The sequence below is a fragment of the Bombina bombina genome, chromosome 6 (genome assembly GCF_027579735.1).
Source record: "Bombina bombina isolate aBomBom1 chromosome 6, aBomBom1.pri, whole genome shotgun sequence".
NCBI lineage: Eukaryota > Metazoa > Chordata > Amphibia > Anura > Bombinatoridae > Bombina > Bombina bombina.
In genome coordinates, this window is record NC_069504.1 from 798629097 (window position 1) to 798917454 (window position 288358).

At 39.6% G+C, this 288358-nt stretch overlaps 1 protein-coding gene across 2 annotated transcripts; it reads right to left on the reverse strand.

Moving 5' to 3' along the window:
• Nucleotides 1–14960: 14960 nt before the first annotated feature.
• On the reverse strand, nt 14961–215259 carry LOC128663675 (scavenger receptor cysteine-rich type 1 protein M130). 2 transcript variants are annotated; one of them, XM_053718117.1, is made up of 8 exons: nt 215149–215259; nt 153055–153176; nt 92542–92686; nt 73785–73895; nt 67587–67720; nt 39421–39596; nt 36333–36610; nt 14961–17503 (listed from the first exon to the last, which is right to left on the reverse strand). In XM_053718117.1, exons 1-8 carry the CDS (start codon nt 215198–215200, stop codon nt 17256–17258), a joined length of 1266 nt encoding a protein of 421 aa, XP_053574092.1. In that variant the 5' UTR covers nt 215201–215259; the 3' UTR covers nt 14961–17255. The 2 variants fall into 2 exon arrangements, with proteins under 2 accessions (XP_053574092.1, XP_053574093.1); XM_053718118.1 differs by lacking the exon at nt 14961–17503 and adding an exon at nt 35414–35516.
• Between the last annotated feature and the right edge of the window lie 73099 nt (nt 215260–288358).

Genomic DNA, 288358 nt, shown 5'->3' on the forward strand with positions numbered 1-288358 from the left:
TTATCTGTGATGCCATTTTTGATATTATCAGAGTTGATGTCAGGTTTATGTCTCTAGCTATTTTAGCTAGAAGAGCTTTATGGCTTAAAACTTGGAATGCTGATATGGCTTCTAAATCAACTTTACTTTCCATTTCTTTCCAGGGTAACAAATTATTTGGTTCTCAGTTGGATTCCATTATTTCAACTGTTACTGGTGGGAAAGGAACTTTTTTACCACAGGATAAAAAATCTAAAGGTAAAAACAGGGCTAATAATCGTTTTCGTTCCTTTCGTTTCAACAAAGAACAAAAGCCTGATCCTTCATCCTCAGGAGCAGTTTCAGTTTGGAGACCATCTCCAGTCTGGAATAAATCCAAGCCAGCTAGAAAGGCAAAGCCTGCTTCTAAGTCCACATGAAGGTGCGGCCCTCATTCCAGCTCAGCTGGTAGGGGGCAGGTTACGTTTTTTCAAGGAAATTTGGATCAATTCTGTTCACAATCTTTGGATTCAGAGCATTGTTTCAGAAGGGTACAGAATTGGTTTCAAGTTGAGACCTCCTGCAAAGAGATTTTTTCTTTCCCGTGTCCCAGTAAATCCAGTAAAAGCTCAAGCATTTCTGAAATGTGTTTCAGATCTAGAGTTGACTGGAGTAATTATGCCAGTTCCAGTTCCGGAACACGGGATGGGGTTTTATTCAAATCTCTTCATTGTACCAAAGAAGGAGAATTCTTTCAGACCAGTTCTGGATCTAAAAATATTGAATCGTTATGTAAGGATACCAACGTTCAAGATGGTAACTGTAAGGACTATCTTACCTTTTGTTCAGCAAGGGAATTATATGTCCACAATAGATTTACAGGATGCATATCTGCATATTCCGATTCATCCAGATCATTATCAGTTCCTGAGATTCTCTTTTCTGGACAAGCATTACCAGTTTGTGGCTCTGCCGTTTGGCCTAGCTACAGCTCCAAGAATTTTTACAAAGGTTCTCGGTGCCCTGCTGTCTGTAATCAGAGAACAGGGTATTGTGGTATTTCCTTATTTGGACGATATCTTGGTACTTGCTCAGTCTTTACATTTAGCAGAATCTCATACGAATCGACTTGTGTTGTTTCTTCAAGATCATGGTTGGAGGATCAATTTACCAAAAAGTTCTTTGATTCCTCAGACAAGGGTAACCTTTCTGGGTTTCCAGATGGATTCAGTGTCCATGACTCTGTCTTTAACAGACAAGAGACGTCTAAAGTTGATTGCAGCTTGTCGAAACCTTCAGTCACAATCATTCCCTTCGGTAGCCTTATGCATGGAAATTCTAGGTCTTATGACTGCTGCATCGGACGCGATCCCCTTTGCTCGTTTTCACATGCGACCTCTTCAGCTCTGTATGCTGAAGCAATGGTGCAAGGATTACACGAAGATATCTCAATTAATATCTTTAAAACCGATTGTTCGACACTCTCTAACATGGTGGACAGATCACCATCGTTTAATTCAGGGGGCTTCTTTTGTGCTTCCGACCTGGACTGTAATTTCAACAGATGCAAGTCTCACAGGTTGGGGAGCTGTGTGGGGATCTCTGACGGCACAAGGAGTTTGGGAATCTCAGGAGGTGAGATTACCGATCAATATTTTGGAACTCCGTGCAATTTTCAGAGCTCTTCAGTTTTGGCCTCTTCTGAAGAGAGAATCGTTCATTTGTTTTCAGACAGACAATGTCACAACTGTGGCATACATCAATCATCAAGGAGGGACTCACAGTCCTCTGGCTATGAAAGAAGTATCTCGAATTTTGGTTTGGGCGGAATCCAGCTCCTGTCTAATCTCTGCGGTTCATATCCCAGGTGTAGACAAATGGGAAGCGGATTATCTCAGTCGCCAAACGTTGCATCCGGGCGAATGGTCTCTTCACCCAGAGGTATTTCTTCAGATTGTTCAAATGTGGGAACTTCCAGAAATAGATCTGATGGCGTCCCATCTAAACAAGAAACTTCCCAGGTATCTGTCCAGATCCCGGGATCCTCAGGCAGAGGCAGTGGATGCATTATCACTTCCTTGGAAGTATCATCCTGCCTATATCTTTCCGCCTCTAGTTCTTCTTCCAAGAGTAATCTCCAAGATTCTGAAGGAATGCTCGTTTGTTCTGCTGGTAGCTCCGGCATGGCCTCACAGGTTTTGGTATGCGGATCTTATCCGGATGGCCTCTTGCCAACCGTGGACTCTTCCGTTAAGACCAGACCTTCTGTCACAAGGTCCTTTTTTCCATCAGGATCTGAATCCTTAAATTTAAAGGTATGGAGATTGAACGCTTGATTCTTGGTCAAAGAGGTTTCTCTGACTCTGTGATTAATACTATGTTACAGGCTCGTAAATCTGTATCTCGAGAGATATATTATAGAGTCTGGAAGACTTATATTTCTTGGTGTCTTTCTCATCATTTTTCCTGGCATTCTTTTAGAATACCGAGAATTTTACAGTTCCTTCAGGATGGTTTAGATAAGGGTTTGTCCGCAAGTTCTTTGAAAGGACAAATCTCTGCTCTTTCTGTTCTTTTTCACAGAAAGATTGCTATTCTTCCTGATATTCATTGTTTTGTACAAGCTTTGGTTCGTATAAAACCTGTCATTAAGTCAATTTCTCCTCCTTGGAGTTTGAATTTGGTTCTGGGAGCTCTTCAAGCTCCTCCGTTTGAACCTATGCATTCATTGGACATTAAATTACTTTCTTGGAAAGTTTTGTTCCTTTTGGCCATCTCTTCTGCCAGAAGAGTTTCTGAATTATCTGCTCTTTCTTGTGAGTCTCCTTTTCTGATTTTTCATCAGGATAAGGCGGTGTTGCGAACTTCTTTTGAATTTTTACCTAAAGTTGTGAATTCCAACAACATTAGTAGAGAAATTGTGGTTCCTTCATTATGTCCTAATCCTAAGAATTCTAAGGAGAAATCGTTGCATTCTTTGGATGTTGTTAGAGCTTTGAAATATTATGTTGAAGCTACGAAATCTTTTCGTAAGACTTCTAGTCTATTTGTTATCTTTTCCGGTTCTAGAAAAGGCCAGAAAGCTTCTGCCATTTCTTTGGCATCTTGGTTGAAATCTTTAATTCATCTTGCCTATGTTGAGTCGGGTAAAACTCCGCCTCAGAGAATTACAGCTCATTCTACTAGGTCAGTTTCTACTTCCTGGGCGTTTAGGAATGAAGCTTCGGTTGACCAGATCTGCAAAGCAGCAACTTGGTCCTCTTTGCATACTTTTACTAAATTCTACCATTTTGATGTATTTTCTTCTTCTGAAGCAGTTTTTGGTAGAAAAGTACTTCAGGCAGCGGTTTCAGTTTGAATCTTCTGCTTATGTTTTTCGTTAAACTTTATTTTGGGTGTGGATTATTTTCAGCAGGAATTGGCTGTCTTTATTTTATCCCTCCCTCTCTAGTGACTCTTGTGTGGAAAGATCCACATCTTGGGTAGTCATTATCCCATACGTCACTAGCTCATGGACTCTTGCTAATTACATGAAAGAAAACATAATTTATGTAAGAACTTACCTGATAAATTCATTTCTTTCATATTAGCAAGAGTCCATGAGGCCCGCCCTTTTTTTGTGGTGGTTATGATTTTGTATAAAGCACAATTATTCCAATTCCTTATTTTATATGCTTTCGCACTTTTTTATCACCCCACTTCTTGGCTATTCGTTAAACTGAATTGTGGGTGTGGTGAGGGGTGTATTTGTAGGCATTTTGAGGTTTGGGAAACTTTGCCCCTCCTGGTAGGAATGTATATCCCATACGTCACTAGCTAATATGAAAGAAATGAATTTATCAGGTAAGGTCTTACATAAATTATGTTTTTGTGTTTCATGTCCCTTTAAAAAACATTTATATGTTAGTATAAAAAAGGATAGCTAGACAGACACACAGACATAGCTGTTTTCTAATGAAAGAATGACGAGGGATTAGAGGTCCTAGTATCTCTGTAGAATTGAAGCAGCTTCTTTTATGCTAGAAACCTGAGGTCTCTCCTCATTCTTGTATACATGGTGCCTGTCTGATGTGAATTAATGGTGCATTGTGTGATGATGTTACATGCAAGTAATGAACAATAAGAAAGAACCCAGATATGTAGGCTTTTCATTTTTGTTTGTGAAATAGAATGGGAGCCGTCTCTCTGAGCCTATATTTCACGATACAGAAGGACATGTGACTACTTCTTTGAATCTCTTAGATAGAGGTGATTGCTGTAAAAATAGTGATCACATGCAGTACCAGCAAAATAATTTTTGGAACAAGATAATGGGCGCTCTAATGTGGACCCTATGTCTCCTTGACCTAAAGTGATAAGTGACATTTAAAAGGGTAAAAGTTTTTAATCCAACTGAGTAGTCACTTTCTTTCAAGTGTGCAGGAGATCACAGTGGAAAATAGTAATCACCTTCTCTATTAGATAATGGACAGATTTTGTAAGAGGATTAGGGTTTTATGCTTCCCCTTAGTCCCCCTCTGTTTTGCTTAGAGAGGAGTTACCTATTTCTTTTATTAAAGATGAGAGTCCTTGAGTCATCACATGTTGGGAATTACCCTCCTAACCACTAGAATAAGGCAAAGGATACTCCAACATACCATACCTTTTATTCCCTCCCATTTTCAGTCATTTCCTTTACCCCCTTGATGGAGTGAGGCGAAGGCTTGAAGTGCTGATCTACTAGTCATGGGGAGGGGTTCCGTAACTGATCTATGGCCCATTTCTATCCACTTCCTGGTCTCCAGGTTGATGATGTCACCACTCATCAGCATCACTGCAATGCAGAAACCTCGGCCACTTTGTACGAGCCTTTACTGAAGAGTTCCAAAACAGCCCCCTTCCCCCAGGTGACAAAATGTGGTTGTCATCCAAAGTTAAGGCATTGTGCGGATGACAACCATGTGTCGTCATCCACAGTTAAAGGGTTAAAGGGACAGTCAAGTCCAAAAAAAACTTTCATGATTTAAATAGGGAATGTAATTTTAAAGGGACACTGTACCCAAATTTTTGCTTTCGTGATTCAGATTGAGCATGACATTTTAAGCAACTTTCTAATTTACTCCTTTTATCAAATTTTCTTCATTCTCTTGGTATCTTTATTTGAAATGCAAAAATGTAAGTTTAGATGCCGGCCCATTTTTGGTGAACAACCTGGGTTGTCCTTGCTGATTGGTGGATAAATTCATTCACCAATAAAAAAGTGCTGTCCAGAGTACTAAACCCAAAACAAGCTTAGATGTCTTCTTTTTCAAATAAAGATAGCAAGAGAACAAAGAAAAACTGATAATAGGAGTAAATTAGAAAGTTGCTTAAAATTGCATGTTCTTTCTGAATTACAAAAGAATTTTTTTGAGTACAGTGTCCCTTTAACTTTAATAGGCTAGTTGTTTAGCTTAAAAATTATAACAGAAAGTAATCCTTTAAGGATTCTTTGGATAGATAACTTGACATTTTTTTTATAGATGGTCTTTTCAGCTTGCATGTTTTTTTATTAGGCCTGCTCTGTGTTGCCTGTGTAGCTGCAGCTACTGCTGTTTGGTGTGAAAAACTTTCAGAACTTGTTTCTGGGGAAACTACACTGCATGTGATTCAGGATCGCATAAAGCTCCTGAGAACTGCAAATAGCTTTATTTGTGGTGCAGTTGTGGAAATAATTCCTATTAATTCTAAGAATGCTGTTTTGACTATTTAAGCCAAAGAAGTTTTGTGGCTCAAATCTTGGTCTGCTGATATGGTTTCTAAATGTAGGCTTCTATCCCTTCCTTTTCAGGCTAAAACCTTGTTTGGGCCAGGACTAGCTGCTATTATTGCCGGAGTCACTGGGGGTAAAGGAGTTTTTCTACCCCAGAATAAAAAGTCTAAGTGTAAACTTAGATCTGCAGGACATTTTCATTTAATCCAGCAATCTAAGAATCAGAACACTTCCTTCTCTGCCCAAAGTTCTAGTTACACCAAATCTTTGTATAAGTCCAGCCCTTCTTGGTCTAAAAACAAACAGACTATAAAAACGACACAAGTCTCCAAGTTGGCATGAAGGTGCAGTCTCTGGTAGGGCACAGATTGAGTTTCTTTCGGGAGGCTTGGGAGAGATCTGTTCAGGATATCCAGGTAATGGAAATAATTTCTCAAATAAGCTTTTGTTCAAAGCCTCCTCAAAGAAGATTCTTCCTGTCTCTAGTGCCTTGAGATTCTTTAAAGGCAAAAGCTTTTCTGCCATGGATAAGATATTTGGAATCTATGGGCATTACTATTCCAATTCTGAATTCAGAAAACCAGGGGTTTTATTCAAATCTTTTGTAGTTGCAAAGAAACAGGGTACTTCTTAGCCTGTCTTGAATCTCAAAATCTTAAACAGATTTCTGAAAGTTCCTTATTTCAAGATGGAGACAATTCTCACTTTATTTCCTTAAGCACAGGAGGGTCAATTTATGTCTACCATAGATTTAAGCAAGGAGAGAAATGGTTGACACTTTAGTCCGTGTGTGAGTAAAGTAAGCCAAGCCTGGCACCGGGACTTAGTTTGACACAAACACCCCCAAACAGTTGTATTATGAGCCAAAAAAGAGAGGTGTACCTGTAGCACCGAAGTGAGAAAGTCCTTGCAAAAACGGAACAACATCCGATGGCAGCGTGTCTGCTGACTTCTCTTCCTTCCGCCTCTCGCAAAACCCGGTCTGCAGCTCGATAAGCGTCACCGCGTGACGTGAGAGAAGGGGGGTGTGTGAGAGGTCAGCGTATTCACCCGGTCCGGCAGTGGATGAGGAGTTAGAAACCTGGACTCAAATGCTGGTAAAAGACATCAAAATGAAGAGGTAGAGTCCCAGGTAAATAAAGTAAAAGCAATCCTTTATTGAAAACGTTAAAAGGAAAATTCTTGTGAGACGCAGCTCACTCGGTCCCAACAACAGCCTTAGTGGAGGAGTAGAAAGAGCGTAGCACCAGTGGCTTACATGTTTCGGCTAAATGCCGTAATCATAGCCTAAGGTGCTATGTCTCTAAGATAGTTAAGACAGGTAGAAAACAATCTGATTGGCTAAAACAGTGAAAGGTATAATTAAAAGAAACGCCCATTCTCACACACCTTGATTACACAATAAAGTTAACCCTATGTATGCCTTATATATATCAAATACAGAATATAAAACAGCAAGAATCCTTTTGAGAAAATGAGTGAAGTGGAAAGTAACACAATAGTAACTTAGGTAATGGCTCATTGTGAAATATGGATGAGAGTATGAACCTGTATTGCTGTTAATAGCAAGCTGGAATATACAGCTCCCATTAGCTTCAATAAATATGATAACAAAACTAATACAGGAAATTGATATTAATATAACAAAATGGTCCATGCCACAAACACAGTACCTCTAGTTAATATATCAGTCTATCTTGTTACATGTAGTGTTCAAAAATTAAAAATACAAATAAATGAATATAAATAAATGAAAATGAGATACAAGCAAAGAGAGGGTAAAAGGAGCAAGTTTCAGGTCACTAACACCATATATAAGTGTGTATGATATAAACAGCAAAAATATATATCAGTATCATACATAGACCACTCATAAATACCCCCTCTGCCTGTAGCTATACTAATGATATGTAATATGTAGGTATATGAATATGTATATATGTAAATGTATATGTGTTCACTCCCAAAAATTGATCAAATCAAATTTGGAGTTTAGGCCTTGGGGAAGTCTAGTTTTTAATTGAAAGATCCAATAGGTTTCACGTTTAGCTAGAACTTTGTCTATATCACCCCCCTATTAGGGACTTTGGCTTGTTCAATAGCTGTCCATCTGAAGGATTCTAGGCTACAATTATGTTTGGTGGCAAAATGTTGCACTAGGGGAGTTGTGGCCTTGCCCCTTGTTAGGGAGGAGATATGTTCTCTTATTCTTGAATTGACATCCCTAGACGTGAGACCAACATATTGAACATTGTATATTAACTAGAGGTACTGTGTTTGTGGCATGGACCATTTTGTTATATTAATATCAATTTCCTGTATTAGTTTTGTTATCATATTTATTGAAGCTAATGTGAGCTGTATATTCCAGCTTGCTATTAACAGCAATACAGGTTCATACTCTCATCCATATTTCACAATGAGCCATTACCTAAGTTACTATTGTGTTACTTTCCACTTCACTCATTTTCTCAAAAGGATTCTTGCTGTTTTATATTCTGTATTTGATATATATAAGGCATACATAGGGTTAACTTTATTGTGTAATCAAGGTGTGTGAGAATGGGCGTTTCTTTTAATTATACCTTTCACTGTTTTAGCCAATCAGATTGTTTTCTACCTGTCTTAACTATCTTAGAGACATAGCACCTTAGGCTATGATTACGGCATTTAGCCGAAACATGTAAGCCACTGGTGCTACGCTCTTTCTACTCCTCCACTAAGGCTGTTGTTGGGACCGAGTGAGCTGCGTCTCACAAGAATTTTCCTTTTAACGTTTTCAATAAAGGATTGCTTTTACTTTATTTACCTGGGACTCTACCTCTTCATTTTGATACCATAGATTTTAAACAGGCTCATTTCCATATCCCCATTCTCAGGTTCCTGAGTTTAGCTTTCCTTTCCTAACCGAGCATTATCAGTTAGTGGCCCTTCCTTTCAGTCTGGCAACAGCTCCCAGAGTGTTTACCAAGGTTTTCGAAGCTCTATTGTCTCTGGTTCAAGTAATCTCTGTTCTTACTTGTATAATCTTTTGATTCAGGCACCCTCTTTTTATCAGGCTGTGTCCCACACTGAAGTGGTTTTTCAATTGCTTCACAGTCAGGGTTAGAACATTTATTCCAAATAGCTCCCTAACTACTCAGACCTATGTGTCTTTTCTTGGGCTTATAATCTATTCAATGACTATGCATCTGACAGATCAGTGCAGACTAAAGTTACAACAGCAATCCAAGGATTCTACGAACTCTGGAATAAAAAAAGTAATCATTTTATTGACAAACTTTTAAAAACATTATGAACCACAAACAGGGTTAACAAAAAAGCACAATTCCCACAAGGGGAATTGCACCTTATCCCTGGACGGGGGCATTTCCTTTTTTTTGCACCAAAAAGCTTTCCAGACGCTGACCGGTGCTACGGCAGCTTGAGCTTGAACAATTTATGGTTCTTCAGGCCCTCCTTTTAAAGATATGCATGATTTATATCTTTAACTTTTATTCTGCAAAGTTCTTTTTCTTCTGGTGATTTCTTCTGCTAGAAATGTTTCTAAGCTTTCAGCTTTGTCTTGCAAACCACCTTTCCTGACTTTTCATTAGGATAAGCCTGTTCTTCACACTAGTTATTCCTTTATTCTTAAGGTGGTATCTATAGATACTATCAACCAGGAACAACTTCTTCACAAATTGAATCTATGTAGAAGCCATAAAGGATTTTCTTCTTATTTTTTTGTTAACAGGTCAGAAAGCTACAGCTGTGTGAAATTACTAATTTAAACTACTCTCGATTCCCATGGGAGATTTTTGTGACACACACATTATCAGTGATGTAATGTGTCCTCAGTGCTGCCATCACAAGTCTTCAACCATATAATCATATCATTGAGATCACAGATTATATGATATTGCAGTGGGTGTAGGACAATAACTGGCATAGGCTTCATTAGAGAAGTTGTATGAGGGATTGAGCCAGCTGGTTTATTAGCAGGAGAGATGTGGATAGCTGTTAATGGGTGATCCATACTGGCATAGAAACCCAAAAGGCTAATGGTAGGCCCAGAAAGCCCAGAATACCTTGAATACTATGTGAAAATGTCTAGTGTATGAGAGATGTGGAAAATATGGAAAAATATAGACTGACACATCTAAATTTCTTGGATTAAATATCTTAGGCTAGCAGCATTTTACCTGGACTGACAATAATTGTGTCCTGTATACACTTTTATTAACTTGTCAGAAGAATGGACGAGTCAACTTTTTATTGGTTTCAGGAACATTTCATGGTGGCTTCAAGACTGCCAGGTGTTAATAATTTGTTTTGCCTTTTCTACAGAGAGATGAAGCATTATCTATTAGGATAAATGCCCAATGTAATCAATGTGGAGGATATCACATATACTTCTTTTCAAAGAACTAAGAGAAAGCAGGGCTATATAGTCTGGAGTAGCAAATAGCAGGTCATTAGGTACTATAATCAGATAATTGAGCTGCAGCTGGGCAGTGGACAAAAGAGGTAAAATAGGTAAGGCGCAAAACAGGAGGTACAGTAGACAGGCTGAATAGTTTATAGTTTGTGGCCTTCACTCCAGGAGCCCCTTTTAACCACTAAAACAGACTCTCACTGTTTCAGATATGGAGACAAAGATTTAACTATTGTGACGGATACCCCGGCTACCCCGACTGGGTATCTCTGCCAAACGGGTCCTGCTTCCTCCCTGCCGACTGCAGCTATGTAACTGGCAAGTGACCACAGCCTGTAGCCCTGTGGCAGACTCTGGCTACCCAGACTAGGTAGCTCTGCCAGAGGGTCCTTCCTCTGCCTGGAACAGGCTGCTATGTAGCCCAGGAAAGTGATTTTAGCTGGAGCCCACCCAAATAACTAGACATACTAGCATTCAGGTGAAACAGGAACTGATTTTATTGTAAAAAATACACTCCTTTTAAACACAAAGCTCATCTTGATAAGACACTGGACAATCCCACAATTTTTCCGACATTCCCACCCCTCCAGACAGACCGATGCCTCCATAGCAGCCATAGTCCCACTGAATCCCAGGACCCAGGGGTGACTGTTTCGGGTTGATCCCGGGGGAGCAGGGTCATTTGAAAGCTCTCGGTCCCCAGATGCCACAGTCCAAAAAGCGGCATGATTCGTTACTAGGGACCGGAGTTACAGCCCGGTAAAGATTGGGGGGTAGGGGTGTCCGAAACCCCCAGTTCCCCAAGTAGCTCCCCTCCGGCAATTCCACCACCTCTTGTCCTCCCTGGGAGCTACCAATCCCCAAAACAGTGGAGCTCTGAGACAGAGGGCCGCTAGAGCAACCAGGGTTAAAGGCAGCAGGTGTCCTGCTGTTCTGTGGCCGACCGGGAGTTCTAGGAGCCCAGCCAGCCTAGGAGGGTTTTTCCGGTCAGAGGCCAGCTCTTCTCTGACAAAGTACTGGTGACGAAACAAGCAACCAAAAGCTTCCAGAGACATTGGTTGCTCTGAGGAGCCCAAAACCGCTGAGAAACAACAGGGGTGAGGTAGTAAGGGGGTGGGGGTTAGCCTTGGGGGTCTGGTATCCATGAAATCTCCCCCCTCCAGTTTGGCAGACCCTTAGCGGGTTGGCCTGGGGCTGTCCGACGGTGGTCCTCCAATTGTCGGTTGCTGGGGAAGGTTATCCCATCTCTCCTGGGCTTGGGGCATCCTGGGGGGTTCCTGCCGGTGTTTATTCCCTCTGCCCTAGGCTCAGGGATAGGCACACAATGCAAAGTCCCAAACAAGTTTGCCAAGGCTAGCTCCCAAACAGTTGCTCTTCCACAAGCTCTGGTGTCTTTAGGTTCCATGGCCACACTGCCTCCCTTTGTGACACTTGGTTGAGTACCTGCTGACCCACTCACAAACAAATCCAGTGACGGTTTCCCGGCTGTATTCCCACCCCAGACTGGAGGGTGAGGTTGCTCCTTGCTGAGACAGGCAAGACTCGGGTGCCCAAACTTGTGGCACCAACTGCAGGGGCGGGTATCCAATAAAGCCATTGCCGGTTTCCTGGCTGTAGGTGGAAGTTGCTCCTTAGTAGGGCAGGCAAAACTTGGGTGCCCAAACTTGTGGCACTAACTGCATGAGCGGGTACCCCTCTGTGAGAAATACTCCGGGACAAGAAAAAGGGTAGAGACCCTGCCAAGCTACTGAGGGGAGAGACCGTCTGTCTCTTCTCCCGTGAAGAAGATCTACTGCTGGGGAGGGAGGTTGGCTACCTCCGCTCCATGGTAAACTGCTCAGCCGATGGGGAGGGAGACCGACTGTCTCCTCCCCCGGGAAGAGGTTCTGCCGCTGAGGAGAGTTATCAACATCCGTCTCTCCCTGCCAGGTGTTCTGTGTAAGGGGAGGGAGGACGACTTCCTACGCTCCCAGGGGATGGCTCTGCTACTGGGGAGAGAGACTGACTGTCTCCTCCCCTGCTCCTGGCTCTGCCGCTGGGGAGAGAGACTGACTGTCTCCTCTCCCAGGAAGGAGTTCTGCATAAGGGGAGGGAGGACGACTACCTCTCCCAGGAAGGGGTTCTGTGTAAGGGGAGGAAGGATGACTACCTCCACTCCCTGTACAGGGGATGGCTCTGCCGCTGGGGAGAGAGACCAACTGTCTTCTCTCCCAGCTCCTGGCTCTGCCGCTGGGGAGAGAGACCGACTGTCTCCTCTCCCAGGAAGGAGTTCTGCATAAGGGCAGGGAGGACGACTACCTCCGCTCCCAGGGGATGGCTCTGCCGCTGGGGAGAGAGACCGACTGTCTCCTCTCCCTGCTCCTGGCTCTGCCGCTGGGGAGAGAGATCGACTGTCTCCTCTCCCAGGAAGGGGTTCTGCTTACGGGGAGGGAGGACGACTACCTCCACTCCCAGGGGATGGCTCTGCCGCTGGGGAGAGAGACTGACTGTCTCATCTCCCAGGAAGGGGTTCTGCTTACGGGGAGAGAGGATGACTACCTCCGCTCCCAGGGGATGGCTCTGCCGCTGGAGAGAGAGACCGACTGTCTCCTCTCCCGGGAAAGGGTTCTGTGTAAGGAGAGGGAGGACGCCTACCATTTCTCCCTGGTTTCCTGGAGCTATTGCAGGTGCTGGGCAGAGAATGGCTCCCTGGTCCAAGACCATAAGCTTTTAGCCAGATTGCTGATAAGAATCCAGCAGCCCTGGTCCCCTTTTTCTTTGTTGCCACTCCTCCACAGTTGAGCTCCATGAATCCCAGAGGGTTGCACCCCAGATCTGTATAACCTTGGCACGCTGCTTAACGAGATCTAGCAGCCTCTTGTATTCCTCAACCAGTGCCTCTTCCTGGTCACTTATAAAATCCAGATCGTCTAGTAGCCAGGATTCCTCCAAGAGATCCAGCAGTTCCTCTTGGAGCCCAGAGATATCCTCCAGACCCTGGTCCGTCTCGCTCCCAAACTGTGGGTTTTCTGTCCTTTTTGTAAATAGTAATCCAGGGCCGCCGAAGCCAAAGTCCTCTGTGGGGAGCCATCCTCCAGCCATGGCTGCGCTTGCATAGGGAGCCATCTGAGGGCCCAGTGGCCGTCCTCCACCTACATCTCTTGCTGGACCAGTCTATGTAGAACATATAGCCATTCCTTCTTTGGCTGTTTTCCCAGGAAAAGCACTCTCAAGGTCTGCTGAACCCGGAACCTTGTGTCATTTGTGGGGAGGACCTTTCCATTGTCCCGCTCCTGTTGAAGAGCCTCCCACCAGAGGTCCCGGCGGATCAGGTCCCTCTGTTCCAGCTCATCCTGTAGGTAAATAGGACCGTCCAGCTGGGCCAGCGCCTCCTGTACTCTCCTTAGAAATTCGACTTCCATAGTTACCGGCTACTGTGGCCCTTCTCCTCTGTCAGCAGGAATCGTGTGGAAGAAGCAGATCCCACCGCTGCCAGCAAATGTGACGGATACCCCGGCTACCCCGACTGGGTAGCTCCGCCAAACAGGCCCTACTTCCTCCCTGCTCACTGCAGCTATGTAGCTGGCAAGTGACCACAGCCTGTCGCCACCCCTAATGCCCGTCAGCACCAGTATTTAGGGTCCCACCCTGTGGCAGACTCCGGCTACCCAGACTAGGTAGCTCTGCCAGAGGGTCCTTCCTTTGCCTGGAACAGGCTGCTATGTAGCCCAGGAAAGTGATTTTAGCTGGAGCCCACCCAAATAACTAGACATACTAGCATTCAGGTGAAACAGGAACTGATTTTATTGTAAAACATACACTCCTTTTATACACAAAGCTCATCTTGATAAGACACTGGACAATCCCACAATTTTCCTGCCATTCCCGCCCATCCAGACAGACCGGCGCCTCCATAGTCCTACAGAATCCTAGGACCCAGGGGTGACGGTTTCAGGGTGATCCCGGGGGAGCGGCGGCACTTCCAGGGTGTCATTTGAAAGCTCTGAGCCCCCAGATGCCACAGTCCGGAGTTACAGTCCGGTAAAGATTGGGGGTAGGGGTGTCTGAAACCACCAGTTCCCCAAGTAGCTCCCCTCCGGCAATTCCACCACCTCTTGTCCTCCCTAGGAGCTACCAATCCCCAAAAGGGACAAAGGGCCGCTGTAGCGACCAGGGTTAAAGGTAGCGGGTGTCCTATTGTTCTGTGGCCGACCGGGAGTTCCAGGAGCCCGGCCGGCCTGAGAGGGGTTAGGCGGGTGTCCGTTGTGAGGCGGCCGACCGGGAGTTCCAGGAGCCCGGCCAGCCTAGGAGGGTTTTTCCAGTCAGAGGCCAGCTCTTCTCTGACAAAGTACTGGTGACAAAACAAGCAACCAAAAGCTTCCAGAGACCGCGGTTGCTCTGAGGAGCCCAAAACCGCTGAGAAACAGGGGTGAGGTAGTAAGGGGGTGGGGGTTAGCCTTGGGGGTCTGGTATCCGTGACAACTAGGATATGGGGAAAACCAGCCCTTATTGTCTATCGACATCAGGTGTGTACATGCTCTGTATGTCTTTGATCTTATGGAGAGAAAGCAAGGGGAACTACCATACACACTGTAACATGGACTCAGTTGAAAGAATTATCTGCACTGTAAGAAGCCTTTAGTACACTAAGTCCCAACTTGAAAACAAAGACTAGTAGGAAAATGTGACATTTATGTTTAACACACAAGTATTTATCTTTCTGCACATATCGTAAAATGTTTCTGAAATACCCTCAGTAAGACAAATGTCAACAAATAGTATATATTGTAGATATCTAAACAGGTATTTCTGGAGTTAACAGATTGCTCTTATATCATTTTGGTTGGCATTAGAATAATGTGTTGACACCATGTATATATATAAAACAGGAACATGTTTATTTTTAAGTAGTTATACTCTTTAAACTCCACATGGTGGTTTAGACAACATTTACAATATGATCAGTACCTCATGGTTATCTTTCTCATAGCAATAGCACAAATTCACAGTACAATGTTATAAGTGAGTAACTTAGCACTAAGTGTACATAAACAAAGGATGACTAAAAAATTCTGTCTTGTCAGCATGGGCCAGTCAGTTTACATGATCTCTAGTTGTTGTTTTTTTATCTTTAGTAGATTCAATGAAGAATGTATCCAGCTGTGAGAATAACTAATTTTGAATTTGGTCTGGTTGGTTCTTTGATGGAAGATAGTGGGTTAGATAACAAGTGGAGTGCTAAAAATTGCACAGGATATTACAAGTTCATATTAAATCCTATTTACCAGAAAAGGGTTAGCACGGCCGACACACCTATACCGCAACCTATACTTTCAATGGATATCGTGACCATGCTAAATAAGTTGAAAGTTATAGGTTGTGCTCAAGCGAAAGCCGAAACTGTGCAAGAATATTTAGCATGTCTTGAGAGTTAAAAAAAAGTTGTACAAAACACATAAAAAACACATTAAAATAAAGTATTAAACTCATATATACACATTTTAATAAAACATAGTTTAATATTGAAACAAATGTTTTAAAAGGGTTAAAAAGGGATATGGTATGGCAAGGTGTTTGCCTGGAAAGGGCTCAAAAGTACACACACACACACATATATATATATTTCTAAATATGTATGTATACATGTCCATAAATGTGTATGTGTGTATACATGTGTAAATATCTACGTGCACACATACATACACATACAAAATACACACATATATACATATATAAACACACTTTTGAGCCCTTCCCAGTCAAATACCTTGAAACGTGCTATATCATTTTTAATTAATTTTAATGTGTTTTGAATACAAATACTTTAAATTAATTTAGAGGAAATGTTACTTTTATTTTTCAATATATTAATATATATATATTCCTGGGTATTTTTATATATATATACACAAGTTGTGTGTGTATATTCACATAGATATATAGGTATATATATATTTTATAAAAAACATATTTCAAAATAAAAAACATTTTCTTCAATGTGAGGGACATAGGAATTTCCTTACGCACCTTCAGGTTTGGAGCAGTTGATCTAGTACAGTGTCGGTTAGCGCACAAGCAATAACTAAGAAGGTGTTTTGTAAAAGTTGTAATACCATCGCTAACACAGTTAATTTTTTTTTTTTTTACTTGAGCGCATTTAGTGCTTGATCGAAAAATAATAATGTGCCACTTGTAATCTGGGCCATACTGAATTCTCAATTCAGTACTGATAACTCTAGATTGTTCTATATAACATATCCAGATGGTGCAGGGCAGCCAATACACTTTACATTAGTTTCAAAATTTCCATGAAGACATATTAAACTGTAAATCATTTTCATTGTTTTAGGAGAAGACCTTTGTTTCACTTGACTATTAAAGTAGTAGAACTCCTAGACCAGGGGTGGGCAACTATCGGCCCTCTAGATGTTATGGACTACATCTCCCATAATGCTCTTTCAGCCATAATGCAGGCAAAGCATAATGGGAGATGTAGTCCATAACATCTGGAGGGTCAGTAATTGCCCATCCCTGTCCTAGACCATAGGGCGTCAAACATACTATGCAAATATTCCTCTATATCAGACATCCTCAAACTTGGCCCTCCAGAGGTTTTGGAACTACATTTGCCATAATGCTCAGCCTGCTGATATGCTGGCTGAGCATAATGGGAAATGTAGTTCCGAAACCTCTGGAGGGCCAAGTTTGAGGTTGTCTGCTCTATATGGATAGGCAGAAGGACAAGGCTGTTGACGTCTTCAAGGCTGAACTAACAATGGAAATGCTATGAAAAGCTGAATATTCGTAACATAGATGGCAGCAAATCTAACCTAGAAATTGCCAAAATATCTTAGATCTAAAACCGTTATATAAAGAAATAAGAGAAATTAAAGGGAGCAGATATAAAGAGCCTTATTAAGAGTTCTGATGACACAAAAAAATAAATAAAATGTTTTATGAGAAATGCGGAACATAAAATGGTATTTATAGTTATTGGAAACCGTATTATTAAGCAATAGAAGGAATTATTGAGATCAATTCTGAGACAGAGAATAAGTTATGGGGCTTAATTATAATGACATATAGTAAAGACATCTTGGTACAATCATGTTCCCGAATCCTCCATTCAAAATATATAAAATAAGTCTCAAGGCTTTGTTCTAGTACATATTAAGAGTCCTCCTTCTCGTGAGATGTGAGAGCAGCAAGATCTTCTTTCTCCTCGGAATTCTCTACTGCATGAACATGGACTAAGACCGGCCTGGATAGGACCTTCAACGCCTCCAGGTAACTGGGAGGTGGTGTCTGGGTATTTTCCAGTGGACGAGACACGACTTTGAGTGCATGCATGTAGCTGGGTGGAGGAGTAATTGTGTTGTTCAGGCGAAATCCGTGAGGGGCTAGAAGGGCATTCATTTCTGTTACCGAAAAGAGGAGAGAATTACAATGGAGCAATTGAAGGTATAAAAACAATAAATAAATAATAATAAAAAACAAGAGAAGAAAACGTAATACGCAAGATACATTACTTCAAAATGGTATTAAAACCTTTGTTTACTATATTAAAATGTTGTCTGTACAGTATAAGGAGAGATTAAAGGGATATGAACCACACATTTTTCTTTAATGATTCAGATAGAGCACGCAATTTTAATCAACTTTTTAATTTACTTCTATTATCAATTTTTTTTAGTTCTCTTGTTATCTTTTGTTGAAAAGCAGGGAGGTATGCTTAGAAACCAGCCCATTTCTGAAGCACTATATGGCAGCTACCTAGATATCTCTTTAACAAAGAATATCATGGGAACAAAGGAAATTTGATAATAGAAGCAAATTGTAAACCTTTTTTTTTAAAATTGCATTTATTTATTGTATTTTATTTTAAATTGTCTGAATCACAAAACATGTCCCTTTAAGCAATTATATTTCTTAAAGTGAATGTCAAGTTCGATAAATCAGTGCACAGCTTTTTAAAATCCTATTAAAAACAGGGGCACTTTCATTCATCAATCTTTACATTTCACTCGTTTTGTTAAAATACTTACCTTTTAATCTTGAAAGCCGCTCCAGCGCTTCCCCCGCCTGTCGCAAGCCTCTTCATATGTCAAAAATGACGAATCCGACTTCCTCCAATCACAGCGTTGCCTCAGGCAATGATTCCCCTGGGGGGGGGGGAGCCGTGATTGGAGGATGCCGTATTTGTCATTGCTGACATGAAGTGACGAGCGGCATGAGGGGGAATCGCTGGAGCGGCTTTCAATTTAAAAGGTAAGTATTTTAAAAAAACGAGTGAAATGTAAAGTTTGATGAATAAAAGTGCCCCTGTTTTTAATAGGATTTTTAAAAACCGGGCACTGATTTATCAAACTCTATTTTAAATAAATGTAATTTGCTTACATTTTATAACAAATGGTAACCAGCTACATTTATTATGCTACATTTTAATTATCTGAAATAGGTTTATATGCATTTTCTCAGCTTGTATTAATGTTTATTAGTTAACTCATTGTGTGATTAAATTTAGACACCTTTTGGAGTATGGAGCTAGCCAGAACCGAGTAAAGACGCATGACGGCTCAGCTCCAGTCTGAGTAATTATCCAAATTCTTTGGCTGCTAACCATGGTGACTGGACCTTAACAGAGGTATACAGCTATCCCAAAGGGCTACCTGAGAGTAAGACCAGCAAAGAACAGGGATACCAGATGGAGACGGAGCTACAGGTTGAGGACCTAACTCCTAACACTCGGCACGGTTGTGAGCTGCAAATACACACAGTGCAGTTGAGGGAGTAAAAATAATATACAAATCAAAGCAATTGAGTACAGCAGCAGTTCAAAGTAGGTTCACCAGAGTGCAAGCGAAGCCAAAAATGGGGTCTCTTCTCACCCCTTTTGTAATCCACATATGGCAAAACAAATGCTCTTTATTAGGCGATGTTTCGGGTCACAATAAACCCTTAATCATGCTAGTGAAATACTGAATGTATGCTCCTTAAATAGCACCTTAAAGGGACATTAATTACTAAACAAATGTTAGAAAGAATGATGCATTCAAAGAAAAGATTAGTCTGAGAATAACATGTAGATATATTTTTTAAAGTTTCATTAGCTGTTAAAATATTGACAAAATAAGTGTAAAGTGTTAGTGTCTATAAAACAATGGGAGCTGCCATGTTGTAACTTAGATTACCTCCTCTGCTGTGGCCAATCAGGGACAGTTCTAAATAGGTGATTAGAGTGTGCAGCCAACTGCTGTGTGGAGTATAACAGTGTTCTGCACTTCCATTTCTAACAAGAACGGAAAAGCTCACAATTTCAGAATGGAATTACAGGAAAAGGGGACAAAATAAATAATGAAAGTATATTGCAGATTTTTTTTTTATATACGATTTATCATTTTATATTACCATCTCAAAGTGTTTAATGTGAATGCCAATTTTCATTGGTTTTATGCCTCATTATTATTCCAAATGTGTCTATGAGATAAACCGTCAATTTTTTTTCTAAAAAATAAATGCTTATGTATATATTTATCTCACCAATTTGCTGCTGTTTACAAGCCCAACTCCTCCCAGCCACTACTTCCTACTTCTCCTCAGTGTAACGTATGTGGACTTCATCAACAGCGCATGCGTTGAAAGGCGATAATATTGACTAGCTACATAGTATTCAATGAATGAATACATTCATTGAATACTATCGTGGCATAGAGCGCAACGGCATATTTTTGAGCTCCTTAGATTTTCATTAAAGAAATCGCCTTGTAAGTATTAAAATCAATTTTTATATAGCGCATGCGCAACCCGTGAACGCGCGTCTAAGCTGAGTAGAGGATTTCGGCTGTACCGTATGCGCATTAGGAGCAAGTGACGTAGCAAAAAAGGGGTTTGTCCCCCTGTGGTGGAAGCAATGATTGGGCTAAAGCAATGATCATAATCTGTCACTCAAACAGCAAAGATGGCGGGCGGAGGAACATTACTGAAAACGAGCGGCTAATAAGTTAAATTTCAGCAAAAACAAAGTAATGCTTTGAAAATGATGAATTAAAGTTCATCTATTTTTCAGTGACGATTATTGTGGCATTCCCGGGAGAGGCTGACTTTACATTCACTTTAATGTCCCTTTAATCTGTTACATCTGTTCAGGTACCCATAGTAACCAGATGCATCATACACCTTATACTGACATCTAGTGTTTGCCAAATATATTACATCCTGCTTGCTCAAACCAAGGTGTGATGAATGTACATAATACATGGGTAACTGATGTCAGGTCAGATATATTTTTGTCTAAAGACTCCCTGTCCACCTAAGCCTTCCCTTCACGAAGTGCTCTGCTCAGCCAGGCTTACACCATCACTTTGGCTCAATATTGGTGTAGGGGGGACAGTCTACTCCAGAATTTGTATTGTTTAAAAAGATAAAGATTCCTTTTATTACCCATTCCCCAGCTTTGCATAATAAACACAGTTATATTAATATACTTTTTACCTCTGTGATTACCTGATATCTAAGCCTCTGCAGACTGCCCCCTTATTTTAGTTCTTTTGACAGACTCGCATTTTAGCCAATGAATGCCCTCTCATAAGTAACTCCACGGGCGTGAGCACGTTATCTATGAAAAACTGTCAAATGCATTTAGATAAGAGGCAGCTTTCAAGGGATTAGAAATTAGCATACCTTTGTTTAGATTTCAACTGAGAATATCAAAAGAACAAAGTAAATTGGAAAGTTGTTTAAAATTGTATGCCCTATCTGAATCATGAAAGTTTAATTTTGACTAGACTGTCCCTTTATGAAAAAATAAATAAACAATCAACTCCCACGCATACAGTTATAGATCACTTCCTTCAATCCCAGTCTTCCTCAGTTATAAGCGCAAAAGATGACCATTGACTGAGATGACCTCAAATGAATCCTACTTGTCCATCTCCAATGCTTTAAATTGCGAATCCTTGAAATCTCCTTCTAATAATCTCATTGATAATATCAAATCTTTACTGGTGACCCACCATGACTCTCTGTCTAAAAAAAATGATAAATCTTGTTCAGAGCTGAAGAGGGATATTGCTTCAATAGGTGAGCGAACTGATACGTTGGAATTTAAGCAGGAAGATCTGATCATTGATCATACTAATCTCCTCATCCATTCACAGTGCTTAGCTAAACAAATCCCCTCACTGGAAACAAAGTTAGCAGACTTGGATGACAAATCCATCGGTCTATGAGGAATTCCTGAATCTGTTCAATCCTTGAGATCTACACACTTATCTCCAGGAACTTTTTACAACAACCTTGGACCAAACTACAGATTCTGAAGCTTTGATTGATCACGTACATCGTGTAAATAGGCCGAGATCGGTCCCTGAAGACAAGCTAAGAGATGTTGTTGCTAGGCTGCACTACTTTACATTTAGAGGAAAAATGCTGAGAGCTGTCAATAGCTGTCTCTCTACTAAGTTTTAAACACTTCAGATCTTTCCACCCCATATTCTACAACAACGGAGAAAATATACAAAAATTCTGAGATTTAAATATCGCCGGGGATTCTCTAAAGATGACCTCCAATTCATTATCATCACCCCACAGCAAGCCAGAGAACTTATGGTGAAATGGGATCTGCTCCTTCCAACTACTACTCCACCTGCTACATCTACCACTCCAGCAACCCTCCTAAAGGCAAGTGCCCCTGAGTGGCATCCGCTTTCACCGAGGAATAAACAACCTAGAAGAAACTCAGCATAGTACCCCTTTCAAAGCAATATGGTTGAATTACGAAAATGGTTTATTGTATGTGTTTATTATAAGATTTTGTTCATTCTTTATATTTTACAATGCATCTGGCGGGGTGAAAGTTTGCTTCTCGCCTCCACCCCCATTATTTACGGTTGTTCTATACTATACGATATATATCTGGAACACATATTGGTAGTGTTAGAAAATCACATGCCGATTTAGCCCTGGTTTTATCATATCTATTGTGCACACTTTTTCTGAGTTTTTTTTTCTTTTTCTCTCATCCTCATTTCTCTCTCTCTCCTCACCCCCCAATTGATACTTAAACAATATATCAATGGGATCTATTACGATATCTATGCTAAACACAAGGTTTAAATTCCCCCACTAAAAGAAGCTCACTCCTCCGATATCTCCTAAAACATAGTGTCAGGAAACCCAATGGACCCCAGATCACAATTATTTCTCTAATTCAAAATACTTCTCAGTTTGTGAGTCAGTCCCGTATAAAAAAGAGAAGTGACAATTTTAGTCCATAAATCTCTAATTTACGATATCCAGTATGCTGAGAGAGACCCTGAAGGCAGATATCTCATAATGATATGTAAAATAGAATATGCCTAATTTACCTTGGTATCATAATACGCACCTAACTCAAACCAGGTGTCCTTTTTAACAAAATGTTATGCCTACAATAGCTAAATTAAAAAGATTTGGGATTATAGCCTAGAAAAAGTCTAGCGATAGCTATCCAAGCCCTTTATTCAACACCAACAGCTAGGGTCCAAGGGGAGGGCTTCTGTTGACTGAGCTTTTCCATCAATAATGGCACTAGAATATAAAGAATATAAAGTATTATATTATAATAATGGCACTAGGCAGGACTGCCCGTTCTCTCCTCTTTTATTCGCTCTAGCGATAGAACCCCTCACAGTAGCTATTAGAAAATCCCAAGATATCCAAGGTCTCATTCTCCACAATACGCAACAAAATTTGGCTCTGTTTGCGGATGACCTGACTTTATTTATCACAGACCCTGAGACGTTTCCATAGATATGTGAATGCACTTTTTAAGAGATCCTCTTTTTCTGCTGAGATGCTAGTATATCTACTAACAGTACAATTGTAAGATATACTAAGGAGAAGGAAATATTAGACTTTGATACATTGTATTTTTGATTGATTTTTTTTTAAAGCACATTTTTTAAAATTTAAACACTTTCATAAAATGTAAATATTTTTTATGGATCTCATCCCCTTTCTCCCTTTTATTATAACCAGCGCTGGTTCAGGTTGCAAACGTATGTATTTTTCTTTTTCTTTTAAATAACTTATATTATGGTGTTATAAATAAATTGATTGATACTATAGTTGGGTAAGACCTTAATTGCTTTGAGAGCTACTTCTGATTTTGTTTTTTGCTTGATTATATTAACCCTTGGGAGTAGAGATAATTGGGAAGTTTTAGCTAGATTAAAGGAATAGTCTAGTCAAAATTAAACTTTCATGATTCATATAGAGCAGGCAATTTTAAGCTACTTTCTAATTCACTTCTATTATGAATTGTTATTTGTTCTCTTGGTATCTTTATTTGAAAAAGCAAGAATGTAAGCATAGGAGCCAGCCCATTTTTTGTTCAGAACCAATTTCTGATTGGTGTCTAAATGTAGTCAATCAAGCAAACACTACCCAGGTGCTGAACCAAAAATGGGACGGCTCCTTATCTTATATTCAGATAAAGATTCCAAGAGAACGGAGAAAAATTTAAAATAGTAGTAAATTAGAAAGTTGCTTAAAATTGCATGCTCTATCTGAATCATAAAAGTTTAATGTTGACTAGACTATTCCTTTAAGGTCAGTAGTTTTTATAACAGGATTACATTTTTTGTGTGTTCATCTCTGAAATGAGGGTCAGGTTCTGGGCTGACTTAGATATAGTCACGTATAGAGACTTTTTTCAAAGCAACTCTGTCTTCTCCTAAGAAAATTTCAGTAAAAATATAGACCTTCCAAACAAATATAATTTTGATCTTTTTAGACTTAGGGCCCTTATGAAAGATTGGGGTTTATTTTCTTCTTAGACTAGACCTCTATCTGAGAAACCAGAAAATTGATGAGAGCTCAATTATCCTTCCCACTCACAACCTATTACCAAAGTCTCTTGAGCGAATACTGCATTCCACCCAAATCAATGGAGAAAAGCTATTAAACATACCAAAACCACAATCCATTGTGTCACCCTCTACAAGTTATTCTACAAACTCTTGACTAGATGGTACCTGGTTTTTAACAGGCTTCAAAAATTCTATCCCTCATCTTCTCCACATCTGGTGGACTTGCCCGGTCATGAAAAAATCTTCCGGCTAGGGTCTCTAATCTTTGTCAAACTCTTAATTTACTCAGGAATTTACTTCTGGAAACAGCTTTATTACATTTAAATCTCTGAAAACTGCTTAAACACTCTTGATATATATTCTGATGGCAGCTAAACTAGGAATGGGAAAAAATGTAACACCACACATATGAGAGGAGTAATTGACTTGATAAAGTACTTTAAATTTATGGAGGAGTATGTGTTTTGATCCAATCACCAGATTGATTTGTTCTATTATATCTGGGAACCGTGGAAAATTTATTTTTAGGGCTATTTATTGCTTAATGATTAAAGAGATGTAAATTCTGTAATTATTTGTTTCTCTACAAAATTCTTTATTTAATTGTTGATGTTTCTTTTTCTCTATTGTTCCTTTTGAGCATTTAACTATGTTAAATCATTTTCATGTACACATGAGAGTATTGATATAATTTAGTTACTAGATATTGCAATATGTATGTATAATCTTTTGGACATTGATTTTCAATATGCGATTCATTTTACATTGATTTTCAATATGCGATTCATTACTTTTGTTTTTTTATAATTAATAATAAATTATAATAAATAAAAAAAATCACACATCTTTTGGGATGATACTTAAGTAGCTTGGTCTAGGTTTAACTATATATAATACAAACATGTCTGAAATTTTTCTCTGTTTTTTCACTTTTCAATATTTCTGGACACCAGATTTGAGGGTGTTGATCAATGATTGCACAGTTAATCTACTGTTATATACGAAGAATAATACATGTCTGCTAAAAGAAAGTCAAAGTTCCTTTTCTTAGAATTTAAAAAGCAACATTTATGCTTATCTGATAAATTAATTTCTTTTATAATGGTGAAAGTCCACAAGGTCATCAGAATTCCTCAGTCATACACATGACCAAGTAGATTGAAGGAAACCAGGAAAGACAAAGTGGGGCAAATGAAGTGCAGAACAACTTCTGCCTCCAGCTGTACAGAAAAGAAGAGCAGGGCTCGTGGACTCTAACCATCCTGAAAGAAATCAATATATCAGGTAAGCATTGATTTTGTTTTCTTTCATAAGATGGTGAGAATTCACAAGATCATCATATGTGTTATCTTATACCCAAGTAGTGAAGACCTTGAGATGTTAAGGGGGGACAATACCGTTAAGGCAAGTTTGTTGCTGGTCAGGCACTGTGGGCCACAATACTTTCATTACAAAAAAACACCTCTGAAGAGGCATGCAAATCAAAGTGGTAAAATTTTGTTAAAGTGTGTAAAGAAGGCCAAGTGGCAACCTTGCATATTTGGTATAAAGAAGCTTCATGATAAAATTTGCCCAAATGGAGGCTTTCCAATGGCCAGATATGCCTTACAAATGATGGCATTAAGTCAAGTAACTAAAGTAGCTGCCATAGCTTTATGTCCTTTGTGAGGTCCATAGAAGAAATCTTTTGAGGCTTCAACATAGTATTTTAACTTTCCCACTACAGGTTGTGAAGATGACACTCCTTAGAAATTTTAGGAGCTGGGCATAAAGAAAGAACCACAATTCTTGATTGATAGTATAAGTAGATACAACTGTGGGAAAGAAAGAATAGTCTGAAGTACATTGTCGTCCTGATGACAAATCAGGAAAGAAGGATTGCAAGATAATACTTCAAGTTCAGAAACTATTCTGGATGAAGAAATGGCTAAGAAAAAGAGAATCTTTCAGGATAAAAGTTAAAGGTCTAAACCATGCATAGGCTCAAATGGAGTGGCTTGGTGAACCCTCAAAATGTAAGGCTTCAAGGGTGGGTAACTGGTCGAATCCTCAGTCTGATATATAAGGAATTGTGGCAATAATAAGATGGATAAGGCCAACATCTGTCCAATAAGAGAAGTGACTGATGAACCCTTCTGTAGATCATCCTGCAGAGATTCAACAACCTTAGGAATTCTAAAAGAATTTTAAAGTAAATCTTTGTTAGCACACCAGGTCAAAAAGGTTTTCCATGCCTTATGATAGATATGCATGGTGACAGGCTTTCTGGCCTGTATCGATAACCTCATCAGCTAAACCTCTTTGAGATAAGACTAGGCATTAACAGGGTGTCAAATTCAGAGTTTTAAGATCCTGATGAAAGAAATGTCCTTGGGAAAGAAGGTAATTTCAGAGAGGAAGGCTTCAAGGCAGACATAAGGACATTTCAATCAGATCTGCATACCAAGTCCTATTAGGCCACGTCTGAGCAATCAGAGTTGCTGGTGCTGCATGTTCTTGTTATATCCTAGCTATTACCCCGGAAGGCAACACGAATGGAGGGAAAAAGACAACTGACACTGAACAACGATGGAATATAAGTGCCCCTATCAGATCCACCTGAAGACCTTGAGACCGGCCACAATAAGATGTTGGGGACTGAGAAAGTCCACTTCCAAATTGTTCACTCTCAGGTTGTGAATGGCTGAAATCAGGCTATGGTGACATTCCTTCCATTTTATAATGTGGGACACTTCTTTCATCACCAAGGAACTGCAAGGCCTCCTTGTTAATTTATGTAAGCCAGTTCAAGGATGTTTATTGCTAACCTCGCTTCCAGAGGAGCACAAACTCCTTGGGCTCACTGAGACCCCAAACTGCTTGCTGACCCTTTAGGCTGGTGTCTGTGGTGATAACTGTCCAAACTGGCTGAAGCAAGGAGGCCCCATTAACAAGGCATTGATGAGACTGTCACCAAGTTAAGGACTGTCTGGTCATGTGATCTGAAAATCTTCTGAGACAGCTCATAGTCTGTTATCCACTGTTGAAGCTTTGCCAGTTGTAGAGGCTTAAGATAAAACCTTGTCAAAAGGAATTGCATTTTAGGCAGCACCATGAGGCCCATAACCTCCATGAGTTGTGCAACAGAAGGAAGAGAATTGTGATGAAGTTAAGCATGTGCCTATTGCAGTTTAATCCTGTGTTATTCTGTTACAAAATAAGCCCATCAACACTGATTTGACGATTGACTCATTAGGCTTCTCTTTCCAAAAAAGGCATAGCAATGCTCAACTAAAGCATCAATATAAAGCTGTTTGCAGGCCTTATGAGGTTTAAAAGATCCTGAATCTTCTCCAGGGATGCTTCAGCAGAAATGAGCTCTGAAAGGTTGTCACACCAGACTGTACCAGCTGTAGCTAGAAATGCTACACTGACAGGAATAGTTTCCCATACCTCTAATTTTTCAGAAGGGAGAGAAGTATTGAACTTAGCATAAGATATAAAAGGAAAGACCTAGTTTATTCCATTCCTTTGAAACTATATCAGAAACAAAGTCAGGCACAGGGACAGTTGAAGGTTGTTTAGAAATAGGGCTGAAACAACTAATTGATAAAATCGATATTGAAAATCGTTGTCAACAATTTTCATTATCAATTAGTTGGTTATTGATTATTTGTTATGTTCTGAGTCTCATATACTATTAAGTGCTGTGGCACCATCTTATTCCTCCCCTCTCCCACGGAGTGTAGACTGGTTTGCGCAACGGCACCACCTTATACTCCCTGTCTCTCACATCCTATACTGGTCTGCAGTGGCGTGGTCATCCTACTGATAGCGGGCCTGAGCAGGGTACACATTGCTGCATGTGATTCAAGGTAACACATTAAAGAAAAACAAGAGATGAGGTCCCAGAAGTCCCTGCTTGTATAATAAAGATTAGTTTAGTGTAGATAAGGGCCCACCACAAAGTAATGCAATTAATTTTAGTTAAATGAGAGACCCCCCCATATATAAGCACATCTATCCCACTCCCCAGTGCTTTATACAGTAGAAAGCAGAGGATTCACGCTCCCGCTGCCTCCACTCAGAGCCTGTCTCAGCTTCACAGGGGCGAGTGAAGGCAGATCATGTCCCTCTTTTTTCATTTTTTTGGCAAAAAAATATAAAATAAGTAAGCAAGCACTGGGGAGTATGGTGGAGGGCTGGTTTTTAATTAAAATTAATTCTGTTGCCTTATGGGAGTTACTTACATACGCTAAATTAATCTGTATTATAGAAACTGGGAACTGGGGACAGCAAAAAAATGCAAAAGTTAAACTACAGGAAGAGTGGACAAAATAAATAAAAAGGTAGAAAAATACTATTTCCTTCCGATTCAGAGACCTGGGATATATGATTTTTTTTTTTATCACTATGCACATTTAGTGGTTAGGGGTGCTTAGGAATTTCGGTTTGTCGTACAATTGTAAGAAGATTGATATTTTTAAATAACATAATTTATGCTTACCTGATAAATTCCTTTCTTCTGTAGTGTGATCAGTCCACGGGTCATCATTACTTCTGGGATATTACTCCTCCCCAACAGGAAGTGCAAGAGGATTCACCCAGCAGAGCTGCATATAGCTCCTCCCCTCTACGTCACTCCCAGTCATTCGACCAAGGACCAACGAGAAAGGAAAAGCCAAGGGTGAAGTGGTGACTGGAGTATAAATTAAAAAATATTTACCTGCCTTAAAAACAGGGCGGGCCGTGGACTGATCACACTACAGAAGAAAGGAATTTATCAGGTAAGCATAAATTATGTTTTCTTCTGTTAAGTGTGATCAGTCCACGGGTCATCATTACTTCTGGGATACCAATACCAAAGCAAAAGTACACGGATGACGGGAGGGATAGGCAGGCTCTTTATACAGAAGGAACCACTGCCTGAAGAACCTTTCTCCCAAAAATAGCCTCCGATGAAGCAAAAGTGTCAAATTTGTAAAATTTGGAAAAAGTATGAAGCGAAGACCAAGTTGCAGCCTTGCAAATCTGTTCAACAGAGGCCTCATTCTTGAAGGCCCAAGTGGAAGCCACAGCTCTAGTAGAATGAGCTGTAATTCTTTCAGGAGGCTGCTGTCCAGCAGTCTCATAAGCTAAACGAATTATGCTACGAAGCCAAAAAGAAAGAGAGGTAGCGGAAGCTTTTTGACCTCTCCTCTGCCCAGAGTAAATGACAAACAGAGAAGACGTTTGACGAAATTCCTTAGTTGCCTGTAAGTAAAATTTTAGAGCACGGACTACATCCAGGTTGTGCAGTAGACGTTCCTTCTTTGAAGAAGGATTTGGGCATAAAGAAGGAACAACAATCTCTTGATTGATATTCCTGTTAGTAACTACCTTAGGTAAGAACCCAGGTTTAGTACGCAGGACTACCTTATCCGAATGAAAAATCAAATAAGGAGAATCACAATGTAAGGCTGATAATTCAGAGACTCTTCGAGCCGAGGAAATAGCCATTAAAAATAGAACTTTCCAAGATAACAACTTTATATCAATGGAATGAAGGGGTTCAAACGGAACGCCCTGTAAAACATTAAGAACAAGGTTTAAACTCCATGGTGGAGCAACAGTTTTAAACACAGGCTTAATCCTGGCCAAAGCCTGACAAAAAGCCTGGACGTCAGGAACTTCTGACAGACGTTTGTGTAACAGAATGGACAGAGCTGAGATCTGTCCCTTTAATGAACTAGCAGATAAACCCTTTTCTAAACCTTCTTGTAGAAAAGACAATATCCTAGGAATCCTAACCTTACTCCAAGAGTAACCTTTGGATTCACACCAATATAGGTTATTTACGCCATATCTTATGGTAAATCTTTCTGGTAACAGGTTTCCTAGCCTGTATTAAGGTATCAATAACTGACTCAGAAAACCCACGTCTTGATAAAATCAAGCGTTCAATTTCCAAGCAGTCAGCTTCAGAGAAGTTAGATTTTGATGTTTGAAGGGACCCTGTATCAGAAGGTCCTGTTTCAGAGGTAGAGACCAAGGTGGACAGGATGACAAGTCCACCAGGTCTGCATACCAAGTCCTGCGTGGCCACGCAGGTGCTATTAGAATCACTGATGCTCTCTCTTGTTTGATTCTGGCAATCAATCGAGGAAGTAACGGGAAGGGTGGAAACACGTAAGCCATCCTGAAGTCCCAAGGTGCTGTCAGAGCATCTATCAGGACTGCTCCTGGATCCCTGGATCTGGACCCGTAACGAGGAAGCTTGGCGTTCTGTCGAGACGCCATGAGATCTATCTCTGGTTTGCCCCAACGTCGAAGTATTTGGGCAAAGACCTCCGGATGAAGTTCCCACTCCCCCGGATGAAAAGTCTGACGACTTAAGAAATCCGCCTCCCAGTTCTCCACTCCCGGGATGTGGATTGCTGACAGGTGGCAAGAGTGAGACTCTGCCCAGCGAATTATCTTTGATACTTCCATCATAGCTAGGGAGCTTCTTGTCCCTCCCTGATGGTTGATGTAAGCTACAGTCGTGATGTTGTCCGACTGAAACCTGATGAACCCCCGAGTTGTCAACTGGGGCCAAGCCAGGAGGGCATTGAGAACTGCTCTCAATTCCAGAATGTTTATTGGCAGGAGACTCTCCTCCTGACTCCATTGTCCCTGAGCCTTCAGAGAATTCCAGACGGCACCCCAACCTAGAAGGCTGGCGTCTGTTGTTACAATTGTCCAGTCTGGTCTGCTGAATGGCATCCCCCTGGACAGATGTGGCCGAGAAAGCCACCATAGAAGAGAATTTCTGGTCTCTTGATCCAGATTCAGAGAAGGGGATAAGTCTGAGTAATCCCCATTCCACTGACTTAGCATGCACAGTTGCAGTGGTCTGAGGTGTAAGCGTGCAAAGGGTACTATGTCCATTGCCGCTACCATTAAGCCGATTACCTCCATGCATTGAGCCACTGACGGGTGTTGAAAGGAATGAAGGGTGCGGCAAGCACTTTGAAGTCTTGTTAGCCTGTCCTCTGTCAGGTAAATCTTCATTTCTACAGAATCTATAAGAGTCCCCAGGAAGGGAACTCTTGTGAGTGGAACGAGTGAACTTTTCTTTTCGTTCACCTTCCATCCATGTGACCTTAGAAATGCCAGCACTAACTCTGTATGAGACTTGGCAGTTTGAAAGCTTGAAGCTTGTATCAGAATGTCGTCTAGGTATGGAGCTACCGAGATTCCCCGCGGTCTTAGTACCGCCAGAAGAGCACCCAGAACCTTTGTGAAGATTCTTGGAGCTGTAGCCAATCCGAATGGAAGAGCCACAAACTGGTAATGCCTGTCTAGGAAGGCAAACCTTAGGTACCGATAATGATCTTTGTGAATCGGTATGTGAAGGTAAGCATCTTTTAAATCTACAGTGGTCATGTACTGACCCTCTTGGATCATAGGTAAAATTGTCCGAATAGTCTCCATCTTGAACGATGGAACTCTTAGGAATTTGTTTAGGATCTTTAAGTCCAGGATTGGTCTGAAAGTTCCCTCTTTTTTGGGAACCACAAACAGATTTGAGTAAAACCCCTGTCCCTGTTCCGATCGTGGAACTGGATGGATTACTCCCATTAACAAGAGCTCTTGTACGCAGCGTAGAAACTCCTCTTTCTTTGTCTGGATTGTTGACAATCTTGACAGATGAAATCTCTCTCTTGGAGGAGAGTATTTGAAGTCCAGAAGGTATCCCTGAGATATTATCTCTAGCGCCCAGGGATCCTGAACATCTCTTGCCCAAGCCTGGGCGAAGAGAAAAAGTCTGCTCCCCACTAGATCCGATCCCGGATCGGGGGCCCTCAATTCATGCTGTTTTAGGGGCAGCAGCAGGTTTCCTAGTCTGCTTGCCCTTGTTCCAGGACTGGTTAGGTTTCCAGCCTTGTCTGTAGCGAGCAACAGCTCCTTCCTGTTTTGGTGCAGAGGAAGTTGATGCTGCTCCTGCTTTGAAATTACGAAAGGAACGAAAATTAGACTGTCTAGTCTTGGCTTTGTCCTGAGGCAGGGCATGGCCTTTACCTCCTGTAATGTCAGCGATAATCTCTTTCAACCCGGGCCCGAATAAGGTCTGCCCTTTGAAAGGTATATTAAGCAATTTAGACTTAGAAGTAACATCAGCTGACCAGGATTTTAGCCACAGCGCCCTGCGTGCCTGAATGGCGAATCCTGAATTCTTCGCCGTAAGTTTAGTAAGATGTACTACGGCCTCCGAAATGAATGAATTAGCTAGTTTAAGGACTCTAAGCCTGTCTGTAATGTCGTCCAGAGTAGCTGAACCAATGTTCTCTTCCAGAGACTCAATCCAGAATGCCGCTGCAGCCGTGATCGGCGCAATGCATGCAAGGGGTTGCAATATAAAACCTTGTTGAACAAACATTTTCTTAAGGTAACCCTCTAATTTTTTATCCATTGGATCTGAAAAAGCACAGCTATCCTCCACCGGGATAGTGGTACGCTTAGCTAAGGTAGAAACTGCTCCCTCCACCTTAGGGACCGTTTGCCATAAGTCCCTTGTGGTGGCGTCTATTGGAAACATTTTTCTAAATATCGGAGGGGGTGAGAACGGCACACCGGGTCTATCCCACTCCTTAGTAACAATTTCAGTAAGTCTCTTAGGTATAGGAAAAACCTCAGTACTCGTCGGTACCGCAAAATATTTATCCAACCTACACATTTTCTCTGGTATTGCAACTGTGTTACAATCATTCAGAGCCGCTAACACCTCCCCTAGTAATACACGGAGGTTTTCCAGTTTAAATTTAAAATTTGAAATATCTGAATCCAGTCTGTTTGGATCAGAACCGTCACCCACAGAATGAAGCTCTCCGTCCTCATGTTCTGCCACCTGTGACGCAGTGTCTGACATGGCCCTAATATTATCAGCGCACTCTGTTCTCACCCCAGAGTGATCACGCTTACCTCTTAGCTCTGGTAATTTAGCCAAAACCTCAGTCATAACAGTAGCCATATCCTGTAATGTGATTTGTAATGGCCGCCCAGATGTACTCGGCGCTACAATATCACGCACCTCCCTCTGAGCGGGAGATGTAGGTACTGACACGTGAGGCGAGTTAGTCGGCATAACTCTCCCCTCGTTGTTTGGTGAAATTTGTTCAATTTGTACAGATTGACTTTTATTTAAAGTAGCATCAATACAGTTAGTACATAAATTTCTATTGGGCTCCACTTTGGCATTGCAACAAATGACACAGGTATCATCCTCTGAATCAGACATGTTTAACACACTAGCAAATAAACTTGTAACTTGGAAATACAATTCAATTAGAATAATATTAAAACGTACTGTGCCTTTAAGTAGCACAGAAGATCTATGACAGTTGAAAATTAATAAATTGAAACAGTTATAGCCTCAATCCTTGTAAATAACACAACTTTAGCAAAGGTTTAATCCCATTAGCAAAGATAACAAATTCTGAAAGCAGGAAACAAATTACAGAATAAACGTTTTTTATCTCAGTCAAACTATAATTCTCACAGCTCTGCTGAGAGAAAATACCTCCCTCAAAATAAGTTTTGAAGACCCCTGAGCTCTGTAGAGATGAACCGGATCATGCAGGGAATACAATGAGTTGCTGACTGAAATATTTGATGTGTAGTAAAAGCGCCAAAAAACGTCCCCTCCCCCTCACACACAGCAGTGAGGGAGAACAGAAACTGTCAGAAAACAGATTAAGCAACTGCCAAGTGGAAAAATAGTGCCCAAACATTTATTCACTCAGTACCTCAGTAAATGAAAACGATTTTACATTCCAGCAAAAACGTTAAACATAATCTCTAGTTATTAAACAGCTTTATGTATTTCTTACAGTGTAATTCTAGTGAAGTACCATTCCCCAGAATACTGAAGTGTAAAGTATACATACATGACATTATATCGGTATGGCAGGATTTTCTCATCAATTCCATTGTCAGAAAATAAAAACTGCTACATACCTCTATGCAGATTCATCTGCCCGCTGTCCCCTGATCTGAAGTTTACCTCTCCTCAGATGGCCGAGAAACAGCAATATGATCTTAACTACTCCGGCTAAAATCATAACAAAAACTCTGGTAGATTCTTCTTCAAACTCTGCCAGAGAGATAATAACACACTCCGGTGCTATTTTAAAATAACAAACTTTTGATTGAAGATATAAAACTAAGTATAATCACCATAGTCCTCTCACACATCCTATCTAGTCGTTGGGTGCAAGAGAATGACTGGGAGTGACGTAGAGGGGAGGAGCTATATGCAGCTCTGCTGGGTGAATCCTCTTGCACTTCCTGTTGGGGAGGAGTAATATCCCAGAAGTAATGATGACCCGTGGACTGATCACACTTAACAGAAGAAATACAATTTTATTACACAATCTGTTTTGGACTTCAACGTGTATGTTCACACCAATGAGGAAGCCCAGTCTGTGAACAGAACTTATTCAGCCTTAGCCCAGAGAATTACTGGAATAGCGTATTAGCATACTATGCCAGCAAGTTTTATTCAGTTCAGGGGGGGGGGGGGGGGTTAAATCTATTTTTTTACAATTTCTTAACTTTAGCTAAGTAGTCTCAGTGTTGGTTATGCAAAACAGAGGTAATACATTAATTACCTATCTCTTTAAACAATAAATATTGGTGTAGACCATCACTTAATTAATCCTAAAAAAATGATTTTTTTTATCCGATTAATCGAAAAAATAATCATCCAACTAATCAATTATGAAAGTAATCGTTAGTTGCAGCCCTATTTGGAAGATGGCTTATCAATTCTGTTAAAAAGTTGTTTGTCTGAAGTAGGAGAATAATCACTTTCAAAGTAAAACTCCCATAGCGCACGAAAAGGCTGAAGCCTGAAATTAAAGGATACATTCTCCACCACTGCTTCAGGGAGAGGGTCCTGGGTTTCTCAAAATCCATCCTCAGAAGAGGAAGCTTTGCATTGAAATGTACCCTTTTTATGTAGGAATTTGAGAAGGGTTGCTCCTAAGGGATGACCCTGATCAGTTAAAGGATCATCTTTTGCCCCTTGCATGTGTCTGTGTTTGACTGCTGGAGGCAAAACAGCCATTAACTCAGTAATAGTCGAGAGGATATACTCCTTAAATTTAGAAGAGAGTTCTGTAGAAACTCTTGGAGACCTCAGAACACTCTGACTAAAGGGCAGCACTGCAAAACCCTATCTAGGATTAATCTTTACTCAGCACATGAGGTGCATAGCTGAGCAGGGGGACACACTGGAATATCCTAACAAAGAAAACAAAAGTTGTAAGGGGTAAAATAATAAGTAGATCGCACCACCAAATGATCAGCTGATGGTCCAGATACACGAGCAGCACCAATTTGCTTCATTAGAGCAGAAGTGAGGTATACTGAGGAATATGCGTATATGTCTGCCGGCTGCGTGAAGCATGTGCACATGTTCATGCTAATAGTTGGTGGGCTCAGAAGGGGCAATGTACTTACCAGCAAATGTACTTATCTCAGATGCAGATAACAGCTTCCATTATGGTATGGAAACGGTGGCGCCGACAACTCCCAGGGTAAGATGTATAGCCTCACAAGTGTTCACCTCGCTGCTTGCCTTAAACAAGAAAGATCCACAAATAGTGTAGAGCGCACAGGTGATGGTAGCTACTAAAAGGAATATACTCACAGACAAAGCTGTAAAATAAATTTTCTGATTTTTATTGAAGAAATACGGCTTCAAACTTCTGTTTCATTAAAAAAAAAAGTTTACTGACACATTGTTCATCCGTAAATTGCTCAACGCGTTTCAACAGATATCACTGTCTTTTTCATGAGCAGAAAAAATACAGAGCTATCCATTAGACCGGCTACTTCCAAAGCAGTGAAAGCACAATGCCAAGGATCTCACAAAACTTAGCCACTGTAAACTAGGAAATTGCCAGCTAACTCATAATTTCACCTGGGAGGACTGTGACATCATTGCCTAGATAAAACTCCTGTCTTTCCTTTGTTGGCACTCTGAGGGGGAAACTGGGTCTCAGATCAGTAAGAGAACCCCTACAAACAATATGTAGATCAGCACCTTAGAATTCACCTCACTCCATCTTGAAGGCAAAAATTTGACTGAGGAATTCTGGGAGGGTGGGAGCGATTAAAGCTCTGGTATGTAGCAGTGTTTTTGCCTCCTCCTAGTGGAGTGATGTGATGACCTCGTAGACTCACCATTTCATGAAGGAAATAAAAAATTACAATTACTGTTTATGTTTATAATGGACCTATCAGTGATATTTAAAACATGTTATTTTAAATATATTGAATTTTGGAGCTTTCTTTTATTCAAGCAACAAAATGCTTATTCAAGTGTATGCAAAATATCTTATGTTCTAAGATTTTTTTTTACATGTTTATTACTAGTGATGATTTCACTTACCATTTGGGTTTTGCAGAACTCTAGGGGTGGGAGGAAGACTGTTAGTCTCCTCAACAATGACATCGGGGGGCTCTCTGTGGTAGATGCTCCTGCGTGGCTCAGGCTCCCAGTGACGGTGCTGCCGTGTGCGGGATTTACGAGAGAGACCGGGCACTGAACATTTGTGTAATGTGTGACCACAACATTTCTGTGATTTGGTAATTCTTGCGCAACAGAACACCACAATCATTAGAGCGGCAAAACAGATGGTTGTCCACACAAGCCAAGACTCCTCCATCCTGACAGAAAATACGTAGGTGACATAGCATTATGAATAAAGAGAAAATAAACTGCATACAAATTCAAAATGGTTTAATATGACATATCAAAGTATACCTAAAGGCTTAAACATCACACAATACCCACATATACAGCATCGCACTAGTAGTTAAGATCCTAGTGTGTAAACTTTGAGGGTGAAAACACCTTGTAGAGCAGCTATTGTTAGTGGGAGGTCCATGGGAAGGTTTGATGATCTTCCATGAGTCAGGATAAGCAGAGGTAGAATATTTAGTTACAGTAGGCTAAAGGGACAATCTACACCTTAGTCATCTTAAAGTCTTACCTTAGATTTAGCTGCAAATAGTCTCCTGCACCTTTTCTATATCATGCAACAGTAACAGTAAAAAAGTTATTTTAAAGTGAATATTGTTTTCGGCCACTTTGAAATGGCTTATGGCTGTCAAGCTCAGCGCACTGATGACATCATGATCTGGGCTGCATCTGGGCACTCTGCTGAATAGCATTGATGTTGAATCCAACTAGTCAGCCTTTTGTTATTGGACGCCATATGCAGCCCAGATCATGATGTCATCAGTGAGCGGAGCTTGGCAGCCATTTCAAAGTAGCCAGAAGCAATATTCATTTTAAAATAACTTTTTTACCATTCCTGCTGCATGATATGGAAAGGGGCGTAGGAGGCTATTTGCAGCTTAATCTAAGGAAAGACTTTAGGGTCTTTAGGTATCGTCTGTCCCTTTAAACTGGGGTGTTATGGGTAGAGAAAAGGGCAGAGGAGGGGATGGGGAATTTTCATACTCCCCCCCCAGCCCAGGAAGAAGAATGCGGATGCAGCCTAAAAGAGAAGGGTGTTTTTTGTGTTACCTGCACCCTCACAAAACTGCCTCTGCACGGAACACGTGTAAGGTAATATTACAAAATAACTTAAACACAAATGATGTAGCAGAACAGAGAAACTCATACAGCAAATAGAGAAGCGATTTTTCGAGCTTAAAGGGACATGAAACCCAAATTTTTTCTTTCATGATTCAGATAGAGAATACAATTTTAAACAACTTTCTTATTTCTATATGACAATCATACATATACGGCAGAGGAACTATGCTGGTTTGGCTGCTATTGAATGTCACATAATATTAGTATCAAATTTATAATATACCACTTCGCGCTACCAATGTGCATTCAGTAGAAATTCCCTGATTAATGTGTAAAATTGTCAGTGGTGCTTTCTTCACTGTAACAGCTGATGCAGTTGCTAAGGTATTGCTGCAATTCCACACATATATATTGGGCACATAAATTTGCAAATTGCGAGCGAGGCGGGTGGCGTGCTGTTCAATAACAAACACTGCCAATGTTAGATTACTTGTCAGCTCCTGCTCGCGGTTTGCATGTATTAGATACTGTCCGTGCGGAATTCCAAAAACGCATACAAATCTGTTTTCTTGTTTGTTTAAAAATCAAATTAGGACCCCATTGTCTCACTGTGTTATTATGAGTGTAACTGTACTTTGTAATGTATTTTTGATGTGAAACAGTTAAAGGGACATTATACACTCATTTTTTCTTTGCATAAATGTTTTGTAGATAATCTATTTATATAGCCCATAAAGTTTTTTTTTTAAATTAATGTATAGTTTTGCTTATTTTTAAATAACATTGCTCTGATTTTCAGACTCCTAGCCAAGCCCCAAAGTTTTATGTGAATACGCTCGACTACCTACTCCAGCTTGCTCCTGTTTGTGTAAAGAGTCTTTTCATATGCAAAAGAAGGGGGAGGGGGGAGTGTCTTATTTGCCACTTGCAGTGGGCTTTCCAGCTACCTTTTCAACAGAGCCAAACTGAGAGATTCTAAGTAAGTTTTTAAACAGTTTTATACTGGATTTTTATATCAGTATCTGTGCATATTATTCTTTATAGTAGTGTCTATTACATGCAGTTATATGAAAATGAGTGTATACTGTCCCTTTAACCAGAGCTTTGAGGACGAACTTCAATTGTGCTCAAGTGATAGAGTTTACTTTCAACTTGAAATACGCCCGAAAAACTTGACGCGCAAAAACATCTGCGATAAACCCCTTACGATTGCGCCTAACTGTTAGTAATGTAATCTGGCCCTATGTGTTTAACCCCTGCAAAATTACATGTAATTTTAAAACAAATAACCCTGTAATGCTGTGTTTAACTCCGTAAAGGGGATTTAAGCGATAAAAATACTTCATGCTGAAAGTTCCTTTATTCGTCTGCAGCATTCGCCACGCTGAGCGCCTCAAGCTGCCCGCAGCAGAACGCTATTTTTTCAGTGAGGTGACGTTTCCACCTCTTAGCCAATAGCCATGTAGGCCAGCTGGCATCAATGCAGATAGCTAGCACGCTATTGGCTAAGATCATCTCACCGCAAAATAGAGTTCGGCCTGAGGCACTCAGCTCAGCAACGCTGCAGACAAATAAAGGAATATTCAGCATGAAGTATTTTATACGTCATGACTTAAACTCCCCTTTATTTGTTGCACTGGAACATCCTAGTGTTTCACAAATGCTAGAATTTACTATCACTTTAAGGTACTGTCTCCTATTTCCTTTTAAGTCGTGCACTGCTGCTCCTGAAGCTAATTAGGTTTACTCATCAGTGACCCATAGACTCAGAATGTAGTTTGATGAAGGACCATATGGATAACATAGAACAACAAGCAATGTCCATAATAAGTACACAATAATCAGAATTTGTTATGAAACTACAACACACGTTAGCACACATTCAATACATAACATTTGTATACATCTCCTCTGATGCCAATGAAAATCTTACCTGGAGCGATTGCACTGCAGATATGTGGTTGGGCCGTTAATACACACATTAAGGACATGAGGCTCACAGTCCCACATGTAAGTCTCATTCCCCTGACACTGCAACGACACTGCCCCCAAAGACAGCCTTCCCTTGAGTATGGATGTGAATACTGGTCTCTGTGGCTTACACCCCATCTATAGAGCAAACATAGGCAGTTCCTTATAATACTGAATAAATATCCTATTATAAATGCTGATTCAGGAAAACTATCTGGATAAAGTAGATTAGCAATGGAAACATTTTAGAGAATACTAACATGCCCCTTTCAAAGGTATAATAATTCTACTCACCATAGTGCGTGTGCTATAGGAAAAAAGGAAGCAGAGTTAATATACGTGGAACCTAAATAAAAAATTGCAGGAAATGTATTTCAATAGAAAACTGATAAAATACACAAGTAGAAAGATAAAAATAGTAGTTAAAGGGACATTGCACTGTAATTTTTGTATCCCCTTTAATTTGTTGCCAATGATCAAGTCGCCTACTGGAGTGAATTAAATTGTCTACTGATAACTTCTTAACCTTATTTTGTTATTTGAGATTGCTGCTTTTGCCTGCTGAAGCCGATGTCTATACTATAAATGTCAATACTGCAGTATTGGCTATAGAAAACTATGTAAACAAGAGGCAACAGCAGAAATCAACCTCCCAGTGGGAGTGAAAGCAATAAAGAGGCCAGTTTATTTAAAAGGCTTCTCCTTCCTTACTAACTCGTGTCACTAACTGTCTTTCTAATATTTCATCCTGGATGTCCTATCACTACCTTAAGCTAAATCTCTCAAAAACTAGGCTCCTTATTTTCCCCCCTTCTTCCAAAATCCCTACCCCCCAACTTTCTCTAACTGACAATAACATCATAATCCCAACCCTGCATGCCAATGTCTTGGGGTCATACTTGACTCAGAACTCTCACTCCCCACATCCAGTCTTTGGCCAATTCTTGCCGCCTACACCTTAAAATCATCTCCAATATTCGCCACTTCCTCACACAAGACATAACTAAGACTTTAATCCACTCTCTAATCATTTCCCGCCTTGACTATTGCAACTCCATCCTCTCCGGCCTCCCTAGCTGCCGTCCATCTCCCTTACAATCCATAATAAATGCCTTTGTCAGGCTGATCTTCCTTACACGTTGCTCCTCATCTGCTGCACCTCTCTGCCAATCCCTTTACTAGCTTCCTCTAACCTCCAGAATACAACACAAAATCTTGACTAACTTTTAAAGCTCTCAATAACACTGCTCCACCCTATATCTCCAACCTAGTCTCCAGATACTCTCCCTCCCATCCCCTTTGCTCTGCTCATGACCTCCTACTCTCCTCCTCTCTTGTTACCTCCTCACATTCCCATCTACAAGACTTCTCCAGACTGGTCCCTGTTTTGTGGAACTCTCTGCCTCTCTCTACAGGACTCTCCCCTAGTTTTCAAACTTTTAAGCCACTCGGCTATTGCCACTGCTTCTTCTGCTGATCCAATGCTTACTGCTGCAACAAATGTTTAAACAATGACATTGAAGGGAGCCTGTGAAAAGCTGCATTGGATCAGCAGAAGAAGCAGTGGCGATAGCCGAGTGGCTGTTTGTCATACACGCACGGAGACTCAGCTTAATGGGAGTAGTTGCAGTGGGGGGGCGGAATTCCGAATATTGCTGAGGAGACGAATAAACAGCTTTCCATAAACCCCCCATTTGTGATAGAAAATCCCACACATGCGCTATAGAAAGGCTTCTGAATTTCACAGGTCTAAATAGTTTACCAGTGACGTATGCGGCCAGGTATGTGATGACGCTGGCACGCATGCGCATTAGGGCCAAAATGTGTAAAACAGCTGATGTAACGTCACAGGAAGTGACATGGTTTGCTCTTTTCAAAAGTTCAGCCTCTTACCAGAACACCGGCACTGTTTTGTGGGTTAAGCTGTGTAGGGAGGGGTAGGTTAGTGGGAGGTATTGGGGGTGTTTCTAGTTGGTCAGTGGGTGTGTCTGTCCATCCTGTGAGAATGCCGTGGTGCTCAATCAGTGGGGCTGATAATAGGGACGAATGACTGTCTCAGAGGGACAGAGCTCCAAATCAGGGACTGTCCCTCTTAAATAGGGACAGTTCGGAGGTTTGTATCTGCTCTGTGTCATGTCTTCCTCTAATTTTGATTAAGAGCAGCTTTATATATCTGCACAAACTTTTTTATATCTAGATATTATAGTGCGCTTTTACATCTGCTAGAACTGTTCTTTGCTGTAATACATGATTTATAGAGGTGTGGGCAATATCAGGGACAGTATATGCTTTTTTTGTCTTTCTATTTCAATACAAATTCTTTAGCATATTATACGTTAAAGTGACAGTCAACACAAAAATTATTATTGTTTAAAAAGATAGATAATGCCTTTACTACCCATTCCCGAGCTTTGCACAGCCAAAATAGTTATATAAACATACTTTATAACCTTTAAACCTCTAAAGTTTTGTCTGTTTCTAAGTCACTAAAGACAGTCTCTTATCACATGCTTTGTATTAGCTTTTCACAACAAGAGACTGCTAGTTCATGTGAGCCATATAAATAACATTGTGCTCACGCCGGTGGGTTCTAACAACACAGCACTAATTGGCTTAAATGCAAGTCAATATATAATAAATAAAAAAATCATGTGATCAGGGGGCTGTCAGAAGATGCCAAGGTTATAACAGAGGTGAAAAGTATATTAATATAACCATGTTTTCTGTGCAAAACTGGGGAATGGGTAATAAAGGGATTATCTATCTTTTAAAACAATAGCATTTTTTTAGTTGACTGTCCCTTTAACTACTTCTGTTTATTACTGTCTGGTTCTAATATAGACTCATTAGAAGATTATACTGCTGATGATTAAAACATAGTTAAAGGGACAGAAAACACCATATAATTACAAGACACGTCTAGTGTCTTCCTACAGAATAACATATCAGCCAAGTTTAAATGTTTCAAACAAATAAACATTTTGTTTGCTGCATTTGTTTTACAATAGTCAAACTCCACCCACTAGTAGCTTTATTTGGAGGAGTAAATCCAGGCCTTGCATTGTTTCGCAGTTGTTATCTATTCAAGCCAATTAGGGAAATATATGTGGCAGGGATATCTACAGGGGGATTTTGCAAGTCTGACAATTAGAAAAGCCACAATATTCAGAGCTAAATTACATGAAAAGGGGGCACCAAACATAATGAAAGTATATTGCAAAGTTGTTTTACTATACTGTCCCTTTAAAGGGACAGTTGAGCCAAAATTAAACTTTCATGATTCAGATAGGGCATGTAATTTTAAACAACTTTTCAATTTACTTTTATTATAAAATATGCTTTGTTCTCTTGGTATTCTTTGTTGAAAGCTAAATCTCGCTAGGCTCATATGCTAATTTCTAAGCCATTGAAGACCGCCTCTTTTCTCAGTGCATTTTGACAATATTTCACAGCTAATCAGCACTAGTTCATGTGTGCCATATAGATAACATTGTTCTCACTCCTGTGGATTTACTGATGAGTCAGCACTGATTGGTTAAAATGCAAGTCTGTCAAAAGAACTGAAATAAGGGGGAGGTCTGCAGAGGCTTACATACAAGGAAATTACGATTTTTTTTTATTTATATCGAATTTGGAGGTGAAATGGTGGCATGAAATATATCAAAATGTGCCTAGATAAATACTTTGGGTTGTCTACTACACTGAAGCTAAAATTAACCCTACAAGCTCCCTACAAGCTACCTAATTAACGCCTTCACAGCTGGGCCTAATACAAGTGTGGTGCGCAGCGGCATTTAACGGCCTTCTAATTACCAAAAAGTAATGCCACAGCCATAAATGTCTGCTATTTCTGAATAAAGGGGGCCCCCGAGAAGCATAAACAACCATTTGTGCCATAATTGCACAAAAAGTTTGTGAAAAAGTGAACAATTTTTTTTTTATTTGATCGCATTTGGCAGTGAAATGGTGGCATGAAATATACCAAAATGGGATGGGATCAATACTTGTCTACTAAAAAACTATAAACATTGTAAGGGATATTCAGGGATTCCTGACAGATATCAGTGTTCCAATGTAACTATTGCTAATTTTGAGAGAAAAAAAATGGTTTGGAAATAGAAAAGTGCTACTTGTACTTATTGCCCTATAACTTGCATAAAAAAAGCAAAGAACATGTAAACATTGAGTATTTCTAAACTCAGGACAAAATTTAGAAACTATTTGGCATGGGTGTTTTTGGTGGTTGTAGATGTGTAACACATTTTGGGGGTCAAAGTTACACAAAGTGTGTTTTTTCCATTTTTTCATCATATTTAATGGTGAGAAAAACATAAATTATGACTTACCAGTTAATTTCCTTTCCTTCTTTATGGGAAGAGTCCACAGCTGCATTCCTTACTTGTGGAGGCAAAGACACCTAAGCCAAAGGCTTAAATACCTCCCCCACTTCCTCATAACCCCAGTCATTCTGCAGAGGGAACAAGGAACAGTAGGAGAAATATCAGGGTGAAAAATGTGCCAGAAGAATAAATCTAAATTTAGGGCCACCCATAGGAGAACACGGGCGGGAGCTGTGGACTCTTCCCATACAGAAGGAAAGGAAATTATCTGGTAAGTCATAATTTATGTTTTCCTTCTTAATATGGGAAGAGTCCATAGCTGCATTCCTTACTTGTGGGAAACACATACCCAAGCTCTAGAGTACACAGAATGCCAATGGTAGGGGAAAAAGAGAGGCGGACCCCAATTTCTGAGGGTACCACAGCCTGCAAAACCTTTCTCCAGAAGGCTGCTTCAGCAGAAGCAAAAAACATCAAACTTGTAAATTTTGTAAAAGTATGGGTAAGGAGGACCAGGTAGCCACCTTACAAATCTGATCCATAGAGGCCTCATTTTTGAAGGCCCAAAAGGAAACCATTGCTCTCGTAGAAGGAGCCGTAATCCTCAGAAGAGGCTTATGCCCCGCTGACTCTATGCTAAACGAAAGACACTCCTCAGCCAAAAGATAAGGAAGTCAAAGAGGTCCTCTGACCCCAACGCTTCCCGGAAAAGAGAACAAACAGCGAAAGAAGTTTGTCTAAATTCCATCGTGGCCTGAAGATAGAACTTCAAAGCACAAACCACATGCAAAATGATGGTATAAACGTTTCTTCGACGAAGGAGGAGTAGGACATAAGAAAGGAACCACAATCTCTCGACTGATGTTGCGAATTGACACAACCTTAGGAATAAAACCTAACTTTGTTCGTAGAACAGCCTTATCATCATGGAAGACAGATAAGAAGGGACGCAATTGCAATGCATCAATCACAGATACTCTGTGCGCAGAAGCAATAGCCAGTAGAAAAGGAACCTTCCAAGATAACAAGTTATTGTCTACTTCATGCATAGGCTCCAACGGAGTCTGTTGCAAAACTTTAAGAACAAGATTTAAACTCCAAAGAGGAGCATTAGTTCTAAACACAGGTCTGATCCTAACAAAAGACTGCACATCTGGAGGATCAGCAAACCTCTTGTGCAGTAACACAGACAGGGCCGGAATCTGTCCCTTCAGGGGATTTGCAGAAAAGCCCTTCTCCAGGTCATCCTGGAGAACAGAAAAAGTAGGTCCTCCACACCTTATGATAGCTGCGATGAGCAACCAGCTTACGAGCTCGAAGTAGAGTAAAAATAACTCTCTCAGAAAACCCTCTCTTGACTAGGACTAAGAGTTCAATCTCCATGCAGTCAGCCTCAGAGGATCTAACAAAGAGATCTTGGGCAGCAGATCCCTGTGACAAGGTAACTTCCACGGAGGAGATGATGACATCCCCACTAGATCCGCAAACCATATCCTTCGCGGCCAAGTCTGAGCAATCAGTATCACTGACGCGTGCTTGAGCTCGAACCACTACACTAAGAAGTAGTGGTAACGGCCGGAAAGATAAATTAGATTGAACCTCCAAGGCACCTCTAATGCATCTGTTAGCTCCGCCTGAAGATCCCTGTACATTGACCCATATCTGGGTAGCTTGGTAGTGAGACTTCATAAGATCTTCCTCTTGCAAATCTTTGCAACACCCGGGATGGAAAGCCCATTCCCCCAGATGAAAGGATTGTCTGCTGAGGAAATCCACTTCCCAGTTGTCCACAACCGGAATGTGGATCGCTGACAGCGAACAAATGTGGGTCTCCGCCCACTCCAGAATCCAAGATACTTCCCTCATATCGTTCCCCCCTAATGGTTGATGTAAGCCACAAAGGTTATATTGTCTGATTGGAATCTAATAAACTGGGACAAACCCAGCAGAGGCCAAGCCTTCAGAGCATTGTATATTGCCTGAAGATCCAAAATGAGATCGGGAGGGAGCGTTCCAAAGGCCCTGTGCCTTCCTGGCACCCCAAACAGCTCCCCATCCTGACAGACTCGAAACCGTAGTCACAATCACGATCGAATGACCAGAGAAATCTGTTGAGACAGATCCAAATGATCGCCATTCCACTGTTTCAGCATGCGCAGTTGCAACAGCCTGAGGTGAAACCTGGCAAAGGAAGTTATATCCATGCTGGACACCATGAGACCAATCCCCTCCATACCCCGAGCCACAGATAGCCTTAAGAAGGTCTGGAAGGCAAGACATGTTGAAGCTAGCTTGCAACGTCTCTGGTCCTTTAGAATATTTTCTAACTAATATAGTACCCGTGATTTTTACCCTGGTACTTGATACTCTCTCTATTTATCTTCCATCTATGGGATTGAGGAAGACAGAGGAGAGATTCTGAATGGTCCACTCTTCGAAAAATCTCTTGGAGCCATAGCTAGACCAAACGGAAGTGCAATAAACTGAAAGTGTTGGTCCAGGAACACAAACCCTAAGGAACTGGAAGTGGTCCCTGAGGATTGGTACGTGAAGGGAGCATCCTTCAGATCTATCGTGTTCATGAACTGCCCTTCTCAAACGAGGGAAGAATGGACCTTATTGTCTTCATCTTGAACAAGGGGACTGAAGTTTAAGCACTTTAGGTCCCGAAACGGACGGAAAGTTCCCTCCTTCGGAACCATGAAAAAGTTTGAATAGTATCCCAAACCTCTCACTGCGATAGGCACCGGGACAATAACTCCTAAGAGGACATATCCCATACGCACCCCAGAAAGGCTTTCCTCCCTTCTGGTCAGGAAGACAGGAGAGAGAGGAAGGAATCTGCCCTTGGGTGGCTGAGACTTGAAACCTATCTTGTAACCCGAGCTATGACCTCCAGGACCCATGGATCCTGCACGTCCCTGAACCAAGCGACTGAAAGAGCAACAGACTGCCCCCTACACTATCTAGAAGAGGACCGGGGACCGCCCATTCATGCCGACTTAGACTTGGCGGGCTTCTTGCTCTGCTTGGATTTATTCCAGGACTGAGCTGGCTTCCAAGAGCTCTTGTTTTGCTCTGGCCTAGCGGAGGACTGCTGACCTGGGCTTTATCAGAACGAAAGGAATGAAAATTGTCCCCTAGATTAGTTCATATTCTCATGCAGTAGGAGGACACCCTTGTCCCCTATGACCGTGGGATAATTGATTCAAGGCCTGGACCAAACAAAATCATTCCCTTAAAGGGGAGGGAAAGAAGTCTAGACATAGAAGTCATATCCGCAGACCATGACATCCGCCAGAGCCCGATGGGCCTGAACAGAAAAAGCTGAAGCCGTAGCATTCAGGCGAATAATCTGCTTATTAGCATCACAGATAAAAGAATTAGTAACCCTCAAGGCCTAAATTCTTTCCTGAATAATGTCAAGGGGACCCTCCCCCTCGATCAAATCCCATAAGGAGTTGCACCAGTAGGTAGCAGCTCCAGTAACTGCGGCAACAGCCGCCTCCAGTTAAAACAAATAAACTCCCGAAAGTGAAACAACTTTCTTAAGAGAGGTTCCACCTTTTATCCATGGGCTCTTTAAACTAAGATCTATCCTCAGGCGGGATAGTAGTAAGTTTAGCAAGGGTGAAGATAGCACCATCCCCTTTAGGGACAGAAGCACACAACTCCATTTAGAGTCCAGGACCGGGAACAAATTGTTAAAGGGAGAAGAGGGGAAAAGGAATCCAATCCTGTCCCATTCATTCTCAATAATGTTCGCCATCTAACAGGAGCAGGGAAGGATAAGGTACCACCCTGTCCTCAAACTCTATCCAATTTTGCAATTAAAGGATCATCAGGCAATTTGACCTCTGGAACCTCTGAAATCGTCAAACTTCCCTTAGAAGAAAGCACAAGTTCATAAAACTTAAGTCTGGATCCTCCGCAACCGGAGGTTTAGAGGCATACTCCGACCCAGAATGTTCATACTCTGAAGTAGGACTGCACGATTAATCGCGGATTTGGTTTTAAACTGTGATTAATCGCCGCGGTTTTAAAACCGTGAGAGTACGCAATTTTTTTTTTAAAAAAATCTTCAGATGTGTGTGTACAGCATTGATTTGTATATGATTTCTTGCAAACCAGCTCCATCTAGTGGTTGCTTTTAGCACACATTTGTAAAATGGCTGTTTTACTTTACTTTCTGTTTGATCTCAGTAGCAGCTGCTCAATCTATAGAAGTCTAAGAGCAGAGCAAATGCAGGAGAGTGAAGAGAAAGGAAAGCCACTTTCCCCCTAGGGACGTCTGCAGCCTGAAACTTAGGGTATGTAATCATTATGGAACCTCCCACACAATCTCCTGCTCTCTGAAAAATGGCTTAAATACATAGCAGATGCAGTTAACCCCACGGCTGCCAAAAAGGCTAAAACTGCAGTCCCCTCTGCTAGCTAGCTGCTGGGTTAACTGCATCTACAATGTATTTGATATCAGCAAGGCACAGCATTTCTGAAAGGAGCAGCCCCCCCACCCCTACTGCTGTATGCCTGTATTGGATTCCTGGACAGGAGCAGGGCTCATTTTCAGTCAAGATAAAATGTTTATAAAAAGAAAAAATAATAATATATATATAGATAGATACACACATATGTGATTTGTATTTTTATGATCCCAGAGTGTATTGGACATTGAGAAACATGTACATTAAGATTCTGTAGTGTTCAATAAACTTTGTAAAGAAAAATTAAGGCGTTAATAGTAATTTTTAAGAAAATTGCGATCCCCCTCCCCCATATCGCCCAGCCCTACTCTGAAGTCTCAGAAGGAACTTCATCCTCGGATAATCCTATGAGTTAAATCCATACATTATCTGATGTACTCTGGGAAGGAGTGCAATATGTAACCTTTTGCTTGCGCTTAGCAGGGAGAGGTAAAGCATTAAAGGCTGCAGACAATGCCGTCTGAACTGCGCAGTAACGTCTGGTGAAAAAATGGCCCCCTCCAGGTGGAAAGATCAGTAATCCTAGGGGAAACTGCATGTGTAGAGAGATAAGAATGTAGGGTATGCACCTCACTGGACGACAACTCCTCAGAGGTGGACAGCTCAGTGGTATCAAACATGTTTGATCTTATCACATTATTAAGGCATATGGAACATAATTGAGGGGGCGGAACTAAGGCCTCCTCACGTTATAAACAGGAATTACTATTTAGGAATAGAGGGAGTGCCCTCTAAGTAACAGAATCCTCCATTGCTAGTGCAATAACCGGAGAACTATAGAAATAAAACATTTTATTTTATTAAAAAAAACTGCACCTTTATATCCCAATGGCTGGAGCACTCACCACCTTCCATGACCTAGACAGTACAGAGATTTATGACTCCTCTCTGATAGACACCTGGTCAGGAAAGAATCACATGGTGCACAATGCAGGACTGTCCCTGCTATGAGAAAAAGCGCGCCAAGCTTGTAAGCTGCATGGCTCTCAAAGTGAAAGTGAAACCTGTATATTCCATAACAGCCTATGAGCCCATAACATCTCACACATAAAAGCAGCATAAAATCAAATAAATATATAAAATTATTCCCCACTGTTCAATAATCCCCCTCAGGAGATATTAACCCTTGATTCTATACAGATAAAAGGTGACACACTGTGACCATGTCTTCTTGCGTTATCATACATGTATAAAATATGTAACGATCTTACCAGAATCTACACCATAGAACAGTAACACTGCCCTTCAAGTGTGACAGATAGTAGCATTGCTTCTGACATGGACTTAAGTGAAGAAAGCAGGCAGCGAAACTCGTCAACGCTGATTGCCTATGGAGTTGTTAATATGAGTCGGGATGGTTTCGCAGAAAGACTCTCCCTGCATCTCTGGAATCTAACTTTCGTCCAAGCTCTCACTGAGAGGCTGACAGGATTATTTAAATCTCCAGTCCCATCTCGAAGAGTACTACCCTCCATAAGAGACTACTCCGAAATCTTCTGACACTTCTCTGCCAACCTCCTGTGACGAGAGGCAAAGAATGACTGGGGTTATGAGGAAGTGGGGGGGGGGGTATTTAAGCCTTTGGCTGGGGTGTCTTTGGTGGCCAGGTTCAGAAATGTAAAAAATAGTCTTGGTCCCAAAAGGTTGGAAAATTAAAAAGTGCTGTGGTCCTTAAGGGGTTAAAGAAACAGGACATGGACAATGAGTGGTGGCTACTGTGGGTGGTACTAAGGCAGACCTGCTTCTAGCAAGAGCTCTTACAAAACAAATAACTAAAGATGCACATACATCTAAATCAAAGACCCTTTCATTAAGGAAGTGTTTAGTAGCCATAAGAAAGAGCTGGTGTGATTAGCTCTTACTGCTCCAACTACATACTTTAGATACTTGGGACATACCCAGTCACCTGCAGGGAATAAGCTGATTGTACAATAATAATCTATATGGTTAAGGTGGAACTGATAATCTCAATGCAACAAAAATAATAATACATAAAAGAATACATTAAATTCTTAACATCTATATTCTTAAACTTTCATAGTCCTTTCCCTTTAATACAAAATGATTTTACGTACAGTTAGGAAGACCCATTACATTTGCTACAGCAAAATCTTAACTCCAAAGTACTCATAATTTACAGCAATAAACCTGCACTCTTCATTTCAAATTACAAATTGTTTTACTGATAGCAACATTTTGGGGCAGGTATGGCCTTCTTCAGACTTACTGTTTATCTGAGGAAAGGAATTCCTGCCTTTTACTATTGATAAAATAAATCTAATACAAATTAGAAAACATTTTGAATATATTAACACAGTGTTTTCTGCAATTGTTTTTCAATAGCCAAACATTCTGCGCCATTTGCTTTATTTGGAGAAGTTAATCCAGACTATTTACTAAAGTAGGCAAAGCTAACCCCTGTAATTTTGTTAACAAAACCTTAAAGGGACATTTTTTTTTTTCGTGATTCAGACAGAGTATACATTTTTAAACAATTTTCCAGTTTGCTTCTATTGCCAGTGTTGCTTCATTCTTTTAATATCCTTTGCTGAACAAGCAGAAGTGTACTACTAGGAGCTAGCTGAACACATTGGTAAGACAATGACAAGAGACATATATGTGTAGCCAATCAGCAGCTAGGTCCCACCTCATGAGCCTACCTAGCTATGCTTTTTTAACAAAGTATATCAAGAGAACAAAGCAAATTAGATAGAAGTAAATTGAAAAGTTGTTTAAAATTGTATACTCTATCTGAATCATGAAGGATTTTCATTAATTCATGTAATTGTTTTGTAGAATTGTTTCTCATCCCCTTTGCTGAGGCAAATTAGGGACAGATATATGGCGTTTGCAGTATGCACTACCTATTGTCATAAAACCCCTACAGATAAAAATTTCAGGAAAGGGGACAAAATAATGTATACTGCAAAGTTGTTTTTACTATATATAAGTAAGCATTTTAGATAAAAGGGATACCAAACCCACATTTTTTCTTTCATGATTCAGATAGAGCATGCAATTTTAAGCTGCTTTCTAATTCACTCCTATTATCATTTTTTCTTCGTTCTCTTGATATAAGGAGCCAGACAATTTTTGGTTGAGACGCTGGACAGCACTTGTTTAATGGTGGGTGCATTTAGCCACCAATCAGCAAGCACAACCCAGGTTGTGAACAAAAAATGGGCCGGCTTCTAAACTTACATTCTTGCTTTTCAAATAAAGACAGCAAGAGAATAAAGAAAAATTGATAATACGAGTAAATTAGAAAGTTGCTTAAAATTGCATGCTCTATATGAATCATGAAAGAAAAAATTTGGGTTCACTGTCCCTTTAACGTTACCAAATTCTTCTTGATATCTTCCCTGAGTATTATCAGTTGACTTGCAGAGCAATTGACCTAACCTTTAACCTTGTGTGGCCTTATATCTTCACAGACTATGTCAGCAGCGTGTTTATATCAGGCTTACTTATAATAGTTGTTATAAGAAGCCACTTTTAATCGTACAGACGCTTCATCATCTTGAGGTCAAATCAGTACATCTTAAAGGACTCAGCTGTTTCAAACAGTGTTATTTGGTAAATATTGTTATAAAGGAATTAAATCTCAAGTGAGGCTTAAAGGGCCACTGTAAGTAAATATTTTCTATGCCTGTTACTAACTAACTACCCCAAATACGCTTTTTATCAATAGCATTTCATTAACATATCTCTACCGTATATCAGAAATCTTGTCTGCAAATTTAATTGTTTTCCAAACCCACTCCGTGGGTATCCTTTGCTCTGTACCAATCCGTTTACAATACCTAGGTTTCAAAATGGCGCTTTAAACACAAAGTTATTGGTTTAAGTATTTTCAACACTCAGTGCTGAAAATAGTGGGCAGGATAACGTGACATCATCGGCGAATAAAAGATATAACTTTTAGAACGTTATGAAACTTCGTTTTGGAGAAAATATAGGTCAGTAGGTTTTAATTAACATATTAACTTTAATATGTTAGTTGTTTAGCTTAAAAATTATAACAGAAAGTAATCCTTTAATGTACCTTATTGGAGTTATTTGAAGATGACTTTTTGAACCTACAACAGATTTATTTTTTTAATTTAAATGACTATGGTGTGGTGCTAAAAGTGTAACAATAAATATTAATCAATTAAATAAATAGGTGCTGACATCCCCAACATTAAGATTACTAAAATGCAATAAGGAAAGGAAAGGAAAATGCAATAAGGAAGAAATGTGCTTAAAGGGATACTAAACCCAAATGTTTTCTTTCATAATTCAGAAACAGAATGTATATTATTAAGGAAATTTTGCTTTAAAGAAGAATTTTTTTTTCTCTTTAAAGCAAATTTTCCTTAATAATATACATTCTGTTTAATGATAATTTTTTTTAATGATGAAAATGTACTCTGCAGACTGTTTTGGCATTGTAGATGTTTGGATTTTATGCTCCTCTTTTATATTGTATATAGGTTTTTATTTTAATGATATACAGATGTTGTTCACCTATTCTATTGAAAAACATAAAAAGACATCATGAATAAAGAATTGATGTACTATGCTTTTCATCCACAAGATGTCACTGTTGCAATTGCAATAGTGTTTTTGTAGAATGGGTTAATGAATAACAGGTGAATAATTAACAGGTGAAGGTATAAAAAGCAGGAACCTGTATAATTAAAATGTACATGACTAAGAGCCTAGTGCAGGCTTGAAACGTTGTATATGTTATTGGGACCCAGAATGAGAGAATAAAGGTCTTTTAATGAAGCTGGTGGCTGGAGTCTTTTGAAATTTGTTAATTCTAGATAAAGCCTGACAAAAAGACTGAACATCTGGTACATTTGCCAAACGTTTGTGAAACAGAATTGACAAAGCTGAAATTTGTCACCTTAAGGAACTTGCTGATAACCCTTTCTCCAATCCTTCTTGGAGAAAAGACAGAATCCTAGGAATCCCAACTTTACTCCATGAGTAACTCTTGGATTCACACCAATAAAGATATTTACACCATATCTTATGATAGATTTTTCTAGTGACAGGCTTTCTAGCCTATAAAAAAGTATTGATGACCGAATCAGAGAATCCTCGCTTCGCTAAAATCAAGCGTTCAATCTCCACGCAGTCAGCTGCAGAGAAATTAGATTTGGATGTTGGAAAGGACCTTGAATGAGAAGGTCCTGACTCAATGGAAGTTTCCGCGGTGGCAGAGAGGACATGTCCACTAGATCCGCATACCAAATCCTGCGTGGCCACGCAGGCGCTATCAGGATCACTGAAGTTCTCTCCTGTTAGATTTGAGCAATCACGCGTGGAAGGAGAGGAAATGGCGGAAACACATAAGCTAGGCTGAACAACCAAGGCACTGCCAAGGCATCTATCAGTTCGGCCTGAGGATCCCTTGACCGGGATCCGTATCTTGGAAGCTTGGCATTCTGTCGAGATGCCATCAAATCCAATTCCGGGACTGCCCCATCTGAGAATCAATGAGGCAAATACCTCCGGGTGAAGTTCCCACTCCCCCAGATGAAAAGTCTGCCGACTTAGAAAATCTGCTTCCCAGTTCTCTACTCCTGGGATATAGATTGCTGACAGATGACAAGAGTGGGCCTCCGCCCAACTAATTATCTTGGATACCTCTATCATCGCTAAGGAACTCCTTGTTCCCCCCTGATGATTGATAAATGCCACAGTCGTGATGTTGTCCGACTGGAATCTGATGAATTTGGCCAAAGCCAACTGAGGCCACGCCTGAAGCGTATTGAATATTGCTCTCAGTTCCAGAATACTGATTGGAAGTAGAGACTCCACTTGAGTCCAAACACACTGAGCCTTCAGGGAGTTCCAAACTGCACCCCAGCCCAGAAGGCTGGCATCTGTTGTCACTATCACCCACGAGGGTCTGAGGACACAAGTCCCTTGGGACAGATGATCCGGCGACAACCATCAAAGAAGAGAGTTTCTGGTCTCTTGATCCAGATTTATCTGAGGAGATAAATCCGCATAATCCCCATTCCACTGTCCGAGCATGCACAGTTGCAGTGATCTGAGATAAAAGCGAGCAAATGGAACAATGTCCATTGCCGCTACCATAAAGCCAATTACCTCCATACACTGAGCCACTGATGGCTGAGGAATGGACTGAAGTACTCGGCAAGTATTTAGAATCTTTGATTTTCTGACCTCCGTCACAAAAAATTTCATGGCTACCGAGTCTATCAGAGTTCCCAAGAAAGGAACCCTTGTCTGTGGGACAAGTGAACTCTTCTCTATGTTCACCTTCCAGCCGTGGGTTCTCAGAAAAGACAACACTGTGTCTGTGTGAGAGTTTGTCAGATGATATGTTGACGCCTGAATCAGAATATCGTCCAGATAAGGCGCCACCGCTATTCCTCGCGGTCTGAGAACCGCCAAAAGAGACCCTAGATACTTTGTGAAGATTCTGGGTGCTTTGGCCAACCCGAAAGGAAGAGCCACGAACTGATAATGTTTGTCCAAGAAGGCAAACCTTAGAAACCGATGATGATCCTTGTGGATTGGAATATGAAGGTAAGCATCCTTTAAATCCACGGTAGTCATATATTGACCCTCCTGTATCATTGGTAAGATTGTTCGTATAGTCTCCATCTTAAACGATTGGACTCTGAGAAACTTGTTTAGACACTTGAGATCTAAAATGGGTCTAAAAGTTCCCTCTTTTTTGGGAACCACAAATAGGTTTGAGTAAAACCCCTGTCCCTGTTCCAATTTTGGAACTGGACAAATTACTCCCATAGTAGAAAGGTCTTTTACACAGCGAAAGAACACCTCTCTTTTTATCTGGTTTGCAGATAACTTTGAAAGATGAAATCTCCCTCTTGGAAGAAAGTCCTTGAATTCCAATAGATAACCGTGGGTCACTATTTCTAGTGCCCAGGGATCCTGAACATCTCTTGCCCAAGCCTGAGCAAAGAAAGAGAGTCTGCCCCCTACTAGATCCAGTCCCGGATCAGGGGCCGCCCCTTCATGCTATCTTAGGAGCAGCAGCGGGCTTTTTGGATTGTTTACCCTTATTCCAGTTCTGATTAGGTCTCCAGACTGACTTAGATAGGGTATAATTCCCTTCCTGCTTTGAGTAAGAAGAAGAAGCGGGGGGTCCTCCTTTAAAGTTCCGAAAAGAACGAAAATTATTCTGTTTACCCCTCATTTTAACCAATTTATCCTGAGGTAGGGCATGGTCTTTACCTCCTGTAATATCAGAAATGATTTCCTTCAATTCTGGCCCAAAGAGGGTCTTACCTTTAAAGGGAATAGCTAAAAGCTTATGTTTTGATGACACATCAGCAGACCAAGATTTGAACCACAATGCCCTACGTGCTAAAATAGCAAATCCTGCATTTTTTGCCGCTAATTTAGCAATTTGAAAAGCGGCATCAGTAATAAAAGAATTAGCTAGCTTGAGAGCCTTAATTCTATCTAAGATGTCATCTAATGGAATCTCAACCTTAAGAGACTCTTCTAGAGCCTCAAACCAAAAAGCTGCTGCAGTAGTTACTGGAATAATTCAAGCCGTAGGTTGTAAAAGAAACCCCCGATTAACAAATAATCTCTTTAGAAGACCCTCTAATTTCTTATCCATAGGGTCTTTGAAAGCATAACTATCCTCAATGGGTATAGTAGTACGCTTAGCTAGGGTAGATATAGCTCCCTCTACCTTAGGGACCTTTTGCCATGAGTCCCGAATGGTATCTGATATGGGAAACATTTTCTTAAAATTAGGAGGGGGAAAAAACAGTATACCTGGTCTATCCCATTCCTTTCTAACAATTTCCGAAATTCTCTTAGGAACCGGAAAAACATCAGTGTAAGTAGGTACTTCCAAATATTTATCCATTTTACACAATTTCTCTGGAGGAATCACAATAGGGTCACAATCATCCAGAATCGCTAAAACCTCCCTAAGTAACAGGCGGAGGTGTTCAAGCTTAAATTTAAATGACATAGCATCCGAATCTGTCTGAGACAAAACATTCCGTAAATCAGAAATTTCACACTCAGACAGTAATTCCCTGATCCCCAACTCAGAGCACTGTGAGGGAACATCGGAAATAGCTAATAAAGCATCAGAGGATTCAGTATTTACATTAATACTTGACCTACTGCGTTTACACTGCAACACTGGTAATTTAGACAATACCTCTGTAAGGGTAGTTGACATAACTGCAGCCATCTCCTGCAGAGTAAAGGAATTAGACGCACTAGAAGTACTAGGCGTCGCTTGTGTGGGCGTTAAAGGTTGTGACATTTGGGGAGAATTGGATGGCATATCCTGATTCTCTTCAGACTGAGAATCATCCTTAGGCACACTTACATTTTTTAAAATATGCTTTTTACATTGTAAAGCCCTTTCAGTACAAAAGTTACACAATGTTAGAGGGGGTTGCACAATAGCTTCTAAACACATAGAACAATGAGAAACCTCAATGTCAGACATGTTGAACAGACTAGTAATACCACAAAAGTCGTTTAAACACTTATTTATAGCATAAAATAAACATTAGAAAAAACGTGTACTGTGCCTTTAAGAAAAGAAAAAGTGAACAATTTTTCCAAAATGCACAAAAAAACGTTAAATTATTCCCAAATTTAACTTAAATATCGTTGGTTAATCCAAAAATGACTGCACCCAGAAGCAAGGGCAGAAATAAGGCTTTAGAAGTACTTATATCAACATCTAGTCAAAAGATAGATAAAAATACCCTCTACACCTTGCCACAGCTCTGCTGTGGCGCCTACCTGGCCTCAGAGTACTTCAAATCAAGTTTCCAACCCTTCAGACCAGCTACACAGTCCAGGAGCCACCGAGTTACTGTTTGCTGCTGCTAAGCCTGAAGGAAAATGCACCAAAATAGGCTCCGCCCCTTAAGGTCAAAAGTTGGAGTAGGCCCAAACAACACCGCATGGGAATGCAGTTTTGCACTAAAGTAGAAATACACACACAATACAACCCTCAAGCATAAAACCAATAAGTTTTAAGTGCCAAAAAATAAAAAAACATAAAACATCGTTTTTTACATTGTCTCCCATGTCACATAATGCCCAAATATCAACTAAAGAAAAATATAATATAGGGACTCCAGTAACACCCCTCTTATTAAAATAGGTTTTACTGCTTACCCCATCCCCATACAGGGAAATAATGCCAGCCAGTTCTGATACACCAAGTATCCTCAGAAAAAAAGGCTGCACATACCTTAATGCTGCTTGTAGCATGAAACCGGTCTCCACACTGAAGATGTCTCATGGTTACCTTCAGAAGTCTTGTGGGAACCAGTGTGGATCTTAGTTACAAATGCTAAGATCATCAAACCTCAGGGCAGAAATCTTCTTCCATATCCCCCTGAGGAAAATAGTATGCACCGGTACCATTTAAAATAAAAAACTTGCATGGCTCAAAAGATCTGCAAATTATGATCTGGGAGTATGGCCCTGAGTAACTTTCTGTGGACAGTAATACTGGCCCCTCTCCTTAGGATATATTACACTTCTGGAACTAGTACCTCTCACCCAATCCCTGCCCCCCCCGAGCCTATTGAATGTTACCTTTCATCCCCCCCTCTCTCCCTCCCCCCTTTTTTTTTTTGTCTTCATGCAACTTCCTCCAGCATGGACGTTGTGATCCTACCATCTTCTCTCATTATTCCTGATATTCGCTCTACCGATGGTAAAATGTTATTGCTGGTAAGAACAATTTGTGTTCTCTTATCCTTGCTAGTTTATTTTATTATCCTTGGCTTATATGCTGTTTATGTTTACATAATGTTTAAGTACTTTGACAATCAAGAATTTAGTAGCGAGACTGTTAATTTTATGATGCAAGTCTCGTCTTACTATGAGCAGTTTTCAAGGGTTTTCTATGGAGCTCCCTTGAGGAATTCTGAACAACTATGGATAATAGCTTTTATCATCCTGTCAAACTGCTTTACAGACATTCATGTTCTATTTCTAGTTAATAGACTCCACAACGAAGTAATACTGGATGTATTCTACTGTCTGTCATTGCTCGTTGTATACTTGATTTGTTGTCACTGTTATTCTTGTTATTTTTGCTGAATTAAAACAATAAAAACTTTAAAAAAAACAAAAACAAAAAAAACAAAAACAAATGTCAAGCTTAAGCCGAACGTTACCCTCTCAAAATAAATAAAAAAATAAAATAAAAAACTTCTTGATTGAAGAAACTAAAACTAACACATCACTTTACCATGTCTTCCTAGTATAACACAGGCAAAGAGAATGACTGAGGGTGGAGGGGAAGGGGAGGGGCTATATATACAGCTCTGCTGTGGTGCTCTTTGCCACTTCCTGTTAGCAGGAGGTTAATATCCCACAAGGATGAAATCTGTGGACTCGTCATATCTTTGTAAAAGAAGGCACCTTTGCCTTCTGTAACCGTGGAAATAAGTCCAGGCCTGGACCAAACAAAATCTTATCCTTGAATGGAAGGGAAAGTATTCTGGACTTGGAAGTCAAGTCCGCAGACGAGGACTTCAGCCACAGAGCCCGGCGGGCCTGAACAGAAAGCCCAGCAGTTTTAGCATTTAAACAAATAATTTGCATATTTGCATCACAAATAAAAGAATTAGCAACCCTTAAAGCCTACAAATATCTACTTTCCACCTCAATCAATTATGATAAGGAGCCACACCAGTAGGTAGCCGCTCCCACAACCGTGGCAACTGCCGCCGCTGGTTGAAAGGAATATCCCAAATGTTAAAACATCTTTCTTAACAGAGTTTCCATCTTTTTATCCATGGGCTCTTTGAACAACGAACTATCCTCCAGTGGGTTAGTAGTGCATTTTGCAAGAGTGGAGACAGCGCCATCCACCTTAGGGACGGAACCCCACAACTCCAATTGAGAGTCTGGAACCGGGAACAGTTTCTTAAAGGCAGACAAGGGGTGAAGGAAGAACCAATCCTCTCCCATTCGTTCTTAATAATGTTTGCCATCTTTACAGGAACAGGGAAAGTCTGAGGAACAACCCTGTCTTCGTAAACTCTATCCAGTTTAGGAATTAAAGGTTCTTCAGGCAGTTTGGCCTCTGGAAACTCTAAGGTAGCCAGAATCTTAAATCTGGTTCCTCCGCAATCGGAGGCTTAGAGGTAGCCGATTCAGACCCAGAAAGTTCACACTCTGAAGTATCAGAAAGAACGTCATCATCATCAGATAACCATCTATCAGCTATAGCCAATAAACTAGATGATGACCCCTGGGAAGGATAGCAATATTTGAACTTTCGCTTGCACCTTGCAGGGTTGCAGACACCGCCGTTTGTAACTGCGCAGTAAAGTCTGGAGGTAAAAGGCCTCCTCCAGGTGGAGGATCAGGCATGCTATGGGAAACTACATGTGTATTAGAAGATGAAAGCAGGGTGCGCACCACACGGGACGGGGACCCCTCAGAGGTGGAAGGCTCAGTGGTATCAAACATGTTAACCTTTTTTGACATAATCACTTTTTCTAGGCATGTGGAACATAATTGAGAGGGTGGGTATTCCTCGGCCTCCTCACAATATAAATAGGCATTAGTCTTGGGTATAGAGGGAGTACCCTCTAAAACGTCAGTCCTCCATAGCTATGGGCTACCTATGTCCTAACATAACAGTAACGAACGTTATATAAAAAACGTCACCTTTATACCAACAATGGCTGGGGCACTTACCACCTCCTATGACCCAGACACACAGAGTAAACCGCTTCTCTCCGATAACCAGCACGGTCAGAGAGTAGGAAGTGAAGCTACGACTACACCCAGTCACATGGAGTGCAACCTAGGACCGCCTCCGCTAAGGAAAAGCATGCCAAGCTTGTAAAGCTGCGCCTCTAAAGTGAAAGTAACCTGTATGCTCCAGCCTCAGCCTATGAGCCTCAGAAAACATCTCTCACATAACGCAGTATAAATCAAATAAAAATGTATGAGATTAATCCCCACTGTTCAATAATCCCCCCTCAGGAGATATTAACCCTTGATTTCATACTGATAAAAGGAGCCACACTGTGACCCTGTCTTCTAGCGTTACCACATGTATAAAAAAATTAAACGATCTAACCGGAATCTATGCTGTGGAACAGAAACACAGCCCCTCAAGTGTGACAGTCTTGTAGCATCGCTCCTGACATGGACTTGAGTGATGAAAGCAGGCAGTGAAACTCATCAACACTGATTGCTTAGGAGCTGTTAATATGAGTCTGGATGGTTTCATAGAAAGACTCTCCCTGCATCTCCAGACCCTAACTTTCGTCAATGCTCTCACTGAGAGGCTGACAAGACTACTTAAAACTCCAGTCCCATTTCGAAGGGTAGATACCCTTCATAAGGAACTACTCCGAATCTTCTGACACTTCTCTGCCAACCTCCTGTGACGAAAGGCAAAGAATGACTGGGATATGAGGAAAGTGGAAGAGGTATTTAAGCCTTTGGCTGGGGTGCCTTTGTCTCCTCCTGGTGGCCAGGTTCTGTATTTCCCACAAGTAAGGAATGAAGCCATGGACTCTCTTCATATTAAGAAGGAAAAAGCCATTGCTTAAAGAAAAAAAAGAAGAAAACACGTTTTCTTTCGCCAAAAGGCATGTGGGAGATTCCCCAAACATATGGAAGAAGGTACCCTGGTCAGATGAGACAAAGATTGAGCTTTTTGGCCATCAAGGAAAACGCTATGTCTGGTGCAAACCAACACCTCTCATCACCCGATAACACCATCCCCACAGTGAGGCATGGCTGCATCATGCTGCGGGGATGTTTTTCATTGGCAGAGACTGGGAAACTGGTCAGAATTGACGAAATGATGGATGGCACTAAATACAGGGAAATTCTTGAGGGAAACCTGTTTGAGTCTTCCAGAGATTTGAGACTGGGACGGAGGTTCACCTTCCAGCAGGACAATGACCCTAAGCATACGTCTAAAGCAACACTTGAGTGGTTTAAGGCGAAACATTTAAGATTGCTGTACACCAGCGAAACCCATCCAACTTGAAGGAGCTGGAGCAGTTTTGCCTTGAAGAAGGGGCAAAAATCCCAGTAGCTAGATGTGCCAAGCTATAAGAGACGTGCCCCAAGAGACTCGCAGCTGTAACTGCTGTAAAATGCGGCTCTACAAAGTATTGACTTTCAGGGGTGAATAGTTATGCACGCTCCAGTTTTCTGTTTGTTTCACAATAAAACATATTTAGCATCTTCAAAGTGGTGTGCATGTTATGTAAATCAAATGATACAAACCCCCCCCCCAAAAATCCATTCTAGTTCCAGGTTGTAATGCAACAAAATAGGGAAAATGCCAAGGGGGTGAATAAATTTGCTAGGCACTGTATCTGAATCATGAAAGAAAAATTTGGGGTTCCATGTTCCTTTTCGATTTTTGTCTTCCTTTATATGCGAATGTCTATATTTTAACCAGTTTGAAGTACATTTGTGGTTCATAAATCTTACGGCTCTCTTCATTAGCTCAAGATGGTAATGTCTGGCCATAGCTGATCACATTATCAAAATATAATCAAAAATAAAAACTCTGTCCCCATAAAATGCTTAAAAGGACTTGAAACCCAAAAATTTTCTTCCATGATTCAGACAGAGAATACAAATTTAAACAAGCTTCCAATTTATTTCTATTATGAAATTTGCTTAGTTCTCCTGTTATTCTTTGTTGAAGAGATATCTAGATAGGTAGCACGACATGACAGGAAATAGTGCTGCCATCTAGTGTTCTTGCTAATGTATAACATTGTTGCAAAACTGCTGACATATAGTACTGCAGACACGAGCACACTCCTGAACTTACCTTTCTGATTTTCAACAAAAGGATAACAAGAAAACTAATAACATTTGATAATAGAAGTAAATTAGAAAGTTGTTTAAAATCATATGTTCTATCTGAATCATGAAAGAAAAATTGGAGGGTTTATGTCCTTTTAACTAACATTGTTTAACAATCCTAGTAGTTTAGCTGACGCTGGTTAGAAAGGAAGTATAATGCAATAGGCCTAAGAATAATAAACATGAATTTAATAAGGTAGAAAACAGAGCTCATGAAGTCAGGAGCTTCAGGATTAAAGGGACACTGAACCCAATTTTTTTCTTTCGTGATTCAGATAGAGCAGGCAATTTTAAGCAATTTTCTATATACTCCTATGATCAATTTTTCTACGTTCTCTTGCTATCTTTATTTGAAAAAGAAGGCATCCAAGCTATTTCTTTCGGTTTAGAACCTTGGACAGCACTTGTTTATTGGTGGGTGAATTTATCCACCAATCAGCAAGAACAACATAGGTTGTTCACCAAAAATGGGCCAGAATCTAAACTTACATTCTTGCATTTCAAATAAAGATTCCAAGAGAATGAAGAAAATTTGATAATAGGAGTAAATTAGAAAGTTGCTTAAAATTGCATGCTCTATCTGAATCACGAAAGGAAAAATTTGGGTTTAGTGTCCCTTTAAATGTCACAGACAGCCCAGTAGAATCGACACAGGTTATCTAGATTATCTGATTAGCCACTTAGAGGAACAGAACACAGAATTAGCGACTGTCCCTCTTCAATAGGGACAGTTAGGATACATGGGCAGAATAAATAAAGGCAGACTTGGACTGTAGGATTACAGGGCCCTGCTACCTAGACATCTTATATAAGTGCTAGGTGGAGACAAAAGCTGGGGTAAAATAACAAGAAAGTCAAAATCAAACTTTCATGATTCAGATTCAATTAAAAACAAAACTTTCTAATTTACTTCCATTACCAAAATTTCCTTCTTTCTCTTTGTATATTTTTTAAAGAGCATACTTATGTAGCACGTGTTTTGAGTAGTGAGGTTGCAAACTGTTCGCCGGAGAACAGTTCCCGGCGAACAAAGCTTGTTCGTGTTCGCCGCTGCGGGCGAACATATGCGATGTTCGATCCGCCCCCTATGTGTCATCATTGAGGAAACTTTGACCCCGTATCTCACAGCCTTCTGACACATTTGAGCCAATCAGCAGCAGACACTCCCTCACAGACCCTCCCAACAGCAGGTTACTGTTCAGCACTCTGTTTTTGAGGTTATTTATCCGTGCAGGCTGCAAGGGTCCATACCAAAAAACCCAAAAATAAGTAGAAAGTTCAAGCTGCAACAGCACTGAATAAAAAGATTTTTATTTTTGCCAAAAAGTTAATACAACGTTTCGGACCAACTGTCCTTAATCATGTACTGGGCAGCAGCCATTTTAGAGTCATAACTATCCTGCTGTCTTAGTGAGAGGAGGTTTAGTGCTGCTGCTGTTGATATTATAGGGAAATAGATAGCTAGGCTAGTGTATTTAGTGTCCACTACAGTCCTGAAGGACTCATCTAGTCTCTGCTGTAAGGACAGCACCCCAAAAAGCCCTTTTTAGGGCTAGAACTTCAGCCCTTTGCCAGCCTGTCAGCCTGTGGCTCACAGCATATACTGTGATTAATTCTTCTGTGCCACCACTTATATCTGCTTAATATTAGTGTAAATTTAAAAAAAAAAAAAAAAACTTTTACCTCATTTTGCTAGTGTAATCTAATTTCATTTTCCATCAGGCCTGTGTGTCAGGTACACAGCATATATTGTGCCTAATTGCTCTGTTTTCCACCACTTATATCTGGTGTAACATTAGTGTAAATTAAAAAAAACAAAAAACTTTTACATCATTTTGCTAGTGTAATCTAGTTTCATTTTCCATCAGGCCTGTGTGTCAGGCCCACAGCATATACTGTGATTAATAGCTCTGTTTTCCACCACTTATATCTGGTGTAACATCAGTGTAAATTTTTTAAAAAAAAACTTTTACATCAGTCTGCTATTGTTATTAAATTTTAGTTGCCAGGCCAGCGTGCCACTAGTGCCAGCCTGTGTGTCAGGCTCCCAGCATATACTGTGCCTACTTCCATCCTGAGTGCCACCACTCCTATCTGGTGTAACATTAGTTTAATTTTTTTTTTTTTAAACTTTTACATCAGTCTGCTAGTGTTATTTAATCGCAGTTGCCTGCCTGCTAGCGTGTGTGCCAGGCCCACTTTCCAACTAGTGCCACCAATCATATTTATTATAACAGTAGTGTAAATATTTTAAATAAAAACTTTTTTGACTGTGAAACATCAGTCTTTTAGTATAATCTAATTGTAGTTGCTTGCCTGCCAGCGTGTGTGCCAAGCCCACTTGCCAAGTTAGTGGCACCACTCATATTTGTTGTAACAGTGCTTTAAATATTTAAAATAAAAACTTTTTGACTGTGAAACATCAGTCTGCTAGTGCAATTGAATTACAGTTGCCTGCCAGCCTGTGTGCCAGGCCCACTTGCCAACTAGTGCCACCACTCATATTTGTTATAACAGTAGTGTAAATATTTAATAAAAAAAAAATTTGGACTGTGGAACATCAGTCTGCTATTATAATCTAATTGAAGTTGCCTGCCTGCCACTGCCAGCGTGTGTGCCAGGCCCACTTGCCAACTAGTGCCACCAATCATATTTTTTATAACAGTATTGTAAATATTTAAAAAATATATTTTTTTTGACTGTGAAATATCAGTCAGCTAGTGTAATCTAATTGCAGTTGCCTGCCTGCCAGCGTGTGTGCTAGGCCCACTTGCCAACTAGTGCCACCAATCATATTTGTTATAACAGTAGTGTAAATATTTTAAAACAAAAACATTTTTGACTGTGAAACATCAGTCTGCTAGTGTAATCTAATTGCAGTTGCCTGCCTGCCTGCCAGCGTATGTGCCAGGCCCACTTGCTAAGTGCCACCACTCATATCTGTTGTAACAGTAGTGTAAATTTTTTTTAAAAAAAACTTTTTTGACTGTGAAACATCAGAGGGTGTTAGTTCACGTATTTCATATAGAGAACACTGTGCTCGTGCACGAGAAGTTATCTGGGAGCGGGCACTGATTGGCTAGACTGCAAGTCTGTCAAAAGAACTGAAAAAAGGGGCAGTTTGCAGAGGCTTAGATACAAGATAATCACAGAGGTTAAAAGTATATTATTATAAATGTGTTATTTATGAAAAACTGGGAAATGGGTAATAAAGGGATTATCTATCTTTTAAAACAATAAAAATTCTGGTGTAGACTGTCCCTTTAAACGAGGAGTTTGGTCTGTCACTGTGAAGCGGGCGTAACCCTTACACTACCTGATCGATACAACATCATACCTGATGTTTTAAAGCACGTTATTCCAAACAATTTAGGAATGTTAGGTAATTTATGCCCTTTATGGATTAAAACCAGACTCTGCATCAACTATGTAATTTTACGTGGGAGTTTTGCCATGGATCCCCCTCCGGCATGCCACAGTCCAGGTGCTAGTCCCCTTGAAACAAGTTTTCCATCACTATTGTGGCCAGAAAGAGTCCCTGTGGGTTTTAAAATTTGCCTGCCCATTGAAGCCAATGGCGGTTCGCCCGGTTCGCCAACATTTGACAAAGTTCGCGTTCGCCGTTCGCGAACGCAACATTTTAGGTTCGCGACATCACTAGTCTTGAGCACTATATGATAGCAGTGTTAGTGACAATGTTTTTAACATTATTGCATGTTGAGCATTACTGCCATATATTCCTCAAGACAGGTGTGTGCTTCTGCGCATATCTAAATTGCATGACCCAGAAGTATAACTAGCGCTGCTGAATGCATCAGCTGTAGTTACCACTCAGGACCAGAAGTGCTCTGCGGGTCCCAAGTGATACTTCAACCAAATGTTTAACCCATTTGCGGGGGCTAGTCTTAAAATTACATACTTTAACAAACTAGAGCATTGGATTAGTTTTTTTACTATAATGGCCTTTTGATGTAACAAATTATTTTAACCCTACCTAAACCCAAGCTAAAAAACAGGAAATGTAAGTGTGCATTTTCTTATAACAAATTTTACCATGTAATTGTTTAAAGGGACACTGAACCTAAAATATTTATTTCGTGATTCAGATAGAGCATGCAATTTTAAGCAACTTTCGAATTTACTCCTATTATCAATTTTTCTTTGTTCTCTTGCTATCTTTATATGAAAAAGAAGGCATCTAAGCTTTTTTCTTGGTTAAGAACTCTGGACAGCAGTTTTTGATTGGTGGATGAATTTATCCACCAATTAGCAAGGACAACCTAGGTTGTTTACCAAAAATGGGCCGGCATCTAAACTTACATTCTTGCATTTCAAATAAAGATACCAAGAGAATAAAGAACATTTGATAATAGGAGTAAATTAGAAAGTTGCTTAAAATTTCATGCTCTATCTGAATCACAAAAGAAAAAATGTGGGTTCAGTGTCCCTTTAAGTCAGGGTGCAGCATTACAGATACAGTTTTAAGAAACATTAAAAGGATATTTCACAATGTAATTAAAGGGATATTCCAGTTAAAAGGTAAATGCATATAGATGAATTACATATTTGAATAAAAACATGTTTGCAATATATCTGTATTGGCAAAAATGCTTGTAGTAAAAGTTATCACTGTTTTAGTGTAAACATTTTTCTCTGCACGTGCATGTGAAGCATAGCTAGATATTCTCAGTGCACCAGCATTTTAAATACTGCAGCTGCTCAGAGCACCAGTGGGGCTTGTATCATGTCAGCAATTAACAAATTAAGTCATTACCAGATGATACAAACACATTAGGCTCTCTGAACAAGTGCTGTGTTTAAAATGCTGATGCACGGTGCATACTTAAATACACATTTGAAACAGCTATAGCTTTTATTCTAAGCATTTTTGCTAATACATGTATATTATATAAATGCTTCTATTCAAAACTGAAATGTATCCATGTGGATTCCAATTTTAGCTGGAATGTCCCTTTAAGGATATATACATGGTTCTGATCATGAATTCAGTGCACAGACAGTTATTTATGACTGCACGCCAGTGCTTAGAGAAATGGTAAAATATAGCATGCTCACTCTGTCTATATGTATATATGGCATTGACAGCAGAACACACAAGGCAAAGGTGCAAAACAGGCGATAGAGAAGAAGAGAGAGAGAGAGAAAGACAAAGAAATAAATGAGGGAGCGCAAGAGGATGTGGGACAAAAACACACAATGCTACATGAATGGAGAAGAACAAGAGGGCGTGAAAGTGACAACTGGAGAAAAATGATAACATAAAGAGTAAAATATAGGCGCTATAAAAATAATGGGGTCTGAGAAGTCTAGAATAGACAGAGATAGTGATTAATATTAAAGGGGTAGTCAAAATAAGAAAAGTGTGAAGGAAATAGAAATTTACCTGATGAGAGAATAGACTAATTTGTGCAAACAAGTGATACCCTTACCTGTTGGCACAGCAACTCAGCACTGCTCTCATTGACGCCAGTAAAACATACAGGACTCCACTTGTTGTCCTCCAGCACCTCCACGTGGCCATCACAGGGAGTGCGGCCTCTTGATAAACGGATGGAGTGGTTACCTGTGAGTACATGAGACATACATGCATAGCTCTTTTCATCACTACATTTAAACAGAAATAGAGCCTTTTTTATATTTACCTATTAAAACTATATATATTTTTTTAGTAGACAACCCAAAGTATTGATCAAGGCCAATTTTTATATATTTCATGCCACCATTTCACTGCCAAATGAGATCAAATAAAAAAATTGTTAACTGTTTCACAATGTTAGCTTTCTCACTGAAATGATTTACAAACAGCTTGTGCAATCATGGCACAAATGGTTGTAAATGCTTCTCTGGGATCCCCTTTGTTCAGAAATAGCAGACATATATGGCTTTGGCATTGCTTTTTGGTAATTAGAAGGACGCTAAATGCTGCTGCGCACCACACTTGAATTATGTGCAGCAGTGAAGGGGTTAATTAGGTAGCTTGTAGGGCTAATTTTAGCTTTAGTGTAGCCTCCCACCTGACATATCCCACCCCCTGATCCCTCCCTGACCCCTCTCAAACAGCTCTCTTTCCTCCCCCACCCCTCAAAGGTCACCCCCATCTTAAGTACTGGCAGAAAGTCTGCCAGTATAAAAATAAAAGTTTTTTTAAAATATAATTTCTGCAGGATAGTATCCCCCCTTACCTCCCAACCTCCCTGATCCCCCCAAACAGCTCTCTAACCCTCCCCCCTCTACCTATTTGCTGCCATCTTAGGTAAAAAAACAAAACAAAACATTTTTTCAATAGTGTCGCTGCCCCCCCTCAATACCCTCCCCCTCCCAGATCCCTTTCTGTCAACGGATCCCACATAGGACCCCCCTCATTGCCCCTCCTTCCCCCTCAATGATGCACTTATTTTTTTTTTCATTCCCTGTAGCATGGTGTAGCGGTCCCGCCCGCTCCGGCCCCCTATAGCGATAGGCCGTCCACCCCCCAACGATCGGCACCACCACTGTCCGATGCAGAAATAGCGCAATTTCGCTATTTTTAGCAAAATCACGGCAGAGAGAAGCCCAGGACTGCAGCAACGTACTTATGGGCGCTGGTCCTCAAGGGAATATGAAACCCAAATTTTTTCTTTCAGAATTCAGATAGAGCATGCAATCTTAAGCAATTTTCTAATTTACTCCTATTATCATTTTTTCTTCGTTCTCTTTGTATTCTTTGTTGAATCAGCAGCAATGTACTACTGGTTGCTGACTAAACACATGGGTGAGCCAATGAGAATCAGTATTTATATGCAGCAACCAATCAGCAGCTAGAATCTAGGTTCCTTGCTGTTCCTGAGCTTTCCTAGATAAACCTTTCAGCAAAGGAGAACAAGGGAAGGAAGCAAATTAAATAATTGAAGTAAATTGAAAAGTTGTTTAAAATTGTATTCTCTAGAATCATTAAAGAAAAATTTGGGGTTTTATGTCCCTTTAAAAGCATGACGATCAGCGTCGTACAGGGTACGGCGCTGGTTGTTAAGGGGTTAAAGGTTCAATCCTATTCTTATGTAATAATCAAATATAAAGATATATGGACCTTTGTGTATAGTGTAGGGTTTTAGTACTTATCTTGATAAACAACATTTAAATCAGGATTTTTTTTTTGCTCTTCATTTGGTTGAAAACAAACTCTGTTAAAACATTTTTTTTTGTCTGAGTATATTTTGATTAAACTAAAGGGATCCAAAATTTAAAAATAAAATTCAATGATTCAGATACAGCATGCAATTTTAAGAGACTTTTCTATTTAGGTCTATTATAAAATTACTTATGTGTTCTTGGCACCAGAGCATTATTGGGAGCTAGCTGGTGATTGGTGGCTGCATAAAGATACATTTTTTTATTGGTTCACCAGTTCTCTTCAGTTAGGTCCCAGTAATGCACTGCTGCTCTAGAGCCGATTATACAATCCTTTAGAAAAACTTAACTGTTTATCTACAAATATCCCTTAGACATTAGAGGGTATTTTCTGTAGAAAATCAGCTATGTTTTTCTAAAGGATTGTAATCCACCCCATAGCTATAGCCAAGCAATAGTGCATACATAAAACGCTTTAACAAATTAGAGCATTTTCTTTTTACACTTTTAGGTCGCTTAACCCTTTCACTGATCCAATTTTTACCTTTTTTGGCACCTTCATTTAAACCCTATTAGTCAAATGTCAGGGAGTGACTCACAGAAATAATATAACGTTTTTTTCAGCAGGTCCAGCAAGTTTACAACATGCCATTATTCCATTTATAATTCATGGCGTGTGAGATAGCTGGAAAATATCACTATAATGTACTGATTTACTAGTCAGGGGTTAAAAGCTACTAGCCCAGAGGGAAAAATTCACCAGTCCACTCAATGTTAATGAAAGGTAAAAGTCAAATTTCTAACTCGTCCGCTGCAATTTCTAAGTGGTCCGGGACTAGTGGCCCACTGGAAATTTCAAGTCCTGTATATATATATATATATATATATATATATATATATATATATATATATATATATTAGATAAAAACCTGTCAGAAGTATCCTCATGAAAATCTGAAATCTGAGGAGAGTTCCACTGTGACTCTGCCGAGATTTATCCATGAAATGTTGCAATATAAATGCAGAAGTAGTGGATATAAAATGGTGTGCTATTCCAAAATCAGTAAAATTTCAATGTAGCAAATTCTTGTTAACCTCATGTTCTCAGGTGATATGTATGAACCACCCCTTTAAATTGTTAAATCATGGATGTCCAACTTTGGCCCAAGAGACACACGCAGCCTACTGCACTGGTTTTTGTGTCGTCTGGAAGAAAAGCAGAACTAAGAATATATGCCATTGTTTTTGTAGCCCCAGGAAAAAGCTGAACTAAAAACGTCTGCTTTAGGGTTGCCACAACTGAAGCAAGCGCTCTGGAGGGGAAATCAATAGATAGAGTGTGCGCTAAAACTAAATCCGGCGCGCTTTGTCAGTGGACACTTTTAGGAAATATTTTATTATTTGTGTTTAATAGTCATACATTTATATGTGTCTCTTAAAAGTAGGCTGACCATATTGCCGCTTTAAGAAGGAACACATATGAAAAATACATATGTCAGGGTTCTTATACAAAACATTTCTTTAAACAGCCCTGAAAACAGCCCTGAGATATGTATTTTTTATATGTGTCCCTTTTTAAAGCGGCAATATGGACAGCCTACTTAAAAGGGACATTAAACAGCTGGGTACAACTACAGTAGCAGGTTACTATTCACCATGCTATTGTTTTTCCTCATGTACCTGCAGCTCCCTTTAAAGCCGTTGTCTTATTTTATCTCAAAACAAAATCCAGTTGGTAAAGCTTTGCATGTCATACTGGGTGCCGCCATCTTGTAGCTCGAGTATTGTTGCATCATGTGATAGGAACAGTGCACTCTTACATAGCAAATATAAGTTTCAAGATGGCGGCTCCCACTGTGAAGATGCAGAGCTTTATTAACTAATACTTGTAAGGGGTTAAAGCAGTGTTTCCCAAACCCAGTCCTCAGGACCTTTATTCATTATATCTTAACTAGAGCACAGGTAAAATAATCAGCTGATGGGTGAGCTGATTGTTTCACCTGTGCTCTAGTTAAAGGGACACTGAACCCAATTTTTTTCTTTCTTGATTCAGATAGAGCATGCAATTTTAAGCAACTTTCTAATTTACTCCTATTATCAATTTTTCTTCGTTCTCTTGCTATCTTTATTTAAAAAAATAAGGCATTAAAACTAAGGAGCTAGCCAATTTTTGGTTCATAACGCTGGACAGCACTTGTTTATTGGTGGGTGAATTTATCCAATAATCAGCAAGAACAACCCAGGTTGTTCACCAAAAATGGGCCGTCATTAAAACTTACATTCTTGCTTTTCAAATGATAATAGGAGTACATTAGAAAGTTGCTTAAAATTGCATGCTCTATTTGAATCACAAAAGAAATATCTTTGGGTTCAGTGTCCCTTTAAGATATAATAAATATCTGGCCTGAGTAAGGGTCCTGAGGACTGGGTTTGGGAAACACTGGGTTAAATAGCATGTAAGTAGTAACCATGCAACTGTAGTTTTACTTAACAATTTAATGTTCCTTTAAAGAATCCAAAATATTAATCTGCAGCCACTATATATTAGGAAGTTGTTACTAGAATTAGGTGTTTTTTTTTATATAATCAGAACTTTAAGGGTACATAAAACCCAATTGTTTTCTTCCATGATTTACATAGGGTATACAATTTTAAACAACATTTTAATTTACTTCTTTAATCAAGTTTTCTTCATTCTATTGGCATCCTTTGTTCAAGGACAAGCAATGCACTACTAGGTTCTAGCTGAACACATCTGGTGAGCCAATGACAAGATGTATACATGTGGAGACACCAATCAGCAGCTAGACCAGTTCCTGAACCTGCATAGGTAAGATTTTCAACAAAGGATACCAAGAAGATCAAGTAAATCAGATAACAGAAGTAAATTGGAAAGTTGTTTAAAATTGCATGCTCTGTCTGATCCATGAAAGCTTAATTTTGACTTTACTGTCCCTTTAATCCATATTTTACTATCCACAGCATATAAACTATGGTAGCCGTATTTTTAATGCATGCGCTATTCATGTATAATTACATAGCTCTTCTATATTATACTTTTTCCAGACACTGCAAAATTAATATAATCTTCATTACACTCCCAGCAGCAATCCTATAGGAAACTCCATGAATTGTACACTTTTTCTAGATTTAAAGGGACATGAATCCCCAAAATTTTCTTTCATGATTCAGAAAGAGAATACAATTTTAAACAACTTTCTAATTTACTCTTATTGTCTAATTTGTTTCATTATCTTAGTATCATTTGTTGAAGGAGCAGCAATGCACTAATGGTTTCTAACTGAACACATGGGTGAGCCAATCACAATCGATATATATATGCAGCCACCAATCAGCAGCTAGAATCTAGGTTCTCTGCTGCTCCTGAGCTTGCCTAGATAAACCTTTCAGCAAAGGATAACAAGAGAAGGAAGCACATTAAATAATAGAAGTAAATTGGAAAGTTGTTTAAAATTGTAATCTCTATCTGAATCATGAAAGAAAAATTTTGGGTTTCATGTCCCTTTAATATTCTTATCCCACTGACTATTTAAAAGGACTCTAAAAAACTCTTGCTTTTGTGTAAAACTGTGCCCATCCCGCACTTGCTCTAGAGACCTAAAAAGCTAATTTTATGACCTACGATTTCTTCAAAATGCTGCAAATAAAATAGCGGGTGCAGGCGATTTCCAGCATTTTGAAAAAAAATGGCCTTTCTAGGTAGCATAAGATAGAAACAGTTTAATACAAAAGTAAAAGAACCCTTTAAAAAGACAAAAATCTTTTTTTTAGGCAGAATTTACATCAACCAACTAGGGATGGATGAATGTTTGGAAACATTCAAAATTTAAAACTAATTTCGAAACATTCGTTATTTTAATCAAATTTTGAAAGTTCATTCTAACATTCTTTTTTCAAAGTTTCGTTTTCAAATTTTCAATAACATTTGAAAATATAAGTTTGTGTAATAGAATGTTTAACTATGTATTTTACATCTTCGATTTCAAATTAATTTTATCCAAATTGAATTTTTAATATTCAATTTTGTTTCCTAAATAGTATTTCTAGTCTACAACTGAGTTTTGTAAATGTAATATTCGAATTCGAATGTTCATTATAAATCGAATATACACAATACATTTTTGAATGTGTATATTCGATTAATTATATACATTCGAAATTGAAAGTACCATTCAAAATCGAAAGTTACATTTGAAAACGGTAAATAACATTCGATTATAGAATTTTTAAGAATATTTGCTCTTATCAATATTTGATTATGTAAATTGAATTTCTACAATAACATTCATTCTAACATTCGAATATAAACACATTCGCCCATCCCTACAACCAACCTACTGGTGAAGCAGTTTATCCTGCTTCTATTAGAGTCTTGGGTACTGAGTATTCATGTAGAAAGTTTGCTAACCCATTTTGTACTAGGAACTTTTTTTTCTGACTGGTAAACTGTAGATTTTTTTGCTGCTTTGTGTGTTTAAATGCCTGGTTGTGTTCTTTACCTGAATTCCCCTTGGCATCCTGATTACAAGACACAGCTGCTATTCTCTGCAGATCACATCGCTGCACGGCTTGTCCTGGACTCTCACACTCAGACACTCTTGATTCATTTCCTGGAAATTCAAAAGACGTCAAAAGAAGTCCATAAATTCATGGTGATTTTATAGCCATACCCTAGTCTATGTATTGATAGAAAGCGAAATAATAATGCACATAATCATATATTTTAATCAAAGCATCTAAACATGGGTAAATCTTTTTTTTAAATATTTTTCTTAGCATGCCCTATTGTGCCGCCTTAATGGGGCATAGAATATTACATAGCCTCTGTTAATATTCATGTTATAGTTATGAAATTATATATTTTTATGCCATTTTTCTCAAGGCTTCCCTATGTTTATTCTGTACTGCCATCTAGTGACACTTTTTGGTAATGCTCCTGTTTTCTACAGTATCTTACCTCTGACCTATTATGCATTTCCTTTTTGTGTATTTCTCCGCCCTTGTAGTGTGATGAGGTTTTCCTGTGTCATGGCTGCAGCTAACAGGCCTCATGTAACAAGCACTCATGTTAATACATTGCAAGCTACGATCAGTATCAACTTTTGAGCGCTTAAATACTATAACCATTCATTCATCTGCTGTATTTTATTATCTGCTGTAACCTGATATTCAGAATAAAGCAACTTTGTGAATGGACAAGGTATTGGTGAGTTCAGTTATCTGACAAGGATTGTCTGCAGTGATTGTATCTTCTTATACAGGCCAGGCATAGAGGTCTCAGCAAGGGATAGATCATTATTACAACTATCTGAGTCAGAATAGTCAAAAGTTGTATAGAATTCCTACAGCCTGCTATGTATATGTGTGTCTAATCTGCAATCAAACTCAGGGCCATCCGCCATCTTGTGAAAGCACATGGTCGTACAAGTTTACTGCACTTCATGTGAATGTTGAAAACTGTTTCTCTGCATTGAACTGTTACCCCACCTGTCTAAGCTGCTGTTTGTCTTCTTACAGAGACAGTACCATTTTTTGCAAAACTTGAAAAAATGTCTAGACAAGGCTCTGAGCACTCTTTTATAGCCGAACCTACGCAGATACATCATGCCTCTGAACCCGCAGACGTACAGGGAGCAGATCCTGCAGATATTGCTGAACAGAGTGTAAGACCCAAACGTACAATAAAACCGACACATAAACTCAGAGAAAACTACAAAACACTAGAGATGAGTTCTCCAGCAATCTGTCAGACCTATGGGACAGAATTTCACAATGCATGTCAGTTTTGTCACACTTTAATGATCAACCATCCAAATTGAGAGACTCTATAGATCACCTATCTGCTGCGTATGAACGCTACCAGTGGCTGTCTGCAAAATACACAGCCTTCTTACAGGATTTTAATATAGAGGACTCTTCAGCAGAACGGACTAGGACTGATGCATTGGACCAACATAGAGATCTCAGTGCAAATCGCTAAAGAAAAGGCAGAGTTCCGCATTGCTCAACTGCAGGAGACCAGATCTCATAGATCCACATCAACTAAGCTCACTGCACGTTCTTCTAGATCCTCTCGCTCCAGAAGTTCAACATTAAGCGACAAGCTAATAGAGGCCCGTGCTGATGCGGAATCAAAAAAAGCGCAAAGCTTCTTTACCAGAAGGGAAGCAGAGATGGAAGCCCAAAGCAAAGCTCTCCATGCACAAAGGGCTACCCAGGAAGCAGAGATGGAATCCCAAAGCAAAGCTTTCCAAGCACAAAGGGCTGCCCAGGAAGCAGAGATGGAAGCCCAAAGCAAAGCTCTCCAAGCACAAAGGGCTGCCCAGGAAGCACAAATGGCTGCCCAGCAAGCAGAGGTGGATTCCCAAATAAAGGTTCTGCAAATGGAAAAGGAAGAAGCAGCGGCCCTAGCAAGGCTGAAAGTCCTTGAACAAGCAATGGGAGAAAGTACTAATTCAGATTGCCATATCCCAGCAGATCTGGAAGACCCATTTGAACGCACTAGTAAATACGTGCTAAAGCATAATATTTGCAACGATAGAGAGTCATCTCCTGTACCTCCTACTAACACTATCGTTCTCAATCTCAACACAGAGACCTCTCAGCACCAAATGCCTGAGCCTCTTCAAATCCACAACACAAGTGCATCTACGCAGCAAACCGCATCACCTCCCGCTGACAATAAGGTGACTTCCAGTGACAAGCCGCAGCTCAAGCCACAGCCAGCAGAAGCCTTAGAGACTACACCACAGTTGAATGCTCTTGCAACATCATTTTATCCTGGTAAACTTCACCCTTCTTCACCAAAGAACTTTCACACCCAAGGAGTTCCTCAAGTTACTTTGGCACCAAAGAGTGAGAGATCAGACTTGACTGACTTCGCCAGATACATGATACGCCGTGAGCTCATTAACACAAGCCTCTCAAGGATTGATGACTGTGCAGAGAGCTACAGGGCCTGGAGATCAACCTTCAAGGTTGCTACCGCTGATCTAGACCTTACAACCAAGGAGGAACTTGATTTGCTCATAAAGTGGCTGGGGCCAGAATCTGCAGATCATGTTAAAAGACTGAGAACAGTACATGTTGACCACCCAGATTCAGGCCTTGTTGCTGCATGGGCAAGACTTGAGCAAGCCTATGGTAGTTCTGAAGCCATAGAAAGCGCTCTGTTCAAGAGACTGCAAAACTTCCCGAAAATAGGGAACAAAGACTATCGCAAGCTCCAAGAACTAAGTGACCTCCTCATGGAGCTAGAGTTGGCAAAGACAGACCCACGTCTACCTGGACTAAGCTTTCTGGACACTGCTCATGGTGTCAATCCAGTGGTGTCTAAACTGCCATGCAACCTGCAAGAGAAATGGGCACAACAGGGCTCAAGATACAAAAGAGACTATAACGTATCCTTTCCTCCATTCTCATACTTTTGCAGGTACATCAGTGTTTAAGCCTGGATGAGAAACGATCCCAGCTTCAGCTTCTGCGAACCCAACTTGCCTGCTTCATCATCCTCACCAACATCATCAAGGTATGATAACACGGCAGCTAAACAAAGAGACTTTAATAGAGCAATATCTGTTAAAAGGACAGACATCTCACCACCCGTATCCTCTCCTGCACACCAGAGTGACTCGGGCGACAGAGATAAAGACCCTAATCGTCAGTGCCCTATTCACAGGAAGCCTCACCCTCTTAAGAAATGCTGTGGGCTTAGGGCAAAGACTTTACAAGAGTGCAGGGAGATTCTTCAGAAACTTGGAGTATGCTACAGGTGTTGTGCTTCTTATGGTCACTTTGCTAAAGACTGTAAAGTTGTTATAAAGTGCACAGAATGCAGTAGCGACAGACACGTTACAACTATGCATCCTACGCCACTTCCAGACAACCCACAGCAGCTAACTGCCTCCACCCCTGTCTCAATTCATGGCGGGGAGCAACAAAGTCGTGCTCCAGTCACAGCGAGTGTTTCCTCTGCATGCACAGAAGTCTGTGAAGAAGGCTTAGACTACAAATGCTGTGCCAAGGTATGTCTAGTCAAGATTTACCCACAGGATCAACCTGAGAAAGTTGCTAGGATGTATGCTATAATAGATGAACAGAGCAACAGATCCCTGGTTAAGCCTAAATTCTTTGAGATCTTCGGCATAGAGGGTCATGCAACACCGTATACTCTCAGAACCTGTTCTGGTTGTGTAGAGGCCTTTGGCAGAAGGGCCAATGGATTCATGGTCTCTCATATCAAAGGAAACAAAGGCATACCCCTACCAACATTAGTCGAGTGTGACCAGATACCAGACAAAAGGGAAGTGATTCCTACTCCAGAGGCTGCCTATCACCATCCTCACTTAAGGCACCTTGTTGATGTGATTCCGGCAATGCACATGAATGCAGAAATCTTGGTCCTGCTAGGAAGAAACATTCTCAGAGTACATAAAGTACGTGAGCAGTGCGATGGACCAGATGATGCCCCTTATGCACAAAGACTTGATCTAGGCTGGGTGATAGTGGGCGATGTATGCTTGAATAGTATGCGTACATCATCTGAGATCCACTCCTTCAAAACTTACATATTTGGAAATGGACGTGCATCCCACTTCAAACAGTGCTCTCGCCATCATGAAGTAAGGGAGAAGCCTCCTGACATCATCCAAATACCTGATGTTACTCCTATACTTTGTGAAGACAATCTGGGTACCACAGTGTTTTGTACTACAAGTGATGACAACAAAATAGCCTTGCCAGTTGAAGACAGAGAATTCATCAAAGTAATGGACAAAGAATTCTTTAAGGACACGTCTAACAACTGGGTTGCACCATTGCCTTTTCGTGCTGCAAGGGTCAAACTCCCAAACAATCGTGAACAGGTGTTATCCAGATTTAACTCACTTCAACGAACACTAAAGAACAGGCCTGAAATGAAGGACCATTTCATTGCCTTTATGAAAAGAATCTTTGACAATGATCATGCCACCAGGCCGGTGTCTGCAAGTGTCTTTGCAAATTCTTCTTGGTTAACAGGCCCTGAATTCCTGCTGGATCATCCAGAAGAAACCACAGCTGATTTCTTCAGTCTTCTAGAACCTGACAACGATCCAGAGATTCGTCCTGAAGTAAAAACCCTTGTCACCTGAACTGAACAAAGACTCGTCTTGGGCTGTCAACACTTTGAACGTTTCTCCAAGTGGACAAGGCTCTTACGTACCATTGCAAGGTTAGTCCACATTGCACACTACTTTCACACAAAGCCCACAGATGTTCACTGTCAAGGTTGGCACGTGTGCCAAAGGTTTCTTTCTGCAAAGGATATTGCTGAAAAGTGAACTGTTCATAATACGCAGTGTACAACAGGATGTCTTTGGCTCAGAAAGTAAATGTATCCGTGACAAGAGGGACATTCCAAAAAACAGTCCAATAGCTAACCTGAACCCATTCATTGACGATGATGGCATGTTAAGGGTTGGAGGACGATTAAACAAGGCTAAGTTGGGAGGTCAAGAACAGAATCCTCTCATTATACCCGCTCGCAATCATATCACCACTTTGCTCATACGGCACTACCATGAAAGGGTTAAGCATCAAGGTAGACACTTCACAGAGGGTGCCATAAGAGCTGCAGGCCTTTGGATTATAGGAGCAAACAGACAGATTACAGCTACACTGCATAGCTGTGTTCAGTGCCGTAAACTAAGAGGTAAACATCAGCAACAGCAAATGTCAGATTTGTCAGTTGACAGGTTAAGTACTGACCCACCTTTCACTCATGTTGGTTTGGATGTCTTTGGACCATTAATGGTAACAGCCCGCAGAACTCGAGGTGGCCAAGCAAATAGCAAACGATGGGCAGTGCTGTTCACTTGCATGAGTGTGCATGCAGTACACATTGAAGTAATAGAATATATGGATGCCTCAAGCTTTATAAATGCTCTAAGGCGATTCCTTGCCATCAGAGGACCAGTCAAAACATTAAGATCTGACTGTGGAACTAATTTCGTTGGAGCCTGTCGAGAGCTACATCTCAACTCTAGGCCAAATCAAGACCTTTTAGCTGAAAAGGGCTGTACATGGATTTTCAATCCTCCTCATTCTTCCCATATGGGTGGCTCTTTTGGGAGAGAATGATAGGTATCACAGGTAAAATACTGGACTCCATGCTTATGGACTTGAAATCCACAAGACTCACCCATGAGATTCTAACCACCTTCCTGGCAGAAGCATCTGCCATAATCAATTCAAGACCACTTGTTCCAGTGTCTGTAGATCCAGAGGCCCCAACTCTCCTCTCTCCAGCTACTCTTCTTACCCAGAAGCTTAGGTCTGTTCCTGTTCCCCCTGGAGACTTTAAAACAGGAAATCTGGCTACAATCAGTGGAAGCGAGTACAACACCTTGCCAACTGCTTCTAGAATCGTTGGAAGATGGAGTATCTCTCTACTCTGCAAGGATGCAGGAAATGGCAACGTCTGATCCCTAACATCAAGGTTGGAGATCTCGTTCTCCTCAAGGACCAGCAAGCTGAAAGAATCGAATGGCCCATGGGACTGATTGTAAAGAGCATTCCTCGTGATGATGGAAAGGTGCATAAGGTAGAGGTGAAAGTTGCAAGACAAGGGACTATAAAAACTTTCATCAGACCGATCACGGAACTTATCTTGCTCTTGCCCTTGGAGACTGAGCCTACTTATGTATGCTGTCGGATTCTTCCTGTGACTTCAAGATGGAAGTATCTTGAATTTTAATTGACACAACTTTAAGTCTTATATTATAGTTGTTCTTGCATTATATGTATGTTCTCCTTATATCTTTCAGGTCTTCAAGACATCTCTGCAAATTACATTGTTATGCATAACTTCCGTTATGATTTAAATAGTGACATTTACTATGCCAGAAGGGGAGTGTGCTGCCTCAATGGGGCATAGAATATTGCATAGCCTCCGTTAATATTCATGTTGTTATAGTTATGAAATTATATATTTTTATGCCATTTTTCTCAAGGCTTCCCTATGTTTATTCTGTACTGCCATCTAGTGACACTTTTTGGTAATGCTCCTGTTTTCTACAGTATCTTACCTCTGACCTATTATGCATTTCCTTTTTGTGTATTGTTCCGCCCTTGTAGTGTGATGATGTTTTTCTGTGTCATGGCTGCAGCTAACAGGCCTCATGTAACAAGCACTCATGTTAATACATTGCAAGCTACAATCAGTATCAACTTTTGAGCGCTTAAATACTGTAACCATTCATTCATCTGCTGTATTTTATTATCTGCTGTAACCTGATATTCAGAATAAAGCAACTTTGTGGATGGACAAGGAATTGGTGAGTTCAGCTATCTGACAAGGATTGTCTGCAGTGATTGTATCTTCTTATACAGGCCAGGCATAGAGGTCTCAGCAAGGGATAGATCATTATTACAACTATCTGAGTCAGAATACCTATACTTTTAAAGGTGTATTAAACCCATTTTTTTTCTTTCATGATTCAAATAGAGCATGCAATTTTAAGCAACTTTCTAATTTACTCCTATTATTATTGTTTCTTCATTCTCTTGCTATATTTATTTGAAAAAGCAGAAATGTAAGCTTAGGATCCAACCCATTTTTGGTTCAGCACCCTGGGTAGCGCTTGCTGATTGGTGGCTACATTTAGGGGTTTCATTTCCCTTTAATGAAAAGCACTAGGAGTGTGAGATGTGTTGTGCACAATGTACAATCCAAAATAGCTGTGTAAAATGTACAGCTTTTTGAGACATGAAGTAAACCATTATCGCTTGCATAGCAAAATACATGAAATGCTATGGAAAAAATGGTTTAAGCTATATTTATTATCAGATAAAGGTTTATTTATAATATTTTTTTGTGGCAGAATTAAAGGGACAGAATACACTCATTTTCATATAACTGCATGTAATAGACACCACTATAAAGAATAAGATGCACAGATACTGATATAAAAATCCAGTATAAAACTGTTTAAAAACTTACTTAGAAGCTGTCAGTTTAGCTCTGTTGAAAAGGTAGCTGGAAAGCCCACTGCAAGTGGGAAATAAGACCCTCCCCCTCCCCCTTCTTTTGCATATGAAAAGACCCTTTACACAAACAGGAGCAAGCTGGAGAAGGTAGCTGACGGTATTCACATAAAACTATGGGGCTTGGTTAGGAGTCTGAAAATCAGAGCAATGTTATTTAAAAATAAGCAAAACTATACATTTATTTTTTTTAAAAACTTTATGGGCTATATAAATAGATCATGTACAAAACATTTATGCAAAGAAAAAATGAGTGTATAATGTCCCTTTAATGGGATCAAAGGTCAAACTTGCATGATTCAGATAGAGAATGCCATTTTAAGACACTTTTAAAGTTACTCCTATTTTCAAATTCACTTTGTACTTTTGGTGTCCTTTGTTGAAAGATAACATGCCCATATCCTATACTACTGGAACTAGCGGGTGATTGGTGCCTACACAATTTTCTCTCTTGTCATTGGTTGACTGGATGTGTTACGCTAACTCAAAGAAGTACATTGATGCTCCTTCAGCAAAGGATACTAAGAGAATGAAGCACAGTTAATAGAAGTAAATTGCAAAGTTGTTTAAAATTGTATACTCTGTCGGAATCATAAAATAAAACAATTGTGTTTCATGCCTTTTTAAATTTCATTAAAATAGTAAAGCACAGAACTAAATAAAGAACTCCCCTACTTGCCCATCCTCATCAGCTTGGCTCTCAAGCTATATCCAAATTACTGCACACTTCTTCATTCTCACAGTTAGAGCTAGCTAAACATTTTGTGATCCAATGACAAGAAGCGTATATATGTGTAGCCACCAATCACCAGCTAGCTGTTAAGCCTACCTAGGAATACTCTTCAACAAAAGATACAGAAAGAACAAAAAAACTTGCTAACATAAGTAAATTAAAAAATTGTTACAATTTTATGCTCTAGATAAATCATGAAAGTTACTTTATTATCCCGTTAAGCACAGAGTTCTCCTGGAATCTCCGTTTTCTCTGTCTTTAAGGAACAACAGATTTTTCTAAGGAAACATGAAGATAACATCAAATTTGTTTTCAATATTAACCTTTTAACGCCATTATGCCGTTCTATTCCGTCACAATTACACTGGGCTTTAGTACCGTTCTGACGGAAAAGAACATAATCGTTGGCTGTCCTAAAGCCAACTGCGCTTCCATGATGTGATCGCGGTCTGGAGGGCGTGCTCTAGCGTCACAGGGAAGCCCCCCTGACCCGATCCCATCATTGAAATCTCGCAATCGCGTGCACGATCGCAGGATTTCAATTTGTTTACATTGGAATGTTGTTTCGATGTGGACAAATTAACCCGTCATCAAAGGGTTAACAAAGGACATTTTGCCATTTATCATCTTGTATTTGTTTATCACATTTAATATATTCTATGTATTGTCTACTGTTGACTGACCAACCAGCCAGCTCTTTAGAAATATTATTATCGGTTATTTGTAGAGCGCCAACAGATTCCGCAGCGCTAACATTTTTTAAATGCGTTTATTCTTTAAGTGACAAACTTGATTGTGAAAAAGGTAATATCAATAAAAGTATAATATAAATGATCTAGAGAGCTAAGGATGTCATGGGCATGTGTATGGATCTAAAGGGGTACCCTTGTACAAAATAACGATGTCAACAGAGAAACACATCCATATTTACACCATGGTTTTCAATACATTTCACATATTAAAAAAGTCAAAGTTAACCATTCATGGTTTTCACAGAGAATGCAATGTTAAGAGACTTTTCAATTTATTTTTACATTTACTTTACTTTATTATCAAATGTACTTTGTTCTCCTGGTGTCCTTTGTATAGTGTTGTTTAGTAATCAATCACTGTGTTATGTGCACAGATCAGCGTGTCAGACTTATTGTATAGTGTTGTTTAGTAATCAATCACTGTGTTATATGCACAGCTCAGCATGTCAGACTTATTGTATAGTTTTGTTTAGTAATCAATCACTGTGTTATGTGCACAGATCAGCATGTCAGACTTATTGTGTTTAAATAATTACTAATTGCTGTTTGATATTTCTCCACTTTTTGGTTATGCTCTCTATGTACTTTGTATATGTATATTTTCTTGAAGTATAAAAATATGCATTATGGATGTGTGTGAATTTTAGGAAAACGTAAAAAAAACAACAACAAAAAACAATGGAAATGAATTGGCAAAAAACTTAAGTTAATGCCTAGAGCTTAAAGGGACAGACTGTCCCTTTAAGCTCTAAGCATTAACTTAAGTTCAGTATACACTAATTTTCATATAACTGTATGTGATAACAATGTGAATTAAATAAACAAAACCATCAATTGATGTCGACTATAAGTACAGATGTTAACATTTTAACCCCTAATATATGAAATATTTTTCACATATACGTATATTTTACTCCCATCACTATTTAAATATGTTTTGGAGACTAATAGCATATTTACAATCTAACGTTTAGTTTACAAAGGCTCCTATTTAGTATTTTAGAATGTTCGTTATATTTGGGGACGGTCCTACCTCTATGTTATAATATCTGTTGATTCTGATTTAAAAAATGTTTCTCCTAAATATCAATACATTATTTTATCTGTGTGTTTAACTTTATACTATCGTATTTATTTATAATTTTTGATATATCAGGGGCTTATTCCTAAAACAAGTACTAAACAAACATGTGAATGGTATATTTTGAAATAATTATATACCTGTATACTGGTGTGCACAGAAATCACAATCACTATGACTGTTAATATAGATGTCTTTCACAAAAAGTGATGAATTTCGAAATCTTTGTTAAGTCCGTTGGGTATGAAGCTATCCATAATGTGGATCCACTTCATCTCCAACTGACCCAACCTATTTTGAATATCACCTCCTCTCCAGTTCTGTTCCAATTTTCTAATGCCCAAAAATTCTAAATCACTAACATTTCTATTATGTTTTTTATCAAAATGGGCCGATACGGTGTGGTTACAATATCCCTTTTCAATGTTATAGATATGTTCGCTCATTCTGGTTTTCAAAAATCTAGAGGTACGCCTTATATAGATTAGATTGCATGAACAGCGTAAAATATAGATTACATTTCTACTATTACAGGTAATGAATTGATCTATATTGTACTCCCTTTTGTGATCTGCAGAATAAAATTTGTTACATAATTTGGGAGTTTTTTTCATAAATTTACAAGCATTGCAGAATTGACATTTCCTAAATCCCATTTGCTATATAGACGATCTCTTCCTAATATGGTCAGGAAGTGAAATTCAATTGTTGCAGTTTATGGAATATCTGAAAAAATTCAAAGTAGCCCTAACTTGGAATTACAGTAAAACCAAGCTTGAATTTTTGGACCTTGAAATTTATATTGAAAATGATATATTAAAATCCAAAAACTATTTTAAAAGTATTGATGTTAACAACTATATAAGTCTCAATAGTTGTCATCAGAAACATTGGCTAAAAAACATCCCCAAAGGTCAGTTTGTTCGATTAAGATGCAACTGTAAAGAGAAAGAAGTATACAAGGTCCAGTTACAAGTTTTAAAAAAACGTTTTTTGGAAAAAAATTATTCTAATGAATTTTTGGATGAAAAAAATTGAAGAGGTAACTAATATGGATAGATCTGATTTACTAAAGTATAAAATTAAAAACAATAGAACTACAGATGACAATCTGGCGAATAGGTTAATTTTTCATCACAGTACTCAAAGTGGAGAACTGAGGAACATTAAAAAAAACAATGGGGTATTCTCTCAAGAGATTCAGCTATAAATGAATTTCTAGGGGATGGACCCAACATAATCTTTAGGAAAGTTCCCAATCTTAAATTACAGCTTTCCCAATGTACTAAAGAAATAGACAATAACAGAGCCAATAAAAATTGGTTGTTACCATCCCAAATGGGATTTAGGAAATGTCCATTCTGCAATGCTTGTAAATTTATGAAAAAAACTCCCAAATTATGTAACAAATTTTATTCTGCAGATCGCAAAAGGGAGTACAATATAGATCAATTCATTACCTGTAATAGTAGAAATGTAATCTATATTTTACGCTGTTCATGCAATCTAATCTATATAAGGCGTACCTCTAGATTTTTGAAAACCAGAATGAGCGAACATATCTATAACATTGAAAAGGGATATTGTAACCACACCGTATCAGCCCATTTTGATAAAAAACATAATAGAAATGTTAGTGATTTAGAATTTTTGGGCATTAGAAAATTGGAACAGAACTGGAGAGGAGGTGATATTCAAAATAGGTTGGGTCAGTTGGAGATGAAGTGGATCCACATTATGGATAGCTTCATACCCAACAGACTTAACAAAGATTTCGAAATTCATCACTTTTTGTGAAAGACATCTATATTAACAGTCATAGTGATTGTGATTTCTGTGCACACCAGTATACAGGTATATAATTATTTCAAAATATACCATTCACATGTTTGTTTAGTACTTGTTTTAGGAATAAGCCCCTGATATATCAAAAATTATAAATAAATACGATAGTATAAAGTTAAACACATAGATAAAATAATGTATTGATATTTAGGAGAAACATTTTTTAAATCAGAATCAACAGATATTATAACATAGAGGTAGGACCGTCCCCAAATATAACGAACATTCTAAAATACTAAATAGGAGCCTTTGTAAACTAAACTTAAGATTGTAAATATGCTATTAGTCTCCAAAACATATTTAAATAGTGATGGGAGTAAAATATACGTATATGTGAAAAATATTTCATATATTAGGGGTTAAAATGTTAACATCTGTACATATAGTCAACATCAATTGCAGAGGTTAATATAATAAGTTTACTTGTTTTTATATTGCTTTAAAAATAGATCATTTATAACGTTACAGTGATATGGTTTAAATCACATAATACAAATTGATAGATAGCTTAAACATGTGTTTTTGCCTTAACTTATATGATTATGTATATATCAATAATAACAAGAAAGACAACAATGTAAAAGGGACTTATGACATATGAACATTGGATAACGAATAAGAACTTTTAACAAATGGCAATTTCCAAAATGGTGGATACAACTTCAAACTAGCTAAAGAGTCATCAATCAGAGACTTAAAAGTACCTACGGACACGCGCACTTTCATTCCTTGATAAAGCATACCAGCGAAACGTACGTCGGAACGGAACTGTCAGAACTGACTTTTTTTATTGCGTCTTTACATAGGCCAGGACACCTGGGGAAGGAGCGCTTGGTTCTTGTGATCGTGAGGTAGTGGTTTCAGCTGCCATTTATCTGCTGGTCCACTCACCTCCCTGCAGGACTTGCTCTATTAGAGTATTTGTTATGTCAACATTGCTCTTTTATCCTATTATGTTGGTGTTGTAGAGGCCTTTTGTGACGCTTTTATATATTCTTGTTTTATTAAATATTTTTTTCTAAGATTTGCCTAGTGTACTGTTTTCCCACCAGTATAAAGTGGGAGTGCGCATCTCCTTGAGCTTAGTTGCAAGCTCCAACTAATGTGAGTAGTCATTTGTTACATTAGAATTATTCCTTCACGAGCAGTTACTGCATTACACTATGTTGCAATTTTTTGTTTCCTTTTCTATGGAATCTCACTGAGGAACGCAAGCAAGTGGGGAACTCTATCCAGAGGACACGGATATATCCTTACTTATGAACTTTTGGTTTTGTTTATTTAATTCACATTGTTATCACATTTATTCCAATCTATTTCTCTATTACTGTATGTAATAGACACTAGTATCAAGAAGAATGTGCACAGATACTGATCTAAAAATCCAGTAAAAAAAACTTACTTAAAAGTACCTAGTTTAGCATTTTTGATGAGGTAGTCTGGGACACCCACTGAAAGGGGGTAAACAAAAATATCAGACACTCCCCACCTCCCCTGCATTTGTAAAGACAGATTACATAAACAGGAGCCTGCAGGAGTCTGTAAATTAATGTATACATCTGACACTGTGGGGCTTGTTTAGGAGTCTGAAAATCAGCACAATGTTCTTAAAAAAATAGGCAAAACTATACATTTTTATAAAAACACTACCAGATCGGCTATATAAATGGATCATCTACAAAACATTTACGCAAAGAAAAAACATAAATTATGCTTACTTGATAATTTAATTTCCTTCTGTATGAGGAGAGTCCACACAGCATCATTCCTTACTGTTGGGAAATACTGAACCTGGCCACCAGGAGGAGGCAAAGACACCCCAGCCAAAGGCTTAAATACTCTCCCCACTCCTCCCACTTCCCTCATATCCCAGTCATTCTGCCAAGGGAACAAGGAACAGTAGGAGAAATATCAGGGTATAAATGGTGCCGGAAGAGAAAATAAATTTTAGTCAGCCCATCAGAGCATTCGGACGGGGGCCGTGTACTCTCCTCATACAGAAGGAAATTAAATTATCAGGTAAGCATAATTTATGTTTTCCTTCTTAATATGAGGAGAGTCCACGGTATCATTCCTTACTGTTGGGAAAACTATACCCAAGCTCTAGAGGACACTGAGTGATAATGGGAGGGGTAAAAGAAATGCAGACCCTAATCTGAGGGCACCACCGCCTGCAAAACCTTTCTCCCAAAAGCAGCTTCAGCCAAAGTAAAAACGTAAAATTTGTAGAATTTTGAAAAAGTATGTAAGGAGGACCAGGTAGCCGACTTACAAATCTGATCCATAGAGGCCTCGTTCTTAAAGGCCCAAGAGGAAGCCACCGCTTTAGTGGAATGAGCCATAATGCTCTGAGGAGGTCTAAGTCCCGTTGACCCATAAGCTAAGCGTATAATACTCCTCAACCAAAAAGACAAGGAAGTCGAAGAAGCCTTCAGACCCTTACGCTTTCTAGAGTAGATAACAAACAAAGAAGAAGTTTGTCTAAAATCCTTAGTAGCTTGAAGATAAAACTTCAAAGCTCGAACCACATCCAAATTATGAAGTAAACGTTCCTTCGAAGGAGGAGGATTAGGACACAAGGAAGGAACCACAATCTCCTGATTGATGTTGCGATCAGACACCACCTTAGGAAGAAAACCCAAGCGGATACGTAGGACAGCCTTATCAGTGTGGAACACCAGATAAAGAGGCTCACATTGCAAGGCAGCCATTTCAGAAACTCTGCTGCGGTTGCAATAGCCAATAGAAAAAGAACCTTCCAGGACAACAATTTAATGTCAACCGAATGCATAGGCTCACACGAAGCCCATTGCAAAAACTTAAGAACAAGATTCAAACTCAAAGGTGGAGCGTTAGATCTGAACACAGGTCTGATCCTGATCAGTGCAGCAAAACAGAAAGGGACAAAATCTGTCCCCTCAGGGAACTGGCAGAAAGGCCCTTCTCCAGGCCCTCCTGGAGAAAGGAAAGAATCCTGGCAGCCTTGACCTTATACCAGGCAAAACCATGCTCTTTACACCAGAATAAGTAAGCTCTCCACACCTTATGATAGATGCGACGAGTAACAGGCTTAGGAGCCTGAATGAGAGTTTTAATAATGTTCTCAGAGAAACCTCTCTTGGCTAAGACTAAGCGTTCAATCTCCACGCAGTCAGCCTCAGAGAATCTAGATTTTGATGAACAAAAGGACCTTGTTCCAGCAGATCCCTGCGACAAGGTAACTTTCACAGAGGAGATGAGGACATCCCCACCAGGTCCGCGAACCACATCCTTCTTGGCCACGATGGAGCAATCAGTATCACTGATGCTTGCTCCTGCTTGATGCGGGCCACTACGCAAGGGAGAAGTGGTAAGTGTGGAAAAATTTAAATTAGATTGAACCTTCAAGGCACTGCTAATGCATCTATGAACTCCGCCTGAGGATCTCTAGACCACAACCCACATCAGGGTAGCTTGGAATTGAGCTGGGACACCATGAGATCTATCTCCGGCGTTCCCCATCTTTTGCAAATCTCCGCAAACACCTCGGGATGGAGAGACCATGCCCCCGGATGAATGGATTGTCTGCTGAGGAAATCCGCTTTGGAGTTGTCCACACCTGGAATGTGGATGGCTAACAGCAAGCAGTTGTGGGCCTCCACCCACTCCAGAATCATAAATACTTCCCTCATTGCCAGGGAGCTCCTCGTTCCCCCCTGATGGTTGATGTAAGCCACGAGTTCATGTTGTCTGATTGGAATCTGATAAACTGGGACAAACCCAGAAGAGGCCAAGCCTTCAGAGCATTGAAGATCGCTCAAAGTTCCAAAATGTTGATCTGGAGGAAGGATTTTTCTCTAGTCCATAGGCCCTGTGCCTTCCTGGCATCCCAAACAGCTCCCCATCCTGAGAGACTTGCGTCCATAGTCACAATCTCCCAGGATGGTCTCAAGAAGGATGTCCCTTGGGACAGGTGAGCTGGACAGAGCAACCAGGAGAGTGATTCTCTCGACCAGTTCTCCAAAGAAATCTGTTGAGACAGATCCGAATGATCGCCATTCCACTGTCTCAGCATGCACAGCTGAAGTGGGCTGAGATGGAATCTGGAAAAAGGAATGATGTCCATGCTGGACACCATGAGACCACTCACCCCCATACACCGAGCCACAGAGGGCCTTAAGGAGGTCTGGAGGGCAAGACAAGCGGAAGTTAGCTTGTAACGTCTCTGGTCTGTAAGGAATATCCTCATGGATATGGAATCTATTATAGTACCCAGGAATTCCACCCTGGTATTGGGAATAAGAAAACTATTTTCTAAGTTTATCTTCCATCCATGAGATCGAAGAAGAAATAGAAGAGCTTTTGAATGGTCTGCTGCCAGACGACAGGATGGTGCTTGAACCACAATATCGTCCAAGTATGGCACTACTGCTATACTTCTGGTTCTGGCCACTGCAAGCAGAGCCCCTAGAACTTTCGTAAAAACTCTTGGAGCAGTAGCTAGAGCAAACGGAAGTGCAATAAACTGGAAGTGCTGGTTCAGGAATGTGTGTTCCTTGTGTATTGGAATGGGAAGGTAATCATCCTTAAGATCTATCGTGGTCATGAACTGTCCTTCCTGAACTATGGGAAGGATGGACCTTATTGTCTCCATCTTGAACGAGTGGACAGATAGGAATTTGTTTAAGCACTTTAGGTCCAGAATTGGGCGGAAAGTTCCCTCCTTCTTTGGGACCACAAAAAGGTTTGAGTAGTATCCCAGACCTCCTTTCTGCAAGAGGTACCGTGACAATGACTCCCAGGAAGAAGAGATCCCTCACGCACCCAAGAAAGGCCTCTCTCTTTTCTGGCCTTGAAGACAGGTTTGATAAGAGGAATCTGCCCCTGGTGGATGAGATTTGAAACCTATCCTGTATTCCTGAGTGATGACCTCCAAGACCCACGGGTCTTGCATGTCCCCAAACCAAGCTTCCGAAAAGAGTGACAGTCTGCCCCCTACAAGATCCAGAGCCAGATCGGGGGCCGCCCCTTCATGCCGACTTTATCTCAGCGGGCTTCTTGTTCTGCTTGGATTTAATCCAAAAGCTAAACCGGCTTCCAAGCTCCCTTGGATTGCTCTGGCTTTGCTGAGGGCTGCTGACGTTGGGATTTATCCTAACGAAAGGAACAAAAATTAGGACCTTGTCCCTTAGGTATGTTCTTCTTATCCTGCGGTAAAAAGGCACCTTTGCTTCCAGTAACCGTGTAGATAATTGAGTCCAGGCCTGGACCAAATAGAATCTTTCCCTTAAATGGGAGGGAAAGAAGTCTTGACTTCGTAGTCATGTCCGCAGAGCAGGACTTCAGCCAGAGTGCCCTAGGGGCTTGAACAGAAAAACCTGAAGCCTTGGCATTCAGGCGAATAATTTGCATATTTGCGTCACAAATAAAAGAACTAGCCACCCTTAAGGCCTTGATTATTTCTTGGATCACGTCGAGGCGACCCTCCACCTCGATCAACTCAGATAAGGAGTCGCACCAGTAGGTAGCCGCTCCAGCAACCGCAGCAACAGCCACTGCCCGTTGAAACAAATATCCCTATGTTGAAACATCTTTCTTAACAGAGTTTCTATTTTCTTATCCATGGGTTCTTTAAAACGACAAACTATCCTCAAGGAGAAACTTGCTGTAAGAGGTAGAGTGTGCCTGAGAAAACTAAGCAAGGGATTTGTAGAAGGAAAATAAAGAGGACAGAAGAGGCTGCGTGTGCCTGAGAAATGAGGGCAATAAAAGGTAAAGGATGAGAAGACTGATGTGCATAAGAAAGAAAGATAAGGGGGTGAGAAAGACAGCTTGATTAATGGAAATGATAAGAAGAACTCCATATGAGAAAAGGAAGGAGGGGGGTTAAAATAGACCAGTGTGGGAAGGGTAGGGCCACAGATTACAGGTACATATTTAGGTAATTGAGAGTCATGAAGTGCTAGTGTGATGTAGACGTGGTTGACAGAAGGGGCAACAAAGAAGGTAAAGCTGTATGTGAGGGAAAGGAAATGAGATGGAGGAATGAGGAGATGCCTGTGTGTACAGGTGAGGATATGGGCTGGGGTGAGGAAAATAGGGTTAAAAAGGCAGAAAGAAATTGCTGTGTGTTGTGGTAGATGTTAGTCGGAAATACTTTTAGAAAATCTTTCTGATTTGAAGAATAATGTGATGGGTTGTCTTTATTGATGTCACTAGTGATGTTGTTGATGATTTAGAAATTATAATTTCTAGGTGTATGATAATATTATGGGTAATGTCACTACTGATGGCATTGATGATGGTATAGATAATGTTACTAGTGATATCATCGTTGATTCTTTGTGTAAGATGATTTTGAAGATTATGTCACTACTGATGCCATGATAAAGTCACTAGTGATGTCATTGATGACTTAAAAAAATATATAATTTCTTTGATCTGTAGGATAATGTCATGGGGGGTCACTGCTGATATCATCAATTGTGTAATTGGTGATGTAATTGATGATGTCATCAACAAAGTCATGTGAGATGTAATCAGTGATGTAATTGATGATGCCATGCAAAGCACCCAGGGAATTTCCTTGCCTTTTACCATTAATAACTTAAACTTAAGTTTTTTGGCTATATATATATTTTTTATATATATATATATATTTATATTTATGGTTTATTATTTATTTGCATTTTTTTTATTTATTTTTTTAAGAACACCTATTTTAACTTTAGGTAAGTAAATACAAAAAGCTTACAGATGACATTTAAATATTCATTAGAGAAATACTGGTGAGTTAACAACAAGCAAAGAGAAGAATAATTCAATATACAATAGGGCAGTACCTGTACAGATTATCCCCTCAATGGCACTGAGAAGATCCCGAGGGGCGGATTCCAGTATCCATGTAGTGTTTGGTGTCCCACATCCTGATTCTTGACAAACAACTTGAGCAAGCGGAGAATCCACATCCCAGTGATCATCACACACCTGTATTCAGTAAAACAACAAAAGTTAAAGCTCCTATCAATCATAAATGGGTTACCCTTAACCATGTATAGGATCACTCTGACATAAAGGTAAAGAGCCAGTCCAGTATAGAAAGTAAAGGACGATAAAAACAACTGATCCATTATTATTTTTTATAAACATAACTACATTTTTGTTTGTTAGAGGGGCACTCTAATCTAATAAACATAAATAAATTTGTATCTAATTATGTGTTTATACACCAGGTGTACTCTTGCGTAATTACAGAGCAGATCCTCACAAATGATCCGAAAGCGGACGTAAGCGGCAGTTCGGATCTTTTCGTAGCCGGATTGATTTTAGTGAAAGATCACCACACTAGCATATGAATCAATTTGGCTACAAAAAGATCTGAAAGGCAAGAGCGGCCGCCTACTTCTGTATTTGGATCCTCCAAAAGGAACCCAAATGCACATCTCTACTGATTAGGACACAATGTGTGATTGGAGGCTACTTCTGATTGGCTCACGTGGCATGTCCTGGACAGACGTGGCAATACTTTGCGAATCCTGAGCTCAACTGTAAATATGTGTCAAACCCCTAACATATAATTACAATCAAGTTGAATTCTTTTGCAAAGGTGCTGGCTTTTCAAATTCAAACCCAATCTAAAAAAAATGAAAAACTCCATAAGAAGTAATTTATCGAATGCTTTTCAAATTAATTTGGGCCACACAAATACACACCATACCTTGTATGGAGACAATTTCAAATTCTACATCTTGTATGTGTTGAAAAACACAGTTTTGATTATTATTTCATGGCTGTTTGTGTTAAAGTGCTTGTGCATGCTTAAAGGGACATTATACACTCATTTTTTCTTTGCATAAATGTTTTGTAGATGATCTATTTATATAGCCCATGAAGTTTTTAAAAAAAAAAAAAATGTTTAGTTTTGCTTATTTTTAAATAACATTGCTCTGATTTTCAGACTCCTAACCAAGCCCCAAAGTTTTATGTGAATACCGTCAGCTACCTTCTCCAGCTTGCTCCTATTTGTGTAAAGGGTCTTTTCATATGCAAAAGAAGGGGGAGGGGGGAGTGTCTTATTTCCCACTTGCAGTGGGCTTTCCAGCTACCTTTTCTAAGTAAGTTTTTAAACAGTTTTATACTGGATTTTTATATCAGTATCTGTGCATCTTATTCTTTACAGTAGTGTCTATTACATGCAGTTATATGAAAATGAGTGTATACTGTCCCTTTAATGTGCTGCCACCAATCAGCAACTAGCTCCCAGTAATGCACTGCTGCTCCTGAGCCTACCTAGGTATGCATTTCAAATAAGGATTCCAAGAGAATGAAGCAACTTAAATAATAGAAATAAAATGCAAAGTTGATTAAATTTGCATGCTCTGTCTAAAATAAAATGGGTTCTTGCCTCTTTAATATTTTTGGTTAAATAAAAAACCTGCATTCAAGCATACTAGACTGTCATAAACATTAAATTATCATTGCACACAGTTTACACTGATCTTACCAAAAACTTTCAGCTTATCCTACGCTGTCATTAAAATAGCTCAGGTTTTCACCTTATCTACTAGGCATAAAGGAACAGATTGCCCTTTACAACTAGCATTACCAAATTTCAGAATCTATAAAATGTGTAGAAAACAAACATATTAAATAAAATAATCAATATGTTTAAAACTTTAGAGCACTAAAAAAATGGAAACATAACATTTATGTCCATTCACTTCACACTTCCAACAACACTCCATCACAGGCTGAAGACACACCAGCAATAGCTTAACTGTTTCAATAATATTTCCATATAACTTCTATCTGGATAGGCAGGAAGAAGTGCACTAGACACTAGGTACAGACACCTAGACTCGTCTCGCCTCCCTATTTAAACCAGATAGGACAGATGCTAGAAGAGACGATCACATCTCTAGAGGTTTCAGAAGGCATCTAAAGCCTAAAAATAGGTAAATTCCAGGACCCAAACTGATTAAGTGGAAATTCTTTGAACTATGTGAACAGCAGCTTCTGTTGCATCTCACATCCCTCTTTCACTAAATAGAGGGGAGCTTACTTCCCAGACTTCATATATTATAGGCTCATATTACGGTAATACCAAAGACAGGTAAAAACAATGATCATTCAACAAGCTTTAATCCAATTCATTATTAAAAAGGGATATAAAATCCAAATGTTTTCTTTCATGAAGCATGTGATTTTAAACAACTTTACAATGTACTTTGATTTTTAATTTGTTTTGCTCTCTTGGTATCCTTATGTAAAAATGATACCTAGGTAGGCTCAAAAGCTGCTGATTGATGGCTGCACATACATGCCTCGTGTTATTGGTTCAGCTAGCTCCCATTAGTGCATTCCTGCTTCTTCAACAAAAGGATACCAAGATAATTAAGTAAATTAGATAATAGAAGTAAATTGGAAAGTTGTTAAAAATTGTATTCTTTATATTAATCATTAAAACATAAATTATGCTTACCTGATAATTTAATTTCCATCTGTGGGAGGAGAGTCCACTGCTTCATTCATTACTTGTGGGAATTAAGAATCTGGCCACCAGGAGGAGGCAAAGACACCCCAGCCTAAGGCTTAAATACCTCACCCACTCCCCTCATCCCCCAGTCATTCTGCCGAGGGAACAAGGAATGATAGGAGAAATATCAGGGTATAAACGGTGCCAGAAGTGTAATTTAGGTCCGCCCACCGGAGAAACGGGCGGGAGCAGTGGACTATCTTCCCACAGATGGAAATGAAATAATCAGGTAAGCATAATTTATGTTTTCCATCTTAATGGGAAGAGAGTCCACTGCTTCATTCATTACTTGTGGGAACAAATACCCAAGCTCTAGAGGACACTGAATGAAAAAAACGGGAGGGTAAAAGGAGGCGGACCCTAAACTGAGGGCACCACAGCCTGCAGAACCTTTCTCCCAAAAGCTGCTTATGCCGAAACAAAAACATAAAATTTGTAAGGAAGACCAAGTCGCCGCCTTACAAATCTGCTCCATAGAAGCCTCGTTCTTAAAGGCCCAAGAAGAGGCCACAGCCATAGTTGAGTGAGCCATAATCTTCTGAGGAGGCTTATGTCCCGCTGTCTCATAGGCCAGACGGATAATGCTCCTCAAACAAAAAGGCAGTGAAGTGGAAGAAGCCCTCTGCCATACAAATCTGCTCCATAGAAGCCTCGTTCTTAAAGGCCTAAGTAGAGGCCACAGCCCTAGTTGAGTGACCCATAATCCTCTGAGGAGGCTTATGTCCCGCTGTCTCATAGGCCAGACGGATAATGCTCCTCAAACAAAAAGACAGTGAAGTGGAAGAGGCCCTCTGACCCCTGCGCTTCCCTGAATACACAACAAATAAAGACGAAGTCTGTCTGAATTCCTTCGTGACCTGAAGATAAAACTTCAAGGCCCGAACCACGTCCAAATTAAGAAGCAACCTTTCCTTTGATGGAGAAGGATTAGGACACAAGGAAGACACTACTATTTTCCTGATTGATGTTACGATTCGACACAACCTTGGGAAGAAAACCCAATCCAGTGCGAACAGCCTTATCAGCGTGAAAAACAAGGTAAGGAGGCTCACATTGCAAGGCCGCTAACTCAAACTCTGCGAGCTGATGCAATAGCCAGTAGGAATAGGACATTCCAGGAAAGAAGTCTAATGTCAAGCGCATGCATAGGCTCAAATGGAGCCCTCTGCAAAATCTTAAGAACCAAATTTAAGCTCCAAGGAGGAGCAGAATTTCGAAAGACAGGTCTGATCCTAGACAGAGCCTGAACAAAGGATTGAATATCAGGAAGCTCTGCTAGCTTCTTGTGCAACAGTACAGATAAGACCGAAATCTGACCCCTTAAGGAACTGGCAGCAAGACCCTTATTCAGTCCATCCTGGAGAAAGGCCAGAATCCTGGATACCCTAACCTTGTGCCAGGGGTATCCACGTTCCTCACACCAGGACAAGTAGGTACTCTACACCTTATGGTAGATGAGTCGAGTGACCGACTTCCTGGCTTGAATGAGAGTATTAAGCACTCTCTCCAAAAATCCTCTCTTGGCTAAGACTAGGTGTTCAACCTCCACACAGTCAGCCTCAGAGAATTGCGATTTTGGTGTAGAAGGGGACCCTGAACCAGCAGATCTCTGTGACAGGGTAACCTCCATGGAGGAGATGATGACATCCCCACAAACACCTCAGGATGGAGAGACCATTCCTGGATGAAACAATTGTCTGCTGAGAAAATCCGCTTTCCAGTTGTTCACACCCCGAATGTGGATCGCTGAGAGCGAACAATTGTAGTTCTCTGCCCATTCCAGAATCCAAGATACCTCCCTCATGGCTAGGGAGCTTCTTGTTCCCCCCTGATGGTTTATGTAAGCCACAGAGGTAATGTTGTCCGACTGGAACCTTATGAACTCCAGGGGGGGCAAAGCCCTCAGAGCGTTGAATATCGCCCGGAGTTCCAGAATATTTATCGGTAGACTCAACTCCTCTCGAGTCCACCTGCCCTGTGCCTTTCTGGCACCCCAAACAGCTCCCCATCCTGATAGAATTGTGTCCATGGTCACAATCTCCCAGGATGGTCTCAGGAAGGATGTCCCCTTGGACAGTTGTCCCGGATGGATCCACCAAGAGAGGGATTCCCTCGTTCGGATGTCCAGAGATATCTGTTGGGATAGATCTGAGTGATCGCCATTCCACTGTCGAAACATGCATAACTGAAGAGGTCTGAGATGGAACCTGGCGAATGGAATGACATCTATGCTGGATACTATGAGCCCAATCACCTCCATACACCTGGCCACAGATGTCCTTGAGGAGGTCTGAAGGGCAAGACAGTTGGACGCAATCCTGGAACGTCTCTGATCTGTCAAGAATATCTTCAAGGATATGGAATCTATTATCGTACCCAGAAATTCCACCCTGTTGCTGGGGACCAGAGAACTCTTTCCTTCGTTTATCTTCCATCCATGAGATCAAAGGAGAAGAAGAAGAGCCCTCGAGTGATCCTCCTCGAGACTGCAGGATGGAGTCTGGACCAGGATATCGTCCAGATAAGGAGCCACTGCAATACCTCTGGCTCTCTCAACTGCAAGCAGTGCTCCCAGAACCTTTGTAAACACTCTTGGGGCAGTCGCCAGACCGAATGGTAGGGCCACAAACTGGTAGTGTTGGTCCAGAAATGCGAATCTTAGGAACTTGAAGTTGTCCTTGTGGATCGGTACGTGAAGGTAAGCATCCTTCAGGTCTATTGTCGTCATAAATTGTCCCTCTTGAAATAGGGGCAGAATCGATCTGGTCGTCTCCATTTTGAACGATGGGACTGACAGAAACTTGGAGGACTCTAACATATCAGAATCCTCCATATCTTGCGCCTTTATTATGGACTAGATATAAGCTAAATGGCACCTTTATATCCCAATGGCCGGGGCACTCACCACCAATCAACAGCTTCTGAGCCTACCTAGGTATACTTTTAAACAAAAGATACAAAGAGAACAAAACAAATAAGATAATGGATATAAATGGGAAAGTTATTTAAAATTGTATCTGAATCATGAAAGAAAAAAAAAAGGGTTGCACTTTTCTTTAACGCGCCCGGGATATTCTGATATCGCTTGCGCACAAACGTTAGCACACCACTTGTAATCTAGGCTAGAATATCTTTAAATGGCCAAGATGTGTCTTCATTAATTCTCATAAAAATCAGGAGGTGTGCTCTCACACGACCATAGAAACATAAGGTCTACAATAAAATCGTCGGACTCTGATTGATGAACTTTGCATGTATCCTGATACATACAATATGGGGGTATCTCAGTTCTTGCATAGTACATTCTTGCATGTTTTATTTGTCCAAATCACCTTGCTATTTTCATATGCTCTTGAGTGAATGAACGGCAGTTAAACTTAGCATCTTGTTATAATTGCATGTTTTTTCCTCTGTTGATTACCCATACTGCATTCATGCTATCCACACACTGTAATAGCTTCCTCTCTGATAATAATATAAAATGGCATGACAGGTAAAAGAAAGGAAAAAATAAAATAGGTAAACATTATTGAGCCGGTGGGAAAGTGGCCCATTTCCTGAAAACTGATGTCATGAATCCTAATTATAGCTAAATATAGCAACAAATATACTAAAAATAACCTGCTATTTACCTGCTGCAAATTGATAAGATCTACAAGACATTCCAGTGATTGGAGAGAAGTTAACACGTAATTCCAAATGGAAAACAGTAATTGAAATGGGAAAAGTGTGCATGAATATGTAAATCAAGAATTTCATCATAATCTACATTAGGTTACTCTAGAAAATGCATAAACCCAGAACTACTTTAAAGGGACATGAAACACAATTTTTTTTTCTTTCATGATTCAGATAGAGAATGCAATTTTAAACAGCTTTCCAATTTACGTCTATTGCTTTATTTGTTTTGTTTTCTTGGTATCCTTTGTTGTAAAGGATACCTAGATAGGCTTAGGAGCTGCTGATTGGCAGCTGCACATAAACGCCTCATGTTGTTATTTGTTCACCTAATGCATTAACTAGCTCCCAGTAGTGCTTTGCTGCTCCTTCAACAAAGGATATCAAGATGATGAAGCAAATTAGATAATAGAAGTAAATTAGAAAGTTGTTTAAAATTATATTCTATGGGGGATATTTATCAAAGCCTCAACTATGCTGCATTCGCCGGCACCAATACGCTAGCCTAACATTGCGGCCGCGGACCTGAATACGATCTCCATATATATATATATATATATAAAAAAAGACGGCAAAAAGACGCGCACCAAGTACGGGGAGATGAGCATCGGACTGTTGTTAACAGTCATCGATCTCACATCTATTCGGCTTTTAACCAACTTTATTTATACCCTGTCACTAAACTAAACACTAAATTACGAAAACAAACAAACCACATTATCAAAAATAAAACAGAATTACACCTAATCTAATAGCCCGATCAAAATAAAAAAGCCCCCCCAAAATAAAAATAAAAAACCTAGCCTACAATAAACTACCAATGACCCTTAAAAGGGGCTTTTGTGGGGCATTTCCTCAAAGAAATCAGCTCTTTTACCTGTAAAAAAAAATAAAAACACCCCCAACAGTAAAACCCAAAAATCTAAAATGACCTAAGCTCCCCATTGCCCTGAAAAGGGCATTTGTATGGGCATTGCCCTTAAAAGGGCATTTAGCTCTTTTACATGCCCAGATCCTAATCTAAAAATAAAACCCACCCAAAAAACCCTTAAATAAACCTAACACTAACCCCCGACGATCCACTTACAGTTATTGAAGTCCCGCTTGAAGGATCCAGCCGACAAGAAGTCTTCATTCGGGCGGCCTCTTCCATCTACATCCAGCCGGCGAAGTTCTCATCCAGGCGGCAAGAAGTCTTCCTCCAGACGGCATCTTCTATCTTCATCCATCCGGGGCACAGCGGGTCCATCCTGAAGACATCCGGCGCGGAGCTCCTCTTCATACGTTCTCCGCCGTAAACTGGAACTTCAATGCAAGTGACGTCATCCAAGATGGTGTTCCTTGCATTTCTATTGGCTGAAAGGTTCCAATCAGCCAATAGGATTGAACTCTCATCCTATTGGCTGTTCCAATCAATGATTGGAACAGCCAATAGGATGAGAACTGTTTTTTTATTTGGGGGGTTGGTTGGTTGGGTGGTGGGTTTTACTGTTGGGGGTTGTTTGTATTTTTTTTTTACAGGTAAAAGAGCTGATTTCTTTGGCGCAGTGCCCCACAAAAGGCCCTTTTAAGGGCCATTGGTAGTTTATTGTAGGCTAGGTTTTTTTTTTTTTTTTGATAGGGCTATTAGATGAGGTGTAATTCTTTTATATTTTTGATAATGTGGTTTGTATTTTTTCGTAATTTTGTGTTTTTTTATTTTTTGTAACAGCTTTTATTTTTTTTTGGCAATTTAGTAATTTTTAATAATGTTTAATATTAGATTTCTTTATTTAAATATTTTATTTGATTTTCATAATAAATACGTAACATTGCACCCAACGGTGCTCCATACGTTACATAAGCTTAGTGAAAGGATATGAAAAATAAAAAAGAGAGACAATGGCAATGTAACCCGCATCTGGGCTAGATCATTGCCTTTATCACAATACTTCAAAGTTATATTCAGGAACATAAACAGAAAAATAAAACTACTGTATCAGAATGTGAGAAAACATATATAAATGTTACAGGTGGGGGTGGGTAAACAGAGGGGGGGGAGTTAAGATAAGGGAAGTGGGGTAGGTCGGGAAAAACCAATAGAAATCTTCTAGCAGTCTGAGTAGGATACTCGCGGGGTGGAAAGGGTGATTGTATTACCATTCCTGTCGGGTAGGAACAGGGGGGGGGGGAATTACCCTCAAATCTGGTTGTGGAGAACACTATACATCTATGCGCGGGAACCATTGGGTGTCGTACTTGGATTTCCACTCAGCCCATATTAGTTCAAAAAGGTCTACTTTTCCAACGGAAAAGAAGATATTCTTCTCCATTGAGTACATATACGCCATGAGCCCGATTATGTCAGACCATGGCGGGGGATTTGATGTTTTCCAGGATCTAGCTATTGAGAACTTAACTGCAGAGAACAGATAGATACTTAAATATCACTGATACTTTGGCAGCCTACAAGTACCTATATGGAGTAAGGCTATTTCCGGAGTTCTAGGTAATGTTATCCCTAAACCGTCTAGAAGGGAGAAACAAGCGCTCCAGATTGGCTTGATCTTGGGGCAACTCCACCATATGTGGGTCATGTCGCCTATCCGACCACATTTCCTCCAGCATAGGGGTGTGGATTAGGGGAATATTTTGGCTAATCTAGTTGGGACGTAGTACCAGTGGGTGAGGATTTTAAAGTACGTCTCGAAAATGGTGATACAATGTAAGGCTTGCTTTGTGAGTGTGAACGTACGCTGCCAATCGTCACTAGATATGGATACATTGAGTTTTTGTTCCCATTTTAAAATGTAAGAGGCTTTATCATCTGGAACAGCGCCATCCATTAAATTATAATAGACGGACATGGGTTTCCCCAGTCTGTTCCCCTGCTTCCACCTAGTTTCCCCTAGTGTAAGTTGCCGGTTTGAAGAGGGACGAAACCCCCAGCTAGAAAGTAAGCTTGTTACTTTGGTGTGTTCGAAGGTTAGGTAGGGTGGGATTTGAGCTATGGCTCTGAGCTGATCTAGGGTAATAAATTAGTCTGATTGCGTTGGTGACCACATATCTGCAACTCTCACTATACCCAGTCTTGTCCATGTGGTTGCATGCGAGTCTGGTAGTCCCGTCAGAAGTCCAGAAATAGAGGTGATAGGGGAGGGGTGGGGTGCTATGTGTTTATAGTGCCTAAGCTGTTCCCATGTGGCCAGGCATTCTTTTATGATAATGTTATCTATTGCCAAGGTCCGTCTGCAATGTGGAGGGGTCCATATAAGATCTTCTAAAGAGATTTGATAGGGAAGCGAGGCTTGTTCCAAAGATCTCCACTTACTGTTGAAGTCTTTGACGCCCCATTGTGAAATATGCGTGAACATCGCCGCCTCAAAATATCTGGTTATGGATGGGGAGGCTGCCCCCCCCATGTTCTCTTGTGCGCTATTCTAGGGGGCTTGCCCTGCCATATATATCAAGTAATTTCACTTTGGAACTGAAGTATGGTGCGTTTGGGTACCCGGATCGGGAGGCACCTAAATAAATAAGTTAACTTGGGGAGAATGCTCATTTTGATGGCTGCTACTCTACTTAGCCATGATATCGGTCATGTTTTAGGGATCTAAGTTCTGACAGAAGAGGTTGATAATTAATTTTAGCCACTGTTGGAATATCATATGATAGTTTAACACCTAAGTGTGTGAAATGGGAGGTCTTAATGACAAACTTATATTTATCTTGGTTATCCTTGGCCACTTCATCTGGGAAACCCCTCAGGAAGACCTCTGTTTTATGTTGGTTGAGATTAAAGTGGGACAGACTACCGAACTTCTCTAGGGTCTCTAAAAGTCTGGGTATGGTTTGTAGGGGTTTAGAGGAAAAGACTGTGGTGTTGTCCGCAAAAGGTGCCACCTTATGGGTCGTTCCATGTATAGTTCCCTCAAGTGTATTATCTTTTCTGATTTGGGCTGCCAAAGGCTCTAGTGCCAACGCAAATAACAGCGGAGAGAGGGGGCACCCCTGCCGTGTCCCGTTAGTGATGGGGAAGGGGGTAGAGTTGAATCCCAGTCCTCTGACCGTTGAGGGGTGGTAGTAGAGTGCTTTGATGGCCAGGATCATTCTTTCCGGGAATTGAAAGGCACCCAAGACCTGCCACAAGTACTCTCATCGGACCCGGTCCAATGCCTTCTCAGCGTCGAGGGAAATTACTGCCATGGGCCTATTTAATCTGTTAGATTCTGTGAGGATTTTTAACAATCTCCTTGTATTATCTGGGCCCTCCCTACCCGGGATGAAACCCACCTGATCGGGATCTATGAGGCCTTGCAAAAGATTAGAAATTCTGTTTGCAAGCATTTTTTTAATGTCCGAGTTGAGTCAGAGAGATCGGTCTGTAATTTGTGCAAAGCGTAGGGTCTTTATCCAGTTTAGGGATGGTAATTATGGTCGCCTCGAGGAACTCTTTGATAAAAGCACCTTAGGAGTTTGCTAGGTTAAAGAAACTGAGCAGTAGCGGTGATAATTCCTGAATGTAAGTTTTATAAAAGATTGCTGTATACCCATCAGGCCCGGGAGCTTTAAGAGGTTTTAAGTTTTTGATGACATGTTTTATCTTTTGGAGCGAGAAGGGGTTATTTAAGGGACTCTTTTTGATCTGCGTTAAAGGGGGGAAGTCGTAGAGAGATTAGAAAAGAGCTAATAGTCTCAGAAGGGGCAGGAGTAGTGGAATCATTATCTTGTACATTATATATGGACAAATAATAGTCTCTAAATTGCTGACCTATTTGAATTGGGAGTTTAAAGCTCTGACCTCCTTTTTTAATAAGATGAATTTGAGAGGCGCCTACCTGCTGTCTAAGTCTATTGGCTAGGACAGCGTCGGCTCTATTGCCCTTGGCATACATGGTTTGTAGTTTGAGGAGATTGCCTTGTGTCTTTTTATACTCAATTTGTCCTATGTGGAGTCTAATGTCTTTAATTTTGTCACTCAGTCCTGGTGTGTCAGATGTGCGCTGTTGCTGTTCAAGGTCCCTTAATTTGCAGTACGCCTGTGATAGCGATAGCCCTGCCTGTTTACGCAAGGACGCTTGTTTTTTTTAATAATGAGGCCTCTTATGGTGGCCTTAAATGCCCCCAAATGATGGCATCCCTAAGTTGCCGATTATTGTTTGTATTAATAGTAAAGTTAATTTCCTTTCTCAATTCTTCCCTGAAAGGGACGTCTGAGAGGATGAGATGGGGAAGTCTCCAGGAGGGTCTAGACATGGCTGCGTCACCGGAGCGTATGTTAATTAGCAGTTGGTCATGATCTGACCAGGGACAGATAGAGATGGAGGCTAGTTTTAGCATGTCAAGGGTATCCGCGTGGGAGAAAATGTAGTCAAGTCTCGAATAGGTGGAGTGCGGATGAGAGAAGTGGGTGTAATCTCTCTCTGTTGGGTGTAGCGAACGCCATATATCGAAATACCCAAACTGTGTCATTAAGGTTCTAAATCTATCACATACAGGGTTTGCCTTAGGGTGTTTTGAATTGGCAGGCTTAGCTTTCCTGTCTAATTTGTCCTCCCATACCATATTAAAGTCTCCTGCCAGGATCACTCTGCCCTGTTTGAGTTGCTCTATTTTTCCTAGAATTTTATTCAAGTACCTAGGCTGAAGTGTATTTGGAAGGTATGCAGAGATTAGTGTGTATTGTACATGGTCAAGGGTGCAAATCAAAATGAGAAATCTGGCCTGGGGATCCCTAAATACGTGTATGGGTTCAAAATGTATGAGGCTTCCTTTTGCTCTGTGATGTCGTAAGGATATAGTGTTTAAACCCCTAACATTGTGCGTGAGGAATCTGAGGTGGGCCATGGTCTTACCAGTAGGTTGTACCTTGAGGTGGGAAGCGTGAGCCAGAATGGGGTTGGAGGGGTTAAATACTTAGTTGGTGTTAGGAGTGGGGTAGAGCAAGGGACAGGGGTGAATGGGTGGGGGGGGGGGGGGATTGGTGGAAGTAGTCCACCTACGTAGGACCCTAGTATGGGCCCCTAAATCAGGGGGGAAGCTAACGTGAACTTAGTGATAAAGGCTGATAAAGTCAGCCCCGCTCTCATACAGAAATTACAATAGTATAAACAAGCCCAAGCCCTTGCTGGTCCGGTTCTATCAGGATACCCCAATTTGCCAAGAGGGTACTGCCCAGTGAAGGAGAGGAGACAACATGCGTTTTGTTATCCTTTGTGATTATGAGTTTAGTAGGGAAGCCCCATCTGTATTTAATGTTGGCCTTAACTGCATAGTCAAGGGAGCGTAGAGTCTCCTTTGTTGCAGAGTATGAGCTGACAGGTCCGGCAGCAATTGGATGTCCTTGAAAGTGTCCGAAAGTGTAGGTTTGCTGAATGCAGCCTGCATCAGTCAGTCCTTAAATGTAAAGTTATGGAAACACACCACCACATCCCTTGGTTTATCCAAAGCCATCGATCTTGGTCTAAGGGCTCTGTGTGCCCGCTCCATGGTGTGCGAGTTGCCCTCAAGGGGGCTTAACAATTCTGAAAAAAGGGATTTAAGGAATTCTTGTAACTCGCCTGTAGGAACGCTTTCTGGGATACCCCTAAAGCGAACATTGTTCCTTCTGGCTCTACAGGGAGTGCAGAATTATTAGGCAAGTTGTATTTTTGAGGATTAATTTTATTATTGAACAACAACCATGTTCTCAATGAACCCAAAAAACTCATTAATATCAAAGCTGAATAGTTTTGGAAGTAGTTTTTAGTTTGTTTTTAGTTATAGCTATTTTAGGGGGATATCTGTGTGTGCAGGTGACTATTACTGTGCATAATTATTAGGCAACTTAACAAAAAACAAATATATACCCATTTCAATTATTTATTTTTACCAGTGAAACCAATATAACATCTCAACATTCACAAATATACATTTCTGACATTCAAAAACAAAACAAAAACAAATCAGTGACCAATATAGTCACCTTTCTTTGCAAGGACACTCAAAAGCCTGCCATTCATGGATTCTGTCAGTGTTTTGATCTGTTCACCATCAACATTGCGTGCAGCAGCAACCACAGCCGCCCAGACACTGTTCAGAGAGGTGTACTGTTTTCCCTCCTTGTAAATCTCACATTTGATGATGGACCACAGGTTCTCAATGGGGTTCAGATCAGGTGAACAAGGAGGCCATGTCATTAGATTTTCTTCTTTTATACCCTTTCTTGCCAGCCACGCTGTGGAGTACTTGGACGCGTGTGATGGAGCATTGTCCTGCATGAAAATCATGTTTTTCTTGAAGGATGCAGACTTCTTCCTGTACCACTGCTTGAAGAAGGTGTCTTCCAGAAACTGGCAGTAGGACTGGGAGTTGAGCTTGACTCCATCCTCAACCCGAAAAGGCCCCACAAGATCATCTTTGATGATACCAGCCCAAACCAGTACTCCACCTCCACCTTGCTGGCGTCTGAGTAGGACTGGAGCTCTCTGCCCTTTACCAATCCAGCCACGGGCCCATCCATCTGGCCCATCAAGACTCACTCTCATTTCATCAGTCCATAAAACCTTAGAAAAATCAGTCTTGAGATATTTCTTGGCCCAGTCTTGACGTTTCAGCTTGTGTGTCTTATTCAGTGGTGGCCGTCTTTCAGCCTTTCTTACCTTGGCCATGTCTCTGAGTATTGCACACCTTGTGCTTTTGGGCACTCCAGTGATGTTGCAGCTCTGAAATATGGCCAAACTGGTGGCAAGTGGCATCTTGGCAGCTGCACGCTTGACTTTTCTCAGTTCATGGGCAGTTATTTTGTGCCTTGGTTTTTCCACACGCTTCTTGCGACCCTGTTGACTATTTTGAATGAAACGCTTGATTGTTCGATGATCACGCTTCAGAAGCTTTGCAATTTTAAGAGTGCTGCATCCCTCTGCAAGATATCTCACTATTTTTGACTTTTCTGAGACTGTCAAGTCCTTCTTTTGACCCATTTTGCCAAAGGAAAGGAAGTTGCCTAATAATTATGCACACCTGATATAGGGTGTTGATGTCATTAGACCACACCCCTTCTCATTACAGAGATGCACATCACCTAATATGCTTAATTGGTAGTAGGCTTTCGAGCCTATACAGCTTGGAGTAAGACAACATGCATAAAGAGGATGATGTGGTCAAAATACTCATTTGCCTAATAATTCTGCACACAGTGTATCTTCCACATCCGCAAGCTTCAGCTCCAGTTGAGTTATTTGGTCGGCCAAATTCTCGGCATAAGAGAGTAAGTTGGAGTGGTCAGTAGCAAGATCATTGTGCTGCCGTTCCAGAGTATCCACCCTTTCTCCTATATTAGCTATGTCCTTCCACAGTTCTGCTGAGCTGCATTGAATTTCAGATGTAATAGATTTGGTTTGAGCTGCAAGCATCTTCTTCAAGGTGTTTTCAGTGATGTAATGTTGCAGATGTGCCGTGGAGTGTGCGCTCGACTGAGAGCCTTCGTCCTGAGAGTCCTGATCACTAAACAATCTCTCGCCCTGGGCAGGGTCTGTGGAACGCTGGGAAAAGTGGTCTAGGACTGTTTTCTTAACCACTATAGGGGTTTTAGGATGTCTCCTCGAGGTGTGCGGCAAGTAGGAGTTATAACGGTCTAAACCTGTCTATCTAGAGCATATATAAAACACGGATATTCAACATAAAAGTGAGAGCGGGGCTGAGGACCACCTAAGCATTTGAATTAGGTCATCCTTCGTGTGATATCACCAAGTGTATATAAGCTTACAAATTGTTGTATATACGGCGGTCCCTACAGACCCCCACGCACCTCTGGGAAAAGGGGATACGACCGTGAGGAAGAGGAAGGGGAAAGGGGAAGTGACCAGCCCAGACAAGCTGGGCCGGAAAGGAGGAGGTGCGAGGGGGTCAGCAGCAACCAATCTCCACCAGTGAAACTCACTGTTTACAATTAAAATCCTAGTACAATTAATATATGCAACAGAGCAATACAATAAACCTAGAAGATAATACAGTTATATAACACTACCCTTCGGGTGGGGTCCCAAAGACAGTAAAGCTGACGCAGCAGCTATAAGGTGGAGGTTGTACACACTGGGCCTATGTAGATATGCTCCTGACCTTGATTTGAATAAGAGGTGGAGATGGGGCAAATCCCAAGTTATGGGCTTATAGGTTCTAGTGAGTGCTGGGTTAAGTGTTAACGCTATGCACTATGCAGGGTCGATATGATTAGGATTTAAGTACCCTCTAGGGGTGGTAGCCCGGTGGCTAAAAATAGAAAGGGAGTCTGGTAGGGTAATATAGGTTCTACTGCACTGTGTGGCAAATACACTATGAGTGAAGGAAGACACTAGCCAAAATCGTGGACCTGGATATTACCCAGAGCGTGGAGTTTAGTAAGTGGCTTGTAGAGTGTGAGGCCACAGGTGTGTGGTGGGCCGTTGTTGCCAGAGTAGCATCTATAATCCAAATGCAAGAAAAATAAATAGAGACATAAGAATAACACTAAACTCTGGGTATGGACCACAGAGGTACATATAAGCTGGCGCAGCAGCCAAAATGCAATTCTGCAAACAAAATACACAGTGTCCTAGTGTTTTAACCCAGGGTTCTTAGAGAAATGTGTTTCAAAGTGCCTGTGTGATGGGGTGCTGGTTCAGGCCTAAATAAGAGAGAGAGTAGTGGTACTCTCCAGCGGGTGTTTATTCACTCCTCACTCCTAAGCAACCCCTAGAAAGGGCAGAGACACAAAAGGCTTCCCCACGTGTTCCAGTTAAAGTAGCTTAAAATCACCCGGACAGTAGGGGGGTTTTGGGATAACGTTAGTCCCTGAGGGAAGGACACAGTGGGGGTCTCAGTAGTGGGAAAGTACAGGTAGATCAGCTCTAATATCGTAGGATAAAATCCCCAAACTTGAGATAGGTCAGCCTAGGGCCAGGTGAGGCCTAGCGGCGGTGCGTCAGCTGAAGGTAGATCCCACTTGTGTGGCCTCAGACAGTCAAATTATGTTGAATGGGCTCGTGGGGTAGGCCAGGGACCCTTATAGGTGATGCAAATCAGAGCGGGTGTCTAGTGCACAGACCCTTCTAGAGTTAGTGGGAATGGTAGTACTCTTGGCTGAGCAGAAGGTCAAGGCTTTACAGGCAGGCACCTAGTTAAGTAATGTGGCTAGGTAAACTGAGGGTAATAAGTAATTGAGGTGGTGTGGCAGTCTATAGCCCCAGGGTAAGGAGAAATAGGTACCTGTATCCCCCACGTGAGTGAGGGCCTTAGACTCCGTTCCTGTCGGCTGATTGTTGTGACGAAGAAGAGCTGCCGGATTCAGTTATGGGGTGCAAGGTGGAGTGGCGGGTATATAGCTCTCAGAACTCTGCCGATTCTGGTGTCGGCACTCTGTGGTGGTAGTGGTACGTGGATCTAGCCGTTAGGCCTAGCCCCCAGCAATGGTGGCCGTTCGCCTTAATAGTAGATTTAAATAATTTGAGTAGGGTTAGGGTTTTTTAATATGTAATTTAGTTAATTTAATTGGTAGTTTAATTTAATTGTAGTATAATAGTTAGGGTAGGTTAATTAATAGTTTAAAATAGTTTATTTTAATTCTACAGGTAAGTTTACATTTATTTTAAGATAGGGATGTTGTATTTTTAATTTAAAGTTAGCGGCTTGTTAGGTTTAGGGGTTAATATCTTAATTTAGTTTATGGTGATGTGGGGGGCTGGCAGTTTAGGGGTTAATAGGTTTAGTTAGTGGTAGTGATGTGGGAGGCCAGAGGTTTAGGGGTTAATACATTTATTTAGGTTGCGGCAGGGTCAGGAAGTGGCGGGATAGGGGTTAATAACTTTTATTTAGGGGGCGGCAGATTAAGGTTGTTTAGACTAGGGGCTTATGTTAGGGTGTTAGATATAAATGTTACTTGTCAACCATATAAATCAATGGGATATCTGGCAGCATCGAACATAAGCTTTTGGTGCTTTCAGACTCCCATCGATTTCTATGGCATCCGTGGCCTCCAGGGTGGCGGATTGAAAACCAGGTACGCTGGGCTGGAATAGCTGCGAGCGTACCTGTTAGAAATTTGATAAATGGGAAAAGGTGTCAAATAGAGCCAAATGTGTATTCGGAACATCTGTAATGAGGTAAGCATCGATCTGCGTTGGACTGAGACCGGCGGATCGTATGTTACGTCACAAACGTCAACTTTTGCCAGTCTGTAGGCTCTGATAACTAGGTCGGATCAAGCTTGCAACAATTACGCTGCGGAATTCCGTCGTATTTGCGGTTGACAGCTTGATTATCCCCCTATATCTGAATCAGCAAAGACAATTTTAGGGTTTCATGTCCCTTTAAGGGACATAACACCAAATAAATGCTACAAAGAATGATATATTCAAAGCAAAGATAAGCCTGAGAATAATATAGAGGTGAATTAAATTAAATTATTATAGTTGTTTAAAAATAGAAAAACAGGAAGTGTAATGTTTTTGTGAACATTAAAGGGATAGTAAACACCAAAAATGTTATTGTTTAAAAAGATATGCATAGATTACGAGTTCTGGGTTAGCCTTAAAAAGCAGCGTTAAGGGGTCCTAACGCTGCTTTTTAACGCCCGCTGGTATTACGAGTGCTCACTTTTCTTCCGCAACTTTTGTCTACCGCAAATCCCCTTACGTCAATTGCGTATCCTATCTTTTTAATGGGATTTGCCTAACGCTGGTATTACAAGTCTTGGAAGAAGTGAGCGGTACAGCCTCTACCTCCAAGACTCCTACCGCATAAAAAGTCAGTAGTTAAGAGTTTTATGGGCTAACGCCGGAACATAAAGCTCTTAACTACAGTGCTACAAAGTACACTAACACCCATAAACTACCTATGGACCCCTAAACCGAGGCCCCCCAACATCGCAAACACTATAATAAAATTATTTAACCCCTAATCTGCCGACCGGACATCACGGCCACCTACATTATACCTATGAACCCCTAATCTGCTGTCCCTAACATCGCCGACACCTATATTATATTTATTAACCCCTAATCTGCGAGTGAAAAGAAATGCCAAGATACAGCGCTACACTACCCTCAGATGAGGGTTGGGTTGCTAAAGATGGTGTCCACGACTAGGAATGTGTATACATAAAGGTTAATATATAATATTGTGTTACACAAAGAATATATATAAAACCATGTGAAAAAGTACTTAAAAGGTAAAAGATTAAAAACAAAATATATATATATATAGGATGTGATATTAAAATGTATTAAACAAACATTTTATTAACATAAACTGACAGTTAAAAATACAGTTAAAAATAGATTCAACAATCTAATGGATTGCCCCATACAATGTCCAAGAAGTTATGTCCTATGTAACATACAAGTGTTTAAGTCCCATACCAAAATGTCCAAAGCAAATGTTCAAGGTTAATATCCAAAAAAAAAAATAAAAATGATAATATGTCCAAAGTTGGTGTAAAAATCAAAAAGGTGAAAAAATGAGAAAGGTCCCTGAGGACCGAAACGCGTTGGCTATACACTGGTATTGCAGCTCAGAATATATCTGGTGAGTAGAATACTGTTGTTGTCATCTAAAGTGATTTTATTGCACTATGTCTATTTTCTGTACACTTTTTTAGGTACAGGAGGATATCCCATTACATTTGATAACCTTTTAAGAAGAGGAACATCAACCCAGCACTTTCTACACTCACATTTGGAATACTTGGAATTATATACACATTTTTTTGGAGCAATTTGGACTTTATTTATTTCACCAGGATTTTGAATCCTTTTTTATAACACATTTTTTATGACACATTTTTTACCACACCCTTTTATATACACACATTTTTATACACACTTTTTAGGTGTACACCTCACGAGAATTATTCACTATCACATATATTATATTCCTTCCATATGGGTTGCTGATCACAACTCATATATTTTTTAATATTTTTATTCATTTTTTCATCTTTTCAAAAATATTTTTTAATATATTTTTTATATTTTTTCACCTTTTTGATTTTTACACCAACTTTGGACATATTATCATTTTTTTTTTTTTTTTGGATATTAACCTTGAACATTTGCTTTGGACATTTTGGTATGGGACTTAAACACTTGTATGTTACATAGGACATAACTTCTTGGACATTGTATGGGGCAATCCATTAGATTGTTGAATCTATTTTTAACTGTATTTTTAACTGTCAGTTTATGTTAATAAAATGTTTGTTTAATACATTTTAATATCACATCCTATATATATATATTTTGTTTTTAATCTTTTACCTTTTAAGTACTTTTTCACATGGTTTTATATATATTCTTTGTGTAACACAATATTATATATTAACCTTTATGTATACACATTCCTAGTCGTGGACACCATCTTTAGCAACCCAACCCTCATCTGAGGGTAGTGTAGCACTGTATCTTGGCATTTCTTTTCACTCTTAACTTTTGTAGTCTGGTTGGGAGACTCCGCCTATATCAGATATAGCTTGTATGGTATTATTGTGGCGCTGATAGATATACATTCATTTGAACACTAACCCCTAATCTGCCCCCCAATGTCGCCGCCACCTACCTACACTTATTAACCCCTAATCTGCCGACCGGACATCGCCGCCACTATAATAAATGTATTAACCCCTAAACCGCCGCACTCCCACCTCGCAAACACTATAATAAATTTTATTAACCCCTAATCTGCCCGCCCAACGTCGCCGCCACCTACCTACAATTATTAACCCCTAATCTCCCGCCCCCAACGTCGCCGCTACTATAATAAAGTTATTAACCCTTAAACCTAAGTCTAACCATAACCCTAACACCCCCCTAAGTTAAATATAATTTAAATAAAACAAAATAAAATTACTATAATTAAATAAATTAATCCTATTTAAAACTAAATACTTACCTATAAAATAAACCATAAGATAGCTACAATATAACTAATAATTACATTGTAGCTATTTTAGGATTTATATTTATTTTACAGGCAAGTTTGTATTTATTTTAACTAGGTAGAATAGCTATTAAATAGTTAATAACTATTTAATAGCTACCTAGTTAAAATAATTACAAAATTACCTGTAAAATAAACTAACCTAAGTTAAAAATACACCTAACACTACACTATCAAATTAATTAAATAAATTATCTACAATTATCTAAAATAAAATACAATTAAATAAACTAAACTATATTACAAAAAAAACAAAACACTAAATTACAAAAAATAAAAAAATATTACAAGAATTTTAATCTAATTACACCTAATCTAAGCCCCCTAATAAAATAAAAAAGCCCCAAAATAATAAAATTCCCTACCCTATACTAAATTACAAAACTAATCAGCTCTTTTACCAGCCCTTAAAAGGGCTTTTTGTGGGGCATTGCCCCAAAGTAATCAGCTCTTTTACCTGTAAAAAAAATACAAGACCCCCCAACATTACAACCCACCACCCACACACCCCTACTCTAAAACCCACCCGATCCTCCCTTAAAAAAACCTAACACTACCCAATTGAAGATCACCCTACCTTGAGCCGTGTTTACACAGCCGGGCACCACTGGTCATCCAATCCGTCCAGAAGTGTTCATCCGATGGGGCAGAAGAGGACATCCGGACCGGCAGAAGTCTTCATCCGATCGGGGCAGAAGAGGTCCTCCATCCAGCAGAAGTCTTCATCCAAGCGGCATCTTCAATCTTCATCCATCCGGCGCGGAGCGGGTCCATCTTCAAGTCATCCAAGGCGGAGCATCCTCTTCTTCCCGACGACTAACGACGAATGAAGGTTCCTTTAAATGACGTCATCCAAGATAGCGTCCCTCGAATTCCGATTGGCTGATAGGATTCTATCAGCCAATCGGAATTAAGGTAGGAAAAATCCGATTGGTTGATTTAATCAGCCAATCGGATTGAAGTTCAATCCGATTGGCTGATTGGATCAGCCAATAGAATGTGAGGTCAATTCTATTGGCTGATCCAATCAGCCAATCAGATTGAACTTCAATCCGATGGATTTTTCCTACCTTAATTAGAATTACACTACCAGTAGGAAGTAGAAGACATAAGCAAAAAAATAAAAAAATAAAAAATTGTTGTAAGTATTGTGCTTTGGTTTACAGAGATAATATAAAGAAATGTGTGTGTACAGAAAGTGATTAACTAAGGAAATCTGATTTCCCTGCAAGCCCAACCCATTTTGATGGATTGTGGTTTCAAAGAACAAAACCAGCTATTTAAATTACAAAATTAAACCTAAATGAGCAATTTCTCATACATGTTATATTCTGCAGCTGGTATAACAAGTCATTGGAAGCACATTAAAGGGCCACTAAACCCAAAATCTTTCTTTCATGTTTCAGATAGAGAATACAAATTTAAACAACATTAAAATTTACTTCTATTATTTATTTTACTTCATTTTTTAGATATCCTTAGTTGAAGAAAAAGCAATGTACATGGTGAGCCAATCACACAAGGCTTCTATGTGCAGCAACCAATCAGTAGCTACTGAGCATATCTAGATATGCTTTTCAGCAAAGAATATCAAGAGAATAAAACAAATTAGATAATATAAGTAAATTAGAAAGATGTTTAAAATTGCATTCTCTTTCTAAATCATGTGGGTTTCATGGCCCTTTAAGGTAAAAACATAAAATATGCTCACCTGATCATTTCATTTCCATCGTGGGGAGGAGAGTCCTTGGCTTCGTTCATAACTATTGGGAATTAAGAACCTGGCCACCAGGAGGAGGCACAGACACCCCAGCCAAAGGCTTAAATACCTCTCCTACTCCCCTCATCCCCCAGTCATTCTGCCGAGGGAACAAGGAACATTATGAGAAATATCAGGGTATAAATGGTGCCAGAAGAGAAATTTAATTTAGGTCCGCCCACCAGAGATACGGGCGGGAGCCGTGGACTCTCCTCCCCACGATGAAAATGAATTTATCAGGTAAGCATAATTTATGTTTTCCATCTAAACGTAAGGAGAGTCCACGGCTCCCGTCCGCATCTCTGACCGCTGCGCTTCCCTGAATACACAACAAAAACAGATGTAGATTGTCTGAAGTCCTTTGTAGCCTGAAGATAGAACTTTAGGGCACGGACCACATCTAGATTATGAAGTAACCGCTCCTTCAAAGAAGAAGGGTTAGGGCACAGAGAAGGAACAACTATTTCCTGATTGATGTTACGATTGGACACAACCTTGGAAAGAAATCCCAAGCTGGTGCGAAGAACAGCCTTATCCGAATGAAAAAACAAATAAGGTGGCCCATGTTGCAAGGCCGCCAGTTCAGATACTCTGCGAGCAGATGCAATGGCCAACAGGAAAGGAACCTTCCAGGACAGAACCTTAATGTCAAGGGAATGCATAAGCTCAAACGGGACCCTTTGCAAAACCCTAAGGACCAAGTTTAAGCTCCATGGGGGGAGCAGACTGCTTAAAGACAGGTCTGATTCGAGACAAAGCCTGAACAAAGGATTGAATGTCAGGGAGCTCAGAGAGTCTCCTGTGTAACAAAACAGATAATGCCGAAATCTGTCCCTTTAAGGAACTTTAAGAAACTAGCGGCAAGTCTAGTCTAAACCATCTTGAAGAAAGGACAGAATTCTGGAAACCCTCACCGTGTGCCAAGGGTATCCATATTTCTCACACCAGGTCAAGTAAATCCTCCACACCTTATGGTAGATGCGCCGAGTGACTGGCTTCCTTGCCTGAACTAGAGTGTTAATCACACTTTAAGAAAAACCTCTCTTGGCTAGGACTAAGCGGTCAATCTCCACACAGTCTGCCTCAGAGAATTGAGATTCTGATGTTGGAAAGGACCCTGTTCCAACAGATCCCTGCGACAGGGTAACCTCCACGGCGGAGAGGATGACATCCGCACCAGATCCGCAAACCACGTCCTCTGCGGCCATGAAGGAGCAATCAGAATGATCAACGCTCTCTTCTGCTTTATGCGTGCCACTATACGAGGTAGAAGTGGTAAGGGATGAAAAAATGTAGCAACACAGTAGTCAGCGCACCCAGCAAAATAAGAGAATGTAGGCACTCGGAACTTGTTTCAGTGAATTTTAATGCAATGCATATCATCATACATTACAAGGCATAAAGAGTGATATGGCTGGCAGCACCAGTCAAAAGTAACAGGTCAGACGCGTTTCCTAATGTGTATAGCACATAATCCTCAGTGACCGTAAAAAATGTACGCTAGATCGAACCCCCAGGGCACCGCTAATGCATCTATCAGTTATGCCTGGGGGTCCTTCGACCTTGACCTGTAACGGAATTTGCAATTGAGTCTGGACGCCATGAGATCTATCTGCGGCGTCCCCCATCTGAGACAAATCTCCGCAAACACCTCGGGGTGAAGAGACCATTCCTCCGGATGGAATGTTTGCCTGCTAAGAAACTCCGCTTCCCAGTTGTCCATACCCAGGATGTGGATCGCCGAAAGCGAGCAGTTGTGGGCCTCTGCCCATACCAGTATCCGAGACACCTCCCTCATTGCGAGGGAGATCCTCGTACCCCCCTGATGGTTGATGTAAGCCACCGAGGTAATGCTGTCTGTCTGAAACCCTATGAAGTTGAATGCCCCCAGGCAGGGGCCACGCCTTCAGAGCAATGTAGATCGCTCGAAGTTCCAGGATATTTATCAGTTTAAGAGACTCTAGCCGAGACCATTTTCTTTGTGCCATTCTGGCACCCCAAACAGCTCCCCGTCCTGCCAGACTCGCGTCCGTGGTCACAATCTCCCAGGACGGTCTCAAGAAGGATGTCCCCATGGACAGATGTTCCAGGGCGGATCCACCAAGAGAGGGAGGTCCGAGTCTGTACATCCATGGATATCAGCTGTGAGAGATCTAAATGATCGCCGTTCCACTGCCTCAACATGCATAACTGAAGAGGCCTGAGATGAAACCTGGCAAATTGAATGACATCTCTGCTGGAGACCATGAGCCCGATCACCTCCATACATTGGGCCATGAGGGCCTCTCTGAGGATCGAAGGGCCAGACAAGAGGACGCAAGCTTCCTGCATCTCTGATCTATGAAAAAAGTCTTCATGGACACCGAGTCTATGATCGTGCCCAGAAACTCCACCCTGGTGCTGGGTACCAGGGAGCTCTTTCCGGAGTTTATCTTCCAACCATGAGATTGAAGTAACAAGAGAAGAGACCTTGAATGGTCCACTGCCTGACTGAAGGACAGCGCCTGAACCAGGATGTCGTCTAGATAGGGCACCACCGCAATGCCCCTGGATCTGGCTACAGCAAGCAGGGCCCCGAGAACCTTTGTGAAAACTCTCTGGGCCGTCGCCAGACCGAAAGGAAGGTGCCACAAATTGGAAGTGCTGGTCCAGAAATGCAAATCTTAGGAACTTGAAGTGGGCCATGTGCATTGGAACATGAAGGTAGGCATCCTTCAAGTCTATTGTGGTCATGAACTGCCCCTCTTGAACTAGGGGCAAAATGGACCTGATCGTTTCCATTTTGAACGATGGAACAGACAAAAACTTGTTTTAACACTTCAGATTCAAAATCTGGCGTAACGTGCCCTCCTTTTTTGGAACTACGAACAGATTTGAATAATATCCTAGACCCCTTTCTGCAAGGGCTACTGGTACGATAACACCTAGAGAGGAAAGATTCCTCACACATCCTAGAAAGGCCTCTTTCTTTTCCGGCCTCGATGACAGGTTTGACACGAGGAATCTGCCCCTGGGATAGAAGGACTTGAATCCTATCCTGTAACCCTGGGAGACAACCTCCAGAACCCAGGGGTCCTGAACATCCTGTAACCAGGCTTCGGAGAATAGAGATAACCTGCCCCCTACACGGTCTGTAGACCTGTCGGGGGCCGCCCCTTCATGCCGACTTGGTCTCTGCAGGCTTCTTGTTCTATTTGGACTTGTTACAAGACTGAGCAGGCTTCCAAGTTCCCTTGGACTGGTCCGCTTTCGCGGCGGGCTGCTGGCGCTGGGCCTTATCCGCATGAAAGGGACGAACAGTAGATACCTTCAATTTAGCTTTCTTATCTTGGGTTAGGAAGGCACCCTTGCCTCCCGTAAACGTGGAAATGATCGAGTCCAGGCCTGGACCGAATAGAATCTTTCCTTGAAAAGGCAGAGACAGCACCTGTCATGTCATGTCCGCCGACCACGATTTTAGCCACAAGGCCCTGCGCGCTAAAAACGAAAACCCTGACACCTTAGCATTCAGGCGAATAATTTACATATTGGCGTTGTAAATGAAAGAATTGGCTACCCTCAAAGCCTTAATCTTTTCCTGCACCTCTTCGAAAGAGGGTTCACCCTCAATCATTTCACACAGGGAATCACACCAATATGACGCAGCTCCAGCAACCGAGGCTACGGCTGCTGCCGGCTAAAAAACAAACCCTGTGTACTGAAACATCTTTCTCAGCATGTTCTCCAACTTTTTATCCATGGGCTCTTTGAACAACGAACTATCCTCTAGGGGAATAGTCGTTCGCTTAGCGAGCGCCTAGGAATGGTCCCCCACAGCTCCATCTGAGCCTCCGGACCGGTGAAAAGTTTCTTAAAGGACGAGGAAGGGGAAAAGGAAGAACCTAATCAAGCCCATTCATTCTTGATAATGTTAGCCATCTTTATAGGAACCGGGAAGGTCTGGGGTACCACCCTGTCCTCAAAAACCTTATCTACCTTAGGGACAGAAGTTTCCTCCAGAAGCTTCAGCTCGGAACCTCTAGAGTAGCAAGCACTTGCTTTAGCAAATAGCGCTAATTCTCCATCTTAACCCTATAGCCAGGCTCCTCTGCCAGAGCTTTAGATGACACGGATTCCGACCCAGGAGGAGTCCCCTCCGAAGCGTCGGAGTGGGCCTCGTCATAGAACCACTCCGCAGAAGCATCCTACGAAGGCAAGTCCTGAGTCAGGCCGCTCTGAAAGGCCCTACGCTTGCGCTTAGCAGAACGTGGTAAGGCGTGGATCACTTTATAAACCGCCGTCTGCAGTTGATCTGCAAAATCTAGCAGCCAACATATCTCTCCCGAAGGAGCAACAGTCGGACCCCGAGGCGCTGCATGTGCCATAGGGGACTCAACTCGGAAACGCACCTCAAGGGACGGAGAACCCTCAGAGGTGGACGGCTCAGTGGTACTAGACATTCCTTTAGTCTTAGATGTCTCAACCCTCTCAAGGCATGTGGAACCATAATTGGGCAGGCTGGTCTACCGGAACCTCACAATAAATACAGGTATGAGACTTTGTCAAAGAGGGAGTACCCTCTAACGTGTCAGAATCCTCCATAGCTTGCGCTTTTATTAGAATAAAAGAGAAACTAACAGGCACCTTTATTACCGACAATGGCCGGAGCATTCACCACCTCCTATGAACCGGACTACAGAAACCGCTTTGTCTCCTCCGTCGCAGATCAGACCGGAAGTGAAGAGCCCCACCCGGTCACACGGGTGCCTTGCATGACCGCCCCTGCCTAAAGGAGAAAATGCGCCAAAAAAAGACCGCGCAAAAACTCCCAGAAAAGAACCTGATAGTTCCATACATTGCCAGAGCCTCATCCCGCACAGCGCAGCAATTACACAATGAACAATATCATGAATAAACCCCCCTGTTCAATAATCCCTCTACCAGGAATATTAACCTGTAAAAATAAAAGGCGCCACACTGTGGCCTTGTCTTCTATATTATATATTATTATTATTATATATTAACATTGTGTATAAAATGAAACAATCTTACCAGAATCCACTTCGTGGAAAAGGAACACGGCCCTTCAAGTGTGACAAAGCAGTGCTCCTGATATGGACTTGAGAGAAGAAAGCAGTCTGCGAAACTCGTCAACTCCGATTGGTGTAGGAGCTGTTAATATGAGTCGAGATGGTTTCGCAAAACAGACTCTCCCTGCATCTCCGGACTCTAACTTTCACCCAAGCCCTCACTGACAAGCCTTATAGGGCTACTTAAAACTCCTGTCCCATTGCGAAGAGTAATACCCTCCATAAGAGACCTCCGAATCTTCGGCACCTCTCTGCCACCTCCTGTGACGAAAGGCAAAGAATGACTGGGGGATGAGGAGAGTGGGAGAGGTATTTAAGCCTATGGCTGGGGTGTCTTTGCCTCCTCCTGGTGGCCAGGTTCTTAATTCCCAATAGTAATGAATGAAGCCGTGGACTCTCCTCCCCTTTAGATGGAAAACAATGTTACAGTACACTGTCCCTTTAGTATAGTATGCATTAGCCTAGCTTTCACTGCTGTTGTAAACTGCTCTCTAGTCTAGAGTAACTCTATAGTCTATGGCAGGGCTCGAGAAATGTATTCATAATCTAGGAGGCAGTCCATAAATTAAGGGGATACTAAACCCAAAATTATTTTTTAATGATTCTGATAGAGCCTGGAATTTTAAGCAACTTTCTAATTTACTCCTATTATCAATTTGTCTCCATTCTCTTGGTATCTTTATTTGAAAAGCAAGAATGAAAGGTTAGGAGCCAGCCCATTTTAGGTTCAGCACCTGGGTAGCGCTTGCTGATTGGTGGCTAAATGTAACCACCAATCAACAAGCGCTATCCAGGGTATTCTTGGGAATTGCAATGCTTGCGGAGAACTCTTCTCGTTTGCTGTGGTCAGAGTTAGCTAGAGAAAGTAATACAAACATTACATGCTTTAATGAATTAGAGCAAGGATTGGCTATTGTTTGGAAATATATTATTATTTGTGTTGCTAGCTGTAAGGAAGTTGGACAATCTATACTCAGTTCATCCATTATAAGATATAATTCTGCCATCTTAGCTTGTTCTGATATCTGCAGTCAGGAGGTAAAACTGCATTAGACTGAATCTCAGCACTCTATAAGCCAGTCCTGATATTATCCGTTGCTAGGCAATACAACTGAATCAAAGGGGCATTCTACTGTAAACATTGCACACTCATTTGTTGTCATTTTTGCATTACTGACCCTGGCTAACTATGGGTTAGATTACAAGAGGCACGCTATTGTTAGAGCGGGTCACAATAACCAATATTGGTTATAACAATCACGTTAACTTACGCTGATATTACAAGTTGAAAGTAAATGCATTTGCTTGAGCGCAAACTAAATAATTGCTCTTCAATTTTTGGTTCAGACACTGGACAGCACTTGTTTACTGGTGGGTGCATTTAGCCACCTATCAGCAAGCACAACCCAGGTTGTGAAGCAAAAATAGGCCGGCTTCTAAACTTACATTTATAATGTAATGACGAAAAATTTATAACAGGAGTAAATTAGAAAGTTGCTTAAAATTGCATGCTCTATCTGAATCATGAAAGAAAAAAAATTGGGTCCAGTGTCCCTTTAAGTAACTTGGGATGACTATAATTATTAGATGCAACTCACATTCTGCAATCCCTGGGCAGCCGATGGATGTAATTGGTACCCAACTGACCAGTTTTCAGTTGTTACACAATAATTTAGAGGAATTAACCAAACTTAAAAGAGAGGCTCCAATTTAAATTTATAGATAGTAAACTACACTTTTATAAAAAAAAACTTAAGACCTTATTTATACACAGAGTATTCTCCATCATGCTGTCTGGGAAAACCACCCCCCACCAATTTATAAGTACCCGGGTATTTTCTGGATTTTACCCAGTTACATAAAGCGTGTTTCCCTTGTAATATAACCACAGTCAATCCAATAATTACAACCATAAGCTTACATGTGAATTATCATTTAGGAAGTATGATCTATATATTAACTGTCACATGTTTACTTTACCTTCCTTATTCCTCCAGAGATTTGGTATGTCCTTATCATTGATTCGTCTGGTAAACTATTATTTTATTGTCTGAAACACACTACTAAAGCTGCGACAGAGTTAGATTTTCTTTACATAGTAGTTTCATTTCTTATGATGCAATAATGATAATGAATCTTCGCAATTTTTCTGTTCTGTTCTCAAATTGATGTAAACATTTGTAAGACTTATACAAAGTCCTCTGCTGAGTTACTTAAAGGGACATGAAACCTAAAAAACCTTTCATGATTCGGAATACAATTTTAAACAACTTTCCAATTTACTTCTTTTATTTAATTTGCTTCCTTCTCTTGTTTTCCTTTGCTGAAAGGTTTATCTAGGCAAGCTCAGGAGCAGCAGAAAACCTAGGTTCTAGCTGTTGATTGGTGGCTGCATATATATATATATATATATATATATATATATATATATATAGTAGAAAAGAAAACAGCACTCTCTGGACTTAACTTAAACAGATAGTTTAATCGGTAACGTTTCGGGGAATGCTCCCCTTCATCAGACCCTGATGATGAAGGGGAGCATTCCCCGAAACGTTACCGATTAAACTATCTGTTTAAGTTAAGTCCAGAGAGTGCTGTTTTCTTTTCTACTACATTTCACCTACTCTAGCACCCTGGCCCTTGGAAAATTGTTTGTGAGAGTGCAACTGATTGATACCAAGAGAATGAAACAAATTAGATAATAGAAAGTTGTTTAAAATTGTATTCTCTATCTGAATCATGAATGAAAAAAATTTGGGTTTCATTTTCCTTTAAGCTTATATGGGTCCACGAGTGGCCCTTTGGAGTTATGGAGGTGTATTTATTCCTATATATTCCTTAAAAAATTAGGTTACATTTTTACTGTTGAGTAACATCATGGTTAATGGTGTTGTTTTGGTCTCTGGATATTACATAGTGATGTGTATTCCAATGTATTACTATGTACTAGCAGATAACAGCAAAATAATTATTGATGTATCCAATGTATAGGCTATTGAATATTTACCTCATGTATTATTTTTTTTTTTTTTTGAATAACCTCAGTAAAAAAAAACAAAAAAACAAAAGTGTACTGTCAAATGTATTTTTTATGAGTTTAGTGCAACTTTTTTTCCTCCTACCCTTTACACTAGCTCTGAAGTTGCACTAACCCGAGGAGCGTAAATATTGTGTTCGCATTTACTTTCAAGTTGTAATTTGTGCACTATTTCTGTAGAAAAAAAAACTATATCGCTTGTGCGTAACAGTTGGCACTAGACTTGTGCGCGGCCAAAAAATTTGTTTCGGAACGATCCGGATTTTTTCGAATTTCGGATCGATTCGAATTCGGATACATTCGTTTCGGATTCGTTCGGATTAGAATAAATTCGGATGTATTCGGTTCAGATTCGATTCGTAAATTCGGAAGTTCGGTATGTGTTAGGTGGGATGTGCTGTGTATTAGACTAGTAATTATGTACTGTAATATTAGGTGTAACCCATAGCAGAGTGATATAACCTAATATACAGTACAATACTAGTGTAATTGTGTTTAGTCCATGGCCATCCGAATGTTACGAATAAATCCAAACTAATTTGGATTTATTCATTAGATTCGGTGCTACGGTAATTTGGAAATTCAAATCAATCCGAATCTCCGAATTTGACAAATTTGTCCGAATTTAAATTCGGAACGAAACGAAACGAAACGCACGTCTAGTTGGCACGCCACTCGTATTCTAGCACATAGTAAGCTAGCATAAGTGATACAAAAACTACACAATTGTTTAGATGATACAATCTTTGCCTTAGAATGTCCCTTTAAATTAAAATAAATAAAAAACTGCCTGCGAGTTTCCAGAAAATCTTCGGCCACCGGTGCATCTTATGTAAGCAATGTACATTAGCAAATGATGCTTCATCTGTGCAGTGACACCCCCATTCTTAACACTTAAGACATCTTTAATTGCTTTGATTATTATATTAAGAGCAAGCAGTCTGGCTCCACAAGCCCAACATATGCTTTAAATCCAGATCTTATTAAATCCTAAATTGGGTAATGTTTTAGAAACAGAACAGAACCAAATAAACAAACAATGTTGGCTTTAATAAAACAAAAAATGATCAGCGGTTTCAACTATAGAATACACATCCCAATGAAGTTCAGGATGTTCTGGTCTGTGTAGACCAAGACAAACTCTGCCCAGATATAATGGCAAACATATTAGACTGTTGGTATATTGTAGCGTTTTTAATTTAGATCAAATGACAGAAGAGTTGAAAGGTGATCTCTTTGAAGTGCCAGTCTCTGGTTAGAACATCTTTTGTCTCCTGACAGTGTAAGCTGTATGGGTCATAAGCCATGCTCATTGGTCATGTTCAATAGAATAGAATAGCCCTCATATCAGAGAATAAAATAGATGCAATCACAGTATAACTTAAAGGGACAGTCAACTCAAATTTGTTTATTGTTTAGAAAGATAAATAATCCCTTTATTACCCATTCCCTAGTTTTGCATAACCAAACACTGTTATATTAATATACTTTTTACTTCTGTGATTACCTTGTATCTAACCATCTTCTAACAGCCCCCTGATCACATGACTTTTATTTATTATCTATTGACTTGCATTTTAGCTGTGTTGTGCAGAACCCACGGACGTGAGCACAATGTTATCTATTTGGCTGACATGAACTAGCACTCCCCTGTTGTGAAAAGCTAATAAAAAAAAAGCATGTGATAAGAGGCTGACTGTAGTGGCTTAGAAACAGACAGAAATTTAGAGGTTTAAAGGTTATAACGTATATAAATATAACCATTTTGGTTGTGAAAAGCTAAAAAATGGGTAGTAAAGGAATTATCTATCTTTTAAACAATAGCGTTTTTTATGTTTACTGTCCCTTTAATATAACAATGTTAGTTATGCAAAGCTGGGGAATGGGTAGTAAAGGTGTTAGCTAACTTTTTAAACAATAACAAATTTAGTGTCGACTGTCCCTTTAAAGTGACATAAAACCCAAAATGTAATGACCCATGAAATATTTAAAGGGACAGTAAAGTCAAAATTAAACAGTCACGTAGAAAATGCAATTTTTAACAACTTTCCGTTTTTCTTCTATTATATATTTTGTTTAGTTTTTGGTATCCTTTGTTAAAGAGTAATCATAGGTGAGCTCAGCAGTGTGCTTGCATTATAAGCCACCTGGCAGAAGTGTTTGCAACAATGTTTGTAGCAATGTTGTACATAGTTCAAAAGATATATGGATTTTGCGCTAGTGGGTATAAGCTCCTTTCACTTTTAGAAGCTTCCTCTATGCTTCTCAGGGGGAATTGAAAGAAGAGTAGTTTATAGGAAAGGGCGCTCTAAATAGAGCGAATATCATATGGAGATTTTTAAAATACAAAAAATATGAAAATATATAACAAATGTATATAAAAATGTAAATAGAAATCTATTTTATGACACCAGATAAGATTTTGTACAAAATAAAAATATATTTTATTTAGGTAAAAACAAAAAGTTTTTTTAAAACATGTGAGTTTGAGATTCTAATGTACAGATGAATCTGATAGGTTGGCGAACCTTGTCATCTAAATAATCTTAAAGGGACACTGAACCCAAATTTTTTCTTTTGTAATTCAGAAAGAGCATGCCATTTTAAGCAACTTTCTAATTTACTCCTATTATCAATTTTTCTTCGTTCTCTTGCTATCATTATTTGAAAAAGAAGGCATCTAAGCTTTTTTTTTGGTTTCAGTAATCTGGACAGCACTTTTTTATTGGTGGCTGAATTTATCCACCAATCAGCAAGGACATCCCAGGTTGTTCACAAAAATGGGCCGGCATCTAAACTTACATTCTTGCATTTCAAATAAAGATACCAAGAGAATGAAGAAAATTTGATAATAGGAGTAAATTAGAAAGTTGCTTAAAATGTCATGCTCAATCTGAATCACAAAAGAAAAATTTTGGGTACAGTGTCCCTTTAAATTAATCTAATATTGATTTATTGCGTATCATTATCAATAGTATCAATATTTGACCAATTGCAATACAGCAATATTTGACCAATTTCAACAAAGCAATTTTTGAAAAAGCAATTTTAAAACCCACATTTATATAATCGGCTGTTGATCTAATCAGGAGTTTAGGACTATATACCTGAATTAAAATTGTATAAACACAATTGCAATTTTCAAATGAAGTTTATAGAGTATGTATAAAAAAGTTAGTTTTTTCTAAAACTTGATTAAGGGCTCCATGTACTAAGCAGTCAGCGAGCTACCCGCAACAAATCTCGCGTCAAAACTCGCAAACTGATATGTACAAAGCCGTCAATTATGTTAAAACTCGCATCTTTAAAATTGCGAGCGTACTTATCCGCCAAACCTCGCTACCGCTCCATTTTTCACTGTAATTAGACACATTTGACCACCAACTCGCCAAAAAACGAATGTACTAAAAAATCTATTTGTCCGCTCGCTACAATTTCCGCTCCCACCTCGCTATTTTTGCCTCGCCACCTTTTAGGTGGCGGGCAAGGTACAAAACAATAGGAAAGTCAATCTAGACGCCAGTCTAGACATATATAAAAGGCAGTAATATCAGCATTGTACTTACAGCATAACTGGCGTCTAATTTGTCTCTCATTTCCATGTACATAAATTGCGCCCAATTTGTCGACTGTAATTAAAGAGTAATCTATTTAAATTTGTATTGTTAGTTGTCAATCTTTATAATTATTTTTATATTAATATTTATATATTATCAGATCCAGATGAAGCCATATCCAAATTGTAAATAAATATTACAAAAATAACGCTCTGTTATCACTCTTCAAAAAATTTTGAACAATAATAAAGTTGTTTAGATAAGTTGAACTTTTATAGGAGCAAAATTCTATTCCCGCGACTACTATGATGTTCGTGACACCTTGCATGTCACGTGTTAATAATTGGCCAGACAATTCAACTGAAAGTTAAGTACCATCAGCTTAGTCGCGGCGAGCGAGGTGTCAAATTTATCAACAATCCGCAACTGCTCGCGGCGGGCTAGACTTGTCTATTTATTGGGGGAATATTAGTACATAGCGACAGCGGACACCATTTCGCCCGCGGCGAGTAACGGCGAGTTTATCCGCGTCTACAATGACGGATGAATTGACGGCTTAGTACATGGAGCTCTTAAAGTCCATCTTGAGGTAACTCTTAGGTAATACCCAATATGAGAGTCTATGATGTTTATAAGAAATGTTCTTGGCTGCAACCTAAGTTTATAGAAGATAGTTTTTTTAAGGTACTATGTACCTATATCAAATGCGGTAAGGTAAGCAGGTGTATAGATCTAACCTTAGTATCCTTGCTGAGAGACTAGCAATGTTATACATAGTTACAATGTCTGTAGCATTCTATGGCAGTAGTATTTGCAATATGTGTACGCTCCTAAGCTCACCTAGGGTTACTGTTTACCAAAGGATACCAAGAGACCTAAACAAAATTGATAACAGACATAAATTGGAAAGTTGTTTAAAACTGTATGCTCTATCCAATCCATTTATGTTTCATTTTGACTTTAAATAAAGTAAAACAATTATACAGTTTTATTATTTACTTTGCCCATATTGCAGGCTTCAGAACCCCGATTCTTCAACATTCTACACAATGATTGTTTAATGAGTATAGTAGCTCATTTATGTGTAACTGGCCACAGCAGATGTGGCTTCTCAAGGGGTATGTCCCTGGATTGCAAAATAAAGTTGTATGTTACTTTAAAACCCAGTATATAGTGTTTTAAAGGAAGGCTGGTGCAATGTTAAGGACTATTTTAAAAGGGACAGTCTTCTCCAGAATTGTTATTGTTTAAAATGATAGATAATCCATGTATTACCCATTCCCCAGTTTTGCATAACAAACACTGTTATATTAATATACTTTTTACCTCTGTGATTACCTTGTATCTAAGTCTCTGCAGACTGTCTCCTTATTTTAGTTCTTTGAACAGACTAGCATTTTAGCTTATCAGTGCTGATTCCAAGGTAATTCCACGTGCGTGAGCACAATGTTATCTATATGACACACATGAACTAACACCCTCTAGCTGTGAAATACTGTCAAAATATTATGAGATAAGAGGCGGCCTTCAAGGGCTTAAAAATTAGCATATGAGCCTACCTAGGTCTAGCTTTCAACAAAGAATACCAAGAGAACAAAGCAAATTTGATAATAAAAGTAAATTGGAAAGTTGTATAAAATTGCATGCCCTATCTGAATCATGAAAGTTCAATTTTGACTAGACTGTCTCTTTAAAGGACAAGTAAATATAGTAGATTTGCATAATCGACATGTGTGATAAAAAGACAATGCAATAGCACTTAGTCTGAAGTTCAAATGAGTAGTAGTTTTTTTTCTGACAAATTTCAAAGTTTTGTCTATTTCCACTCATCCTGTATCATGTGACAGCCATCATCCAATCACAAATGCACATACATATATGCTGTGAATTCTTGCACATGCTCAGTAGGAGCTGGGCACTCAAAAATAGTAAATAATAACATTTTGTTAATGGAAGTAAATTGGAAAGCTGTTTAAAATCGCATGTTCTATCTGAAACATGAAAGTTTAATTCTGACTTGAGTGTCAAGGAGCTACTCAAGGTAACCTAAGGGTATCAAAAAAACTGCCGTCTTAAAGGGACAGTCAAGGCCAAAATTTTATTTTTCAAATAGGGCATGTAATTTTAAACAACTTTCCAATTTACTTTTATCAACAATTTTGCTTTGTTTTCTTGGTATTCTAGTTGAAAGCTAGACCTAGGAAGGCTCATTTGATAATTTCTAAGCCCTTGAAGGCCGCCTCTAATCACATGCTTTGTATTTGCTTTTCACAACAGGGGAGAGTAGTTCAGGTAAACCATATAGATAGCATTGTGATCACGCCCGTGGGTTGTGGCAGACACTGCACTAATTGGCTAAAATGCAAGTCAATAGATAACTAAAAGTCATGTGATTAGGGGCGGTCAGGAGATGCTTAGATACAAGATAGTCACAGCAGTAAAAAGTGTATTAATATAACTGTGTTGGTTATGCAAAACTGGGGAATGGGTAATAAAGGGATTATCTATCTTTTTAAACAACAAAAATTCTGGTGTTGACTGTCCCTTTAACTTCTTACACAGATATAAAGCAGGAACAGTGTAACATTGTCAAGAATCAGGAACAGATACACAAAAAGCTTCAATCCAATACTATTTACTTGATAATAAAAAATAACTAAAAATAAAATAGACATATCTCTACCCAATATTCCTGGCATTTTCTTTGGGTCAACGATTACAATGGCATAACACATTTAAATACCTGACTTAAATCTACCCGCAACAGTGTTCTGCCAAATGGGTAGCATTATAAAGTAGTTGAGTGGGGGCAGTGTCGCAATGTTATCATATTTGCTGTTATTTATAGGTTACTAAACTCCATCCTGCCGGGACTCATTTGTCTACATCAGAACAAAGTTCCAACGTAAACAAATGAGTAAAAATTGAAATCATGTGATCGTTCATGTGGTTGAATGATTTCAATGATGGGATCGGGTCAGGGGGGAGTATCTATGACACTAGCACGCCCCCCAGGTTTGGCAGGAGGGCAATTCTCCTCTCTGGTATTCCAATCTAACATATAGCCAAGAAAAGTAGTAAAATAGAAAAGTAGGAAAGGACAAAGCAGCGTAAATGAGGTGCATACTAAAACTGCTGCCATTTGGAAAAATATTTGAGGGTGGGTCTTGTGGGCTCTCACCACAATGAAAGAAATTAATTTATCAGGTAAGCATACATTCTCTTTCATAAAGTAGTTAGAGTCCATGAGCTATTACTTCTGGGATCTAATACCTCTAAGAAAAAAAATTGGATTTAGTATCCCTTTAAAGAAACTTGCAGATAAGTCCACAATTAATTTATTTTGTAAGAATTGAAAAATCTCTGGGCCGTTAAGTTGATAGGCCTCAGTTAAAAGAAAAATAAGCACATTGACTCAGTTATAAAAAAAAAACAATTAACAATTAATTATGGACTGCATAACCAGAATAGCAAGATCATTCTGGAACAATCAGAATGACTAATTAGCGAAAGTGCTTGAGTTTAACTATGACTCTAAATGGTACAACAGATGAAGAAATACAAAGATAAGCTAGATGAAATACCAAATATCTGTAGGAGCCTTCAAAAACTGAAATGATGTTCCCTGGTTCTGGAAAAGCATCTGGAAAAGAGAGGATTAAACAAGAGACCACAAGGACTAGATGTGAACTAAGTCATAAGTTGATAGGCCTCAGTTAAAAGAAAAATAAGCACATTGACTCAGTTATAAAAAAAAACCAATTAACAATTAATTATGGACTGCATAACCAGAATAGCAAGATCATTCTGGAACAATCAGAATGACTAATTAGCGAAAGTGCTTGAGTTTAACTATGACTCTAAATGGTACAACAGATGAAGAAATACAAAGATAAGCTAGATGAAATACCAAATATCTGTAGGAGCCTTCAAAAACTGAAATGATGTTCCCTGGTTCTGGAAAAGCATCTGGAAAAGAGAGGATTAAACAAGAGACCACAAGGACTAGATGTGAACTAAGTCATAAATTCACAAACTGCATAACACCCCTTGAAGAAGAAACACCTCTTCCAGATGAAAAACTTGTAAACTGAAGCAAGCCGCCTCACAAAAATTAATTCCTGAAATGTGAAATGCAGAAAGAGTAGAGTATCCAGTTCAAGTCAAATTCAAGTGACTTGAAAAAAACAGAGAGAGGAACCAAAAATATCACCTCCTAGGTTCCAGGTAAAGGGCTGAGAGAAAAAAAAGAGTCTATGCAGGATTTTTCTAAAAAGAAGCCAGAATTACTTTCATAGAAGGAAATGTTGACCAGAAGCTCATAATGTAGGCAATTATGATTAGAATCCAGAGATTCTGGAAATACTGTGACTAGGCCTTTGAAAAAGGAATTATCTACCAGGTTTGAGTTATTTGTAAGAGGTAGAAGGATTCTTGATTGTTTGGCCGTATTCCAAATAATACTAGACTTCCAAACAGCTCTGGAAAAATCTAGAATTTGCAAAAAGGAGGGAAGTTCCTAGACTGACTAAGGAAAACAGTATTTTTCTTTAGACTTTATGTTCTGAGGAAGGATGTTCCTACATCATCCAGTCACAGTAGAAATAATGGTACACAACCAAAAAAAAAATCCTTAGCCAGAAAAGCAGAGATAAAGTCTACAATAAAGATTGTATCTACTGACCATGAACTGAACTACAAAACTCTTTTGGGTAGAATGTGAAAGACATAGCTGAATACAGGAATAATGACTAATATGGCATTGAGAATAAGGGATTTGAACAAAAAAGACATGTAGGCTGTTTGTGCTGCAGAGTTTAAACGAAAAGCATAAGGTATATGGAAAAGGAATCCCTAAATCAATTTAAAGATATATTATTATTATCATTTATTTGTATAGCGCCACCAAATTCCGTAGCGCTGGGTACAGTGATAGGGGTATACAATGACAAAGATTTGTGATAAAATACAAAACATAACAAAACAAATCTAGTACAGGAGGAAGAGGCCCTGCTCCGGAGAGCTCACAGTCTATAGGTTTAGGGTGCAGAGACACCTTCACTGGCTCCCCATCAACAAGAGAATAACCTTCAAGCTCCTTACCCACGCGTTCAAGGCCCTACACAACATCGCACCTGAATACCTCAACCACCGTGCAAATTTCTACACCCCCACCAGACAACTCCGATCGGCCGACCAAGCACTTGCAGTCATCACCCGCATCAGCAAATCCACAGCGGGTGGAAGATCCTTCTCCCACATGGCGGCAAAGACATGGAACACCCTCCCGCTTCACCTCAGGCAATCCACATCACTTACAAAGTTCAGAAAGGACCTCAAAACCTGGCTCTTCGACTGAATGCCCATCTCATCCCCCCTCCCCCCCCCTTTCTCCTATCCCCTATCCCCTTTCCCTTAGCGCCTTGAGACCCTCACGGGTGATTAGTTTGCGCTCTATAAGTACCCAATAGATAGATAGATAGACATAAGGTTGGGATGAGATACAACAATACTCTCACAAGGAGAGAATACCTCTGTGCTATGGAGAGTGGCTTAATTAGTAAATGGCTAATGTTACAAACTTATGGTTTAATACATATATAAACACATATGTCTGGGTATATCACAATGCAAACTAAATTATTACAAGCACACATATAAAAAGTGTAGTACACTACAATATAAAAACAAACAGTAAATGCATGAGCAATAACAGTATTGCCAAAGTTCCAGGTTAAAAAGTTCCAAATGAATAGTCGAATATGTACCAGTAAAAACGTCCATGAGTTAAACGAGGTACATGATACCGGGGGTTTCTGGAATAAAACAAGGAATTTACTAAGTTTAGAAGATTCAAAAGATTTTCAAAATCTTCAATAACAGACATTTCTGAAATTAAATCAGACAGATTTCCACAGCAAAGTGATGTAATTACTCAGATATGTAAAAGCTATTAAAAAACAGTGAACACACTTGTAGAAAAAACAAGGCGATTCTAAGGAAAGAAACCAAACCATTCTCAAAGTAAATTATATGTCTAAAGTTGTAATTGTCACGTCCACCTTGGAATAAATCCCAAATCTATACAATAGAAGCTGATAAAGGAAACATCTTTAAAAAATCAGAAAACTGAGTTCTGGCTTGGCCTATTTCTAGGAAATAAAATTCTAAAAGGCCTCAGTAATAGGAAATGCACTTAGAGGTTTAGCAGAAGTAGAAAAAAAAATCAAATTGTATGAAAACGTTTTCTTCAGCTAGATTAGGGTTTTACGGCTAGATTTAGAGTTTGGCGGCCAAAGGGGTGCGTTAGCTACGCGTGCTTTTTTCCCCCCGCACCTTTTAAATACCGCCGGTATTTAGAGTTCACAGAATGGCTGGGTTTTCAGTGCGTTAGGCTCCAAAAAGGGAGCGTAGAGCATAATTTAACGCCACTGCAACTCTCGATACCAGCGGTGCTTACGGACGCGACCAGCTTCAAAAACGTGCTCGTGCACGATTCCCCCATAGAAAACAATGGGGCTGTTTGAGCTGAAAAAAAAACCTAACCTGCAAAAAAGGCGCGTTCAGCTCCTAACGCAGCCCCATTGTTTCCTATGGGGAAACACTTCCTACGTCTGCACCTAACACTCTAACATGTACCCCGAGTCTAAACACCCCTAACCTTACACTTATTAACCCCTAATCTGCCGCCCCCGTTATCGCTGACCCCTGCATATTATTTTTAACCCCTAATCTGCCGCTCCGTACACCCCCGCCACCTACATTATCCCTATGTACCCCTAATCTGCTGCCCTAACATCGCCGACCCCTATATTATATTTATTAACCCCTAATCTGCCGCCTCCAACGTCGCCTCCACCTAACTACACTTATTAACCCCCAATCTGCCGACCGGACCTGAGCGCTACTATAATAAATGTATTAACCCCTAATCCGCCTCACTCCCGCCTCAATAACCCTATAATAAATAGTATTAACCCCTAATCTGCCCTCCCTAACATTGCCTAACACCCCCCTAAATTAAATATAATTTAAATCTAACGAAATAAATTAACTCTTATTAAATAAATTATTCCTATTTAAAGCTAAATACTTACCTGTAAAATAAACCCTAATATAGCTACAATATTAATTATAATTATATTGTAGCTATTTTAGGATTAATATTTATTTTACAGGCAACTTTGTAATTATTTTAACCAGGTACAATAGCTATTAAATAGTTAATAACTATTTAATAGTTACCTAGTTAAAATAATTACAAAATTACCTGTAAAATAAATCCTAACCTAAGTTACAATTAAACCTAACACTACACTATCAATAAATTAATTAAATAAAATACCTACAATTATCTACAATTAAACCTAACACTACACTATCAATAAATAAATTAAATAAAAATTCCTACAAATAAATACAATTAAATAAACTAACTAAAGTACAAAAAATAAAAAAGAACTAAGTTACAAAAAATAAAAAAATATTTACAAACATTAGAAAAAAATTACAACAAGCCCCCTAATAAAATAACAAAGACCCCCAAAATAAAAAAAATGCCCTACCCTATTCTAAATTACAAAAGTTCAAAGCTCTTTTACCTTACCAGCCCTTAAAAGGGCCCTTTGCGGGGCATGCCCCAAAGAATTCAGCTCTTTTGCCTGTAAAAAAAAAAACATACAATACCCCCCCAACATTACAACCCATCACCCACATACCCCTAATCTAACCCAAACCCCCCTTAAATAAACCTAACACTAAGCCCCTGAAGATCTTCCTACCTTGTCTTCACTATGCCAGGTATCACCGATCGTTCCAGGCTCCGAAATCTTCATCCAAGCCCAAGCGGGGGCTAGACATCCATCATCCGGCTGAAGTCTTCTATCAAGCGACGGCTGAAGAGGTCCAGAAGAGGCTCCAAAGTCTTCATCCTATCCGGGCAGAAGAGTAGATCCGGACCGGCAACCATCTTCTTGCAAGCGGCATCTTCTAGCTTCATCCGATGACGACCGGCTCCATCTTGAAGACCTCCAGCGAAGACCGATCCTCTTCTTCCGACGTCCAACTGAAGAATGAAGGTTCCTTTAAGGGACGTCATCCAAGATGGCGTCCCTCAAATTCCGATTGGCTGATAGGATTCTATCAGCCAATCGGAATTAAGGTAGGAAAATTCTGATTGGCTGATTAAATCAGCCAATCAGAATCAAGTTCAATCCGATTGGCTGATACAATCAGCCAATCAGATTGAGCTCGCATTCTATTGGCTGTTCCGATCAGCCAATAGAATGCGAGCTCAATCTGATTGGCTGATCGGATCAGCCAATCGGATTGAACTTGATTCTGATGTGGTGAAGACAAGGTAGGGAGATCTTCAGGGGCTTAGTGTTAGGTTTATTTAAGGGGGGTTTGGGTTAGATTAGGGGTATGTGGGTGGTGGGTTGTAATGTTGGGGGGGGGTATTGTATGTTTTTTTTTTAAAAGGCAAAAGAGCTGAATTATTTGGGGCAAGCCCCGAAAAGGGCCCTTTTCAGGGCTGGTAAGGTAAAAGCTTTTCTATTTTTATTTTAGAATAGGGTAGGGCATTTTTTTATTTTGGGGGGCTTTGTTATTTTATTAGGGGGCTTAGAGTAGGTGTAATTAGTTTAAAATTGTTGTAATATTTTTCTAATGTTTGTAAATATTTTTTTATTTTTTGTAACTTAGTTCTTTTTTATTTTTTGTACTTTAGTTAGTTTATTTCATTGTATTTATTTGTAGGTATTTTATTTAATTTATTTATTTATTCATAGTGCAGTGTTAGGTTTAATTGTAGGTAATTGTAGGTATTGTATTTAATTAATTTATTGATAGTGTAGTGTTAGGTTTAATTGTAGATAATTGTAGGTATTGTATTTAATTAATGTAATGATAGTGTAGTGTTAGGTTTAATTGTAACTTAGGTTAGGATTTATTTTACAGGTAATTTTGTAATTATTTTAACTATTTTAGCTATTAAATTTATTTATTCATAGTGCAGTGTTAGGTTTAATTGTAGGTATTGTATTTAATTAATTTATTGATAGTGTAGTGTTAGGTTTAATTGTAGATAATTGTAGGTATTTTATTTAATTAATGTAATGATAGTGTAGTGTTAGGTTTAATTGTAACTTAGGTTAGGATTTATTTTACAGGTAATTTTGTAATTATTTTAACTATTTTAGCTATTAAATAGTTATTAACTATTTAATAGCTATTGTACCTGTTTAAAATAATTACAAAGTTGCCTGTAAAATAAATATTAATCCTAAAATAGGTACAATATAATTATAATTTATATTGTAGCTATATTAGGATTTATTTTACAGGTAAGTATTTAGCTTTAAATAGGAATAATTTATATAATAAGAGTTAATTTATTTCGTTAGATTTAAATTATATTTAATTTAGGGGGGTGTTAGTGTTAGGGTTAGACTTAGCTTTAGGGGTTAATCCATTTATTAGAGTAGCGGTGAGCTCCGGTCAGCAGATTAGGGGTTAATACTTGAAGTTAGCTGTCGGCGATGTTAGGGAGGGCAGATTAGGGGTTAATACTATTTATTATAGTGTTATTGAGGCGGGAGTGAGGCGGATTAGGGGTTAATACATTTATTATACTAGCGGTGAGCTCCGGTCGGCAGATTAGGGGTTAATTATTGTAGGTAGCTGGCGGCGACGTTGTGGGGGGCAGATTAGGGGTTAATAAATATAATATAGGGGTCGGCGGTGTTAGGGGCAGCAGATTAGGGGTACATAGGGATAACTTAAGTGGCGGCGGTGTACGGAGCGGCAGATTAGGGGTTAAAAATTTTAAATATAGTGGCGGCGATGTGGGGGGACCTCGGTTTAGGGGTGCATAGGTAGTTTATGGGTGTTAGTGTACTTTAGAGCACAGTAGTTAAGAGCTTTATAAACCGGCGTTAGCCCAGAAAGCTCTTAACTACTGACTTTTTTCTGCGGCTGGAGTTTTGTCGTTAGATTTCTAACGCTCACTTTAGCCACGACTCTAAATACCGGCGTTAGAAAGATCCCATTGAAAAGATATGATACGCAATTGACGTAAGGGGATCTGCGGTATGGAAAAGTCACGGCTGGAAAGTGAGCGTTAGACCCTTTAATGACTGGCTCCAAATACCAGAGGGCGGTAAAAACCAGCGTTAGGAGCCTCTAACGCTGGTTTTGACGGCTACCGCCCAACTCTAAATCTAGTTGATAGACACCTAAAACCTGTCTTAATTAGCAAATATGTAGATAAAGACAGTTTCTCCACAGAGGTAATTATAGGGGCTGAGGGCAAGCTCTAAAGCAATTCTTAAAGGGACAGTCTAGTCAAAATTAAACTTTCATTATTCAGATAGGACATGTAATTTTAATCAACTTTCCCATTTACCTTTATCATCAAATTTGCTTTTTTCTCTTGGTATTCTTAGTTTAAACTAATACCTAGGTAGGCTCATATGCTAATTTCTAAGCTCTTGAGGGCTGCCTCTTATCACATGCTTTTTAAATTTCTTTTCAACACAAAGAGACTGAAAGTACACGTTAGCCTTATAGATAACACTGTGTTCAGGCACAGGGGGTTATTTAAGATTTAGCACAACACAATGCTAAATGCAAGACAATAGATAATAAACAGTCAGTCATGTGATCAGGTTGCTGGAAGAAGGTTCTTAGATACAAGGTAATGACAGAGGTAAAACGTGTATTATTATAACTGTGTTGGTTGTGCAAAACTGGGGAATGGGTAATAAAGGGATTATCTATCTTTTAAAACAATACAAATTCTATGGTAGACTGTACCTTTAAAGGCATCAACTGTCACATGCCCCAGCTGACATGGTTATTGAAACAGCCTCATGAGAACTGTAGAGCCTAAGCTTTACCAGTAAACTACATAAAGACTTCTTACATATCTGTATCAGGATTAATTCCGAATTATAATACAACATCAGAAGTATCTGTGTGAAGAAGTAAAATACGTCCTTAACTGGATTGATCTATTCAAGAACCAGTAACCAGAAAATGTAACAGTAGGAAGAATATCAGACAAATCCATGTGCTGACTTGGAGGAGGATTGGACGTCCTAAATGCAGAAATTGTAGAGCGCAGAAGTCTTGAATTCTAGAGCCAAATCTGTAGCACTCCTTTTACATTGGAACAAAGGGAGTACAGAATCTTTCAGAGAAAAAATAGCTTTAGTTAGAATGTATAAAGATCCATACAAAATGGCAAAACTGAAGTGCCAATCAATATTATTTATTACTGAAAGTACATTTGCTGTAACTTGGTGGAAGCATAGACGCCAAAACTTTAGTTAGGTGAAACATAAAAAAACCTTAAACATTAGGAGCAGTTCATCATGACCTCCTTGGGATATACTTGAAAGGGAGGGGCATGAACCCTTAGAGGAAAAAGCATACAATTTGAGTGTATACTTAAATGAGCTGTTTAACTCCCCTCTAAAGAGACAGATTGAAAGGAAGTGGGGACAGTGTCATAAGCTACATATGTGTGAGGTTAGCATAATAAATACACAGGCACCACCTAGTAAATAAATATGCAGACTGTTAAACTCATTTTACTTAACATAAGCAAAAAAATGTCAACAAGACAGGACAAATATCATATGGATGTGATATTTAAAAGCACCATATCCCGTGAGGATACCCGCATCTGGAAAGCCCTCTGTTATAGACTTAAAATTAAAATAGGCAAATCAAATAGAAATACTTTCTTTTCTAGGAAAAAGAAAAAAACATTCTTACCCCCTTAAGTGCAAGGTGAAAGGTGGAAACTGTCTGAAAATATGGTGACCACAGTCTGCTTGAGTGTAGAAGAAAAAAGTGGGAATAGCGATACTTGCCTAGAACTGCACCTACTCTACTGTGCTTACCAGCTGTAGAGAAGACTATCTAAAGTAGAAATCCCATCCAGTGCTGTGAAAGAAACATCAGATGATCTTTATGAGGAATGCACAGACAACCCAACAGGAGGAGTCAAGTCCCTGCTACACCTGTGGTAGGCTGACTCAACAGGAGGAAGCTAAGGGACAAGTCCCTCCAACACCTATGGCAGACTTGTGACTATCTCCCAAAGGGTGTTTTTCTGTCACTGTCCAGTCCACCATGTTCCCCTCTCTTTTGTTCCTGGTTCTGTGAGGGGAAATTGGGTCTCAAATAGGTCTGAGAACCCCTTTCAACCAACAAGGAGCACCTCAATTCTTCACCTTCCTTCTGTGGAGGCAAAGATAATTCTGGAATACTAGATAGGTGAGAGACAATAAAAGCTTGGGTATCCTCCTCCTAGTGGCCAGAAACGGAATCCCAGGAGTAATAGCTTGTAGACTCTCGCCGCTTTATGAAAGAAAAAAATATCATTGGCTAATTTTAGAATAAAATATTGTCTTAAATTTCAGCCAGGTGGTCATTAAAATCAACTGGTAAAGTGCCCATAAAAGTTGATTGGGAGAACACTGCCACAATGAACAATTACATCATTATGCGAGCAAAGTTCACAGATTCAGACATAAAACATCAATACATTTTTTTTCTAAAATCAATATAATCCAACCACTTTCTTGCTGAGGCTACAGAGATTAATGAGGAGATAAAGATATCAGGTATCTTGTACCTGACAAGGCTAAAGGATCCAAGGTCAAAGTAACAAGGACTGCACTCCTGGTTTTGTACAAGATGACTCTCTGAGTAATGGAACAGCTACTGCTATTCACATAGAAGTAAACCCTATAGTAAATTCTATACGGACTAGAGATCTGCTGGTTATATCTAACATTTTATATGTAATCTATATAAAATGCATAGTATAAAAAACAATGCAAAAGCATGTTCAATTTCAAACCATATACACATATTAACACAAATATATACGTACTGTATATAAGCATATACATATATATATATATATATATTTACTGGGAACAGTTCCCATAAACCGCAACATAAAGGCACAGCTGCCAACTGTAGCCCCAAAATACTGCCTAGTGCAGTAATTTTATTAAAAAATAAAGATGCTGCTCTCTTTATTTTTTAATAAAGTATGCTAGACTGTATTTTGTATTTTTTACTGTATCGCAATAGCAATAAGCAGCCACTTGTAATGGCTAAAAAATGAGAGAGAAATATAGGGGGCGCCCTTGTATGACGTATATGATATAATAAATAAACTATTCAGTGGAATAGAGTACTGTATTCAAAAAAGTGAAAGTAGTGAAACTAAATAGCAAATGTGGATGTACACATATATATATACACCAATAAGAGAAAAGTGTATATATACCTCTAATGACAAATATATATTAACAGTAGTGTGTCTATATAGGGCTATAATGCTATATGTGACAACAGATATACAGATATAAGGATACTATCCTTATCTAGATACCCATATAATAACACAGTGATAAATACACAAGTGATAAGTAAGTAGATAGTCAGATAATCTCCAATATCTAACACAAATTGAATCTCATCTGGAGATAATAAAGTTCACACTGGGTAGATAATGATGCGGGTCTATGCAGCTATCTGTAGAGGATCAAGGCCACAATCTAGGGTCAGTTATCTGTAGACAATATAAGAACACAGAAGCGCCACATGGTCCAATATTGTTTGATAACAAATGAGAGTGGAGTATGTGATGGAAACACTCACATTTGATGCGGCACCCCTAGTGGTGCAGAAGAAGCAGTTTGGTATCAATATCCACCGGAGGTCAGTCTTCTGGGTGACTGCTAATTGATCCCCGACCGCTTCTTCTGCACCACTAGGGGTGCCGCACCAAATGTGAGTGTTTCCATCACATACTCCACTCTCATTTGTTATCAAACAATATTGGGCCATGGGGCGCTTCTGTGTTCTTATATTGTCTACTTGTAATGGCTGATTAATTATCGCACGCCCATGAACGGGCAAATTTGCCCGTTTGTGGGGGTGCTATAATTTAGCACTCCACGTGTAATCTAGCACAAGTCATGAATGCCTGGGATACACATAAGGCTATCTTAAGAATCAACTAAGCTGGCACTATAGAAGGAAATATGGGGAAACTTGGTGGGTATTATGGATATACATCTTACGAGAACTTTCATGGTTTCTATGTATGATAGCGAATTGCTGTTCCTGTGTAACCCTGTGCTTTACTACAAACTCCAGCTCCAATTTCACTTCATTTTTCAGCTGCTGCTTAAGTGTAAACTCCTGTTCCAGTACAAGCTGCAATCCCTGTGTTGATTCCTTCTCCAGTACAAACTTCAGCACTGTGCTAATGTGCCCCCTGCTGGATATGTATTGCTAAGGTGTATGCTAAGCACTACCTGATGTTCTGCTAACATGCTAGTGCGCCCCCTGATGGATATGTATTGCTAAGGTGTATGCTGAGCACTACCTGATGTTCTGCTAACAAGCTAGTGCGCCCCCTGCTGGATAAGTATTGCTAAGGTGTATGCTGAGCATTACCTGATGTTCTGCTAACATGCTAGTGCGCCCCCTGCTGGATATGTATTGCTAAGCACTACCTGATGTTCTGCTAACATGCTAGTGCGCCTCCTGCTGGATATGTATTGCTAAGGTGTATGCTAAGCACTACCTGATGTTCTGCTAACATGCTAGTGCGCCTCCTGCTGGATATGTATTGCTAAGGTGTATGCTAAGCACTACCTGATGTTCTGCTAACATGCTAGTGCGCCCCCTGCTGGATATGTATTGCTAAGGTGTATGCTAAGCACTACCTGATGTTCTGCTAACATGCTAGTGCGCCCCCTGCTGGATATGTATTGCTAAGGTGTATGCTAATCACTACCTGATTTTCTGCTAACATGCTAGTGCGCCCCCTGCTGGATAAGTATTGCTAAGGTGTATGCTAAGCACTACCTGATGTTCTGCTAACAGGCTAGTGCGCCTCCTGTTGGATATGTATTGCTAAGGTGTATGCTAAGCACTACCTGATGTTCTGCTAACATGCTAGTGCGCCCCCTGCTGGATATGTATTGCTAAGGTGTATGCTGAGCATTGCCTGATGTTCTGCTAACATGCTAGTGTGCCCCCTGCTGGATATGTATTGCTAAGGTGTATGCTAATCACTACCTGGTTTTCTGCTAACATGCTAGTGCGCCCCCTGCTGGATATGTATTGCTAAGGTGTATGCTGAGCATTACCTGATGTTCTGCTAACATGCTAGTGCGCCCCCTGCTGGATATGTATTGCTAAGGTGTATGCTGAGCACTACCTGATGTTCTGCTAACATGCTAGTGCGCCCCCTGCTGGATATGTATTGCTAAGGTGTATGCTGAACACTACCTGATGTTCTGCTAACATGCTAGTGCGCCCCCTGCTAGATAAGTATTGCTAAGGTGTATGCTAATCACTACCTGATGTTCTGTTAACATGCTAGTGCGCCCCCTGCTGGATATGTATTGCTAAGGTGTCTGCTGAACACTACCTGATGTTCTCTTAACATGATAGCGCGCCCCCTGCTGGATATGTATTGCTAAGGTGTATGCTAAGCACTACCTGATGTTCTGCTAACATGCTAGTGCGCCCCCTGATGGATATGTATTGCTAAGGTGTATGCTGAGCATTACCTGATGTTCTGCTAACATGATAGTGCGCCCCCTGCTGGATATGTATTGCTAAGGTGTATGCTAAGCACTACCTGATGTTCTGCTAACATGCTAGTGCGCTTCCTGCTGGATATGTATTGCTAAGGTGTATGCTAAGCACTACCTGATGTTCTGCTAACATACTAGTGCGCCCCCTGCTGGATATGTATTGCTAAGGTGTATGCTAAGCATTACCTGATGTTCTGTTAACATGCTAGTGCGCCCCCTGCTGGATATGTATTGCTAAGGTGTATGCTGAGCACTACCTGATGTTCTGCTAACATGCTAGTGCGCCCCCTGCTGGATATGTATTGCTAAGGTGTATGCTGAGCATTACCTGATGTCCAAATAGGTAAGGCTGCTAATAACAGTGCTGTAATTATGGGAGATTTTAACTACCCTGATATAAACTGGGCCAATGAAACTAGTAATTCAGCTAAGGGGGATAGATTTTTAAATGTTCTCAGGGATAACTTCTTGTCACAATTAATAGAGGAGCCAACTAGGAGTAAAGCTATATTGGATTTAGTGCTATCAAACAATACAGATATAATATCAAACATAGAAGTTAAAGAACATTTGGGTAACAGTGATCATAACATGGTCACATTTGAAATTTCTTTTCATATGCAGTGTTTTAAAGGCTTAACTAAGACTTTTAATTTCAAGAAAGCAAAATTCAACGATTTAAGGAAATCATTAAATAATATAAATTGGGACAATGTATTTTCTAATAAAAATACAGAGGATAAATGGATAATATTTAAAAATTTGTTAAATAAATATACATATCAATACATACCATATGGTTATAAAAATAAAAATAAAAAAAATAAGCCGTTATGGCTAAATAAAAATGTGTTAAAAGAAATTAGGAAAAAACGTAGGGCATTTAAATTATTAAAAGAAAATAGTACAGACTCAGCATACAATATTTATAAGGAATGTAACAAAGCATGCAAAAAAAGCAATCAAATTAGCCAAAATTGAAAATGAAAAATTAATTGCCAAGGATTCTAAGTCTAACCCTAAAAGGTTCTTTAAGTACATAAATAGCAAAAAATCTAAGAAGGATAATATAGGTACATTAAAATGTGTGGAGGGTAGCATGATAAATAATGACAGGGAAAAGGCTGAGGTACTAAACCAGTTTTTTTCTTCAGTATACACAAGAGAGGAACCATTGAATGATACTTTGGAACAGAATAGAACATGCCAGTCCATACCACTAACTGGGTTTTGTTTAGAGGATATCAGGAAAAAACTAAAAAATATTAAGGTAAATAAAACTCCAGGCCCAGATGGAATACACCCAAGGGTGTTAAGTGAACTTAGCACTGTTATAGACAAACCTCTACTCTTAATTTTTCAAGACTCATTATCCTCAGGCATGGTACCCCAGGATTGGCGTAAAGCTGATGTGGTGCCACTCTTCAAAAAGGGAAGCAGGGATGATCCAGGAAGCTATAGACCAGTTAGTCTGACATCAATAGTGGGGAAGATATTTGAAGGGATTATAAGGGATTATATTGATGAGCATATTCGTGTAAACAAGATTATGAGTTCTAATCAGCATGGCTTTAGGAGAAATAGATCATGTCAAACTAATCTAATTAGATTCTACGAGGAAGTAAGTAAAAATATAGATAAAGGGGAATCAGTTGATGTGATATACTTAGATTTTGCAAAGGCATTTGATACAGTGCCACATGAGAGATTAATGCACAAAATTAAGGGACTGGGGATAGCTGAAAATGTTAGCTCATGGATAAATAACTGGATAAAAGATAGGGAGCAACGAGTAGCAGTAAATGGATCATACTCAGATTGGACAAAGGTAATCAGTGGTGTCCCCCAGGGATCAGTACTGGGCCCTGTTCTTTTTAATATTTTTATAAATGACTTGGAGCAAGGATTAAATAGCGACATCTCTATTTTTGCAGATGATACTAAGTTAAGTAAGGTCATTAGGTCAGAGCAGGATGAACTCTCTTTGCAAAGGGATTTGCTAAAATTAGAACTATGGGCAAGTGAATGGAAAATGAGATTTAATACGGAAAAATGTAAGGTTCTACATTTTGGAAGTAAAAATAAGCAGGCTATGTATTTTTTAAATGGGACAAGACTTAGCCAAACACAGGAGGAAAGGGATTTGGGAGTAGTAATAGATAACAAGCTAAAGATGAGTGCACAATGCAGAGCAGCGGCTTCAAAGGCTAATAAGATACTAGCATGTATTAAAAGAGGCATTGATTCAAGGGAGGAAAGCATAATTCTGTCATTATATAAAGCCCTGGTAAGACCTCACCTTGAGTTTGGAGTGCAGTTCTGGGGACCGATTGCTAAAAAAGATATTGCAGAACTAGAAAAAGTTCAGAGAAGGGCCACAAAGCTAATAAGGGGATTGGAGAAATTAACCTATGAGGAGAGGCTAGCCAAACTGGGTCTGTTCTCTTTAGAAAAAAGGCGCTTGAGAGGTGACATGATTACTTTATATAAATATATTCAAGGCCCATATACAGAGATGGCAGAAGCTCTTTTTATTCCAAGAAAATTGGTTCTGACAAGAGGTCATAATTTAAGGTTGGAGGAAAGGAGATTTAATCTCCTGCAACGGAAACGTTTTTTCACTGTAAGAGCAATAAAATTGTGGAACTCATTACCAAAGGAGGTAGTGAATGCCAATACCATAGATACATTTAAAAACAGTCTGGATAAATTTCTGTATATAAACAAAATTCATGGATATGATTGCTAGTATTAAATGGGTCACATTTTAATGGGGTTATTTAAGCTTAACTGGAGCTTTTTGTAAGTATTTTAGATTTGTATAGGTTGAACTCGATGGACTTCAGTCTTTTTTCAACCTTATCTACTATGTTACTATGTTACTATGTTCTGCTAACATGCTAGTGCGCCCCCTGCTGGATATGTATTGCTAAGGTGTATGCTGAGCATTACATGCTACTGCTCTGACATAGAATAAAATAAACTAATTTATTCACCAAGTATATAAAAAATATATATACAAGGAAATCTCCATGGTGCAAAATGTATCAAATGACAATGAAGCGATGTTCCTGTGCTTTTTGAGGCATGTTACGGTCAACCAATAAAAGCAGTAGGTGATCTGCTTATCAGTAACATAGCAATAAATCCTTATAGATCAGTTACATTTATGTTAGGTTTAAAATTAAAATATTTTAACAATAAGTGCTCTTTCATATACCTGATGCAATTTATTTAGTTTCCTGTCACTATCTCATCTCCTGGGTGCTCTGATAAGAATCTGCGGATACCCTAGCTATTCACAATAAACATGTAAAATAAATTAGTCTTCCGCTTGATTTTTCTCAAATTCCAACATTCACAATTAAGAGAGCTTTTTGATTGTGTGACACAAAATGCTCTAATCTCTTTCTAGTGTAAAATAAAATAATAATTGAAGGAGCCACGCAAGCCAATTAGACTAAATTTTACCATATAATGGTTATTCAGTAAGTCTGCCCCCTCTTACATGAACCGAGTTATGGGTTGGTGAGCTATGTGCCACATCTATTTGGAGGGCAACGCCTTAATTTCAGTTACAGTTTTCTTTGGCAATTTTATAAATATTTGGAATCAGCATTGTTATACCAATTAAACAACAACATTATTTTTTTTTACATTCCATAAGACAGGGAGCAACAAGTAGTAGTAAACGGATCATACTCAGATTGGACAAAGGTAATCAGTGGAGTCCCCCAGGGATCAGTACTGGGCCCTGTTCTTTTTAATATTTTGATTAATGACTTGGAGCAAGGATTAAATAGAAACATCTCTATTTTTGCAGATGATACAAAGTTGTTGTAAGGTCATTAGGTTAGTGCAGGATGAATTTGCTTTACAAGGGGATCTACAAAAAACATAATTTATGCTTACCTGATAAATTTATTTCTCTTGTAGTGTATCCAGTCCACGGATCATCCATTACTTGTGGGATATTCTCCTTCCCAACAGGAAGTTGCAAGAGGATCACCCACAGCAGAGCTGCTATATAGCTCCTCCCCTCACTGCCATATCCAGTCATTCGACCGAAACAAGACGAGAAAGGAGAAACCATAGGGTGCAGTGGTCACTGTAGTTTAATTAAAATTTAGACCTGCCTTAAAAGGACAGGGCGGGCCGTGGACTGGATACACTACATGAGAAATAAATTTATCAGGTAAGCATAAATTATGTTTTCTCTTGTTAAGTGTATCCAGTCCACGGATCATCCATTACTTGTGGGATACCAACACCAAAGCTAAAGTACACGGATGATGGGAGGGACAAGGCAGGAACTTAAATGGAAGGAACCACTGCCTGTAGAACCTTTCTCCCAAAAACAGCCTCCGAAGAAGCAAAAGTGTCAAATTTGTAAAATTTTGAAAAGGTGTGAAGCGAACACCAAGTCGCAGCCTTGCAAATCTGTTCAACAGAGGCCTCATTTTTAAAGGCCCAGGTGGAAGCCACAGCTCTAGTAGAATGAGCTGTAATCCTTTCAGGGGGCTGCTGTCCAGCAGTCTCATAGGCTAAGCGTATTATGCTCCGAAGCCAAAAGGAGAGAGAGGTTGCCGAAGCTTTTTGACCTCTCCTCTGTCCAAAGTAAACGACAAACAGGGCAGATGTTTGACGAAAATCTTTAGTAGCCTGTAAGTAAAACTTCAAGGCACAGACTACATCCAGATTATGCAAAAGACGTTCCTTCTTTGAAGAAGGATTAGGACACAATGATGGAACAACAATCTCTTGATTGATATTCCTGTTAGAAACCACCTTAGGTAAAAACCCAGGTTTGGTACGCAGAACTACCTTGTCTGAATGAAAAATCAGATAAGGAGAATCACAATGTAAGGCAGATAACTCAGAGACTCTTCGAGCCGAAGAAATAGCCATCAAAAACAGAAATTTCCAAGATAAAAGTTTAATATCAATGGAATGAAGGGGTTCAAACGGAACTCCCTGAAGAACTTTAAGAACCAAGTTTAAGCTCCACGGGGGAGCAACAGTTTTAAACACAGGCTTAATCCTAACCAAAGCCTGACAAAATGCCTGGACGTCTGGAACTTCTGCCAGACGTTTGTGCAAAAGAATAGATAGAGCAGAGATCTGTCCTTTTAAAGAACTAGCTGATAAGCCTTTGTCCAAACCCTCTTGGAGAAAGGACAATATCCTAGGAATCCTAACCTTACTCCATGAGTAACTGTTGGATTCACACCAATAAAGATATTTACGCCATATCTTATGGTAGATTTTCCTGGTGACAGGCTTCCGAGCCTGTATTAAGGTATCAATGACTGACTCGGAGAAGCCACGCCTTGATAGAATCAAGCGTTCAATCTCCATGCAGTCAGTCTCAGAGAAATTAGATTTGGATGATTGAAAGGACCTTGTATTAGAAGGTCCTGCCTCAGAGGCAGAGTCCATGGTGGAAGAGATGACATGTCCACTAGGTCTGCATACCAGGTCCTGCATGGCCACGCAGGCGCTATCAGAATCACCGATGCTCTCTCCTGTTTGATTTTGGCAATCAGTCGAGGGAGCAGAGGAAACGGTGGAAACACATAGGCCAGGTTGAAGAACCAAGGAGCTGCTAGAGCATCTATCAGCGTTGCTCCCGGGTCCCTGGACCTGGATCCGTAACAAGGAAGCTTGGCGTTCTGGCGAGACGCCATGAGATCCAGTTCTGGTTTGCCCCAACAATGGACCAGTTGAGCAAACACCTCCGGATGGAGTTCCCACTCCCCCGGATGAAAAGTCTGACGACTTAGAAAATCCGCCTCCCAGTTCTCTACGCCTGGGATGTGGATCGCTGACAGGTGGCAAGAGTGAGACTCTGCCCAGCGAATTATCTTTGAGACTTCTAACATCGCTAGGGAACTCCTGGTTCCCCCTTGATGGTTGATGTAAGCCACAGTCGTGATGTTGTCCGACTGAAATCTGATGAACCTCAGTGTTGCTAACTGAGGCCAAGCTAGAAGAGCCTTGAATATTTCTCTTAACTCCAGAATATTTATTGGGAGGAGTTTCTCCTCCTGAGTCCACGATCCCTGAGCCTTCAGGGAGTTCCAGACTGCGCCCCAACCTAGAAGGCTGGCATCTGTTACAATCGTCCAATCTGGCCTGCCAAAGGTCATACCCTTGGACAGATGGACCCGAGAAAGCCACCAGAGAAGAGAATCTCTGGTCTCTTGATCCAGATTTAGTAGAGGGGACAAATCTGAGTAATCCCCATTCCACTGACTTAGCATGCATAATTGCAGCGGTCTGAGATGCAGGCGCGCAAATGGCACTATGTCCATTGCCGCTACAATTAAGCTGATTACTTCCATGCACTGAGCCACTGACGGGCGTGGAATGGAATGAAGGACACGGCAAGCATTTAGAAGTTTTGATAACCTGGACTCCGTCAGGTAAATTTTCATCTCTACAGAATCTATAAGAGTCCCTAGGAAGGAGACTCTTGTGAGTGGTGATAGAGAACTCTTTTCCACGTTCACTTTCCACCCATGCGACCTCAGAAATGCCAGAACTATCTCTGTATGAGACTTGGCAATTTGAAAGCTTGACGCCTGTATCAGGATGTCATCTAGATACGGAGCCACCGCTATGCCTCGAGGTCTTAGAACCGCCAGAAGTGAGCCCAGAACCTTTGTAAAAATTCTCGGGGCAGTGGCCAACCCGAAGGGAAGAGCTACAAATTGGTAATGCCTGTCTAGAAAGGCAAACCTTAGGAACCGATGATGATCTTTGTGAATCGGTATGTGAAGGTAGGCATCCTTTAAGTCCACTGTGGTCATGTACTGACCCACTTGGATCATGGGTAGGATGGTCCGAATAGTTTCCATTTTGAATGATGGAACTCTGAGGAATTTGTTTAAGATCTTTAGATCCAAGATTGGTCTGAAGGTTCCCTCTTTCTTGGGAACCACAAACAGATTTGAATAAAATCCCTGTCCTTGTTCCGTCCGCGGAACTGGATGGATCACTCCCATTACTAGGAGGTCTTGCACACAGCTTAGGAATGCCTCTTTCTTTATCTGGTTTGCTGATAACCTTGAAAGATGAAATCTCCCTTGTGGAGGAGAAGCTTTGAAGTCCAGAAGATATCCCTGAGATATGATCTCCAACGCCCAGGAATCCTGAACATCTCTTGCCCACGCCTGGGCGAAGAGAAAATCTGCCCCCTAGATCCGTTTCCGGATAGGGGGCCGTTCCTTCATGCTGTCTTGGAGGCAGCAGCAGGCTTTCTGGCCTGCTTGCCCTTGTTCCAGGCCTGTCTGGAATGAGCAACAGTTCCCTCTTGTTTTGAAGCGGAGGAAGTTGATGCTGCTCCTGCCTTGAAATTTCAAAAGGCACGAAAATTAGACTGTTTGGCCTTTGATTTGGCCCTGTCCTGAGGAAGGGTATGACCCTTGCCTCCAGTAATGTCAGCAATAATTTCCTTCAAGCCAGGCCCGAATAAGGTCTGCCCCTTGAAAGGAATGTTGAGTAATTTAGACTTTGAAGTCACGTCAGCTGACCAGGATTTAAGCCATAGCGCCCTACGCACCTGGATGGCGAATCCGGAATTCTTAGCCGTTAGTTTAGTCAAATGAACAATGGCAACAGAAACAAATGAGTTAGCTAGCTTAAGCGTTCTAAGCTTGTCAATAATTTCATTCAATGGAGCTGTCTGGATGGCCTCTTCCAGGGCCTCAAACCAGAATGCCGCCGCAGCAGTGACAGGCGCAATGCATGCAAGGGGCTGTAAAATAAAACCTTGTTGAATAAACATTTTCTTAAGGTAACCCTCTAATTTTTTATCCATTGGATCTGAAAAAGCACAACTGTCCTCAACCGGGATAGTGGTACGCTTTGCTAAAGTAGAAACTGCTCCCTCCACCTTAGGGACCGTCTGCCATAAGTCCCGTGTAGTGGCGTCTATTGGAAACATTTTTCTAAATATAGGAGGTGGGGAAAAGGGCACACTGGGTCTATCCCACTCCTTGCTAATAATTTCTGTAAGCCTTTTAGGTATAGGAAAAACGTCAGTACACACCGGCACTGCATAGTATCTATCCAGCCTACACAATTTCTCTGGAATTGCAACTGTGTTACAGTCATTCAGAGCAGCTAATACCTCCCCAAGCAATACACGGAGCTTCTCAAGCTTAAATTTAAAATTAGAAATCTCTGAATCAGGTTTCCCCGAGTCAGAGATGTCACCCACAGACTGAAGCTCTCCGTCCTCATGTTCTGCATACTGTGACGCAGTATCAGACATGGCTCTAACAGCATTTGCGCGCTCTGTATCTCTCCTAACCCCAGAGCTATCGCGCTTGCCTCTTAATTCAGGCAATCTAGATAATACCTCTGACAGGGTATTATTCATGAATGCAGCCATGTCCTGCAAGGTAATCGCTATGGGCGTCCCTGATATAATTGGCGCCATATTAGCGTGCGTCCCCTGAGCGGGAGGCGAAGGGTCTGACACGTGGGGAGAGTTAGTCGGCATAACTTCCCCCTTGACAGAACCCTCTGGTGATAATTCTTTTATAGATAAAGACTGATCTTTACTGTTTAAGGTGAAATCAATACATTTAGTACACATTCTCCTATGGGGCTCCACCATGGCTTTCAAACATAATGAACAAGTAGGTTCCTCTGTGTCAGACATGTTTAAACAGACTAGCAATGAGACTAGCAAGCTTGGAAAACACTTTAAAACAAGTTTACAAGCAATATAAAAAACGTTACTGCGCCTTTAAGAAACACAAATTTTCCCAAATTTTGAAATAACAGTGAAAAAATGCAGTTACACTAACGAAATTTTTACAGTGTATGTAATAAGTTAGCAGAGCATTGCACCCACTTGCAAATGGATGATTAACCCCTTAATACCAAAAACGGAATAACAAATGACAAAAACGTTTTTTAAACAGTCACAACAACTGCCACAGCTCTACTGTGGCTTTTTACCTCCCTCAATACGACTTTTGAAGCCTTTTGAGCCCTTCAGAGAAGTCCTGGATCATGCAGGAAGAAGCTGGATGTCTGTGTCTGTAATTTTTGCTGTGCAAAAAAACGCCAAAATAGGCCCCTCCCACTCATATTACAACAGTGGGAAGCCTGAGGGAACTGTTTCTAGGCAAAATTCAAGCCAGCCATGTGGAAATAACTAGGCCCCAATAAGTTTTATCACCAAACATATGTAAAAAACGATTAAACATGCCAGCAAACGTTTAAAAATACACTTTTATAAGAGTATGTATCTCTATTAATAAGCCTGATACCAGTCGCTATCACTGCATTTAAGGCTTTACTTACATTACTTCGGTATCAGCAGCATTTTCTAGCAAATTCTATTCCCTAGAAAAATATTTTAACTGCACATACCTTATTACAGGAAAACCTGCACGCTATTCCCCTCTGAAGTTACCTCACTCCTCAGAATATGTGAGAACAGCAAAGGATCTTAGTTACTTCTGCTAAGATCATAGAAAACGCAGGCAGATTCTTCTTCTAAATACTGCCTGAGATAAACAGTACACTCCGGTACCATTTGAAAATAACAAACTTTTGATTGAAGAAATAAACTAAGTATAAAACACCACAGTCCTCTTACGACCTCCATCTTAGTTGAGAGTTGCAAGAGAATGACTGGATATGGCAGTGAGGGGAGGAGCTATATAGCAGCTCTGCTGTGGGTGATCCTCTTGCAACTTCCTGTTGGGAAGGAGAATATCCCACAAGTAATGGATGATCCGTGGACTGGATACACTTAACAAGAGAAATTAGAAGAATGGGCAGGTAAATGGAAAATGAGATTTAATACTGAAAAATGCAAGGTTCTACATTTGGAAAGTAAAAAAAAAAAAGTAGGCGATCTATTATTTGAATGGGAACAGCACTAAACAACACACAAACAGCACCTTAGTCCCTTTTTCCCTTGGTGATCAGTGGTACAGAGGAGACTGCTTTCCTCTCCAGTATTCCAATGTTGCACGAATCCACAGCACCAAACTTTATTGAAAAACTTAAAGATTTATTTGGGTTTGTTTGTACCCAAATAAATCTTTAAGTTTTTCTATAAAGTTTGGTGCTGTGGATTCGTGCAACATTGTATTATTTAAATGGGACTAGACTTAGCGAAACAGAGGAGGAAAGGGATTTGGTTGTAGTAATAGATAACAGAGGCATTGATGCAAGGGAGGAAATCATAATTCTGTCAGTATATAAATCCCTGGCAAGACCTCACCTTGAGTATGGAGTGCAGCTATGGGGACCGATCTCAAAAAAAGACATTGCAGACTTAGAAAAAGTTCAGAGAAGGGCCACAACGTTAATAAGGGGAATGGGGAATTTAAGCTATAAAGAGAGGCTAGCCAAACTGGGTCTGTTTCCCCTAGAAAAAAGGTGCTTGAGAGGTGACATGATTACTTTATATAAATATATTCAAGGTCCATATACAGAAATGGCAAAAGCTCTGTTTATTCCAAGAAAATGGAGGAAAGGAGATTAATCTCCCGAAACGTAAAGCTAAATTGTGTAACTCATTACCTGAGGAGGTAGTAAATGCAAATACCTTAGAAAAATTAAAAAATGGTTTAGATACATTTCTGGCTAAAAACAGAATTCTGGGATATGATTGCTTGTGTTAAATAATTCACCTTTTATAATTGGATTAATTTAAACTTAACTGGAGTTTTTTTGTAAGTATATTAAGATTTGTATAGGTTGATCTCGATGGACTTCTGTCTTTTTTTCAACCTCATCTACTATGTTACATATTTATTGTGATATTAGTACTGTTTTATTTTTGTCACAGACTGCTAATGTAGACATTGGTTGTCTGACAGGTTCAACTCATGCAGCTTTATTAGTAATCAGAAGCTGGCAAGTTGACAAATGATATTACTTTACTGCTGTATTAATGCACATTGGTTGGGAATGATTTACTGGTCAGCAGCATGCACATATAAAGGCTTCAAGATGACAGTAGTACTTAAAGACCCTACGCACACTAATTATAGACAAATTAAAACACTATACATGATGTTCTCTGTTTGTTATGGTGTTCAATTTTACTATGTTAATTATTTAACAAAACGTTATTTGCTAGTAGATCAGTATTATGAAACAACTTGTTCTTTTACCAGACTTTGGGCTTGATTGGTGTGAATCAAAACGACTCCCTTGCACGTTCCATTTTGTTCCACTTGAGATTCATTTTGTAATGTTACTAACGAACTGCGTAATAGGGACCCACCAACTGTGCCTAATAGGGAAAAGTAAAGAATTGTTATGCAGATCCCCCAGAAGCAATAGCATAGAACAATACACTAAAATGAAAAACTTATGTACAATACAAATACATTTAACAATGTTAAAAAAAAAACTAATGCCCAAAAACTCACCAACAAGTGATATTTTCTTTTAAAGAGACATGAAACCAAAAATGTATCTTTTATGATTCAGTAGATCATACGATTTTAAACACCTTTTCAGTTTACTTCCATTATCAAATTTGCTTTATTCTCCTGGTATCCTTTGTTGAAGAAGCAATAATGCACTACTAGGAGTTATCTGAAAGCCAATGACAAGCGGCATATATGTGCAATCACCAATCAGTAGCTTCTGAGCCTACCTAGGTATACTTTTCAACAAAGGATACAAAGAGAACAAAACAAATAAGATAATAGCAATAAACTGGAAAGTTTTTTAAAATTGCATGTTCTTTCTGAATAAGGAAATAAAAAATGTGGGTTTCATGTCCCTTGAAACCATTTGTGTGTCGTGTTCATGCTTTATTAAAAAAGTTATGGTTAATAGGAACTAAACCCCAAAATGTTTCTTTCATCTTTTTAAACAACTTTCTAATTTACTTCTATTATCAATTGTTCTTTGTTTTCTTGTTATCCTTTTTTGAAAATCAGAAAGGTAAGTTCAGGAGCGTGCACATGTCTGCAGCACTATATGGCAACCATGTTATACATTAGCAAGAGCACTAGATGGCAGCACCATTTCCTGTCATGTAGTGCCCCAGACATGTGCACGTTACCTATCTAGATATCTCTTCAACAAAAGCATAACAAGAGAACAAAGCAACTTTGATAATTTAAGTAAATTGGAAACGTTTTTAAAATTTAATTTTCCATCTAAATCATGAAAGAAAAAATGTGGGTTTCAAGTCCCTTTAAAAAACATACAATGTTTTGTTTTGCTGTTATTTGTATTATTAATAATGTTATTTTTCCATTTATCAAATGTAAAATTCAATATCATTATCATTATTATTATTATCGGTTATTTGTAGAGCGCCAACAGATTCCGCAGCGCTATAAACAAAGGGGAGTATAAAACAATTAAGGGATAAAGTGGGTAGAGGGCCCTGCCAAGAGTTGCACTGTTGTAATCCACTCTTAAGAAGGTGATCTACAAACAGCTGGACTCTTAAGCTTACATGCTAAGGGGGTTCAGGGGATAGCAATGGAGGAGTGGAACTGGTATAAAGTAAGGTTAGCATAGGTTATATGCATTCTTGAACAGCAGAGTCTTTAGGGAGCGCTTGAAGCTTTCAAAACTAGGGGAGAGTCTTGTGGGGTGAGGCAGAGAGTTCCACAAGATGGGAGCCAGTCTGGAGAAGTCCTGTAAACTGGAGTGCGATGAGGTAACCAGAGAGGAGGAGAGTAGGAGGTCATGAGCAGAGCGAAGGGGAAGGGAGGGAGAGTATCTGGAGACAAGGTCTGAGATATAGGGGGGAGCAGTGCAGTTGAGGGCTTTGTATGTCAGAATGAGAATTTTGTGTTTGATCCTAGAGGCAAGAGGAAGCCAGTGGAGGGATTGGCAGAGAGGAGCAGCAGATGAAGAGCGACATGTAAGGAAGATGAGTCTGGCAGAGGCATTCAGTATGGATTGTAAGGGAGCTAGGCGGCAGGTGGGGAGACCAGAGAGGACAGAGTTGCAGTAATCAAGGCGGGAAAGAATGAGAGAGTGGATTAAAATCTTAGTTGTGTCTTGTGTAAGGAAGTGTCTAATTTTGGAGATGTTTTTAAGGTGGAAGCGGCAGGCTTTAGCCAAGGACAGAATGTGAGGAGTGAAGGAAACATCGGAGTCAAATGTGACCCCGAGACATCGGGCATGCGGGGTAGGGGTAATGATGGAGTTGTCGACAGTTATAGAGATATTGGGGGTGGAGATTTTGGAAGAAGGGGGGAAAATGAGGAGCTCAGTTTTGGAGAGATTTAGCTTGAGGTAGTGGGAGGACATCCAGGAAGAGATGTGAGAAAGACAGTTAGTGACACGGGTTAGCAAGGAAGGAGATAGGTCTGGTGCAGAGAAGTAGATTTGGGTGTCATCGGCATACAAATGATATTGGAAACCGTGGGACTTAAATTAGGGAGCCTAGTGATGATGTATAGATTGAGAAGAGAAGGGGACCAAGGACAGAGCCTTGCGGTACTCCGACAGAAAGTGGTGACGGGGCAGAGGAGGCCCCAGAAAAGGCTACACTGAAGGTACGGTTTGATAGGTAGGAAGAGAGCCACGAAAGGGCTGTGTCACAGATGCCGAAGAATTGCAGGGTTTGGAGCAAAAGAGGGTGGTCGACAGTGTCAAAGGCTGCGGACAGATCAAGGAGGATAAGCAGAGAGTGACCTTTTGATTTTGCTGTAAGTAGGTCGTTGGTGACCTTAACAATAGCTGTCTCTGTGGAGTGATAGGGACGAAATCCAGATTGCAGCGGGTCAAGAAGGGAGTTTAACATAAGGAAATGGGATAGGCGTGCATATACTAGTTTTTCGAGAAGCTTTGAAGCAAGAGGGAGGAGGGAAATAGGGCGGTAGTTGGATGGGGAGGTAGGATCAAGGGAAGGTTTTATGAGGATAGGTGTGACCAGTGCATGTTTCATCGATGAGGGAAATGTACCAGTGCTGAGGGAGAGGTTGAAAATATGTGTTAGTATAGGGGTAAGGGTAGCAGAGAGGGAGGGGAGTAGCTGTGAGGGGATAGGGTCAAGGGGACAGGTAGTGAGGTGAGAGCGCAGTATAAGTGCCGAAACTTCTTCCTCAGTAACAGGGGAGAATGAACTAAGTTTCAGGTTATGAGGGTTGTGGTTGAGTGAGAGCATTTGAGGGGGGGAGAGAATGGAATTATGTTGAGAGCTGATTTCATGTCTGATGGAGTCAATTTTGTTAATGAAGTGACTGGCAAAGTCTTGAGCTGACAGAGAAGTTGTATTAGGAGGTGTGGGAGGGCGGAGAAGAGTATTGAAAGTGGAGAACAGACGTTTTGGGTTTGAAGAAAGATTAGAGATAAGAGTAGAGAAGTAGTGTTGCTTGTGGAGATTAAGGGCAGAATAGTAGGAGTTCAAGATGAATTTGTAATGAAGAAAATCAGCTGAACTCCGTGATTTTCTCCATATATTAATATCAATATCAAATTAATATCTAAATATTTAATTATTAATATTCATTAACTGATTCTCATAGATATCAATGCATAAGAATCAATATTCAAATGTGCCGTTTGAATTATACATTTTCTATAGAGCTACTCACATAGTAAAACAATGGCACGGGGAACATTCATGTTACCATTCACCCATCGTTTGTCCAAGTCATTTTAGATTAGCACCTCCATGCATGCTGGGTTTGGTTTGTTCTCACACTTAGGCCATTTTGTATGCAATGTCATAATTATAAAGTGATGGACAGCGCTGTACTGTACAAATAAAATTGGTTTTTTTTGTTTTTTTTAGCCTAGGCCACCTCTCAGATAACATCAAGAAAATACATCAGTGGCTTGTCTCCCCTCCAACATATGTGTAGCTACACTTGTCCTGAGGACTCCAAGCTCACAGGGTCAAACTGAATGAAGAGCAAATGTCAATGGATCTAAGGGTAATTAAAGGGACAGTTTACCATAGAATTGTTATTGTTTTAAAAGATAGATAATCCCTTTATTACCCATTCCCCAGTTTTGCATAACCAACACAGTTATATTAATATACTTTTTACCTCTGTGATTACCTTGTATCTAGGAACCTTCTTCCAGCCCCCTGATCACATGACTGTGACTGTTTATTATCTATTGTCTTAAATTTAGCATTGTTTTGTGCTAAATCTTAAATAACCCCCTGTGTCTGAACACAGTGTTATCTATATGGTTAAAAAACAAGAAGTGAGATGAAGCACTGATACCAGGAACAATTAAAATACACAATTTATTTCATATCGTTAAAATACATCCAAAGTGAAGGAAAACATCTCCTCTTTGTCAGTAATGGCTGGCGCGTTTCGGCTGCTACCGTACTCTTAGCCCTGAGTTAATAGATTTCAGGTTTTTGATGACGGCATAAGCTGAAATGCGTCAAGCCTTTTTTTCCTTTACTTGCAAGTGTATTTTATGTTATTTTAACATCCATGCATAATTAAAGAAATTTTCAGCGCATTTACATTTTTTTTTTTATTTCAAGTATAGAAGAAGTGACCATGCCATCAATACAATGTCAACAAAATAATTTATGCTTATCCTTATCTTTTTTTTTCATGATGGTGAAAGTCCACATATTATTACATGTGGTATACATTTCCTTTCCTCCAGAAATATACCACTACATTCCAGAGTTTTGTTCCACCCTATCTCCCAGCAAACACACATCACTCTCACCTAAACATATGGCAAACTAGAGAAGGAAAGCCAGAAGATAGGAAAGGACCAAAGTGGGGCAAATGAAGTGCAAAACAGAACCTGCCAACTGAAGATAATAATGAGTGGGGTCATGGACTCTCACCCTCAAGAAATAAATACATTTATCATGTAATCATAAACTAGGTTTTCTTTCATTTGATGTTAAGGGTCCACAAATCATCACATATGTGATTCAATACCTTAACAGCGAAGGCCACCAGAATAGGACAGGACTAAGAAGTTTAGACAGGCATGTTATTAATCAGAAACAACAGCCGGCAGTACTTTCCTGCCAAAGGCCACCTTTGCAAGGGCATAAAAAAAAAAAGTAGAACATAGAAAATGTATGCACAGAGGACAAGGTAGCAGCTTTACAAATGTGGTCAAGAGAAGAATGATTATGAAAAAAACAAAAAAGAAGCCACTGCTGTAGTTAAAGTGAATGCAAAGTCAGCATGGTCTCTAAAGTTCGCATTAACTTTAAAGTTAAAATAACAGCACTTTAATTCATAATTTTTTTTTAAAGATTGTAATTACCGAGTATTTTAATTTAATATCCTCGCATTCGTAATTATAATCGTCCGCCCGGCATTTTTCATCATTGATTGACAGGGTAGACGATCATCAGAACCAATAAATGTATTTTCCACGGGGGGACCAAACCCCTTTTGCTGTCGTCACGCGTCTGTACTGCGCTTGCGTTAGACAGTTCTGACAACAATCTCTGAAGCTCATGCACATTTCGCGCATGCGCAATTACAGTTATCGGACTGTGCGAGGTGTTTAGCATCGCTTGGAGCGCGCATTGCCACTACGTAAACAGTGGGTGGGACCGCTGTATACGTAGGATTGAATAAGACAAGGAAGTTGCGGGTGGGAGGAGCTGGTAAATATAAGAGACTAAATTTCATATTATAATATAAAATTTATTATACATTTTATTAAAAAATGAAAGTGGCGGTTTAATTGATATAGTGATAAGCTATTGAATGATACTTTCATATCCTAAAAAATTGACATTCACTTTAAATTTGCAGTAAAATGCTCAGTAGGGGATTAACCCCCACCGATCAAAGCCTTTTTAACTTGATTCCTGCTTGATTCTTGCTCTCATTCTGGATAGCAGCACAAACAGAGGAAATATGTACATCAGTTTGAACAACCAAAACACTACTTAACCCTCCAACAGAAGGTAAGATTGTGCATCAAATGAGAAGCCATGAAGTCTATCTCTGGCCTTCCCCAGTGCCTTATAAGTTGTTTGAAAACCTCCTGATGGAGAAAGTCTGTCTTGTCATTGTTGACTCTGGGGACTTGAATAGCTGAGATTACACTCTGACAAGCCTCTACACATCTGACATCACTGAGGCTCTGCAAATTCCTATCTGATGGTCTATATAAGCCACTGCTGTGACACTGTAAGACTTAAGTTGAATGAAAGGTTTCTTTCTGAGACTGTGCCACCATTGTAGAGCTCTGAAGATCACTCTGAGTTCCAGAATGTTGAAAGGTAAACTTGTCTTCTGAGAAGACCAAACTCCTTGCACCCTCAGAGACCCACCAACATCCCCCCAGTCCAAGATGAGAGTCTGATGACATTACTGTAAAGTTCCCCAATCAAAATTAATACCCCCTGAACAATAAAATATTGATTCTGCCACAAATCCAGAGACTTCCCTTGTCTGCTGATTCAAAGAGATCATTTGAAATAAGTCCTTGTGATCTTCGTTTCATTGATACAGAAAGAAAGTTGCAGAGGCAAAAATGAAATCTGAAAAAAAGGGAATGAGATGGCAACCATCAACCCAACCATCTCCATAAACAGAACCACAGTTGGAGTGTGCTGCAACCTGGAACATGCTGACTGAAGCTTGCATCTGTTTTTTTCTTTTAGAGACAGCACCATGGACAAAGTATTTTATAGATCTCAGGAAAAAGAGAGCTTAGAAACAGTAAGGCATAATTTCTGTGCTTGACTGCCTTCTGAAGAGAATTTAATCCAGATACGGTGATACTGAAATGCCCTGTGAACAAGTCACCAGCCGCAAGTCCCACAACACTTTTGGTGAATACCCTGGGGGCCATTACAAACTGACGGCTAGATTACGAGTTTTGAACTATGAGTGAAAAAGCCTCATAACGCAGCTTTTTCACTACCGCTGGTATTACAAGTCTTGCAGGTATAGCTGTACCACACACTTTTTTGGCCGTAACGCAATGTAACTACCGCACCTTTCAAAAAGTCCTTTTTCAATGGGACTTCCATAGCGCTGATATTACAAGTATTGCCTGGGAGGCCAAAAAGTGAGCGGTACAGCCTATACCGACAAGATTCGTACCGCCATCTAAAGTCAGTAGTTATGGGTTTTGCGCTACAAAGCTGTAGCATAAAACTCATAACTAAAGTGTTACAAAGTACACTAACACCCATAAACTACCTATTAACCCCTAAATTGAGGCCCTCCTGCATCCCAAACACTATAATAAAAATATTAACCCCTAATCTGCCACTCCGGACATTGCCGCCACTATAATAAACATATTAACCCCTAAACCGCCGCCCTCCTGCATCGCAAACACTAGTTAAATATTATTAAACCCTAATCTGCCGCCCCCAACGTCACCGCCGCCACTATACTAAAGTTATTAACCCCTAAACCTAACACCCCTAACTTTAATATAATTAAAATAAATCTAAATAAAAATGACTATCATTAACTAAATAATTCCTATTTAAAACTAAATACTTACCTATAAAATAAACCCTAAGCTAGCTACAATATAACTAATCGTTACATTGTAGCTATCTTAGGTTTTATTTTTATTTCACAGCTAAGTTTGTATTTATTTTAACTAGGTAGACTAGTTAGTAAATAGTTATTAACTATTTACTAACTATCTAGTTAAAATAAATACAAATTTACCTGTAAAATAAAACCTAACCTGCTTCACACTAACACCTAACATTACACTAAAATTAAATAAATTACATTAAATACAATTAACTAAATTACAAAAAAAAAACACTAAATTACACAAAATAAAAAAAAATATTTAAACTAATTACACCTAATCTAATAGCCCTATCAAAATAAAAAAGCCCCCCAAAATTAAAAAAAAAACCTAGCTTAATCTAAACTGCAAATAGCCCTTAAAAGGGCCTTTTGCGGAGCATTGCCCCAAAGAAATCAGCTCTTTTACCTGTAAAAAATAAATAAAAACAACCCCCCAACAGTAAAACCCACCACCCACACAACCAACCCCCCCAAATAAAAACCTACCTACAAAACCTAAGCTCCCCATTGCCCTTCATCCAGACTGCATTTTCTATCTTCATCCTTCTGAGGTGGAGCCGCTTTATCTTCAAGACATCCGGCGCAGAGCATCCTCTTCTTTCGCTGGATCTTGAAGAATGAAGGTTCCTTTAAATTACGTCATCCAAGATGGCGTCCCTTGAATTCCGATTGGCTGATAGAATTCTATCAGCCAATCGGAATTAAAGGGTAAAAAATCCTATTGGCTAATCCAATCAGCCAATAAGATTGAGCTTGCATTCTATTGGTTGATTTCATCAGCCAATAGGATTTTTTTACCCTTTAATTCTGATTGGCTGATAGAATTCTATCAGCCAATTGGAATTCAAGGGACGCCATCTTGGATGATGTCATTTACAATGATGGGCTGGGCCTCTATGAAATCTTGGGGGATCCTTCAGGTTGAGTGGAAGAGGAGGAATAGACCTTTTGAGATCTGAAGTAATGAACGAAAACGACCAGAAGTTCAACCCTTGCCCTTAGAGTTTTCATTCTGCAGCTAAATGGCACCTGTCACAAATTCTGTGCGAAGAGGTGAAGGTAGCTTGTTAGCACAAGTGGTTTCAGGTTTAGATTTCTGAATGCCAAAGTTTTATTAACAGAGACTATGGGAGGCAAGGCACTTGTTTGGCACAAGAACTGCAGAAGGCAGAACATTTGACTGCACTGGAGCTGCGGCAGGCACACAAGACTGAAACTGAATATTTAGTATACAGTAATGGAGGTGGATGATTCCTAGATTTGCAGGGTCTCCAAGCACGAACATGACAGAATGCTCTGGTAACCATAAATATATTATCAAGGCGAAGCCCAAAAAAAAAGTTTTTACCTTGAAATATCAGAGAAAGAATTCTGTCCTTAGAGACAATATCAGCAAATGAGGACTTTTGCCATAAGGCACATCTAGCTAAAACAGCAACTAAAGCACTTATACCATTAATGTGATTTATTTAAACTGCCAGATCACAAATTAAGCTGTTAGCATCCTTAATCAGCTTCTAGTGATTATTTTCCAGATGCAACCTCAGAGAGGTCATTGCATCAAACAGACATGGCTGCCTCCACGCTGACAAAAGGGCAAAATAAATAGCATCTATGGAAACCCTCAAGTATCTTAGTCATTGGGTCTTTGAAAAAGGTGCTATCCTCTAAAGGAATAGTGATCCACTAGGCTAAACTGGAGATAGCTCCATCCACCTTAAAGGGACACTGAACCCAAATTTTTTCTTTCGTGATTTCGATAGAGCATGACATTTTAAGCAACTTTCTAATTAACTCCCATTATCAAATTTTCTTTATTCTCTTGGTATCTTTATTTGAAATGCAAGAATTTAAGTTTAGATGCCTGCCCATTTTTGGTGAACAACCTGGGTTGTTCTTGCTGATTGGTGGATAAATTCATCCACCAATAAAAAAGTGCTGTCCAGGGGACTGAACCAAAAAAAAAAAAGCTTAGATGCCTTCTTTTTCAAATAAAGATAGCAAGAGAACGGAAAAATTGATAATAGGAGTAAATTAGAAAGTTGCTTAAAATTGCATGCAAAAGAAATTTTTTTGGGTTCAGTGTCCCTTTAAGGACCATTTCCCAGACATCTAGAGACTGGCAAAGAAACCATAGCCTTAAAGGGACAGTCAAGTCAATATTAAACTTTCATGATTCAGAAAGGGCATGCAATTTTAAACAACTTTCCAATTTTCTTTTATAATCAAATTTGCTTTGTTCTATTGGTATTCTTTGTTGAAAGCTAAACCTAGGTAGGTTTAAACTGATTTCTAAGCCAATGAAGGCCGCCTATTATTTCTGTGCATTTTGACAGTTTTTCACAGTTAGATACAGCTAGTTCATGTGTGTCATATAGGTAATATTGTGCTCACTCCCGTGGAGTCAGCACTGGTTGGCTAAAACGGGGCAGTCTGCAGAGGCTTAGATACAAAGTAATCACAGAAGTAAAAAGTTTATTAATATAATAGTGTTGGTTAAAGGGACACTGAACCCAAAATTTTCATTTTGTGATTCAGATAGAGCATGACATTTTAAGCAACTAATTTACTCCTATCATCAAATGTTCTTTATTCTCTTGGTATCTTTATTTGAAATGCAAGAATGCAAGTTTAGATGCCGGCCCATTTTTGGTGAACAACCTAGGTTGTCTTTGCTGATTGGTGGATAAATTCATCCACCAATCAAAATCTGCCGTCCAGAGTTCTGAACCAAGAAAAAAGCTTAGATGCCTTATTTTTTATATAGAAATAGCAAGAGAACAAAGAAACATTGATAATAGGAGTAAATTAGAAAGTTGCTTAAAATTGCATGCTCTATCTGAATAACAAAATAAATGTTTTGGGTTCAGTGTCCCTTTAAGTAAAACTGGGGAATGGGAAAAAAGAATTATCTATCTTTTTAAACAAAAAACATATTCAAGTAGACTGTCCCTTTAATTAAACCTGTTTAACAAGCTATTCGTTGCCAGTGTATGGTCTATCACAATTTTTTCTTCCCTCTGGGACTTTCACACTCAGTTATGCATATAGTGCTGTATTTGTATTCCCTTTTTGTGCCGTATTTACGGTCTAAGGAGCAGTCTAGTGCAGCTGAGGTCCCTGGACTATCAATTGTGATCACATAAGTCCCTCCTATTTTGTTTTACTCTGCAAATCTGTGCCTCTGTTTGCCCTCTCTCAGCTGTCATGCACTGAATATAATGCTATTCCTAGAATTGCGTTGTCTGTATTGCATATTTAGCAGGGCAGGAGCAGGATTACTGCCCCCCAGCCTGGACCCTCAGGGGGCTCTACAGAGCTCTCCCCTATATTTCAAGAATATATACATGGTTGAGCTTGTGGGTTGTCTCTCCTCATGAACAGTTTTTCCCTGGGTTACCTATATACAGTGACTTGTCTAGTGCCTCTAAACATGATTCATTTAGACTGTTCTTCTGTTGTGGACTCAGTTGCTGAGTCTCAGGACCTCCCTCCTGGAATCAGTGGGTTAGGTTATGTCCTTTCATTTCAGGTTAGAGCATATACATGCCTTACTAAGGGAATAGGTTTATAAACCAAGCAGCCCTCCTGAGATTAATACTAAGGTGCAGGATAGAGTCTTTAAATCTGCTCCAAAGTAGTCTTCTACCTTCTCTATACCTGAATCAGTGTATGGAGTGGTTTCTAAGGAGTGGAGCAAGCCATGGGTAGCCTTTTTTCTTCCTCCATGTTTAAAGATACAGTACACATTTTTCTCAAAATTGTCAAAAACGGTCAAAATGCCCAAAACAGGGTTTTAATACCCCATTTCTAGATGTTCAGGGAATAGTCATTGGGTTGCTGAATTAATCAACATTTCACCTGGGGGGACTGTGGTACTAGGAGAAGCTTTCTCACTTCCTGGAAGAACTCTTGTCAACCCCTTTGTCCATGAGGCACTACTAAGGGGGAAAATGGGTCTCCGTTTAGTAAGAGACCCCTATCAACAACATGAAGATTGATCACTTAAAATATGTCACCTTCTATATTGTGCCGTCAAAACATAATTGTGAGTGATAGGGGATTGCTGGGAGATTGGGTGGAGCAAAGCTCTTAAATGTAGGGTTGTTTTGCCAACTTACTGGTGGACAGGAAATATAATGCACATGTTGACTCAAACCATCATATGAAAGACAGTCTAATTGTGTAATGCAAGCATAGTATATCTCAGCACTGCAAAGAAGCTGCACATATAGTTTTTTACAAGCACACCCTGTCATCTACCATCACAAGCGCTATAGGACTATAGGAGTAAGGGTCTCGTCAACAGTGGCGATACCACTCTATTTCCACATGACTCACACCTACAGCCCTGAAAGCCGTTGCAACAGTCAATGTACGGGGTACAGCAGCTGATGAAAAGCGGTTAAGATTGTCATGTTGTTGGTAATAGAAAAAAAATTCTATGGAATCACCCAGCCTTAATTTGTCAACCTACCCTTAATAGACGTCTGCATTCAGTACAAGACAAACAGCCAAAGCACCTAACATTTTAATTTGGTTATTTTGGATTTAACTATGCATTCAGTTAATTCAGAGCTGATACATGATTAATTTATGGCAGCAAATAATTTCAGTGTAGGGACACAACTGCTTCTGACAGCTTCAAAAGAAGACAACTTTACCTGGGAGTAGGTATATAATGTAATGCCTATGCTCTATAAAGTGAATGTCAATTTTGATGAATTAGTGCCCGGTTTTTAATAATCCTATTAAAAAAAGGCCACTTGAATTCATCAAAATTGACATTTCACTCGTTTTCTTCAAAAACGTACCTTTTATTCCTGGCGGCTGCTCCAGCGATTCCCCCGGCCGTCGGAATCCTCTGCAGACGTCAGAAATGACGAATCCAGCTTCCTCCAATCACGGCCTCCCCCCCCCCCGGGGGAATCTTGGCCTGATGCAACGCCGTGATTGGAGGAAGCCGGATTTGTCATTTTGGACCCACAAAGACGGCTTGCGACAGAGGAAGTGCTGAGCCCGGGCACTAATTCATCAAAATTGACCTTCACTTTAAAGGGCCGAATGTAAAAATAAAGCAGAAGATTTTATTTTAAAAATAAATTTCTTTCTTTGCTAAAGAATCAGATAGAGCATGGATTTTTAAGACACTTTTAAAATCACTTATATTTTCAAATGTGCTTTGCTCTCTTGGTATCTATTGTTGAAAATGAATAAGCACATATCCTACACTAGTGGGAGCTAGCTGGAGTTTGGAGCCTGCATACATATGTCTCTTGCGACTGGCTAACTAGATGTATTCAGGTATTTTACAGCAAAATCAAGCAAAATCTATAATACTAACTAAACACAGTCAAATTCATGCGCAAAGTGTGCTCTAGGGCAAATTTTGACTATACGTTTAAGCACTTTATGGGGGTTACACACATAATAAATCAATATTGTTTTACAAAGACTGCACTAAGGAAACAGAGAATTTGTAGTTTACAGTAGAATTTCCCTTTAAAGAAGTTTAGAAATTTAAATATCCCTTTAAAGTGTTAGTTAACTCTTCCCTTTTTAAAATCAGATCCGGAATGGCAGTAAAATTTTAAATAGAGTTTCATTCATCAGTTGTAATGAAGATGCGCTATAACTTACTTTTTAATGTAGATCTGAAATTCGAATTCCCTGCGCCCCGCCGCCTACTTCAAGAGTCAATTTTTCTGTGAGCTAGTGGTTTGAATTGTTGTTCAATCAGTGCTCTAGCTACAACAAAAGTGCCATATGGGGAGAGTGCTGATTGAAAAACAAATCAAACCTTCAGCACACAGAAAAAATTACTTTTGAAGAAAGCAGCGGAGCATTTTAATTTCATATCTACATTAAAAAGTAAGTTATAGCGCATCTTTATTACAACTGATGAATTAAACTCCATCTAAAATATCATTAAAGGGACATTAAACCCAAAATTTTTCTTTCATGATTCAAATAGAGAATACAATTTTAAACAACATTCCAATTTACTCCTATTATCTAATTTGCTTCATTCTTTAGATTAACTGTTTTGAAGAAATAGCAATGCACATGGGTGAGCCAATCACGCGAGACATCTATGTGCAACCACCAATAAGCAGCTACTGAGGCTATCTAGATATGCTTTTCAGCAAAGGATATCAAGAGAATGAAGCACATTAGATAATAGAAATAAATTAGAAAGTTGTTTAAAATTGCATGATCTTTCTAAATCATTAAATAAAACTGTTGGGTTTTATGTTCCTTTAACATTCCGGATCTGATTTTAAAAAGGGTAGAGTTTACCATCACTTTAAAGGTACATGAAACCAAAAATATTTATTTCATGATTCAGATAGAGTATACAATTTCAAACAACATTCCAATTTACTTCTATGATTTCATTTGGTTCATTCTTTAGATATCCTTTTTTGAAGAAATAGCATTGCACACGGGTGAGTCAATCACACAAGGCATATCTATGTGCAGCCACCAATCAGCAGCTACTGAGTCTATTTAGATATGCTTTTCAACAAAGGATATCAAGATACTTAAGCAAATTAGATAATAGAGGTAAATTGGAAAGTTGTTTAAAATTGATTGCTCTATCTAAATCCTGAAAGAAAAAAAATTGGGTTTCATGTCCCTTTAATGACCAGCAACGTACCCTGTACATCGCTGCAGTCCTGGGCTTCTCTCTGCCGCGATCTTGCTCAAAATTGCGAGATTGCTCTATTTCTGTATGCCCCACGAGTGGGGCACTGCAGAAATAGAGTTGCAAAGTTACCGAAGCAGAGAGGGCCAGCATCGGACAACGGTGGCACCGATCATTGGTGGGTGGGAGAGTAAGGAAGGGGGCAGGTGGGCGGCCCATCGCTGGAGAAGGCAGGAGGAGGGTGGGAGTGGGCGGGACGGATACAGGGGGAAAAAAAAACTCCAGCTGCGTGATTGAGGGGGATCATATGTGGGATAATTTGAGGAAAAGGGATCTGGGAGGGGGGGCATATACACTACAGAAAAATGGGTATTATATATATATATATATATATTTTTTTTTTTAAATTGCCTATTTTGCAGCAAACTGGGTACTGGTAGACAGCTGCCAGTACCTAAGATGGCCACAAATAGGTAGAGGGGGGAGGGTTATAGAGCTGTTTGGGGGAGATCAGGTAGGTAAGGGGGGATACTACCCTGCAGTAAATATATATATATAAAAAAAAGTAAAAAAAACCAATAACTTATTTTAATACAGGCAGACTTTCTGCCAGAACTTAAGATGGGGATGACCTTTGGGGGTGGGGGAGGGAAGAGAGCTGTTTGAGAGGGGTCAGGGAGGGATCAGGGGGTGGGATGTGTCAGGTGGGAGGCTGATCTCTACACTAAAGTAAAAAATAATCCTACAAGCTACCTAATTAACCCCTTTACTGCTGGGCATAATACAAGTGTGGTGCGCAGCTGCATTTAGTGGCCTTCTAATTACATAAAAGCAATGCCAAAGCCATATATGTCTGCTATTTCTGAACAAAGGAGATCCCAAAGAAGCATTTACAACTATTTGTGCCATGATTGCACAAGCTGTTTGCAAATCATTTCAGTGAGAAACCTAAAATTGTGAAAAAGTTAACTATTTTTTTTTTATTTGATCGCATTTGGTGGTGAAATGGTGGCATGAAATATACCAAAATGAGTCTAGATCAATACTTTGGGTTGTCTACTAAAAATATATATATATAGTTTTGCTAGGTAAGAAAAAAAGGCTCTATTTCTGTTTAAAATGTAGTATTGGCAAACATGCTAAAAATGCTCTGGTCTTTTGGGGAAGATTTTGTCTGAAGTGTCCGGTCCGTAAGGGGTTAAGCTTACAATTTGCATTATGCATTTAAAAGAGCAGGTTTTGAACATTGTAAAATGAGTATTTTCAATAAAAACAGAATTTATGCTTACCTGATAAATTACTTTCTCCAACGGTGTGTCCGGTCCACGGCGTCATCCTTACTTGTGGGATATTCTCTTTCCCAACAGGAAATGGCAAAGAGTCCCAGCAAAGCTGGCCATATAGTCCCTCCTAGGCTCCGCCCACCCCAGTCATTCGACCGACGGACAGGAGGAAATATATATAGGAGAAACCATATGGTACCGTGGTGACTGTAGTTAGAGAAAATAATTCATCAGACCTGATTAAAAAACCAGGGCGGGCCGTGGACCGGACACACCGTTGGAGAAAGTAATTTATCAGGTAAGCATAAATTCTGTTTTCTCCAACATTGGTGTGTCCGGTCCACGGCGTCATCCTTACTTGTGGGAACCAATACCAAAGCTTTAGGACACGGATGAAGGGAGGGAGCAAATCAGGTTACCTAAACGGAAGGCACCACAGCTTGCAAAACCTTTCTCCCAAAAATAGCCTCCGAAGAAGCAAAAGTATCAAATTTGTAAAATTTGGCAAAAGTGTGCAGTGAAGACCAAGTCGCTGCCTTACATATCTGGTCAACAGAAGCCTCGTTCTTGAAGGCCCATGTGGAAGCCACAGCCCTAGTGGAGTGAGCTGTGATTCTTTCAGGAGGCTGCCGTCCGGCAGTCTCATAAGCCAATCGGATGATGCTTTTAAGCCAAAAGGAAAGAGAGGTAGAAGTCGCTTTTTGACCTCTCCTTTTACCAGAATAAACAACAAACAAGGAAGATGTTTGCCAGAAATCTTTAGTAGCCTCTAAATAGAATTTTAGAGCACGGACTACGTCCAAATTGTGTAACAAACGTTCCTTCTTTGAACCTGGATTCGGACACAAAGAAGGTACAACTATCTCCTGGTTAATATTTTTGTTAGAAACAACTTTAGGAAGAAAACCAGGTTTAGTACGCAAAACCACCTTATCTGCATGGAACACCAGATAGGGCGGAGAACACTGCAGAGCAGATAACTCTGAAACTCTTCTAGCAGAAGAAATTGCAACCAAAAACAAAACTTTCCAAGATAGTAACTTAATATCTATGGAATGTAAAGGTTCAAACGGAACCCCTTGAAGAACTGAAAGAACTAGATTTAGACTCCAGGGAGGAGTCAAAGGTCTGTAAACAGGCTTGATCCTAACCAGAGCCTGAACAAATGCTTGAACATCTGGCACAGCTGCCAGTCTTTTGTGTAGTAAGACAGATAAAGCAGAGATCTGTCCCTTTAGAGAACTTGCAGATAATCCTTTCTCCAAACCTTCTTGTAGAAAGGAGAGAATCTTAGGAATTTTTATCTTATTCCATGGGAATCCTTTGGATTCACACCAACAGATATATTTTTTCCATATTTTATGGTAAATTTTTCTAGTTACAGGTTTTCTGGCCTGAACCAGAGTATCTATTACAGAATCTGAAAACCCACGCTTCGATAGAATCAAGCGTTCAATCTCCAAGCCGTCAGCTGGAGGGAGACCAGATTTGGATGTTCGAATGGACCCTGAACAAGAAGGTCCTGTCTCAAAGGTAGCTTCCATGGTGGAGCCGATGACATATTCACCAGGTCTGCATACCAAGTCCTGCGTGGCCACGCAGGAGCTATCAAGATCACCGAGGCCCTCTCCTGATTGATCCTGGCTACCAGCCTGGGAATGAGAGGAAACGGTGGAAATACATAAGCTAGGTTGAAGGTCCAAGGTGCTACTAGTGCATCTACTAGAGTCGCCTTGGGATCCCTGGATCTGGACCCGTAGCAAGGAACCTTGGAGACGCCATCAGATCCATGTCTGGAATGCCCCATAATTGAGTTATTTGGGCAAAGATCTCCGGATGGAGTTCCCACTCCCCCGGATGGAATGTCTGACGACTCAGAAAATCCGCCTCCCAGTTTTCCACTCCTGGGATGTGGATCGCAGACAAGTGGCAGGAGTGATTCTCCGCCCATTTAATTATTTTGGTCACTTCTTTCATCGCCAGGGAACTCCTTGTTCCCCCCTGATGATTGATATATGCAACGGTCGTCATGTTGTCTGATTGGAACCTTATGAATTTGGCCTTTGCTAGTTGAGGCCAAGCTCTGAGAGCATTGAATATCGCTCTCAGTTCCAGAATGTTTATCGGGAGAAGAGACTCTTCCCGAGACCATAGACCCTGAGCTTTCAGGGATTCCCAGACCGCGCCCCAGCCCACTAGGCTGGCGTCGGTCATGACAATGACCCACTCTGGTCTGCGGAAGCTCATTCCCTGGGACAGATGGTCCAGGGTCAGCCACCAACAGAGTGAATCTCTGGTCTTTTGATCTATTTGAATCATTGGAGACAAGTCTGTATAATCCCCATTCCACTGTTTGAGCATGCACAGTTGTAATGGTCTTAGATGAATTCGTGCAAAAGGAACTATGTCCATTGTTGCAACCATCAATCCTACTACTTCCATGCACTGCGCTATGGAAGGACGAGGAACAGAATGAAGCACTTGACAAGAGCTTAGAAGTTTTGATTTTCTGACCTCTGTCAGAAATATCCTCATTTCTAAGGAATCTATTATTGTTCCCAAGAAGGGAACTCTTGTCGACGGAGACAGAGAACTTTTTTCTATGTTCACCTTCCATCCGTGAGATCTGAGAAAGGCTAGAACGATGTCCGTATGAGCTTTTGCTTTTGACAGGGACGACGCTTGTATCAGAATGTCGTCCAAGTAAGGTACTACTGCAATGCCCCTTGGTCTTAGAACCGCTAGAAGGGACCCTAGCACCTTTGTGAAAATCCTTGGAGCAGTGGCTAACCCGAATGGGAGGGCCACAAACTGGTAATGCTTGTCCAGAAAAGCGAACCTTAGGAACTGATGATGTTCTTTGTGGATAGGAATATGTAGGTACGCATCCTTTAGATCCACGGTAGTCATAAATTGACTTTCCTGGATAGTGGGTAGAATCGTTCGAATGGTCTCCATCTTGAACGATGGTACCCTTAGAAATTTGTTTAGGATCTTCAAATCTAAAATTGGTCTGAAAGTCCCCTCTTTTTTGGGAACTACGAACAGATTGGAATAAAATCCCATTCCTTGTTCCTTTATCGGAACTGGGTGTATCACTCCCATCTCTAACAGGTCTTCTACACAATGTAAGAATGCCTGTCTCTTTATTTGGTTTGAGGATAAGTGAGACATGTGGAACCTTCCCCTTGGGGGTAGTTCCTTGAATTCCAGGAGATAACCTTGAGAAACTATTTCTAGCGCCCAAGGATCCTGAACATCTCTTGCCCAAGCCTGAGCAAAGAGAGAGAGTCTGCCCCCCACTAGATCCGGTCCTGGATCGGGGGCTACTCCTTCATGCTGTTTTGTTAGTAGTGGCGGGCTTCTTGGCCTGCTTACCCTTGTTCCAGCCTTGCATCGGTTTCCAGGTTGGTTTGGGTTGTGAGGCATTACCCTCTTGCTTAGAGGATGCAGAATTAGAGGCCGGTCCGTTCCTGCGAAAGGGATGAAAATTAGACTTATTTTTAGCCTTAAAAGACCTATCCTGTGGAAGGGCGTGGCCCTTTCCCCCAGTGATGTCTGAAATAATCTCTTTCAATTCTGGTCCAAATAAAGTTTTACCTTTGAAAGGGATGTTAAGCAATTTTGTCTTGGATGACACATCCGCTGACCAAGACTTTAACCAAAGCGCTCTGCGCGCCACGATAGCAAACCCTGAATTTTTCGCCGCTAATCTAGCTAATTGCAAAGCGGCATCTAAAATAAAAGAGTTAACCAATTTAAGTGCGTAAACTCTGTCCATAACCTCCTCATATGGAGTCTCTCTACTGAGCGACTTTTCTAGTTCCTCGAACCAGAACCATGCTGCTGTAGTGACAGGAACAATGCATGAAATTGGTTGTAGAAGGTAACCTTGCTGTACAAAAAATTTTTTAAGCAAACCTTCCAATTTTTTATCCATAGGATCTTTGAAAGCACAACTATCTTCGATAGGAATAGTAGTGCGTTTGTTTAGAGTAGAAACTGCCCTCTCGACCTTAGGGACTGTCTGCCATAAGTCCTTTCTGGGGTCGACCATAGGAAATAATTTCTTAAATATAGGGGGGGGGAACAAAAGGTATGCCGGGCTTTTCCCACTCCTTATTTACTATGTCCGCCACCCGCTTGGGTATAGGAAAAGCGTCGGGGTGCACCGGAACCTCTAGGAACTTGTCCATCTTGCATAATTTCTCTGGAATGACCAAGTTGTCACAATCATCCAGAGTAGATAACACCTCCTTAAGCAGTGCGCGGAGATGTTCTAATTTAAATTTAAATGTTACAACATCAGGTTCAGCTTGATGAGAAATTTTTCCTGAATCTGAGATTTCTCCATCTGACAAAACCTCCCTCATGGCCCCTTCAGATTGGTGTGAGGGTATGACAGAACAATTATCATCAGCGCCCTCTTGCTCTTCAGTGTTTAAAACAGAGCAATCGCGCTTTCTCTGATAAGTAGGCATTTTGGATAAAATATTTGCTATGGAGCTATCCATTACAGCCGTTAATTGTTGCATGGTAATAAGCATTGGCGCACTAGATGTACTAGGGGCCTCCTGTGTGGGCAAAACTGGTGTAGACACAGTAGGAGATGATGTAGTATCATGTTTACTCCCTTCATCTGAGGAATCATCTTGGGCAATTTCATTATCTGTGGCAGTACTGTCCTTACTTTGTTTGGACGCTATGGCACAATTATCACATAAATTTAAATGGGGAGACACATTGGCTTTCATACATATAGAACATAGCTTATCTGAAGGTACAGACATGTTAAACAGGCTTAAACTTGTCAACAAAGCACAAAAAACGTTTTAAAACAAAACCGTTACTGTCTCTTTAAATTTTAAACAGAAAACACTTTATTACTGAATATGTGAAAAAGTATGAAGGAATTGTTCAAAAATTACGAATATTTCACCACAGTGTCTTAAAGCATTAAAAGTATTGCACACCAAATTTCAGAGCTTTAACCCTTAAAATAACGGAACCGGAGCCGTTGTTAAATTTAACCCCTATACAGTCCCAGCTATAGTCTTTGCTGAGACCCAACCAAGCCCAGAGGGGAATATGATACCAATTGACGCCTTCTAGAAGCTTTTCCAGTAATTTTTAGATCCTCACACATGCATCTGCATGCCCTGCTCTCAAAAAACAACTGCGCAGTAATGGCGCGAAAATGAGGCTCAGTCTATAACTAGAAAGGCCCCCTGACTGGAAAAGGTGTCTAACACAGTGCCTGCCGTTATATAAACGTTCCCCAAGATTATAAATGCAAATTGTCAGCCTAAATCTGAATAATATGCCCAAATAAAGCAATCGATTTAGCCCATAAAAATGTCTACCAGTTTTTTAGCCCATATTAAGCCCTTTATTCTGTTTGTTTGACTAAGAAAATGGCTTACCGGTCCCCATGAGGGGAAATGACAGCCTTCCAGCATTACACAGTCTTGTTAGAAATATGGCTAGTCATACCTTAAGCAGAAAAGTCTGCTAACTGTTTCCCCCAACTGAAGTTATTTCATCTCAACAGTCCTATGTGGAAACAGCAATCGATTTTAGTTACTGTCTGCTAAAATCATCTTCCTCTCACAAACAGAAATCTTCATCCTTTTCTGTTTCAGAGTAAATAGTACATACCAGCACTATTTTAAAATAACAAACACTTGATAGAAGAATAAAAACTACATTTAAACACCAAAAAACTCTTAACCATCTCCGTGGAGATGTTGCCTGTGCAATGGCAAAGAGAATGACTGGGGTGGGCGGAGCCTAGGAGGGACTATATGGCCAGCTTTGCTGGGACTCTTTGCCATTTCCTGTTGGGGAAGAGAATATCCCACAAGTAAGGATGACGCCGTGGACCGGACACACCAATGTTGGAGAAAAATATCATATCAAATGAAAACGTATTTTTTTTGTAACACATTTACAACTAATTATACAGGAGAGTCCAAGATCCTATAAACACAGATGCCAACTGTGTCTAGAATATAGAGCTGACAGCCGCACCTCTCCCTTCTGTGCGCCACACACATCTGGAACAGCTACATAATACTTGTGATCAAAGTGTTGGTGTTTGTACAGCTGCAAAAACAGGTCAGTACATGGTCAAGTCTCCTTAGATGTGGCAGTAGCAAATCCCAAAGCTTCAGTAGGAGAGTGGAGGACTTTATACAATGGGAGGTACAAAATTATCAATTTTTGCAATTTAAAGTGATAAAAAGGTAGACAAAATGCTGTCTCTCTTCCATGTATATGGAACAAGAAATGTTTGGTTCTTTTTAATGAACTCTGTTTATATTTTAGAAAAAAAGGTATCACCCATCCTCTTGCTCTCATGTTAAAACAGCTGATTAGTTCCCTCAAATGGCAGGAGGTATCAGCTGACAGAAATGTCACATGCTTAGCACACATCACGCTCTGCAGGGAACATGACAGTTACAAGTCTAACTGTCATGTTATTGTCCTGATATCAAATGCACACTACCTAATCCATGACCACATATGTATACTTTTCAGTAGTCCGGTTTGGGGGGGGGGATTATTTTAGCCCCACTTTCTTAGATCTTAATAATATATTCTGTTACTTTAAAACATTTACCAAAAACTGGCAAACACACATTCCGTATTTGCTATATAAATGGCAAATCACTAATTAGATCAGCATTTAAAGGGACAGTCTAGTCCAAAATAAACTTTCATGATTCAGATAGAGAATGTAATTTTAAACAATTTTTGAATGTACTTTTATCACCAATTTTGCTTTGTTCTCTTGATATTCTTAGTTGAAAGCTAAACCTATTAGGTTCATATGCAAATTTCTAAGCCCTTGAAGGCCGCCTCATCTCTTAAGGCATTTTGACAGTTTTTTCACCACTAGAGGGTGTTAGTTCATGCGTGTCATATAGATAACACTCTCTCTCTCTCTCTCTCTCTCTCTCTCTCTCTCATACATGTGTTTCCAATAAGCCATCCATGTGGATCTTAGGTAGTGTATAGAAGATTGGAGTCTTTGGGTAATCAACCTTTAGGTATGCCATCGTTTGTTGGTCTATCAATTTGTCATTATACACATCCGTAAGATAGTCATCTATCTCTTTCTTGAACTTTTGGGTTGGGTCTCTTGGCAATTTGCAATAAACCAACGTATCATCCAGTTGGGAGAGTATTTCTTCCCGGTAGTAGCTATAATCCAGGATGACAATTTCCCCACCTTTGTCCAAAAAATGGACCCGACACATTGCTACAAGACAAAGACATGGTTGGAAAATACAAAACCCGGTTGCTACAAATGTAGCAGTTGTAACACATGTAATGGAATACTGACGGGATCCTTCTTTCATCATCCGAGGAACAGGAAAAAATACTTCCATAAACACAGGTTGACATGCACCACCAAATTTGTGGTATATTTACTACACTGTCCTTGTAGTTTGTTTTATGTAGGAAAAACGAGTGATGATCTGAGGACAAGGATGGCTAACCATAGAAGCGCCATCCGTGCAGCTATCAAAAACAAAGAGTCAGAACAACCTGTGGCATGCCACTTCCTACAGAACAGTCATAATTGTTGAGATATACTCTCATTGATCATGTCCCTCCGTGTTGACAAGAGGAGGGGACCAGAATAAGATACTTATGCAGAGAGAGGCTAGATGGACTTTTGAACTGGACACACTGATCCCGATGGGCCTTAATACTAAAATTGAATGGCACAGCTTTCTGTAACGTCCTGGTGCCAATCTTCCCATGCCTAGCACAAATTATATTTCCGTATTTGCTAGATGTATATATGTGCAATTCAAGTTCAGTTTAGGCAACTTAGATGTAACATTGTGTGTAATTTTGTGCACAATTTTCTATATGTACACTTCTGCGTTACGCCCGGTCTAATAGTGACCAAGGATATATTAGTTAATTGGCGCTATGTATATGCCCTTACTATAATCTACTATGGTCAATTGTGTTTTACTTCATACTGTGTTTATATCAGGGATAGGCAAGGTGTCCGTACACGGACACTGTTGTCCGTGACTGGCCCTTGCAGTGTCCGCCACCGATTTTGTGGAGGGGAGGGAAGAGTAGGACATTTGAATGCTGGTCCTGACTCCTCCTTGATGCAGGCGACACCGCTCAGTAGCGGGAAAGTGAGCGAGAGAGAGGGAAGAAGAAAGCTGCCTGCACCCATGAGTCGTGACCCGTTCCGATTCCTTGATCTGTGCGGCAGCGTGGTGCTGGTGTCTGTGTGTAGAAGACCGCTGCCTACTCTGACAAACCTTACCCAACCAAGTAAGTAAAGTAACCAACCATAATGATCATGGGATTATCATCATGGTGGTGGGTTTGTTCAGGAGTTGCAGACTCTCAATACAAAAAAAAAGGTTAGAACTTTGAAAACATTTTATACCAGTATACCACAATCAGTCTTTATATAAATGTTATTTTCAACTTGTTTTGATTAGATTACTAATTTGTACTTGTGGAACTAGACCAGGGGCGTACAACATGCAGCCCATTTGACAGCCAAGTGTTGCTCTCCTGACTTATAGAAACATAGAATGTGTTGCCAGATAGGAACCATTCGGCCCTTCTAGTCTGCCCAATTTTCTGATTACTTTTATTAGTTCCTAGCCTCATCTTATATCTAGCATAGCCTTGTGCCTATCCCATGCATTTTTAAACTCTCCATTGTCTCTAGCACTTCTGGTTGATGACTATTCCACCATGCATCCACTACCCTCTCGGTAAAATAGTTTTTTATGTTTTTCATTTGAAATGTACATTGGTGTCCTTCACTATGGTCTGTACTTTGGAAAATGTCCGCCACAGCCTTGGTCCGTGCCTATCCCTGGTTTATATGCTTTCCAATAGAAGTAGCTATTTGAGCCCTAGGAATAGTTATAGTAGCCACGTATTAATATAAAGGTTTCTTGACATGCTGAATAGAGATTTAGCGTTTTTAACATTTCTTTACATTTCTTTATGTTTTTATGTTTATATGTATTTTCTGGGTAATAGTAGAGATAGTTAACACTTTTGATACTATGTGTCTAGCAGGCGATTAGTTGCTAAGTTACACATATCCAAAGCGTCGATTAGTGACGCTTGCACAGGCACTGGGTAATTGCCGCTACACATAATTTGGTAAACGGATGTTTTATAAGTCACGGTAGCAGATATTATATGGTCACTTTAAAAAAACACACATATGTTGTCAATTGTTGTATAGATTCTACTGCTTAGGTGCATCTAGAAATTCTTGAAATTCTTAGTGTTTGGTTGCTAGGCTACATGCAATGCTTATTAGTGATGTATGCTAAGTGCTTGCTAACACCTGGTTTTGCACACGAGGTAATTAACGCTTATTGGAAACACATGTATGGTGAACAGGGTATTTAAGGGAGGTTGTTGAGCATTTCATTGTTGTTGTTTGAGTCTGAGGACGTGGTAAAACCCAGAAACGTCACTCTGTTGGAATAAAGTTTTTTGCCACTTCAAACCCGGTGAGTGCCTGCTTTTGTTGGAGGTATATATATATATATATATATATATATATATATATATATATATATACATACATAAACATATATATATATATATATATATACAGTCGTATGCAAAAGTTTATGCACCCCTGACAATTTCCATTTATAAATAATTGGTTGTTTGGATCAGCAATTTCATTTTGATCTATCAAATAACTGAACAATACAGTAATAATTCCGTAGTAAAATTAGGTTTATCAGAGTAACAGAAAATGTGCAATGCGAAATTTGCAAAACGAAATTAGACAGGTGCATGAATTTGGGCACCCTTTTCATGTTGTTGATTTGAATACCTGTAACTACCTAGCACTGATTAATTGGAACACACAATTGGTTTGGTGAGCCCATTAAGCCCTGAACTTCATAGACAGGTGCATCCAATCATGAGCAAAGGTATTTAAGATGGCCAATTGCAAGTTGTTGTTCTCTTTGACTCTCCTCTGAAGAGTGGCAACATGGGGGCCTAAAAACAACTCTCGAATGACCTGAAAACGATTGTTGAACATTATGGTTTAGGGGAAGGCTACAAAAAGCTATCGCAGAGATTTAAGCTGTCAGTGTCCACTGTAAGGAACATAGTGAGGAAATGGAAGACCACACACACAGTTCTTGTTAAGGCCAGAAGTAAAATATCGGAGAGGCAAAGGATAATGAGAACAGTCATAAACAGCCCACAGGCCACCTCCAAAGACTTACAACATCATCTTGCTGCAGATGGTGTCACTGTGCATCGTTCAACAATTCATCGTATGGGAGAGTGATGCAGAAGAAGCCAAACAGAGTCGCTTGAGGTATGCAAACGCACATTTGGACAAACCAGCTTCATTTTGGAAGAAGGTGCTGTGGACTGATAAAACAAATATTGAGTTATTTGGTCATAGCAAGGCGCGTTATGCATGGCGGCAAAAGAACACAGCATTCCAAGACAAACACTTGCTACCCACAGTAAAATTTGGTGGATGTTCCATCATGCTGTGGGGCTGTGTGGCCAGTGCCGGTACTGGGAATCTTGTTAAAGTTGAGGGTCGCATGGATTCCACTCAATATCAGCAGATACTTGAGAATAATGTTGAGGAATCAGTCACAAAGTTGAAGATACGCCGGAGCTGAATATTTCAACAAGACAACGACTCAAAACACTGCTCAAAATCTACTCTGGCATTTATGCAGAGGAACAAGTACAATGTTCTGGAATGGCCATCCCAGTCCCTAGACCTGAATGTCATTGAAAATCTGTGGGGTGATTTGAAGCGGGCTGTCCATGCTCGGCAACCATCAAACCTAACTGAACTGGAGATATTTTGCAAGGAGGAATGGTCAAAATACATTCATCCACAATCCAGACACCCATTACAGGCTATAGGAAGCATCTAGAGGCTGTTATTTCTGCTAAAGGAGGCTCTACTAAATAATGATGCAATGAAAATCATGGAAATTGTCAGGGGTGTATAAACTTTTGCATACGACTGTATATACAGTATATATATATATATATATATATATATATATATATATATATACACACAGAGAGAAATGCACTCACAGGAACGAACAACCAGCTCAATACCATTGTTAGCCTGTTCTATGGCGATTTACCACCTGGGTGCAACTACTTTTAGCCCAGCAATGCTTTTCACAGAGTAGAACTTTCCTGTAGTATATCAGTCTGGTCCCGCCTATTACGGTCAGTCCAGCGCCGAAATACCAGGCAATTCCTCTCTGAACAAGGAACACGAGAGAGAGAGAGAGAGAGAGAGAGAGAGAGAGAGAGAGAGAGGGAGAGCATTCTGTTTCTAATTTACTTCTTTTTGTTGAAAAGCAGGGATGTAAGCTCAGGAGCACTATATGGCAGCAGTTTTGCTACAATGTTATCCATTTGCAAGATCACTAGATGGCAGCACTATTTCCTGCCATGAATTGCGCCAGACTCCTAGGTTTCTCTTCAACAAAGAAAATGTGATAAATAAATTGGAAACATTTCTTTTTAAATTGTATGCTTTGGCTGAATAACAAAAGATTTTTTTGGGGGTTTCATATCCCTTTGAAGACAGTACAGACAGGGAAGACAATTGGGACTAGTGGAATTTTCAAGCCCTGTATATATAAAAAACATAAATTATGCTTACCTAATAATTTCATTTTCTTCTGAAGGGAAGAGTCCACAGCTGCATTCATTACTTTTGGGAAATACAGAACCTGGCCACCAGGAGAAGGCAAAGACACCCCAGCCAAGGGCTTAAATACCTCCCCCACTTCCCTCATTTCCCAGTCATTCTGCCGAGGGAACACGGAACAGTAGGAGAAATATCAGGGTGAAAAAAGGTGCCAGAAGAATCAAAAAAATTACAGCCGCCTCATAGATAAAAACACGGGCGGGAGCTGTGGACTCTTCCATTCAGAAGAAAATGAAATTATCAGGTAAGCATAATTTATGTTTTTCTTCTTAAAAGGGAAGAGTCCACAGCTGCATTCATTACTTTTGGGAAAACAATACCCAAGCTAGAGGAAACTGAACGCAAACAACGGGTGGGAACAAAAGGCGGCCCTTTCGAAAGGCACCGCCTGATTACTCGACACCCTAAAAAAAATATAGACGACACGGGTGAAAACCCGAAGCACAGTTAACTGAACATTAGTTACACCGCCGGCAAAGCCGAACTAATCCCCTCAGTCCCAGAGTCTGTCAAGCCCAAACAACCTCCGAGAAGTTAGCCCCGCAGATCACGACTCCCCTGAAGGTACCCGGCCAAGAAAAGGACCACTATCTGCCCCCAAAAAAGGAGAACAGAGTCTCATGAAAAATCCAAAGGATCATTCCACTCTGCAGAACATAGAACAACCCAAGGTTGTCGTAGAATAGCAACGCCCAGGGAAATAAACTCCCTAGAACACAAAGACCAAAGAAAAAGAGATCATACACAGGGAAACATGTCCCAAAAAAGGACTCGAGGAACACCCTCATATCCCTGACCCTGTACCATACCCAAAGGTACTCCAGGAAAACCATGAGTTCCCCGTTGTCTCATATTAGATCTAGATCTGCAAGTTAGACAGCAGAGACAGCAGGAATAGGATAACTATCCCAGCAGCTAGTAAAGAGTTCTCCAAAAAAAACACCAACTGACTGAACAGGAACTCCCAAAGACCAGCTTCCAGGTGGAAAGCCAATTCACTGTTGCTAAACCCAAACCCCCGTAGGCGTTTCAAGCTTACTAACGCCCAGTCAAAGTGCAAGTAGCTGTAGCTGGTTACACCCTCAAAGTGCAATAGCTGTAGCTGGATTCAACTGCAAACCTTCAACAGGCTCACAGCCCTCTGAATATTGGGCTTCAAGGAGCGTCCCCTCCCAGCAAAGAACGCCAGTAGAAAAAAGGAGGACCTCCAAGACCTCCCACAAAGGAGAGAACCGACTCTAAAGAAAATGGTCAACCCTGCATAGAGTAAACGACCTCCAATCTTCCCTCTAGGATAATGGTCCCAGCCCAAAGGCTAGTCAAGACCAAAGTCAAGAGTCTCAGACTTCCAGAAGAGAAAGAAAGGGTCAATGTAGGAACAAAGCCCCCGGTTAGACCGCTGAGCGTTACTACAAACGGTATGCGACCATGAGTCAGTATAGACATTGTGCTCGGGTACGAAACCCCCTACACGACTGTCTTCTCTAAAAACAGGAACACTTCCCAAGGGAAGAAGGCCCTCAGACCCTCAGCATCCATATATCAGAATCCAACCTATAGCAGGAGCCCCATAGGGATCAAACCCTCAGCCTCCCGCTGTAAGAACGGAGGAACCAGTCACTACATCGCAACTCCCCTTCCAGGATCCTGGAACGCAAGAGGGAAAAAACCTTTACAAGGCAGGACACCAAGGACCCACAGGTCGCTCCAAATACTAAGGTAACTCCGAATATGGAGAACCCTAGCCCCGCTCTAGAAGAGAAGGGAAAAAAATAACCGAAAACCACCCTTCCGTAAAGGCGAGACCCCTCTGCCATATCGTCAACCCAGGAGAAGATACCTGGAGTCTACAGGAACAGCGTAAATGCGCCCGAAAACGAGTAGGGAACCGTCAGAAGGACCTAAAGCTTTAGCCACAAAACGATAGGCACAGAGCCCCAGACTCTACGGAGAGAGACCCGCGGGACCACAACATCTAGTGTGAGATCGAACCATCCACACCCATCCAAGGAGAGACACGGACCTAGGTCAGGGTCCTCAAAAAAGGAATCAATCGAATATCCAACTATCAGAGGAACCCTAAGCTGCCTCCTACAAGGAGGAACGCACCTCTAAAATCCGCAGACTTGGCAATCTAGCATTAGCCTCAAACCCAAGAGTCACAAAGGACTTCCTTAACAGTCTAAGATTCAGCACCCAGGGTACTTGGATTGCAAAGAAATCTCGTAAGCAAGCGTTAATACGTGTTACACACACAGGCAAGGTAGCCACCAACACCCAAAGGCGAATGAGAATGGTCAACTACCTGACCCCAGAAGGGTGGCCCTCCATAACCGACCTCGCCTCTTCACTGACAAGCCCCAAGGCTAGAGTTGCAATGAGGACGGAAAGACACCCGAATGTCAAGACCATGGTCAGACCAAGGGTAATGGAAGAGAAAACAGCCAGAGAGCCTTAAAGGATCTATCTACCAAAATCTTCCTTAAGCAGGCAAAGGCTGGAGCTTCACAGCTTCCCACAGAAAACAGGGAACCCCTGCACACCAACTCTTAGAGTAACAACTCTGAGCAGAGAAAGAACATGCCCGCGCATCCAGACCACATGATCCACCCAAGACGGGAAGGAAGGAACTCCGCCACCGCAAAAAAATGCTTAATATGCTAAAGAGTCAGCGTCCGGAAGAACCTCGAGTGAAAATGCAAAACATTAATCACTCGGCCACCAGACCACACACATCTCCCAACTCCAAAGATGGAATAACGGTTCCCGGTGACCTGAAGAACCATGATGATGTCTGCAAAAACAGATCCGTATTCCGGGTAAGAAGCCCGAACAACCAACATAGATTGGCACTCATAACCCTCCGTTCGGAGTGGTTGTACTTAAACAACAGGCCTCATACTTCGGTAGGATCCGGGCCCGGAGTCCATAGAATAGGCCAAGAGATATTCAGAATCCAGCAGGATTAATCAGCACGAGGGTGATATGAACCCTGTTAACAGCCGAAAAAGTATCCGACCAGTTCCTGCCTGGTATAAGGACACTCTAGAACTGCCCAAGGTCCAAGAAAATTCGTCCCGAAGGATCGATAAATGAACTAGAAAAACATATTTCTATTATTCAACAAGTGCGCAACTTCCGAGGAAGTGCCCACGTGACCTAAATCGCAAGTATCGGTTCCAGAGAAGAACGTTCATAAAAACGAAAATCTAACAGACATGAGCTTAAGAAAAAACAAATTAAACACATCCATCTGGATCAAAAATAAAATAAAATGAAGGCAGCACCCATCGGGTGAACGCCCAAGGTGAATGAGGACTACAACGGGACCAGCCGATTAAAAGCCCCATTCACCCAAGCTCAGAACTGTAACCGAAAAACAAAGAAAAATAAAAACGGCGACGTTAAGAAGATTGGCTTCATCCCCAAACGTCATATCCATTTTGCCATCCAGCTACTAAGGCCTCGGATCCCTCGGCCCGCTAGGACTGGGATCCTCCAAAATTGCCAAAACATGTCTTAAAAGAACACAAAAGCGAGCCAGCCTATAACGGATGGGCAAAATCATCCCTCGCCGGATCAACTGAAGACCCTGGCCCCGAGATAGGGGCCCCAGAAGCCTCAGGGGCCAACGCTTCCCCAGAAGGCCGAACTGAATCGGGCGATCCCACACTCGACAGAACACGGAAAGTATCTTAGAAATACTTCACTTGGGAGATATAAATGATTCAGCGCCATAGAAATGGCCATGGGGAACCGTGCCGTAACCTCTGGAGGAAACAAACCACCCTCAGGAGAAGGGGTAAAGACACCTGCTTGCGTAGCTGGGAAATGGACTGGGGCACTCACTTTATGGGTCATGGAAACCTCGGAGGCGGATGGCTCAAAGCACTCTAAGCTCCCTGCTTCGGGAGAAGAGAGTACTCTAGAACGGCAATCGGAACATAACTGATGGGCATTGATTACCCGGGCCATTTCATATTCATCACAAGACACATCCTCCGTATCGGAGACATCCGTATCGCGCATATCAGAATCCTCCATTATCTTGGGATTACAAAAATGACAAAACTAACTGGCACCCCTTAAGACCCCCAATGGCTGGGGCACTCACCACCTCCTGTGCACCAGACAACCCACGAGCAAGACTCTCTCGGTCGCACGCAGGCAGCATACGGAAGTGAAAAACAACGTTACCGCACCCGTCACGAGGTGCACCGTGCCAGTCACGAAAAGGGCGCGTAATCAGGAAAGATTGTGTCAATAAAGAAAGGCTGTTATGTTCCGTAAAGGCTGTGAGCCTAAGTATAGCTACACATTTGCAGATAGAAAAATATAACAGCATTGGCGGGAGCTGTGGACTCTCCCTGTATCGAAGGAAAGGAAATGATCTGGTAAGTCATAATTTATTATTAATATAATAATTAATAATTATTTCTAAATACAGGTATAGTCCACAGCTGCATTCATAAATTGTGGGAAATAATACCCAAGCTACAGAGGACACTGAATGCTAACGGGAGAGTACAAATAAGAGGCGGCCCAACCTGAGAGAACCACAGCCTGCAAGAAAACCAAACTCCCAAAGGCTTCCTTGATAGAAGCAAAAAATAAAAAGAACAAGAACGTTAGGAGGACCAAGCAGCCACCCAGCAATCAGAACCATAGGATCTCATGTCAGAGACCCAAAAATATGTTACTGCACTCGAACTGAGCCATAAACCTATGAGGAGGCTCGTGTCCCGCAGACTCCTCGAACCAGCGAAAAACACTCCTCCACCAACAAGGAGGAAGTCATCAGCTTCCAAAACCTTGCACTCCCCCGATATGAATAACATTAGGAAAAAACTGTCTATTCTGATGAAGTCTGACAGAAACCTCAGGCAAAGATTCCCCAATAAAAGGAAGAACCTCTTCCCATATGGACAAGAAAAAAACCTCAGAAATAACCTTATTAGAAGGGAGACCACAATAAGGAAGAACGTATTGCAAACTGTAACCCAGAAATTATGATATGTAGAAAAACAATCTACAGATGAAATAGGTCCTTGAATAAGAATTCAAAGACCACCTCTTGTACAGGTACAAAGGAAAACCGATGCAACTCCTGAAGGATAAATCTAACCCCAAAAAGAAGCAAGGAATTGAATTGCCGGCCCTGCCGCAGGCAGTGCCCTAGCAAACACAACTGAACACTTGGAAGATCAATAAGCCTCTGGAACACACAAACAGAAAGCAAAAACTGTTTGCAAAATCACATACCAGAGAAAGGAACTACAGCTGGTATCCATCTGCAACCTTCCGCTTACTAGGCAGCTAAGCTAACCAACAGGCTATCTATACTGGCTGCCCCTTTGAACAATAACTAGCTAGACAAGCCCTTCTCCAGCTCATTCTAGAGGGGAAGAAGAATACTCCAGGATCCAGGAGAGAATCAGGACAAGCTATTGACAAAAAGAGAGGGAGTCCTCAACACCTAAAGTAGGTGATGAGAAACCAGTAACGAGCTGAAGGAAGTACCGAAACCCTTCAGAAAAAAACCTCTCGGCTAGAACCAAGCGACCCCTCGCAATTCGCCCCAGAAGAAAAGATCCCAAGACGCAAAGAAACCCTGACCCGATAGATCCCTACTACAAGGGAACTCTCAGGGTAGCAAAGCCTCTAAATCAAGACTACGAACTTGCGTGGAAAAATGGAGCAACAGTCTCATTGACGCCCACTCCAGATAGGATCGAGCCATCCTCGAAAAAGAGTGTCATGGCCTAAAAAAAGAAGGTCAAAATAGACCTCCTAAGAATTTTAAGAAAACTGCCACATAGGATTCAAACTCCAAGCCTACAGCTTGCTAGGCCGGGAAACTAATCCGGACTTCAGATGAGAAACTCGATCTGCTTCCTTCAGATACACATTCGAAAAACTCTGGATAGTCAGATCAACGGATGATCGTAAGGAACATCCGTTCCAGAAGAGCCCGCTCAGAGAATGGATTGCTGCCAAGAGCCGTAGTGGGCCTCTGCCCACCACCAAATTCGAGACCCTCCCATCTACGCAGGAGGAACTCACTAACTCAGAAATAATCCACTCAGCAAGAGGTCCCGACTGGCATGGGCCCAGAAGACCATACCTCAGAGCAAAATGCTTGACTGAACCCCAAGGTAGATTGGGAGGAATCCTGATCCACATACCTCAAAAAAAAAACACTCTCTCCCTGCTGACAGGGAAGAGACCAAGCCAAAACTGCCCCGGGAGATCTGGACCGAACACTGAAGAACGATTCCCCAACCAGTAATCCAAAAGTCAGCTAAGACAGAGTCAAAAACCAAAAGCAATGTCGAAGATTTGCCTGGGATGAATCGATCACCCCCCACCACAGCGCCCACGAAGGCCTGAAGGTGAATTGGAGGGCAGAACCCAATGAGGTAATTCTAACTTTGTAAAGCAAAGAGCCTTCCTGTCTGAAAAACTAAGCCGCATCCAAAGGATCCAAACTGGTGCCAACACCCGAACTCGGTCTAGGTCCACCTCTGAGGATGGAACCGGCAGGAAGCAAACCCCAAAAGGTCTACTAGCAGACGCTGGAAAAAACAGAACTGCCACAACTTGGGAGCCATTGCAACACCTAGAAATAGGCTACTGCCACATTAAACCCAAGGATGTTGTAAATGGATATCCAGCGACAGCAGCTGGATTCAAACCATCAACCTTCGAGTTGCAAAGCCACAGAGATAACCACCAGGGTACACTGGACTGCTTTAGACAGGAAAGATATCCTTCTTCCTAAATCCAGGTAGAGAGAACCGTGTATTCTCTCTGAACAAAGATCTAATAAGCTCTGATTAAAAATCATCAGACCCAAAAAGGACAGGAAACCCCTCCCCTTATTGGACCAGTTACCAACAGTGTAATGACACTGTGAAGAGTACTGGGACAAGACTCCAAAAGTCACCTAGTCCAGCAAGACGGAATGTAAAGCTCAACTCCGGCCTCTAGGACCCCACGAACCTATATGATCCAGAATCAAGAGCCCAACCAGAAGAACCTAAGACGACAGGTCCTGCCTGTCCTCCGGATAGAGCTCCTTCTCTAGAGTAGAAGTGAAGAACAGACTTAACTATTACCCAAAACAGGTCCTGCCCGTCATCAAGAGTACAACACGTCTGTCATAAAAAACAAACAAAATCTTAAGTTCCAGCAGTGCTAGAAACTGAGAATAAACAAATAAAGAAAATAAGCTCCAAGGCTTCAATTTTCATTTCTATAAAATCGAGGGAATCATCCCCCCGAACAGAGACCTAGAAGCTTCTATCGGAAGACACCATCCATCACGACCATCAAAGTCGATATAACCAGGAACAACCCAAGTGAGGAAACTCCAAAAGAGAATTTCCACAAGAACCCTGAGCTCTTAAAACAAAAACTATCCGAAACGGATTACAAATGAAAATAGTTAAACGCACAAAAGAGACTTCAAAAGGGTGTGCAAAATGAACAGGTCCTGTCTGTTTATAACACAAACCCCCCCATAGAGCTCGGGACTGGGATTCTATAACTATATACATATAGATGATAAAGAATAGGATTCAACCCCCTCCACTCGTCTTATCAAGATCGTTATCTAATATAGATTACTGAGATCCACCTGACGGATCAGGACTGGGAACCTCTAACATCGCCAAAACCTCTCTCAGAAGTAAATGCAGGCGTGCCACTCTAAGTCTAAATGCCAAATCCTCCTCAGTTGGAGGAGTCAGATCAGGCGACTCCGACTCGGAGGTTCTACCTCTGAAGCCTCAGAGGGAACCGCAACCCCAGATGAATGATCTGGCACAATCGTCATTTAACACGACGACCCATGTGTAGGAGAGCACGGATTAAACCTTCGGCTGCATGTAGCAGGAAGAGATAAACTCGCTAAAGCCATAGAGATGGCCATGCGAAAACACGCAGTAACCACCGGTGGAAAAAAGTCTCCCTCAGACGAAGGAGTAATGGCACTTAGGGGAACTGCATGTGTAGGATAAGATTCTAAGGAATGCACCTCACAGGACGAGGAACCTTTAGAGGTCGACGGCTCAGTGGTCTCTAACATCTTAACATTGTTTGAAGAGAACACTCTATTGCGGCATACGAAACATAATTGAGCAGGCTGGTCTACCCGGTCCTCCTCACAACATACGCAGGTATCAAAATCTGTATCAGAGGAATCCTCTAGAATATCAGAATCTTCCATAATTCTAAATAAGAGCTTTGTCAAAACAACTGGCACCTTAAACCCCCAATGGCTGTGGCACTCACCACCTCCTATGACCCAGACAGGTAGAGAAATTAACTCTTCTCCGCAGCCACTCGGTCAGGAATCGGAAATGGGAATAAGATGTGACTACTCCCAGTCACATGGTGCATCATGCAGGACCACCCCTGCTAAGGAAAAGCACACCAGTTTAATAAAACTGCGCAGCTCTATAACCTGTATGTTCCGTATCAGCCTAAGAGCCTAAAATGTCTCCTACACATACGCAGTCAAAATCACATAACAAACATGATAACAAAGACCCCACTGTTCAACAATCCCCCTCAGGAGATATTAATCCTTGATTCCATAAAGATAAAGGAGTCCCAATAAGACCATGTGTATAAAATGAAACAATCTTACCGGAATCCAATCCGTGGAACAGCAACACGGTTCTTCAAGTTTGACAGATAGTAGCAGCGCCTCTGACATGGACTTGAGTGAAGAAAGCAGGCAGCGAAACTCGTCAACGCTGATTGCTTATAGGAGCCGTTAATCTGAGTCTGGATGGTTTCGCAGAAAGAGTCTCCCTGCATCTCCAGTGCTCTCACTGAGAGGCTGACAAGACTACTTAAAACTCCAGTTCCACCCCGAAGGGCAGATACCCCTCATAAGGAACTATCCCGAAAAAAACTTCCGACACTTCTCTGCCAACCTCCTGTGACGAAAGGCAAAGAATAACTGGGGGATGAGGGAAGTGGGAGAGGTATTTAAGCCTTTGGCTCAGGTGTCTTTGCCTCCTCCTGGTGGCCAGGTTCTGTATTACCACAAGTAATGAATGCAGCTGTGAACATTGCTGACCAAATCTTTCTTGCTCCAGTATGTTCTGTCAAGCCATGGGATAGTCACATTGAGTTCAGCTAATCAGGACCAATACACTAATGTCTTCAATACAATGTTGAAGCCCAATAACAATTAAAGGACCAGTAAATACAGTAAATTTGCATAATCAACAAATACATAACAAGACAATGCAATAGCACTTAGTCTTAGATTTTTTTTTTCTCACAAATTTCAGTTATGTCTATTTCCACTCCCAATGCACCATGTGACATCGATCAGCCAATTACAAATACATATTGTGTGCACATGCTCAGTAGGAGCTGGTGTCTCAAAAAGTGTAAATATAAAGACTTTAATAGGTAGAGGAATGTAAAATCAGTGTATGCAATAAAGTTTTACTGTATTCATATCACTGATTTTCATATAAGAAAACATTTTGTAAATTGTTGATGTTTATTCGCAACTATCAATGTTCCAGGCTAAGTTGCTAATAAGGAAATTAAATTGGTATTTGAATTCACATACCGTTGGAAGCAATCTTGCTAACCTGCGTCCCTTTGCAAAAATATTCTTTTAAAAGTCACAACTGCTAGAATCTTTACCCGGTGTTATAGGAAATGTATCATTTGCATAAAGCACAGAAAAGCTGTAAGCACAGAGTTGTCTAAAAACACTGAGCATTGCTAGTTCTCAGGTGTTTGCTATTCCATGCTCTATATATGTAAATTATCCCAGTGGATTTTTGTCCCTAAGGTTATTAGGCAATCGTTTGCTCTGTATTTTCATATATCACTACATATACAGCGATAATAGATCTGCATCGTCCTAAAGATCATGAATTAATAGTTCCTTACTAAATAAAATGTTGGTATTTGCTAATTAAAACCACAAATTATTATTATTTATAAAAAAAAACAATATTATTAAAGGCTAAAAATGTTACTAGTGAACTCAGGTTTAAAGGGCCATTCAAATTACTGGTCCTTGTTTAATATGTATTTATAGGGATATTATAATAAAAAAATGACATGCTCTAATCTGTTACTATTGTTGACCCTAAACTTCTGCGTTTAACCCAGCAAAGGGTTTGATTGGATCAGCAGTGTTTTCTGCTTGGGACCAACAGTGTTCCACAACTCCTGAGAAGTATTTCTACTGTGTGTTTTTTTTTACTGTTTTGTTTTGTTACCGGTTGAGACTTTATATATGTGTTTAAACTCTTTGCTGGAGTTAAACACATAGATGTACAACTAATAATGTATGCAGTGTTATTATTATGCACTTGGCCTTGTGCAAAGAATAATGCACCATCAGGTATTAAAAGCTCTTGGGTAAAGGACCACTCAATGCAGTAGAATTGCATAATTAACAAGTGCATAATAAATAGACAAGACAATAAAACCTACTCTAAATTTCAAATAAACAGTAGATTTTTTTTCTGACAAATGTATTTTTTCTCCCATTTTGCCAGCCCCCTGTATCATGTGACAGACATCAGCCAATCACATACTAGTATACGTATACCCTGTGAGATTGTGTACATGCTCAGTAGGATCTTGTTCCCTAGAAAGTGTGTATATAAAAAGATTGTGCAAAATTTGATAATGGAAGTAAATTGGAAAGTGTCTTAAAACTGCATGCTCTATCCGTATCAAAAAAGTTTATTTTGACTTGAGTGTCCCTTTAATATGTTTAACAAAATCCATTTATAACAGATCCAATACTTATATAGAGCAGCCTATACTTTCATGGGAATGGTAGTAGCTCACTCATTGTGCTCATATTGCAAGTCATTGTTAAGTCAGAGCTCGACAAACACAGGAGCAAGGGAGTCATTGGCTCCTAGAATTTTACCCCTGGCTCCTGACATTTTAGGTTATTCATGATATATTTATAATACACATAACACTGTCTGGCTCCTAAACTTGAAAAAGCTTTGTTGACCCCTGAGTTAAGTGTTGTGCTTGAGTGCAAACACAGCTTACTCTCTTAGTTCTTTTGAAAACGAGGAAATAAGTTACTGCTTAATTTTGTGCATTGCAAAACGCGGAAACTCTATTGCAAGAGGTTAACCAAAATGTATACTACAGTGTTCTCCCCAGGACCTTTTTAATGGGTGCACCACATGGCTGATTTTACTAACTACCCATCTAAAATGTTAGCCATTATTAAGCTAAAATTAGCTAATATTACATTTTTTCAATACTTATTGCACAAATTCTGATTAAATACTTTTGTGTTAAACTATGCAATTATTTTGTGCTTTGGATAGCAGAAAATTTTATAATATTAGAAAATATTGCACTGCCCCCACCTGGCTACTTTATGCGACTCAGCTGGCAACATTTTCCACGGAGAACACTGCACTACAGACGCAGAATTTTGCACTTCATTGGCTTTGACTCCAGCATTATTCAACAAGATTTTTAGAGTAGACCCTCAATAGGAATGTATTATCTAAGGAAAAGAACACACCTGCACTACACAAAATGACTATGGTAGCATGCAAGCACAGAAGAGGGGAGGGGATAAGTATCAAATATTATCCAGACAGGAGATGTATTGGATCTTCCGACTTCGGACTAAGTTCCCCTTTGGTCTGAAATCGGAATATGATTTCATCAATTACTGGTGCTGAATTCCTTTCTCCTCCCCACTCCTGTCAATATCTGGCTCCCCAGTATCTGGGTACCTCTATATATACATATCTAATGTGTGTATTTATCATCTTACATCAATATACATTTTTCTTGATTATGATGATGTATTTAACTATATTTATAGGAATGCATGTTATTGAGATATATTTTCATTTAGAAATGTGTCCAGTCATCTTAAACATATTTATTCATATGGGCTATACATTAGGTCACAATGGATATCTAAAAAGTGAGCCTTTACAATATAAAGATGTATAAAAATGGGCAAAAATAGTTAAGTACAAAATATATGGGTCTTTTCTAATCTTGCTAGTTCAGATTTGTTCAATTAAATTTATAAAGAACATTTTAGTTTTGAACACACAGCCTTATATAAGATAATGAGATCAAATCTAACAGATTTAGTTGTGACATTTCTTGATGCTTCTGTGAAAGTATATTGTCTCAAATGTAATTAATTTTATTTAGACACAATTTTTTCTTGTATTAGATCCCCTGATGATTCGTTTTGTATGCACAATAGATTAAATGAGACTAGTAATAGTTTACTTAATTAAACTGTGTTCATAAGCAAAAGGTTTTTAGGTTTTAGCCCTGTAAAAGGTTGCAGATATTAAAGGGACACTCAATCAAAATTAAACTTTCATTATTCAGATAGAGCATGCCATTTTAAACAACTTTCCAATTTACTTCTATTAACAAAATGTGCACAGTCTTTTTATATTTAAACTTTTTGAGTCACTAGCTCCTATTGAGCATGTGCAAGAATAAGTGTGTATGCATTTGTGATTGGATGAAGGGGAGTGGAAAAAGACATAACTTTTAAAACTGTCAGAAAAAAAAATCTACTTACTACTCATTTGAAGTTCAGACTTTTGCATTGTCTTGTTATCTTGCATTTGTTGATTATGCAAATCTACTGTGTTGACTGGTCCTTTAAGTTCAAGCATTGTTATATATCTTGCCCCTGTATCTTTAAATATTTGAAAAATATTTTCACCAATCAGGACCCAGAGAAGGCTTTTTAAGTCAGTAGTTTGTGAGGGATTTTTATGGACTATGAGTATGGCTCTTTGCCGAAACATGTTAGTCTTTTTGTTCTAAGGGGTATTGTCCCTCCATGTTTTAAACGGAAAAATAAAGATTAAGTTTTATTTTTATACGGTATTTACTGGCGCCTTGTATTCATTTTGAAGCACGCATTATATTACCTCGTACATTATGGCCCAGATTACAAGTAGAGTGCAAAATAAAGCTTTCCCAAAAGCAAAATTTGCACTACACTTTGTAATACCAGCGCACGCAAATTCGCCTAACTTGTAATACCAGTGCACATTTGCGTGCGCTGGTATTACAAAGTGGAGTGCACGGAAGCTTTGCGCTCAAGAGAGCTTCCTTAGGCTCCAATGGGAAGGGGGTAAGTCGCGCAGCAGATATACACATATTAACACATAATTATATATGTATATAAGCATATACATTTACAGGGAACACACAGTTCCCATAGACCGCAATGTAAAGGCACTTTTCAATGCTGTTTTTTTTTTATAACACCTCAAACACGCCACTTTTAACCCCTTAAAACTGCTTCCTGCAATTAATAATAGGGGGAAAAAAAGATGCTACATTTTTTATTTTATTTTTAAAAGGCATACTAAACTACGCTATATTTTACGGGCAATTGGGGGACATTTTTAAAATTAACCAGAGGTCTGACCTCTGGTTAATTTTTGGAGAACTAATTGCTACTGCGAGCTCCTAAGTAGCCACATCCCATTGTAAAGGGACTTCAAGCATTCAATCAGGATGTTAGTCCTAGGACTTGCAAATAAGAGTGCATATGACATGTGCAGGCACAGTAATGTTATTTCCCTACTCAGTTTAATAAAGTTTACAATCAAATCTGATGAGATTTAAAGGGACACTGAACCCAATTTTTTTTCTTTCGTGATTCAGATAGAGCATGAAATTTTAGGCAACTTTCTAATTTACTCCTATTATCAAATTTTCTTCATTCTCTTGGTATCTTTATTTGAAATGTAAGAATGTAAGTTTAGAAGCCGGCCCATTTTTGGTGAGCAACCTGTGTTGTTCTTGCTGATTGGTGGATAAAGTCATCCACCAATAAAAAAGTGCTGTCCAGAGTTCTGAACAAAAAAGACCTTAAATGCCTTCTTTTTCAAATAAAGATAGCACGAGAACGAATAAAAATTGATAATAGGCGTAAATTAGAAAGTTGCTTAAAATGGCATGCTTTATCTGAATCACAAAAGAAAAAAAATTGGCTTCAGTGTCCCTTTAAGTGAAATCTAATGAGACCACAGTAAAGCAAAGTGTGACATCATCACTGATGAAACTGATTGGTTTTTATATGCAGCTGACAATAGCTGAAGGATACATGTTCAAAAAAAGCTTAATGTTGTGAGATTAAGAAATATTTTCTTAACAGTTTTTTCCAGCTATTCTGCATCACTTTTAGGTGATTTAGCATATGGGTTTTACGTCTCTTTAAAGGAATAGTCTAATCAAAATTAAACTTTCATGATTCAAATAGAGCAGGCAATTTTAAGCAACTTTCTTATTTACTCTGATTATCAATTTTTCTTCATTCTCTTGTTATCTTTATTTGAATGTAAGCTTAGGAGCCGGCCCATTTTAGGTTCAGCACCTGGGTAGCGCTTGCTGATTGGTGGCTACATTTAGACACCAATCAGAAAGTGCTACCTAGGTGCCGAACCAAAAATGGGCCCGGCTCCTATGCTTACATTCTTGCATTTTCAAATAAAGATACCAAGAGAATGAAGAAAAATTGATAATAGGAGTAAATAAGAAAGTTGCTTAAAATTGCATACTCTATCTAAATCATAAAAGTTTAATTTTGACTAGAATATTCGTTTAATGGTGCAAAATTTCACCTACTATCATGTAAAATTTGAATTATTATGTCCCTATAAATACAGGAAAAGGCCTAATTTCTTGCTTGTCCTCTGTAATTTATTCAAACTGGCAGAAACTAGAAGAAAAGACCAGCCTTGACAATTATTATTATTTAACTTGTTTCTAATCATGAACAATGCAACCACTGATTAATATTTTCTATGCAATGTGTCAGCAGACCATTCAAACTGCATCATTCCAGCTGCACACAGCCCTGTAATGAGGGGCATTATTTGTAGCCTTTAGCGCTGGCTACTTTATGATCGTTTGTGATCTTATAGAGTGCACAGTTTTTATGGTGCCCTGAAGCAGAATTTTTTCTCTCTTACTTTCAAACCACAACCCACTAAATGACATTAGACTGCTATACCCAGCAAAGGGCTAGATTACTAGTGAAGCGCTAATTTATTGCATGCCCATAAGCGGGCAACTTTACCCGTTAATGGGCGCACGATAAATAACCAGCCATTACAAGCTCTTAGTAGCAATTAGTGTCTAGAAAATTAACCAGAGGTCAGACTTCTGGTTAGTTTTCAAAATAATCCCCAATTGCCCACAAAATAAAGAATATTCTTTTTTTATTAAAAAAAATGTAGCTTTTTTTTTAAATAAAAAAAAAAACTGCAAAAAGCAGCTATGAGGGGTTAAAGTTAGTGGTTGCTTGGTGTTAGAAAAAAAACAGCACTGAAAAGTGCCTTTACATATGGGGACTGTGTGTTCCCTGTAAGTATATATATATATATATATATATATATATATATATATATACATACATACAGGTAGCCCTCAGTTTACGCCGGGGTTAGGTTCCAGAAGGAATGGTTGTAAATCAAAACCGTTGTAAATTGAAACCCAGTTTATAATGTAAGTCAATGGGAAGTGAGGGAGGTTCCAGGCCCCTCTCAAAATTGTCATAAGTAACACCTAATACATTATTTTTAAAGCTTTGAAATGAAGACTTTAAATGCTAAACAGCATTAAAAACCTAATAAAATAATCACACAACACAGAATATATAATTAAACTAAGTTAAATGAACAAAAACATTTGCTAAACAGCATTATAAACCTAATAAAATAATCACACAACACAGACTTCACTTGCATTTTTCTGCAAACAGTTCTTTCTATACATTGCAATCTGGACTGATTTATAGACAGGAAGATCTTTTTCCTTTGAAATCTGCTCAATAGCTCAGGTCTGGTTAAACTGATTAATTTCAGCTTGCTTGGCTTTGCTGCAACACAAGCGGACAGCTCCACCTACTGGCTATTTTAATAAATGCACTGCTTTTAAATGCTTTTCAACAGCAGTCACATGACTGGGAAAAAAGGTTGTTATTCTGAAACGGTGTAAATTGAACCGTTGTAAAACGAGGGCCACCTGTATATTTATTATGTTTGTGCTGCAGAACCTGTTGGCGCACTACAAATAACTGATAATAATGTGTTAATATGTGTACTGTATATACACATATTAATACATAAATATATATGTATATATTCATATAAGGAAAAGGCCCGGGGTTAGCTGCTTGTGACTCTGGAAATAGTGTAGCTTTAAGAGAGTGCTATAGCACCAAAAGCTGAGCCTGTTTAGGGGTCATGGGATATGTACCCAGTCCAGTCTGAGAGTGCTGTCCCCTTTTCCTTGTTTTGCATATTTCCAGGGTGATTACATTATTCTGTGAACCCTGACTTGTCCCCAATTTGTTTGATTAAGAGATTGCATTTGTGTGCGTGGCTGCATTTGTGTGGCTGTATTAGGGACACAGGTTTTTAAAAGAGACCTTGACATGGTACCTGGGCTTGTCCCATTTGGCCAAATGCGGTAACCGAGTATTCCCGTTTTGCTTTTAATCTTAGCTGAGAGCTTGTGAGCGAGTGCTGGACTTTTTCTGTGTGTTATATATTCATTTACAATCTGCTGCCCATGGCTGCGTGACGTACCCCCTGCGCTAGTTTTCATGCCGTGTCTCACAGCATCAGAACGAGGCTCCCATTAGAGCCTATAGAAGAGCGCAAAGCTTCTGTGCAATGCAAATGCTAGGTCGCGTTCGCATTGCACCTAACTTGTAATACCAGCGCACATTTGTGTGCGCTGGTATTTCTAAGTGGAGCGCAAATATCTCTTTCGCAGAAGCTAAATTTTGCACTACACTTATACTCTGGCCCAAAATACATATATATTTCACTGCATAATGATTCTATGAAAATAAATAAATAATTGGGTAATATGCATACTATGTTGGCCAATGTATAATAGTTAGTATTCTTTCCAATCCATATTTCATCAAAAGAAAAATGGTAAACATCTTTATGACACTCACATTATCTTAAAAGAATCAAACAGCTTTTTTTCTGAATACCACTAGCCGCGCTGTAGCTGAACAGACTAAAGCCTGACTTATTTCTGTATCTTTTGTACTGCGCATACTATCTGACTCAGATTTAAAAATACTATTAGATGAAAAATCCTCTACGGATACAGTGAATCATCCAATCTAAACACTCCAAATTCAAGAGCTTCAAAAGACTTCAATAACCATTTATTACAAAAAAAGGCACAGTCTAATGCAAAAGTGGCAAACTCCATGAATAATAATGTATTTCCTAAAAATATCCAGTGGCACAGGACCAGATTTAGGAAGGGTTGCAGGGTACTCTTTATCTGCTGTTCTCCCCTCCAGATAGTTCTTTTTGAGCAGTTTATCAAGCCCTTCTCCTCTCTTCGACTGCAAGTTCTCACGAGAGAACCTGCAGTCAGGATTTATCAAGCAGCAGCGGTCATCAGACCGCTGCTTCCCTACCTTGTTCTCCACCTCTTAGGTGGAGAATTTCAATGTCCCCGGTCTTGTCCGACCAGGGAGATTGACAGTTTCTGCCCGCGCGTGATTGGCTGTGTGCCAGCCAAATATCGCTTGTATGCAATGTTAACTTCGGCGAGTGGATTGCTGCCCACCAGAGGAGAGCTTGGGCAGATGGGGTGAATATCCACGCCCCTGTCCGCCCTTAATTGATAAATCGAGCCCCTTGTATGCCCTCACCAGAAGATTTCAGGACTGCATAGACAGTATTTTGTTGCCACAGACCTTATCAACATTACTATTACACTACACAAAACAGGAAACAATATGGTTCACCATATTAGTTTAAAATATTCATATAAAGATATCCTTATAGTTGTTACACCATATATCTTTTCTCTCTGTTCTGTTCTATCAGAATGTGTAATGTATCAAACCAGTATTTATACACTGTACTAGATAGATGATAATTAACAAGACAGTAAACACATTGTAATTACAAGGTGTGTGTCTTTTCTATGTGTAGAACAGTCAACTCCAAAAAAGGTTATCATTTAAAAAGATGGATAATCCCTTTATTACAGGGCTCGACAAACCCAAGAGCCTGGGAGCCACTGGCTCCTAGAATGTTAACCCTGGCTCCTAACTTTTTTGGTTATTCTCCACAGATCTATAACAAATCCCACTGTCTGTCTCCTAAAAATATGTCTGGCTCCTAAATAATCTTACTGGCTCCTAATTTTTAAACAGATTTGTCAAGCGCTGCTTTATTACCCATTCCTTAGTTTTGCACAGCCAACATGGTAATATTAATACACTTTTTACCTCTGTGATTTTGTTGTATCTAAGCGTCTTTTGACAGCCCTATGATCATATGACTATTTATTATCTATTGACTAGTATTTTAGCCAATTAGTGATGCACAAGCTACGGGAGAGAGCACAATGTTATCTATATGGCCCACATGAACTAGCACTCTCTTGTTGTGAAAAGCTAATAAAAATGCATGTGATAAGAGGCTGTCTGTAGTGGCTTAAAACAAGAAGAAATGCGTAGGTTTAAAGGTTATAAAGTACAGGTAGCCCTCAGTTTACGCCGGGGTTAGGTTCCAGAAGGAATGGTTGTAAATCAAAACCATTGTAAATTGAAACCAGTGACGTGCAGTGACGTCAGAGGATGGTGAGGCAGTGGCTAGGATACGCCTTCATTCTTTAGATATCCTTTGTTGAAGAAATAGCAATGAACATGGGTGAGCCAATCACATGAGGTATCTATGTGCAGCCACCAATCAGCAGCTACTGAGCATATTTAGATATGATTTTCAACAAAGGACATCAAAAGAAAAAAGAAAATTTGATATTAGATGTAAATTGGAAAGTTATTTAAATTTGCATATGGGTTTCATGTCCCTTTAAATGGTGTCTTGGAAAACTGGTCAACTTAGTAAACATCTGATTTTAGTCTGATTTTAGCATATGGGTTTCATGTCCCTTTAAATGGTGTCTTGGAAAACTGGTCAACTTAGTAAACATCTGATTTTAGTCTAAAAGGATTGTAACAGAAACTCTTGCCAGATAACACAAGGCTTGCTCTGATTATGAGATCTAGAAATCCATGCCCATTAAAATATGTTTAAAACATACATTTTACTTTAATGCTGCAAATTATGCTTATAGATTCTTTCATTACATAAGGGATGAGAGTCAGAGGGGGAGGAAGAGAGACAGAGAGAGAAAGAGACCATGGGGGAGAACAACACATAAGGAGAGAGATGGATAGATAGAGAGAGAGACACACACACACACGCACAAGGGGGGGACCACTGCATTTTAAAGTAATAAAAAAGCAGAGCTACAGAGAGTTCAGAAAATTAGTCTATAATTTAGTGTGAAGTACAGAGGCAAGCTGCTAAGTTAGTGGGTGTAATGTTTGAGTAAACAAAATACAAAAACGACCCTGCTATAAAAGAGTAAACAAACACTAAACCACATTCATTAAATTATCATTTTAACTAACAGAATCTTTCAGTAAAATCTTACTTTAATAAGATGTGGGTGAAACACTGCTCTCTGTGCCTCTCTCCTGCTCTGTAAGGATTCAGGAAGTGACAGTGGCACATTCCACTGCACTTAGAGGGGAAGAACAGAACTCTCTTTTTCACTTTAGCAAAGCTAGCAGGTTCACAGGACAGCAACAAAATATATGAAAGTTGTTTTTTTGCGTTTTTGTTTTGTTTTATATGATTTAACATCCAGCCCCAACCCTATGTTCCACTTACTAATGCCTCTCACTGGATTGGTTCAGCCCAAATAGGACTGCCTCAAATAAGCAGTTAATGAGCCATGCAATGATCTTAACCACTTGCATCCAGTAGATGGCGCAGCATGTTGTGTAATGGTGGGCAGACCTGATTGTGCCTCTTCATTGCACAACATATAGCTGTGAGAGAAAAAAATGCTGGGGGAAAAAATTTACAATTTTTTTTTTAAAGCCAATAAAAAAAATATATTTTTGCCCATATGAGAGGTGAAGCACTGCCTCACCTGCCTCTAGTGACTGCACATCACTGATTGAAACCCAGTTTATAATGTAAGTCAATGGGAAGTGAGGGAGTTGGGTTCCAAGCCCCTCTCAACAACACATTAATACATTATTTTTAAAGCTTTGAAATGAAGACTTTAAATGCTAAACAGCATTATAAACCTTGTAAAATAATCACAACAGAATATATAATTAAACTAAGTTAAATGAACAAAACCATTTGCTAAACAGCATTATAAACCTAATAAAATAATCACACAACACAGACTTCACTTGCATTTTTCTACAAACAGTTCTTTCTATGCATTCCAATCTGGACTGATTTATAGACAGGAAGATCTTGTTCCTTTGAAATCTGCTCAATAGCTCAGGTCTGGTTAAACTGATTAATGTTAGCTTGCTTGGCTTTGCTGCAACACAAGCGGACAGCTCACCTACTGGCTATTTTAATAAATGCACTGCTTCTCAATGCTTTTTAATAGCAGTCACATGACTGGAAAAAAAGGTTGTTATTCTGAAACGGTGTAAATTGAACCGTTGTAAAATGAGGGCCACCTGTATATTAATATTACAGTGTTGGTTGTGCAAAGCTGGGAAATGGATAGTAAAGGTGTAACCTATCTTTTTAAACAATAACAATTTTGGTGTTGACTTTAAACACAAATTGTAAACTACCATGTCTGAGAAAAAAATTTGCATTGAATAATAGAACTTCATTTTGTCAGATGAGCATGTTTTATGTATTTTCTTTTTACTAATTCCCATGTCCCCCAGAACAAAAGAACCCTTGCTAACAAATCACATGCTAATACACACATATAGCATGAACTCTGTTTGCACATGTGCAGTTAAAGGGACTCTGAACCCAAATTTTGTCTTTTGTGATTCAGATAGAGCATGCAATTTTAAGCAACTTTCTAATGTATGCCTATTATCAAATTTTCTTCATTCTCTTTGTATCTTTATTTGAAAAGCAAGAATGTAAGTTTAGATGCCGGTCCATTTTTGGTGAACAATCTGGGTTGTCCTTGCTGATTGGACAGCACCAATAAACAAGTGCTGTCCAGAGTACTGAACCAAAAATTGGCTGGCTCTTAAGCTTAGATGCCTTCTTTTTCAAATAAAGATAGCAAGAGAATGAAGAAAAATTGATAAAAGGAGTAAATTAGAAAGTTGCTTAAAATCGCATGCTCTATCTGAATTATAAAATAAAAAAATGTGGGTTTAGTTTCCCTTTAAGGAAAAAGATTAGGGTAAACCCGTCCACTTCCCTTAAGGTGGTTTAGAACTGATTCATCTAATAACTAAATACAAATATTTACTTATGTATTTACAATAATATTCACACCTAAACTACCTAGTTTGTCCATTCCTATTACAACAAATCCTTTTTCTATCATGATTGTTGATACAAAACTGATAATCTACCTTTTAAGAGCAAGTAACTGCAGAGAAGGTTGGGGAGGAAGGAGAAGGTAAATAAAAGTTCACAAAAATAAAATAAAAATATTAACCCAAGCCTCCCTGGGAGAAAGTGAAACAAGCACAACTTTGAGATGTATTTTACAGCAAAAAGAAGCAAAATAATTATAAAAATAATATAAATGTATATTGCAATAATGCTTCACTTTCAATAATGAAACATTTTATGCATTGTTCAAATGTCAAGTTTAAAGGGACACTGAAATCAAATTTTTTCTTTGTGATTCAGATAGAGCATGCAATTTTAAAGCAACTTTCTAATTTACTCCTATTATCAAATTTTCTTCATACTCTTGGTATCTTTATTTGAAAAGCAAGAATGTAAGTTTAGATACCGGCCCATTTTTGGTAAACAACCTGGGTTGTTATTGCTGATTGGTGGATAAATTCTCCCACCGATAAACAAGTGCTGTCCAGAGTCCTGAACCAAAAATTACCTGGCTCCTTAGCTTTTTCAAATAAAGATAGCAAGAGAATAAAGAAAAATTGATAATAGGAGTAAATTAGAAAGTTGCTTAAAATTGCCTGCTCTATCTGAATCATGAAAGAAAAAATTTGGGTTCAGTGTCCCTTTAACATCTTGTTTGTAGCAGTGATTTTTCAATAGCCAAACTCTACCCACCATTTGCCTTATTTGGAGGAGCAAATCTGGGCTTGAGTCTGCAGACAACAAGGCTAGCCACAGTCATTATGTTAGTCTAAAAGCAATGTTTTGAAGTTATCAGGGAAATGCATGTAGCAGGGTTAGCCTTGAGAAGTCAGCAGGATGCATTTTAAGTTCTAAGATTTATAAAGAACACAATTTTCAGAGCCAAATTACATGAAAATAGGGGAAAATAAATCATGAAAGTATAGAGCTTCATTATTCATAAACTATAAATTTGATATAAAAAGCTCAATGTGTTTACTGTACATTTGAATAAAAATCACATTCCTTAAAGGACAATTACATACCGTAGAATTGCACAATCAACACATGCATAAGAAAACGACAACGCAACAGCACTTAATCTGAATTTTAAATGAGCAGTTGATTTTTTTACGACAAATTTCAAAATGTACTTTCAACAAAGAATACCTAAGGAACAAAGCAATTTTGATGATAAAAGTAAACTGGAAAGTTTAAAATTGCATTTCCTATATGAATCATGAAAGTTTAATTTTGACTAGACTGTCCCTTTAATTATGTATTTAACCCCTTTGGAAGCAATAGCGCAATAATAAAATTCTCTAACACATTAGACCATTTTCTTATTGCACCTTAAGTGCACACCCAAGGCCCAAATTCAGAGCCGCAAGACAATGAGCAAGTTATTGCTGGTAAGTCAATTAGGATCAGTATACACAGGTAGCCACCATTTACCAACCCTGTTCTGCTCAAGAGCTGTGATGTATTGCGTCTCCTAAAAGTGAACTTTCCTTACCATATACGTATATTCATGTGTATATGTGTGTATTTATGTGAGCATGTGTGTCTGTATATGTGTGTATTTATGCGAGCATGTGTGTGTGTATATATATATATGTGAGCATGTGTGTGTATATATATATATGTGTGAGCATGTGTGTGTATGCATGTGTGTATATATGTGAGCATGTGTGTGCATATATATGTGTGAGCATGTGTGTGTATGCATGTGTGTATATATGTGAGCATGTGTGTGCATATATATGTGTGAGCATGTGTGTGTATGCATGTGTGTATATATGTGAGCATGTGTGTGCATGCATGTGTGTATATATGTGAGCATGTGTGTGTATATATATATGTGTGAGCATGTGTGTGTATGCATGTGTGTATATATGTGAGCATGTGTGTGTATATATATATGTGTGAGCATGTGTGTGTATGCATGTGTGTATATATGTGAGCATGTGTGTGTATGCATGTGTGTATATATGTGAGCATGTGTGTGTATGCATGTGTGTATATATGTGAGCATGTGTGTGCATATATATGTGTGAGCATGTGTGTGTATGCATGTGTGTATATATGTGAGCATGTGTGTGCATATATATGTGTGAGCATGTGTGTGTATGCATGTGTGTATATATGTGAGCATGTGTGTGCATGCATGTGTGTATATATGTGAGCATGTGTGTGTATGCATGTGTGTATATATGTGAGCATGTGTGTGTATGCATGTGTGTATATGTGAGCATGTGTGTGCATATATATGTGTGAGCATGTGTGTGTATGCATGTGTGTATATATGTGAGCATGTGTGTGTATGCATGTGTGTATATATGTGAGCATGTGTGTGTATGCATGTGTGTATATATGTGAACATATGTGTGTGTGTATATGTGTGTGTATATATATATGTGAGCATATGTACATATGTGAGCATGTATGTGTGTATATATATGTGAGCGTGTGTGTGTGTATTTATGTGAGCATGTGTGCGTGTATATGTGTGTATATATGTGAGCATGTGTGTGCATGCATGTGTGTATATATGTGAGCATGTGTGTGTATGCATGTGTGTATATATGTGAGCATGTGTGTGTATGCATGTGTGTATATATGTGAGCATGTGTGTGCATATATATGTGTGAGCATGTGTGTGTATGCATGTGTGTATATATGTGAGCATGTGTGTGCATATATATGTGTGAGCATGTGTGTGTATGCATGTGTGTATATATGTGAGCATGTGTGTGCATATATATGTGTGAGCATGTGTGTGTATGCATGTGTGTATATATGTGAGCATGTGTGTGCATGCATGTGTGAGCATGTGTGTGTATGCATGTGTGTATATATGTGAGCATGTGTGTGTATGCATGTGTGTATATATGTGAGCATGTGTGTGCATATATATGTGAGCATGTGTGTGTATATATATATGTGTGAGCATGTGTGTGTATGCATGTGTGTATATATGTGAGCATGTGTGTGCATATATATGTGTGAGCATGTGTGTGTATGCATGTGTGTATATATGTGAGCATGTGTGTGCATATATATGTGTGAGCATGTGTGTGCATGCATGTGTGTATATATGTGAGCATGTGTGTGCATGCATGTGTGTATATATGTGAGCATGTGTGTGCATATATATGTGTGAGCATGTGTGTGTATGCATGTGTGTATATATGTGAGCATGTGTGTGCATATATATGTGTGAGCATGTGTGTGTATGCATGTGTGTATATATGTGAGCATGTGTGTGCATATATATGTGTGAGCATGTGTGTGTATGCATGTGTGTATATATGTGAGCATGTGTGTGCATATATATGTGTGAGCATGTGTGTGTATGCATGTGTGTATATATGTGAGCATGTGTGTGCATGCATGTGTGAGCATGTGTGTGTATGCATGTGTGTATATATGTGAGCATGTGTGTGTATGCATGTGTGTATATATGTGAGCATGTGTGTGCATATATATGTGAGCATGTGTGTGTATATATATATGTGTGAGCATGTGTGTGTATGCATGTGTGTATATATGTGAGCATGTGTGTGCATATATATGTGTGAGCATGTGTGTGTATGCATGTGTGTATATATGTGAGCATGTGTGTGCATATATATGTGTGAGCATGTGTGTGTATGCATGTGTGTATATATGTGAGCATGTGTGTGCATGCATGTGTGTATATATGTGAGCATGTGTGTGCATGCATGTGTGTATATATGTGAGCATGTGTGTGCATATATATGTGTGAGCATGTGTGTGTATGCATGTGTGTATATATGTGAGCATGTGTGTGCATATATATGTGTGAGCATGTGTGTGTATGCATGTGTGTATATATGTGAGCATGTGTGTGCATATATATGTGTGAGCATGTGTGTGTATGCATGTGTGTATATATGTGAGCATGTGTGTGCATGCATGTGTGTATATATGTGAGCATATGTGTGTATATATATATATGTGTGAGCATGTGTGTGTATGCATGTGTGTATATATGTGAGCATGTGTGTGTATATATATATGTGTGAGCATGTGTGTGTATGCATGTGTGTATATATGTGAGCATGTGTGTGTATGCATGTGTGTATATATGTGAGCATGTGTGTGTATGCATGTGTGTATATATGTGAGCATGTGTGTGTATGCATGTGTGTATATATGTGAGCATGTGTGTGCATATATATGTGTGAGCATGTGTGTGTATGCATGTGTGTATATATGTGAGCATGTGTGTGCATATATATGTGTGAGCATGTGTGTGTATGCATGTGTGTATATATGTGAGCATGTGTGTGCATGCATGTGTGTATATATGTGAGCATGTGTGTGTATGCATGTGTGTATATATGTGAGCATGTGTGTGTATGCATGTGTGTATATATGTGAGCATGTGTGTGTATGCATGTGTGTATATATGTGAGCATGTGTGTGTATGCATGTGTGTATATATGTGAGCATGTGTGTGCATATATATGTGTGAGCATGTGTGTGTATGCATGTGTGTATATATGTGAGCATGTGTGTGTATGCATGTGTGTATATATGTGAGCATGTGTGTGTATGCATGTGTGTATATATGTGAGCATGTGTGTGTATGCATGTGTGTATATATGTGAGCATGTGTGTGTATGCATGTGTGTATATATGTGAACATATGTGTGTGTGTATATGTGTGTGTATATATATATATATATATGTGAGCATATGTACATATGTGAGCATGTATGTGTGTATATATATATGTGAGCGTGTGTGTGTGTATTTATGTGAGCATGTGTGCGTGTATATGTGTGTATATATGTGAGCATGTGTGTGCATGCATGTGTGTATATATGTGAGCATGTGTGTGTATGCATGTGTGTATATATGTGAGCATGTGTGTGTATGCATGTGTGTATATATGTGAGCATGTGTGTGTATGCATGTGTGTATATATGTGAGCATGTGTGTGCATATATATGTGTGTGAGCATGTGTGTGTATGCATGTGTGTATATATGTGAGCATGTGTGTGCATATATATGTGTGAGCATGTGTGTGTATGCATGTGTGTATATATGTGAGCATGTGTGCGCATATATATGTGTGAGCATGTGTGTGTATGCATGTGTGTATATATGTGAGCATGTGTGTGCATGCATGTGTGTATATATGTGAGCATGTGTGTATGCATGTGTGTATATATGTGAGCATGTGTGTGTATGCATGTGTGTATATATGTGAGCATGTGTGTGTATGCATGTGTGTATATATGTGAGCATGTGTGTGCATATATATGTGTGAGCATGTGTGTGTATGCATGTGTGTATATATGTGAGCATGTGTGTGTATGCATGTGTGTATATATGTGAACATATGTGTGTGTGTATGTGTGTGTATATATATGTGAGCATATGTACATATGTGAGCATGTATGTGTGTATATATATGTGAGTGTGTGTGTGTGTATTTATGTGAGCATGTGTGCGTGTATATGTGTGTATATATGTGAGCATGTGTGTGTATGCATGTGTGTATATATGTGAGCATGTGTGTGTATGCATGTGTGTATATATGTGAGCATGTGTGTGTATGCATGTGTGTATATATGTGAACATATGTGTGTGTGTATATGTGTGTGTATATATATGTGAGCATATGTACATATGTGAGCATGTATGTGTGTATATATATATGTGAGCGTGTGTGTGTGTATTTATGTGAGCATGTGTGCGTGTATATGTGTGTATATATGTGAGCATGTGTATGTGTATATATGTGAGCATGTGTGTATGTATGTGTGTGTATATATGTGTGTGTGTATGTGTGTGCATGTAAACATTTGTGTGGGTATGTATTGTATGTGAGCATGTGTGCATTAAATATGACAAGATGTGCAGTTATTTTGTAGTAAAAAAAAAAGAACATATATTTTCTAGGGATAACTATTAGGTACTCTTTCCTGGGGTAACAAGTGTCACATGTCCTGGTTTCCCCTGCTAGCTATTGAATATATTTAAAAGTACATAAAAGTCAAATTGAAACTTTTAGGATACAGACAAAGAATGCAAATTTAAAATAAATAAATTAATTAAAACATTTAGTTCTGTTTTACCAAATTTACTTTGTTTCTATTGGCATCCTTTGTTGAAAACATATCTAGATATGCTCAGGAGCAGGCATGTCTCTTAAACATTGTTGCAAATATTGCTGCCATTTATTAACCACTTAACGCCGATAGGACGTTCCATGCTGTCCTATCAGTGCTGGGCTTTAATGCTGTTAGGACGGCATGGAACATCGTACCTTTTATGTTGCCCTGTACCCTCCTTTTATTTAATGGGAAATCGGACTGGGGGCATGCCTAGCATCGTAGGCAGTCCCCCATGATCCAATCTCAGCCTTGAAATCATGTGATCGCATTGACAATCGCGTGATTTCCTTATTCAAGCAATTGTTTACATTGGAACTTCTTTCCGATGTTAAACACTTGCCCCCATCATGAAGGAGTTAAACATTGTTGCAAATATTGTTGACATATACTGCTCAACACACAAGCATGCTCCTGAGCATATCTAGATGTGCTCTTAAAAGGGACATTAAAGGGACAGTCTAGTCAAAAATAAACTTTCAGTATTCAGATAGGGCATGCAATTTTAAACAACTTTCCAATTGACTTTTATCATCAAATTTGCTTTGTTCCCTTCGTGGTATTTTTGAAAAGCTAAACCTAGGTAGGCTCAAACTGATTTCTAAACCATTGAAAACCACCTCTTAGCTCAGAGCATTTTGAGTTAGACAGTACTAGTTCATGTGAGTCATATAGATAACATTGTGCTCACTCCCGTGGAGTTATTTAGTAGTCTGCACTGATTGGCTAAACTGCATGTCTGTCAAAAGCACTGAGATACAAAGCAATCACAGAGGTAAAACATATATGTCGTGATTTAGATAGAGCATGCAATTTTAAGCAACTTTCTAATTTACTCCTATTATCAATTTGTCTTCGTTCTCTTGCTATCTTTATTTGCATCTAAGTTATTTTTTGGTTCAGCACTTGTTTATTGGTCGGTTAAATCAATCCACCAATCAGCAAGAACAACCCAGGTTGTTCACCAAAAATGGGCAGGCATCTAAACTTACATTCTTGCTTTTCAAATAAAGATACCAAGAGAATTAAGAAAATTTGATAATAGGAGTAAATTAGCTTAAAATTCCATGCCCTATCTTAATCACAAAAGAAAAAAATTGGGTTCAGTGTCCCTTTAATATAACTGTGTTGGTTATGCAAAACTGGGGAATGGGTAATAAAGGGATTATCTATCTTTTTAAAACAATAACAATTCTGGTGTAAACTTTCCCTTTAAACACTAAATACTAGAACCATGCATTTTGCAGTTTTGTTCGCGTTTCTGAGCCAAAAATCTTCTTGTACAAGTGAACCACACTAAGATCTAGATTTGCACACATCTTAGTGTAAAAATAGATTGTGACTGTTAAGGCTGATAGGGAATCTGGCTCACCTTTAAAAACGTTATCCCAAAAAGTTTCAAATGTAAAAGCAGTGTAAGGTGGCGCAATAAAAATTGCTGTTTCCAATATAATATAAAATAATTTAAAATGATAAAATAATATAAATGTATATATATGTTTAATAAAATTGAATTGGTCAATGTGATGAAAAAAAAAATATATATATATGAGCGTGTCCTATTTGCCGGTGATGGACCTTAAAAATGAAAAACTGACAGGCTTTTATCCTTGCCATGACTGCAAATCTTGCAAATTCAGCACTAAGACGAAGACAATAAGATCCACTACCACAAATATAGAAGTCAAAATTAACGACATTATAAGATGCACGGATACCAATATCATATATCTATTACAGTGTTCATGCAATTTACAATATTTAGGACAAACCAGTAGAAAGTTGAGAGATAGAATAAGAGAACACATCTGGAGTATATAGAGAGAGAAAAAGAAAACACAAGACTTTATGCCCATTTTAAAGAACACCATAAAGGAAACCCCAAAGATATGAGATATTGGGGAATAAAAAAGGTTAGAATGGATGGAAGAGGGGGGAATTTAGAAAAGAGGCTACTCCATCAAGAAGCTGAACTAATATTCAAGATGGGCACCCTATACCCTAAGGGCTTGAATAGCTAAGATACCAGATACACCGATCGTGAAGAAGAAGAGACAAATGTAAAGAGGCGAACAGTAAAAAACGGAGCCGTTAGAACACTCTCACATCTACTCCCAGCCCTATAAGGGGCAAGCAAAGCCGGAACATTATCCAAGTACCACGAGCGGTTACAAACAGACCGTGAAGAAAAAGGGTGAGGACTACCCCAAATGCAAAAGGATTCAGTAAGCAGATCCACAACAAGCGGTTATTAACAGACCGCAGACCCAGCACAACAAGCGGTTACTATAGACCGCGAAGCAAAAGGGTCCTGAAAGCTGTTCCATCACCACACTCGAATTAAGCGGTTACTAACAGACCGGAAAAAGGTGAAGATATTACAAAGTACAGACGCTCCAAACAGCAGGATGATTACACCTTCAGAGACCGGAATAGAAAACCAGTGTCTATTGTGGAGGAGAAACACAGATTTGTTTCTACATTAAGCCAGGTCATCTACGGAATACTTTGGAGATCCCCCCCTTGGTCGCAGTATAAAATAGTGTATCCATACGGAACACTACCAGGTACTGCAAGGTAAATTAGTTGGAGAAATTTGTCGCTCTTTACCAGCTAGAAAGACATTATCTAAGCACAACAACTTATCTCTGGATACTAAATACCACATTTAGTTCTGGTAGAAACCAATCCCCAGTGACTAAGAACAACATTGTTGGCTATACAATATAACTGCTTATATAAGAATACAGCTTAATCATCCTAACTGCTCATACATTGTTGCAAATTAAGCTGCTTGCTATTAGAGCCGCTCTCACATTGTTGCTTATATTCGCCACATTGGTGCTTATAATCGCCACATTTTATTTATCTTTATATACTAGATTAATGTGATCTCTATTAGAGTGTATATTACCATAGCTAGATTTACTTTCCAGCTGACACTGGTGTTCAGATCGTTTATTAATGAATGTTTTATTAATTTTGTCAACTTGTTTTTAGCAATATTGTTAATAAATTTATTTTTATATATATATTGATACCATTGTAGTTTTTCACAGTAACAGGAGTATTTATATAGGTACCTTGTTCTGAATATTTGTCCATCACCAGCAAATAGGATACGCTCATATATATATTTCTTTTTTTTCATCACATTGACCAATTCAATTTTATTAAACATATATATACATTTAAATTATTTTATCATTTTAAATTATTTTATATTATATTGGGAACAGCAATTTTTATTGCGCCACCTTACACTGCTTTTAAACATCTTAGTGTGTTTCACTAGGACAAGAAGATATTCCACTCCAAAAAGAGCCGAGCACCGCAAGCAGCCTCTTACTTCCGCATTCAGCAGTGAACAAGACTGCCTAATGAACGTCTCTACTAAATACATTTCATGCACCTTTCTCAAATTATGGGTGCCACCATTTTGGAACCTAGGTTTCACTGCAGGTATCTGAATGCAGTGAAACATGCAGGTACCTATAAATAGAGGGAGGGGGAAAATAACAAATACTTATACCTCAATACATATAAAATGTATTTAGTGTTTAATAGCCCTTTAAACAAAGGATATTAAGAGAACAAATTCAATTTGACAATTGGATTTTTTTTTTAATTCTATGCCCTTGCATGATTCAAACAATAGTTTATTTGTACAAATATTTATTTTCTCATTTTGTGCAGGCACCTTTGTGAAGCTGTGTGAGACACGATGTGTAGAGGGTTTTCTCATAAATGGGCAATCACAGTTTAACTCAAGAGTGGACAATGTTAACAAAAACTAAGGGTTTGAATATGATGATGTAAATGTACACTTTAATTATAAGCAGACAAATAAATCTTCAAACACAGCCCCCAGCGAAGTAAAAATATATATTTTACAGGAAAGACTTAAAATAATTGCAGGTTTTTCAGTAACTGACGGTAATAATGAATCACAGGGAAATAATAATAAAGAATGTATTTTGATAAGATCTAACCTTTCCTAAATGTAGTTAGATTTACTGGAATAAGAATCTAACAAGCTATCATAAAAGTGATATTCTAAAAAATAAATAAATCATGCATTAGTGCTGATGATTATATCACTTTAAAGTGATGGTAAATCCAAGGGTTTAAAAAAATGCTAGGATTTATCATCACTAAAAATGTGTAAAAAAAAAAAAAAGTTGCTAAACTGGCCCTTTCTGTGCCGTTGCGCAGCGCTAAATTCAGCAGCTCTGGCCACTTACGGCACAACGATCTTCAACCAATGAGGTGCCGCTTGCACCTCTGAACCAATAGCCGTGCATGCATACAGAAACCTGTCAATCGACACGCACGGCTATTGGTTCAGAGGTGCAAACGTAACCTCACTGAAGTAAATAGTAGTGCCGTGGGCGGCCGGAATTGCTGAATTTAGCACTGTGCAACAGCACAGAAAGGGTAAGTTTAGCACCTTTTTTACACGGTTGATGAATGAAACTCCCCATGATTTTTAGTAAAGGTAGTTAGGTTTGACAAAGTTAGTTTGGACAGGCACAGAAGTATGTATAAACTGTCATCCCTCTGTAAAATCAGAATTTTGTGCTGTTTTAAAATGTATCTAATATTTATGGTTACATATTTTAGGTCTATTCATGTTCATGAAGTGCAAACTACTAAATGATGGTACTTTGCATGGCAAAAGAATGCTAAATATGGAAACATTTATTAAAATAAATAGAACATATTTTTCTATGTGAATAACATTGGAATGTAAAAATGCATTACAGTATTTAGTTGGATTATGCACTCTTGAATATATGCAATGTGGCTCTCATGCAGGTATGGGCGTTAGTTTTTTCCAATATTCGCACTTCATTGAAATCTATGGGGAAAACAAGTTAACACGGTCGCAATATCTGAAGTACAACTCAGCGTGAGTCGGGTTTTGCTCGTGCGCAAACTTTTTACTTTCAACTTGTACTACGAGCACTAACCGACGTACACAAAAATATTCTGTGTATTGAAGTTTATTCTCAAGGGAAAGCGCTAAATAGCGCTCCACTCGTAATCTTGCCCAATCTGTGTGGTTAACTCACAGAAAAAGTACTAAAATTGATGTTTCAATGCAATAAGTGCAAAACACTAAATAAAGCTTTAGCACAGTGGTGTGAAATAGTTATATACATGTATGTGTGTGTGCACGTGTGTGTATTTTAACGTTTTCCCACCGTTAGGACATTCCATGCCGGCCTAACTGCACTGGGCTTCAGTGCCGTTAGGACGGCACGGAACGTCCTAGCCATTTGGTTGTACTGAAGCCAAAGGCGCTTACAGATTGGGATCATGGCATGTAGGGCATGCCTAGCATCATAGGGACACCCCCCTTGACACAATCCCAACATTGAAATCTTGTGATCGTATGCACGATTGCGTGATTTCAATTTGTTTACATTGGTATATTGTTCCGATGTAGACAATTTAGACCCAACAGGAAATGGTTAATCAATTACAGTAAAAAATAAATGTCAGCTGAAAAAGGTCGTATGGCACATTGTGCAAAATGGTTGTATATTCTTTGTACAGAATACTATTACATCATTACAGAACCGTTGTGGCCTCAGAAGCAAATCCAGATTTAAAATGTTGGCACAGCTAGGCAAAGGTTAATTAGATGCTTCTCGACTTTTCAACCCACTTGTGCTTAGTAATGCCACCATTAAAATGCATACTCACTAATGCCAGTATACAAATGTCTACTTAGCAAAAGGTTATACAGTTCCTTCCGAATATTGTTTGTGATTCGCTGTATTTTGCAACCAAATATATGGAATGTGAAAAAAGATATGGAGTTTGTTGCAAAGTTTTATCACTTGGCTAGCCAGGAAGGCCACTTCTGAGAAAAAGTACCCCTAGGCAATTGCCTATATTGTCTCATATTAAATCCTGTACTCATCTCAAATGTATTATAGAACATTCCTGCACACCATCTGTTTAACTAAAACAATATAGTTTGCCATACAAATGTTACAGAAAATCATTACATATAAAATAAAAAAAATGTTAGACACTAAACTCCTTGTAAATACAAGACATGTCTGTTGTCTTGTTATAAAATAATATATATGTCAAATCTAAAAGAAATTAACAGAAACAAACAAAAAAAAAGTCAGGCAAAGGGTTTTAACATAGAGATTACATACATATATCTAATATATATATGTCTAAAGATGTAAATGTATGTATGTATATATGTGTATATATATATATATATATATATATATATATATATATATATATGTGTGTGTGTGTTTGCAGATGTATTTATGTGTTTATATGGGTATATATGTATTTACAGATATATATATATATATATATATATATATATATATAAACACATAAATACACATGTACACATATATATACATTTATATATAAGTACATTGGAGCCCTTTGCAGTTAAGTAGATGAAAACAAGTAAAAACGTTTATGCAATATTCATTTTTAATAAATGTTTTAACTATGTATTTACTGTAAATATGCGATCAGGTTTGTGCGAGAGTGGGGTGTTTTTTTCCCCCCATTGACTTTTATGGGGAAATATATGAACGTGCACGCAATATTCTAACTTTGGCTTTTTGCACTTGTCGGGTTAGAGTTAGAGTGAAAACAGTTTACTTTCAAACATTTCTAGCGCAATTAACGCTCTAGCGGAAGCGGTAATTTGCGCTCCACTTGTAATCTGGCCCATTATTTGCTGCAACTGTTTTCAGTAGCCAAACTCCACTCGCTGCTAGTCTTATTTGGTGGAGCCAATCCAGGTGTCAGTATTCAGCTGACAAGGCTAGCCATGGTCATTATGTTAGTATAAAGTGCATTGTTTTACGGTTATCTGCTAAAGCTAGTTAGGGTATTATATGTAGTAGCCTTGACAAAGTCTGCAGTCAGTGCAATCTGCATTTCAGAGTCTAAATTACATGAAAACTTGAGCACAATATATATATATATATATATATATATATATATATATTGCAATGTTTTACTCCACATTACTAATCATTTTATATTACAATCTAAAGGTATTTACTGTCCCTTTAAGTAGAAATGTATATCAATATATTCCAGGGCTGCTATCCAAATCTTATAATAATATATTATTGACTGCATTGTTTTTAGATATTATATCAATCAAGGTTGCTGTGGGCTTGTGTCTCTTTATATAATGATGTATTTACAGGACTATAGGTATTATCAGTATATTATTGTATACAATATCACAGTGATGACTTTTCTTCATCTAATTTTATCTTTATTTTCTTTATCTCATAATTTACCTGCGGTAAAATACAATACTTTTTAATCCAATGTTTTAAACATTGCTGGAAATCCATTTCACTGTAAACATAAAACCTGTTTGCAGTCTAAACACAGAAAGCAAGGAAGACAGAGGCAGAGCTGATGACTACTGAGAAGAAGTTAGCGAGAGATGAAGGGAGGGGGTGAAAAACGGAGGTAGAAGGAGGGGGGGTACAAGGGGTTATAAAGTTGTATAAAACTCACCAAAACGAAATAACCATAGCAAATAACAGGAAAGGGGCAGTGCCAGCTCCATGCCAATGCACAGCCTGAAAGGAGTGGGAGGGCAGGGCTTCTGGTTGGTGGAGGAGTGGTAGCTGGAAAGAGGAACAGACGTAGGAGAGGAGGGGCCGAAAGTCAGGAGTGAGTGAGTACCTGAGGTTGATTGAGGAGGGGCTGGGATAGTGTTACAAGAGAGGTTGGGCAGTTACACATGACAGTCTCACACCGTGTGCTACTACTGAGGAACAAGGTGACTGGGTGCTACTGAGGGAATAGTCACATAGTTACTGAGTCACACTCCTGCCATGACTTTAGGTACATATGCTCAACCCGCTGCAGTTTTCCACATACAGTAATTGTCAATCATTGAAAGTAAGTGTTAACAATGTAATAGTCTATGAGTAACACCCATAAAGCATAGGAGGGGGAAATCTACAGCTGCACACAGCTATTTGTTACAACAATGGGACTCAAAAGAGCAAAGATACTGTAAACACTGAGAGAATGCAGGGAACTTTCTGCTGCTAAGGGAATGTTCTAAGAGCTGTACTGCAACCAGGAACTATTTTTAATTCCTGTATTAAATGGGTATTTACTATTTTCTCAGTATTAAAACTAGTATTTACTATTTTTAAGTCTGTTCAATATATATATATATATACAGTAATTTATTTCTACAAAATCAGGACCCTTTTTAACATGGATATAAACAGAAATTACTGTCTGTGTACTGAACACCATCATAACAGTTGGAAAACACTCTCACAAGAGCTTGTGCTGTTTAGAATATGTTGTAAAATACAAAATACACTTTCCTCATCATTAAAGGGACACTGAACCCAAATTTTTTCTTTTGTGATTCAGATAGAGCATGCAATTTTAAGAAACTTTCTAATTTATTCCTGTTATCAATTTTTTTTCATTCTCTTGGTAACTTTATTTGAAATGCAAGAATGTAAGTTTAGATGCCGGCCCATTTTTGGTAAACAACCTGGGTTGTCCTTGCTGATTGGTGGATAAATTCATCCACCAATAAAAAAGTGCTATCCAGAGTTCTGAACCAAAAAAGCTTAGATGCCTTCGTTTTCAAATAAAGATAGCAAGAGAACGAAGAAAAATTGATAATAGGAGTAAATTAAAAAGTTGCTTAAAATTGCATGCTCTATCTGAATCACGAAAGAAAAAAATTGGGCTCAGTGTCCCTTTAAAGGGACATGAAACCCAAATTTTTTTCTTTCATGATTTAGAAAGAGCATGCAATTTTAAACAACTTGCTAATTTACTTCTATTATCTAATTTGTTTTATTCTCTTAATATTCTTTTCTGAAAAGCATATCTAGATAGGCTCAGTAGCTGCTGATTGGTTGCTGCACATAGAAGCTTCATGTGATTGGCTCACTCATGTGCATTGCTTTTTCTTCAACTAAGGATATCTAAAAAAACGAAGCAAAATAAATAAAAGAAGTAAATTGGATTGTTGTTTAAATTTGTATTATCTATCTGAATCATGAAAGAAAAATTTTGGGTTTAGTGTCCCTTTAAGCTAACATAAAATGTAGAAAAATAACATCTGGCCTTATTTTGTAGAGATATTTTTTTCTTAACATAGACCAGAGTAGAAGTGCCTAAAATAGTAATAAAAAAATCTTTGCCCTATGGTAGCATTTTTTTTTTTAGGGAAACTAAAGTCAAATTTTGTTACAAATCCATAATATAAAAATGTGTCAATAAAGCTAAATAAACTGCTGATATACAGCATGGATTCATATGAAAATTAAATTATTAAAGGGATAGGAAAGACAAAATTAAACTTGCATGATTCTGATTGAGCGTGTAGTTTTAAGACAATTTTAAATTAAATGGCCAGTAAAGCCACAAAATAATGCTATATAATTCTGCACATAGTGCAGAATTATATAACATCAGTTTAGCGCCAGCTTTCTACCTGAAAGGATTTCAGAGAATTGATAAAAGTACTGAATTTGTTTATGTTTTTTATGTTGTGTTTTTTAAATTATTTATATAAAAAAAAATTCTGTAGCGACCCCCTAACCCTTCTCCACCAACCTATTGTCACTGGTGCCCCCCTCTGCCACCCACTTATGTAGTGCTGCAGCCCATCCCTCCCCCTTTTTGCCAAAAAAAGTTTTCCCTAGGTCATGTAGTGCTCCCGACATGTATACGCTACCTATCTAGATATTTATACAACAAAGAATAACATGAGAATGATGCAAATTTGATAATAGAAGACTTTTTTTAAAATGGTATTCTCTATCTGAATTGGGAAATAACATTTTTGAGTTTCATGTCCCTTTAAAGGGACATAATACTCATATGCTAAATCACTTAAAACTGATGCAGTATAACTGTAAAAAGCTGACAGGAAAATATCACCTGAGCATCACTATGTAAAAAAGGAAGATATTTTACCTCACAACCTCCTCAGCTCATTAGAGTAAGTTATGTGTAAAAAGTTATACTCAACTACAGCCCAGCTGCAGGTAAAAAAAAATGAAGAAATGAAAAGCAGCCAATCAGCATCAACAGTGCTGAGGTCATGAACTCTTTTACTGTGATCTCATGAGATTTGACTTAACTCTCATGAGATTTCTTGGTAAACTTCCTTAAACTGAATAGGAATATAAGATGAGTGTTCACAAAGCTCACTCCCTTAGCTGTCCCGGGACAGGCATACTGATTTGCTGCTTAGAAGTCCTTTACAATGGGATGTGGCTACTGAGGAACTTTTGAGGTAAAATATCTTTATTTTTTACATAGAGATGTACAGGTGATATTTTCTAGTCGGCTTTTTACAGCTATGCTGCATTACTTTCAAGTGTTTCAACATTTGGGTAGCATGGCCCTTTAAAGGAGTCAGTATAGAGACTGTGAATGTGAAGTTTTTTCTCTATTTTGGATCATTAGTGACAACTACACATGATTACTCTTAAGAGGTGTTATATATAAGGGTAAACAGCTGGGTTGGAGGGATAGTGCATGCTGGTTTGCAAAGCTTTAAGACTGATGTGTGACATTACCAAAGAGCATACAGCCAACTACAGCAGGTGTACTGTCAGGCATACCTAGCAACCTCATGTGGTATGGTACCATGCTTGGCACACAGTGTATTTTTACCCAGTTCATCCTATTCATGATGAATGAAAAAGACAAAATTAAAGATTCAAGATTCTGATAAAGCATGCAATTTTAAACATCTTTCCAAATGCTTCTATTTTTTAATTTGCTTTGTTTTCTTGATATCCTTTGTTGAAAAGCATACCAAGCTGCTGATTGGTGGCTGCACATATATACTTCTTGTCATTGGCTTACCTGATGTGTTTAGCTAGTGCCTAGTAGTATATTGTTGCTCTTCAAACAAAGGATACAAAGAGAATGAAGCAAGTTTTATAATTAAAGCAAATTGGAAAGTAGTTTACAACTGTTTGATCTAATCAAATTATAAAAGAGAAATGTGGGTTTCATCTCCCTTTACGGACACATTACTATAACAGAAGTCTTTCCACCAGAATGGAGAGAGTAATGATCATCTTCACATTAGTGTAGGCATCTTTTTTTTTTTACTTTATAAATTTCCCTTATTGGTTTCAGCCATAATTTGTTTGCTTTTTAAATTTTAATTAATGCATCCCATTAAAGAAACACTACAATCACAATTAAAATTTCATGATTTAGTTACAGCACTCCATTTAAAAGAACTTTTCATATCACTGCATGCACAGTCTTTTTATATCTACATGTATATGCATTTTGTGATTGGCTGATGACTGTCACATGATGCAGCTGGAAGTAAAATGGAACTAACTGCTCTCAGGCAATCTTATTAACTTCCATGGCCTTGATTCATGCACATAGGTGTAACTCAGAGTTCCCCTACCACATTTGGAATGGACCACCCCAGAGGTTTTCAACATTATTTTTGCATAGAGATTGTTATATTCAAGCATGATTATTGCTGTGTTATTGTTTGTGTTGGCAAGCACTTTCCTAATTCATATTGGGCTAAATTACAAGTGAGGCACAAACAGTTTTGCGCAAACGATATCATGTTTTCACAAGCCTTTTTCCATTCCGCTGATATTACAAGTTGAGCAAAATTGCAGTTGCGCTAGCTCAATCGCCATTTATGCTTCAATCCTTAACGTGATCTCAGAGCTGTGGTTAACTGTTTTCTGAAACTAAAAAGTTGCACAAAACACTTCAAAAATACATTACAAAGTTTAGTTACACTCATAATAACACTGTCTAATAAAAAATCAGCCGAAGGGCTTTAACATTGAGACACATACATAGCTAAAGATGTATGTGTAAGTAATATATATAGTAAAGATGTATGTGTAAGATATATATATATATATATATATATATATATATATATATATATATATATATATATATACAGGTGGCCCTCGTTTTACAATGGTTCAATTTACACCGTTTCAGAATAACAACCTTTTTTCCAGTCATGTGACTGCTATTGAAAAGCATTGAGAAGCAGTGCATTTATTAAAATAGCCAGTAGGTGGAGCTGTCCGCTTGTGTTGCAGCAAAGCCAAGCAAGCTGACATTAATCAGTTTAACCAGACCTGAGCTATCGAGCAGATTTCAAGGGAACAAGATCTTCCTGTCTATAACTCAGTCCAGATTGGAATGCATAGAAAGAACTGTTTGCAGAAAAATGCAAGTGAAGTCTGTGTTGTGTGATTATTTTATTAGGTTTATAATGCTGTTTAGCAAATGTTTTTGTTCATTTAACTTAGTTTAATTATATATTCTGTGTTGTGTGATTATTTTATTAGGTTTATAATGCTGTCTAGCATTTAAAGTCTTCATTTCAAAGCTTTAAAAATAATGTATTAGGTGCTACTTATGACAATTTTGAGAGGGACCTGGAACCTAACTCCCTCAGTTCCCAATGACTTACATTATAAACTGGGTTTCAATTTACATTGGTTTCGATTTACAACCATTCCTTCTGGAACCTAACCCCGGCGTAAACTGAGGGCTACCTGTATGTATATATATATATATATATATATATATATATATATATATATATATATATATGTGTGTGAATGGTAGGCGGACTTATCACTGTGTATACAATACAAATATCGCATGAAGGGGGAGGTGTGTATAGCCTCTTATGAAGCAGAGTCACTTCCGTGAAATGCGTCAGGCACGCCCCCCTTTACATCATTGACGCTGCTACGTGGTTACGGAAACCCAGACTGTTTGTTTGTCTGGAACCAACTTACCGGTGAGAATCGTGAGGGACGAAAAATTGTGTGCGGACGGAGGTGAATAACCCTTAGAAGCTTACAGTCGATTGAGCCAAGTGGGAACCTCTGCACGGATGTCAATCCATCTTCACGAGACCACTGAACACTTTTACATACCTCATATGTTTGAGGGCACCTTTTGTGAGTAGTTCAACAAAAGGGATTGCAACACTTTTTATGTGGAAGTCATTTGTAATAAGTAATACTACACTTAGAGTTCCGTTGTGCTCTCTTTTTTTCCTTTTGTATTTTTTCAGATATATATATATATATGTGTGTCTATATATGTATATGTTACGGGTAAAGTAAAACGGGCATTTCCCAAGTGTCTGTGGGTAAAGCCCTATGTACTGTAATCCCCATCTACACTATTTATTTTGCCTCCACTTTGGTGGTTCAAGGAAGGCCTCCCTTGAATCCCCCAGGCAGAGGCAAAAAAGATAATAAAGATGGGGGAATTACAGTGCATGGATGCTATATATGTTTGATGCAGTGAATTGATGAAGCACATGCACTCTGAGGAGATTTATGATCTTACATCAGACTTTACCCACAGCCGCTTGGGTAATATCCATTTTACCCGGGTAATCCTAGGATTACCCAATATCTGACTTTACTCATAACATATATATATACTGATAAAACATATTTATGGAATATTGATATTTAATAAAGATTTTAACTATGTATTTACTGTAAATATTTGACATTTTGCTAATGCGAATATGCTATGTTGTTTTGCTTTCTCTCCATTGACTTCTTTGGGGAACTTAAAAAGGGGGTTGGCTTTTGAGCGATCTCGGAGGGTTCTACTTTTTTTTTTCTCTATTGATTTCTATGGCGGAAAATATGTACGTGCACGTGAAAACTTCCGTTAGGTTACAGCTTGTGCAGAATTATTTTTTTTTTGGAACTTGTAACTAGCTCAAAAAGCTTAACTGTAGCTGAGTTTTCGCGTTTGCGAGAGAAAAAATACTGCGCCCATTGTTTCTTGTACAGCTAACATGATTTTATTACAATAGTCCTGAACCTGTCAGTGGAATCCCAGATTTTCCAGATTAACTTTAAGGGACATTAAACTGCTGGGGGGGGGGGGGGGGGGATGAACAGCTTTCTTCAGCAGCATTCTATTTTAACCCTTTACAGGTTTTGGCTGGTGATGCTCAGCATTTTCATAATGGGTGTCACCAACTTGTAGTTCACATATTCTTACACCCTGTGACACAAGTGGTAATAAACATACACAGATCAGTGATTTTGCAGTTTTTCTCACAGCTGTATTGTGCGTTTTGTGTTAACACACGATAAAACAGAGTTGGAGGTTTACATTTTCTGCAGTAGTGCATTGGTGCTCTAGAGCGGGCTTTACCTATGTATTTAATCCCTTTGTAACAGTTAAACACACATTTATATAAAAACAATAGTGCAATAATAAAATGCCCAAACACATAACAGCATTTTCTTTTGTTTTATGTCCCTATAAACCCCAACCACTTAATGTAGTTATGTGTTATACAATGCTTTAATACATTAGTGTTTTTCTTTTTGCAGTTTTATATCCCTTTAAAAATAACTAATGCATAAAATCAATTTACTGGTTTAAATGTGATATGGTTTTTTGTTTTTTTTTAATTAAAGGACCAGTCAACACTGTAGATTTGCATAATCAGCAAATGCAAGATAACAAGACAATGCAATAGCACTTAGTCTGAACTACAAATGAGTAGTAGATTTTTTTTTCTGACAATTTTAAAAGTTATGTATTTTTCCACTCCCCATGTACCATGTGACAGCCATCAGCCAATCACAAATGCATACACGTACCATGTGACAGCAATCAGCCATTCACAAATGCATACACACTTATTTTTGCACATGCTCAGTGGGAGCTGGTGACTCAAAAAGTTTAAATATAAAAAGACTGTGCACATTTTGTTAATGGAAGTAAATTGGAAAGTTGTTTAAAATTGCTTGCTCTATCTGAATAATGAAAGTTTAATTTGATTGAGTGTCCCTTTAAGAGGGGCCTGATATTTTTGCTTTTTCCTATTTTCTTCACAAATTCTAGAGCCTTCTCTAGGTGCAACCTTTGTTGCTCTGCAGGGCTAGACTGGGAATAAAAAGCAGCCCTGGAAAAAATTGAGGATCAGCCCTATATTCAGTCTAATCCACTGGTTTTCAAACCTGTCTTCGGTCCTCCCCAACAGGCCAGATTTTCAGGATAACCTTGGAAGAGAGCAGGTAAAAAAAAAAAAAAATTATTATATATATATATATATATATATATATATATATATATACACACACACACAGACAGTAACATGCACTTATACACACAAAGGCAGGGAGACACGCACAAAGAGAGGCAGGGTGACACATACACACAGAGGCAGGGAGACACGCACAAAGAGAGGCAGGGTGACACATACACACAGAGGCAGGGAGACACACACACACAGGCAGAGTGACACACACAGAAACACACACAGAGGCAGGGAGACACACAAACAGAGGCAGGCAAACAAACATACAGGCTGAGTAACACACACAGAGGCAGGGTGACACACACACAGAGGCTGACACACAGGTAGAGTGACACACACAGATTCAGGCAGACAAACATACAGGCTGAGTAACACACACACACAGAGACACACACACAGAGGCTGACACACACACAGAGGCAGGCAGACAAACATACAGGCTGAGTAACACACACACACACAGAGGCAGGGAGACACACAGAGGCAGGCAGATAAACATACAGGCTGAGTAACACACACACAGAGGCAGGGTGACACACACACAGGTAGAGTGACACACACACAGAGGCAGGCAGACAAACATACAGGCTGAGTAACACACACACAGAGGCAGGGTGACACACACACAGAGGTAGAGTGACACACACACAGAGGCAGACACAAACACAGAGGCAGGGGGACACATACGCATGCCCCCCCCCCCCCCCCCCCCCCCGGCCCTTTACCTTGCTACCTGCCAAGTTGCTCTGCCATAGTCCTGGCCTACCTCAATGCCTCCCTCTGCTCATTACACTGGTCCCCATCCTGATTATAGCTGGGGGGGGGGGGGGGGGACTTCAGTGCCTCCCTCTTCTGAGTCGGCAGTGGATTGGAAGAGTCCCAGCCAGGCAGTGTTGCAGCTCATTGTGACCACTGATCTGCCCCCCAGACCCCCACTTGTAGCCCTACTGCCAAGAACAGAGCGGCCTTGTAAGAAGATGCTCTATGCCATGTGCCATGCGTGGGCACAAGGCTGGTCTCCATACCTTCCCCAACTGATCTGATGCAGCCCCAGGGCCCCCTGGCAAATCTCCTGGGATCCTGGTGGGGTAATCTGGCCCTGTTGCCATAGTTTTTGAAAAGCTGAAAAAAACTATGTACAGCTATTTTCACTTTCTGAATAATCCAAATTATATTTACTAGTTATAATGATCATTTAGTTTCTAAAACTTATTTATATATCTTGTGGTCTTAGTGTGTAACATTTTGAAGTAATTGATGCAAGTACATAATAAGAGCCTTTGGTTTTAGAAAGAGGTATAGGGGCCGATTTATGAAGATGTGGGTGGACATAATCCGCTGTAGTGGATCATGTCCGCCCGACATTGATAAATGCCGACAGCATACGCTGTCGGCATTTATCATTGCACAAGCATTTAGTGTGAAATGCTTGCACAATGCTGCCCCCTGCAGGGGGTGTTAATCAACCCAACCGTATCTGATCGGGATGATTGCTGTCCGCTGCCTCTGTGGTGGCGGACGAGTTAAGGAGCAGCGGTCTTAAGACCGCTTCTTCTTAACTTATGTTTCTGGCGAGCCTGAAGGCTTACGCGGAAATAGCTGCATTCACAGCTACATAAATCGGCCCCATAGTGTCTACTAGAAGCAGGTATTTATAGGTGCCTGAGAACCTATTGGTGAGCAGGGCCACTTTCACAGGGTGCCTTGGCTTTGAAAAGCTGAAAAACTATGCACAGCTAATTTCACTTTCTGAATAATCCAAATGATATTTATTAGTTATAATAAACATTTAGCTTCTGAAACTTATTTATATATCTTGTGGTCTTACTTTGTAGCATTTTGAAGTAATTGATGCAAGTATATAATAAGTGCCTTTGGTTTAGTTAAGAAGAAAATCACTGCTTTAGCTGACAATGGGATAAAGTCTGGTTATCAAGTGTAAACGTGAGCTACATCACTTCTGTATTTTAATGATTGATGACATATTAGGAGTCATTGAAATCCGTATCAATAACAAACATTTCTACTGTGATAAAGTGAGTGCCAAACCTTGCTAGGGTCAAAGTACCTAGAGTCAATCCATACTATATTCTGGGCTAGATTATAAGTGGTGCACTAACGTTAGATTGGCAATATTGAATTTAAATTGAATATTGCATGCAATTGAATTTAAAGTGATTGTAAAGTTACTTGATATGCTTAACAGGATGTGTAAGGAGAAAGCAAAATAGGGTAACTTTCATTCATCAATATCTTCTAAATCGCAATTTTTGAAAAACAAACTACTTTTATTTTTTTTATACCCTCTGCCCGCAAAGCACTGGCTTTTATTGGTTATAATGACAAATCAGTGTTTATCCAATCCTAGCATGCCCCCTTCGGCGTCCATCAAGTAACAACATCCACGGTTTCTTTTGCGCATGCATTTTTTCCCCAAGCAATTCTCAACCATGGACGTTGTTACTGACTCGATGGACGCCAAAGGGGGCACGATAGGATTGGATTATGATTTAGAAGATATTGATGAATGAAAGTTATCCTTTTTTACTTTCTCCTTACACATCCCCTTAAGCATATCAAGTAACTTTATAATAATTTTCAAGTGTCAGTTTAGCGTGACTGAAGAGCTCACATGATGGGTTAGGGATAAAATAAAAATAGCAACAAGCACAACTTAAATACATTCAAATAAACTGTTACACTCATATAAACTCTATCTGATAAAAAATCTGAATACAAATATATTTATAAGGGTTCAATAGTATATGGTATATGGCCATGTATTTGACTGCAAAGGGCTATAATATATAGATATGTGTCTAAATAATAATTCTATAATAATATTTAATAATTTTTCACTGTGTATTTACTGTAAATTCCTATATATATATTTGTATATATCTATACCTGTATATATAGATACATATATTACATTATATATATATATATATATATATATATATATATATATATATATATATATATACAAAACATGGAAGGGAACTGCACTCCAAGACCGGATCAGGTACACATCCTGTGACTCAGTAACATCCAGCCCTGGGTGCTAAATAGCACTCCAAAAAAGCTGTGATGTCACCAGAGCCACAGGCAGTTAACCCCAGTCCGGAATGGGTGCAAGAAACAAGGGAGATTACAAATAAAAAGTAATACAACACATAGAAACACCCAGCACTCACCAGCTAGCTCACAGCTAAGATAAAATCACAACTGGAAAGGTTAGTCACCGCATCTGGCCAAATGGGAAAGCTCAGGCACCACGTCAAGGTCCTTTCCACCGCCTGAGTCCCTAACACAGGCACACCATCATGCGAGCTCACAAAGCCAAACAAACTGAGAACAAAGAAGGGGTGCACAGGTGGCTGTAATCACCCATAGAAAATACAAAACATGGAAGGGAACTGCACTCCAAGACCGGATCAGGTACACATCCTGTGACTCAGTAACATCCGGCCCTGGGTGCTAAATAGCACTCCAAAAAAGCTGTGATGTCACCAGAGCCACAGGCAGTTAACCCCAGTCCGGAATGGGTGCAAGAAACAAGGGAGATTACAAATAAAAAGTAATACAACACATAGAAACACCCAGCACTCACCAGCTAGCTCACAGCTAAGATAAAATCACAACTGGAAAGGTTAGTCACCGCATCTGGCCAAATGGGAAAGCTCAGGCACCACGTCAAGGTCCTTTCCACCGCCTGAGTCCCTAACAGTGTTTTGTGCAGTTCCCTTCCATGTTTTGTATTTTCTATGGGTGATTACAGCCACCTGTGCACCCCTTCTTTGTTCTCAGTTTGTTTGGCTTTGTGAGCTCGCATGATGGTGTGCCTGTGTTAGGGACTCAGGCGGTGGAAAGGACCTTGACGTGGTGCCTGAGCTTTCCCATTTGGCCAGATGCGGTGACTAACCTTTCCAGTTGTGATTTTATCTTAGCTGTGAGCTAGCTGGTGAGTGCTGGGTGTTTCTATGTGTTGTATTACTTTTTATTTGTAATCTCCTTTGTTTCTTGCACCCATTCCGGACTGGGGTTAACTGCCTGTGGCTCTGGTGACATCACAGCTTTTTTGGAGTGCTATTTAGCACCCAGGGCTGGATGTTACTGAGTCACAGGATGTGTACCTGATCCGGTCTTGGAGTGCAGTTCCCTTCCATGTTTTGTATTTTCTATGGGTGATTACAGCCACCTGTGCACCCCTTCTTTGTTCTCAGTTTGTTTGGCTTTGTGAGCTTGCATGATGGTGTGCCTGTGTTAGGGACTCAGGCGGTGGAAAGGACCTTGACGTGGTGCCTGAGCTTCCCATTTGGCCGGATGCGGTGACTAACCTTTCCAGTTGTGATTTTATCTTAGCTGTGAGCTAGCTGGTGAGTGCTGGGTGTTTCTATGTGTTGTATTACTTTTTATTTGTAATCTCCCTTGTTTCTTGCACCCATTCCGGACTGGGCTTAACTGCCTGTGGCTCTGGTGACATCACAGCTTTTTTGGAGTGCTATTTAGCACCCAGGGCTGGATGTTACTGAGTCACAGGATGTGTACCTGATCCGGTCTTGGAGTGCAGTTCCCTTCCATGTTTTGTATTTTCTATGGGTGATTACAGCCACCTGTGCACCCCTTCTTTGTTCTCAGTTTGTTTGGCTTTGTGAGCTCGCATGATGGTGTGCCTGTGTTAGGGACTCAGGCGGTGGAAAGGACCTTGACGTGGTGCCTGAGCTTTCCCATTTGGCCAGATGCGGTGACTAACCTTTCCAGTTGTGATTTTATCTTAGCTGTGAGCTAGCTGGTGAGTGCTGGGTGTTTCTATGTGTTGTATTACTTTTTATTATTAATCTCCCTTGTTTCTTGCACCCATTCCGGACTGGGGTTAACTGCCTGTGGCTCTGGTGACATCACAGCTTTTTTGGAGTGCTATTTATATATATAGAGAGAGAGAGAGAAAAAAAAAAAACAACTCATTGTGTAGTTCATTAACAAATCTAGACAGGCCAGTAGGCCTGTTTTTCCCACAGAAAACCTCTGGAATACACTGTTTCCAATGCAGCAAGGAATTCTGGGTAAGATTTGCAAATTAGGTTCACAATGACACACCTTTTTACTTCATGTCTGCTTTTCAGCAGATTCCCTTTACGCCAAAGCATCGCTGTTCACACAGCTTATAAGCTTAGCTAGGGTTAAAGCAGTGATTCATAACTATGCCAGGACAGACTGTTTCGTGGTTTTTGACACTCATCAGCTGGGAGAAAGTTTGAATCACTGCTGAGTGAAGTTGTTTCCGGGCAAAACACAACAACATTTTAAATTAGGGGGAGGTAAAAGGTGAGTTTAAAATCCTCCACTACGCACAAAATATAGAGAAAATACCTCACCTTTTACCTTCCCCTAATTTAAAATGTTGTTGTGTTTTGCCTGTGGGAAAAACAGCCCTACTGGCCTGTCTACATTTGTTAATGAACTACGCAATGAGTTATTTTCTCTATATTTTGTGCGTAGTGGAGGATTTTAAACTCACCTTTTACCTCCCCCTAATTTAAAATGCTGTTTTATATATATATATATATATATATATATATATATATATATATATATATATATATATATATATATATATATATATATATATATATATATATATATATATATATATATATATATATATATATATATATATATATATATATACCTGTATATATAGATACATATATTACATTAACATTATATATATATATATATATATATATATATATATACAAATATATATTTTTTTTAATTTTTCAATGTGAAGAACATTGGAATGTAAAATATGCATAACACGCTTTGGGGTACGTGTTTTAGGTCTAAAGCGGTGTCTGGTTAGCGCACATGAAGAACTAGTTATCTTAAGGCACATTATGTAAATATTAAATATAAAATATTGAATAAAAACTATTAATAATTATTAATAATAATAATAGTTACTATAAAACACTGTTTTTCAAACCTTTCCTCAGGCCTCCATAACAGGCCAGGTTTTCAGGATTACCTTGGATGAGAGCAGAATCTGTTGGCGCTCTACAAATAACCGATAATAATAATAATAAAATAACTATGTTTACTAATCAGACGATTATTTCACCTGTGCTCCAGTTTAGATATCCTCAAAATGTGGCCTGTTAGGGAGACCTGCAAACAGGTTTGAAAACCAGTGCTGTAAAATATACATATTCTATGGATTTTTTTAGAATATTTTAGTACATTTATAATAATTATTTATGTTAATTAATATTTTTTATGTCGGGTTAGCGCAAATGAAGAATTAGTGTACTCCTTTCGGGTTTGCGCATGTAAGTCCAACAGGAGTACATCTCATTATCTAGAGTCAGCTAGGAAATAAATAATAATTAAAAATTAAATAATAATAATACTAAGCACTAACTCAACCATATGTTAATCAAATGGGGACTATATTAAGTCTCATAACTATACTCAGAACTGTAAAATATAAAAGCAAATAATATATAAATATAGAAAAGCGTAGGATCGCTAATATACTCCACTAGAGCCTGAAAGCAGATAATTATAACAGTAACCTAGAGTCAGAGACCAATAACTAAAAGAAACTAGATGGTATCACTATGGAAATTAGTAGTTGCCAAGGAGGACAAGTGGGAGTTTAAAAGATTTAATATTGGCCAGTAGCTTACACAAAAAGGAAATGGCCAACATAAAAAAGTATCATCTTAGAAAGAGATTGTCTTAATGATACTCAACATTAATAGGTAATCTTCTACTCATATTCAGGCCAACCGGATGCTATAGAAAATGACAGATGGAAATACTTCTATGTTTGAAAGATAAAACATCAAAATATATGAGAATCTACAATGTCTTAGCTTTTCCTATGCCTATAAGAGAATAAAACCAAACCTATGTTAAAATGACCATATAATTTAAAGGCATACTAAAAGGTGTCTCTATCAGGCATAAACCATAATATCTTTATCTAAGGATTAGTAAAACACAATGTTTTCCCCTATCAACATACTTTGCTATTGCAGAGAGGTATGTTAAATATCTTATTGTCTAAGATAAGTTTGTTTGATTGAGAGATTGCATTTGTATGGCTGTATTAGGGACCCAGGTTTTAGAAGAGACCTTGACGTGGTACCTGGGCTTGTCCCATTTGGCCGGATGCGATAACTAACTCTTCTTTCTCTGTGTGCTGTATTAATTTGTTTTGTAATTTTTCCTATGGGCCTTGCACCCAGACCTGTCTGGGGTTAACTGCCTGTGACTCTGGGGACAGCACAGCTTCCTGAGAGTGCTATAGCACCCACGGCTGAGCATGTTGCAGGGTCATGGGATGTGTACCCAGTCCAGTCTGAGAGTGCAGTCCCCTTCCGTGTTTTGTATTTATAGTATATATATTTATTTATTTATTTATTTATATATATATATATATATATATATATATATATATATATATATATATATATATATATATATATATATATATATATATGTCTTTATCTGTGTACATATGTATTTATGTATTTATATTTGTATATATGTATTTACAGACATATATACACATAAAATATGTACACATATATAGACATATATGTAAGTGCTTTGGAGCCCTTTGCAATTAAGTAGTTGAAAACATGTAAAATCATATTTATGCAATATTCATATTTTATATAGTGTTATAGTGTATTTTTACTATAAATATTTCACATTCCATTGTTCTGCACATAGCAGAATATGTTCAAAGTATTTTTAAATAGATATTCATATATATATATATCTTTATAATAATAATGTGTGTATATATATATATACAGTCATGGACAAAAATATTGGCACCCCTGCCTTTCTGTCAGATAATGCACCACTTCGCACAGAATATTGTTGCAATTACAAATGTTTAGGCATTCTCATGTTTATTTCTTTTGTTTGTATTGGTATGACACAAAAAAGTGGAGAAAAAAAAAGCCAAATCTGACAGATTCCATGCACAAGTTTAAAAAATAAACTGTACAAAAATATTGGCACCCTTAATTTAATATTTGGTAGCACAGCCCTTGGATAAAATAACTGAAATCAATTGCTTCCTGTAAATATTGATGAATTTCAGACACCTCTCTACTGGAATTTTGGACCACTCTTCTTTCACCAACTGCTCCAGGTCTCTCAGATTGGAAGGGTTCCTTTTCCCAACTGCTGTTTTGAGATCTCTCCACAGGTGCTCTATGGGATTAAGATCTGGACTCATTACTGGCCAGTTCAGCACTCTCCAGCGCTTTGTCTTAAACCATTTCTGGGGGCTTTTTATTGTGTGCTTTGGGTCATTGTCCTGCTGTAAGATCCATGACCTCTGACGGAGACCCAACTTTCTGACACTGGGTCCTACATTGCACCACAGAATTAGTTATTAGTCTTCAGTTTTCATAATGCCATGCACACAGTCAAGACATCCAGTGCCTGAAGCAGCAAAGCAACCCCAAAACATCAGTGAACCTCCACCATGTTTGACTGTAGGGACTGTATTCTTTTCTTTAAAAGCCTTATTTCTTTTTCTGAAAACAGTAGAATGAGGGGCTTTGCCAAAAAGCTGTAATTTTGTTTCGTCTGTCCACAGCACATTCTCCCAAAAGTATTTTGGCTTCCTCAGGTAGGTTTTGGAAAACTCCAATCTGGCATTTTTACGTTTCTCTGTCAGCAGTGGGGTCCTCCTGGGTCTCGTACCATTTCATTCAGATGGCAAAGAATAGTGCAAGACATCGCATTTGTACCCTGTGCCTGATGGTCAGCTTGAATTTGTCTGGAAGTTGATCAATGTTCTTTATCCACAATTTGAACACAGCAAAACAAATACAAACTTAACTTATGCTTACCAGATAATTTTCTTTTCTTCTGACAGTGAGAGTCCACAGCTTCCCACCCATTTTTATTCTATGGGGCGGCCTTATATTTTATTTGTTCTTCTGGCACCTTTTTCACCCTGATATTTCTCCTACTGTTCCTTGTTCCCACGGCAGAATGGCTGGGGGATGAGGGAGGTGGGGGAGGTATTTAAGTCTTTGGCAGGGGTGTCTTTGCCTCCTCCTGGTGGCCAGGCTCTGTATTTTCCAAAAGTAATTAATGCAGCTGTGGACTCTCCCCGTCAGAAGAAAAGAAAATTATCTGGTAAGCATAAGTTAAGTTTGTATTTGTTTTGCTGTGCCCAATTAGAGACAGATGTTAAAGAGCTCCTGCACATATCATCCAGGGGCATGAATTCTTCTTTCATGATTTCTATTATCTAAGTTGCTTTGTTCTGTTGGTATCCTTTGTTGAAAAGCATAACTAGATAGGCTCAGGAACAATGCACTACTGGGACGTAGCTACTGCTTGGTGGCTACATATATATATATATATATATATATATATCTATCATCTTTGGCTCATCTGATGTGTTAAGCTAGCTAGAGAATGAAGCAAATTTATTAATAGAAATAAATTGGAAAGTTGGTTAAAAATGTATGTTCTATTTGAATCATGAAAGAAAAATTTCATGTCCTTTTAAAGGTTGCCAAAAATTAACTATCAACAACTATGTAAAAGCAGCGCTAGTCTGTAGGCAAATGAATCTCTAAATTTTATCATGAAACACTTAAAACACTAAATATATTCCTAATCTGGGCGCTGATTATAATCTTTCTGCGATTTGTTCCCAAAATGAGTTTCTTATATGATCACAATGCAAAATTAATTTGTGCATTAAAAGCCGTCAGCCACAAACGCCTTTACAATAGAAAAGCTTCCAAAAATCTAGCTTTCACCGCATAACAGTCCTGACATGTTTGCACATGTGCAGCAACACTCCTTCAGATACCTGCAGTGCAACCTAGGTTTCAATAAGGTGTCATTCTTAATTAGAGGAGTTGCATCAAATGTACTTAGGGTTAGATTACAAGTCGAGCACAATCCTTTCCTCCGGGGGTGTCTTCCCTCACACAGACTACCACCACACACTTAGATTTACTACCCATGTATCTACTAATGGATAATAGAAACTTAAAGGGATAGTCTAATCAGAATTAAACTTTCATGATTCAGATAGAGCATGCAATTTTAAGCAGCTTTCTAATTTACTCCTATTATCAATTTTTCTTTATTCTCTTGGTATCCTTATTTGAAAAAGCAAGAATGGAAGCTTAAGCTTCAGCACCTGGGTAGCACTTTCTGATTGGTGGCTACATTTAGACACCAATCAGAAAGCGCTACCCAGCTGCTGAGCCAAAAATGGGCCGCCTCCTAAGTTTACATTCTTGCTTTTTCAAATAAAGATACCAAGAGAACGAAGAAAAATTGAAAGTTGCTTAAAATTGCATGCTGTATCTGAATCATGAAAGTTTAATTTTGACTAGACTATTCCTTTAAAAGCTAAACAACAATTAGAATTCCTAGAACACCCTTTTTTAAACACATGGTTTAGATATCATCAGTTCAGACATTTCATTGTCACACATAAAAAGAAACGAGACCTATCTCGCCAACTCACAGCATTTGAACAATTGTGCACTTCAAATGAAACCCCCCAAAAAAGTAATTTCCATTCTGTATAAAATAATAGTAGCTAATCAATACCCCCCATCTACCCACATATAAAAGGGATGGGACAGAGATATGGAAACTATAATAACCACCACACAAGTTTGGATTCCTAGATTTAATAATTTACTGTATTCAGCTCATTCCTCACACGCAATGGAAACCATCATAAAAATATTAATGAGATGGTATTTGACACCAGCTAAACTAAGACGTATTTACAAATCTGTTTCCAAGAATTGCTGGAGAGAATGTTTGCAAGTGGGTCACATGTTACACATCTGGTGGAGTTGCAAACCCATAAGAGCTTACTGGGACAACATATTTCACAACATAAACAGGGTCCTACAAACACAAATTACACCTGGCCCCAAGACAATATTGCTTAATCAACCTAGTGCAGACATCCTCAATCTTGGCCTCCAGAAGTTTTGGAACTACATTTCCCATGATGCTCAGCCAGATATACTGGCTGAGCATCATGGGAAATATAGTTCCAAAACCTTTGGAGGGCCAAGTTTGAGGATGTCTGACCTAGTGGAATAAGCTGTAAACTCTGGAGACACTTATTTCAGATAATGCTCACTGGAACTCTTTACAACCACCTACGATAGCAGAATGGTGGAGACTGGTAGACTTGAACTTGTCCTTAGAAAGATTCTACTACCTTAAATTGGGGCAGTTATCTTTTTACCAAGACCTGTACTTCCTATGGGAAACCTACACTTTTTCTTCCCGATAGTAAATCAGCTCCATGAATCTACCTTAGTAACACAAATGGGTTGCTATCCTGGAAGGTCAGGTCACCCATAGAATGTCTGGGTTAAGATTAATTCATTTAAACTCAATTTAGTGTAAATTCAAATGGAATTCCTAAAAAGGGGTCAATTGGGTCAGTTAAAATAGCTCAGACATGTGACATTATCTATAATGTTTTAATAGTTATAGGTTTATATTCTTCTTTCTCTCTCTTCACTCTATGAGGCCTATCTATCAAGCTCTGAATGGAGCTTGAGGGCCTGTGTATCTGGCGAGTCTTCAGACTCGCCAGAAACAGCAGTTATGAAGCAGCGGTCTAAAGACCGCTGCTCCATAACCCTGTCCGCCTTCTCTGAGCAGGTAGACAGGAATCGCCCGTTCCGCCTACAGATTATAGCGGTTACAAGGATTATAGGGGCGTCACCACAATAGTGACGCCGGCTGTTACTCGCAATTGATTGGCCAATGTCGGTAAAAAATAACCAGGATGGAAAATGATCGGTGCCTTTGACAAAGCAGTTGCGAAACGCGCGTCAGGCGTTTGCACTGCTTCCTAGTATGTAGATCGATATTTTTTTTAACTCTCCTTGTAACCGCTATAATCTGTAGGCAGAACGGTTTAATCTATTTGACTAAAATTACTGGATCTCTTAACTGCTCTCCTAGCAGTATTTTCAATCTAGTTATTCTATTTGGGGTTAATTTGCTCTTATGTTCCTGGGTACATAGATCATACCTAAACTTCTATCATATATAAGGCGGTATTAAAAGGTAATTGGTTGGTGGTATTTAGAGTCTGACTTTTGGTTCAGCCTGGTATTAAAAGGTAATTTAACCATTTAGATGTGAGCTACAGCAGGGTTCTAAACTCTCAATACGGTATTAATAGGTAATCGAAGGTAACACCCTTCTTATAGAATTCTCTGGGAATATCCCCTTATTAGGTTATGCTGTAGTAATACGATATTAGGAGACAATCAGCTGCTCAAAATACAAACCTAAACAGGGCTCTATATCCCTGCTAGACTCTATTACTATTGTGACCTAGCCTGGCTTTAGAAAGCAACACTATTTTTTTGAAATGAGACGCTATAGGATATAATATCCTTAATACCACATTCTAAAGATTATTTTCTATCTATATAATTATCACAGGGAAATATTCCCTTACAATATATAACTGTGACATTGTATAATGGTATTAAGGGATAATTAGCTGTTGATAACGTAAGCCTAGATAGGGCTCTTTCATCTCTGTTAAATCCTCTTGGTATTGTGACCTGGCATGACATTTAAAAGTTAAGTAGCTAATACAACTGGTTAGCGTCACGTGAAAATAGTTTTACATCTCAGCATGATATTTAAAAGTTCAATAATAAATACAACTGTTTATTATGATTCGCGAAATTAGCTTTACAACTCAGCCACCCAAGTGGCCATTTGTAAAACTCAGAGACTATCTAATCTACCTGCCTTTCTAAAGTTATGCCAATCACTACACTTAAAACACGTGTTACTTGATACACTTTCCCCTACTTCATTATAAAGTACCCATACATATGGATGTTTTTTCACCCCAGGTAGTAGGCAGTACCTATTTATAATAGATAAAGAAATTATAGGTAATGTTCCATTTATAGTCACATGTTTACCCAATCTATTGAGGATTGCCTTACTAGTATAAACTCAGTTTTTACCCCTAACCGTTTGGAGAGTCTGAGGCCTTCTGTTCTAATACATACAGGGAGCAGTCCTTTTATTTGTGTTTTTTTTTTTTTATGTATGAGTGCATAGTCACTTTTTATATCAATTTAATCAAGTAAAAGTTAAGTTTTAGTTCTTTAACTACTCCGGTTTTTCCATTCCCTCATTGATAAATTTGAATTAAATTTAAAGGGACAGTCTAGTCAAAAAAAAAACTTTCATGATTCAGATAGGGCATGTAATTTTAAACAATTTTCAAATTTACTTTTATCACCAATTTTTCTTTGTTCTCTTGGTATTCTTAGTTGAAAGCTTAACCTAGGAGGTTCATATGCTAATTTCTTAGACCTTGAAGGCCGCCTCTTAAGAATGCATTTTAACAGGTTTTTCACCACTAGAGGGTGTTAGTTCATGTTTTTTATATAGATAACACTGTGCTCATGCACGTGAAGTTACCTGGGAGCCATCACTGATTGGCTAAACTGCAAGTCTGTCAAAATAACTGAAATAAAGGGGCAGTCTGCAGAGGCTTAGATACAAGGTAATCACAGAGGTAAAAAGTATATAAATATAACTGTGTTGGTTATGCAAAACTAGGGAATGGGTAAAAAAGGGATTATCTATCTTTTAAACAATAACAATTCTGGTGTAGACTGTCCCTTTAATTTGAATATTCACACTATCCTTATATAGAAACAGTGTGCCACTATAGTGCTTTCTTTCTATCTCTCTACTATTTTATCAATCCTTAGCTTAGATGCCTTCTTTTTCAAATAAAGATAGCATGAGAACGAAGAAAAATTGATAATAGAAGTAAATTAGAAAGTTGCCTAAAATTGCATACTCTATCTAAATCATGAAAGAAAAAATTTGGGTTCAGTGTCCCTTTAAGTAAACCATTATTATTTATATTATTGCTCAGAACTACATTACTTGCGTACCATCTACATAGGACAACATCAGCTTAGTACTTAAACAATATCTGGCATAAATTATACTGCACCCCCCATGGATGTCTATTATGTGAGGTATTAAGCTCCTTTGGATTTGTAATATAAGTGCAAAATGAATAGTGCTATTGATTGCGCACCAGCAGTAGCGCCAATATTTTTGTGCTCCATTTGTAATCTAAGCCTTAGGGCTCCATTTATTAAAGGGATATGAAGCCCAAATTTTTTCTTTCATGATTCAGATCGGGCATGCGATTTTAAGCAACTTTCTAATTTACTCCTATTATCAATTTTTATTCGTTCCATTGGTATCTTTATTTGAAAAGCAGGAATGTAAGCCTAGCAGCCGGCTCATTTTTCGTTCAGCACCTGGGTAGCGATTGCTGATTGGTGGCTAAATAAAGCTAACAATCAGCAAGTGCTACCCAGGGTGGGTTTAATATCCCTTTAAGTTCCAAGAGTAGCTTTAGAGCCCCAGCGAGCCTAAAATGCTATTTAAAGTGAATGTAAATTTTGATGCTTAAGTGCCCGTTTTTTAAAATTTCGATTAAAAACAGGGGCACTTTAATTAATCAAAATTTACATTTCACTCTTTGTGAAAAAATACTTACCTTTTAAACTTGACAGCCGCTCCAGCTTCCCCCGGTCGTCGCGAAACCAGTACTGACGTAAGAAATGATGGATCGATCATCCTCCAATCACGGCTCCCCCCCCCCTGGGGGAATCAGTGTCTGATTCGAAGCCGTGATTGGAGGAAGCCGGATACCACATTTTAGACCCAGGAAGAGGCTTTGCGACGGGCGGAGGAAGCTGGAGCTGCTGTCAAGATTAAAAGGTAAGTATTTTTTCACAACACGCATGAAATGTAAATTTTGATGCATTAAAGTGCCCCTGTTTTTAATTGAATTTTTAAAAACCAGGCACTTTAGCATAAAAATTTACATTCACTTTAAGTAGTTGCAGTTTGAAGACCACTGCTACTTAACCTATCTGCCACCTAAAGTATTGCGGATTTCAATAATCCCGATCTGATCAAGATGATTGACAGCCCCTACTCGCGTGCAAATGGGCGCACATGTGCATAGGGCAGCATTGCGAAATGCAGCCCTCTTGCTAATAGACTGGGCAGACAAAGTTAAATTATGATAATGAACCTCGTCTGTCAGGCACTTAATAAATGGATCCCATAGTGTTTAATGTCTAGTTAAAATTCTAACCTCTGTCTGAATAATTTATGTTTAATTAAGAATTCCTTTTCTTTTTTTAATATAAAATGCAAGAAGAAATTATCAGAAATAGGCTGATAATTTGACTAACATAAGTACAGTATTACCATGACAAAACAGTACATTTAAATAAAATAAAAATAAAAATAAAAAACCTTAATGTTAAATGGACATGAACCCCATTTTTTCTTTTCATTATTTAGAAATAGCATGCAGTTTTAAACAACTTTCCAATTTACTTCTAATTTGCTTCATTTTCTTGATATCCTTTGTTGAAAAGCATATCTAAAAAAGTTCAGTAGCTGCTGATTGGTGGCTGCACATAGATGCCTTGTGTGATTGGCTCATTCATGTACATTGCTATTTCTTTAACAAAGGATATCTGAAGAATGAAGCAAATTAGATAATAGAAGTAAATTGGAATGTTGTTTAAAATTGTATTCTCTATCTGAATCATGAAAGAAAACTGTGGGGTTTCATGTCCCTTTAAAATATAATTGGCAGGAAAGGGTTACACATTTTTGTTATGAAGAGTATGATGTCATAAAGATCACAGTTCTACAAAGTAACTGCTAGTCTTTTTGCTGTTTCTGAATATAATAGACAATTGTTTTGTGTTATGACTGGTTGGGCTAAGGTGTGTACACTTGTGAAGGCTGCTTTCTCAGTCTAAGCTGGTTATGAGGAGGAACACATCAGTTTTTTTGGTACTCACAAAGCAGGTTTCACAAGGAAAAGGACATCTATCTAAAAAAACGTGTTATTTTTGAGAAATGGAAACACAGACCAAACTTATAGACTTTCTTATATAGATTTGAGAGCTGGGTGCACACACAGATGCTACATGCAGTGGGTAAAATTTACTAAACCCTCTGCCCAAAGTCTCCATCTTCACTCATTCCTTTCTCATTAGTCCTGAAGGAAGCAACACAGCACATGTATGATGTAAAAAAAATCCCTGTCGGAGGGGGCGTGTCTAACCACCGACCAAGATAGCTGCTTGTTGAACTTCGTCTGCCTGTGGGAGCTGACAAAAATGCTGTTTGTCTCTCCAAAAACATCCAGATTTTATTTTTTCCACGAGAACTGTGACAGGCATCATTACTGGAGCAGATACATATGACATTTGTACATTTTCAAGCACAAGCAGCCCGTATTCGAGAAAGTACGCAGCAGGGGTCTGGGAGCGGCCTATACTTGTCTCTACCCCCCATCACTCGGACTGATCAGTCTACCCAGCCAGTTGAGCTGAAGTAAGAACGTTTCCTCACTAGGGGTTGTCAGCCTATTTTTCCTATTGCCTATCATGGAGGACATTTCGCAAATACTGCAGACTATTTTTGAAGAGTTTAAAGCAGCAGTGATTGGGGCTTTTGATCCTGTACTCCAGCCTCCTCATTTAACACAGAGGGGATATTTGATGCCCACGACACTACCTCCACAAGAGCTGGAGTCATGCCAGCGAAGTGGCGCTGAGTTGCCTAGCTCCGACCTGACCCTGGGGGCTGCGGCTGTCCCTCAGGTGCGGGCCACTATATTCCCTCCACACAGCAATACCGAGTTGGGAGATCCACAGGCGCAAGCTCTCCCAACACGTACATTTACAGCTACGGCGGGGAGAGTGCAGAAATCTGATTGGGAGTCCATATCCAACTATAATTTGGCTGCCTGGAAGGTAGTTAAGGAGACGGCACTTAAGTGGGGCTCTAGACCGGCGATAATGGATAATGCTATGTTAACACTGAAGCCTCGTGAGCAGGAGGTAGTGGAGATAGAAGACAAGCCTTTAGCATCTAAGATCTGCTGCCGCAAGATTGGAGTGGGGTGAGAAAGTTTTGTCACAGCTCGATGGGCTTGGGACATCTGGAGCTTATTACCACAGCTAGCCCATTCGCATCACTACACATGGTGGTTAACATAGCGTGACTTTTGGCCTAACACGGCTTCTAATTTGACCTTATACTTTCAGTGAGCTGGGGACTAACAGCACAGTTTGAGCGTATCGCAGCTTCATAAGGACGCAATCCTGTTATCTTTCCCCTTTTGCCACGGACTTGAGATATCTTAGGGGATAGAAGATTTTTGGGGAAAATGTTAATATGCTATTATGTTTTATCTGTTCTCATTTAAGCAATTTTTCTATATGCTCACTATACTGTTAATTGAGGTTAAGTCCCCATGTTAAAGCCCTGTGTCACTGTAGAGGATTAAGAAAGTCTACAGACCTGATGCATTTCTTTTGTTTCTTCTGTTTCCCCTATTGGGTACTATACTGTTTGGACAGATATAGGGAGATGTACATTCTATAACAGCTTGTGTTACATGAGACAGACAATGGGTTGGGCTTATTTTTGAGTTTGTCTTTTCTTGCTATACATGAGCGCTTTACTAATGCCTCTTTCTAACAATCAGTTTCTGCAAACTGTAGTTCCACAGGCAATGCCATTATATGTAATATCCTGGGGACTTGTCGTCTAGTTATTCTCTGCACATTACTAGTTAGTTTGCCTGCCGCCTGGGTACAGGGCCGTGCCTGGAAGGTAGGGTCAAAGTAATATAAGATTTGGGGGTATGGACGTCAAGTCTCTTTCTTGGCATGTCAGAGCGGCATCCCTATGGTAACTCTGCATAAGTTTTCTATATATAGGTGTGGGACCTTTTGGTCTCTACTACAGTGCAAGATCAAATGATACTAATATTAAAAAAAAAAAAAAATATGCTAGAAGTATTAGTTACTGATATATATGTACAATTTTCCTTCTTGGTTATGTCATGTTTGATAACATTAGGTCGAACCAATTGTCCTAATATTATGTATTTTGTTTTTCTGAGCAATACATCTACATCCCATGATTAAGGGGAGTTACAGTGTAGTGCTATATCCTAGTTCTTCTTAGTCATGTAATACTAAGACCATATAGTCTGCTCCCTAAAATATGGAATTTTATCCTGATAACTTCCCCTATGTAGCTTTAAATTTTGATATATTTTGCTAGTCTAACATTTATAACCCCCTCCCTATCCGGTTTGCATTAGTAAATGTGTAAATATAGTAACTAATGTCTAACAAGTTATCTTATACTGAAGGTCCATAAGTGGCCTTATGTGGTTATAATCCTCCTATTGCTTGTTCTGTTTATGGGGTTGGAGGTCCAAAAGTGGCCTTGTTTGTCTCAAGGAGGTAGGAAAAAATGAGCTTGTTAACTTCTGTTTATACTAAAGATATAACTTGGACAATAGGATGTATTATTGAATTCCATATTCCCTTGTATTAGCTCCAATTGTTATTCTGTATGTCACTATATGGTATTGGAGTGTAATGACTGCATTATTCTTTTTTTTTTTAAGGTACCTGTATGTGTATATTTTCTTCTACCCTCAATAAAAAATATTAAAAAAAAATAAAAAATCCCTGTCATATATTAAAGGGACAGTAAATTCAACATTTAAACTTTTGTGATTCAAATAGAGTATGTAATTGTAAACAACTTTCCAATTTGCTCCTGTTATCTACGTTTTGTGCTCTTAGAAACCTTTGTTGAAAAGCATACCTAGGAAGCCTTGGGAACAATTGTGCTAGCTGCTGATTGGTGGCAGCACATATGTCTCTTGTTATTGGCTCACCCAATGTGTACAGCCAGTTCCCAGTAGAGCATTGCTGCTCCTTTAGCAAAGGATACCAAGAGAATAAAGCAAATTTAATAACAGAAGTAAATTGGAACGTTTAAAATTGTACACTCTATCTACATCATGAAAGTGTGGGTTTTATGTCCCTTTAATGGCAGTTTTAGGGGGTACTGAAACACAGCTCTGTGTGTTATGTGCAGCCTTTGGGGTAAGATTAATGATGTGTGTTTTTTACTGGGAACCTGTGTTTGTTACTTGCAGTCAAATGGGGTAAAATCAATGATTTATGTGTGTTACTGGCACCTAAAAAAGTAAAATAATTGATTTATCTGTTAGTGTCAGTGAAAGGGATAAAATGAAAACTCAGTTTTGAAATATGTCTGGCAGGTCATGGGTAGGTCCTATGTCTGAAGCTGATGGAATATTAGTGAATGTGGTGTGTGGCTTATCTTTTACATTCTTTCTAGTCCATCTCAATTCCCATGAGAAGTGCATCACATGGCTTTTCCTGAGGTTTTCAAATTCAAATCAATTTCAATTGATTTGAATACCCTAGCATAACCCATTTATCCCAAGGTTTTCACATGTTTTAGTGGCACAGTAACATCCTCAAATACTTGTGCATGTGGACTATTTAACAGATGTCTTCCAATCCATCATAAAAAAAAATATATCTAACAACTTCTGCAGGATTTTTGGACTTTTTAAATTCTACATGTTGGACCTGTATATATATATATATATATTTTAAACTATGACTTCTAAATTGTGACTTTTACACAAATTAAATTTGATCATCTAAATTTGAATTTATAATTACAGACATGTTAGGGGGTTCAATCATTTTGAATACAAAATAACCTAATATCAAATTATAAATTGCATAAATGATATGCATTTATATTAATAGTTAAAAGGGATAGTAAAACAAAAAAAAAATATTTCATGATTCGGATAGAGCATGCAATTTTAAGCAACTTTCTAATTTACTCCTATTATCAATTTTCTTTGTTCTCTTGCTATCTTTATTTGAAAAAGTAGGATTATAAGATAAGAAGACGGCCCATTTTTGGTTTCAGCACCCTGGCTAGTGCTTGTGATTGGTGGCTACATTTATCAAACCAATAAGCAAGTGCAACCCAGGTTCTAAACCAAAAATGGGCCAGCTCTTAAGCTTTACATCCCTGCTTTTCAAATAAAGATACCAAGAGAACTAATAGTATTAAATTAGAAAGTTGCTTAAAATTGCATGCTCTATCTGAATCATGAAAGAAAATAATTTGGTTTACTATCCCTTTAAAGAGACATAACAATTGCTAAAAGAAAATGCTCATTGTGTTAGAGCATTTTATAATTGCAATATTGCTTGAACAAAACAATGTGTTTATCTCCTGAAAAGGGTCAGAACCTACCTTCGGATAACAACAATATATGTTATGAGTTTGCATTTGAAAGATTGGATTCTGGGAAATGTCACCCTGGGACACAGCAGTTGCTGCTCAGGTTACTGTCATTGTAGAATGAGGGCTCTCCCTGGAGGTGTTACATCACAGATATTGTCATGTGGGACCATATATAGAAATAGAATATATGGTTAGTTTTCTTTTCAATAATATGGCTTCCTTGTTCTTACATATTTCCCCAAGAAATACAGGTAACAATTTATTCCTTAAAGGTACATTAAAGGGACATGAAAACCATTTTTTTTAATTATTCAGATAGAGCATACAATTTTAAACAACTTTCTTATTTACTACTATTATGACATTTTTCATTAATCATTACTAAACATTTTATATAAAAAAAAACTAAAGGTGTCTCTTTTGCCCAAATCTAATTAGAAAAATAGCATCATAGATTTGACAACAGAAAAGAACCAAAAGGCTCACTAGGCAGTCTATATTTCTTTCAGGAGTGTAAGTCAAATTAATTCTGAGGCTAAAGTTATGCATATCCAAAACATTCTTGAATTCAACTGCAAAAATAACATGTTTTTCTTCATAAATGGAAAGAGTCCACAGCTGCATTCATTACGTTTGGGAATTTAGAACCTGGCCACCAGGAGGAGGCAAAGGCACCCCAGCCAAAGGCTTAAATACTCCTCCCACTTCCCTCATCCCCCAGTCATTTTTTGCCTTTCGTCCAAGGAGTTTGGCAGAGAAGTGTCAGAAGTTTTCGATAGTCTCTTATGGAGGGTAGTACTCTTCGGCATGAGACTGGAGTTTTAAGTAGTCCTGTCAGCCTCTCAGTGAGAGCATGGGTGAAAGTTAGAGTCCTGAGATGCAGGGAGAGTCTTTCTGCAAAACCATCCCGACTCATATTAACAGCTCCACAAGCAATCAGCGTTGACGAGATTCGCTGCCTGTTTTTTTTCTCTTAAGTCCATGGCAGAGGCAATGCTACTATCTGTCACACTTGAAGGGCCGTGTTCCTGTTCCATGGCGTAGATTCCGGTAAGAACGTTTCATTTTACTTTCATCATGGATGTATTGTAATTTCAACTGTTTATCCGAGAGGGGCTACAACCTTTCAGGGGTTAACTTTAACATAGGGTCTCAGTGAGGCTCCTTTTTGTATCTAGGAATCAAGGGTTAATATCTCCTGAGGGGGATTATTGAACAGGGGGGGGTTATAATCATGTTTGTTATGTGATTCTGTCTGCTACTTTGTAGTGTTGCTTTGGCTCATGGCTATTTTGGAACATAACAGCCTATGTCTAGTGACGTGGCCTTTTCGGTCGGGCGCGCTTTTGCATGGACTGCACGGTTTACCGTGTTGTTTTCCTGACTGCGTGGCGACGGAGAAATCCTGGTCCGCTGGTGTCTGGTTCTCTGGAGGCGGCAATGTCCCAGTTATGGAGGATTCTTGGAGACGGATGTCTCTGATTCAGACTCTACTTCTTGCGAAGAATATGAATTGGCCCGGGTGATACATGCCCATCAGTTATGTTCCGAATGCCATTTTAGAGTGCTCTGTTCCTCGGGATCGGGTGCCCACTGAGCCATCCATCTCTGGGGATTCTGTTTCTCACGATATGAGTTCTCTACATCATCTCTTACTACGCATGCAGGTAACCCAAACGCTACTTATCCTTTCTAGGGAGTGTGGCCTGTTCCCACCGGAGGTTACGACACGGTTCCACATGGCCATATCTTTGGCGCTTGTGCATCTGCACCACCCGGGAGGTATATAGCAGGGTTAGAATGTAATTTATTTAATAATTATTCTTTAAAATAACCCCCCAATAAAAATGTATATACGAAACAATTGAAATTAATAATTATTCCTAAATTCTTGAGATTAGTTAATATTTATGAACACATTGAATTATATTTATAGAAACTAGATTATGAATCAAATGATACACACTTAAGCTGTTACAATATTCTATACAAAGATCATAAAAAATATACCTTTACAATTTACATTATTCACAATGAATCGAATTAAAATATCACAATAAAATGCCAGAATATGGACCGCTAACTTTAACAGTGCCTAGTTAAACAATATAACAAGATACTTTAACAGCCAATTTATATGCCAATCTATCTGAGCTGAAATAAATCTTATTTAGCTACAATAAGGCAAATTCTAATATATATATATATATATATATATATATATATATATATATATATATATATATATATATATATATATATATATATATATATATTTATATATATATATATATATATATATATATATAGTTGCAAATATAAATTACTTAGCACTTAATATGACTAGTTAAACTACACAGGACTATGAACATGAGCTTAAAATACAAATTGTGCTCTTTAAATTACTAGCTTCAATTACTGTAGCAACAATGAATGTATTTGCTTTAAAATATTAAATTATAGTCACTGCCATACGTTATAACATAACCAAATGAGTGTCTCAGCTTTCTCAGATAAGTCCAATTTCACCTCATAAAATTAAAAGGGGTATTTTTGCAAGATGGATGAAAGTTAGTTACAGATTTGCTTTATAGAGACTGGATTCTAAGGCGACAGTTTGTCATTGTCAGTCAAAATTCAGCAGCCAAGAGCCTCTTGCATGAGGCTATATTATGTGATATACCCCACCCCTTTTTATTCTAATCTTCGGTGAAATTGGGCTGCGCCTTTACTGAAACTTGTCTGATAGGCCCTTACTGATGTTTATCCCTGATCCGCTCTTAATGGAGCTGAGCATTGATTGGTTATTTGGATTTGCATATGTTCTAATAGTCAGTTCGTTTGGCTGTCATACCAGTTTTAATCCACTAGGGGGTAGCAGATAACCAGAAATGCAGTTTCATTTTTAATACTACTAACAGTAAACTATATCATTTAATTGTATATTTAATATACTCACTATTTTCTGATATTAATTAACTATGTGTTCAGTACATATGGTAATATATAATGCCATTTTCTCTGATTATTTTAATATGAAACATCAGCACATTACTTATCATATTTTAGAAAATGCCTTAAAAGTTGCATTTTTATGAAGGACTAGTAGTATCAATCAATGAAATATATATGTCTATCTGACTTATTCTATATATCAGCTCATTTGATATACTGGTATATATTTAATTTCCTAGTCACATCTTATATCAAAGATATAAGTATTATAGTTATTTATTAATACATGGCTCAACAGTGTTTAAGACATGAGCTCAAAATCTATGAATGCATCTATATGTCAACTCATAGCATCTATGAGTTGACATATAGATGAGTTGACATGAGTTGACATTCATATCACTCTCTCTTTCTCTTTTTCTCTTTTTCTCTTTTTCTCTTTTTCTCTCTTTCTCTCTTTCTCTCTTTCTCTCTTTCTCTCTTTTTCTCTTTTTCTCTTTTTCTCTTTTTCTCTTTTTCTCTTTTTCTCTTTTTCTCTTTTTCTCTTTTTCTCTTTTTCTCTTTTTCTCTTTTTCTCTTTTTCTCTTTTTCTCTTTTTCTCTTTTTCTCTTTTTCTCTTTTTCTCTTTTTTTCTTTTTTTCTTTTTTTCTTTTTCTCTTTTTCTCTTTTTTTCTCTCCACAGATGTTTTAAATATGATCTGTGTATTTTAAATTATTGTGAGGATTTAGACACAATTTCTTTATCTGAGATCTAGTTTCTCATGTGCCGTTCATCTGAGCTAACAGTCTTTTCAACTGAGAATGTGTATTAGATTTCAGCAGGGACAATTTAACACTTGGATGAGAACAGCTGTATCCTCTGAGTATGTTTGTATATTCCCCTATTCTAACAGACGGACCGTCTGTTCTTTACACGGGTTCCTGTGATCTAAGTAATGAATTTCTTTGGCTAAATTAATTTAGAGATTTCAATCTGGGAAGGCTATCCAACAATAATTCATTAGAAGTTATCTCTCTTCTGAGACCGTGATCAAAGGCTCTTTAGATGTGACATTATCTCTTATAATTTGGGACCAATGTTTGTTTTTCTTTAGAAGTCCTGTCTATTTCTTTTGTTCTACAAGTCTGTAGTTGAGAGCAAAAGGGAGGGGTTGATATCACCCATTCCAGTGTTTGTTTGCAATGCAGCTAAATCAATTAATAGTAAATATTAGCTAAATGAAATATTAGATTCTATGATACATCTTTAGTTTATTTAAGGTTACTTCACAGATACCCTGACATAATGATATATGTTTCGTTAACCGGGGCTCGTCAGGTGTGGGATCGCCTGGTCCAGTTCACCCTTCCAGGGGGAGCGACTGCCCCTGAGGCCTCAGGGGGTCAACCTTCAGGTCCGGTGTTTCCTTTTGTCCCGGCAGAGGTATGTTGCGCCTTTCGTTATAGACTGGCGCGCCTTCAAGTCCTACTAAGGAACGTTTTTGGTGTTGCTGGAGGATCCCACTTTTAATGGGTCTGGGGATTCTCAGTATTACTCTTCGACTGGCTTGCATACATAAACATAAGGGGATGAAGTAATCTTCTTATAGTCTTTGTTATTTGTGTATCCTTTTCCAGTTCTGAGCTTGGAAGTCTCGGACCCCTGTTGGGCTGGTCCTGCGGGTCTGTCCGTTCTTCCTGGGTGATAACCTATGGGTTGCCTTATCTTTTATTTTCATCCGGTGAGGATGATTTTTATTTGGTTTAAAGCTCATGTTGTGGTGTGATGTTTCCTTCTGGAACTTTCCTCTCTGGAATTGATACTCGTGATTTTGTTTGCTCTGTTTACAAAAGTCTGTCTGACTGTTCTTTATCCCTCCATCATTGGGGGGAGACTCTATGTGGCCTTTAGAGTGCTGGGGCCCTTGGTTTCAGGCTGGTACAAATCGTTCTGTCTTTGAGGCCTAGTTCAGATGCGTGGCACCTTTTTTGTCCGGTTGGTCCGGTAAGGGCGCCCAGTGATCTTGTTTTACAAGCTTCAACTTGCATCCTGAGAGGACTTGAGCATCCATGGTTGCTTAGGGGCATGTGGGATTGGTTCAGTCCTCATTCGCCTTTCAATCTAGCGGGCCGGGACTCCGTTGAGATCCGCAGTGACATGCTCAATCGTTTCTGAATTTTTCGGGAACTAGAGTGTTCCTTCCCGTTGTGGGTTGGAGGCTTGGAGATTTTAGGTCCTTCATACCGCCGTTCTTACGGTTTTGCCTTTCATGGTCTCTTTGGAAGTGTCCTTTTAGGACTTGTTCCTTTTAGAGGTTCTCTTCCTTTGGGTCGAGACTTTCTGGACTTCGTCCGGTTTTTCTGGGGGCTTTGACCACTTAATTAGGAAGTGAATGCCGTGAGGCTCGGTCTTCCTTCAGGAGTTAGTCGTCTCCATATCAGGGGCGATAGGAGGTGTTATCTCTTTTTCCAAGCTTTTTGCTTAGGGGATGTTTTTCTGCCTGGGTTCGGGATGCTTTGCATTCTTCTCCCTTTGGTGTGGTCCTCTGATATGTTAATCTGAAAGGATTATGGAGACTAGCCTTTCTTTTACTCTCTTTTGAGTGTTCTCGTTTTCATTTCCTTTAGTGCTGCCCTTGGGGCCTTGGGCTCTAGAGAAATTGCGTGACTTTGTTGCGGCCTAGTACTTGCTGGGGGGGTGTTGACCTCCGGCTAATGGTGTTCTCTTCCCTTTGGGCTGGGAATTTGAGTGAGTCCTGTACCCATTCTCCGGGTTTCCCGGTTCTCATCCCCTGTGAGGTCTGATTGCTTCAGACAGGGTATCTTGTGTTCCCTGAGGGTTTCGTTTGTTCTAGGACGATTCTGGGTCCAGGGTCTGAAGTTCTTGTCTTGGATTTTTTTTTGGATGTCTGGAGACTTATGATTCGATGGACTGGTTTGGGACGACCCAGTCTTTTTTAGGGACCCTATGTTGCGACATAGGGGCTAGCTCATTGGGCTTGCAAGCAGGTAGGCCAGAGTTCTCATCCACCTTTGAGTACTGGTTATAAACTTTAAGGCCTGACTTTTCCTTCAGACGGAGTGTGCTCCTCTATGGGGAGTTTTTTTCATTTGGTCCATGTTTTGATCATACTATGGCTTCATGTCTTGTGGACGTGTACGCTGTTCTTATCTGTGCCCTTTCTTTTGGAGGGGATAGTTTATCTTCCTTATGAGTTGGGGTTTCCTATCTCTGGAGGGACCTTGTCCTGCACTGTGTGTAGGAGGTTGGTTCAGGTGGCTTATTTCTGTAACGGGCAGCATCTGCTGCTCTGTGGGCTCTGTTCCACCAGCTGGAAATTGATCTCTAGATGTAGAAACTGTCTAAGAGAGTTGGACAGGTCCTCCTATGGATCTATTGCACTTTTCTCTGTTCCAGGTCCTAGGGGGTTCTCCTTTGGAGTGCCTTATTTTGGAGTAGTGGATTGGGTTGGCACCCGAGCTCTGTTTGGGTGGGTGAGTCCCCCCTTTTTTTCTTCCATTCCCTGGGGGCTTGTGGTTGGGGTCTTCTGTCCCCCTGTCTATCAGACATGTCTGTCGCTTGGGCTAGTCTGGTGTTGGAGCAGGATCTGAGATCTGTTGCTCTGCTATTACGTCCTCGAAGCATTCGAGGTACAGTAAGCCTTTTTGAGGTTTCTCCTTTCTCCACATTCAAGATTTGTGGGAAGGACTGGCGGCTCTTAGATAGCGTGCAACATTATCCGCTGGTTAGTAGATACTTAGCAAACTGAAGGATCCTATCTACAGCTGATTTCTACTTGCCCTGCAAGTATTTAAGTTTCAGAGTCATTTTTAGATAACTGCAGCGTGCAGTGTTTTTGCTTCAGGTTTTGTTCATCAGACCTATCTGAGCTTGCTGCACGAGGTTTCCTTCTGAATATTTCGGTATTCTGAGATACCTTTTTGCGACTTGGGGACCTTCGTCTTCAGTTGCTTTCTAGAGTGCGGTTGCACTGTGTTAGGGGAAGATCCTCTCTCTGTTTCAGACTCCTGGCCTTATCCCGTGGTTTCTGTATTTCTGTGGTCTGGGCGTTGCCTCCCCTTGTTTCTATGAGACTGGTTGGGTCTCTGTTAGCCTGACCCGGTTTCTCAGGTTTTTGTTCTGTGTTTTTATTTAGGACTCGTTGTGCCCTTTTTAGGTTTTTTTTCTGGAGTTCCTTATGCTAGCTGGAAGCTAGCTCAGCATACTAATGCACTGTGGTTACTCTGCACTGTAGCAAACCGAGGGTTGCAAGTTCAATCCCTGGAGAGGTCTACTCAGCCTTTCCTCCTTTCGAGGTTGATAAAATGAGCAGCGCCATGAGTCTCTTAAGGGGATTAGCTGCGCTTTACAAGTACAATCATGTTTTCTCCGTGCCTTTTCTTCTGTATGGAAGAATACGGTAGTTTGTTCCCTTTCTTTAGTAAGGGGTGTGTTGTTTGGAGACCGACTGCTGGGGACGGTGTCTCTTGGAGGATGTTGACTCAGTCGAGTCTAGTTCCTGCAGTCTCTAGCAAGGCTGGGGACTATCTGCGGGTCAGTGTCCTTGGGCCTTTTCCTTTTTTTCAAAGTTCTCGGCTTCGGATAAAGCTGGATTTTGTTGGGTAGGGGGTTTTCAGGCCAGGTGCCCTCAGAATGGGCAGCCTCTTGTACCCTCCTGTTTTTGCATTCAGTGTCCTCTATAACTTGGGTATTGTTTTCCCAAAAGTAATGAATGCAGCTGTGGACTCTTTCCATTTATGAAGAAAAACTTAAATTATACTTATCTGATCATTTTCTTTTCTTCAGATGGAAAGAGTCCACAACTCCCCGCCCGTATATTTTCTGTGGGGCGTCTGTTATTTTTGTTCTGGCACCTTTTCACCCTGATGTTTTTTCTACTGCTCCTTGTTCCTCTGCAGAATGACTGGGGGATGAGGGAAGTGGTAGGAGTATTTGAGCCTTTTGCTGGGGTGTCTTTGCCTCCTCCTGGTGGCCAGGTTCTGAATTCCCAAAAGTAATGAATGCAGCTGTGGACTCTTTCCATCTGAAGAAAAGAAAATTATCAAGTAAGAATAATTTAAGTTTTAAATATTTAGGGAATCGAAGATTTGCGTTAATGACTTGCGGTGAAAGCTAAACACATAGATAAATTCTAGTTTGAGTTCAGGACACAGCCGCTGAGCCAATCAAGACTGGGAACCACCCGCTGTGTTCTGCTCTGGACTTTACCTGTATGTTTAACCAACTATTGACTCAAAAGTTAGTTCAATGGCCATGCTGGGGTCAGCACATAAAGGCAAGTAAAATGAGACAAGGCACACAGGGTGTTTTAACTCAATTGCTGGGAGTAAAAGCATCCCCGTCTTTCTGATTACACCCTCATTACTCTAGGGCAGAATGGAAGGATTAAAATTTCCCCTCCCCACTAATGTCCCTTCACACATAACCAAACCTCCAAATAACCTGATAAGGTCCCCTGATGTTAACCAATGTATGACTAGTTTCACCCACAAAATACCAGCAACTCTTAAACCACCCACCCTGAATGCATGCAAAAACGCACACAATTCTGCCCATTATCCTTCCTATCCCAAGTCTCTTGGCCCCACCACCCTAAGACCAGCTCAACCATGGGACCAAGTGGGTCTGACAGACCCAGGCAGCACTTGACAAAGGGCAGCACTTGACAAAGGGCAGCACTTCAGTGACTGAGTCAGTCACCGTCAGACCCAGCAGCATAATCTCATCATGCACAAAGAAACAGAACCGGTCAGGGGCAACATTCAATGGGGGACAAGTGCATCTCTTCCCTAACTGCCTTCCCACTTATTGCGCAATTGTTCATAAGCATTCGTTGCATTAGTAAGGTCAGTGAACAGGTTAGTAGGCTTATATGCTAATCATTAATGTTATTATGGTATTACGGGGGAGGGGGGGGGCGGCTTCATTTAATTCTTAGACCCAAGAAACACAATATCTTGAGTCAGCCCCACGACTACTCACAAGGCAAACAGTGTCAAGTCCAGGTCTAGACAACAGGTCAGATTTTAAAAAAACAAACAGAGAGAGAGAGAAAAGCTAAAAACTTCACAGCAAAGTTTTTGCAAAGACAAAAGTGTGATGATCTGTACAGTAGATATGTGCGATTCGATTCGGTCCGAATTGCGGTAGTGCCGAATCTACCGAATAAATTCCGAATCAATTCGAATTTATTCGGTAGATTCGGATGGATTCGGATGGCCGTGTATTACACTAGTATTGTACAGTATACTAGTGTAATACACAGCACATCCCACTTAACACTGACCGAAATTCCGAATCGATTTGAACCGAATCAAACTGAATTTTTCACGAATCCGAAAGAATCCGAATGAATCCGAAACGAATTCATTCAATTTCTTCCGAATTCGAATCGATCCGAAACGAATTTTGAATCGGTCCGAATCGATCCGAACCGAATTTTTCGAAGATGCACAAGTCTACTGTACAGCGGATTTCAAAAGCTATCAGCAGATCATACTAGGAGCAGGGATATAAGCACACAGAACAATGTGTGTCCCAGGCTCATTAGAGTTGTGTAAATGTTCCATTAAAGGGACAGTATACGCCAATTTTCATATAACTGCATGTAATAGACATTATTATAAAGAGGAATAAGATGCCGATCTAAAAATCCAGTATAAAATCTTTTAAAAACTTACTTAGAAGCTCCCAGATAAGCACTGTTGATACGGTTAGTCTAGGACACCCAGTGAAAGGGACTGAGAAAGCTGTAAGAGCAGACACCCCCCCCCCTTCCCTGCATATGAAAACACAGATTACACAAACAAGAGCAGCAGACGTCTGTAGACTTAGATCTACATCTGATACTTTGGGGCTTGGTTAGGAGCCTGAAAATCAGCACAAAGTTCTTAAAAAAATAAGCAAAACTATACATTGTTACAAAAACACTCCCAGGTGGGCTATATAAATGGATCATCTACAAAACATGTATGCAAAGACAAATCTAGTGTACAATGTCCCTTTAAGACAGCATCAGATTACAGAAAGTTAACATTAATTTCAGAGAAAAACTTGCCCAAAGTACCAGAGAATTTTAAGCCTTTTTTTTAAAAATTTTACCTATGAAAACTATATATGTTTAAAGTAGACAACCCATTGGGGCCTATCTATCAAGCTCCGGATAGAGCTTGAGGCCCCGTGTTTCTGGCGAGCCTGCAGGCTCGCCAGAAACACCAGTTATGAAGCAGCGGTCTAAAGACCGCTGCTCCATAACCTGTCCACCTGCTCTGAGCTCTGAGCAGGCGGACAGACATTGCTGGAAATCAACCCGATCTAGTACGATAGGGTTGATTGACACCCCCCTGCTGGCGGCCCATTGGCCGCAAGTCTGCAGGGGGCAGCGTTGCACCAGCAGCTCTTGTGAGTTGTTGGTGCAATGCTGAATACGGAGAGCGTATTGCTCTCCATATTCAGCGAGGTCTGGCGGACCTGATCCGCACTGTCGGATCAGGTCCGCCAGACCTTGTTAAATAGAGGCCAATGTATTTAACTACGCACATTTTGGTATATTTGATGCCACTACGATCGTATAATTATTTTTTTACTTTTTCACAAACTTTGGGTTTCTCACTAAAATTATTTACACACAGTTATTGCAGTCATAACAAAAATGGTTGTAAAAGATATCCTTGGATCACCTTTGTTCAAAAATGGTAGACATGCATGGCTTTGACATTGATTTGCAATTGCAGCTGTGCACCACACCTCTGAATTTCCCAAATCAGCTTTTAAGGGTAAATTGTTTTTATAGTGCAGTGATCACCCTACCACCTACCACCTCCCTGATCCCTCCCAAAGAGCACTTCCCCCCACTCCCTCTGGTCACCATCATCTTCCACCATCTTAGATATTGGCAGCCAGTCTACCAGTATGTAGTTAGTTTTTTTTATTATTTATGTACTTTCTGTAGTGTAGGGATCCCTCTCACCCTCCTATCTCCCCGATCCTTCAAAAATAGCTCTCTTCCCTCTCCCCCCCTGCACCTCCATATTTGTTACTAGCAATATGCCAGTGTGCAGTCTGAGGGGGAGGAATTGTGTTTATTCATTTTTATTTTTCTGCAGTGTAGTCTTCCCTCGCCACCTCCCCCTTCTCAATGTAGGGTCCCACAGCCCCTCTTATATCCCCTTTTCCATAGTGTAGGAATCCATCCCTCCCTCTCTCCTTCCAAAAATATTTCCATATCGTAGGGAAACCTCCGGCAATGGACCTCACCTCCCTTCAAAACATCCCACAGCACCACTGCACCTTTCACTGTCTGTATCGCATTTTGGCATTATATAGTAAGGGTACATTATCAGAGTTACCTTACCATATGAAAGCATATACCTTCTACCCCCAGCTGACAGCAGGGACTGCAGCATGCGCCAAAGTGTTAGATGTAGGTACTACATCAACACAGTACGCTGGGAAAAGTGATGTAGTACCTATGTCCAATTGGCTGAGACACAAGGCAAAGATGTTGGAGAGATTCTGGATGTTGATGAAGTGAATGCAGACTTTGCTTTAATCCACAGAGCAGCAGTCTGCTGGCTTGCAGCTTTAGTCCACAGAGCAGCAGTCTCCTGGCTTGTTGCTTTAGTCCACAAAGCAGCAGTCTCCTGGCTTGCAGCTTTAGTCCACAGAGCAGCAGTCTGCTGTTTTGCAGCTTTAATCCACAAAGCAGCAGTCTCATGGCTTGCAGCTTTAGTCCACAAAGCAGCAGTCTCCTGGCTTGTTGCTTTAGTCCACAGAGCAGCAGTCTGCTGGCTTGTTGCTTTAGTCCACAAAGCAGCAGTCTCCTGGCTTGCAGCTTTAGTCCACAAAGCAGCAGTCTCCTGGCTTGTTGCTTTAGTCCACAGAGCAGCAGTCTGCTGGCTTGTTGCTTTAGTCCACAAAGCAGCAGTCTCCTGGCTTGATGGTACACACAAACTGTAATACCGGCACTATGAAAATCCTGTACTCAAACGTCATTTTTTTGAGTGTGGAATGGACGTTGCGTTAAAGGCTAGAATGCTTGCGGTTCGTAATATGCGTTCCTGGCCATTCCACGCGCAATGGCCAATTTTTCAACGGTAATAGCCGTACCGCAAAACTCGTTATCTAGCCGTAAATTTGGTATTGAAGGTTTTCAAGGCTCCTCCATTTGAGTCTATGCTTAAGGTGGATATTAAAGGGACACTAAACCCAATTTTTTTCTTTCATGATTCAGATAGAGCATGCAATTTTAAGCATCTTTCTAATTTACTCCTAATATCAATCTCTTTCATGTAAGTGGCAAGAGTCCATGAGCTAGTGACGTATGGGATATACATTCCTACCAGGAGGGGGCAAAGTTTCCCAAACCTCAAAATACCTATAAATACTCCTCCCACCTCATATATAACTTAGTTTTAAAAACTTTGCCTCTCATGGAGGTGGTGAAGTAAGTTGTGCTTGATTTTCCTCTGTGATAGGTTCTTCGAAGCATATTGAAGCCCAGTTCCTCTCAAAGTACAGTGTTAGTCTGAGGGATGTGAAGTGAGTATTGCCTGATGACGCCATCTTTTCACCTATGGGAAATCTATTCTAAGGCTCTCTGTAATCAGTCACAGGGATACATCTGCTGCCTCCCTTTACAGATCGACATTATACTCCTCTACCATTACCTCTGCTGATATGCTGATATTTCTTCGTCCTAGTGCTATCTTTATTTATACAGCAGAAATGTAAAGCTTAAGAGCCAGCCCATTTTGGGTTCAAAACCTAGGTTATGCTTGCTTATTGGATTGCTAAATGTAGCCACCAATATGCAAGCGCTATCCAGGGTGCTGAACCTAAAATGGGCTGGCTCCTAAAGCTTTAAATTCCTGCTTTTTAAATAAAGATAGCAAGAGAACGAAGAAAAATGTATAGTGGGCGGATCATGTCCTCCCGACATCGCTAAATGCCGACAGCATACGCTGTCGGCATTTAACATTGCACAAGCATTCCTCGTGAAATGCTTGTGCAATGCCGCCCCCTGTAGATATTAATGGCCAATTTGCATGGCCTTTAGTCGGATGTGAGATCAGATGACAGCCCTGTCTACCTTCCAACCAAGTCATCTGTCAGGAAGCAGTGTGAATTTTGGCTTGTAATGTGGTCAGTCCTGATATTACATTTTGTGGCTTATTTTTGGTCCTTGTTCAGACCTGAATATTAGCATGGTGCTAAGAAAGTAATGTTTTATAGTATTGTTAGCAGAAGATAAGAGACTGTTTGTTTGTTTCTTTTTTACCACAAGTATTTATTCATGACATGCAATGTAGGTAGAAGTGTGGTGCAGAAGGCTCCTTAATGTAACATTGTCTGTAAAATCAAACAGAAATAATGAATATAAATATTACAAATATAAATATGAAAAGTCTCACAAGGTTTATTTATCAATATTAAAGGAGACAGTAAAATATGTTAGCTTAAAGGGACATGAAACCCAAAGTTTTTCTTTCATGATGCAGTTAGAGCATGCAATTGTAAACAACTTTCCAAATTATTTCCATGATCTAACTTGCTTCATTCTCTAGGTATTCTTTGTTGAAAAGAATACCTAGGTAGGCTCAGTAGCAGCAATGCAATACAGGGATCTAGTGGTTGCACATATATGTCTCTTGTCATTGACTCCCCTTATGTTTTCAGCTAGCTTCAAGTAGTATATTGCTGCTCTTTCAACAAAGAATACTGAGAGAATAAATTAAATTTTCTAATAATGTAAATGAGAAAGTTGTTTAAAATTGTATGCTCTGTCTGAATCAGGAACAAAAAAATGTGGGTTTCATGTCCTTTTAAAGTAAGCTATTAAAGAGACACAAAACCCTTTTTTTATGATTCAGATATTACATGCAATTTTAAACTCTCCAAATTACTGCTATTATCAAATTTGCTTCATTCTCTTGCTATCCTTTGTTGAGCAGGCAGCTCCCAGTAATGCATTGCTGTTTCGGAGCTTGCTTAGGTATGCTTTTGAACTAAGGATACCGGGAGAATGAAGCAAATTAGATCATAGAAGTACATTGGAAAGTTGTTTAAAATCACACGCTCTGTAACCGATATCGGCCACGGCCATTGAGCAGACTGACAATATCCCTCTGACACTAATATTTTTTCAATCCCTACTATTATCTTTACTACCATATCCACAAGAGCTCCACGAACTTAGAGTCATACTCTGACCTTATCACGCTATTTTTTCTTTCATCTTTCCTTTTTTATATGAACTCCTAATGCGCAAATGTTTTTGTAGATGCGAAAAATGTGTTTATAACGGTTGGCCAACCGGTTGTTTCCCTACCCTTTAATTAATACCATAAACTGCTTTTTAGCACATTATATATGTGATCATTTCTGTCTATGAAATATTGTGTCGATGAAATAACGCATCTATCACATTCTAGTGTGTACCAAGTATTATAAACCAACTATTTTGTATAAGATCTTATGTAGTAACTGAAGGTACCTTTTTAAACACACACACATGTTTTTACAATAGTTTTGCCATTTATATATTGTATGAAATATCATTTCCATTTTGCGGCTGTTTTTATGAGACTTTATTTGATTCACATGCTATAGAATTTAATAAAAATACCTTTTTAATATAAATTTGTTTCATATTCACTCAATTATCTTTCACAATAATCACTATATATATATATAGAGAGAGAGAGAGAGAGAGAGAGAGAGAGAGAGAGAGAGAGATCTATATATCTGATTATAAGAGGTTAACTTCTTTGTCCACCCCATTTTGGTATCAGATTCCCAGCGCTCTTTTGTCTTACTACACCTATCCCTGAACCCGGAGGTTGGTCCCAAGGGACAGGAACAAAAAAGGATCCTCTGAGACTCGGAGTGCCGTAGCCTAGGTGGGGTATAAGTCCGCCACAATCAGTACAAGTCCAAGCGGAGTGGCAGTCACTACACCAAAACCCAGTAGTATAATAAAAAATTTATTGAGAACATCTTAAAAGGCAAACAGACATGGCAGGCATGGTGTGCAAACAGTCTGGCGCGTTTCACGTCCCCTACAGGCGCTTACTCATAGACTACGGTCTCTGTTGAAACCTACTCTATTTATAGGCTATGTAAAACAGATTTAACTGCTACACTGCCATATAGAGAGAAAAGGTTAAAAACAAAGAACACCTAACTAAACACAGAGGCCTAGATTTGGAGTTCGGCGGTAAAAGGGCTGCTAACGCTCCGCGGGCTTTTTTCTGGCCGCACCATAAATTTAACTCTGGTATCGAGAGTTTAATCAAATGCTGCGTTAGGCTCCAAAAAAGGAGCGTAGAGCATTTTTACCGCAAATGCAACTCTCGATACCAGAGTTGCTTACGGACGCGGCCGGCCTCAAAAACGTGCTCGTGCACGATTCCCCCATAGGAAACATTGGGGCTGTTTGAGCTGAAAAAAAACCTAACACCTGCAAAAAAGCAGCGTTCAGCTCCTAACGCAGCCCCATTGTTTCCTATGGGGAAACACTTCCTACGTCTGCACCTAACACTCTAACATGTACCCCGAGTCTAAACACCCCTAGCCTTACACTTATTAACCCCTAATCTGCCGCCCCCGCTATCGCTGACCCCTGCATATTTTTTTAAACCCCTAATCTGCCGCTCCGTAAACCGCCGCAACCTACGTTATCCCTATGTACCCCTAATCTGCTGCCCTAACATCGCCGACCCCTATATTATATTTATTAACCCCTAACCTGCCCCCCACAACGTCGCCTCCACCTGCCTACACTTATTAACCCCTAATCTGCCGAGCGGACCTGAGCGCTACTATAATAAAGTTATTAACCCCTAATCCGCCTCACTAACCCTATCATAAATAGTATTTTTTTTTTTTTTCTCTTTTTTTTTTTAAATCTTTTATTTAAACTTAGCCATTCAAAACAGAAAGGAAATTACCACATTCCGAACATGGTTATTGTCACGCAGGACAGTCAATCTTTCAAAAAAAAGGAATAATATTTCAAATAAATTGTAAATAATGCACTTACAATATTGAGTAAAACAGAGTTTTCAGCCTATACTTTGGAAGTCCAGAATTCCATATCAACTAACATCATAATGGCTAATATTTTATAGGCATATAAACAACAATTAAGACAGCAAAACAAGCCTATAACACAAAAACGCACTAAGAAAAAAAGAGAGAAAAAAAGAAGGAAAGAAAAAAAAAAAAAAAAAAAAAAAAAAAAAAAAACCAAAAAAAAATTTTGAAAAACCAACGGAAGAGCCCCCCCCCCCATAAAACGATATCTTGTAAAGTATCTAAAAAACCCCACTTAATCTATATCACGAGCGTTCCTGAGCCAAGTCTCTGGAAATACCTGCAATATAACCAGCTCTGCAAAACTCACCGAGGACAGAAATGGCATTAAGATCTGCTTCTGGAGCCTAGGAGTATAGGTTTTAATAACTGGCGCCCAGCCTACCAAAAATTCTTTTATTCTTTTTTCAGATACCTGCTGCAAATGAAAAGACTCGAAAATGATATGAGCTTGAATATCTCTCAATACTGAAGGAAAAGTAGGGGGAGACTTAGACATCCATTTTTTGAAAATATTATATCTCACCGTCAATACAATAGTATTTACGACCCGCTGCGTAGGACTATTTCCCTCCTCTATAAATAGTAACACAACCTCCTTAAAAGTCAGGGAAATAGCACTTTCGAATACTCTGTTATACCAATATTGTACCTTCTGCCAGAGTTGAAAAATTTTCGGGCAGGTCCATAACATATGACAGATATCCGCCCGGACATACGAACAGTGTTCACATATAAATAATTTACCCGGGTAATATTTAGTTAATATTGCCGGAGAAAAATATGAATTGTTTAATAATTTTAAATGAGATTCTTTCCAACTCTCTACCACTGGAAATCTGACCACTGTTGCCAGACTTTTGGATATTGACTCAAACTCTAGAGCTGGAAAATAGAATCGCCAGGATTGACTCAATTTATCCTTCTCTCCTATACCTTGTTTGGAGAGCATAATATCATATAGAAGAGAGATTGATGCATCCCCTCCAATAAATTTTCTGATACAGATCTTGATCTCGGGCCACTCCCATCCTCTAGACGCATACCAACTTTGAGCGGAAAGAAAATGACGGATTTGAAAATAAGCGAATCGATTGGAACTGGGTAGAGAGAATTTCTCCCTAATGGTCTCCCACGGGAGTATCTGCATACCATTATCGAGTAGTTGATACACATACTCAAGCCCTCCAGCCATCCAGACCTGAAAACATTTATGATCTATTCCTGGTCGAAAAAGGGGATTCCCTCTAATAGGCAGAAAGTCCGAAAAGGAGGGGTCTATTTTGGCCAGTTTACAGAATTTATGCCATATCACTACTACATTCCTAACTGAACTAAGGGAGGATACTTTCGTCGGAAGAGCCTTCAGCGGGCAATGCAAGAGCGCCACTAGGGACCATGGTTTAACCATGTACGATTCCAGCTCATATGTAGTAACCAAGTTGGACTGCGCAATCCAATCCAATGCTATTTTAATCAGAGCTGCCCAATTGTATAATTTAATACTGGGCAGGGCTATGCCTGCCTCGATATATTTCTGTGTTAGCCTATTAATCGATATCCGAGGTTTCTTCGATTTCCAAAGAAACCTCGAAAACCAAGAAGATAAATTCTTCAAATCCCTATTGAGTATCATAAGAGGTAAATTCTGCAAGTAGTAGAGAATTTTGGGGAAAATTATAGATTTGATTAAGTTGGCCGAGGCTGATAGTGATAAAGGAAAAGCCGCCCAGAGATTAAGGTCATCCTGAATTTTCTGAAAAAGTGTCCTAAAATTGGCCTGATACCACTGTTTCGGGTTTCTATTAATTTCTAGCCCAAGATATTTAATGGCATTAACATTACGAAATAAAATATTAGGGCGCTCCCTGTGCTGCCGCCCGAGCCACATCAAGTCGCTCTTCCCCATATTAATTTTATAACCCGCAAACGTGCTAAAAAGCCTTATCGTGTCAACGACTCTCGGGATGGTAACTGATGTTTTATTCAGAAATAGCAGAATATCGTCAGCATAGAGGAGAATTTTCAGGTTCTGCCCGCCTAGCGGAATTCCGGGCAGGACCTCTCGCAATCTAATCGCCAGAGGTTCTAGGACAATGTTAAACAAGAGAGGCGAGAGTGGACATCCCTGCCTTGTACCTCTCTGCAAGCGAATGCCAGGGGAAGTCCTGCCGTTCACTAGCAAATAAGAAACCGGATTCTGATATATTTTGGCGACAAAATTAAAAAAGCTACCCCCAAAACCAAATCTCGTTAAAGTCGCAAAAAGATGTCTCCAGGAGATGCAGTCAAAGGCTTTGACCGCATCTAATGTAAGGACCCGCTAGATCTTTAAATTCCGGCTTCTCATCCAGTTGCTCTATATTCCATGTATAGTCGACTAGGGTTGTTAGTTTTCTTATGTTTTTAGAGGAACTACGGTTTGCCATGAAACCCACCTGATCGACATGGATCAACCTATCCAAACATGACACTAATCTCTGGGCTATAATGGACACTAAGATTTTATAGTCCGCATTGAGGACAGAAATAGGCCTATAGGAGGCTGGATCCTCCGGATTTTTCCCTTTTTTTAGGATCAGGGAGATGTTGGCCGCGGCGAAGAGAGAAGAAATAGTGTTGTCTGATATGTAATAATTATTAAACAATCTCTCTAAAATGGGTATAACCTGATCAGCAAGACTTTTATAAAACTCAGACGGGAATCCGTCCGGACCCGCCGCTTTATTAAGTTTGGCACGTGCAATAGCTTTACTTATTTCTTCCACCGTAACTGGTGCATTTAGCACTTCTAATTCCTCCTTTTGGATTTTGGGAACCGAAATAGAGGACCAGAATTCCAACTGATTATCCAAACTATATTCCCCTTCCGAATATAAATGCTGATAGAATCGGAAAAAGGATCCGGAAATTTCATCAATATCCGAGGTACAGCCATTTTCTGTCTGTATTACTGGGATAAAATTCTTCTTGTTCCTGGCTTTAACCAATCTGGCTAAGTGTTTAGCAGAGCTACCGTGAAGACCCCTAAACCGCATAGTAATTTTTGTCTCCTCTTGCTGGTGTTTTTGGTGCAGGAAGGCATCTCTTTCTCTCCTGCTATCTACATAAACATCCCAATTAACCTTTGAACGATCCCTGCAGTATTTGCCGAAGGCATTTCTAACTTGATTAGACAACTGAATATCCCTGCACCGCGCTTTCCTGTTCCTCGTGATCATATACCCCTTAATATCCCCCCTTAACACAGCCTTGGCCGTTTCCCAAAATACCTCAATTTTATGCAGGTGCCCGAATTGAACCCCACAGAACTCCTTCCACTTAACTAATAACCAGGACAAAAATCTTGGATCATTATAAAGATACCTCGGGTAGACAAATCTGGGGGAAGAAATATCCCTCCTATCCTGAAACGAAATACCTAAAGAGATGATAGCGTGGTCCGACACCAAGATCTCACCAATCTCTGCTTCCATTTTAACCGCTGGTAGAGACTCTGCAACTAAAAATAAATCTATACGTGAAAACGTTCTATGGGCTCTGGATTCGCATGTAAAGTTCTGCAAATCTGGATTCAGCCTGCGCCATATGTCATGAACCTGTAACTTCTGGCAGAAACGTTGGAAGAGTTTAGCGCTTCTCCTATTCTCTAAAAGATTTCTGCTTACCAGCCTATCCAATTCCGGGTGTAAAGTCATGTTGAAATCACCTCCAATTACTAGGTTTTCATTTGCCAATGGAAACAGTATCCCCCTAATCTTATCCCAAAATTTCCTATCAAATTTATTAGGGCCATAAATATTACAAAACACAAATTTTATGCTATTTATATAGATATGCAAAATAATGAATCTGGCTTCTGGGTCCACTTCAATGTGGGTGATCCTATAGTCTAGGTTCTTACTTATGAGAAACACTACCCCACATTTCCTAGCTCCAGCGTTAGTGGATACCACCTCCCCTACCCATTTAATCTTAAGTTTTTTAGCCTCCTGTTCCACTATGTGGGTTTCCTGGAGGAAAGAAATGTCGGGCTTATATTTGGCTAGGAGTTTTACAATTAATTTGCGTTTAGCGGGTGAGGAGATCCCCCCTACATTCCACGACGTTAACTTCAATTCCATGTACTACAAAAAAAAAAAAAAAAAAAAAAAAAAAAAACCAAGAAATCCGGAGGGGGGGAGAAAAGCAGAAAAGAGATATAAAAACTGAACAAAAAAAAAAAAAAAAAAAAAAAAAAAAAAAAAAGGGACAACAATAACAAGGAAGGAAAAAAAAATGAAGAGTGGTGGGGGAATAATAATAAGAAAAAAAAAGAACATATAGGAGAATAGCTTAACCAAAAACACAACATATTGTGCCGAACCAGACTTATATAATCTGAGGTGAGAGGGAGTGAACTAGATCTCATTTATCTTTGAGGAACTCTTTCACCTCTCCCGGCTCTGTAAAAACTAGGCGAGCCCCCCTGTAGTCAACTATTATTTTAGCCGGATAAACCATCCGCGCGTAGATTCCTTTGTCAATAATTTGAGTACAGAGGGGGGGCCATTATCCTTCTCTTCGATGAGGTTTCGACAGAGAAATCCTGAAACAGTAAAACTTTACTGTTCCCAAACATTAGAGGTTCATGCAGTTTCTTAAACAGTTTCATCATTTCAATTTTATCTTGAAAATTCAACACTTTGCATATACACATCCTACTCCTACTAAGTCCTGTACCTACATTTTTTTTTACCCCAATTCTATGAGCTCTCTCAATTACAACTGGTAACATTGATTGTGGGACACCAAGTTTCTGCGGGAGCGTGACCGAAGCGAACTTCAGTAGATCTTCGAACTCCGCTTCTTCCGGGAGACCCACAATTCGAATGTTGTTACGTCTCGCCCGGTCCTCAAGGTCGTCGAGCCGACCCTGAAGATTGTTAATTTTAGTATCCTGTTGGGATATTATATTTTCCTGTGTGCTAACCTGATCTTCCAGGTCAGAAATCCTGTTTTCTGCCTCTTGCATTCTGTGTGCAAACTGTCTTACTTCAACTGACAGGGTAGTAATCTCAGATGAAATGGATCCTAGCTCCTTTCTAATTAAGTCAAATTGCGGTGAAAATAATTCAGACAGCTGCGAAAATAGCGTGTGAGAGTCCACCACGCTGGTCACAGGTTCTACTGAAGTGTCTAAGCCAAGCTCAGCGGCTTTAGTTTTTTTATCCTTGGCTTTAACCGGCATTTTGGGAGAAGATTTCCCTTGCAGGAACTTATCCATATAACTTTAAGTGAAATGGCACAAGACCACAAAGAACACAAAGAGAGGTGAAAAGAAGTTACACACGTGAAGCTAAAGATAAGGGTTGAACACCCGACCCTAATGTGCAAAAAAAAAAAACCAAAAAGCCCTAGGAAACCCTGGAGGACTAATGATACAACCTGTGAAAAAGTGAAAAAGGGGAGAAAAAAAAAAAAAAAAAACCCCAAGCCACACAGAACAAGATCTGAGGGGGGGGCCCGTGCCCCTCCTTAATTAAGTGAAAATAGGGCCCAGACTATTTAAGAGTATGCATCCGTGCATACAAAGTGAATAGGAAGGGGACCAGAAAAGAAAAAGACCCCTTTACAAAGGAAACGTTATATGAATGAGTTAATACAATTGCCACAAAAAATTCGACTCTGAACAACCCGGTCAAGCCCTCAAATAAATTTAATTACTGAAACTGCCTTTAATACTTAACAAGAAACCCACCTTATATCAGGGGAGCAATCTCTCTACCAATTTTACCCTTATGCCACTACAGCCAAACCTGATTTTAATAAATTCTTGTACCCTAGAACTAACTAACCATGAGTTTCGTACAGAACTAAACCAGAAAACAAGCTTTAGGTCAAGACCCCGGACTAAACTGAGTTAAGAATAAGCCTCCTATTAAATAGGTGTGCCTGCCACTCGAGAACTATACACACTTTATTCCCCAATCAATAGCTTAAATGGGGAAGGCACTTTTTCCAGCAAGAGGCATTGCAACAGTCATTCATTACCCAGGTAACTTACTGTCACCAAATCAAGCAATAGTATTCAGAGAGATAACAAATGCTTTACACTGACATCTATAAAAAAAGAAAATTCTGAAGCAGAGCACAAACTATACCATCGTACTGATCAAAGGCATATAACAATAATGTTGTGGGTCCATATATATCCAGATCCGTCTCTCTGTAGCTGTCTAGGCAAAAGAGATTAGTTTAGGCAGTCTCCCACACTAAGAGATGTAATCAACATGGAACGAGCAGAAGTTTCCCCACACACTTCCCCACACACTTGTCCAGGGCCAATTATCACCGGGGAATGCAACTTTTTTTTTTTTTTTAGCAAAGCATTAACACTCTGGCTGAGATGGAATGTCACTCCTACACGCCAGGCTTATAGTACTAGAAAGGGCGTATAGGCACTGCAGAACTTTTGCTAGTTTTTTGGAGCAAACCAGATAGCAAGGAGACATCAACCAGGGTAGAGACAACATAAAAAGGTACCCTGTTTTCCAGCGAGGAGTCTCCAGACAGCCGGGGATAAAGGCGGCCCGCCTACTTGACGAAACTCGGCTGCTGCGGATTTCTGTGTCACAGTCTCGACTTTCGCCTGGACATGACCGGCACACCGGAGATCAAAGGCGTCTGCACAGAAGCCGCACTGCTCCGCTACTCCTTAGTACACAGCTAGACTCCCCACCAGGGGGGAAAGACCGGTGAACCGGGACCAAGCCTTATAGTGAGGCAGCTCCGTGTATGCTCCGTGGCTTCAGCTGTGTTTGTGAATACCTCCAGCCTCACTCTGCTCATCCATCGATTTACCCGCACCCGGGTCTTTTCAGCGGTAATGGGCTTCCAGGTAAGGTCTATTTTAGGGACCAGCCTCGCGGGAACACTGTTATCCCGTGTATCTCCTTCTGAGCACCCCTGCCCAGTATAACGTAGCACCAGGGAATTAGTTAGATCCTGACCCCTGAAGCGACAGGTTGCCGGGCCGCCGGACTCACTTGATAATTGCGGGCGTGTTCCTCCACCACCCCTTTCCAGGTGCAGCTTGCCGCAAACAGAAGATAAAAAATAACCAACTGCGGTACAGTTGGAGCCGTAACCGGCTACTGGGGACGTCCCTCTCTCGCGCAGGTCTGGCCCCTGCCGAGCGCCACACTCTAAACCTGGGCAAGCTACCAGGTAAGTGGCGGAGAGCTGGGAGCTGATGGTGTCGGCGTCCTCTCACCACACCGGCATGCAGGTAATCTGCACAACTCCTCCCACCGGAAGTCCCCTATCATAAATAGTATTAACCCCTAATCTGCCCTCCCTAACATCGCCGACACCTAACTTCAATTATTAACCCCTAATCTGCCGACCGGAGCTCACCGCTATTCTAATAAATGTATTAACCCCTAAAGCTAAGTCTAACCCTAACACTAACACCCCCCCTAAGTTAAATATAATTTTTATCTAACGAAATAAATTAACTCTTATTAAATAAATGATTCCTATTTAAAGCTAAATACTTACCTGTAAAATACATCCTAATATAGCTACAATATAAATTATAATTATATTATAGCTATTTTAGGATTAATATTTATTTTACAGGTAACTTTGTAATTATTTTAACCAGGTACAATAGCTATTAAATAGTTAAGAACTATTTAATAGTTACCTAGTTAAAATAATAACAAAATTACCTGTAAAATAAGTCCTAACCTAAGATATAATTAAACCTAACACTACCCTATCAATAAAATAATTAAATAAACTACCTACAATTACCTACAATTAACCTAACACTACACTATCAATAAATTAATTAAATACAATTCCTAAAAATAAATACAATTAAATAAACTAGCTAAAGTACAAAAAATAAAAAAGATCTAAGTTACAGAAAATAAAAAAATATTTACAAACATAATAAAAATATTACAACAATTTTAAACTAATTACACCTACTCTAAGCCCCCTAATAAAATAACAAAGCCCCCCAAAATAAAAATTCCCTACCCTATTCTAAATTAAAAAAGTTACAAGCTCTTTTACCTTACCAGCCCTGAACAGGGCCCTTTGCGGGGCATGCCCCAAGAATTTCAGCTCTTTTGCCTGTAAAAGAATAAATACAATACCCCCCCCCCCAACATTACAACCCACCACCCACATACCCCTAATCTAACCCAAACCCCCCTTAAATAAACCTAACACTAAGCCCCTGAAGATCTTCCTACCTTGTCTTCACCATACCAGGTTCACCGATCCGTCCTGAAGAGCTCCTCCGATGTCCTGATCCAAGCCCAAGCGGGGGCTGAAGAGGTCCATGATCCGGTCAAAGTCTTCATCCAAGCGGGGCAGAAGAGGATCTTCCATCGATTGAAGTCATCATCCAGGCGGCATCTTCGATCTTCTTCCATCCGGAGCGAAGCGGCAGGATCCTGAAGACATCCAGCGCGGAACATCCATCCGGACCGACGACTGAACGACGAATGACTGTTCCTTTAAGGGACGTCATCCAAGATGGCGTCCCTCGAATTCCGATTGGCTGATAGGATTCTATCAGCCAATCGGAATTAAGGTATGAATTTTCTGATTGGCTGATGGAATCAGCCAATCAGAATCTAGTTCAATCCGATTGGCCGATCCAATCAGCCAATCAGATTGAGCTCGCATTCTATTGGCTGATCGGAACAGCCAATAGAATGCGAGCTCAATCTGATTGGCTGATTGGATCAGCCAATCGGATTGAACTTGATTCTGATTGGCTGATTCCATTAGCCAATCAGAAAATTCATACCTTAATTCCGATTGGCTGATAGAATCCTATCAGCCAATCGGAATTCGAGGGACGCCATCTTGGATGACGTCCCTTAAAGGAACAGTCATTCGTCGTTCAGTCGTCGGTCCGGATGGATGTTCCGCGCTGGATGTCTTCAGGATCCTGCCGCTTCGCTCCGGATGGAAGAAGATCGAAGATGCCGCCTGGATGATGACTTCAATCGGATGGAAGATCCTCTTCTGCCCCGCTTGGATGAAGACTTTGACCGGATCATGGACCTCTTCAGCCCCCGCTTGGGCTTGGATCAGGACATCGGAGGAGCTCTTCAGGACGGATCGGTGAACCTGGTATGGTGAAGACAAGGTAGGAAGATCTTCAGGGGCTTAGTGTTAGGTTTATTTAAGGGGGGTTTGGGTTAGATTAGGGGTATGTGGGTGGTGGGTTGTAATGTTGGGGGGGGGTATTGTATTTATTCTTTTACAGGCAAAAGAGCTGAAAGTCTTGGGGCATGCCCCGCAAAGGGCCCTGTTCAGGGCTGGTAAGGTAAAAGAGCTTGTAACTTTTTTAATTTAGAATAGGGTAGGGAATTTTTTATTTTGGGGGTCTTTGTTATTTTTATTAGGGGGCTTAGAGTAGGTGTAATTAGTTTAAAATTGTTGTAATATTTTTATTATGTTTGTAAATATTTTTTTATTTTCTGTAACTTAGATCTTTTTTATTTTTTGTACTTTAGCTAGTTTATTTAATTGTATTTATTTGTAGGAATTGTATTTAATTAATTTATTGATAGTGTAGTGTTAGGTTAATTGTAGGTAATTGTAGGTAGTTTATTTAATTATTTTATTGATAGGGTAGTGTTAGGTTTAATTATATCTTAGGTTAGGACTTATTTTACAGGTAATTTTGTTATTATTTTAACTAGGTAACTATTAAATAGTTCTTAACTATTTAATAGCTATTGTACCTGGTTAAAATAATTACAAAGTTGCCTGTAAAATAAATATTAATCCTAAAATAGCTATAATATAATTATATTTATATTGTAGCTATATTAGGATGTATTTTACAGGTAAGTATTTAGCTTTAAATAGGAATCATTTATTTAATAAGAGTTAATTTATTTCGTTAGATAAAAATTATATTTAACTTAGGGGGGTGGTTAGTGTTAGGGTTAGACTTAGCTTTAGGGGTTAATACATTTATTAGAATAGCGGTGAGCTCCGGTCGGCAGATTAGGGTTAATAATTGAAGTTAGGTGTCGGCGATGTTAGGGAGGGCAGATTAGGGGTTAATACTATTTATGATAGGGTTAGTGAGGCGGGTTAGGGGTTCATAACTTTATTATAGTAGCGCTCAGGTCGCTCGGCAGATTAGGGGTTAATAAGTGTAGGCAGGTGTCGGCGACGTTGAGGGGGGCAGATTAGGGGTTAATAAATATAATATAGGGGTCGGCGATGTTAGGGGTAGCAGATTAGGGGTACATAGGGATAACGTAGGTGGCGGCGATTTGCGGTCGGAAGATTAGGGGTTAATTATTTTAAGTAGCTTGCGGCGACGTTGTGGGGGGCAAGTTAGGGGTTAAGAAATATAATATAGGGGTCGGCGGGGTTAGGGGCAGCAGATTAGGGGTACATAAGTATAACGTAGGTGGCGGTCGGCAGATTAGGGGTTAAAAATTTAAATAGAGTGGCGGCGATGTGGGGGGGACCTCGGTTTAGGGGTACATAGGTAGTTTATGGGTGTTAGTGTACTTTAGGGTACAGTAGTTAAGAGCTTTGTAAACCGGCGTTAGCCAGAAAGCTCTTAACTCCTGCTATTTTCAGGCGGCTGGAATTTTGTCGTTAGAGCTCTAACGCTCACTTCAGAAACGACTCTAAATACCAGCGTTAGAAAGATCCCATTGAAAAGATAGGCTACGCAAATGGCGTAGGGGGATCTGCGGTATGGAAAAGTCGCAGCTGAAAAGTGAGCGTTAGACCCTTTAATCACTGACTCCAAATACCAGCAGGCGCCCAAAACCAGCGTTAGGAGCCTCTAACGCTGGTTTTGACGGCTACCGCCGAACTCCAAATCTAGGCCAGAGTATATAGTAACTTGGCATTATAACAGGGCACATATTAACCAGACAAAACGATTCAATAAACTTGCAACATTTGCCTCTATCAATATGTTGGTAAAGCCACTCTCCCTGTTAGAACAAGATTCAATGAGCATGTTAGGGACGTAAAAGATTATAACAAAGATTCAACAATAGCTAACCACTTTAATAATTATCATTTCACTCATGTTGCTGATTTGTCGCTACAAATAATTGATATGGCTATAACCCCTCTTAGAGGAAGTAACAAATCTAAGATTTTAGAGAAGAAAGAGCTGTATTGGACTCTAAAACTGCATACACTACATCCATCGGGCATGAATAGGGAATGTGATATTAATTTTTTTATTGACAACTAATTATTGCCTCTAACTATGAGCCTTATAAGGTGTTCAGATAGGAATAATATTATAAATGTTACTAAAAAACATTAAATACTACTTATATTGGTATCATATGTATATATGTTTATGGCCTAATACTAATGGATCTAATGGGATTTATATATATATATATATATATATATATATATATATATATATATATATATATATATATATATATATATATATATATACATTCTTTTTCTAACTTTCCATATTTCCATTGGGTTATGATTTAATCCGATTAATCTCCTTCCCATATGGGCCTTGCAAGATTGTCGGATTACTGTATTGCATATTTTGTACTATTTGAATCTGCTATTTTTTGTATTCATTAGGTATTTTTTCATGTAGGGATTCACATTATCTGTAATTGAATCGTTTTGTCTGGTTGATATGTGCCCTGTTATAATGCCAAGTTACTATATACTCTGTGTTTAGTTAGAATAGAAACATATTTGCAATATAGATGTATTGGCAAAAATGCTTCTAATAAAAGTTATCACTGTTTTAGTGTTAACATTTTTCTCTGCACGTGCATTTGAAGCATAGCTAGATATTGTCACTGCACCCACATTTTAAATAATGCAGCTGCTCAGATAATCATTGGGGCTTGTATCATGTCAACAATTGACAAATTGAGTCATTGCCAGATGGTACAAGTACCTTAGGCTCTCTAAGAAAGTGCTGTGTTTAAAATGCTGGTGCACGGTGCATATTAAAATACACTTTTGAAACAGCTATAGCTTTTATTAGAAGCATTTTTGCTAATGCATGTATATTACAAAATTGCTTCGGTTCTATACCCAAATGCACCCACATGGTTTCCAATTTTGGCTGGAATATCCCTTTAAATCTGTTTTACATAGCCTATAAATAGAGACCGTAGTCTATGAGTAAGCACCTGTAGGGGGTGTGAAACGCATCAGACTGTTTGCACACCATGCCTGCCATGTCTGTTTGCCTTTTAAGATGTTCTCAATAAATTTTGTTTTATTATACTACTGGTACTTGTACTTGTACTCATAGTTCAAATGTGCAGATATAGGATGTGCTTTAACCATTTAATTGTCTTTCAGCAAATGTCTAGGTTTATATAAACAGATATGTAGCAGGTTATAGCTTAAATGTGCAGATATAGGATGCGCTTTAATCATTTTTTGTCTCTTTCAGCAAATGTCTAGTTTTAGCTCCTTACAGATATGTAGCAGGTCATAGTAAAAATGTGCAGATATAGAATGCACTTTAACCATTTTTTGTCTCTTTCAGCAAATCTCTAGTTTTAGCTTCAAACAGATATGTAGCAGGTCATAGTTAAAATGTGCAGATTTAGGATGCGCTTTAACCATTTAATTGTCTTTTAGCAAATTTATTTATAAAATTTTTATTTATAAAATATTTTACCAGGAAGGATACATTGAGATTTCTCTCGTTTTCAAGTATGTCCTGGGTCCACAAAACATTGCATTTATACAATAGTGCACAATAAAATACAAAAACAATATTAATACATAATGGCCTAGATTTGGAGTTCGGCGGTAGCCGTCAAAACCAGCGTTAGAGGCTCCTAACGCTGGTTTTGGCCGCCCGCTGGTATTTGGAGTCAGTGATTAAAGGGTCTAACGCTCACTTTTCAGCCGCGACTTTTCCATACCGCAGATCCCCCTACGCCATTTGCGTAGCCTATCTTTTCAATGGGATCTTTCTAACGCTGGTATTTAGAGTCGTTTCTGAAGTGAGCGTTAGAGCTCTAACGACAAGATTCCAGCCGCCTGAAAATAGCAGGAGTTAAGAGCTTTCTGGCTAACGCCGGTTCATAAAGCTCTTAACTACTGTACCCTAAAGTACACTAACACCCATAAACTACCTATGTACCCCTAAACCGAGGTCCCCCCACACCGCCGCCACTCGATTAAAATTTTTAACCCCTAATCTGCCGACCGCCACCTACGTTATCCTTATGTACCCCTAATCTGCTGCCCCTAACCCCCGCCGACCCCTGTATTACATTTATTAACCCCTAACCTGCCCCCCCACAATGTCGCCGCCAGCTACTTAAAATAATTAACCCCTAATCTTCCGACCGCAAAGCGCCGCCACCTACGTTATCCCTATGTACCCCTAATCTGCTACCCCTAACACCGCCGACCCCTATATTATATTTATTAACCCCTAATCTGCCCCCCTCAACGTCGCCGACACCTGCCTACACTTATTAACCCCTAATCTGCCGAGCGGACCTGAGCGCTACTATAATAAAGTTATTAACCCCTAACCCGCCTCACTAACCCTATCATAAATAGTATTAACCCCTAATCTGCCCTCCCTAACATCGCCAACACCTAACTTCAATTATTAACCCCTAATCTGACGACCGGAGCTCACCGCTATTCTAATAAATTGATTAACCCCTAAAGCTAAGTCTAACCCTAACACTAACACCCCCCTAAGTTAAATATAATTTAAATCTAACGAAATAAATTAACTCTTATTAAATAACTTATTCCTATTTAAAGCTAAATACTTACCTGTAAAATAAACCCTAATATAGCTACAATATAAATTATAATTATATTATAGCTATTTTAGGATTAATATTTATTTTACAGGCAACTTTGTATTATTTTAACCAGGTACAATAGCTATTAAATAGTTAAGAACTATTTAATAGTTACCTAGTTAAAATAATAACAAATTTACCTGTAAAATAAATCCTAACCTAAGATATAATTAAACCTAACACTACCCTATCAATAAATTAATTAAATAAACTACCTACAATTACCTACAATTAACCTAACACTACACTATCAATAAATTAATTAAACACAATTGCTACAAATAAATACAATTAAATAAACTAGCTAAAGTACAAAAAATAAAAAAGAACTAAGTTACAAAAAATAATAAAATATTTACAAACATAAGAAAAATATTACAACAATTTTAAACTAATTACACCTACTCTAAGCCCCCTAATAAAATAACAGCCAATAGAATGCGAGCTCAATCTGATTGGCTGATTGGATCAGCCAATCGGATTGAACTTGATTCTGATTGGCTGATTCCATCAGCCAATCAGAAAATTCCTACCTTAATTCCGATTGGCTGATAGAATCCTATCAGCCAATCGGAATTCGAGGGACGCCATCTTGGATGACGTCCCTTAAAGGAACCGTCATTCGTCGGGAGACAACGGAAGAAGAGGATGGATCCGCGTCGCCTGCTTCAAGATGGACCCGCTCCGCACCGGATGGAAGAAGATTGAAGATGCCGCTTGGAGAAGATGTTTGCCGGTCCGGATGTCCTCTTCTTGCCGGATAGGAGGAAGACTTTGGAGCCTCTTCTGGACCTCTTCAGCACCGGATGATGGATCGCCAACCCCCGCTTGGGTTGGATGAAGATGTTGGAGCCAGGACGGATCGGTGAACCTGGTATGGTGAAGACAAGGTAGGAAGATCTTCAGGGGCTTAGTGTTAGGTTTATTTAAGGGGGGTTTGGGTTAGATTAGGGGTATGTGGGTGGTGGGTTGTAATGTTGGGGGGGGGTATGGTATGTTTTTTTTTACAGGCAAAAGAGCTGAAATCCTGGGGCATGCCCCGCAAAGGGCCCTGTTCAGGGCTGGTAAGGTAAAAGAGCTTGTAACTTTTTTAATTTAGAATAGGGTAGGGAATTTTTTATTTTGGGGGGCTTTGTTATTTTATTAGGGGGCTTAGAGTAGGTGTAATTAGTTTAAAATTGTTGTAATATTTTTCTTATGTTTGTAAATATTTTATTATTTTTTGTAACTTAGTTCTTTTTTATTTTTTGTACTTTAGCTAGTTTATTTAATTGTATTTATTTGTAGCAATTGTGTTTAATTAATTTATTGATAGTGTAGTGTTAGGTTAATTGTAGGTAATTGTAGGTAGTTTATTTAATTAATTTATTGATAGGGTAGTGTTAGGTTTAATTATATCTTAGGTTAGGATTTATTTTACAGGTAAATTTGTTATTATTTTAACTAGGTAACTATTAAATAGTTCTTAACTATTTAATAGCTATGTGTACCTGGTTAAAATAAATACAAAGTTACCTGTAAAATAAATATTAATCCTAAAATAGCTATAATATAATTATAATTTATATTGTAGCTATATTAGGATTTATTTTACAGGTAAGTATTTAGCTTTAAATAGGAATCATTTATTTAATAAGAGTTAATTTATTTCGTTAGATGTAAATTATATTTAAATTAGGGGGGTGTTAGTAATTAGGGTTAGACTTAGCTTTAGGGGTTAATACATTTATTATTAGTAGCGGTGAGGTCCGCTCGGCAGATTAGGGGTTAATAATTGAAGGTAGGTGTCCGGCGATGTTAGGGAGGGCAGATTAGGGGTTAATACTATTTATGATAGGGTTAGTGGGGCGGATTAGGGGTTAATAACTTTATTATAGTAGCGCTCAGGTCCGCTCGGCAGATTAGGGGTTAATAAGTGTAGGCAGGTGTCGGCGACGTTGAGGGGGGCAGATTAGGGGTTAATAAATATAATATAGGGGTCGGCGATGTTAGGGCAGCAGATTAGGGGTACATAGGGATAACGTAGGTTGCGGCGGTTTACGGAGCGGCAGATTAGGGGTTAAAAAAAATATGCAGGGGTCAGCGATAGCGGGGGCGGCAGATTAGGGGTTAATAAGTGTAAGGTTAGGGGTGTTTAGACTCGGGGTACATGTTAGGGTGTTAGGTGCAGACGTAGGAAGTGTTTCCCCATAGGAAACAATGGGGCTGCGTTAGGAGCTGAACGCTGCTTTTTTGCAGGTGTTAGGTTTTTTTTCAGCTCAAACAGCCCCATTGTTTCCTATGGGAGAATCGTGCACGAGCACGTTTTTGAGGGCCCGGCCGCGTCCGTAAGCAACTCTGGTATCGAGAGTTGCATTTGCGGTAAAAATGCTCTACGCTCCTTTTTTTGGAGCCTAACGCAGCATTTGATTAAACTCTCGATACCAGAGTTAAATTTATGGTGCGGCCAGAAAAAAGCCCGCGGAGCGTTAACAGCCCTTTTACCGCCGAACTCCAAATCTAGGCCATAATATGCAAAATTTAACATAGAGCAGGTAGGAAATATATAATCAACCATGACAGGTGCATTCTGTTTTGAGATATGCAAAGAGGGATCTCTTAAAGGATTTTAGACTTGGGGAAGGTTTTAAAGTGTGCAGGAGGTCGTTCCATAATTGTGGTGCTCTGTAGGAAAAGGAGGATCGAGCTGCTTTCTTTTTGTATGGAGGCAAACTAAATAATGTACTGCTACTGGATCGGAGGTTATGGGAGGTGGGAACAGCCGGAGAGAGCATTCTGCTCAGGTAGGGTGGGAGCTTCCCAGAAAGGCTCTTAAACACAAGGCAGGAAAGATGGAGGGTGCATCTGGATTCCAGTGACAGCCAGTTTAGTTCTTTTAGCATGTCACAATGGTGGGTCCTGTAGTTACATTGTAGCACAAAGCGGCAGAACGAGTTATACAGTGTATTAAGTTTATTAAGGTGAGTTTGCGGTGCAGGTGCATATACTACATCTCCAAAATCTATGATTGGCATCAGCATTTGCTGTACAATCTTTTCCTTTACTGTAGGGCTTAGACAGGATTTGTTTCTGTACAGGGCACCTAGTTTTGGATAGAGTTTAGATGCAAGTTTTTCTATGTGGAGGCCAAAAGATAGATTGGGGTCTAACAACATACCCAAATATTTGAAAGAGTGGACTGCGGTCAGTGTGCCATTTGATTTTGTTTTAATGCATAGATGGGACTTTTGTAGTTTGCGTAATTTAGGTACCGTTCCAAAGATCATTGTGACAGTTTTGTCAGTGTTTAGGAAGAGTTTGTTTTTTGAGATCCACTTTTCTACCTCTGTGAACTGGTCTTGGAGCACTGCCTCAAGTTGCAGCAGATCGGGTTTGTTTGCATTGATTACCGTGTCGTCTGCGTACATATGTACAGTTGGGGATTTGCAGACATTTGGCAAATCATTTATAAATAATGTGAATAGTAGGGGGCCGAGAATGGAACCTTGGGGAACACCACACGTGACTGGGAGAGGGAGGGAGTCACTGTCAGAAGTGTCTAGTTTTAGCTCCAAACAGATATGTTGCAGGTCATAGCCTTGACAATACTTTAAAAGGGACGGTGTATCTCTTTAAACATAACTGACATAGACGACTGTTTAGCAGTTAGCTGATTTTAGAGTCTTTCAAAGTCACTAGCAGAGCAATTAAAGTATATTAAATAGACATTTTAGCTAGGTTATGTAGACGTTTAACCCTTAATTTCATGGCATTTATGTGCTTTTCGTATACACACAAATGCATTGTATCATGTTCTTCTTACTTTAAATATATTATCTCATTTATCAGATATTTGTAATATTGACATATCATATTGTTAAATATTTATAGGTGATTCGGGTTACATGAGCCGTAATTGGCTCATTACGCCATTACGTAACCCCGCTGACTAGGCACAGGTGCGCTACAATCGGGCGCACAAGCGGACTAGGGCTGTAGTGGAACGCATGTTTGGGCTCCTCAAAATGCGCTTTAGATGCCTGGATAGGTCTGGAGGAGCCCTCCAATACAGCCCTAGTAAGGTGGTGAAGATCATTATAGCCTGCAGCATCCTTCATAACATAGCTCAGCAGGCTGGGATGCTGCAGGACATCCAGGTGCCCCGAGACCTCCAACAAGATGAGGAGGACGATGAAGTCTTCGAGGGGGCATTCTGGGACGAGGGGGTCAATGTCAGAGACAACATTATCAACCGCCGCTTCAGATGGTAAATACTATAAGTTATATAGGAGCATTGCGAAAATGTGAGACTTTTATTAAAATGAAAGTAGAATTGTGCAAACATGTTAGGATTGTTCAAGAAATGACTATATCAAAATCTAAAATATATTTTATTATCATGGGTAATTTATACATCATATGTCTTCTGTCATTGACTCCTGTGATGACTTTGTCACTTGATTTTTAAAGAAAACATCAGATGGTAAGTATACACAATGTATGGACCAAGACTGGTGGGGGGGATTTTTAAATTAGTTTACATGTAGTATTTAGTTGAGACATTATTAGATTTTCGATATTCTGAAAGGGATGAATGCCACAGATAGCAGATAAAGGGATACTCTGAAGCACATAGTATTGCCAAAGTTATACATCAGAGGTTAAGTATGCACAATGTATGTGACATGATATATTACATTCAATTATGTCCCTCATACAATTGAATAATTAGTAATATTTTTAAAAAAAATAGTATATTAGGTATTTGTCAAATTTTAAATGTTAATATGTAAGTTAACTTTTGATTACCCAATTTAATGTGATTGATTTCAAACTATGTATATATAGATATACAGTCTGAACCTGGCTTTAATATCAGAACAAACCCTAAAGTTTAGAGCATAGACAGAAGATGACTTTAGAATTGTTATACTTACCGATTTTTGATTTTGTAATGTGTTATGAAATAACATAATTGCTTTTCTATTATAATTATTTTTATTCTTTTTTTTTTCTTCTTCAGATTTTCAAGTTTGCTGAATTCACAAAACAATTTTATTTTAAAAAACAAAATAAATATATTTACATGCTATATATTCTTTTTTTATTGAAAAAAATATTTTAAAGTCAGTTTATATATATGTGTGTGTGTATATATATGTATATGTATAACACATCCTTCTAATATTAGGACATGGAAGGAAAATAATAGTCCCATGACTGGTTGTTAAATCATCTATTTTACAAGCACATGCCTGCTATTATATATAATTTACTTTGAAATATCAACACAGCTCCAGCAGATAATGAGTGTTAAAGTCTTGTATTTTAACAAAGTGAAGGTGGAGTTAGATACAGCCATATAATGATTTTCTTTGTGTGATTTAGAAATCTACAAATCCTAAAATGTTAATTAAGGGTTAATGCTGACTCTAGGCAGTATAATTTATAATTTAAAATAATATCTGTACATATTATTATATGTTGACTACATAATAACTTCTGTTATGTCACTTTTAATAAATTGTAGGGTGAACTTGCTAGATTAAAGTGACAGTCTAGCTTAATGTTCTATTCCCATTCTAATCTATTATGCACGTTTTTAGTAAGTTTAATATATTCTTCAAAAAAATATAGCTTAGTTATTATGGTATTGTTAGTTACAAGATCACATAGGTAGATGAAATGATTTTAAAATAAAACATGATAGCTAGGTTTATTGTCACTTTTAGACAGAGCTAGTTATTGTATAGCATATAGATGAGTTTCCACTATAGTGGAGTCATTTGAAGGGACAGTTAACTCATATTTGTTTCAAATTTAATTTGTTCACAATTATATACTTTACCTGCTGTAGTGTTAAAAATTGTTTACAGGTATAACCGTTACCCTTATTTATTTATTTATTTATTTATTTATTTAAAATAGTTTTTCTCTTGTGGTATCTCAAGCTATTCTGAATGCTTTTGGCCTTAAGGCCAAGCTGTGTAAACACAGCACATAACAAATTACACTCCCAGTGGGGCATACAAGAGATAAGGTAATACAATGTTTAATTTAATTGTTTGCTGATTAGTTCACATACAGCTATAAAATAAAGAAGCATGTATATGTACACAATGTAAGAAAAGTTAGGAGATTGGATTATATCGACAAGCTACAAACATTTTATTTGGTTGTGGCTTTAAAACACTAAATAAGTATTCATATACAAACTGTAAAAATAGAATTTCATACATTATATACTCTGCTGCTAATTAAATAATAAGGAATTTTAAACACATTAAGTGAACCAAATATTATAGTATACTGTACCTTTAAGATTCTGCACTGAGTCATTAAAAAGCTCCATCAAAGGACAGAGATAAGTGGCCAGTTTACATCTGCTTACATACAAGGTCGTCACACAGGTCAAATGTAAATTCATATAACAGGGTCGAGCATGCCAAAATGTGGAATGGGTATTAAAGTAAATATCTATTTCTCTTACATGGTGTATCCAGTCCACGGATTCATCCTTACTTGTGGGATATTCTCAATCCCTACAGGAAGTGGCAAAGAGAGCACACAGCAGAGCTGTCCATATAGCTCCCCTCAGGCTCCGCCCCCCCAGTCATTCTCTTTGCCGCTCTAACAAGTAGCATCTCCACGGGAGGGTAAAGAGTATGTGGTGTTAGATTTGTAGTTTTTATTTCTTCAATCAAGAGTTTGTTATTTTAAAATAGTGCCGGTTTGTACTATGTACTCTGAGGCAGAAAGTGATGAAGATTTCTGCTGAGAGGAAAAAGATTTTAGCATGTTGTAACTAAAATCCATTGCTGTTCCCACACAGGACTGTTGAGTACCAGAGAACTTCAGTTGGGGGGAACAGTTTGCAGGCTTAACTGCTTTAGGTATGCTCAGTCACTTTTTTTCTAACAAGACTTGGTAATGCTAGAAGACTGACAGAAATCCCCATGGGGAAGGTAAGCCATATTCTGAGACTCAGTATAGAAGGATGGCTTAGTTAAAGGGCTTAAATACTGGTGGACACTGTTATGGGCTAAATCGATTATTTTATTAGTATAATCTCATATTTGCACAAGTGTTTTTTATGTTTGGAACACTTTTTGGGGTTTTAAAACGCCTGGCATATTGTTAGACACCTAATTTGACTCAGGAAGGCCCCACAACTCCGGAGTGAAGAGGGAGGGGGCCTCATTTTCGCGCCTCAGTTGCGCAGTTCTTTTGCAAGACAGCTTCATGCAGCTTCACGTGTAGAGTCCAGAGATTGCAGGAGGACTCCAGGGAGGCTTATTTTCATCCAAAAGTAATCCCCAAGGAAGGTAGGGCCACAGCAGAGACTGTGGCACCGTGCTGTAGTGTGTTAAACCGGTAGCCTGCTTCGATTTGCTCCGGTTTGGGCAATAAGAGGTTAATTGTCTTGAAAATTTGTGTGCAATCATTTCAAAGCATTAGGATCATGTGGTAAGAATTTCATAAAGATTGGATGTTTTTTGGAGATTTGGTAAAAAAGTGGGTGCTTTTTATTATTTAAAGACACAGTAACCTTTTTTCAAAAAGTGTTTTTTACTGTATTTGAGTGCTGTCTAAGTCTGTCAAACATGTCTGAGCCTTCAGATAGACCCTGTTCTATGTTTTTAAAAGGCATGGCGGTACCCCCATTGCATTTGTGTTTAACGTGTGCTAAGGTATCTAAACATTTTAATGACCATGCAGTGACACTTAAAAATGTAGCCCAAGATGATTCTTTAATGGAAGGTAACGAGGATAGTCCTCCTTCCTCTCCCCATGTGTCAACACCAGTTACGCCTGCGCAAGCGATGCCTAGTACCTCTAGCGCATTGGCCCCTATTACCTTACAACAATTAGCAGCAGTCATGGATAATTCCCTTGCAGCATTTTTATCCAAACTGACAGTTTTTCCAAAGAAGCGCGATAGCTCAGTTTTAAGAACAGAGGATGAGCAATCAGAAGCTTTGGATGATTTATCTGTAGTACCCTCACAACACTCTGAAGTGGCAGTGAGGGACGGTCTGTCTGAGGGAGAAATTTCTGACACAGGAAAAGTTTCTCAGCGGGCAGAGTCAGATTCCTTAGCGTTTAAATTTAAGCTGGAACACCTCCGCGTCCTGCTTAAGGAGGTTTTAGCTACGCTGGATGATTGTGACCCCATGGTGGTCCCAGAAAAATTGTGTAAAATGGACAGGTTTTTAGAGGTCCCTGTATACACTGAGGTGTTTCCGATCCCAAAGAGGGTGGCGGATATTGTGACTAGGGAGTGGGAGAGACCAGGTGTACCTTTTTGTCCCCCCCCTATCTTTAAGAAAATGTTCCCCATAAACGACCCCAGGCGGGACGCGTGGCAGACGGTCCCTAAAGTAGAGGGAGCAGTTTCAACATTTGCTAAGCGTACAACTATACCAATAGAGGACAGTTGTGCTTTCAAAGACCCTATGGATAAAAAACTGGAAGGTTTGCTGAAGAAAATGTTTGTTCAGCAAGGTTTCCTTCTTCAACCAATTGCCTGCATTATTCCGGTAACTACTGCAGCGGCCTTTTGGTTTGACGCGCTGGAGGAGTCGATCCAGAGGGAGACTTCATATGACGAGGTCATGGATAGAATTCATACTCTAAAGCTGGCTTATTCTTTTATCACTGATGCCGCTTTCCAATTGGCTAAGTTAGCGGCGAAAACTTCAGGTTTTGCCATTATGGCGCGAAGAGCGCATTGGCTCAAATCATGGTCGGCTGACGTGTCGTCCAAAACAAAGTTACTAAACATTCCTTTCAAGGGGAAGACCCTTTTTGGTCCCGAGTTGAAAGAAATTATCGCGGATATCACTGGGGGGAAGGGCCATGCCCTCCCGCAGGATAGACCGTTTAAGGCCAAAAACAAGGCTAATTTTCGCTCCTTTCGCAACTTCAGGAGTGGACCTGCTGCAACCTCTGCTGCAGCAAAGCAAGATAACGCTTCACAGCCCAAAGCAACCTGGAAACCCTTGCAGGGCTGGAATAAGGGTAAACAGGCCAAGAAGCCTGCGCCTGCTACCAAGACAGCATGAAGGGGTAGCCCCCGATCCGGGACCGGATCTAGTAGGGGGCAGACTCTCTCTCTTTGCTCAGGCTTGGGCAAGAGATGTTCCAGATCCCTGGGCATTAGAAATTGTTGCTCAGGGGTATCTTCTAGAGTTCAAGGACTCTCCCCCAAGGGGAAGGTTCCACATTTCTCGTTTGTCTTCAGACCAGACAAAGAAACAGGCGTTCTTACGCTGTGTAGAAGATCTTCTAAAGATGGGAGTGATACACCCAGTTCCAATTGCAGAACAAGGACTGGGCTATTACTCAAACCTGTTCGTAGTTCCCAAAAAGGAAGCAACTTTGAGGCCAGTCCTGGATCTAAAAATTCTAAACAAATTCCTCAGAGTTCCATCTTTCAAAATGGAAACCATTTGGACAATCTTGCCGATGATCCAGGAAGGTCAATATATGACTACCGTGGATCTAAAGGATGCATACCTACATATTCCTATCCACAAGGATCATCATCAGTTCCTAAGATTCGCCTTTCTGGACACGCATTACCAGTTCGTGGCCCTTCCTTTCAGGTTGGCCACCGCTCCCAGAATTTTCACAAAGGTGCTAGGGTCCCTTCTGGCGGTACTAAGACCGCGGGGCATTGCAGTAGCACCTTACCTAGACGACATCTTAATACAGGCGTCGTCTTTTCACAGAGCCAAGGCTCATACGGACATTGTTCTGGCCTTTCTAAGGTCTCACGGGTGGAAGGTGAACGTAGAAAAGAGTTCTCTGTCCCCGCTCACAAGGGTTCCCTTCCTGGGAACACTAATAGACTCGGTAGAAATGAAAATATTTCTGACAGAGGTCAGGAAGTCAAAGCTTTTAACTACTTGCCGAGTTCTTCATTCCATTCCTCGGCCTTCTGTGGCTCAGTGCATGGAGGTAATCGGATTACTGGTTGCGGCAATGGACGTTGTCCCTTTTGCCCGAATTCATCTAAGACCACTGCAACTGTGCATGCTCAAGCAGTGGAATGGGGATTATGCAGATTTGTCTCCTCAAATACAAATGGATCAAAACACCAGGGACTCTCTTCTCTGGTGGTTGTCCAAGGATCACCTGTCTCAGGGAATGAGCTTCCGCAGACCGGAGTGGATCATTGTCACGACCGATGCCAGTCTGTTAGGCTGGGGTGCGGTCTGGGACTCCCTGAAAGCTCAGGGTCTATGGTCTCGGGAAGAATCTCTTCTCCCGATAAACATTTTGGAACTGAGAGCGATATTTAATGCGCTCCAGGTATGGCCTCAACTAGCGGAGGCCAAATTCATCAGATTTCAGTCGGACAACATCACGACTGTAGCGTACATCAATCATCAGGGAGGAACAAAGAGTTCCCTAGCGATGAAAGAAGTAACCAAGATCATCAAATGGGCGGAGGATCACTCCTGCCATCTATCTGCAATTTACATCCCAGGAGTAGACAACTGGGAGGCGGATTTTTGGAGTCGTCAGACTTTCCATCCGGGGGAGTGGGAACTCCACCCGGAGGTTTTTGCTCAGCTGACCCAGCTATGGGGCATTCCAGAATTGGATCTGATGGCGTCCCGTCAGAACACCAAACTTCCCCTTTACGGATCCAGGTCCAGGGATCCCAAGGCGGCATTGATAGATGCTTTAGTAGCGCCTTGGTCATTCAGTCTAGCTTATGTCTTTCCACCGTTTCCTCTTCTCCCTCGGCTAGTAGCCAGAATCAAACAGGAGAAGGCTTCAGTAATTCTGATAGCGCCTGCGTGGCCACGCAGGACTTGGTATGCAGACCTAGTGGACATGTCATCGGTTCCACCATGGAAACTGCCATCGAGGTAGGATCTTCTAATACAAGGTCCTTTCAAGCATCCAAATCTAGTTTTTCTGCAACTGACTGCTTGGAGATTGAACGCTTAATTCTAGCTAAGCGTGGGTTCTCTGAATCAGTTATAGATACTCTGATCCAGGCCAGAAAGCCTGTCACCAGGAAAATTTACCATAAGATATGGCGGAAATATCTTTGTTGGTGTGAATCCAAGAGTTACTCGTGGAGTAAGATTAGGATTCCGGCTGGCGTGTAGAACACTGTAATGCCGACTTCCAGGAAGAGGCGGAGCAAGCAGGACGCTTGCGGCTTCGCGCTTCTTCCCTGAGCTCGAGCACCAGCTGTTAGGCGCAGTGATCCTTGGCCGCTACAAGCAGGCGACCCGGATAATGAGCGGATTGCAGGAGCAGTCAGCGCCTAGAAGTCGGCCATAGTGAGGCTCCCGAGATTGGAGCACTTCATTGTTTGCTGCAACCTGGAGGAACGTAGTGCCTAAGGTATCAAGCAGGCAGTGGAACCTTAACAGCAGCGTGCAGATCGCAGAGGCAGCAGCCGGCTGGGACCGAGGAAGACAGTTCACGGCAAGTACTGGCTGGGGTCGGATCCTGGAGCAGCGCTGCGTGCCGTTGTCAAAGTGCCGGCAAGTTCCCCCTCCTGGACGATTTGGTTTTGTGCTACTCCAAGGAGGCATGTCTGCCCCCGCAAGGTGAGCGGGGTAGTTACCGGAGGTCCCTCTTACGGCGGACACATAACGGATATACAGCAGACATTAAGGTACTGCTTAAATTTATTAAAACTAAGCAAAGTAAAAAGGTCAGAAAAGAAGGGGGGGGGGAGAGAAGAGGCTGTTCAAGGTACCCTTAAAGTGAGGCCCACAACAAGGGAAGCGGGCAAGCCAGTGATATGGAGGAATAAAAAAAGGGCAAGCTGCAGCCTGGGAAATGTACTTGTATGTGAGCAGCTGGGAAAGGTGCTTAACTGTTTTGCTTGATTAAAGAGACAGAGTCACAGAAAGAGGAAAGAAAATAATAGTTTTTAAAGCATCAACCGCTGGCGCTACAAATGTTGTGATACACTCCCATAACCCTTACGGGTAGGAGTACAAAGTAAAACTCCCATAACCTACGGGTAGGAGTTAAGAAGATAGAGGCCTAAAAGCTGATATCTTGTTTATTGACATCTAGAGGAACATTATTATTTAACAGTTTGTTGGGACTGCCGCACCGGGACTGCCCCCTTTTCTTCTTTCTTTCCTTTTCTCCCTCTCTCCTTCTTTTTCAGATTGAACCCCCTTGTCACTGGGTTTCCAGCACACTTGGCTCTGCAGAGAAATGTAACTTCTCAAATCCTGCTTCTTTTATTACCAACGATCAGTAGGGGCACCCCCTACTGATTGTTGGTAATAAAAGAAGCAGGATTTGAGAAGTTACATTTCTCTGCAGAGCCAAGTGTGCTGGAAACCCAGTGACAAGGGGGTTCAATCTGAAAAAGGAGAGAGGGAGAAAAGGAAAGAAAGAAGAAAAGGGGGACTTTTTTCTATTTTTTTGTTCTTGTGGTTTTTTCTCATATTTCCTTTCCTCTACCCAGGCTATTCCTGTTGCAAGGAAAAGAAAAAGAAAAGGGGAAAGGGAAAAAAAAAAAAAAGTTATATTGAAACATAACAACATTCAGTTACTGATTAGGTTAAACGCACAATGGCATATGCATAAATGGTAGCAACATATATGAGAGTGAGATACTTATGTAAGATGGCTGAATACCACTTTTTGTAAACACTGTTTGGTTCATGTCATGTGTAAAGTAAAGTCTGAATAGCGTCAGACTGTGTTTATATAGCCTAACCGGGGAAGTGGTCAAGTTGCTAAAGGTTACTTAGGTAGAAATACAGAGAGACCTACCGGGGAAGTACTCAATTTGTCTAAGTATACTTAGGACGAAACATAGAGAGACCTACCTGCATAGTATTGTTATTAAAGCATCAGAGATTAAGGGATAAAACCCTAGAGTGGATGGCAGAAACGATTGTATAAGTGTGATAACACAGAAATATTGCAAGGAATTTTTTGTGTTTTCTTTTTTTGTTTTTTTCTGTAGCCTTAAATTATAGTTAGTTAATCAGCTAGGGGTGAATTTAAGACCATACTATTGTTTATTTGGGCCTAAGTCTCGGAGACAGGCAGTAATCACCTAAATATCACTTAGCCTCACTTAATTTGCGCTTGCTCCCGCAAAATTGATAATACTCCCTGATGGATAAATATATAGCGGCCTCTAAAGGGAGCTCTCCAGCTATGCCGCCGAGACACAGAGAAAAAGAGAATAACCCTAAAAATATAGAGGTAGGGCCTGATACATTACAAGTAGACACTGAGACCCTGCCACTCACAAACAACACAGCCGAGATAGTAGCTCAAATATCTAGGGTGTTCACACTACAGTTAGATGCTCTAAAAGTGGAGATTAAACATGATATCAACGCCTTGTCGTCTGAAGTTAGGCAATTTACTGCGAGAATAGAAGAGGTAGAGAACAGGGTCTCAGATTTAGAAGACAGAATGTCCCAGGTGGAGCAGTCTAACTCGAGAATGCAAGTTAACGTAGACACTATGCAGAGAAAAGTAGAAGATTTAGAAGACAGGGCACGACGAAATAATATTAGAATTATTGGGGTCCCTGAGAATGCTGATTTTAAAGATTTGGTTCATTTTATTACTAATACACTTCCTAAAGCTTTGAATATGTACTCAGAATCCCATCCCTTACAAATTGAAAGAATACACAGAATGGGGATAAGTCACAGGAATCCAGATGGCACGTTACATCCGAGGCCTATAATTGTCAAGTTGTTAAAATTTACAGATAAAGTTAATATGATGAGGAATTATAGGAAAACATTCCCAGTGGTGATAGAACAAAATAAAATAATGTTATTCCAAGATTTTTCGGCAGAGACTTCGGCCAAAAGAAGATTAATGTCACCCTTCTGTTCTAAGCTGATTAAAGCAAACTTCAATGTCAGATTAGTATACCCGGCCAAGCTAATTATACTAATAGATGGGGAACCTAAGACTCTTGAAACCCCTCAGGAAGCGAGAGCATTTTGCAGAGACAAAGGGATAGATTAATAAAGTATAGATGGAGCACAAGTGGACGCCATAATACACAGCGTATGTTTCATTGTCTACCTTATAAGAGGAGGGTAGCCAAGTACATGACAGGAAATTTTCCTAGGGGGGCCCGGTCTAATAATACATAGCTGAAGCAGTATTTTAGTACTTATAAGATAAAAAGAGGTACTAGGGGAGATAGACTATGGAAGTACAGATTAAATATAAGGGGAACTGAAGGGTTACAGTTTATTTTCCTGCTGAATTGCCATATAAGGAGGGCAGTGAACTGCATAAGCGGAAGGTTTACTAGACAGATTTTATTTGAACAATGGTTGTTGAAGTTTTATTTTTTTATGTGCAGGAGGTTTTATCCTATTGGCTATAAGAAGGTATATTCCTTAGACTATATGGGGAGGGGGGGGAGGGGAGTGTTTATTAATTATTTATTTATTTTTTTCCCTCCTCCCGCAATTCCTTCTAACTAATTAAAACTATCATGTAATAATGACTATCAAGCTAACTAATTTAGTTCAAGTAGAGTAAATGAGTGAAAATGTAAAAATAGCTTCATGGAATGTGGGCGGAATATCATCCCCAATAAAACGAAAATCATTTATTAAGCTACTAGGAACATATAAACCGCACATAGCGATGTTACAAGAGACACACCTGTCTGAGAAAGAAGCGAATAAATTAAAGACTAGATGGGTAGGGGAGGTAATCTCGTCTGACTATGATAACAGGAAAAATGGAGTAGCAATATTAATAAATAAGTTATTAACATATAAAATAATTAAAAAAATAATAGATCCGTTAGGTAGATTCTTGATTGTCCATATTGAAATCGATAGAAAGCTGTTTATTTTATGTAACCTATATGGACCAAATAAGGTAGACCGGCAATTTTGGGATACCCTAGCAGGGAAACTAATGACTTATAGAGATCAAGAGCTGATTATCGGAGGGGATTTCAATTTGGTCTTCTCGACAAATCTAGATAGGTTAAATAGCAAATGTAGGGCTAGAAGAGACAGAGAAACATGAATTTTATATACATTTTGTCATAAAACTGGAACAAAAGATATTTGGAGGCTCCAAAATCCTGATAATAGAACCTTTACGTGTATCTCCAAATCACACCAGACGTTCTCGAGGATTGATATGTTCCTCATAGCTGATATGATGATGGGAAAGAAAGTAAGGGCAGAAATCGGTGATATAAAGATATCAGATCACGCGGTAATCTTTTTAGATCTAGAATGAAAAACTTATCAAATACAAACTATTAAGTATTTTTTCCCAAATATTTGGCAAAAAATATTGCGTTTCAGAATTGGCTGAAGAGCAGATGGCATGAATATGCACTGCATAATAGGCCATATGAAAATAAGGCTGAAATATTTTGGGAATGTGGTAAAGCAGTATTAAGAGGAGAGGTAAAGGCATATCTCTGTAAAACTAAAAAAAAAACAAAAAACAACAGGAGGAACAGCTCTCCAATGCAGTAAAGAATAGTTTTAACGCTTA

Bases quoted from the DNA above. Each gene is read 5' to 3' on its own strand.
- LOC128663675 (XM_053718117.1), bottom strand. From the start codon at position 215,200: ATGGAGCTGGCACTGCCCCTTTCCTGTTATTTGCTATGGTTATTTCGT. The intron at 67,721-73,784 runs GTAAAGAACACA...ATGTACTCACAG, and splicing joins GGATGCCAAGGGGAATTCAG to GTAACCACTCCATCCGTTTA. The intron at 36,611-39,420 runs GTAAGATTTTCA...ATTTTCTGTCAG, and splicing joins CTGCAGTGCAATCGCTCCAG to GATGGAGGAGTCTTGGCTTG.